Genomic DNA, 287,253 nt, shown 5'->3' on the forward strand with positions numbered 1-287,253 from the left:
CGCCCCCACTGGAATTAGGGACATTTTGCCGCAAGATTCGTGGCAAGGCCATACAGGGGCTTCTGCTTTTCTGCCTCAGAATTGAGGTTGCTATCAGATTCGTGGGAGCCATAAACCCTCGCCCTATTTCTGCTCTAACTGAGACTATTTGTATTGTGACAAAAATAATCAGAGACAATTGTATTGGTAGATTAAAAAAAAATAATTACGTCCCCTATATTTAAGTTATGTAACTGCAGTGACCATCCAGTTGGGGTCCCCAGGGTCCCAGCTTGGAGAGCCTGTGCTACAGGACCCTGTCTCGCCCCAGCATCCTGCACCTCCCAAAATCAAGAGCAGAATTGATGCCGACAGAAATGGGTCCCCAAGGTCTGGATCACAGTCAGGAGCTTTCCAGGGGCCATGCAGTAAAGATCTGGGGGCAGGCATGCCAGCCCAGGGACCCCAGAGCACTGTAGGGAAGCAGAGAAAGGGGGCTCTGGCACCTCCGCAGGCCCTGGCTCAGATCTGGCTTTCGTGGTGAGCTTTGCCAGCCAGCCAGGCGTCATCTGCCTTCTGCTCACTCCATTCTCCTCTGGGGACTCCGCACTCTTTGTCGTCCTGTTTCTGGAGCAGCTGATTGCCCCTACCAACTCTGGGGTGGGCCAATCAGGGCATCACACTCCCCAGCCACTGTGATTGGTTCAGGGCTAAGCACGTGACTGTTCAGAGTCCTGGAGCTAGGGCTGTCCCCGGGATAGTTCGGACGCTCAAGCCAGTGCATCCCACTTTTGCTTAAGCCTGTTTGAGCTGGGCTTAGTCCCTGTGATCAAAAGAGTTATAATTGGACTTCCCTGGTGGCACAGTGGTTAAGAATCCGCCTGCCAATGCAGGGGACACGGGTTCGAGCCCTGGTGCAGGAAGATCCCACATGCCGCAGAGCAATTAAGCCCGCGAGCCACAACTACTGAGCATGCATGCCGCAACTACCGAAGCTCGCGCGCCTAGATCCCGTGCTCCGCAACAAGAGAAGCCACCGCAATGGGGAGTCCGTGCACCGAAACGAAGAGTAGCCGCGGCTCACCACAGCTAGAGAAAGCCTGCACAGCAACGAAGACCCAACGCAGCCAAAAATAAATAAAATTAATTAAAAAAAATAGAAAGCTCAAATTTCAACAACAACAAAGAGTTATAATTGATGTAACTTCTCTGAAGGGGGAGAGCAGTAGCACCCATCCTGCGGGTTTGGTATGAAGGTGCACGGGGAGGTGCTCGTACAGCACCAAGCAGAGCACCCCCCTAAACTGTGGCCATGGCTCTTGTCAGAGGCAGCGTGGAGCGTGGACGCTTGTCACCCGTGTAAGGAAGAGAGACCAGGGAGAGCCTAGGAGGTGACTTTGCAGCCCGGGAGGGGCCTGGGTCTTGCTGGGAGGCCCTAGCCCACATGCTTGTGGGTGGCGAGAGCAGCTTTTCTGCTGGCTTGGAGCGCTCGCTGGCCTTCTCCATCAGCGCCCCTCCCGCGTGGGCCGGGGCACTGGGTCATAGGAGGCGCCCGCCAGGCAACCTCTCCCCCTTCCCCCTCAGCGCCTGCCGGCTCAGCTGAGCTGGCGGATGCCTCAGCGTTCCCTCCACACTGCTAAGCCTCCGGGCCCTGCGTTCAGAGCTAAGCGGCCCTGAGTGCCCCCCAGCCCCACAACACCACAAGCCACTGTGGCCAGAAGTGTCTGAAGCCCCACCCACTCTGAGCAGGTTTTCTCTCCCCAAGCAGCCTCTCGCCCCAAGAAGCCGCATCCGTCACAGCTGCTAACAGGCAGCGGGAGCCGTGCCACGCTGCCCCAAGAAAGCCTTTTCTCCCTTTGCTGGACTCAGACCACCTTGGTCCTAAACAGCAGTTGGAGCCGAGGGGAAAGCCCAACTGTCTACCTGGGGGGAAGCAACACGCTCCATTCCTGGGGCTTATCCGATAGGTCCACTGCTCAGGGGAGGAAGGGCCGAGAGAGATGCCAGGCCTGGATCACCAGCTGGCTCCTGGGACTCTTGGCCCCCCAGACTGCATGGTTCAGTGGAGACACCCACACTTGCACACGTGCACGCACACATACACTGCACACACATGCACACTCACGTGCCCCAAAGCACATGCCTTTTCTCCCGGTGCCAGAGCAGAGGGAGCCAGGCAGATGCCGCGCTGAGGGCCTCTGCAGCAGCCCCAAGCCCCAGGCATGCGGGATGTCAGCCCAGGAGACCACCTTCTCCTGGAGGGCCGTTTCCTCCCTGTCCACAGGGTCCCCAGCCTGAGGGGTGGGTCAGATCCAGCATCCGTTGGTCCTTGCAAACATGGGCCCCACCTCCCCAGTGGGACGTTCTCTCTACCTGGACCCAGGAGCCTCACCAGAGGTCCCTGACTTCGAATATTCTTTTCTGTTGTCAGCCCTCAGGTGCCACAGATGTCTTTGAAAATCCAGCCACCCTCACAGGTCCAGACATCAAGGTACAGAGGACACCAGGCCCAGGAGGACATAAAATCCTCGCAGTCACAGGGAGATGAGCAGACCCGGGGACACCTGCAGTACAGCCAAGCCCCCGGAGCTCAGTGTGTGTGTCTGGTCGAGGCACCCCCACCCCACCTCTGGGTCTGGGTTATAGGCCCCCCCTGCTTTGGGTCCTAGAGGGCACAGACTGGCAATGGGGCATCCCTCGCTCCCCGAGCTATGACCTGGCATTCCTCTCCCCACAGTGATGACCCCAGGGATTCCCAGCCGCTACCTCTCCCTCCGGACCACCCCCCAGCTCCCACGAAGCCATCATCCAGACAAGTGGACACGTGGACCCTTCCCATCCCCATCTGCACACCCAGGACAGAAAATGCCCCATCCAAGGCACTGAGCAGCGTCCCCTCTGCCCCCTGTTGTCACTGTGGGTAAAGGACATGAGTCTAACTGATCTCAGACCAGAGTGGGCACCTGCCAGTGCACTCCCGGAAGACCTCCCCTCTCCACCCCAGTGCAGCCCCCTTAGGGGGACCCTTGTGTCTCCCGCCCATAGCCAGTCTGCTCAGTTCTTCCCTGACTCCAGTGTGGCAGCAATTGACAAAGACGAGAGTGCCCTGGGACACCTGGCAAGCCGAGAATTCCTCATGGAGGAAGGCCGCCCCATCCCTTGGCCTCCAGGCCAGCAGGAGGCCTGGGTCAGGACGGTCAGCAGGCACCGGAGGGTGTGCAGCCTCGGGCGGTTGGCAGGGAGCTTGGCCTGCAGGAGCTCGGGCCCCTGATGTGGGCTCATCAGGGGGCCCTGGGAGACATCACCTATGCCCCTGCTGTTGGGAGGTGACACACACAACCTTGAAGCGCCTGGAAGAAAGAGAGGGAGAAGGAGACCCTCGGAGAAGCTGATGTGCACACTGGGGGTTGGAGAGGTATAAGAGGAGTCCAGGTGGGGTTCCTAGAAGGACAGACAACGAACTGGACCACCACCCCTGGCCCCCCATCTGGGCCCCATGGGAGATGAATAGGTCCATCTCTAAAAGGGTCCCGGGAAGACTCTGCTCCCAGGATGTCTTTGCCAACAGCCCTAAAGACCCCACCCCACCCCATCCCACTCCCTGTTTAGAGCAGGAAACTGAGACCCAGAGGCAGACAGAGCTGCTCTGGGTTACACTGTGGACTGTGGGTGTCTAGAACTCAGACCTGCAGGCTCCCAGTCCTGTACTGGGCTCTCACCAGTGACTGCCCCAAACCACGGTGCCTTTCCATCCCTCAGCTGTCCTCACCTACAGAATGGGGGCATTGGGCCAGAAGCTTGCAGATGCCCTTTCTGGCTTGGATACCTAGACACTTAGGACCCATCCCTCCGAGTCTTTGGGAGTCCAACAGGACCCCTTCCTCTGCTCTCACCACTCAGCAACGGACCCTTTTTAAAAGTCAGCTCTGTCAATTACAAAAGTCACCACCTGCCGGCTTGTTACCCTTTTGCAAACAGCACAGAAGATACAGGGCGGAAGCTGGAAGTGCCTCCCAGCCCAGCCCATCTCCATCAGGAGCCCTGAGGTCTGCACAAATGGAGCAAACCCTTCGCTGTCTCTCTAAGCCCCTCTCCCCTCAGAGTCAAGGAGGACAGCCTGGAGTGCGTGAGCCCGGGACAGCCCTGAGCCCAGCTCAGCGATCCCACCCAGGTCAGCCCCTGCCCGCACCGGCCCCTCCCTGCGCAGCCCCCCTCCTCCTACGTCAGCCCCCTGCGCAGAGCCCAGGGACGGGGGCTCATTATCCCATCCTGTCTGCCTTGGATGCCGCAGAGTGACAGCTGTTCCGTGTTTAATTACTGATGGGCTGCAGCTCTGCCAACCCATGAATAGAATTACAGATGTTCTGCAATGCAGATACCGCGGCACCCAGTCTGTGGCTCTGTGAGGTGCTTGCTTTGATTGGCTGGCTTTTTTAATGAGAAAAGTTTTATTACATTTTAAAGAACATTAGTAATGATGAAACTCGTACACCTAAAGATTTATATAGCGCCGCAAACAAGTAGCAGGGAGAAAGGAAGTTATTTATAACTTCAAATACACTGTTGCCTTCTGATTGCATTGTTTTAGGGAACAGGATATTTTGAGCTGATAATCGTTTTAATGATAAATGTGGAAACTCAAGAACCAAAATATCCAAAGCGTCTTGAAAAGGCAAAAGCCTCAGCTAAGATGGGGGTGAGTTGACCTTACTTAGGGGAGAGGGTGGTGGAAGGGGAGCTTGCCCTCCCCAGGGCATGTGGGATAAGAAGACGTTCCAGATACTGGGCACTGGCAGAGGTCAGTCACCTGCGGTGCCCACTGGGCACAGGTTCAGCCTATGGAAATGGGAACGGAGACGTGACCTCTTCCTGTTGGAGCCATCACCACGGGAATCTCTCTCCTCTGCTGGTGTTGAACGTTTCCCTTCAGAGTGATGTGTCCGTGCTCTACGTGACTTGAGATCTCATCTGAGCCGCAGCTGGGTGATAACACAAAGTTTTGAGTCAGTGATCCGAATTCATATATATTTGAATACAGAACGTCTGATTCCACATTTTTCACTTAGAGGATGGAATTTCCCGAGGATTTATGAGGCTGGGAGATGGCATTTTCCTCGCTAAGTTTTCCCTGCAGATCCTTCCCTCTGGGGACACTGCTGAACTCAAAACAGTAGAGCAGAGAGGGTGGGTTCTCCAGCCGGCCGAGGCCCCTGTCTCCAAACAGAACAGAACTGACTTCAACTTAGCAGCATGGGTGCGTTCATCTGTTGATTCATTCCGCCAACACATATTTATTGAGGGCTTACCACAGTCAGGCTCCTGGCACGTTCAGACGAGGAGGATGGAGCCTGCGCTTCCAGAAGGGGTTTATTGGGATGGCAGAGACAACAGAGCAGCAGTACATGACACTGTGAGCAGGACAGTCGTGGAGGTATGGATGCCCAGCTCAGGGACAGCAGAGGACAGGGCCCAGCTCTGCCTGCTGGGGGCGGGGGCGTCAGAGAAGGGGCCATCCAAGCCAGCCTGGAGCAGACACCCACTGCCTAGAGGTCTGGGGGGCAGGGAGGGGGGCTTGGAGGGCCTGGAGCGTGGGGGTGGAGGGTGGGGTGGGGTGGGGTGGTGTCCGGGAGGGGAGCAATTTGGGGTGACACAGGCAGCAAGCACCTGTGCAGCTCAGAGCTGGGGTTCAGAGTGACCTGGAGGCCATCTACAGGGTGGGGGGAGGAGCCTGGAGAGAGGACCAGCGCGTGTGAAAAATAGTTAGAAGGCAGAATCAGCGTTTTCCGCTTCCCTTCTTTTGGAGGTCAGCCGAGTCAGGGTGTCTCCTGTGCATTCAGACAAGGGCCCCAGCCTGGAAGGAGCGGGCCCAGGAAGACAGGGCAGGAATCGCAAACCAGCTTCGGCGTATGTGTGCGTGCCGCCCGGTTTCTACGCACGTGCTCACCTGTGTGCCTGTCTCTCTATGTGTGTGTGTACATGCCTGTACATGTTTGTGTGTGTGCTGTGCATGTGTGTGTGTGCATGTGTGTGTGCATGTGTGTGTGTGTGCATGTGTGTGTGCATGTGTGTGTGTGTGCGTGTGTGTGCTGTGCATGTGTGTGTGCATGTGTGTGCATGTGTGTGCGTGTGTGTGCATGTGTGTGTGCATGTGTGTGTGCTGTGCATGTGTGTGCATGTGTGTGCTGTGCATGTGTGTGTGTGCATGTGTGTGTGTGTGTGTGTGGAAATGTGTATGGAGTGCTCTCATCTGTGTGAGCACTTTATCTCTCATGTGTGAGTGTGCATGCTTGCGAGTGTGCTCACGTATGCCATTGAGGATTTGTGTGTGTAAGTGTGTAAGTGTGTGTGTGTGTGCGCGTGTTCATCACACAGGTTTTTTTGAATAAAGTCTGACACTCTGGAACTGACACAGTCTGACACCACCACCACTGGAGCTTCTCAAATGAATCTCATACAGCTCTGCGCACCGCTCACACCCTTGGGCCGCTCATGTTGCAGAGGCCTCCTTGGTGAGAAGAAAATGGAAAATGAAATCACAGCACTGCCTCCTGGGACTGCCCAGGCCAGGCTCGGGGGGTCGTAGGGGGCAAGAGGGCATCCAAGGACAGTCAGGTGCCAGGGACAGCCTCGGGGCAGACAGGAAATGTACCCACAGATGCCTGTGTGTCTGTGTACGTGCACATGGATGTGTGTGGTGCAGGTGTGTACCTACATGTAAGTGTGCGCACGTGCACATCTGTGAGGGGTGTGTGTGCACACAGATAAGCATATTGGTGCCTGTATTTGGGCGTGCTCACGACCTGTGTTTCCTGTTCCAGGAACACCTATCTTTGTTGACCACAGGGTTACCCAAAGTTGCATCCAAAGAGGGTGGGGAGGGGGGAGGGGGGAGGGGGGAGGGCACATATCTGCACCTGCCCCCCGCCTCCTTGCCGGCCCTCTCATCTGCCAGCCTCAGTGCTGTCCAGGGAACAGACTGTGCTAAGGGCTGGAGAGATTGCCCAGCAGGTGCAGGACACCGCCCAAGCACTCTGTCCCGCGCTACAGGGGGATGGGAATGGGAATTCACTGCCTGCCCTGAACGTCTGTTCTCTTCTTAACGGCTTGTTGGGGGTTAACTGATGGCAGGGCCTGCAGGTGCAGGGTCATCACCAGGTTTAAGGAATCTTCCTTGGGCAGCTGAGTCCCTTGAGTTCTGTTTCACTTCCCTCATCCAAGGTGAAGGAGGTGGAGGGGCTGGGGACTGGGGGGTAGCTGAGGGATCTGGTGATTAAGTGGAACCTGCCAACTTTGGTGAAAACAGCCGGGCTGTGGCACAGCAGCCTGAGTGGGCCAGGGAATGTTGGGAGGGGAGTAGGTGGAGACACGAGGGTGGTCCATCTGCAGAGCGCTTCTCCCCATAGATGCCCTCTTTATCCAGGAGTGGTGCTGTGAGCCCATTTCACAGGTCAGGAAACCAAAGCTCAGAAAGGTTGTGCAGCTGCCTGTGGCCTGCACCGAGGTCAGCTGAGCCCACAGCACCACTTCCTCCATGCAGCCCTCCTCTCCTGCCACTGCAGACAGACAGCAGGGCCCGACCAGGACCTCAGGGTGCTGAGACCTTCCAGCTCAGGGTCCAGAGATGGGGAAACAACCTGGTGCAGACACTGAGCAGCTGTGATATTGCAAAATGCACAAGGTTTTTCTTTGATCTCAGCCCCATCCCTCTTTGCAGAGTTGTCTCTATTTGCTAATTTTGCTCCGAGGGGAAGAAAAAAAAGTTCTTTATTTTGAATTTTAGGAAAACGGTGGAGCTCTGGGCTGCATTCCAGGATTCAGAGGCTCTGAGGGAAGAAGGGCCTGACTCTGTGTCCCAAATTACATTCAATATGGTTGTAAAGGGTTAAAAGATTAGGTATAAATTAGTGCCTCTAAAGTCATTATTGGGACTTCCCTGGTGGTCCAGTGGTTAAGACTCTGTGCTTCCAATGCAGGGGGCCCGGGTTCAATCCCTGGCTGGGGAACTAGATCCCGCATGCTGCAACTAAGAGTTTGCATGCCACAACTAAGAAGCCTGCCTGTTGCAACTAAAGATCCCATATGCTGCAACGAAGATCCTGCATGCTGCAGCTAAGACCCGACACAGCCTAAGTAAATAAATAAATAAATAATTAAAAAAAAAAAATAAAGTCATTACTGTGTGTATATGCATATATAATATACATGTATATATAACATATATATGTGCACGTACACATATATTTGTGTGTATATACACATATATAAATTACATATACATATTTTTCATATCTATTTACATACATAAAATATACACACGTATATGTGTGTATCTATGCTTGTATCCATATATGCGTATATATGTGTGGGTGTATATATAACTTATTATTCCTAGATGACTCAGGGACAAGATTAGTTTTATGGGATAAGCCTAAATATCTCAGTGGTCTTTTATTTCCCCTCGGAAGAGGTAGACTTATCCACTGATGTTCTTTAGTAAAAATTTGAATTTGAGGTAAGGCGATCATCCCAACCTTAGGCCACCTGTATCTTGAAGACTCACAGCATACATCACGGTAAACACAGAATGTGCTTTCATGATAAGCAGTGATTTAACCAAACAAGGTCGTGTTGGAACAGGAGTCAGAGTGACGATTTTTATTATAATAAATAAGGCCTAAGCACCACTTATTGATCACTTCCACTTGCCAGGCACTGTTCTAAGGGCTTCACAGATATTGATTGTCTTAATTAATTCAAGCCACAGAACCTGACATGGGTGTTGTTATTTTCCTGTCTTCAAATAAAGAAGCTGTGCTTTCTTTATCTCCGCATTTCCCACAGACAAAACAAAAATTTTTTTTGTCCCTTATTAAAGTTTCACTGGAATAATGACTCATCAATCTCTTTAGCCATTGACATGTGTGATTCAAAAGTATCCAAAGGGCTGTGAAGGACACAGCACGCAACTTAGGCGTGAGATGTGTGAAGGGAGGGTAAGGAAAAGGCCTCATATCTCCCTCCCTGAAATGAAAACATGCAAAAAAGATAACAAAAATCAGGCAAGCCCTGCTGAAACTTAAGGAGAGCAGCAGCTGCGTTTTACAGACTTGAAGGAGTCTCTGCAAGGTGAGACCAGGTGGGCAGGTGGGCAGCTGAGACCAGGGTGGGCAGCTGAGACCAGGGTGAGGTGTTGGCTTGAAGGAGACCCACAGCCCTCCTTCCTGAGTATGGAAAGAAGTGAAAAAAATGTGTGGTGTCAGGAAAGTAAGTAAAGGAGATGCTGGTGGAGCATCACACACGTCCTTTCCTCTCCAGATGAGGCACACAGTGAGCACACTCGTGGGGGACGTGGGGGGCAGTGCCAACCGTGTCCCAAGGGCCTTCAGAGACCCCAGCCGCAGAGCCATGAGCACGGTCTTGGTTGCACAGAGACGCAGCCCTGGGGTGCTTGAAGCTCTCTCTGACCTGGCCATTTACTGGTGTGGAAGAACTCCTTCCTGAACCCCCTAACTCGGAGGGGACCACTAGAGGCATGCGTATTCTTTGTCCCCGAGGACCACTTGCCACAAGGAGGCTGTGCTGAGCCTGGAAGGGCTGAGTCTTCCCACCAGGCAGAATTCCGTGGTCAGAGCTCTTCTCCAACTGCCCCTTCACCACTGCCATGGGCTCAGTCGGCCCTCAGCGACCCTGCCCTGAACGAGAGAGATACACCACACTCACACGATAGATGGAGCACGCCCAACTTGGCAGGAAGAAACCTGGGCATGAGAGTGAACTCAGCCGTATAGCACCTGAAGAAAAGGTGGACGGAGCAGAAAACCATATTGTAATAATATCAAGGAAGGCGAAAAAATGTGAATTTTGAAAATATTTTCTCCGAGAAACAGATGAAGACTTCTTTTTCAAAATGAAAATATTGACTCTAAAAACCAAGAGATGGAGAGAGAATGACAACAAACTGTAATCAAAATGAAGCTGGAAGTTGAGCAAACCATCTGAGGACACAAATGACACCACAGCAGACTTTTTAAAAGACATCAGCGACAGTAAAATTCTGGAGAGGGCCTGTGGACAACTGATGCAGTGACACGGAGACTGAGTTTGAGACGCTTTTTCAGGATGCAGCAAAAAAGGACAAGGGAAGTTGGAAGTAATCAGAGAGAAGGCAACATCTTTGGAGACAAGATATTGGAAATCAAATAAGGGTAAGAGGTGTGATGAAGTACAGAACACAGCTAGCAGAAAAGAAAAAGCATTCAAAAATAAAATCGAGGAGAACCTTGCTGAACTGAAGACAGTGTAGATCTGTAGGTTGAAAACATTTATTCTGTACCAGGCAAAACGAATGAACATCAAAAGAGAGCTGGTGAAATGATATAATCTCCTGGATTAATGAAGAATAAGTACCCACAAAGAGGTCAATACCAGGCTGGCCATAGAGTTTTTCCCTCCACCCCTACCACCCTGCCCTCCTTGAGTGGAACCTTACCCTGAACTTTCAGTCTCTTTCTCTGCTTTCTTGATGACCCCTCCCTTTTCCTGCTCTAGGTCCATCATCAGTTAATCCCAGGTGAGATAAACTTGCACGTCCAGTGGCCCTGCCCTCGGGCTGCTCAGATGCCCCAGGGAGTAGAAGCGTCCTCAGGGACCAGAGGCTGGCCATCCCCATAAGCTGAGTCTCAGCCATTCAGGCTTTCCCAGAAGGGGGTTCCTATCTTCAAATGGGATTTGGACAGACAGAGGAGAGAGACCTGTCCTCCTGCAAATTCAGGTCAATCGATGAGATAAGCCCTGAATGGCAGAAGCCACGTAACTACTGGGCCACATTTTAGACCAAATGTGTACCTTGCTCTCCTGATCCAGGAAGGCCCACTGGGAACTTGCCCAGGTTAAACTGGATGACACCTAGCCGGGTTGCCCAGTCCCTGACCACATACCTATCCTATGACCCAAGGAGAAACCAGCTGGTCTCCTCTGCAGCAAATGTTGCCTGGAAGGATGAGAAACATAATTAAAATCTCAGGTGTTTTTTCCCAAGGGTCATTCCAGCTGGAGAGCCTAAATATCACACAGGGTATGAATGTGCTGCATTTATTATTTTCACCATGGAGACATCCAAGAAAATCGACCTTTTCAGCTTCAATAAAAACGGATTTTCCTGTAGGTCCTTTGACAGCAGCTGCGATCATGAGCAGGGCTGAAACTCAATATTAAACACAAACAAGAGAAAAAGGAGGTCCCTTCCCTTGTCCTGTGAGGGTACTGCTACCTGTTTGCAGTTAGATTCAGGAAAGTGTGTGGGGGCCTGAGACCTGCTCAGAGGAGAGGCCCACTACTTCTCTTGAATCCTAAAGGCTCAGGCATCCTCCCAGCATCAGAGGTGGCTGTTATTCATTCATTCAATTCAAGGCAGGTTAGACTAAGAACAAAGCCACAGTAGCAGGCTGCTCTGGAATTCAGCAGGACTGCGTACTGGCATGATTAGAATTCAGTGTCCCCTCCAGGAATATGCCCACGAGTCCCCAGACATCCCACTTTGACTCATCTTCCCCTAAATGAAACTCAGGGTTGGCTATCTTGCCATTACTTGGCTACACTGTTGAGCAAACCCTTGCAAACTTCCTATTCCACCATTTCTCCTGACCATGATAGTCAATACATAGAAGGACACAATGACAGTCAAATGGTAACAGTGCTGCCTTGCAATGGAACAAGGTGTTTAGCAGTGGCAAAACCTGGAGTGAGTGCCTATTAAAAACAAGTGGCTTGACCTCAGGCATCTTCTCCTGCCCATCCCAACCCTGCCACCATGAAAGTAAAGCAATTTTAAAGGTATAAACCAAAAAGGACAAAGACAGATGAGGGAATAGTAGCAGTGAGGGATTTCAATAAATTTTGGAAGGCAGAAAATAGAGGGAGGAGTGCATTCTGATTGAGCAGAGCAGAGAAAGTAATATCAGAGGCGTGTTGGAGGGGGATGTTGGTGAGCACGAGCCCATTAACCACAGAATTCCCAGGCTCAGTATTGGAGGGGATGGGCTCTGGAAGCTGGGGCTGGGAGTGGGGTTTTAGCATGATTAAAAACAGGGAGGGGGCTTCCCTGGTGACGCAGTGGTTGAGAGTCCGCCTGCCGATGCAGGGGATATGGGTTCATGCCCCGGTCCGGGAAGATCCCACATGCCACGGAGCGGCTGGGCCCGTGAGCCATGGCCGCTGAGCCTGTGCGTCCGGAACCTGTGCTCCGCAATGGGAGAGGCCACAACAGTGAGAGGCCCGCGTTCCGCAAAAAAAAAAAAAAAAAAAAAAAAAAGGAGGTTGGGTAGTGTCACTGAAGATGGTAGGGTAGGAAGCTAAAGGAATCTGTCCCTCCATCCAAACAGCTATTGAGTTAGCTGGACTTGTCTGAAGCAATCATTTTGGAACTCTGAAATCCAGTTGAACACTTGTAGTTTCCAGAGGAGAGCTTGATGAAGAGGCTGGTAAATTTTGGTAAATTCTCACATTTTATATAGTGGTTAGCATTCTCCAGCCACCAGCCCCTTGGCAGGCAGTCATGGGGATGGCAGCCCACATTCCTAGTATGGCTTGCTGCTGTCAGGATGGACAATGAGGACCTTGTCCTACAAAAATAAGGGTTGTGTGTTTTGATTGCTGAATACTGCTTTTGATCACTGAGGGGCTGGCACAGAGGCCAATGATTTTTTGAAGTCCCATGAACTAAAGCAGCTTTCCCACCATGAGGGAATTTAAAGAAAGAGTACTCCCCCCACCCCCAGATATTTAAGAGAATATTTGTCAGGTCACTGAACAATCACAGAGACTATGGAACAGAAATTTCAGTGACTACACACAACAAAGAATACACACTTCACATAAATAGTTTGGAAAAAATCATAAATAGATGACCCCAGCCCTCAACATGCAAAAGTCAGAAATCCCTAAGAAGTGTGAAAATCTGAGTACCAGAGTTACCACATCATAATCCTCAGAATGTCCAGTTCTCAACAACAACAAAAATTTAACAAAACATATAAAGAAACAGGGAAATGTGGCCTATTCACAGGAAAAAAAGAATTTGATAGAAACTATCCCTGAGGAAGACCAGACATAGGAATTATTAGTCAAAGACATGAAGTCAACTGTCTTTAATATAGTCAATGAACTAAAGGAAACCATGGACAAAGAACTAAAGGAAATCAGGAAAATTATGTCTTAAAAAATGAGAATTTCAATAAAGAGAAGTTATAAAAAGGAATCAAATAGAAAATTTAAAGCTGAAAAGTACAATAACTGAAATAAAAACTCACAAGAGGGGTTCAGCAGAAGATTTGAGTAGGCAGAAAAAAAGGATCAGCAAACTTGAAGATAAGACAATTGAAATTATTCAGTCTGAGGAGAAGAAAGAAAAAAGAATGAAGGAAAATAAACACAGACCGAGGAACCTATGGGACACCATCAATATAACAACATATGCATCATAAGAATCATAGAAGAAGAGAGAGAAAAGCAGAAGAATATTTGCATAAATAATGGTGAAAAAGTCCCAAATCTGATGAAAGATATGAAGTAAACATCCAAGAAGCTTAACTAATCCAAGTAGGATAAACTCAAAGAGATCCACACCAAGATATATTATACTCAAATTGCTGAACCCAAAGACAAAGAGAATTTTTGAAAGCAACAAGAGATAACCAACTGGTCACATGCAAGAGATCTTCATAAAATTAACAGCTGATATCTCCTCAGAAACCATAGGGGTCAGAAGGCAGTGGGAGTACATATTTCAAGTCCTGAAAGAAAAAAATGCAACCAAGAATTCTACATCTAGCAAAACTACTCTTCAAGAATGAGGGAGAAATTAAGACATTAATTAAGACATCCAGATAAAAGCTGAGGGAGAACACTACCAATAGAACTTGCCTACAAAAAATGCTGAAGAGAGTCCTTCAGGTTGAAGTGAAAATATACCAGACAGTAATTCAAAGCCATAAGAAGAAATAACACCAGTAAAATCAACTGCAAAGGTAAATATAAAAGCTACTATTATTGTACTTTTGATTTGGTTTGTAACTCCTCCTGTTTTCCTATATGATTTAAAAGGCAAATGCATAAATATTGTAAATCTATGTTAATAAGCATACATTGCATAAAAGTGTAATCTGTGACAATAATAATAATATAAAGGGGAGGGATGAACATGTATAAGAGCAGATACTCGTATATACTACTGAAACTAAGTTGGCATTATTCAAATTAGATTCTTATAAGTTTAAAATGTTAATTGTAATCCCAAGGTAATCACTAAGAGAATAACTAAAAAAATACCAAAATAGGTAATCAAAATGGTACACTACAAAAAATCAACGAAATACAAAGAAGGCAGTCATGGGGAAATTAAGGAATGAAAACCATAGAAGACATACAGAAAACAAACAGATACATATTTGTTTCTATTTACAGAAATAGAAACAATACAGTAAATGGCAGAAGTAAATCCTTCTTTATCAGTAATCACATTAAATGTAAATGGATTAAACTCTCCTACTAAAAGAAAGAGATTGGAAGATTGGATAAATAAAACAAGATCCATTTATATGCTGTCTCTACAAGACTGTAGATATAGGGACACAAGAAGTTGAAAGTAAGAGGATGGGGAAAGATATTTCATGCAAACAATAACCAAAAGAGAGGTAAGGTGACTATATTACTGTCAAACAAAATAGACCTTAAATCAAAAAAAGATTAAAAGAGACAAAGAAAGACTAGAGAGAAAGATAGATAGATAAATAGATAGATAGATAGATAGATAAAAGTTTCAATACAATAAGATGTAACAATTATAAACATATATGCACCTAGTAACAGAGCCTCAAAATATGTGTGGCAGGATTGTAGGGATAAATAATTCTATAATAATAGTTGGAGACTTCAATGCCCCACTTTCAATAACAGATAGGAAAACAAGACAAAAGATCAATAAGGAAACAGGACTTGAACAACACTATAAAGCAATTAGAGTTAATAGCCATATACTGAACACTCCACTCAATAACAGCAGAATAAACATTCTTCTCAAATGCACATGGGGCATTCCCCAGGATAGATCATATGTTAGGCCACAAAACAAGTTTTAATACATTTTTAAAGATTGAAATCATATAAGGTATCTTTTCTGATCACAGTGGAATGAAACTAGAAATCAGTAACAGAAGGAAAACTGGAAAATTCAAAAATATGTGGAAATTAAACAACACACTCTTAAACTACCAATGGTCAAAGAAGAAACCACAAGGGAAATTAGAAAATACTTGAGACTAATGTAAACAAAAACACAACATACCAAAACTCATGGGATGCAATGAAAGCAGTGTTAAAAGTGAAATTTATAGAAGCCAATGCATATACTAATAAAAGGAGAAATATCTCAAATCAATAACCTTACTGTACACCTTAAGGAACTAGAAAAATAAAAGCAAATTAAACCCAAAGCAAGTAGAAGAATGAAAGAGTAAAGGTTAGAAGGGAGAGAAATAAAATAGAGAATAGAAAACTAAAATCAATAAAACCAAAATTGGTTCTTTGAAAAGATTAACAAAATTGACAAACCTTTAGGTAAAATAACTAGGAATAAAAAGAGAGAGACACAAGTTACTAAAATCAGAACTAAAATTAGGCACATTACTACAGATTTTACAGAAGTAAAGAAGATTATAAGAGAATGCTATGAATAAACAATTATAACCAACAAATTGGAAAACCTAGATGAAATGAATAAATTTCTAGAAGCACATAATCCACCAAAACAGACTCAAAAAGAAATATAAAATCTCATTAAACTCATAACTAGTAAGGAGATTGGATCAGTAATTTTTTAAAAAAAATCTCATAACAGAGAAAAGTTCAGGACCAGATGACCTCACTGGTGAATTCTATCAAACATTTAAAGAGGAATTAATGCCAATATTTCCTAAACTATTCCAAAAAATTGAAGAAGAGGGAACACTTCCTAACTTATTCTATGAGACCAGCTTTTTCATTACACCAAAGCCAGAAAAAGATACTACAAAAACAAGAAAACTATAGACCAACATATCTAATGAATATCAATGCCAAAAATTTCAACAAAACACTAGCAAACCAAATTCAGCAGCATATTAAAAAGCCATCATGACCAAGTAGAATTTATGCCCAGAATGTGAGGATGGCTCAACATTAGAAAAAAAAAAGAAAGAAAGGGAAAAAAAACAACAGAAAAACAAACCAAAAATCCACAAAGAAAACCAATCAATATAGTACACTACATTAATAGAATGAAAGGAAAAATACATGATTATTTCAATTGATGCAGAAAAAGCATTTGACAAAATTCAGCACCCTTTCATGATAAAAACACCCAGTAAGCAAGGAATAGAAGAGAACTTCCTCAACATGACCAAGGCCATTTAAGAAAAACCCACAGCTAGCATCATACTCAGTGGTAAAAGGCTGAAAACTTTTCCCCTAAGACCAGGAACAAGATAAGGATGCCTGCTTTCAGCAGTTCTATTGAACTTCTATTCACAACTTCTAATCAGTAGTATTAGAAGTTCTAGGCAAAGCAATTATGCAAGAAAAAGAAAATGCATTCAAATTGGAAAGGAAAAAGTAAAATGATCTCTGTTTACACATGACATGATCTTGTATGTAAAAATCTCTAAAGTAATAAAAAATGTAGAGCTAATAAATAAATTTAGCAAAGTTGCAGGATATAAAATCAACATGCAAAAATCAGTTGTATTTTTGTACACTTGTCATGACCAATTTAAAAATGAAATTAAGAAAGAAATTCCCTTTATAATAGCATAAAATAATAAAATATTTAGGAATAAATGTAACCAAGGAAGTAAAAGATTTGTGAACTGAAAACTACCAAACATTGCTAAAAGAAATGAAAGGAGACCTGAATAAATGGAAAGACATCATATGCTCATGGATTGATATTATTAAATGACAACACTACCAAAAGTGATCTACAGATGCAATGCAATCCCTATCAAAATCCCAATGGTACTTTTTACAGAAATAGAAAAACCCATTCTAAAATTCATATAGAATCTCAAGGGACTTGAATAGCCAAAATAATCTTGAAAAGAAGAAAGTTAGAAAACTCACACTTCCAGATTTCAAAACTTACTACAAAGCTACAGTAATCAAAACAGTGTGTTACCTGCATAAAGAAAGACATATAGACCAATGGAATAGAAGAGAGAGCCCAGAAATAAACTCTCACATACAGTCAATTGATTCTCAACCAGGGTGCCATAACTATTCAATGGAGAAAAGACAATGTTTTCAACAAATGTCATATAAAAAACTGGAAATTAGAATGACATCAGATTTTTCAATAGCAAAGGTAAAAACTAGAACACGATGGAGCAAAATTTTTTAAATTCTGAGGAAAAATTATTTTCAATATGAAATTCTATATCCAGCCAAACTAGCAACCAAAAATGAGAGAAGAATAAAGACATTTTCAGACCTTCATGCACTAAAAAGATTTATTTTCCAAATACCCTTTCTCAGGAAGCTGAAGAACATGCTCCAGCAAGATGAGAAAGAACATGGAATCCAGGAAATGGAAGATCTACACAGGAGTAGAGCGACGGTTGCTCCTAAAGTGACAGCTTCACAGCAGATTGTGACAAGAAGGAGAAAGTTCTGGAAGAGACATCCTCAGGAGTGAGAAAGAATGTCTGTTAGAGAAGAGGTTCCCAGATTTTCTTGGTTCATGGTGTCCTTGTCTTAGTAATTTTTTCTTGATACTCCTAGGTTAAAAGAAATACCTAACAGTTCTGTTTATAAAATAGTTAGGCCTGAGCAACTTAATCAATATTTATGTCCTAACAACCTATAGTAGCCTTTTGAAAAACCAGTACATATAAATTGAAATCAAAATATAAAAATTTCATTCTTTAATAATCACAGTTACTTCCTATTGAGATGTGTGCACCTGTTTGGACACTGCACAGCTTCTCAAACCTTTGAATCAGATTATACACCTCCACCCTCATTCTCTGTTTCACACTGATATTTACCCAGTACTTGCATAGTATCCCAGTAAATGCTGAAAACCCAGCTTTGCAAAAATGTGACATCAGTTGAAGGAATGTAGTTCACACTAACACTGAAACAGTGAACTGCCTTATGCTAGTAGTTTGTGACAGCTAACAAATGTTGACTATCACTGTATTTCTCTCAAAAATTTAAAATACTCCATGATGCTTCTGAATGTTCACTGCAATATCCTGGTGTGCCTTGGTGCAGTTTGGTAACTGTGATAGTAGCTTGTATCTAAAATTATTGTTAATAGACTGTGGCAGAGATTTCAAAACATGTGGAAAAAATTAATGATAGGTATGTTGAAAGCCAGGCAAATAAAAAAGTGAAGCAATTAATAACTCTAGAGGGAAAAAAACAAGGTTGGATAAGAAAGGAGATGAGATGATTATATATTCTTGACTCAACAATAAACCACATTTGCATAGTCAAAATAACATAAACACTGGCTGTAATTGGAACCAGAAGTGTGATGGGGGACGGTGGAGGAGAAGTAGGGAGGGGATGCCCTAGGAAAGCTAGGAACTCATTCACAGGGTGGGATATCAAAATAGAATGACAGAACCAATGAAGGAAGAGGGGGCCATGGTTGTGAATGTGGATTGGAAACATGGAGGTGAATACAGGAGGGAGCAGGCCCAGGAGGTAAAAACGTTGTCTCTGGGAACAAGATTGGGATGTAGGGAAGTATTGCTCCTTATTAGAAATCTTTTGGTAATATCTGACTTTTTGAACTATGTGCATGCATTGCGTTACTAACAACTTGTAAAAATTAAACAAAACAATACTAAAACCTAACGAATGTAACCCAGCTGCCCCTTACGATCTAAATAATATTTCACATGCAACAGAAAGCCTAAGAACTCTACTGAGATTTCTGCAAAGCTGAGCCTGAGAGTAGGGGGTGAATTATATTCTCATGTCGTTCCTGCTCCATTTGCCACCTCTGCTGAATTCTTGTCGTCTGCTCTCGATCATGCCGTGATGATTGTGATTTAGTCACCATGGTCCACCTTCCCCAGCCTCTCCAAATCAACTAAGAATGCAAGCTGAGGCCTGCGAGTTTGTGGACCTTGGAGAGGGGCTGCTTGTTAGACACCCCTTTTCTCCATGGCAGGCCTGGGTTCCTGGCTTCTGGTCTCTGACCCCCACCTCCATCCCAGAGGCGGCTGCCCCCGGGAGTACAAGCTCTTTCTCCTACAGCTGGCTCCAGGGACACCATGGATGTGCGCAAGCGTACACACGCGCACACACACACGCACACACACACACAAACACACACACACACACACACACACACACACACACACACACACGAGGGTCACTGGGGCAGAACAAAGAGCAGGCCCTCTGAGAAGAACAGCAGAGACCCTGGAATGATCATCTTTCCCTCACCAGGCTCCACCCTCCCAGAAGAGAACGTCAGTTTGAAGCAGCATTTTTTTCCTCCACTGCGCATTATTCCCCCTACCTTGATAAGCGAAGAAAACAGCAGCTGTGTATTGTGACCAACTCACAGTGGTCTGAGGATATGATGATCACAAAGCTCTTTCCTGGAAACTGGTGACGCCCACTCCCCATGTGTGTGCGTGCAGGGAGCCGTGCAGTGTGGCCTGGCCGCCGTACACTTTAGCAGAATGCTAAGATGAACGATTAACGCACTGATGCACAGACTTAAATTTCGGCAATCCCAAGTAGCTCACTCCGTAGGCTCCTGGTGGGAAGCCCGTGGTCAGATGTTTGAGGTGTAAGGGCTTGTGCCTCACTCACCCAGAACAGCTGAGCTAGGACTCTGGATCCCTCTGCCGCTCCTGCCGTTCCTTCCCATGCGGGACAAGGACCCCAGTCTGAAGAAGCTTTCTCTGTCCCTGAAGCATAATCCTAAGCTCGTGGAGAGCAGCACTTTTGCATTTTTCTCCGTCTCCCTAGCAGCACTGGGTGGGCATCTGGAGTCCAGTCCCTCTTTGTGGGGTGGCCAGGACCCAGCTTCAGTCCTCCTGGGCTCCCTGAGGACACTGTCTACCAGATGTCCCAGAGACTTGCTGCCTGCATGGGGCCTGGACCCTCCAGGCGGCTGGCTCATGGGTGAAGCTGCAGGTTCCTCTTCTCCTGCAAGGGGCGCTGGCAGGGCTCCCCGAGGATGGGGCGCCTGCGGGAAGGGGCCCGATGGTGCTGGCCAGCACCCACGTCACTGGGTTACACATTTACGTCACCCATATGTAAATGAGCCTCTCCACCCTGCCCTGGGGGGCTGCGAGGAGAGGGCAGTGGAGGGCGCAAGGGAAACGCCCAGCCTCCAGGACGAGGACAAACCTCCAGCGCTGGCAATGAAGGGAGCAGCCCCGTTAGAGCGCACGCAGAGGCCACTCCCGGTGACCACTGGCCAGCTACTCCGGCCTCCACTCCAGCCTGAGGGTAGATATACCACCCTCCACTTTGGATTCCAGAGGATGAGGTCCAGGACAATAAAAGGGGACAGAGGCCAGCATGCCCTGGACAGCTAGGGCCCCTTCTTGGGCCTGGTGGGCCTGCTTTCCTCCAGATGCTGGCCGTCCCCTGCAAGCATCATAGTCCTGGGGGCCACTGTCTGGAAGCCACATCTCAGGGCTTGTGCCTCATTTAGGATCTGCCTGCCCCACCTCTCCCGCCTCCCAGCTGAGCACACACGGCCTTCTCCACTTGCCCGGACTTCCCTAAATGAGGCCCTGAAGGACACTGGAAACAGTCTTCGCTTTAGGAAGAACCTCTGCCCCACCGACACCACACCCGCCCCCTCCTCACCAGGACCTGCTTCCAGAAAACCCAGCTGCCATGAGCCATGCGAAGGGGAGCTAAGAGCCACTGAGGATGGAATGCCGAAGTCCCATCACATCCGCATCTCAAATATTCTCCGTGGAGCAAGTCAGCCTTGCAGCCATCGTCGGAAACCTGAGGCACACGGGCTCTTGTCGTGCCCCGCCTGGTCATCCCACCGGCAGGACCTGTGCACTGGGCATGCCCTGGGCTGGGTGACTGATGCTCTCCTGAGCTGGATGCAATGGGCATGTTCCTTTCCATTTCTTGGAAGCCCCCTGCCCTGGCTCATAATTCCACGGAACCGCCTTTGGCTTGGAAACTGGGCTTGTGCCCCGGGCTTGTGCCCCAAATGTACCAACTCTGACTGCCTGGGCCGCCAAGCCTGCCCCCCAGCTGAGCATAGGGCGTGGGGGAGCACATGCTGTCCTCAGATGTTCTTTTTTTTTTTAATAAGTTTATTTATTTTATTAATTTATTTTTGGCTGTGTTGGGTCTTTGTTGCCGCACACGGGCTTTCTCTAGTTGTGGTGAGCGGGGGCTACTCTTTGTTTCGGTGCACGAGCTTCTCATTGTGGTGACTTCTCTTGTTGCAGAGCACGGGCTCTAGGTGCGCAGGCTTCAGTAGTCGTGGCATGAGGGCTCAGTAGTTGTGGCTCGCGGGCTCTAGAGCACAGGCTCAGTAGTTGTGTTGCACGGGCTTCGTTGCTCTGCGGCATGTGGGATCTTCCTGGACCAGGGCTCGAACCCGTGACCCCTGCACGGGCAGGCGGATTCTTAACCACTGCGCCACCAGGGAAGTCCCCTGAGATGTTCTGCGTTGATTAAAACCTTCAGTGTCTGCGAGGCAGGAAACTCGCCTTTCGCAAGTAAGCCTGGTTCTCACTGGCCTCCATGCCACTGCACGGCCAGGATCAATACCAGTGTGAGTGGAGCTCAGTCCTGAGTTGTTAGCTGTCCTTCCTGGTTTGGGGCATAATCCATAATGTTTGGCTCCCGGTGAACGGCTCCCTCTCAGACTCTGGGGTGACGTCAATGAGCAGGGTGTCCAGTCGAGGTGGAGACACAGAGTCCTGGGGACAGTTTTGGGAGACCAGTGAGGGGCATGCGGGCTGAGCCTGGCTGCCCCTCATGTGGAGGCGCACAAACCGTCTCCCCTCAGCGCCAAGGGCCTGGAATTTTCCCAGACCTCCTCATGGGCTGAACTGGCCACACGTCCCTGTCTGCTGAGGACAATTTGTTAAGAACCGTCTGTTCAGCCAGTAATGAGGCTCGGCCCTTCCGCTCCGGCCCTGGTCGGAGGTGTTTCAGGGAAACTAGATTTCCAGGGATGCTTAGGCAGGGCCGTGCCGTATCCTGGCAACCAGACCCAAAGCCAGGTCCCCCTGAGACCCCAGCTCCCGCCCAGCACTGGGCAGCATGGGGAATGGCAACAGTGCAGGCTGCCCTCACTGCCCACCCCACCCCTTGGCGGGACCCAAGGTGTGCAGGGGTCCACACCTCTCCTTGGGTGGCCACACCCTGACCTGCCTTGGTCTGCTTTTTCCATCACTGCCCCTCTGGGCTCCCAGGGCTGCCCTGGGCCGTGACCTCATCTGCAAAGGGGCAGGCGTGGGGACACAATTCCTCCAGCTCCTGCCCACGAGCCCTTGGCTGCCCGGCTGCCCACGCCCCTCTGCCACTTCTCGTTCTCAGGATAATTTGGTTAAAAGCAACAGCAGTTGAGGTGACTGGGATGGGGGTTTGGGACCAGAAACAAACCTCCCAATCTCAAGGCAGCCCTTCTCTCCAAGCTGGGCCAGGCCCAGGCATTCCTGGGCACCTCTCTCTGCTTTTCCGATCCAGCAGCTGGAAAGCGAAGCAGCAGGCTGCCAGCCACAGGCCCCCCACCCTCCATGGGAACCCTTCTCAAGAGGGTAAAGCTGCCCAGAGAGGGCCAGGGCGTTCGCTGAAGCCCACCTTGCTCTGGCCCGCCAACCACTCCATCAGACTGCTACCCTAACCCTACAGCAGAGCTTGGGGGAGACAGAACCCAGGCTGGAGCACCCGCACGCCAGAGTTTCACCCTTGACCCTCGCCAGGTTTCTGAGAACATCTCCCCTGAGATCTCTCCCAGCGGCAGCTCTGCCAGGGAACCCAAGCTCCACGGAGCCCACAGGTAGGCCCCCCACCGCCCCAGGGTTCCACAGAGGGGACCTCCTTGAGGGTGAGTCCATCCCAATGGCCTTGGATCTGCGGCTCCCTGGGCTTGCCCTTGTCCCCTCTCCTTGGACAGTCACAGCAGATGGATGCCTCCAGGAGAGACTTTCCCATCCCCACATGGAGGGGACACTGTGGCGTGCCACCCAGACCTCCTCTCCAGCGCTGATGCCGCCACCCCTCGGGTGCTGGGAATTTCACTGTGTACTGAAGTGTTGTCCCAGCTCCAGAGCTCTCATGGGACTGGCCGAGGCCTTGGCTGTAATCCCACTGTGACTTCCCTCTCTGCCCACTCCTACACTCCTCACTTCCTTCCTGGGGTCCGTTCTGAGAGCCCTCAGCATAAAACCCCTGCCCCAAAGACATCTGGGCTCTGGGGCCAGCTGACTGTGGGTATGAGGGCCTGGGGCTCCCATCCTCTTGGAATTTTCACTGCAAGCTCAGAGTTTTAACTTCACGTCTTGACCTCCAGCTGACCGTGGCATTGATCTGACCTCCACAGGTCTCCCCTAGCTCCCGCCTCTGTGAAAGACTCCCTGTGCGGTAGACACAACTGTTGCTCCTTCCAGAGCCTCTCAGATCCCCACACCTGGGCATCTGTGCCCCGATTCTCTGAGCTGCACCCGCAACTTCTCGGGATCTCCCTGGGTTACAGGCGCTGCTCTGCCCACAGGTGCATGTCCCTTGGGCAGCCCTTAGTCGATGACTGACAGGGACAGGAGTATGAAAGACCAGCTCCTTAACAAACCACATGGGTGCTCATCTTGGGGTCTGCTTTTAGGGAGCCCTACCTAAGACCCTCTTTTCTTATAGGAGAAAAAGTAGAGTCTGGAGAAAACCCACACGCACCCTTGAGCCTGTGGGCCTCAGATTTCGTAGTTTCCATGTCAGGCCTGGAAGGACTTTCTCGCACTCAAGGTCTGCCGTGTGAAGACCACTCTCCCACGTTTCCTTCCATTATTTTTGAGAGCTTCAGTTGTTATAATTAAATCTTCAACCCACTACTTGGGACTTATTTTGGCGCATGGTATAAAGAAGGAAGCTAATTTAATATGTCCATAAACAATTAACTATCACAGTGCCCACTTATTTATATATGTGATTTTTAAGGTAAAAATGAATTGGTAAAAGAAATTTAAAATCAATAAACAGTTGGTATATGAAATGATCTCCAAGATATTAAGTAAAAAAAGGGGCTTCCCTGGTGGCGCAGTGGTTGAGAGTCCGCCTGCTGATGCAGGGGACGCGGGTTTGTGCCCCGGTCCGGGAGGATCCCACATGCCGCGGAGTGGCTGGGCCCGTGAGCCATGGCCGCTGAGCCTGCGCGTCCGGAGCCTGTGCTCCGCAACAGGAGAGGCCACAGCAGTGAGAGGCCCACGTATCGGAAAAAAAAAAAAAAAAAAAAAAAGAACAAAAATCAAAGTGCAGAACAGTGTGTATAATAAGCTCTTATTTGTTCAAAAAAAACTACATACATGTGCTTCTATACACATGGCAAGTTCCTGAAAGGGTTTATAGAAACCCTTTACATAAACTGTTAATGGTGGTTGGTTCCAGAGAAAAGGACAGGGGTCTGGAGTGGAAGGGAGAACTACTTTTTTTTATCGACTACCCTTTGACCTACTTGAATTTTTTAGCATGTTCAGTTATGACCTTTTCAGTACAAAATATATTAATTTTTAAAATTCAAGACTGTAAGTTGCAAGTAACAAAACACAGCTGAAGCTAACTTGAGCATAAGGGGGCCATATTTTGAAGGATGCAGTAGTTACCCATGGAGCCCAAGGCCAGGAGGGCAGCCAGTGCTGAAAGGCCTGGAACTAGGAATGTAAAGCTAACAGAATAGTCCCTCCTGCCTGTCCATCTGTCCCCATCCTAGATCAGAGGACTTCCTCCCAATGGAAAGGTGCCTAAACCCCACCTGTCCCTGTTCCCCGCCCCACCCAGGCAGCTGCGTGGCTCCTCTTCTCAGAGCTCACTTTCTTTTTGTAAGGAGCAGGTCACTCTACTACTCCATCTGTGCCTGGTGCCACCCTAGGCTGAGTAACAACTCATCCTATGGACAGTGGTGAGTTTCATTTATGAGACTGGGATACATCAAGAACATTCTTGAACAGAGATACACCCCACTCAGTTGCCAGTCCAAAGCAGATACCATTTCCTCCTGCCCAGAAAGGATCTGGGAGTGATGGGACCGGAGGTTTCTTGCCTTCCACAGTGCTTTGGTGGGTTGCTTCCCCGGCCAGCACCCATCCCAGGGGGGATCTCCGGATCCAGTGTCCTGTGCGGACCCTCCAGAGTGAAGCCCTGGGGAAGATTCCCCCCAGGGGGTGACCGCCTCGATGGCTAGAGCCCAAGCTAAGAATTGTGGATTTCCCAAGAGACAGAAAATCCCAAGCCCCTGTTGGCCAGGCTTTCCTTTTCCTGGAAATATATCTCATGAAAACCTAAGCCGTCTAAGTGTAGGGATCCCCTACAGCCTTGTTCTCTGTTAGCCCCTAATCCTAGGCCCAGGAGCCAACAAGCATCATAATTGCTTCTCCAATATTTACCGCAGTTGGAAGGCTTCTCGGTGTTGGATGGGACTTCCCACTGTGGTCATCCCCACTCTCATCCTGCCTCAGTCAGCTCACTGTCTTTCAAGGACTGTCTACTTGTAACTCCACTTCTGGTACCAAGGTTGATATTGCTTAATACTCTTCTGATTATACCATCCAACTAGAATAGGCTTAAACAAAAACATGGGTTTTTAAAGCCTGTAGAACCTGCAAACAGAAACCTCAGGAAGGTTCACCACTCAGAGCCTGGACTGGTTAAAAACAAGGCCACCCAGCTTTCCTGGCTGTGTAGGTTACTAGTTTAGCCACACAAAGGACTGACTTTCTCAAAAAAAAAAAAAAAAAAAAAAGGGCTTCCCTGGTGGCGCAGTGGTTGAGTCCACCTGCCAATGCAGGGGATGCAGGTTCGTGAGCCTGCGCGTCCGGAGCCTGTGCTCCGCAATGGGAGAGGCCACAACAGTGAGAGGCCCGCATAGCAAAAAAAAAAAAAAAAAAAGATAACTGGAAAGCACAAAAAACAGACAGCTCAAGTTAATGATCTTAGTGCTTTTCTAAGTATCGGAAAATGCAAGGACTCACTGAAATTATTCCTTAGGTATACATCTTAACCATCTAGGGCCAGTATCCTGTTTTTCTTCATCCTGAATCCCCTCAGGGTGCCCTATGGTGGGGGGTAGCGGCAGCTGTAGTGGCTGATGGCTTGCCCCTTGTAGAACTGGAATGACGGGCAACTGTTGTTTACTAGAATGGCGGGCAATATTCTTTGTTTATGGGAATGGCAGGCAACATTCCCTGTCCACATTACCCGTCCCTGGTTCAGCCCCTCAGGCTTGCATGGAGGCAGGTTTGGGGATTGGGAGCATTTAAGCACATTGTACAAGACAGCTAGACACCCACCAACATTGTCAAAATAAGGGGCGGGGATTAGAGATGATTTTGAGTTGAGGAGACACTTCTGAAAGGTAGACGAAAGTCTAATATTATAGAAGATTGCTTTTCTGTTTCAAGAGAAATATATGAAAATTACAGAAAAATCATAAAATTCAAGAAAACAGGAAACACCCTTGATTTCATTTATCCAATTAGCTTGTTCAACTCTCCTGCCCCTCCTCCACTTGGATACACATCCCTCCAGTCTTTTTTCTCAGTTATTTATAGTAAATTTTTCATATATGTGGCAGCAGACTCTGCATGCTCAGCCTGCTTTATTAAAGAATCGAAGCTCTTTGATCTTCTTCCTCGTTTTGTTGCATTAGAGAGACAGAATGCAAATATTTCATCTCTCCTCCGGGAAGGGTTGCATATTAAGTTCTTCCTGCCCTTGAGGAAAGAAAGGGCAACCAAGTTTTGGTTGCTAAATGATGGGCTTAATGGCTCATCCAATCAGACCTATTGTGAAAGAATGAGGGAAGATAAGGAAGAACGAGGGGTTTGTTGGCATTTGAGGTGAGCAATAACAAGTTTCGAACCACCTGAAAAATAAAATTCAGTAATCAGACAGATGGAGATGAAATTGTCAGCTTTGGGTATGATGAGGCTGACGTGAATTCCCTAGGATCCCAACCCCTGTTGGGCTTCCCAATATTACACCCGCCACGAACACCCTCCCCAACAGCAGGGACAGTGTCTAGTGACACCCTCTGCATACGTATCTACAAAAGTGGGTCCTACCATATTCACTTTGCCCTGAAACCGGCTTTGTCCCTTTATTTTATGAATCTCCATTCACTGGCGTCAGAGTTGTTTTAACATGGAGACTATTATGAACACCCTTATTCATATATTGTTTTTAACCTGTTTGATGATTTCCTTATGATAAATTCCAAGAAGTGGATCACATTACAATTGTGTATGCATTCCTGCTATGTTGCTCTCAGAAAGACGGTAACAATTCAAAATCTGCCTAACAGTGTATGAACGTTCCTGTTTCTCCCCATGCTCGTCAACATTGGTAATTATCCTTTCTTACTCGTTGCAAATATGAAAGACCAGAAACAAATTGCGTTAATGTATATTTCTGATGACCATTAAAGTTGAACATCTTTTTTTTGTTTGTTTTTTGAACGTCTTTTTTTATTTTCATTTTTTGGCTGCGTTGGGTCTTTGCTGCTGCGCGTGGGCTTTCTCTAGTTGCGGCGAGCGGGGGCTACTCTTCGTTGCGGTGCGCCGGCTTCTCGTGGCGGTGGCTTCTCTTGTTGCGGAGCACGGGCTCCAGGCACGTGGGCTTCAGTAGTTGCAGCACATGGGCTCTAGAATGCAGGCTCAGTAGTTGTGGCGCACGGGCTTAGTTGCTCCGTAACATGTGGGATCTTCCCAGACCGGGGATCAGACTCGTGCCCCCTGCACTGGCAGGAGGACTCTTAACCACTGCACCACCAGGGAAGTCCAAAAGTTGAATGTCTTTTAATGTTTGTTGTGTATTTACATTTCTTTTGGAACTGATTGCATTTGTTTTTACACGTTTCTCTTATTGATTATTCAGAGCTGTCTGTACCTTGAGGATAACTTTTGCTCATCATAATGCATTACAAATCTCTGTCCACATACACACTCCAGTCAAATTTTGTTTTCTGGTTTGGTGGGTGGTGTACGGGAATCATTTGGAAAATTTTTCAGTATTCACATGCTGACTACATTTATTAAGTATTTACTATACGACAGGCGCTGTTCTAATTGATTCACGTGTATTAACTTGTTGTAATCCGTACAACAATAACCCTATGAGACACATACTACTATTGTACCAGTTTTATAGGCAGAGAGACACCTTGCCCAAGGGCACACCGCCGGCAAGCGGGATTCAAGCCGTTGCCTGTCTACAGGATTCTTGCTCTAACCATGACCTAGTGCCACATGTATTCACTCTAAACCCTGGGGAGTCTGAAATGTCTCCTTGACATGTGACTGATATATGCGTACTGAGAAAGCTCCCAGGCAGTTTTGATATACCCCCAGGGTAAGCACCAGTTGTTAGTGGTGTTTTATTTGTTTGTGTTTTGCTGCGTGGAAGTTTTACATTTTTTACCTAGTCAAATTTGCCCTATTTCTATTATCCGCAAAAAATGAATCAATCGTCAAACTAAGAAAGAAATGAAAAATTTTATTCGAGCCAAACCTGAGGATTATAACCCAGGAGACCATCTCTCAGAGAGCTCTGAGAGCCGTTCCAAAGAGGAGAAGGGGGAGGCCAGTATATGCGTGATTTTGACAAAGGGGTATGTGCAATTAAGCGCACATCTTGGTAGAAGGTTGCTACTAGCCACGAGGAACAGACATCTCAGCTAGTGGTTTTAGAGCTTTTCTAAGTATGGGAAGATGCAAGAAAACTAGGTTCACACGATCTTCTCCTGAAAATATCTGGCCCTATCTGAGGGCCAGTTCTGTCAGTTTTCTGGGGGCACAAAGTGTCTCGTTCTGACCTTCACCCTGAATTCCTTTCAGGGTGCATTGTAGGTCAGTGACTGCAGTAGCTAATGACTTGATTCTTGTAGAACTGAATGGTGGGTGACATTCTTTATTTTATAATCTCTTCCTTTTTGGTCTTTACTTCAAGCAAGGTTTGGAAGGTATTTTACGACCAATTTGTCCCATGGTGCTAGGAATGCTTATTCCCAGGTCAGGTGAGGATTTTGCTGATAGGACACTCAGTGTGCTATTACTGGACTAGGCCCTGTTAACAGTAACCAAAGGCCTCTGGACCACCTGTCTTACTAGTCCGTTATGGTCCAGGAAATGGTTCCCTCTTGTTGCTTCTTCTCATATCTAGAGTAACACTATTACAGTCACTGAACTTATAGAACTATATATATTTTTTGTTTGTTTGTTTTGTTTTTTGGCCACCCCACATGGCTTGCAGGATCTCAGTTCCCCAACTAGGGATTGAACCCAGGCCACAGCACTGAAAGCCTGGAATCCTAACCACTAGGCCACCAGGGAACTCCCTAGAACTACATATATATATATGTGTGTATATATATATATATATATATATATATATTTTTTTTTTTTTTTTTTTTTTTTTGCGGTATGCGTGCCTCTCACTGTTGTGGCCTCCTCCGTTGTGGAGCACAGGCTCCGGACGCGCAGGCTCAGCAGCCATGGCTCACGGGCCCAGCCGCTCCGCGGCATGTGGGATCTTCCCGGACCGGGGCACGAACCCGTGTCCCCTGCATCGGCAGGCGAACTCTCAACCACTGCGCCACCAGGGAAGCCCTAGAACTATATTTCTGAGCAATCATTTCAAGTCACCTAATTATCATTACTTTTATCTGAGGCTCGGTCACACTATTTGGCAATGCAAGAAGCATTACCAAATATCTTGTAAAATAGAATGCAAGTAATATAGCTAGTGGCATTAATGAGGTCATAAGTAAATATTTAAGCTAAGAACTTCCGTTAGGTGTGGCCCAGTATCTCACCAGGTCATCTGACTAGTCTGTTCTGCACCAATCTCTATCTTTAAGAGAAATGATATATTGGCATTGTACATAAAGTTCACCAGAGATGTCTGCACATCCAAGGTGAGGGGTGGGTCAGCGTGACCCCTTACAGGATTGTTATCTTCTAAGGAGTTTCATGGCTGGCGCCAGAAGAAGAAAAATTCATTTTTATGGTGGAGCAGGTATTTCTGCCATTAGGGAGATCTGGTTAATACATAATGCATGTGCACAAGACACACTAGCGGGGAGGGAGGAGGCCAAAGGGCAGAGGAAAAGTTTTATGTTCATATTTTTCTTGTCTTGCCTTAAAATGTGAATTTTTATTTCATCACTATCTATTTTTCTTTACCACTACATTATAAAAAAAAAAACCCTTACTTGGCCCAAATGTATCCGTTATCTACTCAGGTATCAGTGCTCGTCACTCTACTCCAAAGCATAGTGGCTTAAAATATTAACCATCTATTATTTTTTTATGATTCTCTGGATGGCATTTGGGTGGCTTCCTCTGCTGGTCTCTCCTGGGATCACTCATATGACTAAAGCTGCTGTTGTTTCTGGCTGTAGGCTGGGGTGCCTCAGTTCTCCAACACATGCCCTCTCCTGCTCCAATAAGCTAGCCTGGCCTCCTTCATGGCATGGTGGTCTTAGGACTATGGAAGGGTAAAGTAGAAGCTGTAACATCTCTTACATCAGAGGATCCACACCTGGCCCAGGGTCACTTCCTCACCTTATATTGGCCAAAGCAAATTACGAGGCCGGCCTAACTTCAAGAGATGGGGAGACAGATTCCACCTCTTGATGGAAAGTACACCAAGGTCACATTGCTAAGGCACACAGACACAGGAAGATGTGATTCAGTGGAGGCCAGTATAGTAACGCTCTACCCCGAGGTGTTAAAGTCACTCTTTCCACAGTGTCTTCTAGTACTTTTTTTTCTTAGGTAAAATTCACATGAGATAAAATTAACCATTAACCATTTTAAAGTGTACAATTCAATGGCATTTAGTATATTCACAATGTTGGGAAACCATCATCTCTATCCAGTTCCAAGACATTTTCATCACCCTAAAAGGAAAACCCATATTCATTGAGCGGTCACTCCCAAATCTCCTCCTACTTACTCTCAGCCCCTGGAAACCACTGCTTTCTATTTCTATAGATTTACCTATTCTGGATGTTTCATATAAATGCAGTCTTTCAATATGTGGCCTTTTGTGTCTGGTTTCTTTCACTCAGCATAATGTTTTCAAGGTTCATCTACATTGTAGCATGTATTAGTCTTTCATTCCTTTTCATGGGTGAATAATATTCCATGGCATGGACTAGCCACATCTTGCTTATCCATTCATCAGTTGGTGGACGTTTGGGTTGTTTCCACCTTTTGGAGATTGTGAATAGTGATGAGCATCTAGTACCCTTGATTCTTCTTACATTGAAATCTTTCCCATATCTGGGATTCAATTTTGTACATGATCTGAGGTAGGAAATCTAATTCCATTTTCTTCCTTTTATCCCATCGATAGTCCCATAGACTATCCTTCTTAACCAACTTGATCTGTCACTCTCATCATAATGGTGTATGCCCTTGAGCAAGTTATTCAACTGCTTTGTTCTTTAGTTTCCTCATCTGTAACTTGGGTTAGTAATAGTAACTAACCTCCCAGAGCTGTTGTCAGGATTAAATGAATTAATACATGTAAAGGGCTTAGAACAGGGCCTGGCACATGGGATACTTACTCAGTAAGTATCCGTTTTTGTTCTCAGTAATATCAGACGTCTACATATGCAAGGATCCATTTGGGGAATCCTCTTTTCTCTTCTGTTGTTTTGTCTATTTCTATTTTTAAGAAGCATCCCTTTATATTCTGGTTCCATAGCCAGTAAACCAAAGATTTCATTGTTCCGCTTTAAAGAACAGTTCTTAGTTCATCTTGGTCATTTGGAAATCTTCCAACTGAATTTTATTATGTTCTTCTCCCTAAATCCTGCTGGGATTTTTTATTGGAGTTACATTTATAGATTCATTTAGGGAGAATTGAAATACTTTTATTACCAAGTCTTCCTATGCCATAACATGGTTCTTCATTTATTAAGCTCTTATTTTATATTTCACAGTACAGTTTTATAGTTTTTTTTTTTGGGTACAGTTATTGCATATTTCTTTTGGTTTATCCCTGGATATTTTATATATTTTGTTGCTATGGTAAATGGGATTTTTTTTCATTATATTTAGCGAGTTACAATTTGTATATAGGGAAACTATGCATCTCAGTTCTTTTTTTGATATCAACGTTCTAACAGTTTTCCATTTGTTTTTTTGAAATGCATATAATTTTCAAGTAATTACCTTCTTTTCTATTTTTTGCATCATTATACATCTCTATATTTTTTTCTTGACTTATTGCACAGGCTAAGACTCTCAGAACAATATTGGGTGAGAGGCGGTAGCAGGCACAAGTGCGTACTGAGGCGTGGCAGTGGGTGGCAGGGGAGGCATTCCAGCAGAACAGCGTGAATGGGAGTAGGCAGGAAGAAAGCAGTGACGCATCCAGAGAATGGTGTAAAGAAAGGAGAAGTTGGTCTTAAACTCCCAGGGTGGGGATTGTGGATTTGACTTGACAAGTGGTAGACATCAGACTGGTGTGGTCAGGTTGTATTTTAGAAGCACGACTCAGACTGTGGTGGAGGGTGGGCCAGAGGGATGTGAGACCCAGAATAGGTGACCAGTTAGGTCCTTACAAGTCATCAAAGGGGAGGTGGTGAGGACAGGACCTGTGTGGGAGTGTCTGCTGGTGTTCCCTGTGATAAGCAACACCAGGTCTTCTGTTGAGATTAGGTTTAAGTCCTAAAACTTTGGGGCCCTGTGTAGCACGGGGAGGTTTGTGCTTTCTCCCAAAGAAGTTCAAGTGTGGCAGGACAAAGCTAATGATCCTCCCCAAGGGCAGCCCCTGTGCCTTCCCTGTCTCACCCTCCAGAAGAATGTCTACACCCTCAGTTATACTTCCAAGTGGGGATGGGGTCTTGTGGGATTTCCTTTTATTTTTGTTGTTAGTCATTGAATGTCACATAAATAGTAATCCATAAGAACTCAAGATTTCAGGCCTCAAAGGGCTATGGCCCCACACTTCAGTGTAACACCTAAAACATCAGAAAGTGGTCAAGCCTTCCCCACCCCCATCCTCCATTTTCTGACCTTGGTTAGTTCAGCCCCATAAAAGTCTGGGACCTCAGTGAACATCTCTAGGTTAGTGGGGATAGCTGGACCTCAAGGGTGTGGCATGAGAACGGGAAGCAGGCCTGGGAGACGGTGACTCACTCCCCACGGGGTCTCCAGGGAGGCATTCAGACCGCATTCCGACCCTTCCTATCCAGCTATCAGAGCAGCAGAAGAGCAAGAGGTGGCCAGAGGGTGAGCCCACATCTTGAGACCAGAGAGGAGAAGCCAGCTCAGCACCCACAGCGGCAGGGGCAACAAGGAACAGGCAGGCAGCAAGCAGGCAAGGGAGGAGGGACGGCCCTCGGGGGACAGAGAGGGGAGCAGGTGGATGGAGGCTGTCCCCGTGAGGAGTTTGGGAAGTGGGGTGTGTGGTTTTTTAAATTTTTTTATGGCTGTCTCACAATGCTGTTTATTGTAACTTTTAAAAAATAATTAGTACAGAACTTTTTTTTAAAACATATATTCACTCTTTTTAAGACTCTTTTCCCATATAGGTCATTGCAGAGTATTGGGTAGAGTTCTCTGTGCTATACAGTAGGTGCTTATTAGTTATCTATTTTATATATAGTAGTGTGTATATGTCAATCTCGATCTCCCAATTTATCCCGACCCCGACCCTGCTTTCCCCCTTGATAACCGAGAGTTTGTTTTCTACATCTGTGCCTCTATTTCTGTTTTGTAGATACGTTTATTTGTACCATTTTTTTAGATCCCACATATAAGTGATATCATATGATATTTGTCTTTCTCTGTCTGACTTACTTCATTCGGTATGACAATCTCCAGACCCATCCGTCCTGCGAATGGCATTATTTCGTTCTTTTTTATGGCTGAGTAATATTCTTTTGTATACATGTACCACATCTTCTTTATCCATGCATCCGTCAATGTGTTTAAAAACGGGTGTTTGACCAGGGAAACAGGAACCCCTCAACGTCCTCAAGGGAAACCGGCACAGGAGGAGTCTGGGCAGAGAGCCCTTTGATCCTTTGACCCCAGACTCCACCAAGGAGCCCGAGCCCTAGTGGTGAGGAGTCTATCCGGACCCCATTCCCAAGCCTTACTCTGGGCTTTCTGCTGCCCCTAGTCGTCTTTACTGGCATGGACATGAAAGCATTGCTAGTGTCCGTGGCTTCTGGGACACCAAGGTCCAAGGATGATGGTGAACGGGAGATGGAGTCCGATTTTCTGCTTAAGCCCAGCCCTGAATTCCTGGCTGGGGACTCTGATTTGGTAGCTGGCAAACGGGTATCTGGTGGTGATGCAGGTGATGGGCTGCTGGATGGGCAGGACTGCTCCAACCACACCTGACGATGCTCACAGCCTCATCTGGCAGTGCCAACGCCTCACGTGGGCAAGGTAGAAACCTAGATCTATCTTTGGCAATACTAGGCGCAGTTTTCAGAGGCATCCAAAGCAGACCCCAGACTCCGAATAAGGTGGGAGACAACTCACCCTGGCAAGCTGCTTGTTCTGATTACAGGGACCAGGAACCCTTCTTCAAGGAGGACTCTGAAGTTGCAGCATCCTCTTTCTGTGCCAGACCTTGGCTCCTGGGCAGTGCCCCCACCCCCCGCCCCGTCTCTGCTTCACCTGTTGCTCACAGTGGACGTGAAGAACCAATACAAGTCTGATTTGGGCTTTTTCTGTGCACTCGCATTTGCTGGGAGGAGAGCCTACTGGAAACCAGCATAGAGGGAGCATTTTAATTAACGTAGCTGGTGTGAAACATTAGGCTGATGCAACTTTGCTCCATGCTAAGGCTGATCACAGTTTAACATAGGGAGAAGGAAGCAATGAAGGAAATAGATCAGAGGAGGCAATATTGGGAGTTTATGAATCCTGTGCATTTTCTTGTGGCTTCACAGTGATTGCTTTCAAACTGGCTGTCACCCATGCATGAATTATGGCCTCAACCTGGGAGGATGGGGAGTCTGACAAGACATACATCCGCGCGTAGGACACCGGCACTCACCCGGCTCATAATTCCTTCTTATGCTGCAAAAGTGAAGACTGCTGTGATAGAAGAGAGAGATGTGACCCCTGTGATGTCTTCAGAAAAAAAAAAAAAAGACAGAAAACAACTTGGGGGCAGGGGAGGGAAGAGGAGAGCTAAGAAATAAATAACAAAGCAAGATGCTATTTACATACCCAGGGAAGACCTTTGAGACTGCGCTCAAGGGCTTGGATGTCAGTAATAACGCGGTGATGGAAATAAAGAGATTCTGCTGCAAACCCACATTGCCCGAGATGGTATCAGCACTGTTTTTCCCTTTGTTTCCAGACAAATTCCAGCACAGCAGTGGGCAAGACAGTCCCCCGTCAAAGGGAACAGTGGGGTGGGGTTGGGGCTGAGCCCGGTGGTCCCCATGAAAACTCAATTATGTTGGCTGTGAAGAGATTAATGAGAATTGAATTTTCTATTGATGTAAAACTGCCTTTTGCACCTGCTGCTGGCATCCTCATCACTGGTTTTCTATTACAGGGGATTATATGATGCAGTGAAATAAAGTTTATGCTTCCTGAGCGATGCTCTTAAAATAGGTTTACTGTACTTAACTGGTGGAGAAGAGGGTTACCTGAGAGAACTTTGATTTAACCCACTTTTTTCTTCTGCTTTTTATTAAACAAGGGAAACTCTATCTACCTCTGGAAATCGCAAGGAACGGACGTTTGAATGTCCGCTGGGCAGGCGATAAGCTCTGTGAGGGGAGGTCTGGGCATGTCTTGCTCACTCTGTGCCTGACACTTCCTAGGAAGATGACGTGGAAGGAATTATCAGCTCCCTGTACTGGGAGGAGTCACAGCAAGTGACTCTGGAATAGGTGGCCCAGAGATCTGACTGTAGGGAATTGGAATCCCCGAGATTTCTAGAACTTATTTCTCGGGAAGCAGGGTGGAGGTGCATGTGGAGGGGCAGGTAGCATCCACGCTCTGGGAAGAGAACTGCAAACAAATGCCAGATGAGAGGAAACTGGCTCCAGTCCCATGAACCACCTGCTCATCCTTTCCAAAGTCAAGTTTGGGAGGCACCGGTCATGAGTGGGGCCATCTATGGAAAACAGAGGCATCACCCTCAAGAGCCCTTACTCCTCTCCAACTGGAGTAATAACTAACCCTCTGGCTTCTGCTGTCCCAGCTGTTAAATGGGTATAAACTAGGATAAAGGGGGCTAAGGGAAGCAAATAATTCTCAGCGATTTCGCGTAAACCTAATTTCATCTAAGTCACTTTAAATGATGCTACCTTCCAAACACGCCCTGAATTTGGGTCTCCAAGGATCAAGGTTGTACCTCATGTTTGTATGTGGGTGCACCTGGAATCCCCATGTTCTTGGGGACCCACAAGGGCAGGGATGGAAAGCAGAGCAGCAGAGGGCCTGCACACACCAGTGTCAGCCCATGCTGTCTTTCCCTGATGTTTTCAGAATGAACCCTCTTGAACCCTAGAGCCCACAGATATCTCTGCTTCTCCCATGGCAGTCACCGTGGCAAATGCTTCTCCAGGTAGGGGGAAGTGGGGACCGGTCCAAGGCATAGCTTCTCTTGTTCAAACTCTTGTTCAAAATGAAGGTGAAGGGATGATCCAGCCCCACCCCTGGCCTGGCCAGTCCTCTAGAAGCAGCAAGGCATCCTTCATCGTTGTGGTTCACCAAGGAGGTTCTCCCTGTTGGTGAAACGGGTGGTGTCCAAAGGTGGGCCAGAAAATGACCTCAGAGATGTGGATATGTCCGACTCAGAAACAGGGAGGAGACGGGCCTTTTCGTGGTGGGGTCGCAGTATCTTTTATATGACCGAGTACACTATACATTTCTCCCCAACAAAGTGAAACCACTGAGTCCAGCTTCTGTCATACATTCATTCAAGGCATATTTATTGAGCACCTACTCCATGCCAGGTGCAGCAGTGAACACGGCAGGCACAGTCTCTGACCTTCTGGAGCATTTATTCTGGTGGGTCGTTGGGTCCTTCTAATTAGACACTCGGCATCCTTACTCTGGAGCCAGAGCCCTAAGGCATCATATTGGGAAATCAGTCACAGCCACAACCATTGCCTCGGGGCATGTGGAGAATGAGGATGAAACTAGGGATGGGAAGAATTTTTTAAAGAAGTATTTTCATTGTAAAATAAAACGGAAAAAATAAGCCCAACAAATGTATAGCTTAAGGAGTTATTATAACAACCACCACCCAGAGCAAGGAATAGAACTTCACCAACATCCCCAGCTGCGCCCTCATGTGTCTGCTTTCAATCTTAACTGCCTTCCTCCCTGCAGAAGTGACCCCTCGCCAGACTCTGATAGGAATCTGGTCTCTTGTCTTTCTTGACACTTGTATCACCCGAGTGCCTTCCTAGACATGTGCTGTAGTTTTGCTATTTTTCAAAATCCAATCTACCTTTTGAGTCTCTTTTAATCTAGAGCTTTCCCGGTCCATCCCTTTCTGTTCTTTATAATTTATCTGTTGAAGAATCTGAGCCTTTTGACCCAGTTTCCCACTGTCTGGGTTCTGCTGATTGATATCCTTGGTGGAGTTCAAGGTGTCCCTCTGTATTTTCCGGTAAAGTTTGCAGCTGAATCCAGAGGTTGGATCAGACTCGGGTTCAGTCCTTTTGGCAAGACCACAGGTGGTGATGTGTTCTTTCATACGGAGACACATAATATCTGTTTGCCTCTCCTTTTGTGAGTTTAACAGCTGTTGCTGCACAATACCTAGCTCTGTTCATTCACAGGGGCTTTAAACTGCTGATATTCTATCATTTCTCTTTCATATATTAACTTGAGTACTTCTATAAAAAGATGCTTCGTCTTTCCTGGTGGCGTAGTGGTTAAGAATCCGCCTCCCAATGCAGGGGACACGGGTTCGAGCCCTAGTCCGGGAAGCTCCCACATGCCGCAGAGCAACTAAACCCGTGCGCTACAACTACTGAGCCTGCACTCTAAAGCCCGCGAGCCACAACTACTGAGCCTGTGAGTCACAACTACTGAAGCCCGTGTGCCTAGAGCCCGTGCTCCGCAACAAGAGAAGTCACCGCAATGAGAAGCCTGCGCATTGCAACAAAGAGTATCCCCCACTCACCGCAACTAGAGAAAGCCCACGCGCAGCAACAAAGACTTAACACAGCCAAAAATAAATAAATTAAATTAATTTAAAAAAAAAAAAGAAATGCTTCCACTCATACACTGTTTGGCTACCCAGTGGTACAGTTCACATATTAAAGGCAGGATAAATGTTTGATTCTTTTCCTTCATTTACCAGTTTTTGAGAGAATAAATTTGTTCTTTCTCCTCTGAAGGTGACTATGTTTTAAGTAGCTTTATGAATTAAAGGTTTCAATACATTTGATGGGTTTTAATTCATTACAATTATAAACTTTGTTGAAGCACAAATGGTTCCATATTTGGCCACCAAGAGCCTCTTACAGATGGTTTCCATCTCCTTTTGACATATCTTTCAGTACTGCCAGTCTCCTTGCTATCTGTACATAGTGGATTCTATCTAGCTAGCTATCTTTTTTAAAAAAATAAAATAAAATGTTAAGAAAATGAAAAGATAAACCATAGACTGGGACAAAATATTGTAAAATACATATCTGATAAAAGATTGTTGTCCAAAATATACAAAGAAATAAAAAGAATGAGCTATCAAGCCACGAAGAGACATGAAAGAAACTTAAACACATATTGCTAAGTGAGGGAAGCCAATTTGAAAAGGCTACATCTGTATGATTCTGACTATAATACATTCTGGAAAAGGCAAAACCATGGAGATGGTAAAAAAGATCCGTGGTTGCCAGGGGTTCAGGGGAGGGAGGGAGGGAGGGAGGGAGGGAGGGACGAATAGGTGGAGCTCAGGGGACTTTTAGGGAAGTGAAAATATTCTGTATGATACTCTAATGATAGATACATGCCACTATGCATTTGTCAAAATCCATCGAACGTACAACACAAAGACTGAACCTTAATGTAAACAATGGACTTCGGTTGAGGTTGGTCAATGCTGGTAGACTGACTGTTATAAAGGTACCACACTGACACTGGATGTTGATGGTAGGGGAGGCCGGTTTCGGGGGATGGGGGTGGGTGGAGGGGAACCCTCTATACTTGCCACTCAGTTATGCTGTGAACCTAAAGCAGTTCTTTAAAACTAATTCTATTAATTAAAAAAAGATAAAATGCCTCATGAGTGTGTATTGATTCTTTCAATTCAATTTGAGAAGTATCAAGTGTTTATTTAAACTCTTCTTTCTTATACCTGAATTCCTTTTTCTCACCCAAAATCATACTTCTCAAGAGTACACAAGAATCACAGAATTAGAATATCCAACACTTATTTACTTTATCCCATATTATACGCACAAAAGTTTCAGTGTAAAACACTAATACTACCTTAATCAACATCATTATTAAAAATAGTTAATGGGCATCCCTGGTGGCGCAGTGGTTGAGAGTCCACCTGCCAATGCAGGGGACACGGGTTCATGCCCCGATCTGGGAAGATCCCACATGCTGCAGAGCGGCTGGGCCCGTGAGCCATGGCCGCTGAGCCTGCGCGTCCGGAGCCTGTGCTCCGCAACGGAAGAAGCCACAACAGTGAGAGGCCTGCGTACCGCAAAAAAAAAAAAAAAAGCTAATGATACAATGAGGTATCACCTCACACCAGTCAGAATAGCCATCATTAAAAAGTCTACAACTAATAAATGCTGGAGAGGGTGTGGCGAAAAAGGAACCCTCCTACACTGTTGGTGGGAATGTAAATTGGTGCAGCCATTATGGAGAACAGTGTGGAGGTTCCTTAAAAAAAACTAAAAATAGAGCTACCATATGATCCTGCAATCCCACTCCTGGGCATATACTTGGAGAAAACTCTAATTCGAAAAGATGCATGCACCCCAATGTTCATAGCAGCACTATTTACAATAGCCAAGACATGGAAGCAACCTAAATGTCCATCAACAGATGAGTGGATAAAGAAGACATGCTATAGATACATATACAATGGAATATTACTCGGCCTTAAAAAAGAATGAAATAATGCCATTTGCAGCAACATGGATGGACCTAGAGATTATTGTATTAACTGAAGTAAGTCAGACAAAGACAAATACCATATGATATCACTTATATGTGGAGTCTAAGAAAATGATACAAATGAACTCATTTACAAAACAGAAATAGACTCACAGACATAGAAAACAATCTTATGGTTACCAAAGGGGAAGCGGGGGGCGAGGGATAAATCAGGAGTTTGGGATTAACATATACACACTACTGTATATAAAATAGGTAAAAAACAAGGACCTACTGTATAGCACAGGGAACTATATGCAATATCTTGTAATAACCTATAATGGAGAAGGATCTAAAAAGAATGTATATATACATATATACATATATATGTATAACTGGATCACTTCGTTGTACACTTGAAACTAACACAACATTGTAAATTAACTATACTTCAGTTAAAAAATAAAATAAAAGAATTTTATCATACCAAGTTATTTTTCTTGCTGACAAAATTGGAACAGATATAACAAGATCTTATTTGACTTCTATTAAACCTAGGTACAATAAAAGTATTATACTTAAAAAAATTTTTTCCATATGCTTTCCTCATTTTCTTATTCCTCCATTAATAAAGAGCTGTACTATTTCAATATTGTCAGAAAGTATAGCCATTACACACTATACCCTTTCCTTTTTAATCTTCAATTATTCTTAATTCCATAAACAACCAAATATTTAGAGCTCGTGTTCATCTCTTTATGTTCATGTTTCTCTAGTCACTTTGGTTCTCTGGTAGATTCCTCAGGAAGGGCTCAATATTTCCTGAATTTTTGCATATTGGTAAGAGTTTGTACCCTTTATACTTGAAAGTCAGTTTTCCTAGATTCTTGGTTCACATTTTATTTCCTTGAGTATCTTCGGTATGGTACTCTATTTTCTTGTGACACAAGTGTTACAGTCAAAAAGCTGGTGATAATCCAGTTTTCTATCAAATCATAGGCTACTTTTGCTTACCCAAAGGAATTTTTTTTTAAGTCTCATTATTTTTACTAAAATTATACCCTAAAGTTGGTCATTCTGGGTCAGTATTCTCAGGAACATGGTGTGACCCTTCAATATGCCGTTTCAACCCTTTCTTGTTTATGACAGTTTTCCTTGAATTACAGCTTTTAACATTTGTTCCAAGCCCTACTTTTGGTTTTTCTTCAGGGACTCCTATTCTCTGCATGTTAAGTCATCTTTACCTAGCTTCAACATTTGTCACTTTCTCTTGAATTCTTTGTATCATGTTCATTTCTTATGGAGTTTTAATATTTTTTTCCCATCTCCTATTGCTTCTAGTGCAATATCTGTCATGTTTATTCACTCATGTATTCTTTCCAGTCTAGTCTTAATTTCTGAAATATTTTTTCTTTTAAACCAAATTTTTTCCTGAATTTGTCATTTCATTTCTGAGTTTTTAAATTTCTGATTTATGTTGTTATACCACTTCCTTAATTTCTTATGGCTTTCATCTTTGGAAATAGTAGGTTATAGCTTCTTATTTGTTTGTAAGCATGTCTTTCTTTATGCTTTTCAGTGTCCGTGGAGATGGTATTCTACTCCCTATTCTCTCTCTCTCTCTCTCTTTTTTTTTTTTACTTTGTGTGGGGTATGACCTTGATCCTTTTCCTGTGCTCATTTCTGTAAAGAGGAAATTAATTTTCCTGAACTTTCAGGAGGAAGTTTAGTTCAAGGTAGCTTTTCTAACTTCACAAAGCTCCCTGTTTCGTTTCACGCAGTTAAAAGGTCTGGCGGTTCGATTTCCAACGTCTGGCTCTTATAAACACGTCTCCACTTTTATCTGGATCTTCTGTTTCCTTCCCCTCTTTTATCCCTTCTCGGTTCAGTTCTGATTCCTCTTTCAGCAGTGTCTCCTCCTGAAAGGAAGACCTGGCTGGTCAGTTTCAGGATGCTCCATCCCCTTTACATCATCTTACCTGATGCCTTTTGCACTTACATGCTGTTGGAGGGGGCAAAACGCTCCCAGCTTCAGCTACTGTTCTAAAACGGGATCTCTATGCTTCCCAGCGAATACCTACTGGCTATCTGGGGGGTGCTCATGTTCTCAGACATGACAAGCACCCTGTTTCTTCCCTTTGCTGGTCTTCTGATGTTTGGAGGGATACGTTGCCCACCACTTTTTTTTTTTTTTGCGGTACGCAGAACTCTCACTGTTGTGGCCTCTTCTGTTGCGGAGCACAGGCTCCAGACGCGCAGGCTCAGCGGCCATGGCTCACGGGCCCAGCCACTCTGCGGCATGTGGGATCTTCCCGGACCGGGGCACGAACCCACGTCCCCTGCATCGGCAGGCGGACTCTCAACCGCTGCACCACCAGGGAAGCCCCCACCACTTTTTTTGTTTGTTCATTTGTTTGTTTTTTGGTTGCACTGCGTGGCTTGTGGGATCTTAGTTCCCTGACCAGGGATCAAACCGAGGCCCACGGCAGTGGAAGCATGGAGTCCTAACCGCTGGACTGCCAGGGAATTCCCATTGCCCACTAGTTTTACTGAGAAGGTTTCCCGCGGGTTTTAGGTCTGGCGACCTAGTAGGTCTGTCTGGTTTTATTAGGGGATTCAAAATTATACCACCAGCACTGCTGCCATATTCTCCAAAATGCCACAGAGAGAACTTTTAACCTTGGCTCCCTAACACAACCAAGGCACGCTTCATCACGACCGAACCAGAGGAGAAAAGCTATGTAAGCATTAATTTGTGTAGAGTGTCTTGTGCTCATAATGACATTGTAACAAACTCTATGGATCCCCTCAGCCCATCTGAGTTCAGCCCAGGAGATGTTTCCAACCTTAAGCTCCTGCATCTCTTTTCTCTCTCTAGAGCTTTCCCTGGAACCATCAAAACTTGTTAGCCTGCCTTGAGCTTCCTGAGGTCACTCTCAAATAAACTACCTGAACCCAAACGCTTGTCTTGGGTCTGCTTTTGGGGGACCATAACCCAAGACAGAGACTAAGCTGTGTTCCAGCAGCTTTGCCTGTTCCAAACATTTCTCATGTCGTATAACCTGCTTATGATGTTCAAAAATGGGATGATGTTGGCTTAATATTTTTAATAGCTTTGATGAGCATCTTTTATTCCACACAAATAAAATGTTTGTCTTTCCTTGTCTACAACCTCTTTACTCCCTCAAAAGGCCCTGATTGATTGCTTCCCCTAGACAGTGTCATTCCTAAATGCTACATTTGTTTTCCAGAATTCAGCAATCCTACCTTCTAATTGTAGAGTCTACCCTTTTTCTGGGCGTGGAAGTGAGAGTCTTTTATCTGTAGGTGCCGAAGTATTCTTGATGTTTAACCAAATATATGTTGAATTATTGTCCCCTTGGTTCTCTGTGGCCGTTGTCTTTTTTTTTTTTTTTTTTTTTTTTTTTGCCTGCGTTGGGTCTTCGTTGCTGCACGGGCTTTCTCTAGTTGTGGGGAGTGGGCTTCTCATTGCGGTGGCTTCTCTTGTTGTGGAGCACGGGCTCTAGGTGCACGGGCTTCAGTAGTTGCGGCGCATGGGCTTCAGTAGTTGTGGCGCACGGGCTCTAGAGCGCAGGCTCAGTAGTTGTGGCGCACGGGCTTAGTTGCTCCACAGCATGTGGGATCTTCTCGGACCAGGGATCGAACCTGTGTCCCCTGTCTTGGCAGGCAGATTCTTATCCACCGCACCACCAGGGAAGCCCCGCTGTGAGTCTTAGGAGTGAGAACAGGCCAGGTGAGATTAGGTCAGGTCAAATGCTACCTCCTCCGTTAAGCCCTTCCTGATCCCCCCGGGGAAGGTGACTCAGCCACCTCTGTCATGGCTCCATCATAATCTGCCTTGCATTCTACTCCATACATCTGTCTTCCTCCTTTACTGTGAGCTGCTCTTCCCTTTGCTTCCCCCATCCTGTCCCTAGCAGTCCGTCCATGAAGGTGGGGCAGGACAGTCTGTGCCTAAAGGCAGGTGGCCAGAACCATAGAAGGGGCTGGGCTTCACTCACGGGCTTACCTCCAGCTGGTGCATCATCTCAGCACACCTCTAAACAGGGCTGAGCCTGGTTCATGCCCTGCACCCCGCCCCCGAATCTTGGGACAAGCCACCAGGGCTGGAACAGGCACAAAAGGTGGACTCATTTGAGCCCAAGGCATCCAGGAAGCTCTGTCTGAGGACAGGGATGGGGGACAGAGCGTGACAGGCTCCGTGCTGGGACCTGCAGGGCTGCCTCCATGCCACAGGGCCCTTCACGTGGTGTCAAAAGAGGCGATTTGGGTTGTCTTGTTTTTTTTAAAGCTAACTTGAAACCCTACTGACAGCAAGATGTCTCTGGCACAAAAGCTGACAGGGAGGCAGCGGGCTCACTGTTTCCATAGCTACTGACAGGACGCCACTGGGCAGTGCTTTGAACTCCAGAGCATCTCAGGCTCTGCTTGCAGGATGAAGTTTCCTCGGCTCAGGGAGAACTCAGCAACGAACCGGCAGTTGCTTATCTCAGTTTCTGTCGCAACGGCCTTCTATTTTCAATGACAGGGTTTAGTTTCTCCAGGTATGCAAAAGGATTTCCCTGCAGAACGCTCCTGCACCCAGGAATCCTGGGAAGCCGGAGATGTCCCTTCCCCCACAAACCTTCCCAGGTGGTGTCATCTCCTTCCAAAGCCTGGTGACCCTGGCACATTTTCTGCACTGGGGGATGGCTTCGCAAAGTGGGGAGGGGAGTTTCCTGGGCGGCTGGCTGGCTCTCAGAGATGTGCTGGGCATGGAATAGGAGGGGCTGACAGTTAAGTGTCAGCACGACCTGCTTCCAGCTTGGAAAACCTTTGGAGGGTCTGAGGAACTAAACCTTCTCAGGATTTTCCGGTTTCTCCTTCACGGGGAACCTGCAGGAGAAGGGTTCAGGTGCTTCCCTCCAAGGTAAACTCGGGTGTTTCCTGTGGAGGCATCTTCCCACAGAGGAGTGGGTAGCAGAGGCTGCAGGTTAGGGACCCGGTTTGGGTGTTGGACCAGGGACAGGCATTCCTGATCTGCTGCCCTTGGATGTCCCTCTTGGGGGCACATGCTGCCTGATTGATGGGCTTCTCCTGATCTGTTTCCTTGGATGCATCATGCAACCGGACTGGCTTTTGTTTTCAGTCCCGGTGGAGAGATGCACGCTGCCAGGCGCTGTGTGGGCCCCCGGCACACCGTGGAAATGCCACTTGCTCAGGATCGCCTGGAGAAGAAGGGCAGTACCTGCCACGGCTTTATCATCTCTGCCGTGGCCGCCCACGTGGTTTATGGCACAACTCGCCTTTGCTAAAAGGGTCTGAGAGAACCTTGAGACTAACCCACTGCATCTGGGAGATTCTTACAGTATCTGTCTTCAGGAAAGCACACATCGCAACTGAGCTTAGTGACCGTCTTGCTTTGCAGCTCTGTGGGCACAGACCTGGGGCTCCTCCAGAATGCGCTTTTTCTAGCCTGGCTAAGAAATTGCCACTTGTGTGTCCTCTATCTTTGTGTCACATTTCTAAGCTCATATGATGATAAACCTCCCCCAACAGGGAAGTCTCAGGGTATATCTCCTTACCCCATGGCATGCTCCCAATGGCACCCGATAAATGTTTCTGGAGTGTCCCTATGGAAGTATTTTGTTCAGCTCAAAGCAATCCTTTCTTTTCAAAAATCTCCAAACATGATTCTTAATACTAAGCATTACATTTAGAATAGCATTCAAGTTTGCATTTTTAAAAAACGCTTTTATCTATCTCAGGAACTCAGAAGATACTTAAGCCCCATTTTCTTACCACATAATGGAAAGAGATGAAGTGATTTATGCCCCTTGGTAAAGGCATATGGGCTGATGATGCTAGAGAGGAAATTCTACCCTCAGAGACCCCACTGCCTCTCTCAGACCCCATGGAGCCCTGGATGAAGCTGAGTAACCTACAGCCACTCTACTCTGGGCAGGGACCGGCAGACACATGAGAAGCTAAGCCGTGCCAATCCGGGCTAAGCCAGAAGGAGTCCTAGAGGATCAGCAAGCTCTCCCAATTAGGGAGTGTTTAAAAAGAAGTACTATTTATTTATGTCATACAGTAATTTCCTCATTTTAATAGTCATCTCAGTTAACGACTAACAAGACATAGCCTGAAAAGAAGGTCAGCCAGGTGAACTTGATTGACTAGGGAGAGCTCTTCATGATGAGCTCATCTGTACCTGGATGCAGACAGACGCACAGGAACACTACAGTGGCAAGAGAAGTCCAAACTCATTTATGCTCCAGGTAGGGAAGACGTGCCCCCTACCAGCCGATTTCCACTGTCTTTGACTGACAGTGAAAAAGTAAACTTCAGCCCAGCCCCGCATGACGTGAATGCTGAATTCATTTGGTCCAAATGAGATAGCATGTACTGAGTTGTGACGTATAAATAGTCTAGAATTGTAAACTCTTTACCGCAAAGTAAAGAGAAAAATCTCTACCACTTATGTTCAGGGTCTATTGGACCCCCTCCTGCAGTTAAGCCCCACCTTAGTGTCCTCTCCCCATAGGCAGACGGCCAGAGGATGATGGGGCCTAAGGATTCGTGGGAACTGAAGGAGTGACCTGCAGCCGACTAGCTCAATAGTGTTTTGTGGTTTGTCTTTGTTTGTTTGTTTGTTTTGCTTTTTAATTAAGAAGCACCAAAATGAACTTGATATCGGCAAGACTCAACAGAGAAACCAGGCTGGCTCTGAGCCCAGTTTGCGTGGATAGGCTGGACTTGGACTTAAATCTATCCGGCTGCTTCTTGGACTTTGGAGTCAACAAAAGGCCATCTGCAGACCTGTGGATCTTAGATTGGAAGCAGGGTATCCCTTCCTGTAAACCCCAAGGGTCCTCTAGCCCTCTGCCCTGGTTGCTGACGCTAGGCTCCCTCTCTGCTCTGAGATCCCCAGTGTCCTTTCAAGAAGGCCTCCCTTTTTACTCAAGTTAACCACAGTCAGTTTCTACTATGTGCTACCCAGGAAACCCTATCTGTTCCCCAGCTCTCGTCGTGTTAAGGATGGACACTGGTGTCCCCAGAAACCTGCTCTTTAAAAAGGAACTGTTCTTACGATGGTGGAATTTGAGAAATTATAACAGGTATCTGGTACACGTGGGTGCCTGGAACCCCAGCAGCATTGCTAATGCAGCCAACTTTCACACAGGCATGCTGACATTCAGGGAATTTCAGGCAACTCAACACAGAAGGAAGCAAAGCGATGTATTCCCTCCAGCTCCTCAGAAACCCAAGGGTGGACAGAAAAGGAGAAAGGTCATGGCGAGTGGTGGAAAGGAGCAGGGAAGGGACATTCATCTGATAAGATCCCAGGGGGCCAAGGGAACCTCTGAGCCTCCTTTCCAGGTGAGGAAATTTTAGGAATCATGGAATCACAGCTCAGGCCTGGAGGAGCCTCAAGAACCTGGGCTGCACTCCCCTCACTATTCAAATAAGGAGGAAAGGCTTGGCCACCAGCCCACAGCAGGACCACAGCAGAAGCAGCTGGGAAGCAGCTAGGCCCCCGGGGAAGAGTCCTCCATCTGAATGGTGCTCAGATCAGCATGTCCTGATGTGGTGAAGAGACTCTCATGATATTTTAGAGGCCAGTATAGGGCCAGATGCTGGACACCTAAGCCCTGAGGTGGTTGATCTAAGTGTGATTTCAGAGCGGGCCGGCCCCGGACTCCACTTTTCAAAATGTTTTCACACCCTTCATCTCTTCTGCGAATCCCTGCTGCCCTAGAATCCCTGCTGCCCTAGCGGGGCGGAGTCGACTGTTCCCATTTTGCAAGTGAAGAAACAGGATGGGGAGGGCTAGGAGATTCGCTCAAGACCAGCCAGCCGGCCCTTGGAGACCTGAGACAGACCCCCTGGTCCATACCATCATTCTCTTCTCTCTCCCGTGGGATCAGGGAGACAGATGCTCCCAGACCTGCCACTCCAGATGACTTCCATCCCCCTCCAAGAACAGCGTCCTGGTGCTTCTCACTGCAACAGAATGGAAGGTTTAGAACTTAGGAGTCAGCTCTGCTACCCGGTTTCCATGCCCTTCATCAAACACAAGGTGCTTTCCCTGCTGTGCTGTCTCACTTCCCCGCCCCAAGGCAGCAAGAATCTCCGCTGCTCCAGGGAATGGTCCGGGGCCCAGCAGGGGAGGGGTGGTTTGCCTGCTGCCCTCCGCCAAGCCTGGCCAGGCCCCCTCCTGCACCCACCCCTTTGGCCGTAACAGAATGCCTTCTGAACCCCTGTTACCTCTCCTGGGGCCTGGGAGGTGGACTCAGGGGGCCATCCAGTGCGAATGTCTTTTTACCCTAGTTGGGATGCAAAGGGAACAGTTTGCCACTAATCTTTCAGTGGAGACACACATATCAAGAATCGTAAGCGAGCACAGGGCTTCCTGCCTGGGATTTGCAGTGTTTCTCCGCCTTCCTTGCTGCAGAGGCTGAGCCTGACTTTCAAAAAAGGGCACACAGCCCTGGACAAATCCCGAGGAGGAAATCTCAGTGTACATTGGTGCCAGGGACCTCAGGCCCCCTTTGGGGATTGCCCTGAGGGCCTCTCGAAACAAGAAGGAAGTCTGAGTGCAAAACTGAACATGTAGCATATGTCAAAGGAATGCAGTATTTCTGATTCCTAGTCGGTCTGCCTGAATATTAGATGCAAATAAGTGCTAATAAGTACAGTTGGAAAAGCTAATGGAATAACCGTCCTTCCCAGTAGGATCACTGCACACAGATGCACAGGGCAGCTGAGACAGCCTGGCCAGCCACACTCACCGTTAGCCTGCCCGGGTTAAAGCCTGTGTAGACACGTCCTGTGGAAGCAGAGCTTGTATAGACTCATCCTGTGGAGGCACCTGTGGTCCAGAGCCTCCTCCTGACTGTAGGGCTGGGGTCAGGGAATCGGAACTCCTCTCCTCATCCTTTTCCCACTGTCCAGTGAGTGAGTGAGTGTGTGTGTGTGTGTGTGTGTGTGTGTGTGTGTGTTTGCCCGAGTGAGTGTGCATGGTACTGAAGAGGTTCCCTTGACCACCAGGCTTCAGCAACCAGCCCAGCAGCCCAGCCAACCAGCAGCCAGGACCCCAGGTGGTGAGAGGGGGCTGGAGGTGTAGGGACGAGGGGGCACAGGGGCAGGTAGAGGGGCAGGGAACTCCGGGCTCCTCAGGAAAGTAGATTTCTGCCCACTTCACCACCAAGCCCTACCCCTTGTTTGCCACCTCCTTTCCTCCCTCTCAACTCTGACAGCTTTGGGTCATGGGATGGATAAGGACGCCACTGTCCTGCTCTCCCTAACACTTGAGTCCTTGTCCCTTACATTCAGTTTGTCCAATCTGCACCTGACTGAGGTGGAGCAGGTAGATTTCAGCCATACACATCCCCCTCCCTCATATGCACACAAGTAACATGCAGCCAGTGGAGCATGGCTGGGCCTAGGGCCCTGGTCTGGGAGAGGGAACCCCAGCACCGAACCCATTCTACCTTGGAATCAGCAGCCCAATCCTGGCTCTGCCATCCTCCAGATGTGTGGAATCCAGCAACCTGGTGGCTTGTGACTTGTATGCTGGGGGGTAACCTTGTACCTCAGTTTCCTCCTCTATAAAACAGGAATAATAATGCCTACTTAGTTGTTGCAGAAACTAAGGGAGATCATGATAGTTTATCAGCCGATAAAATGAGAGGAGGGTGAACATCCTTCACTTTATTTTACTAAAGGTTTCTCTACAGGTTTTTGAAAATACTGGGTGTCCCTTCAAGACTAAGAGGTGACCGATTAGCAGTTTCGTGTAGCTCCTGTGAGAAGCCAGCCTGCCTTCCTTCCTGGCACCTGCCGGGCCCCTGCAGGTGGGGGCTGCCTCTTCTCTGGAAGAACAAGGACCATAATATCAGAGCCCCCCACCGACTCCCTTCACGTCCCTGCTCTGCCCTGGCTTTGTGTGGCTACGGATCTGTCACGTGCCCACTCTCCTCTTGGGGGGATGTATGCAGAGGGGTTGGTTGACCCAGGTGGACCTCGTTCAGGACCCCTCCCAGCTCTCAGGTCCATGACGCAACAGGGACTTCAAGGAGGTAGCCCTCAAGGGAGAGCCTGAGTCATGGGGTGCTTTCAGCAGAATCCAGAGCCCTAGGAATGCGGGGATAGGTGGGGACACGGGGGCTCGAGGCTGCCCAAGACCTTGACCGAATTCCACCGAGGCTGTAGCCCAGGGACCTTTCACAGTCTTCCTCGACTCTATCCAATGCGTTTCCCCAGCCCCGCGCCCCCGCAGAGTCGGGTCCTAGGCGCGCCCTCCTGCCCAGCTGTGGTCACGGCCCACTCTGGTAACACCTAGTCCTTTCCCGGGGTCGGCGCCGGCGTGCGACCCCCCGAGGCAGTGGCAGCACTCTGGCCGCGGTCTGGAGCCAAGTGGCAGCCGGGAGTCCGGCTCTCAGGGAACCCGGGAGACCGGCGCCACGCCGGGCATCCCCACCCCCACCCCGGCGGCCGCCGGACCGCGCCCAGCGGCGTTTACCTCCCAGCGCGCGGTTCCTGGGGCCGCCGGAGTCGCAGAGCGCGCGGGGGCGCGGAGCCCGTGAGCTCCCTGGAGGGACAAGTCGATCGCAGGAGTGATCCCCTCCCGACCCCGCCACCGCCGCCGCTTCCACCACCGCGGGGCGGGGCCCGGGGCGGGGCCCAGGCCGGGGGCGGGGCGCCGGGCGGGCGCGGCGCTATTTCCAGCCTCGCCGGAGGCTCCGCTCACACTTCGCTGGGAGCCTTCCCAGCGCGAGAGTAGGATCCGGCGGTACAGTGAGAAGAGGAGAAGAAGACGACAACGACGACGGCGGCGGGAGGGGGACGGACCGGAGCCGGGGACCGAGGAGGAACACGCCGCCGCGCCCTCTCCCTCTGCTGCGCGCTCCGGTGGCCGGCCCCACGCCTCTCGCCTCACCCACCGCACGGGGCTCCGCTCCGAGCAGGAGGAGGCACCAGGCCCGAGCTGGGGCGGGGGTCCTCCCTGCAGCCCGGGCACACCGGAACGGAGGATTCGCCGTGGAGGACCGCGCCCGGGCTGGTGGCACCCGAGGCCCCGCCAGCGCCGGCTGCGCCAGGTAGGTGCGCTGCGCCCCCGCCCCACCCCTGTCCCCGCCCTGTGCCGGCTCCCGCCGGGAGCGGCGCCACGAAGGGTCCCGGGAGGGCCCGGGACTGCACTGAGCCGCATACCCGAGAACCGACGCCGGTAAGAGTCCCAAGCCGCGGGCGGAGATAGAGCGCGCGGGGTTCCGGTCTGGCCGCACTTTGGGGACTGGCTCCAGTAGCGGGAACTTTAATTAGACTTTTGCTCCTTGGATTTTAGTCGTTGCCGCGCGTCTGTGAACTGCCACCCCGAGGGCTCCCTCGGTCCCTGCGGATCCTCCGCTCCTCTTCTTCGCCCTGGATGCTGGGCGCGGGGAGGCAGCGTCGGGCCCGGAGAGAGCCGGGCTGGAGCCCCGGGGCGCCCAGAGCTTTCCCGCGCGCTGGGGACTGGGACTCGGGGACCGGTTGTGGCGGGCAGGGGCGAGGAAGGAGTTAGAGGCTGCCTTCTTGGCTTCCTACGGAACGGCGGAAGGTGCCTACGGGTTCCGTCGCGCGCATCCTCACCCCACGACTCTCCGGGGCACCAGCCTGTTTTGTACTCGAGGAGAGTGTGTGTGCGTCAGTGATCGTGTGAAGGTGTGTGCGTACGTGTGTCTAGTAGTGCAGGAGCCCAGGAGTGGGCGGTGAAAGGATCCGCTTTGCCGCGGGACCCAGCCGAGCTCTGGCGGCGGCTGCAGCTTCAGCTGCTGGCTTCTCGTTCTGCACACCAGCCTCGCCCGAGGCCTCCCCGGCCGGGCGAAGGCGCATTCGCGGGATTTAGTTGTGCCAGTGCTGGCGCTTGTGTCGGAAGTGACCTCTCTCCCTTCCCCTAACTTTGCGGTAGGTCTGGGCTCCAGGCCCCGCGACCCCGACGTGGAGCTGGCGCGGCAACTATGCAGCGCCCTCGGCTGTGGGCACTCGCTGCCCGGCTGTCTGTCCTAGACGAAAAGTAGGGGCCAACCCTGGGACTCTCTGTCCCTTAGCCGTCTCCGATATTGCGGTGGACCCCGGATCTTTGGGCCCCCTCCCACCTGTAGGCTGAGCCGTGATTGGCTATGCTAAGGAGAACGGGTTGGGCCCTCTGTATCTGGCGGAGATCTGGCCTGGCAGCGGAGCCTGAAGGAGAGGCCTGTGAGTGAAGGGACGTGTGTGTGTGTGTGTGTGTGTGTGTGTGTGTGTGTGTGTGTGTGGCGGCGGGGGGGTGGGGGTGGGGGTGGGGGGCGGCGGTTGCAGAGGCGTAAGGGGCAGAATAGCTGCTTCCCCATCCCTGGGCTGCTTACCAGCTGCACTACTAAGCCCACTTTCTTTAGCTAACCTCTCACATCTGTGTTCACCTTGACCCTTGCTCATGGGGTGGAGAACTTTTCCTAAGTCCTGCCCTAAAACAATGCAGCCTCTGGGGCAAGAGTGGCAGAGCCCTCTTTAAAATTTCCCAACTGTCATAGCCTCTCCTGCCCACCCTCTGCCCCTGTCCCAAAGGCAAGGCAGATAGGCCACCAGAAGGGGTTGACACTCTGGTCCCTGGAGGAGACCTTGTTTTAATCCAGACAGCCCACTACATATGGCAGGACGGGTTCTGGGAAGCCCTTGGCGGGTGTGGAAGCACATTCTGAAGACTTCATCAGACTTGCCTCTGTGAAGTGACCCAAAGGAGGGATAAAATTCAGACCCTGAAGAGAACTGAGTCTCATAGGATGATCGATAATCCAATAGCAGTTAAATAGAAAAGAAAAACCCCTCAAAGTCTGACCCCATCCGTTGCCTGGGACAGAGGGAAGGCATAGCTTATTTATTTACCTGGAATCAGACTCCACAAGAGTGATTTATGTTCCCCCCAGTATTGATTTTTTAAAAGACCCCAAATTTAAAAGTCAAGGCTCTCTTAAAGCAAGGTCAAGGATTAATTATTTATAGAGACACATCCATCAACCCGTGCGGGGGCTCACTTCCAAATCGCCTGAGTGGCCGAAGGAGCATTTTCTGATTTTCCCTGGTTCCGGCTGGGAGAGGAGCAGCCTCACCTGACCTCCTGGGCTTGAGCTTTCCTGAACTGTGACCGGAGGAGGGGGCTTTGTAACTCAGCCTGCTGTTTGAGATGCCTTTTTCATCTTGTAGCCAGAATACCACTTGGGAAATTTCATGCATATTTGCTGTGTTTCCGTAATGAACATTTACTGATTACAGCGTATCAGGGGAATTTCCTTTTTTAAACATTTATTCAAATCTCTGTTTGTGTAAGCTAATAAGTCTGGGAAAGTTCGGTAACTACTTTTTGTGCTGTGTGGTTCTTGGGAGGACGTGTCTGGTGGGCTCATCTCAGAATTCACCTTCAAAAGGAGGAACGTCAGATTCTCCTTATCGGAAACGTCTCACAGGCTGCTTCTCTGCGCTTCACCTGGTTTCTGCCACCGGTGGCCTGATAGGCTTTTTGTGGTTTTGCCAATCGAAGAGGTGGGAGCTTTTAGCATCGCTAGCTGATGCATGTGGTTAAAGGCACCCGCGGTGGGCACGGGAGTCTTTTGGGGGCTGGTGGGGGAAGGTGTGGTTCCCCATCTCCTGCCTGCTGCCTGGTCTGGAGTCTCAGGCACCTGTCTTAGCTGCATCTGCCACACCTCCCTGATTTATCCGTGTGTGGCAGCCACATTGGAGAAATACGGATCAGGGAGGGAGTGTATGGGCAGGAAGGTGGACAAAGGACGATGGCAGCTCCTTCATGAATAACTATGGTGATTCGAGTTAGTAAACACTGTGAACTAAGTACCCAGCCTTTCAGCTAATCAGAAGGTAATGAGTTATAAACAGGAGATTTATGTAGTGCTGGCCCAAGGAGATCAATGTGGCTCTGACACGGGACAGCGAGAAATAGAAAAGCTATCAAGGATGGTTGTCTGGACGTATATGCGGCCACGGTGTCTGGGAGCCTCCGGACATTTGTTGGGAGCAGGTGGCCTGTGCGGCGACTGCGGGGTGACAGTAGGCTCCCTGGCACTGTCTCTGGAGCCACTGCCAAGGCTCGTCCGACTCCAGAGCAGCTGTGTTCCCTCCCTCCTGGGAAAAGGCTGCCCAAAGGCAGAGGAAACCCCTGGGCTCAGACAGCCAGCGGGCAGAGCCACATTAGCTCAGGTGGCAGAGGACGCCGGAGATGCTGTCTCATTTCTTTCCGGCTGGAGGATGTGTGACCCTGTGGTCGGTAAATCACTGTGGCAGAACATGAGACTTACAAATTGGTCATGGGAAAAAGTTGTAACTTTTACCCTGTACAAAACTACCTGTCATTTGTGATCTGGTGCTCTAACCTGCACCTGCTGGCCACAGATGCAGCCTTGGCCACTGGCAAAATGGGGGAAGCCTGCGTGTGACCAGGTAGGCTGACATCAAGAAGCAAAATTCCATCTCGAAACCCACCTTTGGGGAAGTCAGAGAGTGTCTGCAGGCAACGGGCCTGGGCCTCAGCATTCCCACTCCCCACCTTGAAGGCTGTGCATTTCTGGGAAATCAGTGCTCCTTGCTACTGGTGACGGAGGGCAAGACACCCTGTCCCTGCCAACCCAAGGTCAGAGCTGGCCCTGGTGAGTGACATTTATCTGAACTAAATTAGAGTTGTCAACATTGAAACCAGAAGCCAAATCATGATCCGTCCCACACTCCCAGCGTCAGACTCCTTGTCACCCTCCGTTCAGTGACCGTATATGAGCATGTATTGCTTTGGCCAAAAATCTCGTTCAGGTTTTTCCATAACATCTTATGGAAAAACCTGAACAAACTTTGTGGCCAACCCAATATTTTGTGTCTGTTGTTGGATCAGGCTCTGGGGAAAGCAAAACTAAGAGAGGCACCTGCCCTTGGGGTTTGTCGCCTGCAGAAACTCTCTCACCATCCCCTCGTCACGCACCGATTCATGCTGTGCCAGACGACCCCATTACTAAACAAGTCACCAATACAAGTGTGATTCTAGGCCGTGATAAACGTATAAAGGAAGCATCTGGGTGGTCGCGAGATGTACAGTAGGGTAATCTGACCTAGACCGAGGGCTCTGGAGGACCTCCTGGAGGAGGTGACTCTTCTGCTGAACTCCGAAGGAAGAGCTGGAACTAAGCAGGGAGGGAGCCTCCCGGCGCAGAATGTGAACGAGTGAGAGAACTCGCAGAGCGCCGTCCAAGAGCTGTGGGAAGGCCCATGTGGCCAGCAGGGTGAAGGAGGGGGAGACGGGGCTGGAGACACAGGTGGAGTCCTGGCCGTAAAAAGCCTTGAAGGCCAGGGAGGGACTTGGGACTCGATGCTACCAGCTGCTGCGAAGTAAGGAGCCCAGTGAGGAGGGGGGCTGCAGTAATCCTGAAGGAAGGTGGCTGTGGTCCTACAGAGGGGGTGCGTGGGCATGAATCTACCGGGGCTTGGTTACGCGCAGAGAGGAGATGCTGACCGTGGTTGGGACCATGGCTTCTGGATCTTGACTGGGAGCTGTTAGTGCTCCTCGGACCAGAATGTTCCAAGTGCCCATCCACTCTGGTTGGGTTATATCCTCCAGGGCTGGTGGGTCAGGCAGCCACTTGTGTGCCCCTGCCCGCCTGGCCCACCTCCCAGCTGTCCCCTAAGCCCTTGGGCCTTCTTCTACCTTCCCCCGTGTGTTCACCGTTTAGCCCTGGCTCGTGGTGGGCACTCAGTAAGTGACAGCTGAGTGTCAGTGCTCTCTCATGAGGACAGGCTGCTCGGACGCCCCCCTTCATGCCCACCTGCTGGCCAGAGGTGGCCTCGACCTGTGTTTCATCCCTGGCAGGTCCTTAACCTGCCACCCACTTGTATCTGACAGGCAGCTGGCTGCCGCCTGCCCCAGAAAGAACTCCTCTCCTGTCCCCTCCCCTCATTCTCCATCCTCTCTCCTTTCCCTCCTCCCTGTGGAGCCAGGCAGTGCCTGCCCCCCACCCTCTGTGAGGGGCTCTGCCCAAGGCCCTGAGCTCCCAAACCCGCTCATGCCGGTGAGTTCTGTGCAGCTGGCTGAGTTCAGCTCAGGCCCTGGCTTCCCCGCGGACATCAGCTGGGTCCCCCTGGCTCTGTCTTCCAAAACTAGAGTGGGGGGAGCAGGCCTGTGAGTCACCCCGCTTCCTGTTGTGCCCACGCTGCTGGCTTCGGGCCCTGAGCCGAGCAGCCCCTGAGCTGCAGGCAACAGGCCAGGTCGCTGTCACCTTGTCCTCACTCTGCCTGGACCTGAGCCAGCTCCTCCCTGGCTGGGCCAGACTCTGGGACGGGAGGGATGAGCACCAAGGAGAGGATGCTAGGAGGGACAGATCTACTCCACAGGTCCCAGGCCTCCCTGGGCTGCTTCCTCCAGCCCCTGGGCTCTTTGCCTGGAGTGCGGCCTCACCAGATCCGCCTTCCTTTCTATTCTGCCTGCTGCACTCGCCACCGTGGACCACCGGTCATGCCCTCGTGCTCATGAGTGGGAAGGCAACACAGGAGAGCACCCTGCCAGCAGCTCCTAGCCCAGGCTCAGGTTGACTCATACCTGGAAGGCTAGCTGTCCCAACCTTTGAGGCTGCTTCTTCTTGGGGGGCTGACTCATCTCCCTGGACAAGACCCATCTGTCCAAGCCTGTGAGCACTGAGACCCTCCCCCAGCCCGGAGATGGGGGTGGGCCTTTTCTCCCTGTGCTCCTGAGGGAAGCATCCAGGCCCGCAGCAAATACTGACTGTGGTCCTTCATGTGCAGCACCTCCTGCCAGGTCTGGAGGAAGCCAAGGGAACGCAGCGGGTCACGATGCTGGTAGAAGCACTGCTCTCTCGGCATGGACAAGGTACTCACTGATTGCTGAGGGCAGACAGAGTGAGCTCAACTGTGCAGTCTGTCTATACTGGTGGAGCCAGTGTGTGACACAGATACTTTACACCAGCTGAGCCAGTACATGGTGCAGGCAGTCTGTCCACACTGGCTGAGTCAAGGCTGTGAGCACTGGAACCTTCCGTGTAGTCCATGCCTGCCTCACTTTCTGTGGAGTCTTTGCACAAGCTCTGAAACTCTCTCTCTGGCTTCGGGGACTTCCCTGGGGCTGAACTCAGCTCAGGCCCCCTGCTTCCCCTCAGACATGGTCCTGCCCATCAGGCTTTGTCTCCCAGAGCTGGGGTGGTTGAGCCCAGAGTGCAACACAGTCTGTCTACACTGGTTTGGCCCAGTTCATGAGGTAAGCCACCTGTCTGTACTGGTGGAGCCAGCGGGTGATACAGCCAGCCTGTTTGACACATTTGCCAGGAATACTGTTTTCTACCCCTTGCCTTACACACATCTGGGTCCAAATTGAGTCTTACTTCCAAGGAGCTTTTCTTGATGGTTCCCTCAGTTCCCCACATCTTATTCGAATCTCTTTGGCAGAGGCTGGCACAGGGCCGGGGGTGGTGTGCACGTGGGGCGTGGTGACCTGGTGCCGTACGGCGATCTCAGCCCGATGCCTCCTCTCCCGTCACTGTGCTTGGGGGCCAAGCCTGCCGCTGCTGTGGTGCAGGGACTGCCTGCTGTCCGTGGTCACGGCCACCTCAGCATCCCTCGCAGCACCCACTCCCACACATTTTTCTCATGAAAGTCATTTAGGCGTGGATTACTGCCTCCGTGTGCCTGGTGAACTGCATTGCTCCAGATTGGGCCCATCTTGCCGTCTCCTGCTTAGATTCTGGGCCTCTGTCTCCACTGGTGTTATTTCCACTCCTGAGGGTTGGCCTCATCTGCAAATTTAATTTCATGACCATTCATCCCTGTGAAAACACAATCTATGCCTATTACTTAACGCTTCTCAGTTCCCTCTGCCACGAATTAAAGTGTCAATGGACAGCCATGGCAACCAGCTCCACCCCTCGCTCCACCCTGTGCGAAGCCAGCACCTGGAGTCCGACTGCCTGGATTCAAAACCCAGCTTCACCACGTGATCACTTTGTGGACTAGGGACTCAGTTTCCTTATCTGTAAAATGGAGATGATAATAGAATACACCTCATAGAGCAGTTGTGCCCAGCAGATAGCCAGCCACCAGTAAATGGAAACTGCTATTATTTCATCGTCATTATCATCATCATCTCCTGGGTTTGGTCTTTCAGCCGAGGCTCAGTCCTTCTCCATCTCAGGGGCAAGGAAGCATGTTGATCAAGGGCCTTGTCTGGTGATGTGACCAAGGCTTAGGGGGCATGTGCCGCTACAGACTGGTGTCCCTTTTCTTAGCAATTTCCCATGGATGCGTTTTCCCTGTCTTGCATTCAGTACATTTGAAAACTTTAAAAAAATGTTTATTGAAGCATAGTTGATTTACAATGTGTTAATTTCTGCTATATAGCAAAATGATTTAGTTATGCATATATATATTCTTTTTCATATCCTTTCTCTTATGGTTCATCACAGGATTTTAATATAGTTCCCTATGCTATACGGTAGGACTTTCCACTCCATCCCTCCCCCACCCCCCTCCCTCTTGGCAACCACAAGTCTGTTCTCTATGTCTGTGAGTCTGTTTCTGCTTCGTAGAGAAGTTCATTTGCATCGTATTTTAGATTCCACATATAAGTGATATATGGTATTTGTCTTTCTCTTTCTGACTTACTTTGCTTAGTATGATTAGCTTTAGGTCCATCCCTGTTGCTGCAATTGGCATTACTTCATTCTTTTTTATGGCTGAGTAATATTCCATTGTATGTATGTATATATATATATATATATATATATACATATATATATATATATATATATACATATATATATATATATATATATACATATATATATAAAACACATCTTCTTTATCCATTCATCTGTTGTTGGACATTTAGGTTGTTTCCATGTCTTGGCAATAGTAAAGAATGCTGCTGTGAACATAGGGGTGCATGTAGTTTTTCGAATTAGGGTTTTCTCCAGATATATTTCCAGGAGAGGGATTGCTGGATCATATGGTAACTCTCTTTTTAATTTTTTGAGGAACCTCCATACTGTTTTCCATAGTGGCTGCACCAATTTACATTCCCACCAACAGTGTAGGTGGGTTCCCTTTTGAAAACTTTTAACTCCAAGTACGGTGTGCATACCGAAAGCACAGATTGTGTGCACAATGCAATGAATATCTGCACACAAGACAGGCCTGTGTGCCCAGCACCAGAGCAGGGATCAGAACATGGCAGCATCCCTGTGATCGCTTCCTGATACTTCCCTTCTAGCATGGGTAACTGCTCTCTTTACTCATAATGGCATAGATTGGTTTTCTTTGTTTTTAAATAAGTTTATTTATTTATGGCTGCGTTGGGTCTTTGTTGCTGCGTGCGGGCTTTCTCTAGTTGCAGTGAGCGGGGGGCTACTCTTTGTTGCAGTGCGCAGGCTTCTCGTTGCGGTGGCTTCTCTTGTCGCAGAGCACGGGCTCTAGGCACATGGGCTTCCGTAGTTGTGGCACATGAGCTCAGTAGTTGTGGCTTGCGGGCTCTAGAATGCAGGCTTCAGTAGTTGTGGCGCATGGGCTTAGTTGCTCCGCGGCATGTGGGATCTTCCCAGACCAGGGCTCGAACCCATGTCTCCTGCATCGGCAGGCGGATTCTTAACCACTGCGCCACCAGGGAAGCCCGGTTTTCTTTGTTTTTAAACTTGATATAAGTGGAGTCATAAGTCTGTGTGCCTTTGTGTCTGGCTTACCATCATGTCTGTGAGAGTCCGCCGTGTTGCTGTGAGTTGTTGTAGTGTGTTTGTTCTTGTTACTGTGTAGGACCCCATTGTGTGAAGACACCCTGATTTATTTATCCCTTCTCATACTGATTGACATCTGGGTTGTTCGGAGTTTGGAGCTATATGAACAGTGCTGCTGAAGACATTCTCGCATGTATCTCTTGGGCATATGTTGTACACATATTCATAAGCAGGTACTTGGAAGAGAATTGCTGGGTCTCAGAATATGCGTATGTTCATCTTTTGTAGGTACCAGCAAACAGTTTTCTAAAGGGGTTGTACTAATTCCCCCAACACATACCAGTTATATATGAGAGTGCCTGCCGTTCCACATCCTTTCCAACACTTTGTGTTGTCAACCTTTTTCATTTTAGCTCTTCTGTGAGTATGCAGACGTATCACACTGTGGTTTTAATTTGATTTCCCAGATGACTAATACAGTATTTATTTTTGCCAAGGATGTGTTGTAGTTGAAAACATTATTCAACAAGTTTGAAAACTCACTTCCATCTTCAAATCATTAAGTGTCTTAAATGTCAAGGGTGCTGGTAATTCACTCTGCCAGGTAGGTTTCAATCCTCCATGTCGTTAGGCAATGGGTGGAGTAGACAGGTTATTTCTCTGGATGAAGCTGGGACCCGGCCACCTGTCCCAGAATGACCAGATGGATTCCTGTGGTCCATCAGTCTCTCCGGGGCTTGTTTTTCTTTCCCTTCACAGATTCTAGGAGCACTGAGACCGCCCTGTCTGTCATGTGCACTGCTGTGTCCCAGTGCTTAGGACAGTCCTGGCACAGAGTGGGGCCCAGGGCCAGAGGACGGAGCACTGCCTGTTGGCTTTGTCCTCTCCCACCCCAGCTGACTTGACAGGGACTTGTTGGAAGCCTGGGCCGCTATGAGGATGGCTCTGGAAGCCGAGCTCTCGGACCCTGGAGGGTGTTCTGTCCTGGTGCTCTGTTCCTTTAAGTGACCTCCCCACAGCAGCTGTGCTCACCTCCAGTGCTCCAAGCACTGGCCATTTAGGAGCACCCCGAGAGGGCCCTCATCCCTGATGGGCTTATCTGTCATTGGGTCCCTCTGCAGAGAGCAACGCTCCATCCCTGCTCCATGTAGCCTGCTAGGCTTTTCAACGCCACCTTTTCATAGATGACACACAAAGGGCATAGATGACATGCCCTCTGGTCAAGTGAAGGCGAGAGGGCCAGTCTATTAGCACCTCATCCATTCCTGCCCCATCCCATTTTGATGGGGACCATGCTAAAGCCTCCTTTCTTTGGGTGTGACTTGGTCCTTTTCTCCTCCAGTGTGACAATTATGTGGAAAGCAGCACTGCCAGGGGGATGAGAGTTCTGGATCAGACCTGTGTTCAAATCCAGGTTCTGTTCTTGTTTGGTTTGGGGACCCAGCCGTTACCTCCAGGAGAGAGATTCACATACAACTCTGATGCAGCCCATGGGGGAATAACGGGGTGGGGGGGGCTGGTTTGAGATCTCTGAGGTTGGGGAGTGAGGGCAAGTGATTCTGGCCAGAGCATCTGCGGGGGGCTCTGGAAGAGGGAGGTCTGGGCTGGCCCTCAAAGATGGGGAGCAGGGAGATGACACCTCATGGATCACTCAGTGTGAGTCCCATCCCTGAGGGTCCAAAATGTGAAGTCCTCAGGGAAGGAAGTGCATTGAGCCCCCAGGAAACTATAGTCTAGTTGACACGACACACAAGGGCATAGAGCAGGGATCAGAGTTCATCAGTGAGTTATGGAAGGCTTCCTGGAGGAGGTGTGCTTGGGACTGCACATCAAAGGCCAGGGGTGAGAACTTTATCCTGGGCTGTTACCGAGCCCAAGCTCTCTCTGCTCGCCGCACAACAGGCCACTGACTGGGAGACAAGGTGTTGAGGCAAGGAATACGACTTTATTCGGAAAGCTGGCAGACTGAGAAGATGACAGACTAGTGTCTCTGAAAAGCCATCTTATCGGGGTCTGGATACCTTCTTCATTAATAGAATCATAGAGGGAGAGGCGGTGAAGAAGTAAAGTAAAAGGGCCATCAGTCTTGCAAAACATCTGGAATGACCAGCCTCGGTGAGGGGATGTGTTGGTTTCTTTTTTCTTGCAGCCATTCACAGGTGGGAAGGGTTCCCTGAGGCAGGCCATTAGGTATGATTATAATAACAAAAGCAATGAAAAGCAAAGGTTAAAGTCCGATCCAATGTGGAGTCCGATTTACCTCTTCCCTGTTACAATGCCAGTAGAAATTTTCTCCAAGATCATGGGGCAGGGGCCGTGTGAGCTAAATACCCATCCCTTTAAAATAGGGCAACAAAGAGTCCATGACACATACATTGCTTATGCCGATGTGGCGGCGGGTGTGCAAAGATGGAAGAGCTAAAAGCAGTTTGGGAAAAACAACACCTTTTTTTTTTTTGTGGAAAGACAGAATAGAAAGGTTTATGCTCTTCTGTGATAACTAATATGAAAAGTTTATCAAAGTTAAAAAAAAAACCTTTGACACTTTCTCCGAATTGATCTGAAGACTTGGCAGATTTGAGGAATCGTTCAGTAACGTTTTATGGGTTGATGCTAATTTGATGCCGCAGACGCATGCATCGTGCCAATTTACTGCCAAACCAACATTAAGCATGGACCTTTCATGCAAGGTTTATAGGCAGACAGCTCATAAAGATGCATGCTTGACAAGGATTCTGCTTCTCTTAGGATGTGCTCTATGAAGTGTTTATCAAAACCCAACTAAATCACCCACGCCTTTTACTAATAAACAGTCTCTGGGGACTTCAGGCCTGAATTCCATACAGTATTTCATTCAGTGTTTCCTATGCAGTATTTCATGCAATATTCCACCACTCCAGGTCCTGGAACATGGGGAACCTATGTCTCTAAAAGCCACGGGTACTGGGTAGTGGTAGAAAAGGGAGCCCTTTGGGCTGGAGGATGCCCTAAGGGACCACTTTGGAAATGACTTGTTACCCGGGTCCTGGGAAAGCTGGCGACACTCTTCCTAATGGGGTCTCCTAAAACGAATCAAGGGCTGCAACCTAAACGAGGTCTGTGGCCCCAAGGAAATACATTTCATGCTTTCGTTTCTGTTTCCTGGGCTGATGTGTGATGGATCATCGCTGCCTGTCTCTCTTCATCCAAATACGCTGTCAGAGCCTCGTCAGTGAGGAGATCGCCACGCCTTGGCACTTTGTTTTGCCTGTTGGAAAGTGTTTAACAATAAATATTATCAAAACTCCTGTCTTCCACCACTGAAAACCACTGCTTTTGTTTTCCACAAAGGAAAAGTTGGCTTTCACGGTATTAGTCTAGTCTGCACCACTCCAATCCCTCGGTTCCTCCCATCCAGTGTTAATTACCCAGGTTTAAATGGAGAAGGTGGCTGGAGGGGGGCAGGAAGGCCGACTGCCGTCAGCACAAGGCCTCCTGGGGTTTCTCAAGGGGAGATTTGATCTTGGGCAAATGTCAAGTCGTTTTTGAAATCTGTGTTATGGCATCAGCTCATTGCCAGGGTAAGGCTTCATCTGGATTTCATAAATATTGTAGGGGGCTCTCTTCCTGCCACTCAGCCCCCTGAAGACCATTCCCCGCCCCCCCCCCCCACACACACAACCCATCGCAATTGCAGGCTATTGCAGAGTTGTCATGAAAAGCCAAGCGGTGATATTTCAATCACAATATCCCTGTAACAAATTCCATTCACAGTCCGTTGGAAAGGGAGTTCAAGCTTCCTCCTGCTGCTGGAAGAATCGTATGTTAAATGTAGCTTCCTGGGGCCCTGGCAGCTAGCCAGGGCTTTGTAATTTATAGTTCTCCTTCCTGGTTCTCCAAGTGACCTTGGAACCTCCCTGCCAGTGGATTCCTTAGGTTCACTCGTTGCCCTCTCTTGTCATCCTCTCTTGTGAGAAAGGTCCTTAAGCCAAGCGAGCGCTCCCAGCACCCTTCAGGCTGGAGCTTGAGAGAAAGGATGTGAGCAGAGGCGCCCAGGGAGCTCGTGGCAGGTGATTGGAAGATTGCTTGTTGCTGCTGACCTTTCCTCTGAAATTTATGTCAGCCGTGAAACAGTCCAATATTGTGTTTAGAGGCAGCCTGCAGGTGACAGGAGCCTCTCTTGGGCACACAGCAGGTAATCCTTGGAAAAGAAGGGGAGGGACGATCTGCAATTACATTCATCAGCTATTTTTGGTTGAGGAATAAACAAAATGGCCCAAACTGCTGCTGTTACAGATTCTAGCAGAGGAGTGGCGTGTAGGAAAGATTAATGTACAATTAAAACCCGTGTACGCGTAAATTACAGGGTGACAGCTATCTAATGCAAACACTGCAGACGTGTAATTAAGAGGAGTTATGGGCTCTCGAGGGTGGATTTGCTGAGGAGGGTGCTAGGGAGCTGTCTGTGGAGCTGGAAAGGCAGGGACGCATGCTGGGGACAGGTGGGGGCCCATGCAGGTGGTGAAGAGGAGCGCCCCACCCCCCTGCAGCATCTGGGATGTGAGGGACCGCAGCTCCTTCAGGTGGCAGCTCCTTCAGGTGGCGCAGCCTGCCTCTCCAGCGTCCCCCGGTTCCTGTTCCAATCTTCCAGCCCTTTCTGGAGCAATCCTGCTCTCCCCTTCCTCACCTTTGGCTTTGTGGCAGTGAGCTCCCCTGGATGTCTTTTTTTACGTTTTTAATTTCTCCTGCTTTGTCAGCTTTTTAAGGAATATGTTACATTATGTAGCAATTGGATGCTAACAAGCTTTGTATGAATAAATTAGACTCTAAACTTTTAATGTTATTACAAAATTGAAATGGACTCTAATGACAGTCAGAATTAATGTTCTGTTTCAAATAAATGCCGGGATGTGACTGAATTCTCAGTGCACTCTCCTCTCGCGTCTCTAGCTCTTCCTAGAAGGGCTTGCCTGAGAGAGCGCTCAGGCTGGCAGCACCCCTCCAGGGCGCTTCCCTGGCCACTCCCAGGTGGTGCTCTGCCCACAAGCTCCCATGGGGGCTGCTGGGAAATTCTGCTACTGATGCTCCCAGCCGTACCCCTCCTCACCAAATGAGAATTGCCCTCGACCTCTGCCCAACCCCATCTGCATCCGATGACTGGCAGTGTCCGTCCCTGCTCCGGAGCCCCCTGTGGGACGGGCTCAGGCCTCAGTTGTGAGGCATTGCGTCAGTTTCTCTGGCTGCCCACTCCTGTCTTCCTCACTTCCTCACAGGGGCCTCTTCCAAGAGCCCTTCCCAATAATCCCCAGAGTTTCCAGGAAACGAAGCCCACAACACTGGCTCTTAGGGATTTCGCTTTTCCTAAACCAGCTGTCTGCCAGGTGAGTATCTTCTGCCAGCATCAGAGTCCCCGAGGGCCAAGATCCTTCTTTTTGCTCTGTGTCCCCTTCTTGAGCCCAGGGCTGGGGTGAGGCAGTGACCAGGTTTTGGCCTCAGTCCAGGTCCCCCTGGGGAGGGTTTGAGCAGCAGAAGGGCCAAAGGGCTGCCTCGGATCTGAGCTGCCACACCACCCGGCTCTGGGTGGGGGGCAGACTTGGAGAGGTTTTCCGCAACAAAAACCCTAATGTCCCAAAGGGGCAGGTCAGAACAGGGGCTGAGGGCACTGGTTCCCACAGCCAATGGTAGGAGGGAAAAGGGACCTAGTAAAGTGGGGAGAGGGCATGATGTAGCCCAGACATGAACAGCCCGGGTGGAAAATTCAGCCCCCAGTGCAGCCAGGCTTCCTGGAAAGAAGGTGGTGCGGTTTGGGATGCCTGGGGACACTTGCCCCTTCGGAAGTGGGGAGGGGAACTCAGATCCAGCTGTCATCGCAGGCAGGGCTAGGGGTTCGGTGTAGCCAGGTATTCGAATATTCAAGAATGGGTAGATTTTTATATGAAATCTCTCCCCTTGTGAAATCTGGAGACTAATTCAGAATTTAAAATCCAAGTCCTACACTGACCAAACAATATGCCTGTGAACTGCATTTGGCTTCTGGGCTGGAGGAATTTGGACCCCAGAGCTTCACTGGCAAGGTGAACAGTTCCCCACTTGGAGGGTGGGGGCCAGAGCCCCAGAAAGGGACAGTAACCGCCAAGACTGCAGGCCATGCTGAAGAACTGCCGGGCTGCAGGCAGCTGTGGCCTGCCCAAATATGGCTTCCGTCCTGGGACCGCCCCCCCCCCCTTGTCCAATCTGCTAGAAGGGGGTCCTTGCCACTGTGGCTGCGGCCATCGGGCTGCTGCCTGGACCCTGAGTGCAGCTGGATCCTGGCAAGTCCAGCGCTGGCCGGTTGGTCCACTCAGCTTGGGGTGTGGTGGATGAGTGAGTAGCAGAGCGGCCTGTGCAGACTCCCACCCCACTTCTGAGGGACCTCACCTTAGCATTCCTGCCTTCACCTTCACAAATCTTAGTAACTCCCTGCCTTAAGAGCAGAAAGAAGAAAATAAAAGTCTCATCACCCAACCTACCCTCTGGATCTGAGGTTCCCATACATTTTCACAGGGTGGGAAGATCTCACATTTAAATCACTTTATGTACATAAACTCGTAAGTCGTATTCGTTTTCTAAAAAGTGCAATAATTTTTATGCCTACTGCACATAACCTGTTTAATCACTCTATACGTCACGAACGCCTTTGCCTGCTAATGGATCTCTTTCCATCCCGTTTTTGACACCTGCACGGCATTCCTTCCTATGAATTTATCATAATTTATGTAAACCGTTCCCTGTTGGACATTTGGGGGGATTTTCATTGTTGTTTTTCAATTTTAAAGAATGTCAGAGTGAACGTTCTTGCTGTATTCCTTTGTGTCATTTCAGGATAAATTTCTAGAAGTGGAATTGTTGGCTCAAAGGGTATGCCTGATTTTTAAGACTTTTAATACTTCCCTGCAGATCACCTTACAGAAAGACCCAGTGGTGCATGAGCGTGCCTTTTTTCATACCAGCAAATCTTCATTTTGAAAATCTTGGTTAACTTGACAGGTCAAAGAGGGGCATGCTTATTGCTTTTTTAAAATAACTTTTATTTTCATCAAGGTAATATGTATGTGTCATTTTAAAAGCATAGATAATAAAAGGAGTGTAAGAAACGCAGCAATCCCCCGCTTTATTCCCCCCCCATCCCTCCCAGTCCTGCTCCCCAGAGGCAACCCCCCAGGACTCTGAGCTGTTTCCCTGGCGTATATGACTACTTCTCTATTTATTTCCACATCACATGCATATACTGCAGGTGTAAAACGGCCAGCCAGTTGTCCCACCTTTATTTATTAAGCACTCACTCTCTGCTTACTTTTTTTTAAAATGCTAGCTTCATCATTTGCTTAATTCTTGTATTTCCTGGGGCCGCTTTGGGACGCCTCTGTTTCAGTCTGTCTATTCTAGTACCAGAACCCACTATTTTAATGATTGTAGCTTACGAAGACATTTGTAATGTCTTAGAGCGGAAGCAGACCATCTCATTATGCTTGTGTGATATCATATTTTTATTCTTTCAGGTACGCTCGTGGAAATGTTGGGTCAAATTTCAAATACTATCCGATAGTGAGTTGTGTTGGGATTGTGTTTCATTTGTAGATAAATTTAGGATAAGTTAGCAGATAAATTGACCTTTTACTTTATTTATTTATTATGTTTTGCCGTATTGAGTCTTCTGATTCATTTATGCAACAAATATTTATTGAGAACCAGTTGTGTGTCAGGCGGTATTTGAGGCATTGGGGATACGTCAGGAAACAAAGCAGAGGAAGATCCCGGTCCCCCATGAAGCCAACATGAGAGTTGCTTTGAAGAGCCAAGCAGGGTAAAGGGGATTGGCAGTGGGGGGTGGGGAAGGAGGGAATGTGGGGGTCAGAGGAGGCCTCATTGTCAAGGTGAGATTTGGGGGAACTGAGGGCGTGGGCCATGCAGGTGATCTGGGACAGTGGTTCTCAACCTGGGGCAATTGTGCCCCCCCAGGAGAATTTGGCAACAGCTGGAAGATGCTATTGGTATCTAATGGGTATCGCCAGGCAAGGGATGCTGTTCCACGTCCTACAATGCACAGAACAGCCCCCACAGCAAAGAATTGTCTGGCCCCAAATGTTAACGGCGCCAAGGCTGAGAAATCCTGATCTAGGCAAAGATATTCCTGGCAGAGGGGCACTTAGTGAAAGGTCTTAAGGCAGGAGTGAGGAACAGTAAAACGGTGGAGAGATGCAATGGGAGGGCAGCTGGGAATGAGGTCACTGGTCAGAGGGCAGATGGGAAGAGGGCTGACCATTTGGGTTGCGCAGGGCAGGATAAGGAATTTGACTTTACTCCATATGAGGTAGGGAGCCACTGTGGGATTTTGAACAGAGGAGTGCCATGATCAAATTATGTTTTGAGAGGATCATTCTTTTCTTGCTGCCATGATAAAGGACAAAGAGAGCTGACAGGCTGTTGCAGTGAGAGATGGTGGTCTGGGCCAAGACAGTGGCAGTGACATGGAGAGAATGGGTCAGATTCCAGATAGATTTTGAAGGCAGAGCCAACAGGATTTCCTTATGGCTTAGATGGGGTGTGAGGAAAAGAAAGCTTTTGTCCAAGCAACTTGAAAGATGGAATTACCCACAACTGAGATGGGAAAGGCAGTGGGCAGAACAGGTGTTGGAGGGAATTCAGTTAAGAACACACTGTATTTGAGGAGATGAGGAGGGACCAACCAAAGAGACCAAAAAGTGGCCAGTGAGGTAGGAAGAAAGCGAGAGTGTGGTGTCCTAGAACCAAAGTGAAGAAGGTACCTCCTGGAGGAGCGTGTGGTCCACCTGTGTCAGATGCTGGTGGCAGGTCAGGTAAGCTGAGGACCAAGGATTGACTAGTGGATCCACTATGTGCCCTGGCAAGAGGGGCTTTGGTGGAGTGGGGGAAACAACGTTCTGATTTAAGTGGGTCTGTGAGACAATGGCAAGAGATGAGATTGTGAATATGGGTAACATGTTTTTCTGTGAAACAGAGCAAAGCAATGGAAAGCAAAAAGAGTTGAGAGAGGTTTTTGTTGTTGCTGGGTTTTTCTGATGGGAAAAATAACAGGATATATTTTTTAAAATAAATTTATTTATTTATTTATATTTATTTTTGGCTGCGTTGGGTCTTCGCTGCTGCGCCCAGGCTTTCTCTAGTTGCAGCGAGCAGGGGCTACTCCCCGTTGCGGCGCGTGGGCCTCTCATTGCCGTGGCCTCTCCCGTTACAGAGCATGGGCTCTAGGCACACGGGCTTCGGTAGTTGTGGCACACGGGCTCAGTAGTTGTGGCCCGCGGGCTCAGCTGCTCCACGGCATGCGGGATCTTCCCAGACCAGGGCTCGAACCTGTGTCCCCTGCATTGGCAGGCAGATTCTCAACCACTGCGCCACCAGAGAAGTCCATAACAGGATATTTTTATGTTGATGGGAATGATCCAGTAGAATGTGGAAAATTCTATAGGCTGTTTCGAAGTCCCTGAGAAGGTAAGAGAGCATTGGAGCTGGTAGAAGTGGAGGGATTAGCCCTTGGAGTACAGACACGTAACCTCTGGCAAAGCACAGAGAAGACTAAGAAGGCAGAATAGTGGGTGCCAATATGGCGACTGGAATCTGGAAGTTCTCTGTTTCTCTGTCTTGCTCTCTCTGCCCACCTCTCTAGTATAATTACATACTGCACCATTCACCCATTTAAAGTGTACAGTTTAATAGTTTTCAGGACATTCTCTGGAGGTCCACGCTCTCACTGCCGAAGGCCCGGGTTCAATCCCTAGTCTGGGAACTAAGATCCTATGAGCCTCGCAGTGTGGCCAGAAAAAAAAGAGGAAGTTTTCAGGATGTCCACACAGTTGTGCAACCATCAGCACAGTCAATTCTAGAACATTTCCATCACCTCAAAAAGAAACTGTGTACGTACTAGTGGTCCCTCCTCGTTTATTCCTCCCCCATCCTATGCAACCACTAATCTACTTTCTGTCTCTGTAAGTTTGCCTGTTCTGGACACTTCATATAAATTGAGTCGTATAGCATGTGGTCTTTTTTTGGCTTTTTTTCAGTTAGCGTAATGATTTCAAGGTTCATCCATATTGTGGCATTTCATTCCTTTTTATGGCTGAATAATACTCCCTTGTAATGTATATACTACCTTTATTATTTTATCCTTTTATCAGTGATGGGAATTTGGATTGTTTCCACCTTTTTGGCTATGATTAATGAAGCTGCTGTGTACACATTATGGGACAAGATTTTTTGTGAATGTGTGTTTTCATTTGGGGGGGCATAGACAGAGGAGTGGAAATCATGGGTCATTTGGTAACTCTATGCATAACCTTTTGAGAAACTGCCAGGCTGCTTTCCAAAATGATGGTACCATTTTACATCCCCCCTAGCTATGTATGGGTGTTCTCATTTTTCCACCTCCTTGCCAATTTGTTATTGTCTGTCCTTTTGATTTTAGCCATCCTAGTGGGTATGAAGTAGTATTTGATTTGCATTTAGTATTTGATTTCATTGTAGTTTTGATTTGCATTTCTCTAATGATTAATGATGTTGAGCATCTTTTCATGTGCGTACTGGTCACTTGTACATCCTTGGAAAATGTCTATTCAGATCCTTTGCCCGTAAATTAATTTTTTTAAATTATCAAATTGTAAGAGTTCTTTGTATATTCTGGATACAAGTTCCTTATCAGATATATGATTTACAAATATTTTATCCCATTCTGTGGGTTATCTTATCACTTTCTTGATAGTGTCATTTGCAGCACAAAAGTTTTTAATTTTTATGAAGTCCCGTTTATCTTTTTTTTTCTTTTGTTGCTGTGCTTTGGTATTGTATCTAAAAAGGCCTTGCCTAACTCAAGGTCATGAAGATTTACTCCTTTCTACTTTTTATTTATATATGTTTTAAATTTAATTTTCCTTTCTAATTAAATTGACAAATCTTCCCAGGACAATATTAAATAATAGCTGGCTTCTCTTGTTCTATTCCTGACTTTAATGTTTCATTATTAATCATTGATGCTGTCTATGAGATAAGATTTTCAGAATTTAAAAAAACAAAGTATCTCATCTTACTAGTGTTTATATGTAATCAAGGGCTTCCCCCTCCCCTGCAAATGTATTTAATCTATCTATGTAGATAAACATGGTTTTTATCCTTTGACCTATTGATCAATAAGTTATATTATAGATGTTCTAATATCGAGTCATCTGTAATGCATTTCTGGATTAATCTTAATTTGTTGGGGTGCATAATTATTTTATTATACTGCTTGTTCGATAGCCAGAAGTTTTATAATTTCCTTTGTGATTCTTTGTCTCATGAGTTATTTAGACTCTTAAGCATTTCAAAGCCATATTTTTCTGTTCTGCTTTCCAGTTTTACTGCACTGTAGCCAGAGATCGTGGTTTGTGTGCTATTGATTCTTTAACTTTAGCTGAGAATTGCTTTGTTTCCTGATTAGTATATGGTCATATTTTGTTCCATTATGTTTGAAATAACACATATCCTCTAATAGTTGGGTGCAGAATTCTATTATCTATAACTATATACATTCTTTAGCTCAGTCTTGTTAATTGTATTGTTTGTATCTTCTATATCTTTAAATTTTTGTCTTTTTAATTATCAATTTCAGAATGAGATGTATTAAAATCTCCTAATATGATTATCAATTCGTTGATTTTTTCTTTGTAATCTTATCAACTTTTACTCTCTCTTTTTTTTAAAAGCTATATTATTGGGTGCATACAGGTTCAAGACTTACATCTTCCTAGTGTGTAAGAACTCTTTTAATCCCCATTGATGCTTTTTTGCCTTAAATTTGGTTTAACCTTATATTAATATTGTAAAAAACAACTTTGTCTTTTATATGGTATAGCTTTATAGTATCTGGATTTTCAACATTTCTGAATCATGTTTTGGAAGTTTCTTGTAGCAAGATTCATCTGTGTGTGTGTGTAGTTACTGGTGTGTTCGCATTCTTTTTTCTGTTTTGTTTTGTGTTTTCTACTTTCCTTGCTTTTTTATTGTTTCTTTTTAAAAAATCTTTTCTGCTTTCTAAAAGGTTAATTGTATTTTCTTTTTTCTTTTTTGCTCCCTCTATGGATTTGAAAGTTATACATTCTGTTGTTTATTCTTTCAGTGATTACCTTCAAATTTTTAATATGCATACTTAGCTTAACACAGTATGAATTAAATAAAAGTTTCTACCTTTTTCCAAAGCAACACAATGACTGTAGAACACTTTAATTCTGATTATATTCCCATCTCATATCTTTTGTCTAATTTTAGCACCATATTGTTGACAAACTCCCCAATTTTTAAGTCATTATTACTGTTATTATTATTTACAGCTAGTGATTATTTAGGTTTACAACTGTTTACCAACTTTTTGCTTATTGCATCTTACTCCTTCTCCCTGGGTTCCATTTCTAACTGCCCCCTCATAACCCTTTAGTAGTCCTTTCAGGGAAGACCTGTGTGGAAGACCAAAGACTCTCTGGGACTTTGTTCATTTAAATACGATTTTGCCCTTAATGGTTAAACTGGGTATAGAATTCTTGGATGATAGTTATATTTCTTTAGCTCTTTGAAGACTTAGTCCATTGTTTTCTGGTGTCCACTCTTCTTCAGAGAAGCTGGGAGTTAGTCTGTCAGTAATCTGTGGATAATATCTTTATCTCCAGTAGTTTTTGTGATTTTCTCTTTGTTTTGATATTCCTCAGCTTCATTCAGGTATATCTACTTATATAATTTTATTTCTCCTGCTTGGAAGTTGAAACACTTATTTATTCAATCTGATGACTTTCTTAAATTCTGAAAAATTTTCAGTCATCATGTCTTCCAATAGTTCTTTTCCTTCATTCTCAATGTTAGCCTTTGAAATGCCAACCACATGTATGGGGACAGTATAGCATGGTGGTTAAGAATACGGACTCTGCAGATAGCTACGTGGATCTGACTCTACTTCAGTGCATAACAGTTGAGGAGAATTATGTAAACTCTTTCTCAGTTTTCTCATCTACAAGTTGAGCATAATAATATTACCAAACTCTTAGTTAGGTTGTTGTGATAATAAATGAGTTAATGTATGTAAAGTGCTTAAAATAGCTCCTGGAACATGGTCATTTCTTTGTAAGTCTTAGTTATTAGTGTTCTCTGGAATGCTCCAGAGACCCTGCACTGACACTAACACGTTTGCTTCAAGATCATTATTGTAAGTTTTCCAGAAGGATCTGACTTTCTTTTAGTCCCTGGGGATGCATTTCTGCCAGAGTCTCTATGGTTATTAGTATTATCTGGGACCTTCTCATTCTGTTCTCTTCCTTGTAACCTCAGTCTCATATTTTCTATGTATGAATTTTGGGTGATTATATCAGATTTATTTCCTAGATCACTACATCTCCTGGTTTACTAATTAATCTATTATTAAACTCTTGTACTGTGTTTTTAATTTCAACCATTATATTTTTTATTTCTAGAAACTCTATGGAGACCTTTTAAATCTACATGCTTGTTTTCGTAGTTTTTGTTCTTTCATTATTTTAAGTCTTTCTTTTACTCACTTAATAATTTAAAACATAATTATACTATCTTTTGGGGTTTTTCCTTATTGCGTCATGGAGTACTAGTCCTGTTTGTTTATCAGCTGATTTCACTCACAGTGAATCATTTCCTTGAGCAGATTATAATTTCTATATGATATTCTAGGGAAACAAAAACATTATCCAAGCTAATTTAAGATTGGTGATTTCTTTCTCTTTTTTTTTTTAATGGTAGCCCTGTGCTTCCTGGGTTGTAAAAGTGTTGCTTCGGTACATTTCGAAAATTGTTTCTGCTGGGAGTTCCATGATGCACCAGTTGGGACCCATTTTCCCCGTTATTTCTACATGTGGGGATTCTAACACCACAGCCGTAGTGTAAATTTGGATTTCATGACCATAGTGCAGGGATGGGATTTCCTTTCTTTCTGGAAACTGCCCCCCTACAAGATCTTTTGTATTTCCCCAGACAGAGGTTGAGTGTTCCAGGCCGCATTTCACTGAGGTGAGATCCCCTCTAGAGCAAGAGCTCAGTTTTAGCTCCTCTTCTTATGAGAGGTGAGAGCCAGGCTATATCTCCTGCCCCTTGTGGACACTAACGCCCCAGCTCTGCCCTCTTCTGTCTGCCATCTGCTATTCAGGGCCTCAGGGGCACCAGCTGACAGTTTATTGCTCCAGTTCACACATCTCTCTATTTTTTGCACCCAAGGATTTCCCTTTTTTCCCTTAAGCCTGATTATGTATTTAATTATTTTATGTTATATTTTATCCAGCATTTCCATACATTTGGAACCGAGGGTGGTGATGGTGGGGGCTGTGTTTCTCTGTCATGATCTTTTATTTAGGATCTTTACATCTAGAGTGACAAGCAAGATTAATCTATGATTTTATTTTTGTTTCATCTTTGGCAGGTTTTGGTGCCAGGGTTATGCGTTATTCATAAAATTAATTAGGAAGTTTCTCTCCTGTCTTTATCCTCCGGAACATTTTAAATAGCACAGAAAATTTCTGTTCTTGAAGTTTTGAAATGTTCCAGTGAAATCTGTCTGAGGACAACGCCTCTGGGGGTGGGGATGATTGTTTTCCACACTTACTTTCTATTCAGCTTTTCTACTTCTTAAATCAGATTGTGTAACTTCTGCTTCCCTAGACTATCGTCCATTTAATCAAGATCTTGAAATTTATTAGCATAGAATTCCACGTGGTATTCTTACATTTTAATAGGTTTTTTTTCCGTCTCTGGTTATACCTCTTTCTCTTTCATGTTTTTCTCTCTTTCTTTTCTTGATTAGACTTACCAGCGATTCGTCTATTATATTGACCTTTTCTAAGAAACAGTTTTCTTGAATGTATTCATCCTGCTGTTGAAGTCTTAAAACTCTGTAGTTTCTTCTTTCATCTTTAATCCCCTTTTAAGGTTTATTATCTTGTTCTTTTTCTAATTTTAAGTTGAATGTCCAGTTCGTTTATTACCTTTTTTCTTTAAGCATAAAACACTTAAAGTATTAAAAATTTCCTCTGACTACAGTTCTGGCCACATTCCATGAGTTTTGGTGTGCGTAAGTAGCCATGATCATAATTTTTCATGGTCTAAAAGTGCTGTTTTTATTTTCTCTTTGATATGAGAGAGGTGTTCAGGAGAGTATTTTAAAACTCTTTATTTTTTCTTCTGTTATTAATTTCTAGTCAGTATTGTATCCCATATATTTTTTAAAAACTCCCATATTTACATGAAATTTAAATTGATGCTGATTGTAATGCCACTATTTTATATGCCACTATTTTATATGCCACTATTAATACCACTATTTTATATGCCAATAAGCAGAAACAAAACCAAAACACTGCTAGTTAAACTCTAACATCCCATCTATTGTAAGATGTATCTTGGTTTCATCAATGTTACGAAAAAATAAATCTTAGAATGTATGAAATACGGAGTTTATCATTTATTTTATAAAAAAATTTTTTTTTATTGAAGTATAGTTGATGTACAATGTCGTGCCAATCTCTGCTGTACAGCAAAGTGACTCGGTTATACACATACAGACATTCTTTTTTTTTTTTTTTTTTTGTGGTATGCGGGCCTCTCACTGTTGTGGCCGCCCCTGTTGCAGAGCATAGGCTCCGGATGCACAGGCTCAGCAGCCGTGGCTGAGTGGCCATGGCTCACGGGCCCAGCCGCTCCGCGGCATGTGGGATCTTCCCGGACCGGGACACAAACCCGTGTCCCCTGCACCGTCAGGCAGACTCTCAACCACTGCGCCACCAGGGAAGCCCTAGACATTCTTTTTTTATATTCTTTTCTATTATGGTTTATCACAGGATACTGAGTATAGCTCCCAGTGCTATACGTTAGGACCTTGTTGTTTATCCATTCTAAATGTAATAGTTTGCATCTACCAAACTCCCAGTCCATCCCTCTCCCTCCCCACCTCCCCCTTGGCAACCACAAGTCTGTTCTCTATGTCTACGAGTCTGTTTTTTGTTTTGTAGATAGGTTCGTTTGTGCCATATTTTAGATTTCACATATAAGTGATATCATATATCATTCATTTTAAATTTAAGTACATTGTGGTCAGAGAATGTGATCTGTAGTATATTAGTTCCTTGCAATACATTGCAACCTGGTATGTGGTAGGTGGTCAGTTTTTATATATGTTTACATGTTCTTGAAAATAATGTATCTTCTCTATTTGCTGGCTATAGGAATACACACACACATGTATATTTGCATATTCCACAGATGCACACTTTCATACACATGCATATCTAAAATCAATCTTGAAACGGTGCTTTTCAAATTTTCTGTACCCTTGCTAATTTTTTGATTGGTTTGGTCTCTCCATTTCTGAGTGAGACCTGTTAAAATCTCCCACTCTGGTGGTAGATTTGTTAATTTTCCTTGTGATTCCCACTTTCTGCTTTATGTATTGTGAGGTGCTGTTGTTAGATGCCTACAAGTACCTAATTGTTCCACCTTCTTTTTCAGATTGTTCTTTTTCTCTTTGTGTTGTGCCACTCCTTACCTCTGTTAATTCCTTTTTTGCCTTGAATTCACTTTTATTTGATAATAATATCAATAACATCATGTCAGTTTTCCTTTGGTTAGTACTTCCTGGCATTCCACTTTCCAGCCACTTCCAGCCTTTCCGTATTGCTTTTTAAAGGGCTGTACCATCAAGATTGATGGTTTTCATCTGGCGGGCAGTAGGCCAGATGAAAACACCTGTTTCTGAAGGCAGCAGAGGACATGAGAAAGTGCATAGGCTGGGGATCCTGCGTGTGCACGTCTGTATCCTGGCTCTGCTCTCTAGCAGCGCGGGTGATGCACACATTCCTTTAACCTCCGGGGCCTCAGTTAGCCCATGTATAAAATGTGATCGTAACAATACCTAGCTCATGCACTTGTTTGGAGGATTAAATAAGCCGATACATGTAACATGTTTAGTTCGGCATATAGTGAGCATCGCTAACTGTTAGATGGGCTTCATCTCTTAATATTTATTGTTATCACTAATACTTTGGATTTACTTCTATCGGCTTATTTGTGACTTCTGTTTACTTTCCTTTCTTGTTTTCCGTCCAGTCAATACAACTTTCTTTCTTTTTCTTTCTCTCTGTTGATTTGAAAACTATAGATTTTTTCTGTCATTTGAGTACCCTCAAAATGTTAACATACATATTTAACTATAAATTTTTTAGCAAGTCTAAAGTTATTATCTCTGTCATCCTCCAAAACGATCAAGGATCTTTGCACATAGGGACTGCACACCAAACACTTCTCCCTCCATCTTCCTTGTTGTCATAGTTGAGAATTTTTTGGTACCTTAATGCAAAAATAGTATTTTTAATATGTACGGTTGATAGTTAATTAAATTTGCCAACAAGTTTTACCAATGTTCCTGTGTTTTAAATCCCACTCGTTCTCTCTGAGTTCATTTTTCTTGCAGAAATGTGTCCTTTAGTAATTCTTTTATTTTAGCTGGCACACCCTCAGCTTTGGGTGTCTGAAAATGTCTTTATTTTGCCCTCATTCTTGAATAATTGAATAGAATGACCTTTATTTCCCTACAGCACCTACAAAAAATAATATTCCTCCACTGTTTTCTGGGCCTCTCTTGATGCTGAGATGTCTGCTGTGGTCTAACTGTTGGTAGACGATCAGTCTTTTCTTTCCGGTAAACTTTAAGATTTACCTTTTTGGTATTCTGGAGTTTTACCAAGATGGGTGAATTTTTAAAATTTTTACCCGGATTTTAGCATTGTGTGTACATTTTCAGTACAAAAAAACTATGTTTCTTCCATTCTGGAATATTCTCAGCCATATTCCCTCAATTTATTGCTTTTTCTACCAGTACCCCATTCTCTTCTGCAACTCTGTATTGGATGAACGAGGTGATTCTTTTCAGCAGTTGTATAGGATTCCAGAGTTTGGAAGGACCAAAATTTAATTAAACATTCTTCTACTAATGGGAATTTATATTTTTTGAAATATTTTCTATTGAAAACAATGCTGTAGCCAACATTTTTATCTCTCTTTTTTTCATTAGAGTCTGTTTTACTGCATCATGGTAAGGTAATGACGTTTAAGAAAAAAAGATTTATTTATTATTTATTTAATTTATCTTTTGGCTGCCTCAGGTCTTAGTTGCAGCACGCAGGATCTTTCGTTGCAGCACGCGGGCTTCTCTCTAGTAGTGACATGCGGTTTTTCTCTTCTCTAGTTGTGGCGCGTGGGCTCCAGAGCGCATGGGCTCTGTAGTTTGCAGCATGCGGTCTCTCTAGTTAAGGCACGCAAGCTCAGTAGTTGTGGTGCGCGGGCTCAATTGCCCTGCGGCATGTGGGAATCTTAGTTCCCTGACCGGGGATCAAACCCGCGTCCCCTGCATTGCAAGGCGGATTCTTTACCACTGGACCACCAGGGAAGCCCCAGTAATAACTTCTATTGAGATTTTTTTCTGTAGTCTAATATAAGCCCATATTTCTAAACATTCTAAGAGTGGTTGAGAGAACTGTATCCTGTTTGATGAGGACAAAGCTGTGAGAGAGAGCGCCAGATTTTATTAGTTAAGCCTTTAATATTCTCACTTAATTTTGTTTGCATAATTTATTCACTTAAAAAGTGTTAAAACCTTTATGACTGGCTATTTGTCAAGTCTCCTTTTGCCTCTAATCGTTTGCTTTATAGACTCTGAAGCTATGTTGTGATATGTATTGGTGCCCATCTGTGGAGGGCACTCCATGGGGCTGACCCTTGGTGTCCCCCTGAAGCTTTCGTGAACCTCCTTTGTGGCTCTTGGACTCTGCCAGGCACCCTGACCTCCCAGAGGCTGCCCTGTCACCCATCCTGTGCCCGCTGCACCAGGCTTGCTAGAATTCCTGGCTGTGCCTGATTTCCTGCCCGGATACCTGACCAACTTTCCTCCACGGATACAGGCTCCACCCCCCACCCCGCCCATTTCTATATTTATTTGATTCTTTCAAAGTAAGCTTGGAAGGAAAGAAGTTAGACAAATGGTGTTTGTTGTCATTCTTAACACAGAAGTCCCTTTCCTTCCGACAACTGCTTTTCCAGGCATGAATGTTCTTTCCTTGCTCAGCTTGACCACCTTCCTTAGCCCCAGCACCCTCAGGTGTCCATCTGTACATGTGTTCATGGCAGGAAGGAAGGTTTCTAACAAACATCCCAGCCCCACGTGAGGGCATGGAAGCTGGGTGGAGCTGGCGGCCTTGTCTTGATTCCAATCAATGAATGAAAAGGGACCCAGGGTTGAGCCTCGTGTGTGTGGTCATCCAGCCGGTCAGTAGTCCAGTGGGGTTTTCACCTGGCTCCTCTATTCCTGGCTGCTTCATGAATTTCAGCTGGAGAGAGCTCAGCACCCCCTGGAGCCCCTCTCTCCTTCCCCAAGGAAGGGTCAGTCTGGCGCCCCATGGTTGGACCAACACGGCTGGACCTTCAGGAGAGAGGCGGTACCCACCTCCCAGCCACAGTCTTCCCTGCAGCCTGCACAGCCCCTGCACAGTGTGCGTGGGACCCCTGCTCCTTTGGCCGATGTCTACCCAGCGCCACTCAGGCTGCCCTCGGGTGGGTGGAGCAACTCCCTCCCACAGGTCTGTTCTCCATCAGCAGCCGGAGTGCGTCTTCTTAAAGAGAAAATTGCACATATTTGGTGGGAGAGGTTCATACCCCTCCCCCATCCCTTACCTGCCCTGCTCCTCCTTCAGTTCTCGCCTTGCACATCCTTTTGCCCAGGCCAGAGCCACATGCCATGGTCCCTTGCCTCAGGACTGTCTTGGCATCACTGGCAACTCTTTGAGGGCAGTATATACAAGCTGGCACATAGTGGGTGCAGTGCTCAGTGAGGGTTTGTGGAACAAAGGGAGGAGATAAAGGTGGGGGGGGATGATGAAGGCGGGGGGCAAAGAGGAGGAGATACAAAGGCGGGGGGAGGTGCTCCTGAGTCAAGTTCCAGGCTCTGCCTGTTCCCAACGCCCGCCTTTGCTGCACTGTTCCCAGTGGGTGCCAGCTCTGAATGCCTGTTTAAGTCACTCCGTGAAGCTCAGCTTCTCAATCTGTTTTTTATTTGCAAGGGCCAGATTCATCTTCCTTTTTTAAAAGTCAAGCTTCTGAGAAAGTCATTTAAATTCACAGTGATTCTCCTTTCAAATAGCTCGTTCGAGTGATGTTTTTGGAGTCATGGTTCTTAGGGACTCTGCCAGGAGGGGCTGAGGGTCATGCAAAGACTCCTTGAGGGGGCACAAGTTGTAGACAAGGACCAGGGCCTCCGGGGGTGGGGAGTGCCTTCAAATAGATGGCGGGGGTGTGTGTGTGCCAGGGGCCTGCAGTGCATCAACTGAAAGGTTGCTTTCTGACGTGACCCAAGGACGTTGGCTCCTCTTTCCTGGGAAGAGGGATAGCTGGTTATGCTAAGCTCAGCGGGCACTCCAGACGTTTGTGTGCATTGAGATTAGAGTTTGCAACACCCAACCTTCAGATATTCTAGATGGTTAAAAAGCATGTATGTACTGCCTCGGAAAAATGTCCAAAATGTATTGTTAAATTAAAAAGCAGACTGTGAACAATACGTACTTATATACCATTTATGGCTTAAAAATATGTGCATGCAAAAAAAAGCCACAACTGTATATTCTCTGTTTACATAATTGTAAATACATAGCTAGAAAGAAGTCTGTAAGGAATTAGGCCAAATTATCCCAGTGTGGAGTGGATTGGATTGGGGTGACTTTCAAAGGGATCTTTAATTGGACTGTTTGAAGTTTTTTCCTATGAGAATATATTCCTGTGTGTGTGTGTCATTTTAAGAGATGTATGGGTTTAGAATTGAGATTCTATACGGTTTACCTTGAGCTTCTGGGATTTTCATTTTTATATCTTTGAGTGATGGTGTTGAATGGCTTACTCAAAGTTTATTGGACATCCCAAAAGTTTATTTGACTGCTGATTTATAAGTGAATTATATTTGCAGTTCAGGTCAGAGGTCAGCAGACTTTTTCTTAAAGGGCCAGGTAGCAAATATTTTAGGCTCCGTGGGCCGAAAGGTCTCTGCTGAAACCATTCAACTCTGCAATCGTAACATGAAGCAGCCATAGATAATAGGAAAACAAATGAGCATGTCTATGTCCCAATAAAACTTTATTTACAGAAACAGGTTGCCGGTGGGTTTTGGCCTGTGAGCCGTAGTTGGCTGACTCTTAGGGGTTTAAGACACAGATGGGTATGAAAGTAGAGAAAAATATCAAATGGAAGTATTTTAGGCATCTAATCAGAACCATCATATCGAAAGAATTGTTCGGGGATCTGCAAAACTGAAGGAAAAAGAAAAAAACATTGCTTTTCTTAAGCACTGTCCTACAGCCTCTTCCAGGGTGAAGCTAGGCTGCCGGAGCCCAGGAAGGAGAGGCAGGACTTCTCCTCTGTGGCTCTGGGGGAAGCAGCCCCTCTGAGAGGTGCTTCCCTACCCTGTGCTGGTCTGGGAGGGACCTGAACTTGCACACGGTTGCACTCAGTAAGCTTTGTTTGCCTGAAGAGGACTCTGAGTGGCCCACCCAGCCCTGGGGAGGTGGTGGACAGGGTCAGATTGGGGCAGAGGAGCCCCTGGACCACCCTCGGCCCTCCTGACTGGGGCATCAGAGCCCCTCTGCCTCACCCGGCTTTCTCCCGGGCCAGGGGGCTGAGGTTAAGCACCATGAGCTGCAGAACAGGAAGGACCTATTAGCGCCCAGCTACGTAGGCCACGTTAATTAGACACGTGGCTTAAGACAGAGCACTTGTTTCTGGGACTGAGCACCTTACACCCCATGGGACCCAAGAGTATGTGTGTCTTCTCTCCTTCATGGTAAGTGAGCACGTGTATGTGTGTGTGTCCCCGCACATACACATGCAGACGCCTGCAGAGGGGTGTGGCTGGGAAACCATCTCTAACAGACGGGCACTTCAGCCTCCCCTCCTCCCAGCCTCATAAGGAGAATTCTGTCTTCCTGGTGTTTCCCATGCCTTTGTGTAGTCAGGGTAATGAGAAGAAGAAAGACAGATCCCATTGGTCCCGGAAGGAAGAGGGAACAGGGTTACCCAGGAAAGAGCAGAGTTATCACAGCAAAGAAAAGAAGGGAGTGGAAGGTGAGAGGGGCTGGGTGGGCTATGGAGCTCAGAGCTGGGTGTGAGGAGAGAAGGGGTTTGGGGCATTTGGACAGAGGGAGGAGAGGGACAGGGACAGCTGGTGTGCGTACACGCAAGATATCGAAGCAGGATGGGGACAGAGGGCTCTAACAGGCAGCTGGGCGTTACCAATGGGATCCCTTTGTTATCTTAGTGAGCTTTGGGGATAGATTTAATTAAAGGTTGGTTGTAAAGTGGGTATTTTTTTTTTCATAAATGTATTTATTTTTGGCCGTGTTGGGTCTTTGTTGCTGCACACGGGCTCTCTCTAGTTGCAGCGAGCGGGGGCTATTCTTCATTGTGGTGCACAGGCTTCTCATTGCAGTGGCTTCTCTTGTTGCATAGCATGGGCTCTAGGTGTGCAGGCTCAGTAATTCTGGCTGTGGGCTCTAGAGCACAGGCTCAGTAGTTGTGGTGCAAGGGCTTAGTTGCTCCGCAGCATGTGGGCTCTTCCCGGACCAGGGCTTGAACCCGTGTCCCCTGCATTGGCAGGCGGATTCTTAACAACTGCACCACCAGGGAAGTCCCTAAGTGGCTATTTTTTAAATTCAATTTATTTAAACTAAAAAAAAACCCCAAAACAGTTCACTATTTCTCCCACCCCCCACCCCCTGCCTCTGGCAACCACCAATCTGTTGTCTGTATTTGTGATTTTACTTTTGTTGCTTTGACTTTCAGTGTCAGATTCAAAAGATCATTGCCAAGACCTATGTCAAGGAGCTTACAACTTATGTTTTCTTCTAGTTTTATGGTTTTAGGTCTTACGGTCTTTAATCCATTTTGAGTTAATTTTTGTGTATGGTGTAAGATAGTGGTCCAGTTTCATTTTTTTTTTTACGTGTGGCTGTCTGGTTTTCTCAACACCATTTACTGAAGAGACTTTCCTTTCCCCATTATATATTCTTGGCTTCTTTGTAATAAATTAATTGACCAAGTATGCATGGGTTTATTTCTGGACTCTCTATTCTTTTCCATTGATCCATGTGTCTGTTCTTCTGCCAGCCCCACACTGTTTTAATTACTATAGCTTTGTAATATAGCTTGAAATCAGGGATCATGGTGCCTCCAGCTTTGCTCTGCTTTCTAAGATTGCTTTGTCTATTTGTTGTCTTTTATGGTGCCATACAAATTTTAGGATTATTCTATTTCTGTGAAAAAGTGTCATTGGAATTTTATTAGGGATTGCCTAGAATCTGTAGATTGCTTTGGGTAGTATTTTAACAATATTAATTCTTCCAATACGTGAACATTGTATATCTTTCCATTTTTTACCTGTCTTTTTCAATTTCTTTCATTAATATCTTATAAGTTTTCAATATACAGGTCTTTCACCTCTTTGATGAAATTTATTCTTATTCTATTTTTAATGTATTTGTATAGGATTGTTTTTCTTAATTTCTTTTTCTGATTGTTCATTATTAGTGTATAGAAATGCAACAGATTTTTGCATATTGATTTTGTATTCTGCAACTCTGCTGAATTTGTTTATTAGTTCCAACAGTTTTTTAATGGGGTCTTTAGGGTTTTCTATGTAATATGTCATCTGTAAATAGTGACAGTTTTACTTCTTCCTTTCCAGTTTGGATGCCTTTTATTTATTTATTTTTCTTGCCTAATTGCTGTGGCTAGGACTTAATACTATGTTGAATAAAAGTAGCGAGAATGAGCATCCTTGTCTTTTTCCTGATCTTAGAGGAAAAGTTTTCAGCTTTTCACCGTTAAGTATGATGTTAGCTGTGGGCTTGTTATATATGGCCTTTATTATGTTGAGGTATGTTCCCTCTATACTCACTTTGTTGAACGTTTTTGTCATAAATGGATGCTGAATTTTGTCAAATGCTTTTTCATCTATTGAGATGATCATATGATTTTTATCCTTTATTTTGTTAATGTGGTATATCACACTAATTTGCAGATGTTGAAACATCCTTGCATCCCTGAAATAAAACCCAATTGATTATGGTATGTGATTCTTTTAACGTTGAATTTGGTATGCTTATGTTTTGTTGAGGATATTTGCATCTATGTTCATCAGAGGTATTGGCCTGTAGTTTTTTTTTCTTGTGGCATCCGTGTCTGGTTTTTGTATCAGGGTAATGCTGGCCTTGTAAAATGAGTTTGGAAGAGTTCCTTCCTCTTCTGTCTTTTGGAAGAGTTTGAGAAGGATTGGTATTAATTCTTCTTTGAATGTTTGGTAGAATTCACCAGTGAGGGTGTCTTGTCCTGGACTCTTGTTTTTCAGAAGGTGTTTGATTACTGATTCAATCTCCTTACTAATAATTAGTCTGTTCAGGTTTTCTATTTCATCATTATTCAGTCTTGATAGGTTGTATATTTCTAGAAATTTATCCATTTTTTTCCTAGGTTGTCAAATTTGTTGATGTGTAATTGTTCATCATCGTCTCTTCTGACCCTTTGTATTTCTGTGGTATCAGTTGCAATGTTTCCTCTTTCATTTCTGATTTTATTTATTTGAATCTTCTTTTTCTTGGTAAATCTAGCTAAAGGTTTGTCAATTTTGTTTATCTTTTCAAAGAACTAGCTCTTAGTTTCATTGATCTTTTCTATGGTCTTTTTAGTCTCTATTTCATTTATTTCTGCTCTAATCTTTCCTATCTCCTTCCCTCTACTAATTTTGGGTTTCATTTGTTCTTTGTCTAGTTCCTTGAGGTGTGAAGTTAGGTTGCTTATTTGAGACTTTTCTTTATTCCTGAGTGGGCATTTATTGCTATGAACTTCCCTCTTATAACTGTTTTTGGGCATCCCATAAATTTTGATATGTTACATTTCCATTTTCATTTGTCTCAAGTATTTTTTATTTCTTTTTGATGTTTTTCTTTGACCCTTTGGTTGTTCAGTAGCATGTTGTTTAATCTCCACACATTTGTGAATTTTTCAGTTTTCTTCATGTAATGAATTTCTGTTTTCATACCATGCTGGTGAGAAAAGATACTTGATATGATTTTAATCCTCTTATTTTTATTAAGACTTGTTTTGTGGCCCAACATAGGATCTATCTTGGAAAATGTTGCATAAGCACTTGAGAAGCATGTGTAATCTGTTGCTTTTGGATGGAATATTCTGTAAGCATACTTAACAAAGTCCATATAATCTAATATGTCATTTAAGGCCAATGTTTCCTTATTGATTTTCTGTCTGGATGATCTATCCATTGACGAAAGTAGGGTGTTGAAGTCCCCTACTGTTATTGTATTGCTGTCTATTTCTCTCTTTAGGTCTGTTAATATTTGCTTTGTATATTTAGCTGCTTCTATGTAGGGTGCATTAATGCTTACAAATGCTACGTGTTCTTGTTTGATTGACCCCTTTGTCTGTAATGCCCTTCTTTGCCTCTTATTACCTTCTTTGTTTTAAAGTCTATTTTGTCTGCTATAAGTATAGCTACTCCAGTTTTCTTTTGGTTTCCATTTGTATGGAATATCTTTTTCCACCCTTCACTTTCAGTCTGTGTGTGTTCTTACATCTAAAGGGAGTCTCTTGTAGGCAGCATAGGGTCTTGTTTTTTTTAATCTATCACCTTTCTATGATTGGAGAATTTGGGCCATCTACATTTAAAGCAATTATTGATAGATATGCGCTTATTCATTGTTTCCTGGCTGTTTTTATAGCTCCTCTCTGCTCCTATCTTCTCTTGCTTTCTTCATTTGTGATTTGATGTCCTTCTTTACAGGTATGCTTTATTCCTTTCTCTTTCTCTTTGTGTATTTACTATAGGTTTTTGCTTTGTGTTTACCATGAGGCTTACACGTAACAACTTATATCTATAACAGTCTATTTTAAGTTGATAACAACTTAATTTTGATCCCATTGTAAAGCTCAACATGATTCCCCCCCATCCCCCATGTTTTATGTTTTTGATGTGTCACGTTGTACATCTTTTTATCTGGTGTATCCCTTAACTAATTGTTGTAATCATAGTTATTTTTACTACTCTTGTCTTTTAACCTTCATACTATCTTCATCAGTGATGAAAGTGGGTATTTTTCTGAAAGGGACCTCAGGCATGCCAAAGCCAGCCTCATATGGGCTAGGCCCTATGTGGTCACAGGTGTGTGTGTGTGCACTCCTAGGTTTGTACACACCGAGGCTAGACCACGTAGGTGCAGCCAACATCATTCTAGCCTTGAAGAGTAGGGTTTGTAGAAGGAGGGTGAACAGTGCATTCATTTTATCTGTGTCCTGGCAGACAATAGTCAGCCCCATGTGGATGTTGCCCAGAGACCCTTTTCCTGGGTCTGGGCCTGGTTGTGGGAAGGGCAGAGGGAAAAACAACGTAGGAGAAAGCCTTAATGCAGCGCCCAAACGGAATTTCCTCCCCCTGCTGAAAGTTAGATCCAATTCACACCCTCGCACAGCCCGAAGGCTGGTGCTGACTCTGTTTGGTAACATCACAGCGAACGGCCTCCTTGTCTCTATTTTTGTTCTTGCCACTGCTGCTTCTCTCTGCACCTTTCAAGAAGCGTTCCTTCCTTCTGGAAGGCTGGGGTGCCAAGCTCCCCCAGCTCCTTCCCATTTTGGTAAATTAAGGGACAGATCGTGCCAAATTGTTCTCGTCTCTTTCACGAGGTTATTCGTAACCGGCTTATTTTCTTTTCCTCCATTGAGTGAACACATTAAAACTAAAATTAAATCATCACCCGAAGCACAGACAACGATCCCCTTCATAATTACATCCTCTTAATTGGCATCTGAGGACCCAGCTCATTTTTATGCTTGCTGGAAAATGTCTCAGGCACATTTAATTTTTTTAGGTTTAAAGGTCAACAAGAATATCTTACCTTAATTTGACAAGTGTGCAAGAAATAACGCAAGACTGGTTTATGTTCAGGTAATGCACAGAGAAATCCATAAATCAAGCTGGGGGAGCATCAGATGATGCCATATCGGAACCATCTGCCTTCGATCTGAGAAGAATCGATACCGCAGAGAAAGCACCAAAGATGTAGTGATTTATGCCTTTGTGTCGGGGGAGAAATATTGGCCATTTTTAGAGTTACTTCATATCATCCTGAAACAACAGGGCCTGAGGGAAAGAATGAGCGTGGCCATAACGCTGCACATGTCAGAGAGCAAATCTGACGCTTGGTTTTTAATTGTCTCTGCTTGAGAAAGGATGATACTGAGGTCCCTTCATGCCCACCACTCTGCCCCCTCTGCTATTGTATGCAGGAAGGCTGCCATGAGTGCTGAGTCATGCCCAGAGATGGTGTGGAAGGAAATTAACTAAACTGCATCTGAGCGATTGTTGCCAGGGGATAGATAGAGGCTTAGAGCTTGGGGACCCTGGGTTTTCCATGCTAGGCACACTGCTTAAACCCCTGCCTTCCTTTTGAGAACCTCCACTGGTCTTCATCATGGGGCTGGGAGAACACACAGCCTCGGGGAAGTCCACCCTTTACCGTGCTGGGTGTTGGGGCTTGGTCCTAACCAAGATGGGAAGAGGTGCTGTGGCTTTGTGGGGAGGGAAAGAAAGGCTCTGAGCAATTAGGGCTTGGAAAGCAAGTGGCGTTGCTTCACCACCTTCCCCAGAGGTGGTCGTCGACAGCAGCACTTCTCCAGGGAGATGGGAGGAAGAGGGACAGGCAGATGAAGCTCAGGCAAGTGTATCAGTATCTGGGGAGGGAGAGGAGGATTTGAAATGCTTGAAAAAGGATATTTCATAATTGGAGAGGTGTTTTGTGGGGAGGGTTCAAAGTATAAAATTATATTTTCATAATCAAACTATAGAAAGGAAAGCTTTTTACAATTCTTCTGGTGGGTGGGGCTCTGCAGAATTTCGAACAAAAGAGATTTTGCTCTGTGACGCTTGTGTATATTGTGGACCGTCATTGTGTGCTTATGTTGCCGTGTGCCCTGTGGTTCCCATTACGTGTCATAAACAGAAGCATTTTCTGTTTTAAAGTGAGGATATGCTTTGAGGAAAAGTTTGATTTTTGTATTTACTAGAGAGTAGCACAGAAAAGGGACTGTGAGCTTGTTACATCTTCAGTTTTATCCATTCCAAGAGTTGAAGTTGGTCCTAACACTACACGAGCTGGAAATCAAAGTAAGATCATTTCCATCACCACAGGCGCCACTACACTGTGCTCACGACTTTTTATGTGAAACAAACCACCGCCACGTTCCTGCTTCTTGGAGCCTGGGTGTGGATGGATGCCGGGCCTGCCCCACTACCCTCTGGCTGCTGGCCGTGGAGGTCCCACTGCCATCTGCAAATCAAATTGAGCATCAAGACTCAGGTTTTGCTTTCTTTGTCCCTTTTGAGGTAGCTGACGATGATGACACATGAGGCTGGTATCAAGGGTAGATTTATGTCTCTTGCAAAGATGGGGTCACCTTCCTTGAGGCACTGGAAAATCTGGGCAGTCAATGCCAAACCACCCTCCTATCTTAAAATATTTTGGACCAAGATCACATGAAATTTATTCTAAAACCTGTGGGTCTCATTTTTTTTTCCTGCAAAACGTCATTCTCTATGTCACATGAAAGAAACCAGCATCATCAGGATCTTGTCACGAGTCTGTGCAAAACTCTTGCAGTCCTAAAGGATACAGATTCTCACCTTACTGCAAATTCCCATGAAAACTACCTTGTTACGGCAGCCAGACCTTGCCTTAGTGAAGAAACTGAGAACATAGCCCGGAGGAATTCATTACAAGGGTGGAAGGCTAAAAGTTTTGCAAAAGGTCAGATCTATTATTTGGCTATTAGCTGTGCTGAATGGGTGATAAAGGAAACCGTGCATAGCTACCTAGGTGTGTGTGATCCCTGGCTCAGCAGGTGATCAGAGAGGAAGTGCTGTTTTCCTAAGCCTTGGAGGCTACCAGTAGAATAGATTATGTCTCTGAACTGGAGTCAAATTTCTTCGAAGTAAATGAGCTGAATTGGAAAATAATATTAGACTTCCATTAAGGGTGTGTTTGCAATGCCAAATTCAAGACAAGGGCTGTGTGTGTGTGTGTGTATGTTTGTGTGTGTGTGCGTGTGCGTGTGTGTGAATACAAGGGAAAACGTCACAAATATTTTCAGAATATACTCCATCATTCCCTGCCAAGCTTCAGCATTTGCCAGGTTTTTTTAGAAGACTTCAACCTTGCTAGTAAAATAATTATGTCAAAACAAAACAAAACAAAACACCTCACAACAACCAGAAACACCCACCCAAACCCAATGCATTGGATGCCGTGCTGTTCTCTTAATTCTCTGAATTTGGACTGCACACTGGGTTCTCTTGGTCTGAGCTGAAATTGTCCAAAGTGCTTGGTGAGTAAACAGGCTGAAGGTAGACGTTACCATGTTTTTAATCATCAGCGAAAAGACCAACTGCATCAAACTTTTGAAATTGATCATTCTGAAGTGTCTGGCATACTCAGCAGACATGATTGAAATAGTTTTGCAAACACGGTACTTTGAAATATATACCTACCCCGCTGCTCGTCATGACACACGCAGTAGAGGTAGCCCAAGGCCAGTGCCGGCTGCAGAGCCATAGTGCTTGGAACGGCTGCTCATTTTCCCTTCTTGAAGACGTGCTCAAGGGCCAGTTTCATGGAAGCCCTTTCCAGGAGCGTCACATTTTTCTGTGGGTCTGCCTATTAGCCTGAGTCCCTGAGACATTTCTCGGAGACCCCCGCTGGAAGCTTCCACAACTCCCATTTCTTGCTGTCACTCAGGCTTTGCGAGAGGGAGTTGTTTCTCCAGGTCCAGGTTGATGGATTTGCTCGAGAGAGGAGCGCTTCGGGGAGCGCTGTTCGTCTTCCCCAAAGCAGCCGCTAACAGGATGGAGCACTCCCTGTGTGCCAGGCACTTCCCATTTAGTCCTTATCACAACTTTGGGAGGAAACCATTATTACCCCCATTTTGCAGATGAGAAAACCAAGGCACATAGAGCTTAAGTCACTTGCTCAGGGCTACACAGTTGGTAAGTGATGGAGCTGGGATTTGGACCCAAGCAGCCTGGCCACTCCATCGCCCTCCTTCCAGTCATCACTATGTGTCTCATTATCTCATTTCCATTTCATTCACATATACCAGGCAACTGAGTTTCCTGCACTTCTAGGTAAGAAAAACAGCTGGGAGGGCCAGGCTTGACATGAAGAGTAACTTACAGTTTTCTCAGGAACTGGAATATTTACATGAGAAAAGCGCAGCAAGTGGACCTGAGATACACATTGATATCAGAGCAACAAAGTAAAAACATATAATTTTCAACATCATAATAAAGACCTCTTCTAAGAGTACCAATTCTCATGAGAATGGCAGACGCAGATTTTCATGTTACAGCTGAAATTTCTCACCTGGATTATTATGGTTGCCTGTTCCCTGACCCGCCTGCTTCTGCCCTTGCCTACCTACATGGCCAGAGGGGTCCTGCTGAAATTCAAGTCATAATATCCTTCCACTGTCCCGCATCTCACTCAGAGTCAAAGGCGACATCCTTTCAACAGCCCACATGATTGGCCCCTCATTACTTCTTTTACCTTATCTCATTTCATCTTCCTTATGTTCACTTCTTTGCAACATACTGGGAGTCAGGAATGCTCCCACTCCAGGGCCTTTGCACAGGCTGTTCCCTAGATACCCACATGGTTCAAATGTCACTTCTCAAGGAGGCCTCCTCCCACATGCTTAGGTCTTGACACTGCCTCTAGCCTCCAGCTCTCCCATCCCCATCACCCAGCTGTTATTCTTTTCTCCATAGCATTTATCACCCTCTAGAGTTATTTGTAATTTACTCATTTATCATGTTCGTAGCACTATCTCTCTCCTGGTTGGAATATAATTCTACAAGGGCAGGATATTTGTTTGTTTTGTTCACCAGTAGATCCTAATTGCCTAGAACAGTGCCAGGCACATAGTAGGTGCTCATTAAGTATTTAACACATGTGGTTACCTCTAGGGGGGAGGGAGGGGTTAAGTAGTAGGAAGGGGTACAAAAGAGACTCCAAATATTGGTAATTGTTTTGTTCTTTAAGCTAAGGGTAAGTGAACTGGTTGTTCCTTATATTATTTTAATTTTTTTTGTCTATCTGAAATGTTTCACAATGAATTTTAAAGAATCAAACTGGGAGGGACTTCCCTGGTGGCACAGTGATTAAGAATCCACCTGCCAATGAAGGGGACATGGGTTTGAGCCTTGGTCGGGGAAGATCCCACATGCTGTGGAGCAACTAAGCCCGTGCGCCACAACTACTGAGCCTGTGCTCTAGAGCCCGCGAGCCACAACTACTGAAGCCTGTGAGCCTAGAACCCGTGCTCCGCAACAAGAGAAGCCACCACAATGAGAAGCCCGCGCACCAAAACAAAGAGTAGCCCCCACTCGCCGCAACAAAAGAAAGCCCGTGTGCAGCAACGAAGACCCAACGCAGCCCAAAAATAAATAAATAAATTTATTTTAAAAAAATCAAATTGGGTCAAAAAGTAAGATTTATATATGGTTTGTATCAGTAGGACAGTCCCCTTCCCCACCCAAGTGTATTGGCTCACTTTTGTGTACTATCCTGTGTCAGTGGCTGAAAGTGCAGGTTCTTAGGCAGTTGCATTTGTAACCAGGAAATGTGGAGGGACAGTAAGAGGAAGTGGGACAAGGGCTCTGACCATCAGGGCAGCTTGGCTTGGAGGGTGAATGAAGTGAAGGGATCCCTGAGTTGACTTGCAGAGTTGACCGTCAAAACATGTTGAGAACAGATGAGGAACAAAAACACAGCTGCCCTGGGTCAGCTTCCGAGAACAGCATGCTGGGAGCAGGGTGGGGGGGAGGGCGGTGAGGGATGTGTCTGAGGACCCTTGGCAGAAGGGCTCGCATCCCTTCTGTTCGCCAGAGAAGAGGCAGAAGAGAAATGACATTTCCTGAACCACGAGGATGGTGGAAAGGGCTCAGCTCGGGGACCTGGCAGAAGGCTCAGATGGGACCTCCTCTGGGTGGAGACTGACCTGAGCAGGACAGAACTCAGATCTCGGGCTCCATGACTTCCTGTGGCCCCATAAGATCCCCAAATCCACAAAAGGAGAGCCAGTTGCTGAGAGCCAGTTTTGGCTGTGTGGACGCCCTGGCCCAGCACAGGGCCAGTGGTCTGCAGATGAGGTGAGCTGGTCATGGCCGGGAGGACACATCTTGTCCCCACGCACGCCGGGCAACTTCCCAGATGTCGATCGATGCTTCTGGCGAGAACAGTTCCTTCAGAGGAGCGCCATTGATCAGGCCAGACGGAAAACAAGTGGCGGCGATCGGGACAAGTGAATATTCATTTGGCAGTGTTAGAGGGCACGTGGAGATTATGCTTGTGGTGAGCGGCAGGGCAGGATCGATTCAGGACAAGAGGTGGACCAGATGTCTACAGGGGCTGAGACTCGGGCCGGGGGAGAGGGGGCCAGAGAATGTCTGGAACAGCGAGGCTGCCATGCCACCCCACTCACAGCTGTCTGAAAGCTGACTGAAGCTGGGGCCGATGGAGTGTTTCTGGGGTGTGTGGAGGTATCCTGTCTAGGGCCTTTGTCTTCAGGTGGGTCACTTGCTGCACAGCGGCCACCAGGCCTGGGGACATCTGTGTGCATGGCAGGAGTTGAAGGGACACACAGTTGCTGGGAGAGAGAAGGGATCTGCTGAGCCTGCCTCCATCCGAGGGTCCCGCTTCCCTCCTGGGCACACTGGGGGGTAGGGGGGGTTGAGGATGTCCGACTGGCGCCATCTCTAATCGCTAGCTGAGACCCTTCTCCCGCGTCGTCAGTGCATCCCGCCCTGCACAGATGGGACCCGAGCCAGGGAGACTGTGAGATTTGGGACCAGGGTCCTGTGTCGTGGTCCTCCTTGACCTGGGGGTGAGGGGGTGGGGGTATGAACATGGATCCACCCGTTACACTCTGGGAGCCCTAGCCCTTGGCTAGAAGCTTCCTAGATAGAGGTGAGAGGTCATCACTGCTGGCCTGGGAGGTCAGGAGTCTTGTCGGCTCATTGCCAGGTGCACGGTCAGCTAGGTGCAGCCTGCCCCCTCCCCCAGCCCCAATCAACCATCTGTAGGAACTGCTACCGACAGGAGGGGGGGCTCGGTTCCACTGCGCTGTGCAGGCTGCTCAGCTAATGAGGGGGTTTGTGAAATTTTTAATTATGGCTTCCGTGCCTGGCTTAATTACTTGCGTATGGTTCTACAAGAGAGGAGAGGATGCCTGCATGCAGCGCTGCTCCTCAGCCCCGCGTTTGACTTTAATTAAAGGCAGAACCTGAGGTCTTTCCATCGCTAATGATCATGGAAAATTAGCTTCCAGTTCCCAGGGGTCGCCAGAGTGATGCACCCTGAGGCGGAAAGGGACGGAGTGGGGAGAGTGGGAGGCACAGCACAGATGGCCTTTCTGGGCTGCCACCCCTGAGCACTGCCCCCCGCAGCCCACCCTCCCGCCACCTTCCCTCCGGGCCCTGCAGAAAAGGGAGCCTTGTTCTCCTCTGCCAGGAAGGAGGCCTGACCCCAGGCAGCAGCTGGGGGTGCGGGAGCACCACTGATCTGGGAGCGAGGGCTGCTGTGGTCTGTGTCCTGGTGGCCAGGAGCTGGGAACGGCCTGGGCTGCAGCTGGACTGCTCCCTGCTGGTGGTCACAGGGCAGAGGGGTGGGAGGTTCTGGAACCGCCACACAGGGGCACACACACGCACACGCATCCACTCACACACACATGTCCACTTACACACACGCTCACCCAGGCCAGGCACACATACCCGGCCCTTCACCCACTCAATCCACAGGATGGAATCACAGAGACACGTCTGCACGGTCACACATGTGTGTGCACACATGTAGTTATAGACGCTTCCACGCATGAGCTGAGGGCCCTCTTAGGACCTTCCTTGCTCTCACTGTCCCTCAAGCTCTCACCAAGGCCAGTATCTGCTTGGGAGCCAGCAGGCCAGAGCTGCGGGCAGGGTGTGGCTTAGAGAGGGCTCCCGAGAGCGGCAGAGCAGCCCTGACCACCTCCCCACTGACCGACACAGGTCTGTGCTGGCGTGTACCTGGCATGTGGCTTCCTTGGTCACAGTCAGGGTTAGTTCCAGGGCTCAACAGGAGGAGTGGTGGAGAGCACGTCCTTTGGACTTAGACCTGAATTCAAGTCTGACTCCACCACTTCCTAGCAGTGTGGCCTTGGGTAAGTTATTCAGCCTCTCTAAGTCTGTTTCCTCATCTGTAAAATGGGGGTTATACTTGTTCATGTGGCTTTTATATGGAGCAAAGGAGATAATTGTGCAGTGAGCTCAGTGGCCAGCTCTGCATCACCCCTCCCCAGCTTGTACCCTAGTCTCTGGGTTTGGGAGGGATGGACCCCACCCTCAGCTCCAGGGAGGCCAGTTCCATCCCACTGGCTCCAGGAACCCAGGCCTGCATCCACCAACAGAAGGCATTCCCCCAGCCCCAGAGGTGCCATTGTCTTGGGATCCAGCTGGGGACGGGGCTCCCTCTGTCCTGCTGGATGTAACGAGGATGCCTGTGAGCTGGACTGCGGCTCAGCCATCGCACAACCGTGAAGGAGCCGTCTGAGGATAAAACCTGCCTGAGGACAGAGGAGTAGAGCCACAGGAAGGACCTGGGTCCTGGTGACACCATGAAACTTCGGGATTCCCACCGAGCTGGGTTTTCTATTGCTCACCTCCAAACACGTGCTGGTTGTCACAGGGCTCATGGCAAACGCTTAGTCTGACACTGCACACAGTTGATGGCAACCACCGAACCAGGCAAGAGCTGGTCTCCTGGCAACACCCCAGCTCCTTCCTGTCCCACCGAGGACGCTGCCCTATGGGTGGGGGTTGAGCCTTCCGCCCCAGGAGCTGTATTCCTTTGCCGGGGCTGCCATAACAGAGTACCACAGATGAGGGGGGCGCTTAAACAACCGAAAAATACTGTCTCACCATTCTGGAGTGTAGACGTCTGCGATCAAGGTATTTGCAGGGTTGGTTCCTTCTGGGCGTGGTGAAGGAGAATCTGTTCCAGACCTCTCCGCGAGCTTCTGAGGGATTTCTGGCAGTCTTTGGCATCTCATGACTTGTAGATCTCTGCCTTTATCCTCCCAGGACATTCTCCTTGTGTGCATGTCTGTGTCCAGATTTCCCCTTTTCATAAGAACATCAGCCCTATTAGATTAGGGGCTCACCTACTCCAGTGTGACCTCATCTTAATTAATTACCTCTGCGATGACCCTGTTTCCAAGTAAGGTCACATTCTGAGGTACTGGGGATTAGGGCTTCAGCATATGAATTTGGGGGGACACAATTCAACCCATAACAGGTGCATACGAGTGTGTGTGTGTGTGTGTGTGTGTGTGACTGCTGGGTTGGGATACTGTGTCACTACTCCCCTGTCCTACCACAGTGACTGTCCTCCAGGTGGAGACAGATGCCCTGGGCTGGAAGGCCCTGTTTCTGCGTGAGTGCCATCTGGTTACAGAGCTGTAGGAAGCAGCTCCTGACCAGCGAGGCTGCTGCAGTCTCACTCCACTTCAGCTGACTCACAAGCTTTCTCTCCCCTCAGATGATTTTGCACAAAAATTCCTTGAACTGTTAGGCATCATTTTTATCCAGAGGTTGGGCGCTTTTCCCCAATCCAGGCTATAATTTTCATGGCAGGACTGGCAATGGGTGGACCCCGGGCCAAATCCAACTTGGACATGAGTTTTTATTGGGTCAAGTCGGTTTTTAAAATGTACATTACTTACCAATGTAAGAATCAGGAAATATCAAGTTAAAAATCCAGGTTTTCAAACCAGAAAATCTGAAGGTCTGGATCTGCTACCAAGGGTTACTTTAAAAGAATTTTCATATTAAAATGTCTTACGGTTATTATAGGACAGGGCTGCTTTAAACAAGTGTTCACTGAAGACCATCGATTGGCCAGTCTGAGTCTCGTCATAAAAATGTGTTTTTGCACCTGTGTCTTCCTGTTTTCAGCAACCACGTAAAAAGTCAAGGCTCAAGTGACCCTTTGCATGCAGAGTGGTATAGGGCACAACGTGGGGCCTGTGTTGATGCCATTCTGTTTTCAGATGCTCCCAGCTCACTGGGTGTTGCCCACCACTCCAGCCTGGCAAACATGCCATAGAGTGCCATGTCCAGGGATCATAAAGGTTTAAACCCTTTTCTACCTGTGTCCTTGAAGCTGAAAGATGAGAACATCCAGGACGCAGGGCAGCAGAAAAGAGGCTGCAGGCTCAGGGAGAGGAAAACCAGAACCCCTCCCCCTGCCTTGTATGTTGTTCAGGGTAAGCAGAGAAGTCAGCAGAACTGTTTGGAGAGAAGGACAAGACCAACCATGGAGAGCACGTGCCCTGCAGGGAAGGGACTGGGACTCAGAAGCTCACCCCACCTGCCCTGAGTCTCTTTCCTCCACCCCAGGACAGCATCCCATCACAGCAGGAATCTTCACAAATAGCCCTGTGTGGTATCAGTCCACCTGGGACTGACTGACTGGTTGGGAAAACTGAAGCTCAGAGATGTAAAATGATGATCCCCAAAGTCTCCCAGGGAGAAAATTGAGTGCTGAGAGTAGCACACACTCAGAGCCCAGTGGTCTTTTCTCTACACTAACTTCTCACTCTTACCTGTGTTGGAGGAAAGCCCAGGGGCTCTTTGGATGCCTCTCACCCAGCCTGGGGGCTGTCAGGGAATGGTGAGAGATGAGACCGGATACTCACTTGCCTTGTGGGACATGCTGAGACATTTAAACTTGGACTATTCGGCAACGGGGTGCCCTCAGACGGTTTTGAAAAGGGAGGGACAGCACATGCACTGCCAGAAGTGGTGTGGAGGTGGGGAGCTGTCCAGGACCCCGGTGCTGAATCAGCCACACTGAGGGGCTGGAAAAGATAGACAGGACAGGAGCAGGGGACCAAGTGTACAGTTGGATGTCGGGGGAGAGAGAAGGGAGGGGAGGTTGGTCCTAAATTTATGTCTTTCCAACCCTGTGGTGAAAAGGGGGGAAGGCATTGAGGGGGAGGAGACTTGAAATACAGGAAGTCAAGTGGAAGGAGACATGAGGCAGAGTCTCATGGAGAAGGCAGGCTTCTACCTCATGCATAGCTGCTCATTAGGACTTCCAGGTCACTCACAGCCTTGGCCCCATCCTGATAGCCTGAGAGAGACCCACTTCTCCACGGAACAGTCAGGACAGAGACAACGTGGTTATTCTGCCATATCCTTAGTCTTTGAGCCCTTAGATCGGAAGGAACCAGCAGCCTGTTCTGAGAAGAGCTCCAGGGGAAATCATGCTGGACTAGTAGGAATCATGAATGTGGCGGTCAGCCTTGGCACCAGCTTAGAAAGGCCAGCCTGCTCCCACAGGACACCCAGGGCACACCTGCTGGGCTCCACATGACCTCAACTCAAAGCGCCCAGCCGGCCTTAGTGTACAAGCATCCTTTCCCTTCCTCCCTCCTCCTCCTAGCCTTTCATCACTCACTACACATTGCCCGAATACCTCCTCTGTGCCAGGCACTTTTGGCAGCTGGGAGCACAAAAGCAAGTCCTCTGGGGCTTCCTTGCGCCAGCCGCAGGGAGAGGGATTCCCTGGAAGGAAGCCAAGCCTCCTAGCCATTCTCTACTCCTCTGGAGTCTGTGGATTCAGTTTGCAACTAGAGGCAGCTGCACTCTGCCAGGGCCCAGGGCATTCTGGGTTTACTCATACACTCCTTTCTGTTCATATTATACCCCAACTTTCAATTTTGAGAAGTAAATATGCAATTTTTTCCTCCCTGTAATTTTCCCTGCTGTGGCTGTGGATTTCAAAGCAGCTGGAAAGTGTGAGTAGCTCAGTGCTTTCTAAAAGTAAAAGGAGGCCGTGCGGCTTCGTACGTCGTCTGCTGCGCTTCGCAAGATGCAGAGGCTCTACTGTGGGGAGATGCTCTCCAGGCTGTACCGTCAGGGGAACTTTTAACCCAGATAATCCACGTCCCCGCCTACCATTAGCAATGAGTTAATTGCCAAGAAGTAAGCGTGTGTGTGCACCCAGACACATGCATGCGTGTTGCAGGGATGTTAGTCGTGCGCGTTGCAGGTGAAACAAAGGTATCTGCTTACGCAGTCAAACTTTCTGCATGTTCCTCTGGAGACTTTCAAACCTTCGTGCCTCCGTAATTGAAGGTCAGGATAATCTGATCTACGCTTTTGTTTGGAAGAAGCAAGACAAACAGATCTGGGATGGCTTATTTACCGTGTAACCTTGACAGTCTCTCTGGGTCTTAATTTTATCATCTGTAAAACAGAGCAGTGGACTTGGAGATGTGCTGCCTGGATCCCCTTCCAGGAAGGACTCACTGACCACCCGCGGGACAGGTGGTCAGCCGTCAGCTCCTTAGGGATCTGCAGCAAACTGCCTTATCCCGGGTCATGCCCTTCCCTGGGCACCCCACATCCAGCTACTGAGTAAGGTAGAGGCATCCAGGCAGAGCCATTTCTGCCTGCTGCAGGGTGCTCTGACCGCCAACACCTACTCCAGAGTTCCCATCCAGGCTATGTTGGACCTGAAACCCTGACCGACTTCTGCTCACTCCCCCTTCCTCCCTTTTCCCTTCATAGATGTTGAGCCTTGATAAACATCTTGTACCCCAAACTCCATCACAGCATCTCCTTATAGAAAACCAAAGCCTGTGACAAATAGGGATAAAGATTTTCACTTCAAGAGGTTATTGTGTGAAAGCTAAATGAGATGTTTATGTGGTATCCCACATAGTGCCTGGAACGTTCGTTAACAAAGCATGACAAATGTCTGTTCCTTTTCCGTTTCCCCTAAAAACTGTGACACTAAGTCCCATTCCAGGCCTTGAGCATTTGTTCATAGCCTGTGCTCTGTAATATCGGTTTGGATAAAGACCAGAGGGGAAAGTGGCCCTGAAAGTTTGTCCCAGCTGCTAAGTTTGAGAACCTGGCAGAGGACTCTGGAGCCAACCTTGTCCCTGTGAAGTTCAGTATCCATGGATCACATCAGCCCTCTTCAACGTCCCTCACTGAAAAGAAATCGAGCATGCAAATACTCTTTTATCATTGATTATGATAAAAGAGTATTATCCAGGGGGAGATTCATGAAAGAGCCGGAAGTACATTGAAATTCAATATGGTTTTAGTCCAAATCAATATTAATAATTGTTTGCCTTTTTAAAGTGCAATTTGCAACCGAAAAATACACAAAGATCAACCAGTAGTTGCTAACACATCAAATTTTCCCGTTAAAGGCATAGTCCCTTACCTTTAAAATGTTTCTTATTCAACAGAGGATGGCGCTAATCCGTGAAAATGGTTATCTGTTATTTACGTGCACAACATTAGAATGGGCTTCCATTATGCGTGAGCTGAAAGGCCGGTACCTTTTCTTTTTAAGTTCTTGATTTTTTTAATTAAACTTTTTATTTCAAAATAATTATAGATTAACATACAGTTGTAAGAAGTAATACAGAGAAATACTGTGTACCCTTTATCCTGTTTCCCCCAATAGTAACATCTTGTAAAACTACAGTCCAATATCACAGTGAGAACGTTGACCTTGATACAGTCGAGACAGAGGACATTTCCATCACCACAAGGACGCCTCATGCTGCCCCTTTTACATTGTTCAAGAATTAAAGATTTTTAAATGACAAAGTTGACCATGGATACAGTGGGATTCAAATCATTAGCCCTGTTTAGTTCTGCCTTAAAATGATTTTTATCATTAGGTGAGACACTGTCCCAACTGGGCTCAGTGGGTTCAAACATAGAGCAGTGGTAACCTAGGTAGAGAGTGGACCCAGGAGAGACTCGCGTCAACCACCCAGGCCTCAGGAGTAGATCAGAAAGAACCTGAGAACACATTTTTCAGTTGGACACTTGCATCAGCGTCCCTTGCCCCCTCAAATAAGGACAGAGTTATCTCGAAGAGAAACAGCTTGGCAGCTTTGGTCCATAGGGGCACAGCACTGACCCAGATTTGTGGCAAGGGATAGCCAGCAGGTGTGGGTGAGGGACCTGAAAGTGGCCTCACGCAGATAAAATTCCCAAGGTGCCTTTCTGTTCTCCAGGATAGGTGTTTGTCTCACTCCAGAGCTGCAAGGAATTTGGAAACTCACCTATAGTGCATATTTCGGACGCATCTTGATTTCAAGGTTAGGAAAATCAAGCCCTGAGGGTCAACAGTTAATTGGAGGGGCAGCCAGGCCCAGAACCTGAGCTCCACTCTGAGCCTTGTGTCCATCCCATGACATCTGGTCGCTTGTGTGGGGGCTGCCTGGGTTCGTAAACTTAGTTCCTCTATGTCCTGGTCATGTTTCACACAGGCGTGAACTTGACCGTTCTGGTCCTCCTCAGCTTCTGGGCCCACACCCAGTCACCTGTGGGATGAGCAAAATGATAACATAGTGATTTCTGCTCAGTTTGCTTTCATTGATTTTTTTTTAGTGCAGTAAAATTACTATCCTTACTGTTATTTATATACATAATAGAAAACTTACCATTTTAACCATTTTTAAGTCCAGAGGCAGTAACTACATTCACATTGTTGTGTAGCCATCACCACTCTGCATCTCCAGGACTTTTTTCATTTTTCCCAACTGAAAGTCTGTACCCATTAATTAATAATGCCCCATTCCTCCCTCCCTCCCCTGCAGCCCCTGGTAACCACTATTCTACTTCCTGTCTCTGAATTTGACTACATGGAATCGTACAGTATTTGTCCTATTGTCACTGGCTTCTTTCACGCAGCATAATGTCCTCAAGGTTCATCCATGTTACACCATGTGTTGCTTTCATTGGCTTTTGATCAACACGTTCAACCTCCAGTTTTGTCTGGGAGTTTCCTGTCATCCTACTGTGTTTTAAAGGTTTGGGAATCATCCATTTTACAGCCTCTAACTTACTTGTATATTTGCTTGTGCACGTGTTGTGTGTGTTAATACACGTGTATATATAGAAAGAGAGTCGTCACTTACCTCTACAAGTAGACGAGTCTTCAAGCCCCATGATTGGAAACCTGCCCCACCAACATGAGGATCCTGGTGGTGCGTGTGCCTTGGGTGTTTGGGAGCTGTCAGGTTCCATTGGGCTCCCTGGTGGAGCTCAGTTCCTTGTCTCTTCTTCAGTCATAGGATTGGACTACTCATTGGACCTGATTCCAAGCCAGACCTGATCGAAACAAACCCACAGCTCCCTGAAACATAAGTGACCTTTTTAAAATTCCAGGTTCATGGAGTGCCTCTCTCCGGATGGCCCAATCACCTCTGTCTATGAACTCAGGCGCATTCAACATGCAGCGAAGTTTATCGATCACCTGTGCCAGGCACTGTGCTAAGTGCTGGGAGTACAGAGATGAGCAAAGAGTCTGAAACAGGCATGTGAATGCTGTCCACACAGTGGGGGAAGGGCTGTAACTGAGGTACACATGCTCACAAGATTGGAGGTACAGCCAGGGCAGGGGTGGGGAGGGACTCAGTTTTTCTACCTGTAGAATTACTACTCCACGACCCTGTTCCATTGTCATAAAACACCCTGAAAATATAAGACGTTCTGGGCAGAGATGATACCCAGAGTAGCAGTGGAAGGCACTGCAGCCTGTGACACCTTGGCCAGGCTCTCAGGACCCTCTTGCTGTTCATCTTCCGTTCATCCTCTTTGTATGCGCAGTGGTGGGAAGCTGGGCTGTGGTGTTCCTAGTGGGGCAGTGGGGATATGGCTTGGGGCTGTTTGAGCCTGATTTATGCCTCGGCCTTCACCTTAGTGTCCCCTTTCCCTCCCCCTGCAGAGAGCATGGGGGATTGGAAGGACTCCCTGCCTTGTAACAGGGGATGCATATCAGGTGAATTGCTTCCCCCAGGAATGGGGTGCTGTCGTGCCTACTTGGGTGTGCCAAGGCTGGGCCCTGGCCATTTCAGGACCCAGGTCAGCGCGCGCGCGCACACACACACACACACACACACACACACACACACACACACATACACACACACACACACACAGGTGGCAGCGGTGGGGCAGGAGTCTGCAGCCCGACCTCAGAGTCTCAGCACTTGCAGCCATTTGTCATCCTCACAGAGCTTTGCAACTTTACGCCTAGGCATAAAAACTGGAGGGACTCGTCCCAGAGTTTGCTGCTGCTTCCACCACTGCCGTGAGAGCAGTTATAATTAGCTGCAGGATTTTAAGGACCTGAAATCAAGAAGAACCCCATCTCAGAAGTAAGCAGGAGCCACACACATGGAAGAACTCGTCTGACAAAACAGATGGAGGTGGTGTTCTCAGGGGACTGGGCTGTGTGCTTTGTTTCAGCAAAGAGCAAATGAGTTACTGAGGCCGGGAGGCTGAGGAGGGAAGCCGGGAGGTGAGCCCCAGCGCCGGCCTCGGTGCGGGGCAGAGCTGGAGGCGCAGCCCTCTCTGCTGCCCTGGCAGAACGCTTGGTGCCGGGTTCAAGGTGACGGCAGTGCCTGGCTCCATTCTCCTCAAGTTGCCATAGCAGCCTGTCTCCCGATGAGCAGCTTCTCCTGGAACCCTCAGCCAGGAGGGACGTCATTCTTCGCTCCTGCTTCGCTTCTGCCGGTTAGGGAAGGAGACTGACTAGACAGAGAACTTTCCTGGGCCCGGGGTCTGCACACCAAGTGAGTGCCCCCGGTGGGCATGTGGCTGGATGCATCCTGCTGCCTCCAGCGGGACACAGCGTCCTCTGGGTGACTGGGGCGAGTGTCTGGGCCTTGGAGCCTCCACAGCCAACTGTGTCCTTGGAGCCGTCCGTCCGTCTGCCTGCCGGCCCTTCGCCACTGGAGGTGCGTGTGTTTTGTTGGCTGAATTCCCAAGTCCTTGCTTGTGCCCTGAAGTGAATTTTCTAGAGACGAATTTTTAAATCAGATAAATAAGGAAATAGGAGAAATCCTTGGCCCTGCCCTGTGTCCCAGGAGGTGTTTACAAGATTAATTGGATTTCTTTTTCTTACTGTAAAAATTGGTGGTGTCATTCAGGCCTCAGGGAGAGAAGCCGCTGGGAGCGCTAGGAATTGGGAGAAGGGCAGGACCTTCTGAAAACTCAGCGGGCTGTTTATTTTTCTTGCCTCCCCCCTCCCCCTTCCACCCCCAGTTATTTGAATTTTCTTATTGTCTGTTGGCCTTGGAAGGGAAGCAGGGAAGTAGGGGAGGCTTTTCCACTTGTCGTCAGAGCCGAGGGTGATGCAGCGCGTGCGGAGGATGCACCAGTCCTCCCAGCTGGGGGCGGAGGCCGGTGAATGTGTTTATGGGCCCCCGGGCAGCCCGGCCCCAGCCTGTGGTAGAGTGTGGTACCCCTTCCCAGGCAGCAGCTCAACTCCCTGGAGAGGGAGACAGCCTTTGGACAGCTCTCCCACGGCCTTGAAAATAACGTGTGACTTTGAAGACAAGGACCCTCGCGGGAACAGTAGTGGATCAGATGTGCACACCCTCTGGAGTGTCTGGTGGTCTGCTGGTGACCTCTCAGCCGCCTCCCTTTAAAGGAAGGACGTTCCTGTGGATAATGTGATGTTGGCCCCCTCCTGGGGCACTGAAGACCCAGCCAGACTGCGAACTCCTCTCCCAGGAGGGGAGGCATGCTAACCTTTGATTCTTGTTTACGTGGAGCAGGGAGTTAGCCAATCAGATGGTCTCTCAGTGAGAGCCCCCACTGGGAGGAGTGCCGCGGGGGGGGGGGGGGGGGGGCGGGGGAAGGCTGGGGTCTGAGGCTTAAGGGCTGGGTCTGGGCAGGGGAAGCCAAACACAACTCTAACACCAGCTTCCCTGGGCTGGTGGGGGAAGGGGCTTATATTCTCTTGGGGGCCAACAAAAAAAAGAGTCACTGAAATGAGACACTTGAATGGTTGACGCTCCTGCCACAGTGAAGGTGCAGGTCCTGGGGCTGTGTTCTCTTCTCCCCCAGATTTGGGGGCGGGGATGTGGTCCTCATCCTGGCTCCAGGCACATGGGCTGCTGGAGCCTGGCTCCACTGGGCGGACTTGGTTTGGGCAGGTTCAGAAACAAGCGAGGACAGGTCGTGGCTGCAGGACAAGGGGAATCGATACTGGCTTGAACGGCGACAGTGTGACAGATTAGGAAGAAAAAGGGACTGACCAGCTCTCTGTACTCACTTCTGCAGGGCCAGCCACTGTACAGACAGTGCGATGACGATCACATGTGCGTCTGAGTCCCCTTTTCTCATCCAATAGAGTCTCTGGGTCGAGATCAGGCAGCTCTTTATTAGCTGTTTAACCGGGCCGCTGTGTACACTGGCCATCAATTTGCCATCCTGTCGTCCCGCCTTCCTCTCTCCTTCCCTCTCCCCCTCCTTAGATCAGATCAGCCTCCTGGCCTCGTGTCTGACTCTGCAGGCCGGTGTGGCTGCAGGAGGTGTGCCAACACCACGGCCAGCATAAGCTGGGTGTCCTTACAGCTGCGGCCTTGCTTATAGGCTTACCCGGTGGGTCCTGCACTCAGGGCCTGTCTTCACTGAGGGAAGGGCCTGGGAGACCACAGGGTGCCGGGCATGCTGTGGGCAGCGCTGAGAGTGGCCTCGTCCTTTCCCGGAGCCTGGGGCCTGCGCTTTTGCATCTGTGTCTTTGCATATGATGAGCCAGGTCCCCAGGACAGTCCCATCTGGGGCAGCCGTGGAGGGGGAGGCCACAGCCCCTTCACGAGGGGCTTCAGGGTCTGAGCCTTTGGGGACACGTGGCTACCCATTTTCACCCACCGCAAGCCCAGGGTGGGAGTGTCCCTGGTGACGGCGGGAAGCAGCCATCTTTCTCTGCGGCAGGGGCCACTGCAGCGAGGTCAGGGCCAGCTGGAACCCCAGAGCCAACTCCAGAGGCAAACCGAGCCCGGCTCAGCGCTGCCTCCCAGACATAAAAGCTGGGAGGCCGTGGGAAACCCCTGCTCGGGCCAGCCCAGAGAGCCCAGCATTCACGCACGTTCCCGTGCGTGGAGGCCTGGAGCAGGTTAATTAAAGTTAACTGAGTGAAAAAATAATTACAGAGACTGTAGAGGGGAGAAATCTAAACCTGCAGTTTAACTCTCCTCAGCCTCAGAGCTTTGCTGAGCACCGTCTAGTCCTTGGGAATCTGTCTGGGCAGAGGAGGGAGGGGCTTCTCTTAGTATCATTTCCTGCTTCGCGCCCCCCAGGTTGGATGCAGAGGGGGAAGAGTTAGGGTTTCCTCCCCCAGCACCTGGGTGCCAGGTCGCAGATGGGTTCCCTGACCAAGGTATCGCACCAAGGAGACCCTGGGCAGGGGCCATCCTTGTGCCGAGCAGCACATCTGGTCTGGGGCCCCATCAGCCACCCAGCTGTGCTCTTGGAGGCCGCTGGAATCTGCCCCCCTGGCCTCAGCCTCCCTCGGGCACTACCCTGTGCCAGGGAGGGGCAAGTTCCCAAGGGCTCCTTGGGTGGAAAGAGGGTGGTATCCCTGGGCCCGGGCGGGTAGGACCCAGTGAAGGTAAGGGGACCCTAGGCCAGGGATCGAACCCACGCCCCCTGCAGTGGAAGCATGGAGTCTTAACCACTGGACCACCAGGGAAGTCCTGGGGTACCCCCATCTTGACCCACAGCCTGGCCCAACCGATGTCACTTGGTTGGTACTGGTGTATTTGCAATTTCTTCTACTTCAGGAGGAACAAGGGTTGGGACAAGCCACGCAGGCATGCTCTGGGTCTGCAGCGGCCAGAGCAGTGGGGGTCCATCTGCAGGGACACAGCCTCTGAGCCTGGGGTCTGTCAGATCTGGGTCTGGCTGCCCCGTCTCAGCTCCAGGCCCCAGGGCTTTGAGAGCAGGGACAACCGTGATCTGGCCAGAGCTCTTCAGCTCCTGCGGGTGTGACTGTCCAGTGGAGCCTCGATCCCACCAGCCCATCCTTCAGTCTGTCAGGGAGGGAAAGCTCTGGCTGGCGGGGGTGGGGAGTCACTCAGTCCCTGACATCCTCTGGGCCTGGGAGGCTCCTTCTCCAAGCCTCCAGTTCCATGGAGACCCTTGTCCCCAGCACCCTGTAAACAGGAGCCAGGGCAGAGAGAGACCCAAGAGCTTTTCTGTCCACCAGGCCAGTTGCGAGGGAGAAGGACCCAGATTCCTGCCTGGACATTGCAGGGGTGTGACCGCTGTCCCCAGCTGTGGGTGTTGGGGCTCCATCCTAGGCTCCCCTGGGCAGGAACTGGGCAGTGTTTCTCTCCATGGTTTCTCTAGGGGTGCAGATACAGGAGACCCTGGCAGGAAGCTGGTGTCTTGGCCACAGGTGGTGACCGGGCTTCCCTTCACCTCCTTGGGCTTGAAAACGTGAAAGGGACGCACCTGAGTAAGGGTGGAGGGATCCAGGATTACGCTGGTCAAGTGCAGCGACTGGGGCCCTGGGCCTCAGTGATGGACCGTCTTTCTCCTCTGCTGCTCCATAGACCGTGGCCTGATGGACACCTGGTGTGGACGATGAGGGAAGAACGCGCCTCCCACACCCGAGAGGTGACCCCAGAGCGAGCCCCGGATGGCCCCGCGAGCAGGAACGATGCGGCTGGCCTGCATGTTCTCGTCCATCCTGCTGTTTGGAGCCGCGGGCCTCCTCCTCTTCATCAGCCTGCAGGACCCCACAGAGCTCGCCCTCCAGCAGGTGCCAGGTGAGCCCTCACTCTCCGCCCCGCCGTCTGCTGCCCCGGCTTTCCCGCTCGAGGCGCAGGTCTCCGCGCTGCTCTGGTGCCAAGGCAGGGGTCCTGGCCGCAGGGTGGGCACACAGTGTCTGTTGTCAGACCACCAGCCCCAGGGTTCTGGCCTGTGCACTCTTCTGGGGAAGGACAGCCAGGCTGCCCATCGCTCAGCTGCTCCCTGCCTTTGGTGAAACCCAGATTTAAGGAGGATTCTGCCACCTGTCGGGGCCTCTTCCACGTGGTCTCGGACACCCGAAGATGAATGCCTTCTCCCTGAGCCCGGGCCTCCCAAATGGGACTCTGATTCTCTGCCCAGCCCCGGGGACCCCTCAAATTCAGGGAGGTCGGGGTACCTCCTGGCTTTGTGAAGCTGAGGTGGCTCCTGCTGGCCCCCCACCTGCTTCCTCCTGACACACTGGAGGGAAGCACCCTCCCTGACTCAGAGGTGGGGTGGCAGTGAGGGGAGAGCAGGAAGGATGGTTCTGGAACCTCGGGGTGGACAGGATGTGGAGAGGGGAGCTCAGGCCAGGCCCCTCTTGCTGGGACACAGAGAGCACAGCAGGGCTGGAGGGCATCCGGCTAGGGGCCAAGGCCAAGGATCACTCTGCTCTGGGGTGAGAGGAGAGCGTGGTTGCCAGGCCCGAGCACCAGCATTTCCCAGCAGTGGTCCCAGAGGCCTTGTTAGGGGAGAGTCCGTGATGACAGCCCTCTGCTCCAGGACACGAACAGAATGAGAGAGGTGTGGAGGCTGGGGAGTTAGGCAGAGGGATTCCTGTGCCGTCCCTGCCCGCAGCCTGTAGCACAGGAGCGCGGGACATGGCGCGGGGGCCCCTGGCCCTGAGTGTGGAGGGCTCTCAGGCCTGCAGCCTCCCCGCCCAGCACCCCCTCAGCCATGGCTCACACGCTCAGGGCAACCCGCACCCGGGCTCAGACTGGGGGCCTGTAGGCAACACGCGGAAAGGCAGAAGAAGCACAGGGAGGCCAGAGCTGGGGCCCTGGGCCTGGCAGCTGCTCTCAGGGGCCCTGGTGGGAGAGGCTGATGCGTTGATTCTCTCATCACAGAGTCAGCTAGAGGCAGCCCAGGCGCTGGGTCTGCAGGAGACAGTGGGTGAGTCAGTGGGGCTGACTCACGCTTGGGCCGGACCCTCCTAGCGGGTGGCTGTCGAAGGGGGTCTGGCTGCTTCCTGGCTTCTGGAGAAGCAAAAGCAGGGGCCCATGACCGAGTTGGTCCTCTGCAGAGACTTTGCAGCCCCACGTGAGCCCCAGAGTGGCCGGCTCACTGTGTCAGTGTAACCGGGCTCCACAGGCAGTGCCCGCGGGGACACTAAGAGTTGGTCTCTGCAGTTGCGGGTTATATATGCAGAAGCGAGCTCCCAAAGAAGGGCCCTCAGACAGGGCTCGGGGTTAATGGCACCGTGTGTCCTCGGCACAGGTCATGGTGAGTATGTGTGGTTGGAGCACACGTGGGCAGGACATCTGCGTTCTATGGGACGAGCCTGGGAGAGAAGGCATGAGTGCATCTGCGTTCTATGGGACGAGCCTGGGAGAGAAGGCATGAGTGCGTCTGTGGTGTCCACCCGTGTATCCCATCCGTGGTGTCCTCTGGAGACAGGTGTTATTTTCCTGGGTGGACTCAGGGTCTGGTGGCCACGACACACCCCCTCACACCGTGCTGTAGCAGCTGGCAACGCACAGCCCTTGCCCCTCATCCTTCTGCAGACGTGGCTTCCTGTCCCTCCCGCCAGCCAGCACTGCCTTGCACAGCCCCCCCAGTGCGTGCACGTGCGGATCTCCTTGATTACTGGTGGGGTGGGAGCCCACCGGATGGCTGGGGTTTCTGGGGTGGGCTGGAGTGGTGAGCAGGAGGGGAGCGTGGAGCCTCAGCCGGCAGGGCGTGTAGGATGGCAGGAAGCGGAGGTTCCCCTCCCGCTGCAGCCGGGGATGGCAAAGGCCTGGCAGACCCAGGCAAGGTGCACACCTGGGTCTTGGGCTCCCTTCCTCGGGCTGTAGATGGAGCTGGACCACCCCCTCGCCACATGCCAGGTGACGGGCAACCTGGATGTTCTATGGAAATCACCTCAAACGCAGTCATAAAACCTTAAGTAATGCTTACATTACTTTCCCTGAGCAAAGTGTTCCTGACACAGGCTGTTTGTGTTGATTTGTTGCTATTCATTTATTCTTTCCCTGTACTTCTCACAGCAGCCTAATTGTGATTCGGTACCAAGAAAGCAATATCAAAGTAATTTTCCACAACATTAGTTACAATTTTCTTCTGATCTTTCAAGTGAAACAGTCCCATCCTGTTGGCTTCTTTGAGCATAAACCTTGATTACATTTATCTGTCGGAAACCAGTACTTACAAAGTGTATGTATCGAGTTGCATGGGTGGGTGGCCCCAAGGGCCCTGGACAAGTCAGGATTTCTACCCACGGGAGGTGTGGCTGTGTGGGGTCTGCCCCGTCATCTGGATCAGGCAAGGCCAATGGTGGGGGGCACCTTCGGAGGAAATTCCACACAGGCTGCTCTGGCTTTCCCAGCAGCAGAAACTTCCCTGGGAACGGAGTGTCTGGTACCCGCTGTTGTTGGCACTGATCAAGGTGGAAGGGGGAGGGTGGGCAGGTGAAGATCCAGAAACAAGCTTGAGAAGGCGGGCAGAGCCTGTAGTTGTTTGTGGTCCCTTGGGGTCGGGGGTGTCCTTCAGATTTCTCCCATGCAGCTACCAGCTGTTAAAAGCACCTGAGCTTCTCAGAGACCAGTCAGCAAATCTCACCTGGTTTGCTCATTAGATGCCGTCCTATGGGGCTGCCAGCTTTTGTAAACCAAGCGATATTTTCCAAAATGTTTGCTATATTTTATTTATTTATTTATTTTTTGTGGTACGCGGGCCTCTCACTGTTGTGGCCTCTCCCGTTGCGGAGCACAGGCTCCGGACGCGCAGACTCAGCGGCCATGGCTCACGGGCCCAGCCGCTCCGCGGCACGTGGGATCTTCCTGGACCGGGGTACGAACCCGCGTCCCCTGCATCGGCAGGCGGACTCTCAACCACTGCGCCACCAGGGAAGCCCTGTTTGCTATATTTTAAATCAAACCTCCTGGAACATAAATCACTGCCGGTTAACCTACCTTCATTCTAAGATTAGATTTTCTTGGGTATCAGAATCCACCTATCCTATTATTTTTCAGTCTCCAATACTGCCAGGCCCTGAGGCCTCAGGAAACTCACTTCTTGACCCAGGAGACTACACTTGCCCCTTCCTTAAGTGGAAGAGAGCAGACGAGAACCGGGAATAACACATCCCGACGTGCTGGCCCTGGGGGTACAAATGGTGCTCTCCACGTGTGTGTTTGGACACACTGACTTTTTATGAGCTGCCTGTCTTTATTATGAATGTTGTATTATGGAGAGCTTGGAACACACACAAAGGTAGGTTAGCATAGTGCAATGAACCCCATGCACCCAACACCCAGTAGCCTCAAGAGGGCCCCATCCACAGCCCCATCCACTTCTCTCCTTTTGAAGCGTATACCATATGGCCTGTCAATTCAGCCATCAATTTTTTTTTTAAATTTCTATTGGAATATAGTTGATATACAATGTGGGGTTAGTTTCTGCTCTACAGCAAAGTGAATCAGTTATACACATACACATATATCCAGTCTTTCTTTTTTTTTTTTAAATTATTTTTGGCCACGCCACACCTCATGCAGGATCTTAGTTCCCCGACCAGGGATCAGACTCGTGCCCCTTGCAGGGGAAGCACAGAGTCTTAACCACTGGACCACCGGGGAGGTCCCTATCCACTATTTTTTAGATTCTTTTCCCACGTAGGTCATTACAGAGTATTGAGTAGAGTTCCCTGTGCCATACAGTAGGTTCTTATTTTATCTACTTTATATATAGTGGTGTGTATATGTCAATCCCAATCTCCCAATTTATCCCTCCCCTCCTTGCCCCGCTTTACCCCCGGTAACCATAAAGCCGTAACTATTTCAATATATTTCTCAGTTTAAAAGATAAGAACGCTTTTTTTTTTTTTAACATTCAACAGTTCTTTAATCTCACCACATGACCAGTGTTCACATTTCTAGTGGGCCCACAAATACCATAAGTACCTTTATTTCCAATTTGTTTTATCCAGTATCCAGATAAGGCCCACATGTCGCAGTGGGTGGATGAGTCGTTTAGGTCTGTCTCAGTCTATAAGAGGCCACCTTTATTTCTCTCTTGCTGTTTATTGGAGGAAACTGGGTCGCGGGTCCTGTGAGTCTCCCACAGCTGGGGTTTTTGCTGATTGTGCCTGTTTGGTGTAGCTCAGCACAGCCTTCTGCTCTTTGTATTCCCTATAAATTAAGTAAATTCAGCAGCTTGATCGGATGCAGGTTTGGTTTCTTTTTCTTTCTTTCTTTTTTTTTGGCAAGAATTCACGTGTGGTCCTATATTCTTCCGTTGGGAGACGCACATCTGCCCGGCTTTCTTTTGGTATGTCAGTTAGCCACTGACCCTGTACCTAGACCGTCCATTCATTTGGGGCTGTACAACGCGATGTTCTTTTTTTTTAAATTATTTATTTTTGGCTGTGTTGGGTCTTCGTTGCTGCGCGCAGGCTTTCTCTAGCTGCGGCGAGTGGGGGCTACTCTTCGTTCATTGTGGTGCGTGGGCTTCTCATTACGGTGGCTTCTCTTGTTGCGGAGCACGGGCTCTAGGCGCGCAGGCTTCAGTAGTTGTGGCTCGCGGGCTCTAGAGCACAGGCTCAGTAGTTGTGGCGCACGGGCTTAGTTGCTCCGCGGCATGTGGGATCTTCCTGGACCAGGTATCGAACCTGTGTCCCCTGCATGGGCAGGCCGATTCTTAACCACTGCGCCGCTAGGCAAGTCCAGCGATGTTCTTTTTTTTTTTTTTTTAAATTTTTTAATTTATTTTTTTAAATTGAAGTATAGTTGATTTTAATTTATTTCTTTAAATTGAAGTATAGTTGATTTACAATGTTATGTTAATTACTGCTGCACGACAGAGTGATTCAGTTGTACATATATATACATTCTTTTTTTAAAATATTCTTTTCCATTATGGTTTATCACAGGATATTGAATATAGCTCTCTGTGCTATACAGGAGGACCATTCTGTACATAAAAGCTTACATCTGCTAACCCCAACCTCCCACTCCATCCGTCCCCCAGCCCCTCCCCTGTGATGTTCTAATCATTATCATTCCTTCTTCATTCTTTTAAGTGGGATGGATTTTGTTTTAATGGGATGAGGCGAAGCGTTGTTAGTGACCCGTGAAGCCAAGGTGAACAGTGGATTGGTTGGCTTGTTCATTGATATATTTTAAAATGTGACCTTACGATACAGATTCTGTTGCCGGCACACTACAGGTAGGTTGTTTTATTTTTTTGTTTTTTTTTAACGTTTGGTTTTGGCAGAGTGGATTTTCTTAGAGTGAGCCGCCCCACGTTTTAGTGGAGTAGCTCTTTACTTTCCCCAAAGCCATGTGGTTGTGATGGGGGGCGTCTCTGGGGACTGAGGCCAGTGCTGGGGTGCCGACGGAAAAAGGCAGCCACAGTGATGGCTCAGCGGCCCCGAGTGCAGACAGGACAGCCTCTGATGACTTGTTGGTCCATAGCCAGGCCCCAGGGCATTCCTTCCAGGGCATCCAGAAATAATAATAATAACAAAAGTTTACCATGTGCCAGGTCTTGTGCTAAGCCCTTTACGTGTTTTAATGCATGTAATTCTTACAATAAATGAGGTCCTGAGACTTACAGGATGGACACGCAGAAAACACTGATGGGGGCTAACGCTCCCAGCCACTCACGCGTGCCCACCACTAAGACAAGCACTTCACAAGTACTTAGCACTCATTTAATACTTTCGGAACCCCCTGAGTTAAGTACTATTACACCATTTGACAGACAAGACTCCTGAGGTGAGAGAGGTTACGAGCTGTGCCCAGGGCCAGAAAGGTTTGGGCTTCAGAGCCCGGATTCATCCTTAGGCAGCCGGCTGTTGCCCACGGCACCTACTGCCTTCCCAACAGCAGTGATGCTCACTCGGTCTGGCCTGTCTGGTCCCAGAGCAAAACCTGGCAGAGAGAAGAGCGTGGATCAAAGAGGCCTGAGAGAATGTGCGTGCGAAGAGCTCCCAGTGCATTAGGGGCTGGAGTGAGACCCGGGGATCCAGACTAGTGGCTGAAGACACAGCCAGGCGCTGGGCCCCCTGAGCCCTTGGAAGACTGCAAAGAGCGAGCCTTTGCAGGCTCAGCAGGAAAGCTCTGGGGATTCTGAGGGTGCAGTGGCCACCGGAGAGCCCACTCCAGTGACTGCATGTCGTGGACCTGTGGGCAGAGGGGGAGAACACAAGTATAAGGAGAGTGGCTGGGAGGGGTTGAGGGAGACTGGAAGAGATGGCAAGGCCTGGGGCAGGCAGGCAGGGACTGGAGAGGGTGGGTCAGGGCCATCGTGGGGCGGCAACCCCAGAGTTGGTGACCGCATGGGTGAGAGGACGAGGAGGGTGAGGAAGGCAGCCGTCAGGGTTCAGGGTGACTCTAGCGCAGAGTGTCTGTCTCTGCTAGGTGGGGGTTAGGGTGCCACTCACCGAGGCAGACACTTCAGACAGGGAGTGGTCAGAGGAGGGAGCTGGAGACCACATGTTCTATTTTGGGCAGATGGCATCTGAGATGCTGGGCAGGGTGTGTGCAGTTGCACTGTGACTCCATCCAGGGTTCCAGACTCACAGGTCACAAGAACAGGCGAGAAAAGCAGGAAGCTCCCAGCCTGCCCATCCCTCCTCCACCTGCATCTTCATTCACACAGGTCACACACTCACGCCTTCGCTCTCACACACCCGAGGGCAAGGTCCTGGCTGGAGGAGTCGGGAGGGCTTCCTGGAGGAGGGGAGCTGTGGATTGCTTGTTGGCCTCCTCCAGGGCACAAGAGGTGACGAGATGCTGACCTCCAGCAGAAGCAGTGACGTGGATTTGGATGAGACTCAGTGGGAGCCCGTGGTCTCTCTCCAGAGTGCATGATGCTAAGTATTGTGCCCAATATCCCACAGTTAGAAATTAACAGAGCCGGAATTGACTCAAAAATTGACAGAGCTCCTGCTGTGGTCCCCTGGAGGCAGGGCTGTGTTGGCTGGAGAGAGCGTGGCCCTCACTCTCGGTTCCATGGTTACCAGGGACACATGGCCCTGCCTGTGCCCATGTGCGGGGGTCAATGTCAGAGGGTTTGTCTTGTTCCTACAATGACTGTCTTTGCCCAGGTGTGACCCCTTGTAGCCCTGAGACACCACCAGGCCAAAAGCCCTGGGTGAGCCAGGGCCACAGGGGTAACTGCTGAGACGCTCTCAACAGCTCACCCACGTGAGGGTGATGGAGTAACCAGAAGCGTGGTGGCCGTCCCTCCTCCCCCTTCTCTGGGCAAGGTGGCCTTGGGGTAGGGGCAGCCTGCTGGAGCTGGTGTGCTAAACCCACACTCCTTCCCCGGGCCAGGGGAGCCAGCCCCTCCAGTTTCCATGGAGCTGTCTGCTTTGCCCAGGCAGGTGGGTTTTACTAGAATCCTGTCGAGTCTGTCTCCTGAAACCTTTTTCGAACAGCACTGTGGAACATCATATATATTTCCTACAACCCTTGTGAAACTGACACCTCCTTGTTGTGACTGTGAATATCAGAAGTGACATGTAATTGCAGTGATCCGTCCTGTTAAGTAGCTGGCAATATATCATTGCAAAATCAGCAGGGCTGGGACGCTCAGAACCCAGTGTTTCTAAACAACGCACCTGCAAGCGTGTGTGTTCAAACTCTCTTCACCAAACGCCGCCCAGGGCTCACGAAGGCTGCCTCACCTGCCTCGCCTCGCCTTTCTATGACCACAGCAAAGAAAATTTAACTCTGGTTAAAGCCACCCAGTGAGTTTTCGGTTCTCTGGAATGCCCACTCCTTGTCACGGAACGCACTGGGTTCTCAAAGTCAGGGCTGCGGTCAGGATGCTTGTAGCAGTGCTCCTTCCAAGTGTGGCCCTGGGGCTTCCTGTCCCCCCCTTTCCTCTACTCCAGAGTGGCTTTGTGGGGGGTTCTTTCTGGTGCCACAGGGTGAGCAGTGTGCTGGGCCGGGCCAGCCATCACTGTGCCAGCCTAGGGAAGGACACTGGTGGGGTCAGTGTGGACGATTGGATGGTTGGGGACCGGGGGTGGCTAGAGCCCATGGCACGATGGCTGAGCCCCGCCTCGGTCGGGTGGGAGCGTTGAGGCAGGGCCTGCACATTTCGAGGGCACTATTCACACTGTGTTCTATGCTAACTCCAGGGTAGGGTTGATTTCAACTGTGGTGTGAAGGGCGCCCCCTGGAGTTGTGCAGAGGACAGTACTGATGGAGGGGCAGACATGGGACCTCCACGGCAATTGGACAATGAGTGCCAGAAAGGGGGGCCATGTCAGAACACACAGCCCTCAAGTGTGGGCACCAGAGCCCAGGGGGGCTGGTAGGCCCCAGGGGTGCTGGTTTTAGAGCCTTCTCTGAAGTCTGCTTTGGGGGGAGGACCCTCACAGAGCCCTCCCTGGGACGCCCTGACTTCAGGGGTGTCCACTGCGGGCCCGTCTTCAGTGGAAGTTTCTCTGCCCCCATCCTCTCTCACCTGAGACACCGCCCTGGCCTGCAGCCAGCCCCCTGGCATCTGCTTCTCTGCTGTGGCCCCCATTTCCTGGGTTCCTCCCTCCCCACTGCAGAAGACGCCCTGGAGGTCTCCAGCTGGAGCCTCACCTTTCCTTTGGTGCGTTCGAATATGCTAAGTGAAAAATAATGAGCATGTAGGAGCTAATAACAGGAATCACCTAATTAAATTAGGAAACAGACATCTTATCACTGTAATCTGAAAACTGATATTAATAGAAAATGGTCCCAGCATTGTTATGCTAAATGTTCCTACGGGTGGGGAAATTAAAAAGGAGAGCAGAACGGAAAATGGGGACAATCGTATCCAATAAGAGCAAGACATGTTTTGAAGGAACTAAAGAAAATGCTAAAAATAGAATACAGGATCACTGTGAGGCTCTAATGAAGTGATGGACAAAGGTGCCTTTGAAAACCACAGAGCTCCACACACGTGTACGATGATAATTTTTTAAATGAGACAATGTAATTAAGCTTCAGCGTGCATGAAACCTAGTAATAGTTATCGTTTATTGGCGCCAGGCACTGTCTCGGGTGCCTTTATTTCATCTTCCTTCACCCAGTGAGACGCAGGCATCCCCGTCCTCAACTTACATTCAGAGAGGTTAGGTCAGTTGCCCGAAGTCCCACAGCCAGAGTGGCCGGAGCTGGGATTCGAACCCAGATCTGCCTGCTTGCAAAGCCCTTTGCCCTCCTCACCTGTTGCTGCTGGTTAATGTCAGGGTCAGCAGTTCCTGTATTTTCTGTTTTTCCACCGTCTCCTCAAAGGGCATTTCTTGCCGACACCCAGCAGATTCCTTGGCAGCCAGACTCCCCGCCCCAACCCCAAGGCTCCTCTGGCGTCTTGGTTAATAAAACCCACACAAAGACACCTTCTGAAATTACAGTGCAGCTGGGAAACTGGGGCTCCCATTGTGTCCGGGTCTGGGCGGGGCTGAGCGGCCGAGCTGGGCTGGCGGTTCCGATGCTCATGCCAACCCCGGAAGCCCCGGTTTCAGGTTGTGTCTCCACAGCAGCTGATTGTTCCCCCCCCGCCCCCCGCCAAGCCCCCTCCTGGGAGGTGAATCAGGCTCTGTTCACCTGCGATGTGAGTCATGACTCCGGGAGCCCAGAGCGGGGCTCAGGTGTGGGGTGACCCCTTTCCCATCTGCCCGGCCCAGAATGAATAGGAGGGATCCAGGGAGGAGGACGAGGGCTCAAGATCTGTGTGTGAGATGCCCCAGAAGTACCTCGTCTGGGCCACCGTGGGGAGAGCACCTGGGCCGGCATTAGCAGGGACAAGCACCCCGTACCTCCCCACCTCTGTGCCCATGCACCAACCAGGCATCTTCAGTGGGGGGATGGAGGGGGAGTCAGTCACCTGACATCAGAGCCAGGCCCCCCACTCAGCCCAGAAGCTCTGCCAGGGAGAGCAGGACAGGGCGAGACTTCAATCCCAAAGTGGCACGGGGCTCTGGGGGTGGCCTCCTGCCTGGCTTGCCTCCCCACTCAGCCCCACTTGGTCTGCAGTCTCAGGGCTCTGGGAGAGAGGCTAGGGAGACAGTGAATCTCACCGCCAGCTTGGGGAAGGGTCCAGTCGGGTCCTAACATGTGCTTATCTAGGCCCTGCTAACCTTCCAGAAGTCCTAGGTTGCTAATGTGGGCAGCAGAGAAGTGGTTCTCTGCCAGGACCTGATCTAAGGACAAGGCTGTTGCTACGACTGCCGTCCTTCTCCGTAGCTGGTTCTTGTTTTTTTAAACCCCCAAAATGTCATGGTTGTAGTTATGACAACAGAAGTGCTGGAGGCTGATTCTGGAGGCCGATGTGGGTCCGTGGTGAGGTGGGCCGATCAGGGATGCCCTCGGGCCAGGCCAGGGGGAGCTCTCACCCGGGCACCGACTGCCTGCCGGGTGGGCGTGCCGGCCCCTCCTATTATGATGCTGCCTTTCTTGTAGCCTTCCGGTCGGTGTGGGTCTCCTTCCCGAAATCTTTGCAGGAAGTTGGGTGCTCAGGCAGATGCCGTCTAAGCCAGAAGCCCATCGTTACCTGTCTGCTGGTATTTGCATGGTAAAGCTTATCTCCCAGGATTTATGGCTCTGCAGTTTTAACTTGAATCATGGTAGAACTCGGTGGACGATTCTCGCTTTTAAAAGTTTGTATTTATCTGGGAAAAATAGCTGAACTTAAATGGGTTCCATTGTCCCCAACAGCTGGCTGGCTCCCGCCGGAGGGGTGAAGAGCCCCGGGGGGGTCTTCCCATTCTCCGTCTGGGGTCCAGGCAGGAAGCTGTGGGCTGCCTCTTACCGAGCCCTGCGGCCCAGCCGTGGCATTTCCCAGCCCTCCTCAGCAGTCCTGAAGACCGGCCACCTATAGAGCAGGCTCTCCCCGCCCAAGCTACCTGCTCACCCCAGCTTGGTTGTCCTCAAAGCAGGCCAAGGGTCCAGTCCCTGGCCAGCGGTTCTCAGCCCAGGTGGTTTCCAAGCTAGGTTGGACCGAGGGGGTGATCTGTGAACCCCTCACCACGTTTTGGTTGTGTGTCTGAATGTGCTTAGGTCCTGGGAAGAAAAGGCAGCCTGGAAGGAGTCTGGGACCCCCACCCTACCTCTCCAAAGGCTACAAGCATCTGTGGGTGCTTTCGACCTTTGCCCTCAGGGTCTGGGCCTGCCCCGCAGGGAGGGAGATAGGAAAGACGAAGGGATGAGGGGGAATGTCAATTTAAAAAAATGGTGTTGGGTCACCAGGCCCATCAGAAAATGTATCAGCACAGAGCTGCCAGGGCCGGGAGACCCCAGGGAGCGGGGTGGGGGAGGGGAGGGGGGAACAGATGGTCCCTGGCTCCTGGGGCAGGGCCGCCGCTCAGTCTTAGCCAGGAGCGCTGTGTGGAATGCAGGCCCAGCGTGGCCAGATCCTCCTTTTTATTTTTTAGTTTTTCAAAGAAACAAGGAATCTGTAACATATAATTTCTTCTGATTTTTAAGTGGCAGCTCAAACTTTAGAAGGTGTTTTTACAGTTGGTTGGTCACGCTTGTCACGGCCTGTTGGTTGGATGGGCTGGAAGGAGAGGCTGTGTCCACTCTCCTGCCCTCCCTCAGGCTGAGACTTGCCCCCTCCCACCCTCCCTAGCTACTCCCCCCCCACCCCCGCCCCAGGACAGAGAGGTAGTGGGTCTCCCTGGTGGGCAGGGAACTCGTTATCTTTCCAGCCCCGGCAGGACTCACTCCAAGCCAGGCCCCAAGCGAGTGCTGGGCAGAGCTTCTCCAGGTGTCTGCTGACCAACGGTGGCTTCCCAGAGCCCGAGGGTCCCCTGCCCAGTTCAGGGGGCCAGGAGCCCTGCCAGATCACTGTTCACCATTCAGGCCTGGGACCTGGGGGGCCCAGAAGATGACTGGGTAGCGGAGGTGCCAGGGAGGCAAGGGCCAGGGAGTGGCAATGGCACTGGGGCTGCGAGTGGGACCTGAGAGTCCCAGTAGCACCCAGGGAGGTGGCACCTGGGGGTGTGTTCTGGGCAGTGACGATGGTATGAGTGCCAGGTGCCTCCTGTGTCCCAGGCACTGCACTTTACCTGCCTTATAGATATTTCCACACTCACAGCTGCTTGTCTCCATTTTGTAGGTAGGGAAACTGAAGCACAGGAGGCAAAGTCACTTGCCCAAGGTTACACAGCCCGGAAGTAGCAGTGCCTAAACTAGAATCCGGGTCTTTGGATCCCAAAGACACAGGGTCTTCTGGGTGACTGACAGCCGCTCAGAGCTGAGACACACACTGTTGGAGGGCCAGCCTGGGAGCCTGCACGCGGTGCCACGCTGATGTCTGGGGTGTACTCCATTCCTGTGTGTTGCAGACACGTTCTGGTTTGTGCCTAGATCGGCTGGTGAAGGACGGGGACCTCTGTGAACGTGTGTGTGTCTGGCTGTCATCCGCGATCCTGTGTACAGGTGTGTATGTGCACAGCCATGAGGTGTGTGCGCGCCTCGGGCTCACAGCTCACGTGGGGAACGCTTCCCACTGACGTTTGTGGCCGCCTCCTTGGAGGGCACACTGACGTTCCCACCTGCCACGGGCGGGCGTGGGACACACACAGTCAGGGCCTGGGCTGGGACAAGCGACTTGGGCAGCAGCGTGGGAGTTGTCACCACAGAAGTGGGTGAGGAATGAATTGCTATTCCAGCAGGAACTTGGCAAAACCAGTTATTGTAACCCCCTGCCCGTGACCGGGGCAGACCAAATAATGAAATTACATTCTTAATAAGTCAGGTCGAGTGACTGCTGCTCGAATTAGTTCCTTCCCAGAACCCGGCCAGAAGTAGCAGCAGTAATTAAAGGATTTTCTGGGCTTAAACCAAGTCTGCTCGTCAAGCAGGTACAATATACAGGGCTTGCAAAATGTGTGTGGGCCTTGTCCCTTCCTGGGGACTGGGATGAAAGTCGGCGAGAGCAGTCCCAACGTGGCCAGGCACTGGAATTCTGCAGCGAACCGGACCATGAGGTCCCTGCGCTCATGGAACTCAACAGTGAGTAGGGTGATGGGGAATTCCTGGTGTTCCCCACCCGACTCCCGCCTCTTTCCCAAGCAAGCTGGTCCCAGGAGCCCTGTGATGTTGAGAACTGCCTCCTTCCGCTCGGGGACCTGTAAATTAGCGTCCGAGGCTGAAACCATGCTGGGACTTCCCACGCACCAGAGAAAGAGAAAGGAAGGGCATTAGTGTGGCATGACCCCCCATCTGACCCATCCTGTGTCCTAGAGAGAGGGATGAGGGAGCCAGATCCAACGCTGGAGGTCAGTTGGAGCTCACACCCAGGCTGGAACATCCCTCCCCCCGAGCCCGTTTTTCATTTCTTCCATTTGCTTCACTGAGAGGAACACACAGCCCTCCTCGGGAAGCAGAAAATGCCAGAATTCCAAGAAAGCAAATATCGGTAGTGCGGCTGACAGAGGTGATGTGCCCACCCACCCTGGGCAAAGCAGAACCTACAACTTCCTTAAAACTCCAGAAGGAAAGGGAAATCCCAGGAGCCAGAAAATGAGACGGATTAGCGAAGCAGCCTGCCACCAAGCCTGCGGCTAGAGCCTTTTTTTACAAAACACCTTTATTCAGGTATAACTTACATGCCATAAAAGTCACGTATTTTAAGTGTACACTTCAGTGGATTTTAGTAAATCTACAGAGCTCTGTGATCACCACGATCCAATTTTAGGATATTTCCACTGTCCTCTGCCCCGCCCCCAATTTCCATCCCAAATCTCTCAGGCGCTTTGCAGTCACTCCCTGTTGCCCCAGGCAACCACTAATCTACTTTCTGTCTTTATCGATTTGCCCATAAATGTAATCATACAATATGTGGTCTTTTACATCGGGCTTCTTTCACTTAGCATCAGGTTTATGGTCACTTGTCATCAGTAGTTCATCCCTCTTTATTGTTCAATAGTATTCCATTCCATGGATTCTTGGTTTACCCATTCACCAGTTGATGGACTTTTGGATTGTTTATACTTTTGGGCTGTTATGAATAATAGTGCTATGAACATTCACATGCATGTTTTTTATTTCTCTTGGGCGGATACTTAGGAGTAGAATTGCTAGATTGTGCTAGATTGTTTAGTAACTTTATGTTGAATTTTTAAAGACACTGTTGCCAAAATGGCTACACTGTTTCCATTCCTGCCAACAATGTCCGAGGGTTCCAATTTCTCAACATTCTCATCAACACTTGTTATTATCTGTCTTTCTAATTATAGGCATTCTAGTGAGTGTGCAGTGGTATCTCATTGTGGTTCTAATTTGCATTCTCTAATGACTAGTGTTATTGAGCATATGTTCACGTGCTTAATAGTCATTTGAATATATTCTTTAGTGAAATATCTATTCAAATCTTTTGCCCATCTTTTAAATTGAGTTGTCTTTTTATTGAGTTGTTATTTTTATTTTGTAGATACAAGTACTTATTCGATTTGCAAATCATTTCTACCGTCTGTGGTTCGTCTTCATTTTCTTAATGGTGTCTTTTAAAGTGCAAAAGTTTTTAACTTTGAAGAACTACAGTTTGTTTTTTTTTTTTCTTTTATGGATCATTCTTTTGGCCTTGTATCTAAGAAATCTCTGCTTAACTTAAAGTCATAAAGATTTTCCCCTATGTTTTCCTTTAACAGTTTTATAGTTTTAGCTCTTCCATCTATGTCCATGATCCATTTTGAGTTAATTTTTGTGTTTTGTGTGAGGTAATGGTCTTTTGCACGTGGATATCCAATTGTCCCAGCACTGTTTATTGAAGGCTATCTTTTCCCCATTGAATTATCTTGCCAGTCTGGTCAAAATAAATTGGCCTTGAATGTAAAGGTTTGTTTCTGGTGTCCTAATTCTATTCCACTGATCTATTTGTTGATCCTTACACCAGCAGGACAATGTCTTAATTACTATGGGTTTGTAATAAGTTGTGAAATCAGGAAGTATAAGTCCTCCAGCTTTGTTCATCTTTTTCAAGATTGTTTTGACTATTCTGAGTCTCTGTAAAGACAGTGTAAGTTCCCATGTAAATTTTAGGATCAGCCTATCCTGCCAACAAAAAGCCTGCTGAGATTTTGATAGGTATTGCATTGAATCCAACAGTCAACTTGGGAAGAACTGCACCCTTAGCAATATTGAGTCTTCCAATCTGTGAATGTGGAATGCCTCTCCGTTTATTTAGATCTTCTTTAGTTCCTATTAGCAATATTCTATAGCTTTCAGTATACAAGTGTTACCCTTCTTTTGTTAAATTTATTCCTAAGTGGGGGCTTCCCTGGTGGCGCAGTGGTTGGGAGTCCGCCTGCCGATGCGGGGGACGCGGGTTCGTGCCCCGGTCCGGGGAGATCCCACGTGCTGCAGAGCGGCTGGGCCCGTGAGCCATGGCCTCTGAGCCTGTGCGTCCGGAGCCTGTGCTCCGCAACGAGAGAGGCCACAACAGTGAGAGGCCCGCGTACCGCAAAAAAAAAAAAAAAAAAAAAAAAAAATGTAATCCTAAGTATTTTATTCTTTTTGATGCTATAGTGAATGAAATTGTTTTTCTTTTTTCTTCTTTTGGGGGGGCTGCGTTGGGTCTTCATTGCTGCGCGTGGGCTTTCTCTAGTTGCAGCGAGCGGGGGCTACAATTCATTGCGGTGGGCGGGCTTCTCCTTGCGGTGGCTTCTCTTGTTGCAGAGCATGGGCTCTAGGCGTGCGGGCTTCAGTAGTTGTGGCACGCAGGCTCAGTAGTTGTGGCTCGTGGGCCCTAGAGCACGTGGGCTTCTGTAGTTGTGGCGCATGGGCTTAGTTGCTGTGCCGCATGTGGGATCCTCCCGGACCAGGGCTCAAACCCCTGTCCCCTGCAATTGGCAGGCAGACTCTTAACCACTGCGCCACCAGGGAATTCCCTGAAATTGTTTTTCTTAATTTCATTTCTGGACTGTTCATCACTAATATAAAGAGATAAAATTGATTTTTCTATATTGATCTTGTACCTTGCAACTTGGTGATTAATTCTAGTTCTTTTTGTGAAAATTCCCTGGAATTTGCTAAATACAGGGCCATGTTGTCTGCAGATAAAGAGCGTTTTACTTCATTTCCAATCTAAATGCCTTTTTTTCCCCCATGCCTGATTGTACTGGCTAGAACCTCTAGTACAATCTGAAATAGAAGTGGTGAAAGTGGACGTCTTTGCCTTATTCCTGATCTTAAAGGCGTTCATTCAGCCTTTGACCATTAAGTATAATGGTAGCTGTAGGATTTCTGTTGATCACCTTTACCAGTCTGTCTGAGGAAGTTTCCTTCTATAGCTAGTTTGTTGAAAAAAAATTTTTTTTACCCTAAATGGGTGTTGGATTTTGTCAAATGCTTGTTCTACATCTATTGAGATGTTTTATGGTTTTATCCTTTATTCTGTAAATATAATATATTACATTAATACATCAACCTTGCATTCCTAAGGTAAATCCCTCTTGGTCATAGTACATAATCTTTTTTATTTGTTACTGGATTCATTTTGCTAGGATTGTGTTGTGGAATTTTTTTGTTTAATATTTATTTCTTTGGCTGCACCGGGTCTTAGTTGTGGTGTGTGGGATCTTCACTGCCGCGTGCGGGATCTTTAGTTGCGGCATGTGAGATCTTTTAATTGCAGCACATGGGATCTAGTTCCCTGACCTGGGATTGAACCCGGGCCCCCTGCATTGGGAGTGCAGAGTCTTAGCCACTGGACCACCAGGGAAGTCCCTGTGTTGTGGAATTTTTTAAGGGATAGTTGTCTGTAGTTTTCTTTTCTTGTGATGTTTTTTGTCTGGCTTTGGTACTGGATTAACATAGGTCTTAGAATTAGTTGAGAGTATTTCCTCCTCCTCCTCCTTTATTTTTCTGGAAGAGTTTGTGAAGGATTGGCATTATTTCTTTTTTAAATGTTTAGAAGAATTTGCTAATGAAGCCATCTGGAGCTGGAAGGTGTTTAAATTACTAACTCAATTTCTTTGCTCTAGGTCTATTCAGATTTTCTGTTTCTTCTCGAGTCAACTTCAGTAATTTATGTCTTTCTAGGGCTTTGTTTATTTCACTCAAGTTGTCTCATTTGTTAGCATAAAAATGTTGATAGTATTTCTTTATATTCGTTAGTGATGGCCCCTCTCTTGTTCCTGATTGTCAATTTTGTAGATCTTTTCAAAGAACCAGCTTTTAGTTTCACTGTTTTTGTCTTTTTGTTTTTTCTGTTTTCTATTTCATTGATTTCTACTCTGATATTTATTATTTCCTTTTATCTCCTTGCTTTGAGTTCAGTTTGCTCTTCTTTTCTCTTTCTAGTTCCTTAAGGCAGAAGCTTAGGTCATTCATTTGAGATCCTTCTTTTCCAATATAGATATTACACCTATACATTTCCCTCTAAGCATGGTTTTATCTGGAGTCCACTTTAGTTGTCTCATTTCCTAGATCTCACTTTAAATCTCTGCATGGTCTGTGCTTCCCTCAACCCATATCACAACCTTGGGCTAGCTGAGAATTTGGAAGTATTATTTTCAGCAACATTCCTGGGCATGGAATGTTTCCATCTTCTTGGCCTTCTCTACCTTGGTAGAACTTCAGCCACCAGGGAACTGAGTCGGGGTGATGGAAGCAGCCCCAGGCTAAAATGCCGTAGGCTTACCTTATTCTTCCTAGAGTTCAGTAGAAGTTCTTGAATAAATGTTTCCTAACATGTTGTATACCGTTGGTCAATTTCCAGAGTTCTTAAACAGTTGTTTTGATTTTTTTTTTTTCCCTGTTCTGTCATTTCTTTGAGGGAAGGAATTTGCCGAGCTCCTCACTCAGTCATTCTAGACGTCCCACCTCCAGGACTGGGGTCTTGATGTCTACAAAGACAGGAGGTGAGGTCTCTGGCCTGACTAAGGTGCTGAACTGGGGTGCAGCCTCTCTATAAATAGCACCCTCAGAAGGCATCAAACCCTCTCCCCATGGGTCCAGTTCGCTTGGGACAGCCCCGATTTATACCTGTGGCCTGGTGTAATTATCATCAGCATTCCCCTCCCTCCCGGAAGTGGCTTTATTTTGATGATAAGTCGCTGTGTAAGTGTAATTCTGTAAGAAGAAAATTTAACCAGAAAGAATGGGATGCAAGAAATAATGGTAAGGAAATAAGTTGTAGGTATGTAGATAAATGTGAATATTTACTGTAAAAAAAATAAACACTCATTTTGCAAGTTTAGGAACTGCAATAACATGGAAGTGTGTATGGGGACAGTAATTGGCTTTAAACATTCTAAGATCTTAATCTTGTTAAGGAGGAAAATAGGGATAGTAATAAACTTTGGACTTTATTTTCAAATGCGGCTCAGCTCTGGAAGTATAATGTATATCTTCTGAGCCTCTGCACTGGCCCCTCTCAGTGTAGCCCCACTCTTAGAGCTGGGCACCTGTTTAATCACCTCCTGTTCACCTCACTGGTAAAAGAGGATTCCCAGCCTATGGTTATGGGGATGGTGAACCCTCAACACTGGACAGATGAGCTCCACAGCCATTGATCAGTCACTCACAGCCTGGGGAAGAAGGACACTGCACGCCTTGCCCCTATGGTCACATGGAGAGAGAACAAGCAGGGGCTGTGGGAGGCAAGCTAGTAGTATCAAGAGGGTGGGGTGCCCCCTGGTTCCCATGGGAGGATGTCATTGATTTGTTTGAATAATTCCATGGGCTGGTAGGGCACTGAAACCTGCTCCTCAGGGAAAGCAGAAACTGTGCCTGGTCCCCTTGGTAGGTGTTGTTTAGCTAGGGGACCTCATCTGCAGGAGCAGAGTGGGGAGGGGACTTGCAGTTGGGCCATTGGAGGCCCTCCTGATTTCACCAGGTGTCAAGGCAGCATGTGATATTGGGCCTTAATTTTAGACCTTACTTTAGGCAGATTGTCCCACAGAAGCCTAAGAGTGGAAACACCTCGCCCCGAGTGGGGGCAGCCCTGAGCCAAAAGCTGGAGAGAGGACGTCCTTGCTGTAGTCTCAGGACTCCCCTCACGCCAGCTAAGGTGCTGGAACCCTGCTTAGCTCCTGCCCTGGTCACCCTCTGCCCTTGCATCCTGCCTATCTGTATATCCAGCTCTCTCTCCACCATCTGTCCAACCTCATTTATAGGAACATGCTATAAAACCCCATAGCCCCCTAGTCTGTGATTCCTTCAGAAATGATGTAGATGGAGACTGTCCAACCAGCGTGGGCCCTCACCCCATGGACAGCAGCCACGCACCAGCAATGAGGCCCTGAGCCCAGCATTGGGGTTTCTGGTACTCACAGCCCCTACCTGCCATAGGTAACCCCAGCATCACCTGGCGCAGGTCCCTCCATCCCTGACACACGTGAAGGGTCTGTAGCCTGGCCACGCTCGCTGCTGTTTCAGGAACCAGTGTAGCTCAGTGGGTGGGTGAAATGAGGTTCCACTTGCCACCTGTGGCTTCTCCCGGTCCGTGGGGATCTGTGGAGGTGCCACATCTTCCAGTATCTTCTCTCCAAGCAGAAGAACAAGGATTGGTGACCCTGGCAGGTACCGTCGCAGCAGTAGTGAAGTGACAGGCTCCCTCCTCAGCTGTCTTTGAGGCACCATCTCAAATGCCACCGGGGCATGCTCACCAGCACGACCCTCTTTCCCTCGCCAGGGTCTTCATTCTTTGAGGCATGTAGCTACCAGGCAAAACCCGAGCATTTCAAACTGTTATTGCCGGAGAGGATGAGATTGGGGTTTTGAATCTGCCAGGTTTTTTTGAGCCACGGGTTCCAAACAGAGCCTGGCTGAGGAGCGCAGGGCTGGGTGAGGGCAGCCTGCATGCCACAGCTTCCATCTACCTTGGCACCGGGAGGGGCAGCCACAACTTAGAATAACAGTTCTCAGCCTGGGCTCCGCGTTAGAGTTACCTGTGGAGATGTTAAAAAGCTGATGCCCGAGCTGCCCCATGCCTAAGACCAATCAAATCTGAATCTCTGGGGGAGGAGATCCAAGCAGCGCAAGTTTGCAGAGCTCCCCAGGCAACTCCGCCGTGCAAGCGATTTTGAAAGCCATTGGATTCAGAATAGCGTTTCTCAGAATTTAACATAACTACAGATCATTTGGACAACCTGCTAAAATGCAGATTCTGATTCTCTGGGTCTAGGTGGGGCCCAGGATTCTGCATTGCCAGCAGCAAGGGTTCATAATTGGAATCGTGCTGCTTAAAGTGTGGCTGTGGACCTGCAGCAGCCGCAAAGCTTGGGCGCTTCCTAAAGATGCAGGCTCCAGGGCCTGCCGCCAGATCTGCTGAATTAGAACCTGCATTTTGATAAGATTCCCGGGTGGTTTGAATGCGCTTTGAGGTTGAGACACACTGGTTTAGGAGACTTTTATGGCCCAGCAAGCCTTAGAGAGAGGGGCAGGCTGCTCCAGGCCTCATCAGAGGTCACAGGCCAACATCTCTTCATCATCAGATGACAAAGCCCAGGCTTGGGTCCTTCCAGAATCCTGACAGCTCTTTCAACTCTTGCTCTCCTACTCTGGGACCTGACCCAGCTGGGTGTGTCCCTCGCTTTGCCTTCCCCATGGCCCCTGCTCCAGCCCCGCCTTCCCTATCCCGCCTGGAGTGGGATCCTGACGCCAGGCTCGCTTACACTGCCCGAAGCCTCAGAACTTCTCCGGCTTCGCAGAGCAGCCTTGCCCATCAGGGGGAAGGCACAGCCTGCTGACACACAACACTGTCTCCAACAGTGTCCCCACTGCACCCTCCCTGCAAACCCAGCCAGCCCCTCCCTCCACAGGCCCCTAACCCCAGCGCCAAAGACGCCGGCTGCCACCTTCTCCCACACACCCACTTCTCTCTAGACGGCTTATCCAGGATGCTCGCCCGGCTGTTTTCATGTTTGCCCTGTTGCCATCTGAGCTGCCCCTCTGCTCCAGCCAGTAAAGAACTCCAGCCCTGTCTTCAAACAAGTCACTGGCTCACCCTTGGTCCTCCCCTCCCTCACTCTCCCAGCGCTGCTGTTTGGTCCAAGCCATGGGTGTTCTGTGAATGGCCTGCAGCTCCCAATTCACTCTCTGGTTGTGCCATCCCATGCCTTGTCCCCTGCATGATCTGAGCTCTTTCGGGAGCTGGGACTCCCATTCCCAGGGGTGGGGAACCTAGGGGTCTTGGCTGGCATCTCGCAACTTCTCCTGGAACTGGGGTCAGGGAGGGAAAGCAGACCCAGAGGGCTGGTTTCTGAACTGATAGGGACAGGCCTTGAGGTAGGGCTGATAGGGCTGTGATTTAAGAAATGGAAGATAAGACTTCCTGGGACTGTCAGCTCTGCATCCAGCATGCTTCTGGTTGCCTTAGCAACTCAACAGGTTCAACCTCTTTTCTGGGCATCGCTGTCTGCTCAGACAGGAGGTGACAGGAGTCCTAGAGGTGTGCAGGTCTTCAGCAGGCAGAAAGCTCAGCGCCCAGGATGCCCCTCACCTCCTTGCTGGGTTAGCTGACCTCAGTTGTCCTCTAGCTACCTGCATGATCCTGTGATCGTGTCCAACCAGCCAGCCATCCTCCCATCCATCCATCCATCCATCCATCCGTTTATCCAGTAAGCAGTCACTGAGCATCTGCTGTGTGCCTGGCCTCATGCTGGCCTCTTCAGCAGGTATATGAGTTCCTGGGCCTCCAGGTCAAACACGAATGCCTCTATGGGTCCAGAGGTAACTGGGCAAGCCTGGAGGTCAGGAAAGCCATAGACATGTGTGAGTCCATTTAGAAGATATTCTCAACCCGTAAACACTGCAAGCCTGCCAACCACCCTCTGCCAGGCCCTTATGTACGTGTAATTTGCGTAAACACAGTCACATTCTGCACACTGTAATCTATTTTCTTTCACCTAATGCTACATGGTGGACCTCTTTCCACATAGACACATAAAGATTATTTTCACCCTTTTTAACAGCCTTATGGTATTCATTGTAAAGATGTACCATTGGTTTATTTAAACACGAAATGGTGTTTGCAGTCTTTGGCTGGTTCATGAATTATTTCTGTTTCTTCTAGGGTCATCTTTATCTGTTTGCTTCTTTTGGTCTCTCTCGTGTTGGAGGCTGTCCTCAGATGCTTGATGACCCTTAGATATCGATTCATAGTTGAGAGCAGGTCACCAAACACCTGATTGTTTGTAGTAAGGTCGGGGGCAGGGCTTTACTTCATGAAGTGTGAGGAGGGATCAGCCATCTACCTGGAGTCTTCCAAGGGAGAGTGTCTTATCTGCTAGGGCTGCCACAAACTACCACAGACTGGGGGGCGTAAACAACAGAAATGTATTCTCTCACAGTCTTGGAGGTTAGAAATCCAAGATCAAGGTGTCAGCAGGGTTGCTTTCTTCTGAGGTCTCTCTCCTTGACTTACAGCTGGCCGTCTCCTCCCTGTGTCTTCACATGATCTGTCTTTATCTGTATTTGAATTTCTTCTTCTTATAAGGACACCAGTTATATTGGATTAGAATCTACCCACATGACCTCATTTTAACTTCATTGCCTCTTTAAAGTCCCTGTCCGTCACATTCTGAAGTACTGAGGGTTAGGACTTCAACATACGAATTTTGGGAGGACACAACTTAACCCATAACAGAGATTTGCAGTCTCCAGCCTGAGGGGGAGACCCCTGGCATATGCAGTTAATCCTCTTGTTTCAGAGCTGCCTGCTCCCCTCCCAGCCTGGAGTCCTCAGGCCCTTTGCAGTCTCATCAGAGGTGAGATCTTCATCTCCTGCTGGGTGGGGTCAGGGTGCAGGTGGTGATTAGGGGACAGTTTGCGGGGCTGCTGGGCTTTCAAGCCTACACATCAACCCGGGCAGCTGTGCCTCTCCAAGTCCTGGCTTCCGTGACACAGATCAACCCTCCATCCGCACCTCTGCAAGCTCAGCTACACATCTCCTTCACCTTGTGGAGTCTGTTACCACCCTCCAGCCACTCTCCAACTTCCAAAAATCTGTTGGAATCTGTCATCTGCTGCTGTCCCCCTCCAGGTCTCTGCTCCCATGGGCCTCTATCTGTTTTATTCCTTGGCTGTCATTACACTAGGATCTTGGGAGGACGATGAGATAAATGTATATGTTCAATCCACTGTGTCCACCCAGAAACCTCCTGGTCTGCAGGGGAGGGCACAGAAGCAGCGCGGACTCAGCCAGGGGCTCTCGGGCCCCATTGGACCCAATGGAGAGGAGCTATAGCCACCTGGGACTTGAGGGGGTGGGTTTGGGCTGAGAGCACGGCTGTGGGTGAGGCCTATGGAGCTGCCCTTTGAATCCTGAATCCCTGTTGCTGCTGGGAGAGAGGGAAGGAGATTCCCAGCTCTTGCTGTGTGTGACGGCGGGCTCTGGACCCCAGGCTTGGTTCCAGGGCCTGGAACTGCCCTGCCTGCCAGCCCCTCTCCCCCTGGTGGTGTCACAGGTGTGACACTCTAGAGCCAGAGACAGTGGGGGGGGGGGGGCATCTGACACCTCCAAAATAATACATGTTTTCCAAACTGTTGCTGAAGCTGCTAAAATGTTTTTTTAAAACCGTTTACACTTCCCCTGATATAAGGCAAATACCTTCTGTCAGCCGGATGTGGGTCGGGAGGCGGGGGGCCTTAAACTGGAGAAGCTGGATCAGAGCAAGGCCTCTTCACAGGGGAAAAGGACAGGCTTGGAGGGAGACACAGGCCTGCGCTAGGGGGCCCTGTGTCTGTGAGGGAGGGGAACCTGCAGGGCAGGCAGGAAGGGGCTGTGCCGAGTTGCCGGATAAGCCATGGTGACAGTCATCTGTGTTTAGTCCCAGTTGAATTTTTCCTTCCGAGTCTCTCTGTGTCCTTGTGAGGGAGCGGGTTTGTATCTGAGGAGACGCCCACCCCTACTTTTGGCTTCTGTTTTGGAAATCCTGAGCTTACTTTGGAATTGTTCTAGGGAAAAGGAACGGGGAATGTCCTTGAAAGATGTGAGGCAGATTCAGTGTCCAAAGCTGAGAGGAATGGAGTTTGCCCAAGGCTAGGAAGGGGTAGGTGTTTGGGGTTCCCTGGGTAGGGGGTGACAGGTGTGCAGGGGGGCCAGAACCACGCACAACAAGCCGGGCTTTACACGGCCTGTGACTGTCTCCTGCAAACATCTCTCCAGCCAACCAGAGAGGCCGCCGGCCTGTGTCGTGGGAAGGCTTAGGGCCACAAGGAGACACTTGGGCTCCGGCTTCCCCGCTGCGAGAGCTTCAGCCCTGATTGCTCCACGGGCAGCCCCGCTGTGTGCCTCGGTGGCTCTCTCCTGCAGAGGCTGGAGTTACCCCTCTGAGCGGTGGGAACTCCCGGCCAGACCTTCCCGACCAGAGAACCGGCCTGACAGAGGAGGGAAAGGACCTGAGGTTCCTGGTACCTTGGGAGGGGCAGGGAGGAGCCGTGTGGGCCCTGCGGTCCACACACACCCACACGTGTACACACGCACACACACACATCACACACACACATACACACACACCGCACTCCATCCCGTTGGCTGCGGTTCGCCAGCCAAAGTCACGCCCAGCCGAAGCTCTGCTGCCAGTCCTGGTGTCTGCTCGCTGCAGGGGGCAACGTTTTCCCTCTTTTAACCCTCTGGGGCTCCCCTGTGGACTCCAGCACCTGCCCTGATGAGAGCTGGGCAACGTCTCCACTCCAAAGCCATGAGGATGCAGCAGGCAGGGAGCTGGGCAGGCAAAGGTGTGCAGGGCCAGAGCTACCAAGGGCAGGACCTTGCCTGCCTATCCTAAATGCCACCCCTTGGTTCCTTTCCCCCTGCAGGGTCAGCCTAGCCTGGGACCTGGGGTCAGAAGTGGGGGAGCCCACAACAGGGATGGCCGTGCTCTGGCCGTTGCTGTGCTCTGGCCCAGCCTGGACACAGGGAGAAATGGTGCTTGGACCTGGCCCAAGCAAGGGCGGCCGAAGCCTGGTCGGACCAGACACGTTCTGTTTGTCCTTGGCCTGTGCCTATGGCCATCCCCAGGTTCAAAGCCATTTGTCCCAGATGTGACTGGCATGTAGCACCAGGAAGCCCAAAGTCCACATATCCACAAATGAAAACTTTGTGGGAACACTGGTGGTCCCTCAGGACCCTTTCTGGGAGCCCTGTGACCACCAGCTGAAGCCCAGTTCCAAGGTCCCTAGAGCCCCCGTTGGCTTTAGAGCTGTGCATGTGCCTTGCCACCAGCAGAGGGCGCCCTGAGCCTGCTCACAACAGTCTAGTCTACCCTCAGTTCTCGGTCCTCTGTCCTCCAAGACTGGGCACCCTCAGGACAGGGCCCAGGTCTGTTCCTGTCTCTGTCCACCTCCAGCCACCTTCTCACCTCCCATCACCATAAAGGATGCAGGACTTAGCACCTGCTAAGTGCTTAATAACTGTTGAATGGATGGAAGGATGGATAGATGGACAGATGAAAGAAGGAAGGAAGGAAGGGAGAGAGGGAGGGAGGGAAGAAGGAAGGACCTATGGATGGATGGACAGATGGGTAGGTGGGTGGACACATGGGTAGGTAGGTGGATGGATGAACAACTGGATGGACAGATGGACAGATCAACAGTTGGATGGATGGATGGGTGGGCAGGTTGGTGAGTGGATAGATGGATGGATGGACAGACAGACGGGTGGATGGATAGGTAAATGCACTATAAGAAGGAAGTCACAGGGAGGTCAATAAAGGCTAATTGATAGACTGAAGCTATAGCCCTGGCTGTGGACTGAATTCTTTCAGGAAAAAGAGAGAAAGCTTAATTTTTCCAGTATCTCCAGGGAAAAGGCCCAAATGCTGACATTTCCTCACACCCAGTGTTCCTGTGGTCTTGTCATCAAGTTTCCCTCTGTTCGCTGGTTACGCCCCTTCCCCTCTCCAACCTGGGCTGGGCCCTCACGACTGGGACACAAACCTGGAAGGGGCGTGACTGCTGAGACGAGGTTTCTGGAGAGAAAGGACTGTTCCCCAGCCGAGGGGAACTGCTGACACAGCACCCCGCCCCACACCCCTGCGCGGCCCTTTCCTGCCCTGCTCCTTGAATTCCGTAGCTCGCCCCGGCGCGGGCTGCTGGTATGAGCACACTAAGTGCTGAGGGACAGCGCGTCATTTTCCACCTGGCACTCACCCTTCCCGAGATCCACGGCTCTCCTCCGAGGCCTGCTGGCGACCAGGAGCAGTGTCAGGCTCTGTCCCACTCCCCTGCAGGCCGCGAGTGCTCAGCAGGTCACACTTCCACTCCCAACACGCAATCCCACCGTGGGAACGTGAGCATGCCCTGGGCTCGTGAGTGCACATGTGCGTGTGAGCAGCCTAGAGCGTGAACGCCTGGCCTTTGGGGTGTGCCTGAGGGCTTATCTGTAAGTGTGTGCATATGACTGTGAACATCTGTTTGAGAATGTGTGTGTCTGTATGTGTGTGTGTGTCTGTGTGCGTATCTCTTGAGTGTCCGTGTGTGTGTGTGTGTCTGTGTGCGTATCTCTTGAGTGTCCGTGTGTGTGCGTGCGCAGGCGTTTAGAAGCCGGTGTCTGTGCACGTATGCATCTGCGCATGTGTGTGTCATGAAGGTGTGTGCCAGGTGCCTCTGTTTGTCATCAGGGTGCTGCTGTACGTGCCAGAGGCTGCAGCCCCCTTGGGTACCCCTTTGAGTCCTCCCTCCGGGAGAGGGGTGCCTGCAGGATGCCCTACCCTGGGCCATCTCAGTGTCGCTCCCCCCTTAGCTGGTGCCTAGAAGGGAGGAGTGGTGACTGGAGCTCTGTTCTCACCCATTGTACCTTTCCTGCTGGAGAAAGCAGGTGCCAGAGAGAGGAGAATCCGTAGGGAGAAGGGTCCTGGGTTGACATCTCAGTTGAAATGGACGGCATCAGGTAGGGCTGTGTTCAGGTGCTGTCTCCGTCATCAGAACTCAGCTTCTCCATTCTTCGCCTCTGCTTTCCCTTTATGGGCTTCACTTCCAGGCAGCCTCTCCTCAGGGGGGTGGCCCTGGCATCTCCAGGCCTCCATTATCACCTAGCTTTGTCACTAAGCTGGTTGGTCCAGCTGGATCACATGTCCCTCTGTGTGTGTGTGGTGTTGCCCCATCCAAGCTGCAGGGGCTGAGAGTGTGGAGGGGATAAAGTGGGTGTTGATGGGATGGGAACGGGGCGACTGGGTGGGCAGGAACAGGATGTGGACACTTTTCTCCCTGGTGTAGGTCTCACGTCCCAGGCACGAACAGGTGCAGACCCTTCCTCCTCAGTGCCCCAGCCCTTCATGGGGGCTCACAACAGCCACTCTGCAGGCCCTGGGTGAGGCCAGCTCCTCTGGCTTCAGGCTTTCCATGACCCTGGCCTTTGACCACATGCCCTTGACCAAGTTCCCCTGGTTACCAGCCACCCAGGCCCTAAACTGGCTCCTGCCCATGAAACCCAAACCCTACCCCAGACTCCCTGGCCCGGCCCGTCTTGCCTCCTGCTTTGTTGCCTCCCCCTCCTCCCTAGAGACCCTGACCCACAGGTAGTGTCTGCACCCTGGCGTGGGGCCCCTAACGCCATGCAGCCTTTCAGAAGGGGAAGATGCTGGGCCAGCTCCTCTCTCCCCGTGGACAGCATGGGGGGCCTCGCGTTCACAGTGGGCCTCCCATCCTGGATAGAGACACCCAGGACCCCTCTGACATCCCGCCAGAGGAGCCGGAAGCCGTCCTCCATGGATGGCTGCCGGGTTCCAGCAGGCAGGCAGCTCTTCCAAGTGTCTGTGAATAATTGAAGACACCTTAGAATGTGCGCCTGCGGCCTGGAGGACGCCCCTCCCCCACTGAGTGCAGGAGCGGGCCCAGAGGGTGCTGCTGCGTGGGCCCCTCTGCCGGGGATGGCCCTGGAGAGGGTGGAGGCCAGGCCTGGGCCTGCCCCCTGCACCAGTCTCCTTCCCGCCTGCCGCCCTTGGAACCCTCAGGGCAGAAGAGGGTCTGCTGAGGGCCTGCTGCCTATGGCGGACCTAGCAAGCCTGGAGTTGCCCAGAGTGGCCGCTTGGGGGAGGGGGAGGGGAAGGGGCCGGGCCATCCCCAGCAGCCCCTCCTCTCCGCGGCTGTTCCAGGGGGCCCAGAGGGAGGGGCCCCACCCAGGCCAACCCCAGCTAGGGGCCAGGCTGGAGCAGAGCCAGCCTGCAGCTGCTCCAAGGCAGATCCCTGGAGAAGGGACCCAGCAGGTGATGCGGAAAGGGGGCCGGTAGTGATTTCTCCAGGCTCTGGGGAGCCGTCCAATTCAGCTGTGCGTGTGACGTGCCTGGGGTGGGGAGGCAGATGTTACAAGGGCCGTGAGCGTGTGTGTGTGTGTGTGTGTGTGTGTGTGTGTGTGTGTGTGTGTGTGTGTGTCATACTGTGTGGATGTGTCAGGAGCTGGGTGGCTGTGGGTGTGATTGAGGGGTCGCAGCTGGGTCTCTAGGTCTACAGGTCTGCATGTCACAGAGCCTTGATCAGAGCTGGGAGGTCCCGAGCCTGGCAGGCCATCTCCCTTTAGCTCCAGGCTGAGCCCTCAAAGCCCCAGAGACAACCCCAGGGCGTCCCATCCTGGAGTACGTCCCCTGGCTGCCGTCGGGGCTCCTCCAGGACCCTCATTCTGAGAGCTGAGCCTGAAGGTCTAATCCTTCAAACCTGGGATTTGGGGTAATGAAATTTGTGAAAGGTGAAAATTAGAAACCAAGGGGCACGTTCCTTGGCCACTGCGCCAGCCCGGGCTCCCTGCTGGGCCCTGGGTGGGGTCTTGGAGGTAGCGCATGCCCTTCTCGGACAGCTCCTCCCCCCTGGCGCCTTGGTGTCCTCCTTAGTAGACAGCAGTGACTCCTCCCTCCTTCCCTTCCACATCTGTTCCAAATGCCACGCGAGTGAGAGGTCGGATTTCTCTGTGGCTCTTCCTGCCCCTGACCCCCGACCTGGTCCTCACCTGGGACTCTGGGGGTCTCTGTAGAGAGGTGTGAGCGGGGAAGGGGTCGGGTGGGAGGAGAAGCTAGGAGAGCCAGGCTGGGGCATCCAGCCACAGGTGACCTCTGGCCCCAGCATTCCCTGTCCCTTTGTGTCCCCTCTTCCGGTCATGGTAGACGCTTTGGGGAGGCTCGGCTCAGGGTGGGCTGGGCGGGGGCCTGGGCTCAGCTGGACTTGCCACTTGGGATGCTTGGAATGGGGTCCCTCGGGACTGTCTCCTGCAGGGGGTCCTGCTCTCCTGCCGGTCCAGAGAGAAGCAGCTGGGATGGGGCAGGAGGGTCACTGCTCAGGGGGTGGGGGCATCCTGCACAATCCCTCTTATTCCCTCCCTGGACCTGGGAGAGAGGGTGGTCAGCTGGGGACTAGAGTTGACCTGACTCTGTCCTGAGGCCTTCGTGGACCTGGGCGGAGGGTCCTCAGGCCACTGATCTCTTGAGATGACCGTGCCGCCCGCTGGGAGTGCAAGGTGGAGCTGTGGGTAGGGCAGAGGACAGAGCCAGGTCACGCGGGCCTGGCCACACTGGGCCTTGGGCCGCCTAAATGGGAGGCAGCAGCCTAGGGTGGTGGCAAGGTCTCGGGCCTCAGATCTCCCTGCTGGGTGGGAAATAGGATGGAGCTGGGTCCGTTTCCCCAGAGCAGAGAGACCCACCAAATACTTGCCTCTCCACAACGGCATCCAGCCCCACTCTGGGCAAGGGCGGCTCTGGGTTTGCATCTTCATCCCAACTGCCACAAAGGAGGGGCTCCCCTGGTAGGGGGCAAGGGAGACGTGGGCCGAGGGTCATGAGCAAAGGGAGCCGGAAGAAAAGGTGACAGCTGGCCCCGCATTCGGGCCTCCCATCTGCCCAGCCTCAGCGCTGCTCCCAACCCACACCAGCATCAGACCTGGCCGCACTCCCCGATTGTTCCTGACCTGACGGGTCCCCCTCCCAGCATGTGCACCTGCTGGGATGATGCGCTCTGTCCAGAGTCACGTGGGAACCATTGACGGCCAAGTGTCCAGCTCCCCAGCCGCGCCTGAGTTATGATGCTCCCACATCACCTCCCTTTCTTCAGAACCGTGTGTTTCCTTGCTCTGAGGCTGTCTGTGTTCCTGCCAGGGGAGAGGCCTGGTACTGTGGGCATCCCCTCCTGGAAGTCCTCCATCTTCATAGCTTGGGTTAGAAAGGCAGGGCCAGACCAGTGTCGTGCTAACCTGGGAGGCCGGACCAGCTCCCATAGCAGCTCTTAGCACCACCCGAGGAGTCCTGCCTGTGAGACCCGAGGACGGGGGCTGGGGCTGGGGGCCTGCAGGCCTGTGGGCGGGTGCATCCGTGCACATGAGTATCAGTGCACGTGTGTGTGCCGCGTGGTCCTGGAGCGGGCCTCAGGGGAGCTGAGAGTCTGCGGCTGACGGGGCTCCTGCCCCCAGCCCGAGGAGCGGCGCTGGGGGCAGGGGGCTCCCGCTTGCCGGGGGTCGTGCATCTCGTCTCGGCCGGCTTCTTTATTAACCCATTTTGGGAGCAGACTCGGAGTTCATGTTGTGAATCCGGCCATTTGCTCCTGTTTCCTCCGTGCCTCCTGTGGGGAGGAGCACATGTTAAATATTTGCGGTTTTGCTGCGTTAGGTTTTAAAGTTCAGCTGTAATTACCGTGACCAGGTGCCAAGCGAATCTGCTCCCTGGGGATGCCTTCCGCTGTAGCGGGGTGGCTGCATTCCAGGCCAGCCTCTGTGTGCTGTTTGCGAAAACCTACGTGCCTCCCCTTGCCTTTCCTTCCAGAGTCCCGCTGCCCTGGCCCCACTGAGCCCCGAAACCAGCCAGGCTCTACCACCTGTGGTGGGTCATGGATGGGTGTGTCCTCAAAGGGTCAAGGGCAGGGCCGTGGGCAGCCGAGTACCCATGTGGGCCTGCTGTGAGCAGCGCCTGGAGGCTCCAGCCAGCCTTAGCCTCGTGGCAGGGTCACAGCCCCACCTGCAGCAGTCAACAGAAATTCTGGCTTCACAGGCAGAACTTTATTTCCAGAAGAGATTTGAATTGTTTTGTTCTAGATCCCCCAGCCCACCTCGTGCAGACTGCTTAGCTACTCTTTCAGATAAATGCAGCCCAACCCACGATTTCCTGGACAAATTTGGGATAATGAACACGACCCCATCCCTTTCAGAAACCTCTCCTGGCTCCGGCCGGGCCAAGGGTGGCGTCTACGGCCTTCATCTGCGTATGCACACGCTGCTCTGGGGGTGGTTCCTGTTACAGGGGTGGTGGTGCCCCTCAGCTTTCTGGGTAGTGTCTGCTTCTTCCCCTGGCTTGCCCAGGACTACACATCACAGCCGCCAACAATGGATGTCCTTCAGAGTAGCTGCCAGATGCAAAGAAGGCAGGTGGAGAAGTAGTGCCAGCTGGTGCCAGGTGAAGAAGGGGCGCATCTGGGCTGGACCTCAGGTAACCCTGCCTCACGCAGCCTCAGGAGAGAGCTCCCAGCCTATCTCCTGATACTCGGGTTTGGTTCAGTCAGCATCCTGGTCTCTCCTCTGGCCGTGCCTGGGCTGGCTACAGGTACCCAGACGTGCATCTGCCCTCAAGAGGCTTGCAGCCCACTGGGCAGAGAGATGTGGGGGAGCACAGAATGGGGGTGGGGTGGGAGGGCAGCAGACCCCACCCCTTCCAGCTGCCTGGGAGACTGTGAGCTGAGGTCAAGAGGAGCTGGGGCCCCCCAGGGAAAAAATGCATCCTAAGGCAGCCTTGCCCCCTGAGGGAGCTTTGGGCCTTGGGATGGAGACAAGCTCACACGCCCCGTGGTGTCAGCTGCTCTAGTCCAACTTCCGGCCCCACCCTCTGTGGACCACATCTTGTCCTGTGGGAGGGGCTGGGAACAGGCAGGAAGAGCAGCTGACCAAGTGCTGACGAAGCACAGGGAACTGGTCTGCTGGCATCTAACAGGGGTGAGACGGAGGGGAGATGGGCCCGACCCTGTTTTGCACCAGAGTGCCCTGCTTTGTGGGCATCCCAGGAGCTCCAGACCTCGGTTACCAGTGGAGCTTAGAGGGAAGTCCAGCGGACGCTCAGAGCGAAACAAGCCACAGTCAAGGTGTAGCTGGGGCAGCAGTCTCATCTGAAGGTTCGACTAAGGGTGGGTCTGTTTCCAAGCTCAGCCATTGGCAGGAGTCATTCCTCCCAGGCCTGAGAACTCCCTCAGTTCCCTGCTTGTGGACCTCTCCATAGGACAGCTCACAACACAGGAGCTGGGTTATCTCAGAGCAAGGAAGCAGGACAGAGCAGATCACACAGGCATCTCAGCGTCTCTGTAACTTACCCTCAGAAGTGACATCCATCGCATTAGCCGTCTCCTGTGTGTTGTGTGTTAGAGGCTGGTCTCTCACGTGTGGGGAGAGGGGATTGCAAGGGAAGTTACCAGGCAGGGATATCTTTGGGTACCACCGCGGGGTCTGGAGGTGCTTCCATAGGAAAATGACATGTTCTGATTTACTTTGTAAAGGATCACTCTGGCTGCCGTGTGGAGAAACAGTTGGGACGGGGCAAGGATGAAGCAGGGAGACTTGACTTCTCTGAGATTCGTTTCCCTATATGTAAATTGGCTGTAAGGTTAATCACAGAGCCTCCCTCCCAGGTCCTTGTGAGAATTAAATGAGATAATATGGGGACCAAGCTCAGCACGGGGCGATGCAGACGTGTCATCTTTTTCCTTCACACGTGTCTTTGCCCCTGACCCTCCCAGGGTCTGGCATTTGCCGCTGCCCCCTTTGCTGTAGAACCCAAGTTCGTGTGCCCGACACACAGTGAAGCCAGACAAGCTGAATCATCAGAGTTTGGAGGAGAGAAATGTTTCTTGACTGACAGCACCAACTGGGAAGATGGGAGACATAGGCTTGTTTCAAATCCATCTTCCTGGCTGGTCAGGGTTTTTAAAGGTATGATGGGGGTGAGGGCTGCAAGGGGCATGAATTTCTTCTGATTGGTTGGTAGTGTTTCAGAAATCTTAATCATCGACCTCTGGCTCCAACCAGTCTGGGGTCTACATGCTTGTCCTCAGCATGTGGTCACCACCCTCCACCTGGTGGGAGGGAGGGGGCGTCAGTTCCTGCAGAACAACCATATAGCCTTTGAGGAGCAACTAGGACCCTGTTACTGCTGAACTGTTGTTTCTTAACTGCTTTTCCTTTGTTCCTGCCTTCCCTCATTTCCCTAATTAGTAACTGCTTGAATCTGCTCTTTGGAACTCAGGGAAGGCCTTGGAGACAAAAGCCTTTTTCTACACACAAGAAACAGAGGACACAGAAAGGCCTCTGTACACAGGAGGGCCCTGCAGCGTCTTGCTCAGCTCCCATCCCCCTTTTCTTTGACATTCCTCAGTCCGGAGGGGAACAGGTGCAAGGCCAGAAGGGGAATAAAGTTTTGGATAGAGAGGTTACTCATAAACTCGGCAGGGGAACTCAGTTTTAGGGGGACTCGGTTTCACCTTCATCTCGCTGGATGTGTCTTTATGTGTCTAGATGTCTGCAAACAATGATGGGAGACAAGTTCAAGTTCTTCCCCTGGAGCTCTGGGCCCTGTGCGGCCAAGGGTGGCCCAAGTTCCTCGTTTGCCCAAGAAGACCCTGGGCAGAGGAGAGGTGCGAGGACGTTCTGTTTTGCTTGCCGGCTGCCTCAGGCCCCATTTCCACCTGAAGCAGCTCACAGTCTCAGGAAACCAGGAGAGGCATCTCAGCACCTTGATCACATGGAAGAGATTGGGGTGCGGGTGTGGGGAGGGCCCTTCATCCACACGCTGGGGCCGCAGAGCCTCCACTTCAACCTGGCCAGGGCTGCCACTGCACTGATCGTTGCCCTGTGAGTCCAGCTGGTTGTCCTGGGTGTGCTCCCTGTGACGCTGCCTCTTTCTTTGGAGGGTCTGGAAAAGAGCCCCCTGACGTTCATGATTGCCTTTAATTTAAGGATGAGCTCAGCGAGAATCTTTGTTCTGTGTTGGCGCTTGAGAAGCTCGTGCCCATGCTCTGTTTCTCCCGCCACTAGGAGTGGGGTGGCTTCTACAACACAGTTCTGACTCTTGACACCCAGAGTTGGTGTCAGACCCCACAAGTGGAGGGCAGAGTGCTGCACACGACTGAGCTTCCTGCAGACACCAGCCACAAGTGGGGTCCCCAGGCCACCCGCACTGCTCACCAATGGGCTACAAATTCAGGGGCTCCACGATCCCCTCAAGCTTGATAACTAGTTAGAAAGACTCACAGAACCCAGGGAAGTGCTATATTCACAATTACAGTTTCATTATAAAGAACGCACATAGAGCAGGTCCGGGAGGGTCTTGAACTCAGAGCTTCCACGTCCTTCCCCATGGAGTCAGAGCACATCACCCTCCTGACACATCATTGTGTTTAACTAGGAGTGCCCCTGAACCTCGGTGTCCAGGGTTTTTACTGAGGTTTCAGAACAGGGGCAGGATCAATGAATCATTGACCAAACGATGGAACTCAGTCTCCAGGCCCCCACCCCCCCTCCATCAGGCACTGACATTTCCAACCCTCTAACCGCTGGTGGTTGACCTTTCTGGTGACCGGCTCCCATCCTGAAGCTCTCAAGGGGCCCAGCAAGAGTTACCTCGTTAGCACAACAAAGACCCCTACGGCTCAGGAAATTCCAAGGGAGTCTGCAGCTCTGTGCCAGGAACCCCAGGACAAAGGCCGGTTATATTGTTTATTATATCACAGCCTGTTCCCAAGTGAATACGTCACTGTGAAGGGCAACTCTCAGCTTTGCTTCTGGATCCATTTATAGCCCCTCACTCGTTTTTCCTTTGTCAGTCCCACTTTTAATTTATGCTGTCATTTCTTGGATGCCATCTTCAACCCTCTCTGCACAAGATGGAGTGGAATAGAGAAATCATCCCTGGTTCTAGCTTCAGCTCCAAAAGAACACGTGACCTAAGAGCGGAAGCTTCCTATGTGTATCGCACCTGACATCTCGGAGCACGGTGCTCAGGGGGCCCCCAGTCCACCCCCGTGCCTGCTGCTGAGACTTCAGTTGATGATCTTGTCAATTCTTCTAGTCAAGGCTCCTTGCTCTGTGAGCAGACAGCAGCAGGGTGTGTCTGCTGGGGTGTGCCCCAGAGCGTGACTCGGGGTGCTGCCCTCAGGTGGGGTGGAGAGGAAGGGGTGGGGCTAGCCAGGCCAGACCCCAGGCTCCTAACTCCAAGGAGTGTGCCCTTCCTTTGTCACCCCAACTGCAGGAGCGCAGTGAGGAGAGAAGGAGGGAGGGCACTTGTGCCCAGGCAGGAGGGACACCAGCAGCAGAGTCCGCTGGGAGTGGGGACCCAGCTTCCTGTTCCCAGAGCTGCCCCTCCCACCATGCCCAGCCCCCCTCCCTGGAAGCTCAGACTTACCCAGGGTATCCTTCCTGCCCAGGGTGTGAGGGAGTGGGTACAAACCCTGCACGGTGAGTGGGGGATGAGGTCCCAGTGACGACCGCGAATCCTCCCGAGTTGGTCCCCGAAACATTCTCCGCTCCCCTCATCAAACTGAGCAGAGGGTGAGTGGGGTCTCTGTCCGAGGGTCCTCCACGCCGTGGCCTAGAGGCTGTGGCCCGGGGTGGGGGGCGGGGGCAGCCTCTAAGGGCATGTGCTCTCTGGCAGGCAGCAGTACCAGACCCGGCTTTCCTTTAGAAACATCCCAGCTGTTGGCAGAGATGAAGACAGTCCCTGGACACAGCCTGGCTGGGGAGAAGTGGAAGAGAGGCGGGGACAGCTTTGGGCCCCCTCCCCCCGCTGGCACTCATCCCACCACAGAGGCCCCTTGCTTCTCGGCAGGCGGGGAGGGAGCACATCCAGATGAGGCTTCAAACACCTCACATGCAGAATAAGCAACTGAGCTGGAGAAGAGAAAGGCACCAAGCGTGCCCCTGGCAGCGTGAGACTGGCTGTGAGAGGGGGCGGTGCCTGCCTCCCGCTGAGTGCTGTCCACCTCCTGGTTCCCCAGCCTGTGGACAGCCAGGGGGTCTTACCTAGTCCGTCTCCCTCCGTCCCTCCATCCCTCCTTCTCTCTCTCTCTCTCTCTCTCTCTCTCTCTCTCTCAAGGACGGCTCCTTGCTGAGGGACCACAAGTGACCTTAGCTCAACCAAGCCAACAACTTGTGGTGACCAAGACAGACACCTGAGCCCCAGCCTTCTCTCAGAAAGGCCTCTAGCCTCGCTCCCCTGCATGGACTCTCAGCGTGGGGACAGTCTTGGAGGCCTTCTGGGTGGAGGCGGTCTCGGGAATCCCTTCCTAAGCCTGTGTCCCTCTGAGTTCCTAGCAGCAGCCCAAACTCTGCCCTCAGGCTGAATGATTTGCTTTCATTCCTGTCCTATCAGCTGTGCTTACTGAACTGAGAATTGGACCCCTCAAGGGCAAGAGAAGAGGCTGGAGAATGGATTAGAGAGCGCTTCAAAGTCCAGGTGCTTTTTGGAAACCAGCAGTGAAGCACTAGCCAGGAACTGATGAAGCCAGACTCAGTACTGCCCTGGGGTCCTGCCTGCCTTCCCGGCTGCCCTCCAGGACTCCACTCCCAGCTGCTGTGGAAACCGCCTTTCTTCGTCAACTATGAGCATGGTGGGGTTGGGGGTGGGGGGAGGAGGCATTGGTGGAACCAGGGGCTCTCAACCCTGGACGCACATCGGGATCACAAGGGCCTCTCCCAGAGGTGAGGGGTTGGGGGGTAGCGCTTCCTATGGGCACTTAGGCTCCCCTGCTTCCCCTCCCCTGCGCCTGGCTGTTTCTTTAGCCAGGCACTGCCACCTCCAGAGAGCGGGGCTTCGCTTTTACAGAGGACCCTTCTGAGGCACCCTGTGGGGTCTGCTTGAGCTCAGACTAGATGCACAGTCTGTGCCTGTCAGGCCAACCTGGGTGACCGCTTCCTTGGCAGTTAAGTGTGTATGGGCAGCTTGGGGACCTGGGACACTGCAGAGGCCCCATGTCCTTGGGGCTGTCCAGACGCCCTTCCTGTTCCTGAAGAGATGGTCTAGCACCAGCAGACACACTACCCTGCCCCCTACCTCCTTACCCCACACCACAGAAGTTGGGGGTCTGTGGCCATGTAGGATACAGCCCACAGCCCTGTCCCCAACGTACATGAAAGAAAGAATGTGTGGTGTGTCATTGTCATTCTACATCCAAGTGCAGGGCCAGTGGGACATCCATTCAGAGCTGTCCCCTGCAGTGGAAATCGACTGCCTGGTGACCGGGGATAAAGGTAGACTTGATTAGAGCTGAGACAAATGGGGGAGACAGTTCACTTCCCCTTGCCATTCGGTCCTTACCTTCAGCTTTTCAAAATTCAGAAAAAGGCCACAGGACACGGGCTTCCCTGGTGGCACAGGGGTTGAGAGTCCGCCTGCCGATGCAGGGGACGCGGGTTCGTGCCCCGGTCCGGGAGGATCCCACGTGCCGCGGAGCGGCTGGGCCCGTGGGCCATAGTCGCTGAGCCTGCGCGTCTGGAGCCTGTGCTCCGCAATGAGAGAGGCCACAACAGTGAGAGGCCTGCATACTGCAAAAAAAAAAAAAAGGCCACAGGACAGAACTCCAAGAAGGAATTAGCGCCAGGGAGTGCTTGGGCCTGTCACGCCCTCCTTCCAGGATGGGTGTCCTAGCCATCTCTTCCCCTGGGGCTCCCCCTGGGCCTTCTCCACTTGTTCTCCGCCCAGCCTATCCCCTTGCCTAATCCTGGGTTCTCCCTCTTCCCTGGACCACCTGTCAAATGACCTCTGCATTTGATAGCCGGGCACCTGGCCCCTGGGCTGTGACTCAGCATTTATCCCCGAGTCCTGGAGAATTTTCTGTCATCTTCAGCAACAAGTGGTTGCAGTTTTCATTATCATAAGACCAAAAAAAAAAACTGAGAAAATAGAGATGTGCTTTTCCACACTACACTGGGAACATCTTGACATTTAAATCCAATTACCCTTTTCCCATTCTTGATGAGGATATGACATGCAGCTAGAGAACATTCTGCTAGATAAATGTATCATCGTCTCTGCCTGCTTATCATTTCCCAGGGCTGATCTGGGGACTCTGTGTCCCCTGGCCACCCTCGGCCTGTGTGAGAGGATGGAGTCACGAACTAGGTACTTCAGAAGGCCCTGAAAATGTATGTTTGGAAAATTTGGGCAGCATTTGATCTCTGCCCTTCCCTGTCATTAGAATTAATTGGGGAAATGGCACAATTGCAGAGGCAGGAGGACTCATGTCAACCTTTGTAAAGATTCTGCGGTCGTTCTGAGCTCGCCATCCCCCGGCTTTTGACAAAACGCCGCAAGCCAGGTGGCTGTAGCAGAGTGGAATTTACCAAACGCATTCCTGTATTACTTCAAAACTTCAGTTCCGTCAGATGCAGGAAGTCGTGGACTCCAAATGAGCCAGAAAGCCAGTACGGACTTGTGTGCTGTTATTCTGATGTCCACATTAGTTCTCTTGGACATCTGGAGAGATGAGGCACAAGTTCTTTGGCAAGGGCACAGATGGTTCCACAGAGGAAATTGCCAGGATTAATTAAGGCTGTGAGAGTCCTGTCTCCTCTCCCTTCCAGCCAGACTCTCTGGGATGGGCTGTGTCCAAGGAGATCGGACACAGCTCCCCACCCAACCCTGCCCCCTTCAGAAATCCATTTACCACTTAAGCTCACAGGGCATGCCTTGACTCTCCTCTCTCCATTTCCACCTGCAGAGAGAGAGGGAGAGAGCAAGGAAAATGTAAGTTCACGGAGATTTAGAGTCTACTTTTAACTTCGTTCCAACCACCTAATCTCTTCCCCAGCCCACTCCCAGCCATGGCTATTACCAGCCCGAGCTGATTCTTCTCCCACTCCCACAAGATGGAGCAATAAAAAGCAGAGAAAGGTAATCCCCACCCCGACGTCACCCATCCCCCCAGAAGGCATGGAAGCAGAAAACCTTCCCTCCCCTTCCTTCAGAGCTGGGTGACCAGTTGTCTTCCTCCCCTGAGGCTCTGATCATCCTCGGACACCTCACACGGTGTCTGGACTTGTTCATCCCAAATTACACTGTTGTTTTCTCCTGTGTGCTCAGGGCTGGTTAATAAATAGAAATTAAGTCATTTATTTGCTTTTTGCTGCAAATCACAGTGTGAGACTCAAGTGGTACTTGCATTTGTGAATGCAGAGGTGTGAAATTTTGTGTCTGCTTGCGTGTTAAATGGAATTCAAGGCTCATTCCATCAGCCCCAAAACATTGTTCCCAAGAGTTCACATGTATTACGTATTTTTACAAACACACTTTTGTCTCTTCTAATATTCCCTGAATGCTTAGGTAAGGGTTGAAAATGAGATCTCTCTTCTCTGACATCCAGGCTCTGGGCACCTCTCAGAAAGAGAAGGTCGAGGGATCTAATGGGATTTGGGGCTGATAAACAAGGAGCCATAGAGAACTAGACAAGGCTACATCCTGGCAAGTGGTACCACACGCTCGAGGCTTTGGTCAGGTGCAGCCTGGTTAGGGGAGGTTAACTCTCAGAAAGAAGGAGGGGTAAGAATGAGGACCCTGTCACTTTCCTTATAAGTCCTTCCATACTACTTTTTTAAAGAAATATGTGCTTTAAAATATTTTCTAAATCAGTATGTAATAAATGCCAACCACTTGTCCTGGAATTAGATGCAAATATGAGGCTGTGCTGGAACCATCCACCGACCACAGGAGCCCTGAGTAGAGAAAGTCAAACCAGGTCATAGAGCAGACCTCTCGCAGCTCCCTCCAAGAGTGCCTCACAATGGTTTGTGGGGTTCCTTCGTAGAAATTCCCAATCTCTGAAGGTGAGGGGACCTCTCCAATGACCCTCAAGGGTGAAGGTATGTTTGCAGAACTGTGTCATGAAAACCATGTGCCGTACTAAGTTCAAAGTCAGCAGTTACCAAGCTGAGGAGACAGGTTTTCCCCACAGAGCACAGGCTGTGTGGCCATGTGCCATGGGAAGGTGAGTCTGGGACAAAGACACTGCTGGACTATGTCACTTTAGGGAATTAGTGGAAACACCCTTTCCAGGGGGAGGAGAATCTCTCTGAAACAGGCCTAGGCTGGCAGTTTAAGACATACTGTTAGACTCTCGCGATTAAACCACAGCATGGAGTTTCAGCCAGAGGAGGCCTCCCTCCTCCTCTCCTCTCCTGTTTGTTCTCTCTCTCTCTCTCTCTCTCTCATCTCAGGAGGTTCAAGGACCCATAAAGGGGATTATAAGTTGACCTACGTGTCTTTCCCACTAGACAGTGAACCCCTCTGGAGATAAATGATTTATTTTTGTATCAGCCCCCAGAACTGGTATCATGTGCATGTGCAAATCTTGGCTTCTGAGTTTGAGGAACTGTCCGTGGTGTTGACACTCAGTTGCAGTCATTTCACTTGATTATGCTGATGGCCAGGACCTCACCTGGTTATCCATAGTGTTGTTTTGACAGACTTCACACTGTACATTTCCAGGGGCTCCTGGAACCAGAGACCAGAACACGACCTGGGGCCAAATCTTGGAGGCGGAATAGCATTTGCAGCTGTCCGTGGTCCTGAAAACAGCCACCCTTCTTCCAGTTGGCTGAGTTGCCAGTGGGGCCCATTTTCAGGAACGTCCTAGTGCCAGGCCTCAGCCTGATTTCAGTCACCTAATTGCTGGTTGCTGTGTTTGTTGCTGCAGCTTAGATTCTGGCGAGACTCTGGCCCTCTGCTTCAGTCATGCTCCCAGTCCTTGCAGCTGTTGACGTGATCCTGTCTGAATAAGCTCTGCCTGTGACTTCAGTCTTGCCAGGCCCTGAACCAGGGTTTGGCCTCTGATTGCAAAGCTGTGTTTCCATTTCATCCTACTGCATGCTTGGTTCCTTGGGAAAGCAGACTCTGAGACAGAGATTCACGTGCAGGAAGTTTATTGGGACTCTATCATGACAGAGGACAGGAGAGTTAAAATAGCTTTGGAGCAAACTAAGCGTCTACTGTTGTCCATTCCAAGTCAATGTGAACTGTTTCTGATACTTTTTTTTGGACAGAGATGGAAAAGAATCTATTTGTCAAGCTATGGTCGTATACCATGTACCCAAGGCCACGTAAATCTAGCAGATACCACACAACACAGTGATTACAATTAGGGCTACAACTTGATAGAGTTTGCAGCAATCTGCTTTCTTCCTCCAGGACTCATTTGTCATTTGTAGGGACTAGACTAGTGAATTACATGGTGATTTGATGGTTTGACTACTCCTGCATCTTTTAGGTCTTTAAAGGTAGCACTCATCTCTGCCATTTCCCCAGGAATGGCAAAATGGAAAATTAAATATTACCTTTGATTTAATATCTTGGCTCAGGGGATATGGTAACTTCCAAAGGCTTCCTAGGTATTCCTTACTGTGGTAGCTCTTATCCCATGGGTCAAGGACATAGGGGTTCTGCCAACTATCACATATGTCCATTTCAATTGTACATTCAGAGATGGGGGAAATGATCACTGGGGTGGGGGAGTCTGCCAGATATGGGCCATTTATTACCTGGTCCCTATATTCCCTCACTCTCCCTGAAAGGCTACATGTCCGGTTCCCAAGAGCCAAGTCCCTAGGTGTAAATGTCAACTCGGACAAAAATCTAGAGAAGTTTAGATGTCATTCCCCCCAACCCCTGCAGTGTACATTTATCCAAATAAATGGCCACCGGTCGCTTTGAGGAAGGACTACTGTGTACACTTGCCATGATGACGTAAGCTTCTTCCTCTTGGGGACCCAACCTCCCCTCAGTCGTTGAGTTCTGGATTTGAAAACTGGTCCAGGGATTGTGCCATTTTATTGGATCAGCGGCCCTCAACCTCCTGATCGTCCATCCTTGGTTTCTTTGGGTTGTATATATTGGTCAATACCCTTGTTGGCTACCCATCTTTCTTGCCCTTGGGATGACGTGTTCTATTAACCTTCCTCATAGCTTTCTGCAGGCCAGCTTCTGTTGGCTGAGGCTCTGACATTGCTGCTCATTAAGATTCATTTATGGTGGCTAAGCACCGCCACGTGGGTTGTATTATTTCAGGAGCCTATCGTCTCCCATGGATATCAGGGAGTCCTGATCTATAATGGCATCTCTTTATTCAGCCCTGTCCTACACAGGAGAGCCACCACTGAGCTTCTCATTGATGCTGGTGCCTGTCTCACCAGTGCATTCTCTATTGCTTTAGACAAGGGAGTACCCTTCAGGTCCTCCTACAAAACTCAAGTCATGTGGTGAGTTCTCTAGCCTTTCGTAGATCAGCTGGCATGATCACCTTTGTGAGCCTTTTGATCTCTTCCTCCACTGTCTGTCACAGCAGTTCTATCATTTCTGCTTCATTTGTGTGGGCCATCGCCTTCTCTGTGTTTCTAAGAGCCATCCTAGCAGCATGTTAACATCATCACCTGGGGTCCTCGCCATACTCTTAAATCCTGTATCCCGAGAGAACGCTCCCCTATAAATTCTTCCTCCTTATCCAACTTGATGTTCTGCTTTCTTATCTAACACCCGCAGAATCTATGTATACTCCTGGCTCCTGCCGGTGCCTGTTTTATGGATCCTTCACCTCTCTCAGGGGTATAGTCCCTTTTCTCCTCACATACATCAATCCAGATGTCCCCATCCCATTTCTCAGGCTCCAATTCCTTCTCCATCAGGTGCCTGACATTGCTGAGAACGAACTGTGTCTGCAGCTCTGCTGCTCCAACTATGAAGTCCTGGGGCTGGTCCTCCTGCTGCAGAAGATGAGGGTCTCTTGATAGGCTGCCCAAGAGGCAACAGCCAACCAACTCCATTGTCCCTAAATGACTATTTGCCCCACATTTCTCAAACTTCTCATACATTTTTGAATACACCAGTGCATCTCCTTCCACTGCTATGCCATCCTAGCTCACCACCAGTGAAAATGTTAACAATTGTATTACTGCCTCTTGCCGGGGACAGTCTGTTGCGCCACCTACCACCAGGTCCGGGGTCCTCGCTGGCTGGCCAGCAGGTGATTCAACTCTAACACTTCATCTTCACATCTGCTTTCTCAGACCACTGGCACCAACTGTCTGATTCCTTTGGAGCAGACTCTGAGGAAGTGCAGGGAATGTGTGGTGGAAGGTGTTCTCTCGGATCAACACCTGTGCGGGAAGGGGGAGAAGCAAGAGCGGGCAGAGGAAGAAGAGTCAGACTGTGATTTAGTCAGCCAGTCCCATATGGAGCTCCGGAGCAGGGTGGCCCTGAATGGAAGCAAGGAGCTGGAGCCTTCATACTCTGCATCAGCCGGTTACTGGATGCAGGCAGCCCCAGGGAAGATGCGACCTTGGGTGAGGCGACTTTCTGCAGCCGGGAGTAATCTCTGGAGGGAAACTCGGGGAGCAGTTTTTCCAAATTGCTTTGCTTACTCGAGTATCATTGAAAATTAGCCGTAGCTAATGTTACTGAGTTCACTTCTTTTTTCAGTTTTAGAAAAGCCTTTTCCTTCCAGGAACTGCCGTTTGGTTCCTGAGATACAAGCATGATCTCTGAAACGGAGATGGCAGGTTTTCTTAACGTGGCACCTCAGAGTTCTAAAATATGTTTACACAATTTTTTATCAGTTTAATTGAGGAATAATTTATACACAGGAGAAAACATTCATTGTGCGTTCTGACAAATGTATACCATCATCCCAATCGAAATATACAACATTTCTTTCATCCCAGAACGTGCTTCCCTACGCCTGATCACTCAACCTCCGCGTCCCCATCCCCCGGGCAACCACCCATCTTATTCTGACTCTAGAGATTAGTTTTGCCTGTTGTAGAATTTCATGTAAGTGCAATCCTGCAGTACGTACAGTGTGGCTTCTTTCGTTCAGCGTGAGGTCTGTGAGCTCACCCATGTTGCCATGTGTATCGATAGTTTGTTTCTTTTTACAGACAGTAGCATTCCATTGTATGGACATGCCACAATTTGTTTATCCATTCATCTGTCGGTAGGCATGTTCTTAGAGTTTACTGTCACGGCATACCTGGACACAGGCAATGCGGTCCTTAGTGAAGTTCAGTAAAGGGGTGTGACCTTACACAGCCGTGCAGCCTTGAGTAGCTGGGAGGGGGCCTCCATGAGCCAGGAGACCGGACATCACTTCACTCCAGCATCGCTTAACCAAAGAGCCCTAGGAAACAATGCTCTGGCCAAATAACTGGTGCATTTTGTAACTTCTTCCAAGGCATGTATTTTTCTAGAAGATGCTCTAGGCATTTTCTTTGGAAACTACTTGAGTTAGTGTCCTGCCAAGCAATATTAATTCTCCTTTTTTAATTCAGGGTAATAGTAATTGAGGGGCAGACCTGCAGAGCAATGGGTTTGGGCACATGCATGTCAAACGGACTATATATCATGACATCAGACATTTCGAGAAAATTGCTTTTCCTCCCTGAATGCCAAGTCATAAATAATTTCAGGTTGGGAAGAGCTCTGGTAAGCATGAGCTTGACTCCAGGAAGTGGCCTGTAAATATTGTGAGCCGTAGAATAAAAAAATGAGGGGACAGATTTGTGGGGTCACTTCTAGTCTGGATCTTGCTGTAGCTCTTTGCCCCGCCCAGATCTGCTTTCCCAGTGATGAACCCACCACCCGCCCCCATAAGTGTGGGCTGCTGATGGCTCACAGCTGCACCCTTAATTCAGAGACTTGACTTCGGCTGACAGGAGCCTCATCTGGAAGGTGATACCTTCCTCCTGGAGGCGGCCTACAACCAGACACACTCTGGTTAACGTGCTTTGGGTGCAGGGGACAAACCGAAAAAGCCCTGGTTTGTAGCACTCTCCAATGTCTGTGGTGTAACTACTCCCACTGTGGCCAATGCCAGGCTACCTTGCAAAAATAAATAAGTTGCTTAGGAGTGTAAGCACGTGCCAAAAAAAAAAACAAATGACATTTAAAAGCATGGGAATGATAAACACAGAATTCAGTGTAGTGGCTATCCTGGCTGGGTGGGATAGGGATGTCAGAGGGGCTGAGGGAGTCTGGGTGGCACTGGTACTATCAGTAAAGCTCTGTTTCTTAAGCTTGGTTGTAGACACCTGAATGCGTGTGCTCTTTTTCTTTGTACTGTGTACATTATACGTTATACATCTTCTTTTGCGTGAATGAAATGTTTCATGACAAAAGCAATTCTAGAGAAGCCTTTTAAGCTTTGAACTTGTCTTCACCGACACACATAAGGCGTGGCTTTTTGGTAGAGACCGTGGAAGCAGCTTGAAGGCTGGTCTTGACTCTCCCTCCGTCTGCCTGCTGGGTGCAGCTACAAAGTTGACACCCCTGACAAGCTCTAAGCGTGGTCCCGTGGAGGGAGATGCCCATTTCTCTCAGGATGGGCAGCAGAAGGAGATGAGTCAGGGCCTGTGGACAGAACTGCGCTGTGCAGCACCTCCTCCCATCGAGGACCAAGCCATGCTGCCCTCAGGCCTGAGGCTAGATCTGCGCGCCGCACCGAACTCAGTTCTTCTTTTGACCCGAGGGGCTATTAGAGCCAGACCATCCCACTGTGTGATACTTAGCATCTAAATTTGCCCCAGGCATGTAGCAGCCCTGGGCGCTCTGCTTTTCATCTCCCACGGGTGAGCCCCTGCCGCCCTCCCCAGAGTCCCCCTCATAATCCCATTTTCCACGTAAGGAGATGCAGGACCGGAGCGAGTCTGGAACCGGGCAGGGCAAGAAGCTTCTGGCAGGATGGCTTGCTCTTGCAGCCACGCGGTGCCCCCCGCGCTCTCGTGCCAGCGCCACTGGGCGGCTGTGGCCCTGTCCCCTCCAGCAGCCCAGGTTCCCTTCACCAGGGCCTTCCTTCCCCGGGGTTCACTTCTGCTTGCAGCCTGGCTGGGGCTCCCAGCTGAGGAGGGGAAGATGGAGGGTCTGGCCCACACCTGGGCACCCAGGGGCTCCTACCATCGAGCACAGTGGCTGCATGCTCCTTCACCAGGTTGTTCATGTCGCCCTTTCCTCTGGGAGACACATTCGTCTGTGGGTACAAAGCCCCTGATTTCCCATTATAGAGTTGGTGAAACTGAGGCTGCAGGCCAGTGAACTGCCGTTGATCATGGGCCCCGTGGGGACTCACAGCTCAGACCCTCGGGGCCAGGCCACCTTCGTTAATGCAGAAGCCCGTGTAGTGAGGTAGCAGGGACCACAGCCCAGGGGGAGGCGGCCAGGACTGAGGGCAGACAGCCAAGGAGAGTCTAAAGAAAAAACTCAGGCTGGGAAGCTCACGTCCCACAAGCGCACACAGATGCCTGAGGGCGGCAGAGAAGTTCCAGAAGCTGTTTCAGATACGGCCCAGGCTGAAGCTGGAGGGAGGCAGCAAGGAAAATCCCCACCCTGAGTCAACCCCCTGAGAGGCCGGGCGGACTGGGAGTGGAATGGGGGAGCTGGGTGCTGAGGAGACGTAGCAAGGGCAGCCTGTGTCCCGTGGTCAGCAAGACCCTGAGAAAGCAGTAGGTGGGGAGGAGAGCAGACCCTGGGGCCAAGGACCACCGGGTTTAAATCCCAGCTCCGCCACTGACCAGCTGTGCGCCCTTGGGTGGCTTAACACGTGTGCATCTCTGTCTCTTCGTGGGTCAAGTTGGGTCAAAATAACACCGACCTTGTGGGCTTCTGTAAGGGTCCAGAGCTTCTAGAAGGGTACCTGGAATCAACAAATACCCTCACTGACGAGGACAACAGGATCGGTGTGGGAGCAGAGTGGGCTCTTCCCTGGGTGGCCTCTGGGTGCGGTGGGGGGGGGGCCGCTGAGGTGGGAGACCCAGCCTTCTAGGATCAGAGCCCCAGGGAAAAGAGGCAGGGGCCCCTTGCAGAGGGTGGGCACGTGCAGTGGGCTCACACAGTGCTGGGGTCTTGAGAAGATTGGGATCACTGCACACATCAAGTGAGGAGGGGCCGTGCCAGGCGCTCAGAGGGGTGGCTCCTGTCCTTCCTCTGTCCACAGGCTGCATCACCTGAGTCCTGCAGGGCCCAAGGGCCTCCGTGAAGCCAGAGCCTGGGTTAAGGGTGATCCCAGGCAGCTGACGTGACTGAGGGACCACAGCACCCAGACGCAGGCCTGAGGGGTCAGGCCTGGAAGGACCCAGACCCTGCACCAGGGTGGTCTATCAGGCCTGCCTGGGAAGTGGGGTCTGTCCCCAGGGAGGAAAGGCCAGGGGTCTGGAAGCTGAGAGAGAGAGAGATGAGGCCTGAGAAGGGTATCCTGAGCAGGGTGGTGACAGCATGGGGGCACTAAGGAGACCCTGATGGGGTCAGGGAGTCTGTGACTAGGGGAGGTTACCGAGTGGGGTCAGTGGGGGTCGGAAGGATGCGTTCTTGGGCAGGGGCCTGTCACATGTCCACGGCTGGTCACAGCTGAACTCAGCTCTTCCAGCTGCGCACAAAACTAGATGCCCTCACCGGGGGCTCCGGTACCCAGCAAGGGCGTGTACTGGGACAGACCCTTTCTCCTTAGTCTCTTGTTCATTCCTCTCCAGAGCTACCTGGGCCACCCCTCCCTCCACAGCCCCCTCCCCCAGCCTTGGGCCAGGCCATCCAGACTGCAGAGACTGCCAGAGGAGAGCGCCACAGCCCCACTCCGCCAGCAGCCAGGCTCCTGGGGCCCACCTTCTCAGCTCCCTGTCAGGGGCCCAGAACTATTGATTCTCTTAATTGGTTGCTCATAGAGGACCGAAGGAAAAACAATAAGCAAAGCAAAATAAAACATTCCTTTTAGCTTTCCACAAGTGTGGGCACCAAAACCTCAAGGTTCTCCTATGAGACCCTGGACACCGGGTGCCCACCCCCAGAGGAGGGAGAGGCAGGCATGGGCACTGGCCCAAGCCCCTCAGATGAGCTTCCCGTCCAGGACAGCCCTTATGTCCCTCAGCCGCAGGTAAGTGCACCCCCTGCCAGCCCCCGACCCTCCCAGCCATGCCAGGGAGGGCCTGAGGATTTCATTATGAGCTCAGATGATTATCAAGTACAAGGGGGAGTGAAGGGGACGTTATAAGCTCTCCTTTTAATAATGAATCCCATTTCCTCTTGCAGTTGGTTTTCTTGCAACAGACGCTGTTGCAGAAAATGGAACAAAATGGAAAAGACGAAAAGGCGAGTAACTCGGCCCCAAAGCCTTCCCAGCAGATGTCAGGGACAGCAGGGCAGGGTGCCCGAGGCCCGCCCACCGCACCCTCGCCTGGCACAGAGGCACGGCTGCTGCCACGGCGACCCATATGTTTGGACGATTCGCAGCTTGGCTCGGTATTGGGGAAGCTCGATACTGGGGAAGCGTGGAGCCGCCCTCCCGCTGTTCAATAACTGATGACCATTTTTCTCCAATTAAACTGAAATTGAAGGGTCCTCAGACTTAGACACCCAAGTAAAATAATTAGTGCTTAAAATGTTAATTGTGCTCAGATGTGCCTTTGCCTCTGGAAGCTGTCTGCAAGTGAGCATGCAGGAAGGCAGTCCTTGGTGGAGAGAGCTCTGCCCCCGTACACCCCCTGCCCCTGCCCAGCAGGCTGGCCTCCCCAGGAAGCCCAGAGCGCGCAGCACAAGTGCTCATTCTGTCCATGTGATGCCAGTGTGATGGCTCTGTGAGACCTGCTGTGACCCCCTGCCTGGCCAGCCCACTGTCCCCAGACACAGACAGGCAGTGTGGCGTAATGGTTAGAACAAGGGCACAGAGTCAGACAGGTCTAGCCTGGACCCCGGCTCTGCCACCCACAGGGCCAGCAGTGTGGACGCAGGCAGCATACGTGACCTCTGTGAGATTCATGCTCTCATTCATGCAGAACGGGAGCAAGACCTCCCCTGCTGAAGTGCTTGAGACACCCTTGGGTCCTCGGCACCCAGCAGGTCCCAGATGATTCATTCCAGAAGCAATGGACCCCTTTCACCAGGACCAGGAGGGTTGGGGGTCGAGGGCAGGGCCATTGTGTTCTCTCCTTGTGGGCTGTGCAGCCTGCTTCCCCTGGGAACAGCTATTCTTCTGAGAGGAAGGGGTGTGAGGGCCGCCCACACCCTCCACGGTCCCACCAACCTGCTCGCCAGCTAGGGGACACATCTCCCTGCCTCTGGAGAGGATTCACCCTGCCCCAGGCATTTCCTGCTCCTGACTCTGCCCACTAGTGCGCCCTACTTCTATTCTCTGCGGAGACGACACGTGTAAGAGGCTTAGGCTCCTTCATGCTGTGCGTCCCAAAGAAATCCACTTAGATATTCCGTGTTCCCTGATCCCCCACATAATAAGATTCCTTTATCTCTTGTTGTCATGGGAAGTATATATTAACTGATGAATATTAATGTATTGGCCGATTAATATTAATACCGAACCGGTTCATACTTCACAAAGCAGGGATGTCGATGAGCACGGCAGAGCCCAGACAGCTGTTGGGTTTTGGCAGATCCCGGGGGAGCTGCTGACCCTCTCCGCCGCGCCTCGTTATGGACACCATGTCATTAGCGGTGTTTGTCAGAGCTGGCACAGAAGTGTGTTTGGACTCGGAGTGTGGCAATTAAAATCCTTGCCATCCAAGACAGAATATTTTATCATTTAAATAGCATTTTTACATTCTCCTAACATATTTTCCCAGTAACGTTGTTAAATTAGGTGATAAAAGGTTATTTCTTGCTTCTGAAGTTGAAATACGTTACCATTATTCCTTATCTAGCTGGAATTAGAAAAGTTTTGGTATTACATGTTCTGAAGGTTTTATTATCAAAATTTGCCAGACTTTATAAAGCAAACAACATTTTTCGGAGGGGAGGCCCTTGGTTTAATCAAAGATGGACAGAAGCTTTGTCTTCTGACATATTGGAGATTGCTCTCAGCATTTGGTGGAAAGGGAAGTGCTGTCTTTTGACGCGGCCAGGATGTACACTCAGGGCTCAAGGGGGGTCAGAGGGGGTGCCGGCTTACCCCTGACTTGGAGCTGTTACCTAAGCCACCTCCTGACCATCAAGGAAGCCAAAGATGGTCAGGGACTGAGCTTCCCGTCCATCTTGCCCACAGGGAAGCCACGACCAGAGGCTGCATCTTTGGCCAGTGGGGCTGGACTGGAGCCTGCCTGTGTAGCCTCTTCATCCCTCCGTCACCCCTCCAGCTACCCACCTGTCCAGTCCTCACCCAGCATCCATCTCAAATCCCTTCCCTGATTGACATATACACACTACTATACATAAAATAGATAACTAATAAGGACCTCCTGTATAGCACAGGGAACTCTACTCAATACTCTGTAATGACCTATATGGAAAAGAATCTAAAAAAGAGTGAATATATGTATATGTGTAGCTTTCACTTTGATATACAACAGAAACTAACACAATATGATAAACCAGCTATACTCCAATAGAAAAAATTTTTTTTGGAAATCCCTTCCCTGGACCTCAACCCATCCATCCACTTTCCATCCACACCCCCATCCACCAACCATCTACCCACCATCCATCACCACCCACATGCCATCCTCTTCCCTTCCCACCCACTATCCTCCGTGCTGTCAGTGTGCCACTCACGTGCCCTCTCCCCAGCCATCACCTGTGCTGCATCTCGTCTGATGTGGAAGACACCCTCTGTGCACCATATGAGCCTCCCCCCACCCTGATTTCCCCACCCACACCTCCCAGTTAAATGTGCCATGAGCAGTGGCTGGGGCCGATACCTCATCATGCATCACTTTCCCCCAGTGCCCAGCATCCCTGAGTCACGCCGTCCCATGACCTCCAGTGGGCATACTGTCTTTGATGTGGCATTTAAGGCCATGGGGCTCCTCCGAGAACACATCTCTTTGCCTAGGAAGAGAGTGCAGAAGAGCTGCTGTGTTCCTGTGGGATCAGCAGACCTGCCCCCAGAACTTGACCCCAGTCCTGCCTCCTCCCATTGCCTTTCCCCCAGTTTGATGCCAGGGACAGGATTCATTTTACCAACAAAAAGGCTTGGACTCTCACAGACTTCCAGCCAGAATGGAGCGTCAGCTGGTCTGGTGGGAACTGTCCAGGTTGCTCTGTGGCAGCCCCTCAAGTGTTTGCCCTCCTTGCATGCCAGCTCCAGCCTCTGCCCTGCCTCACAGGGACAGCCATTCCCAGCCATTGGGGGCGTGGGTGGCAGCGTCTCTGACAGAAGACTTCAGCGAAAGACAGGAGCTGGGGAAGCAGGGCTGTGGGTTTCTTCCTGAGCCCAGGCTGGGGTCCCATCTAAATCCTTGGCCAACCTTGAGGTTGACTTCGGTTCCTCTGAGCTCTGCTCTGCAGGGTGATGTCTCGGGGGAAAGAGATCGCTCTCTGTTGACCATCTGAGTGAGAGATGCCAGCCCAGGGGCACCTGTCTGCAGCCCGATTGGTCCTCATTCTTCCCAGAAGCTCAGCCCTGCAGAGCCATTCTAGCCTGGCCCATCCAGGTCCTCTCCCCACCCAAGACAAGGCTGCAGACTGGCACATGGCCCCAGTGTGCTGCGGAAGCTGTCCAGTGCACAGAGGAACGGCATACACGGGTTCCTGGGCCCTGACATCAGCCGGCTTGTGCCCTCTGTCGGGGATGCAGCAGGGGAGACAGTGGCTGAAAGCTGGAAATGATATCCTCAGGATGTCCACCGCCCGTGAGCCTCCTCCCGCGCCCAGAATAGTGCCTTCCTGCGGATCTCCAGCTCTTCTGAAACCCCTGCCATCTCCAGCCACAAATTCGCACAAAAGCCTCAGGCGTTCAAGCATCCCTCTGCCCGATGCCACGTGTGTCCTGGGCACTCTCTGCCCCACATGAGCTATTACACAGCAGCCCCCCGTTCTCTAATCACCTCCCTAACAAACAGAAAACACTCTAGTCGCCGTTGTAAACATCCCTGGTGTGATTTATTGCCATCCACAATATTTTGTTTGGAGCTGTAAACCTCCAGACATAAGTCATTAGAAGGAATGATGTCTAATCCGGCGGAAGAAGCCTCGGTGGGCTGAGCCGCTCTCACCCAGCCAGAGAACCAATTCCTTCTGGAGAGGATGGCCCCGAAGACACCAACATGGGCAGCCCCTCGTCTCCACCGCACACAGGCACAGAAGGACAAGGCGCGAGCCAGGTCGCTTCTGTTCTGTGGGATGGCACATTCTCAACTGCAAAGAGGTGCCCCAAACGCATGCCCAGTAATCCAGGCCGGAGTCTTAATTCCGAAGGAAATGCACATAGCCGGGAGGGGCTGCGTCTGTGCCTGTGATCCGTGCTCGTCGTCCTGAGAGCAGCTGCCGGTTGGACTTCAAAGGAAGCAGAAAGACAGCTCAGAATATCTTCTTCAGCTTTCTGTTCACAGTGGCCCTCGCCACCCTGTGAGCAGCTATTACACAGGGACCATGTTCTATTTGCAACGCAGGCGCGTCTGACTTCCAGAGCTTTGCTGCCAATGTGCAGGCCGAGGCTAAGAGGAGAACGGAGCCTTGAAGGGAACATCCGGTCACCTCAGAGAGGGCCTGCTAGGAACCCAGCAGCCCCCGTGCCCCAGCCAGGCATTTCCCTGTGAAGGGTGCCTCTCAGAGTTAAGGTGACATCCCCCAAATGCTGCTGGCCAGAGGGGCACTGGGGTCTCTGCTGCTTTGGCAAATTCCAAATACACGTGACAGTTGTGAAAATGCTGGATGGTATTTCCGGTGTGTAGTTCTACTTAATATTCTTGTGCTCAGAGCTAAGAGGGTATTGTTATGCAGTGTTATGTTGGCTCGTGTTTCAAGGATGTTGGAAGTTTTGGCTGGGTTGTGTCTAGACACTGTTTCCAGCTTCTATCTGCAGGCCTTACTCAAGTCTTGGGTCTCTGGTTCAAGATGAACAAACCCAGGGTGTTGTCTTCCCCCGCCGGCTCCTCCCTCCCCCTGGACCTCCCCCGGACTGCATTACGCGGGGCACCCCAGACACTTCCCTCATCCTCAGCCCTGACTCACCAAGCCCGCCAGCCCTCGCCCCTGGCGGTTCTCCAGAATCTACCCTCCCCTTTCATCTCCCTGCCCCGCCTGAGTTCAGGCCCGGCATTGCTCCTCTACATTAGGGTTTAAGAGCCCTGATCAGTTTTTCCTCGTCCTTTAGGCCTTTGGTTTCTGCGGACCGTTACCTTTCGTGAGCTGGGGGCTGGGGACACAGGGCCTGTGGGTCTTTGCGTGATGGCGTGATGTGCGTGTAGAGCCCAGCTCCAGCACGCTGTGAGGGAGCAGTGGGAAGATAGGTTTTCTGCACTCCCCAGCCCCCAGCCAGCCAGGCCCACTGCTGGCTGGACCCCAGGGTGATGAGCCGGGCAGACAGAAGGCAGAGTGAGTGGGTCTCAGCCAGATGTCCGGGGAAGGTGACGTCTCCACAGCCCGCCACTGGCAAGGCCAGGATTAGTGCCTCACCTCTTGGAGGACCCGGCCCAATCCTCAGGCTGAAGACTTCCTGAGCTGCTGGTGGCCCGGTCCTTGGCTGGACCGGCTCCACTTTCAAGGCCCTGCCTTGGGGTTAGGGTTAGCTGTGGACCGCAGCTCTCCAGACCCGTGGCAGAGAACAGCTGGGTTGACTGCCAGGGCCCCCTTCCTTGCCCTTGCCATCTGTGAGTCACCAGGGGCTCAGATCTGCTCAGGGGCACACAGGATGATCCCTGAAATGCCACTGCCCCTCGGGGAGGCGGGGGGGCGGGGTCCCAATGGTGCTGGAGGAGACACTGGAGAGAGGATGGGCCTGGGAGGTGCTGGAGTCGGGGCCAGGGGCCCCTCCAGGCACGATCAGCGGACAGCGTGACTGCCGACGCACGGCCATCTGGGCGGCCCATCCCTGAGCCCCTGGGCAGCCCTTTGCGGTCTCAGTTGCAGGAGCCCGACTCCCCCCTGGGAGCCTGGGATGCCTCCCTCACCGAGCGGCCCCTGCAGCAGGTGGGGGGCCCTTCAAGGAAGCATCAGCTACGACGGATTTACTGTTGTGGCTCTTCAGGGTATCGCAGGCAGCAGCTGTGACGGGTCTGACAGCCACAGGCCAGCTCAGTAATTGATGCTGCGGCCGGCACGTCACATCCTTAAGCCGGCTCGAGCCGGCCCGATCCTTATCTTGCCGCCAGACCGTCGCGGTAATGAGGCTGCCCCGCCGGCGGCCTCTGACGGCCTGACTCGGCTCCAGAGAAGCAGAGTCTGTCACAGGCCTGGGCCAGTCGGTGGTGTTGGCATTTTCCCTGCAAACAGGCAGCCCCTCAGTGGGGCCGTCTCGGCCTCGGGCTCCAGCATGACTCACTCGTTTTTATTTTCTGGCAACCCCCAGCAGGAACTCACCAATATTCAAGCCAAATTAGGCCCCTTCCTGCAGAGCGCTGGCTGGAGAGCAGTCACCAGGGGCCCCTGACAGCCAAACAGGAAGAACGTTACATCCATCCCATTCAAGCTGGTCACGTGACTCGGAGCCGGAGCCGTGGCTCCCGGGGGGCTGTGGACAAGGGCAGGACTCAGGCCAGGCCCACTGCCTGTGCTCCAGGTAACTGGCTGCGTCTGCCCTGCTTTCTGTCCTCTGGAAAGTGCTGGTCCCACACCGTCACCGACCCCAGAGAGCCACAGGCCATGGAATGTGCCCCAGCTCATACACCTGCCCCCGTCGTCCCTCCTTCAGCCGCCCTCTGGACATCTGCACTTGGGAGACCCATAGGCGTCTCAGACTCAGTGAGGATCTGCCCCTTCGCAGGAAATGCCACCAGCACACCCCTACTGCTGAAGCCAGAAGCCAGGGTCCCTGATTCTGCTCCCAGTCAGCCCCCAGGTCCTGCTGATCCAGGGGCCCACTGGTACCAGTCCATAAGGGCCCAGCTCCACAGTTACATCAGCAGCTTGGAATCTGCCACGGTAGGAGTATTTACACGCGGGAAATCAGCAAACACTACAAGTTAGGCTCCTCCCCCACCCGCCACCCACGGAGCCGCTTGTTACACATTTACCAGCACACCTCCTACTGCTGACTGTTCCTCCTGAAATACTCTTCGCACGTTTCCCCACTTTCTACCGTCATCACCTGGGGCCAGGCCTCAGACATGTCCTGCCCGGACAACGGCAACACGCACGGACCAGCCTTTCTGCTCTGTCTTCAGCTCTTCATCTCAGAATCACTCAAATTCAAAATAACTCGCAGCTTAAAGCCCTTCTAGGCTCCCCCTGGGGCCTTAGGAGAGAAGTTAAGGATCTGCTACCTTTGCCGGGACCAGACGGCCCCTTTCTCGCTGGGCCTCCCTGCAGCCACCATGGTCCTGCCATTTCTGGACACCCTTCGGTCTCTGCCTCTCTGCATCCCATGAGCCCTGCTGTCATGGTCAAGGCCATCGACCTCTGCCAGGAATGCCCTCATCACTTTCAGGTGTCAATTGACTGTCACTACCTAAGGGAGACCTCACCTGATGCCCTGGACTTGCTGGTGTCCCCCACCACTTGCTCCCTGCCACGTCCTCCGTGACTGCCATCACACGTGGAACCCCTATTCAGCGCCTCACCTCCTGTGAACGCCATGAGGGCGGGGCCACGACTGTCCCATTCACGGCCAAGATGCCGTCACTGGCGCCTAAGACACTGCCGGGCACATACAGTGCTCAGTCAGCGTGGAGTGAATGGACAGACCGTGGTGGCCTGCGTGACTGTGTTCTGCCAGCAGCTCCCACGCCGCAGGTGACACCGGGGGCACCGTGACTTTGCCGGCGAGTGTCACGAGCTTGCTTCTATCTCATCTGCAGCAGCATCCGCTAGCTCCCGCTTATCCTGGAAAGGCCTGTGTGTGTTGAAGGAATACATAAAGGGAAGGAAAGGCGTGGCTTGCTCTAAAGCGTGTGCCACGTGCTCTCAGAAACCGTACACGGACATGAACGTGGCCTCCCCGCCCAGCGCAGGCCGCGGCGCACAGCAGGAGGCATGCGTGTGTGCGGCACAGAGATGTGGTGCGAGGCAGCCCCTTGGCACACATGGTGTAGCAGCACGACGCACCAGGTCCCGTTCCATGCAACGTGCATATGTGAGGGCACAGAGCAGTGCACGGCACGTGTGCTGGGGCCACACCCCCCCCCGAACGTGGTGGAGTCACCCCCAGGCTCTGACACAGGAGAGCCTCGAGGTGGGAGCTGGGGACCCCTCCCCTGGGGACAGGCGGCCACACGGAGGATGCTCAGAGACCAACCAAGTGATGGGCAGATGGGCAGGGGTGGAACGGCAGGACAGCTGTCGGCTTTGCAGACCCTCTAACTGGCTGGTTGGTTGACTGATGGGCAGCTCCAGGGCCCCACTCTGACAGCTCCAAGGGGATTCACAGCCAAGGCTGAGCGGACAAGGAGCTCCCCAGTTGAAATGCGGATCCTAATCTCAGAGGCGAGGGAATGGAATCGCTAACCAAAACAGGTAGCGGTCCGAGCTGTCAGGTGCCCATCAGCCCAAGACGGGAAGATTCCCGCTTCCCTCCCCGGCAGACAGGTCCCAGAGGTCCTGCGATCGTGCGGGAGCTGGGCTCAGGGAAACTCAGCCGGGGCGAAGGTATCCATTTGATGGGGATACCAGGGGCCGGTGGCTTCTATCCTGCGTGCGCTCTCTATGCCCACCACTGTGCACCGTTTCATTTACACATTTGTGGAACTGGGAGATGGGTATTTTTATCCCATCTTCCTGGTGAGGAGACTAAAGTTTAGTGAGGTTAAGGTCACACAGCAGTGTTCTCATTTTCTCTTTTCCTTCTTTTTAAATATGCTGACCCCTTGTTAAAAGCTATGACTCAGTGGAGTCGCTAGGTTAAGGGAGAGGAAGCCCTTGCTCTGGTCTGGGGCCGAAGGTGACCCCACTGTGAGTTTGGTTGTCTCAGAGCAACTTGAAGAAGTTCTCCCCACTCCCCAGAGGCTGAGGCAAGAGGACAGAGCCCTGCAGGGCCACCTGCTGTCCCACCCAGGAGCATGTGTGGCCTGACCCCCACCTTTCCCCAAGGTCCACACTGACTACAGAGCCACCTTTTGGTTCCAGGAGCAGCCAGCACCTTCGTCTGGGACCCCCAGCTGCCTGGAGCCCCATTTGCCTGCCCTGGGCCCTGGGGGCAGCAGGGGTGGCATGGCTGTGAGCTGAGTCCCTAGCAGAGAATCTAATGAGTTGAATTTTCCAGTGAACACAAGTGAGGATTTAAGGCCCTTTGGTGAGGCTTCTTCCATCTGAGTTCTGTGCCTTGAGTCCAGGCTGCCCTCTAATTGCTGAGTTTTGCATCAAATCTGCATAAATTAACAATCTGCCCAGATGAAGGGAGCAGCTCACAATGAGGCAGACAGAGGCCGAGGGGGCGGTCAGGAGGGCTTGCCCCTCAAAGGGGCAGAGCCTGAGCTGGTGGGAGAAGAGCCAGAGGAGATACAGCCACTGCGAGGACCCAGGAGCAGGCCCTGGCCAGGTGCCCCCCAGGTGGCAACGGGAGGGAGCCAGCTGGGCGTGTCTTAGTTCCGACCACACAGACCCCGCACAGCCGGGCTGGGCTGGACAAACCCTCGGCCGGCGCAGCTCCTGTCTGCATCCGGCTACTCGGCCGGCACCTGCCACCCAGACACACAGACGCTTCTCAGGCTACCAGGCCGAGCCGGAGAAGCTCAGCGGGGGGTTGGTGGGCTCCAGCCGGAATCCTGGGCTGCAGAGAGAAGCCCGACACCCGTCCCCCCTCCAGGGCCAGCTCTCAGTCCAGGCAGCCTTGGCTTTTTCACAAGCGTTTACTGAGCTCCTGCTGTGTGCCAGGCCTTGTGCCAGACTCTGTCTGACACCGTTTCTGCCCCAAGAACACGGAGAACTAGCACAGTCCTTCATTACTAATTGGACCACCCAACCCAGCAAAGGAAGTGTTTTCTCACCTCCTCCAGGTTTTCCCTGCCCAGTGCTCTGAAAGCCCTCTGAAGTCGCTTCCCCCGTGTTAGGAATTGAATTGTGTCCCCCCCCTCCCCGCAAATCGGTTGAAGTCTCAGCCTCTAGTAGCTGTGCATGTGACCATATTATAGGCTCTTTGCAGATGTCATCAAGATGCGGTCATTAGGGTGGGCCCTAATGCAAAACGACCACAGGAGAAGGGACAGGTACATAAGACAGCCGTGTGAGGACAGAGGCAGAGGCTGGATCTAAATTGCCACAGCCAAGGAGCATCTGGGGCAGCCAGAAGCTAGACGAGGCAAGGAAGGATCCTCCCCTTGAGGCTCCAGAGGGAGCAGGGCCGTGCTGACGCCTTCATTTCAGACATCTGGCCTCCAGAACTGTGAGGGAATGCATTTTTGTTATTTTTACACCAGCCCGTTTTGTGGTACTCTGTTACAGCAGCCCTAGGAAACTGCTACACCCTCTGTGAGGGTTAAGTTTATATGTCAGCTTGACTAGGCTGTGGTGCCCAGATGTGTGGTCAAACACCAGTCTAGATGTTACTGTGAAGGTATTTTTTAGATGTGATTACCTTTATTTTTTTATTTTTTGATGTGAATCCTTTTTAAAAGGCTTTATTGAATTTTTGTTACAATATTGCTTCTGTTTTATGTTTTTGGTTTCTTGGCCCCGAGGCGTGTGGGATCTTAGCTCCCCGACCAGGGATCGAACCCGCACCGCCCCCTGCGTCGGAAGGTGAAATCTTTAACCACCGGACCGCCAGGGAAGTCCCTAGATATGATTACCTTTGAATCAATAGACTTTGAATAAAGAGATTACCCTCCATAATGTGGGTGGGCCTCATCCAATCAGTTGAAGGCCTTAGGAGAAAAGAAGGAAAGAATTCCGCCTCCAGACGGCCCTCAGACCCGAGCTGCACCATCAGTTCTTCCCTGGGTCTCTAGGCCGTGGCCTGCCCTGCAGATTTCACCCATCCTCCACAACTACAAGAGCCAATCGCTTAAACTAAACCCTCCTCCACATACATATATCCTGTTGGTGGTTTCTCCGGGGGACCCTCATTCAGAAACCTTTCAGGCTCCCTGCAGAGTGCGGCCTCGCAGCTCCCTCAGGGTCTCTCCCCTGACCCGAGCCACCAGCACATGCACCCTGGCTGCCGTTTCTCCTGCCAGCATCCCAGTCTCACACCTTGTAGCTCATCACCGCTTGCGTGAGGTCCTGCACACTGGCCAGCCAGGCAGGGCTGCCCCAGGGCATGAAGGCCTTTCTCCCAGTACACGTGGTAGGTACAGGATCAACTTCTTTCTAATTGGGATATGGAAACAGCAGAGCAGGGCAACGGTGTTCATCCCACCAGACGCAGCTGCCAGGGAGTCTGGGGTGGGACCGATGCTCGGATGCAGGATCTCGCATGTGGGGCACCCAGGGTGCAGTGGGGGACTTGCCTTTGGTGTCTCTCCTGGCTCCGCCCAGCCTGAAACCCCTGGAGTCTCCTGGCCTGATGGGCAGCATAAGTGGACATGTGGGTGGACAGCACAGATGGATGTGGGGATGTCCATCATGCAGACTCAGCCGCCGGAAGAGCCAGGCTGTGGAAAAAGGAACCAAGGAAACCCAGCTCAGTGCAGGAAACTCTGGGGAATCCAAGGACCACGAGTCTGAAACTCCGGACAGGGCAGGGACTTTGCACTTGCACTCATAGCCTGGGGCCCCGCCTGGCCCCTCCAGTTCTCTCCCATCTCTGTCCCTGTTTGTGGGTCTGACTCCTTCCGGACAGCCATGCCTTCCCCAAGGCTACAGCGTTTAGAGTGGCAGGACCCTCTCCCCACTGCCCATCAGGGCCTAGGGCTGGAATTTGAGCAGCTAGAACAGCAGTCACTCTCCTCAAATGACCAACATGGGGCTAGGGGGTCAAGGCAGCCCTTTCTAGGCACTTGAGTCCTATTTTGACCCACGTCAGTGTCACCTGTCTACACAGCCAGACCGAAAGGCTGGTCCCCGGCCCCCACCCCCAGTGGGCCCTGGGCATCCAGGATTGGGACTTCTGAACTGAACACAGCACGTCTCCCTCCTGTGATTCAGAGAGGAGTGGTGGGCTAGGGACCGTCCTCCCCAACAGCCCACATGCCAGTGACCCCCCGCTCCCCAGCTCTGCTGCAGACCCAGGCTGTTTGGCCTAATTATAGGGCTGGCCTCTCTCATCCGTCTCTGCATCCCCTTGGCAGGCAGCCAGGAAGCTGCTTCAGCCAAACGCTCAGAAGAAAACCTTCAGCCAATGAAGGGCTCGCAGTGTGGAGGGCGCTTGGCAGCCCCAATAGCTCACACCTTGTTTACTCCCACCGATGCTCACTGCCATCATACTGCATGTGTTTCCACCACTCTGCCAATCTCCTCTGTCCAAAAAGAGAAAGTGGTCGTTTATTTCTTTCCGTACAGGGGGAAAGAAATACAGGTTATTAATGTTATGCTGAAGGGAGAGGACAGGTGACTCAGACTCTGAAAGCAGAGGGTGTACATGACTGGCATTGGGGGTTCCTGTCGCAGGGTAGGCGTGACGGAGACAGGCGAGGTGAGACGCAGCATGGTGATATTGGATGGAAGAGAAGGCTGGGGGCATGGCTTTTATCTACCTCTTAGACTTTTTTGGGGGCTGGGCATGTGGTGCTATGTTGAGGCCAAGTCCCCCGTGGCACGGGTTCCGGGGGCTCCTGGTGACAATACCTTCCTTCCTGGTGGTGCAGCAGAGGCAGGGCCCTTCCCGGGCTGCTCCCTGGAGCTGTCCAGGGTCCTGAGTGCAGCTCTCTAGGGAATGCGCAGGCCCCAGGCTCAAGATGCCCAAGGCTTCTCCTGGCCGTCACCTGCTCAGAGCTGGGGGTGGCTTTTGCTTCAGCCTTTATCTGAACAGGGTGTGGAAGAGCAGCTTCCTCCAAGAAAAAAGTAGGGACACCGGGACCCTGGCCAGCAGGGCCATTTCCGGCCATTTCTGTTACATTTCCTTCCTTAAGTTTCTTTATCCCAAAGTGGCCATGTGGGACAGGCTCACGGTCTGCAAACAAGCTGCCGTAAGTTTAAGGGTCACGAACATGCAACCTGTGGCCAACTCAGGCTCCACGTAAGATCTGTTGTTGGGTTTTCCACAAGATGATTGTTTTTTTCAAAGGGGACAGTTGCAACCAGGTTGACTTTGTTGGACAAAAGCGGCCAATAGCTCAGGAGACTCACCCAGCCCTGGGCTCTGTCCAGCAAGGACTTTCTCTCCAGGCTGTGCTCAGAGCTCTGGCCTGGCCTGCCTTGGAACCCCTTCGGGCTCAGAGCCCTCCTGTCCGGTCTGCACAGATGAAAATGGGTCAGACCTCACAGCCCACCACCCTCCAGGCTGTGGGGACAGAGCTGATGGGAGGTCGCAGCCGTCGGGGCTGTGACTCTGTGAGCACATCCTCATCTGACTTCACCTGCTGGCAAGATGCCTTTTGTAAGCGGCTCCTCCACCCCGTTCTCGGCCAAATCTGGCACGACTCATTTGCTCCAGAAAAGGAAAATAAATAAGCAGCATCGCACCTTGACAAGTTGACAGGATTGACAAGCAGAGTAAATTCCTGTGTCTGAGGCTCTGAGGAGGAAAGGTGATTTAGCAGAGCCAGCTGCCATCAGAAAATAATTAAGGAAACCCGGCAGCGTGAAGGAAAACTGAGTGTGCAGAGGGTCCCTTCTGGTGAAGGGATCTGTGATCATTGGCCGCAAGAGGGAACTTGCACGTATCAGAGGGAAATGAGCCCAGGAAGCTCATGCTGGGGACTGCCACCTGAAGAGATGTGGAAGGATGCGGGGACGGGGGGGCAGCAGAGGGAAGGAGGCTCTGGGCTGAGACGGGGACCCTTTGAGGGGCTTAATTCTAAGAGGCTCCTGCCTCAAGGTCAGGCACCCGCTGCTGACACCCCACCCCCTGAGGGGTGCAGCCAGTTCTACAGGGAGCTTCCCCCTCTTCATGGAAGAGTCTGGAAGGCCTGTTTCAGGGCTCAGCCACATGCACACACACATAATGCACATAAGCTGGGGGATGCCCAGGAAGGTGTGGACACTCTGCCCTTTGCCCAGGGAAGGGTCATCCTCTGGGAAAAGAGGTCAAAGACTAGTATTGCAGAGAAGAAAGATGCAACGTAAGTTGTGCCATCACCTCCACCTATCACGGGACTCGGAAAAGGTCCAGCCAGGCTCAGGGGATTTAGGTTTTCCAGCCCAGGGGTGACCTCACGTTCCCCCACTCTCACTTGCAGATGAATGAAGGAGAACTGTGGGCACATCCTCAGACTGACCAGTATAAGGCCAGGGGCACAGCAGTGGCTGAACCTGTAAAAATGGATCTCACAAGGAATCAGCAGAGTCCCTGGGTCAGAGACAGAGGACCCGGATGTCCCCTCGTCAGCTGGGCTCCAGCCACTGGACCTCTGCCGTGTACACAGAGACAGCAGGGGGAGCGCCTTCAGAACAATCCCCACCCCCAGCAGCAGGCAGAGCTCAGCCAGGCGTCCCACCGCGCCAGCTGGAAGGTGGAGCTTTCCGCTTGTTTAAAGGATGCCCAGTGCTGACTGTGACTGTGGCTTTTGGCAACGCCTCAGAGCAGAAATGTCCACTCGCCTGGCACAGGGGCAGGAAGAACCCCGACGCCTCAGCGGCCAGGCTGGGATGGGGAAGGAAGCCAGGACTCCTGAATAGGCTCCCCCAGAGGAAATCCTCTTGACCTCCTGGGACCTCCCCTGAAAAGGACCACCTGGGACCAAACAGACCCAAGCAAAACCCCGTGCTCTGGTCAAAGCTTCGACTCCCCAGAGCTTATCCTGAGTGATAAGCGCAGGCAAAGCACCTCCTTGGTGGGCAGCGCGAACAGTCTGGAGCGTGGCCAGTGATGCGCTGATCTCTCTCCATTCTCCCCCTAGTCGCCAATAAAGGCTCACCAGGCAGTCAGTCCCTGTGTGGGCCTCTCTTCAGCCCTTTGGAGATGAAGCCAGCTCAGCCAGGAGCCCCAAGACCAGCTGAGATGGCCCAAACCGCAGAGCAGATGCCGAGGTGAAGGAACTTTCTGGAGCCAGTGGGGAGGCCCAAGGCGGAGGGGAAAGAGTGTGTTCCACTCCCAGGCCTGTGTGCCAAGGTATGGGTACGAGTGTGTCATCTTCAGGCACAGAAAGGCTAGAGCTAGGACAGGGTATAAGCAGAAGATGGACAGATCTTCCCGGAGGGCCCTTCCCCATGACTTAATGAAAGTGTGAGGTGGGGGCAGGCTGTGAGGTCCTGGGTGCTCCACTGGGCAGGTATGCGGGCACCCTTGGGCAGGGCGCCTCTGGACCCTCATGATGGTCACATCAGGAGGTGGGACACCCAGCAGTGAGCGTCAGCTGGGAGCCAGTGGGACCACGTCTCTGCTGCACTCCCACTCGCTGCATGGGTATGAGAGGGGAGGGGCACTTGCACCGTGCCATGCCTCTCCTCCCATCCCGCCGAACTGCCTTTTCCAGCCCGGGCACCCACAGTCAAGAGCCTGTAAGCAGGTGGTCCCTGTGGACCACGTGATACTTCCACTGCTAACACTGTCCCCTCTGTTTGCTTTTCAGGAATAAAGTTCAACATCAAGCCACAGGAGCCCCACAGCGTGAGTTCCGAGAGTCTGATGAATCTCATGGGCAACCTGGGGGAAGCTGGGGAGGGCAGGGAAGAAAGCTCAGAGCTCACAGTAAACCCATTCTTGGAAAGAAAAATGTGTCCTGTCCTTCCCAGGAGCCTTGGGAACAAAGCCTGGGACCTTGGCCCCATGAATTTCCCTTTCCCTTTGGATGGCGGCCTTGGCCTGTGCTGATAGAAGCATTACCTCTGAGCCTGGCTCCCCCGGGCCACCGGCTCCCCCTGCCCCTCGTCACCAGGAGGCTATTCCTGGGAGACCTGCGCCATCTTGTGGCCTAAATGACACTTGCACCTCACACCACGGCCTCTTGAGGGGAGAGGGGATTGTGGGGGCTGTTATGGGGGCTCAGACCAAAGGGGTCGCGTCCTGCAGGGCCAGCCTGTCCCCCTCTCCCTCACCTGGGAAAAAAATGCAGTCTACAGAGGGGTCAGGGACCCCGGCCGTGGCGAGGGCCTGACCTGTGTGACCCCCAGTGCCCAGCTGACCTGTTCACCCTGCTAACCAGTTCTCTTCTTGCCCCAGGACCTCCCATCAGGCAGTTCCCAGGATGGTGACTTTAAGGCACCCACAGAGAGTGTCACCCGAGACTTGTCCAGCCGGGCCCCGAGGGGCCTGAACCTACAGGTGTCCCAGCAGCCTCAAACCCACCTAAACGTGGGGGCCCGTCTGCGACCCCGGCAGCGCCGCCGGCGACTGCTTATCAAGAAAATGCCAGCGGCGGCGGCCATCCCGGCCAACAGCTCTGCTGGTACGTTCGTCCGGCCAGCACCCCGGGCCCTGGACGGCCGTTGGGTCAGCCTGCACCAGAGCCAGCAGGAGCGCAAGCGGGTGATGCGGGAGGCGTGCGCCAAGTACAGGGCGAGCAGCAGCCGCAGGGCGGTCACGCCCCGCCACGTGTCCCGCATCTTCGTGGAGGACCGCCACCGCGTGCTGTACTGCGAGGTGCCCAAGGCGGGCTGCTCCAACTGGAAGCGGGTACTCATGGTGCTGGCCGGGCTGGCCTCGTCCACCACCGACATCCAGCACAACACCGTCCACTACGGCAGCGCCCTCAGGCGGCTGGACACCTTCGACCGCCAGGGCATCCTTCACCGCCTCAGCACTTACACCAAGATGCTCTTCGTCCGCGAGCCCTTCGAGAGGCTGGTCTCTGCCTTCCGCGACAAGTTTGAGCACCCCAATAGCTACTATCACCCCGTCTTCGGCAAGGCCATCCTGGCCCGATACCGGGCCAACGCCTCTCGGGAGGCCCTGCGGACGGGCTCCGGCGTGCGGTTCCCCGAGTTCATCCAGTACCTACTGGACGTGCACCGGCCCGTGGGGATGGACATCCACTGGGACCACGTCAGCCGGCTGTGCAGCCCCTGCCTCATCGACTATGACTTTGTGGGCAAGTTTGAGAGCATGGAGGACGACGCCGACTTCTTCCTGAGCCTCGTCCATGCGCCGCGGAACCTGACCTTCCCGCGGTTCAAGGACCGGCACTCGCAGGAGGCGCGGACCACCGCACAGATCGCGCACCAGTACTTCGCCCAGCTCTCGACCCCGCAGCGGCAGCGCACCTACGACTTCTACTACATGGACTACCTGATGTTCAACTACTCCAAGCCCTTCGCAGACCTGTACTGAGAGGCGGGGCCAACCGGCCGTGGGCGGCCCGGTGCCACCCACTCACATGTCCGCAGGGGCATCCCACGCTCCGTGGGTTCTCACCTGGGAGCTGAGATGTACCCAGAGCAACAGGGCTCTGAGGAGCCATGCCTGCTGGGTGGTGCAGGCCCTTCAGGGGGCCACAGAGGCCCAGGCCTTGGATGGGGACCCTGGCCTCTGTCCCATACCCACTTCCATACTCCTCAAATAAGGAAGATGCTGGGGGGTGAGCTGGACACCCCAAGAGTCCCAGCTGCCCATACCCAGCTCTACCGTCAGGATGACCAGGGAAGTCTGAGGCCCAGAGGATGAAGGCCCCGGCTGTAAGGGATTTCCCGCATCCCTTAGCCATTGCCTTGTACCAAACCACAGGGTTTGCAGCTTTTCTAAGACCCGGGGGGAGGTTCCCTTGGAATGAGGTTCCAAATAAAGCACATGGTTTCCAGAGCAGCCGTGTCCGTACTCTGTGCGTTGGTGTGGAAACACAGGGGCCCTTCCTCGTACTTTCTGGGGCTCCTTCTCTCTCCTGAGGACAGCCTGAGCCCCGCGCCTGCAGACCCCAGCCAGGCAAGCCCAGGGCACAAGCAGAAGGAGCAGAGCACCCAGCAGCCCACTTTCAGGATGCCAGCAGCATCTCACCTCGGGCTCCCGAGGCCAGGTCTCCGTCAGTAGGGTCCTCCCGTCTGGGTACCGGCACATTCATCCCCAAAGAAGATAGACCTGTCCCCGTGGAGGACCATCAAGGTCCCTTTTTGTCAGTGCACTTTGTGGGGGGCCCTCTGGGGACTGCCAGAGCAGTGACAAGCTCTCTGGGCAAGCTTGCTATTTGGGGTCTGCCCCTGGAGTCAATGGGACACTGCACACGGGTCTCAGGGGGTGTGGCATTTCCAGGCAGGGAGTGATGCCATCCTTGGCTTTCTGAACCCTGGGATAAGCAGGGCTTTGGCCGGAAGATGTCATCTGCAGACCCCCTGACCGGGCCTTGATCCCTGACTGCATTCCCTGACGGAACCACTTCAAAGCTACCAGGATTGCCTGCCCACATGTGAACCAGCTCTGCGGGGTGGGCGGGGGGGAGGAGCTGTAGAGGAAACTTCTCCCCCAAAGCATACATTTTTCACACGCAGAAATGGTCTGAAATTGTCAAAGGCAGGGTGATTCTCGAAAGGCCTCAGAGAAAGTGTTAGTTGGAACTTTGAGTTTGGGTATGACTACGGCTGTTTTGGGGTCTTGTTTGTAATAGGAGGTGCTGCCTGGATGTTTCTAGGGGCCTGTTTGTCTGTCTGCCACCGTTGGGTCTCATCTCTGTCAGCCTGTCTGCCCGCAGTCTGCCGCATGCCCTCCTGAATCCTTCTGTGGCCTTTCTCTCCCGAGCTGGCTCTCGGTCTGCTCCCACTTGCTAAGGGAGATGCTGCCAGACACAGGGGGCGCTGTGCTCCCCAAGGTGGGACATCCCAGCCAGGTTCACACTAGCACGATTGGCTCCATCTTTCTTTCTGGGCTCTGGAAAGGTATAAAGGCAGAACAAGGGGGTTGAGGCTGCCCACTAGCTGCTCAGGGCCACATGTATCCAAGAACCCTGATCAGGGTGAGGGCTCCGCTCGGGTTCCAGCTGAAAGTGGCCTGGGCCATTGGACAGAAGGAACCCAGAGGGGCAGGGAGGAGGCTGGGGTCAGGGCCTGAGGGATTCACAGGTGTGGAAGGCAGGAAGGCAGATGGTGAGAGGCTCAGGGACGCCTCAACACCTCAGCCAGGGCCAGGTCAATGTGAGAGGAGGCAGGGAGGGGCCTGGCTGACCAGGACCCAGAAACAGCTGCCCCTAGGCTGCGGTGCTCACAGAGTGAGGTGGAATTCCTAATGCAGAAACAGTGCCTCTGGTCAAGGATGCCTTTGGCGAAGACTGGCAGTGTCACTGGTCTTCTACTCAGCAAGAAGACACACACAAGCCCGGCTGGGGCAGCCTGCAGGGCACCTTCACCCACTGCTGCTGCTTGGAGGCGATCAGGATTGCCCAGGGACCATCCTTCCATGGTGTGAATGAGTGTGTGTGTGTGTGTGTGTGTGTGTGTGTGTGTGTGTGTGTGTGTGTATCTGAGGGTAGGAAAAGACATCTTGTGTCATCTCTCAGAGACAACCAGGCCTGGGTTGGGCAGACATACACACAAACACATCCATCAGAGAGGGGCTTTCCTTCTGGGTGGCGACGGCAGAAGCACAGCCCAGGCAATGACCGTGATCACCGCTTGATGGTCCCCAGTATGAGCTCCAGAAGCCCAGCCCTGAGACCTCACCCTGAATCCACTGAGATGGTGCCGGGCCCAGCTCCAGCCCCCAGCCCCAGGCCCAGCCTCATACAGCCCTAAGGACAGTGGACTTAACCGCCAACAAAGGAAAGTGTGTGTGTGTGTGTGTGTGTGTGTGTGTGTGTGTGTGAGTGTGTGTGTGTGTGTGTGTGTTTCTGGGGGGCGCACGGTGAGCATGTGAGTCTATGTGTACGTGTATAAGTGTGTGTGAGTGGTGTGGTAGGTGTCTTATGGGCATCTGTGTCTGGGGTGAGGGGGCGTGTACACGTGTGTGAGCCCGTATATGTGTTGGGAGGATGGGGGGAATGTGGACCTTCCTCCCTCCTCTCTGGGACCATCGTGTGCTGCCCCTCCCCGCCCCATTTAACCTGTTTACCACTTCGTGGTGAAGGAGGGGGCCCTCTGGGTCAGGGGCCCAAGAAGGGGTCACAGCCTCCTCCCAGGGGCCAAGCCGGCCCATCAAGTTGGGAAAATAACCACTGAACTCCCAGTGCCCTTTGCCAGCTTGGTCCTCCAAATTGGCCCTCTCTGGGGCAGCCCACAGTGAAGTCCCTGCAGCTGAGCCCTCCCTAGACAAGAGACCTGCTCTCTAAGTGGTGAAGAGAATAAACATCCCAAAAGCCCTAAAGTCCCCTGGGGAGATGAGATGTGAGGTCCAGCCAGATGGTCAGACATGAGTTTCAGTTACCTCTGGCCTCCCAGACATGACCAAACCATCCTATCTGCTGTCACCATAGGCCTGGCCACCCACAAAAGGGCTCAAGAAAGAGGTGGGCAGGCAGTGGATGGAGGGACAGTCATCCAGGACCCCTATCCCCTCCCAGGCAGGGCCTGTTTACCAATTTCATCCTCAGGGTTGAGACCCCTCGGTGGGGCAATGGGAGCCCCAGGAGAGCCCTGAGGGCAGAAGGTGGTCTCCCCTCACTCTCCCCATCCTCTTAGCCCTTTCCTCTCTGGGGAGCACTCATGGCTAATCATGGGAATTTTGTCCTGGTATCTCCCCCAATCTCACCTAGAACTGGGCACAAGGGGATTACTGCTGACCTATGGGCCCAGGAGTGGACCAGGGTGGTCTCCAGGAACTGGGGGTGGGCAGTGTGGGGCTGAGCAGGGCTGAAATAATCCTGCCCCCGTCTCCGGGCCCCATGCTGGTGGGTACAATGACCCTGGATGAGGCTGGGGGAGCTGCCCCTGGCATGGGGAGTGTGCTAGCCCCAGATGAGCTTGCTGGACGGAGGGGGCTCCGTGGTCCACGGTCCCAGGCTCAGGGGAGGGCACGTGACAGCCCTGAGCTTTGGTTCTTCGGGGCGGCCTGGCCTGGCGGTGAGGCCTGCACTGCTCCCTGACTCTTCATGCTGCCCAGAAGGGCCCTTTGCACAGGAGGCTCGGCTGTAAGAAGACAGCAGAGGGTGGCCAAGGGTGCCGCTGGGGTTGGGGCCACGTGGGAACAGACGCTCCTGCCCCCTCCCCGTCTCTGGGCCGGCCTCCAGGAGGGGAGACGGAGAGAGTGGGCTGGAGGTCTGCTCCCAAGATCACTTGAAGCCTAGGGCAAGGGTCAGGTGTCAGAAGTAATTCCAAATCATGGGGCCTAGGGTTTGCCACCGCGAATCAAGCGCTCCTGATGGGCCAGTGCCACGATGCCCTCTCCCACGTGCTGCCTGATACACCCTCCCGGCAGCCCTGACCATGCCTTACCCTACTTTATAGGTGAGGAGACCGAGGTACAGAGAGGCCTGCCCAGAGCTGCACAGCAGCAGGACCTGGAGCTGAAATCCCACCCAAGCAGTCAGGCTGAGAGCCCTCACTTTTGGGCCCGCCTTCCGCCCCGCCCCTGGGCATCTATACTGTTGAGGAGTGGGGGAGCGAGGGAGGGCGCACATCTTCTCAAGCAGAGACAGTACTGGGCCACCAGAGGGCGCTAAGCCCTCACTCCTGAGCAGAGGCCTGAGCATCCCCGGCAGGCCCACGAGGTGGCAGCAACACCCCGATTGTGTGCAGCTCACGCGGGTCGGAGTATCCCCCAGAACCACTGGAGACTGCGTCAGTCTTCGGCCCTCTGCCCCTCTCATCTGTAAGGTCACGGGAACCCTGCCTCTCCAGGTCTGTCTCCGGGCAGACCCTGGAGGTCAATCTCAAACCCTCCAGCTCCAGAGGACACATCTGCCCTAACACCAAACATCCCCAGCGCCCCTCCTGGGCCTAATGGGGCCAGGTTTCAGGAGGTCCTGGAAAGCACAGACTGGTCAACACGAAGGACACAGAGAGCAGAAGGGCCAAGTGTCACCAGGAGTGTTGACGGCCGGGGGGGGGGGGGGTCTGCCATCACCCCTGCTGGCTTCACTCCCTTCTTTGGCAAGCTTAGATTTGGGGTACATCCTGACCCATCTTGGCCACTGTTCCTTCTGTCTCCTGCCCCTGGCAAACCCCAGAGCAGCCACCCCCCTCCAGCCTGCCCCCTTCACTGCAGGAGGAGAGGACTCACTGGGCTGTCCTTATACGCACCATCACAAACCTCTCAGGGCCACCAAAAACCTGCCGGCGTTTGTCCTCCGCTCTCCACGAGGGTGATGCGGGCCCTCTGCGACTTCAGCCACATCACACACACATGTTCACATGGGCACAGACATACACAGACACACACAGACACACACACACAGACACACACACACACACACACACACACACACACACCTTCTCACAAATACATACACATCCAGATCTGGGCACACATCCACAGAGGCATAGGTACAAACACACATGCAGACACACACACAGACATATAAGCAGGCACAGAGACCCAGGTGCACAGGGACACAGAGAGAGACACATCTACACACTTACACAGACGTGCACGCGCGCGCACACACACACACACAATGTGCACAGCTCACGGTGTGCCTCTTACTGCAATGAAAGGAAAGGGGAGGACCAGAAAGGCCTTCACTGTCTCACGTCAAATTGATGCTGCGTGTGCACTGACCCCGCTTCTCACTCCCCCCTGCCCTACCAGGGTCAGCCCTCCACTGCCTCTTGGATCCCAGCCCTTTGTCCCCTCCGCAAAGACATGGGCCTCTCTCTGCCGGCTCATCAGGCTTCAGCCCCTCTTCAGTTCACATCCCCTCCAGCCCTTGCCCCATTTCTGTCCTCTCCTTCCCAGCAAAACGTATCCTGCTGCCTCACGCCTCCATTAGCCTTTTGTTCTTGAACCCACCGTGGTCTGCCTTCCAGTGCCCCCCACACACAGAAATGGCTCGCTTCAGAGTCTCCAACGACCCCACGTTCTGAACTCAACAGACACCCCTTGATCGACACACTCCCTGGGCCAGCTCTGCCAGCCACACTCCGCTGTACGGCTGACGCCCAAACCTGCACCTCCAGCCCTGACCTCAGACCCCACTCCACACCTCTGTTGGCATATCTCAGGGCACCTCACGTGTCACGTACCCACCAAGCCTCCCAACTCTCCCGATCGGCCCTGGACTCCTTTTCACACATGTCATTCTCTCTGTCCCCTAAGCGTATCCTCAATCCATGTACTTCGCTCTCTGTCCAGTGCCTTCACCTTAACCCAAGCCGCTTCTCTCCCTCCCAGGCCCCTGAGCAATATTAAGAATTCTGGTTTTACTGCTTTACCGGACATTGCTCTAAGCATTTCGCATATACTAGCTTATGTAATCCTGTCTACAACCCTGTAAGGTAGATACAGTCCTTATTCTCCCATTTTTTACAGAAGAGGAGAGTGACACACAGAGAGGTTAAGTAATTTGCTCAAGCTCACACAGTTATTAAAAGGATGTTCCAGGATTCAAACCCTGGCATTTTGGCCCTGGTGTCCCCCAGTGTGGTGTCTCGCTTCTCTAGCAGCACAGAAAAGGTTAGAGCTGGGCTCCTCCTAGGCATGTGGGGTGGAAAGAGGGGAGGGGAGAGAGAAACAGTAGCCCAAGGGATCTGGGGTGGACAAGGTGGGACATGAGGACAAGAAGGGCTGATGGCAGAGGGAAGGTGGGATTTGGGGATCTGTAACCTTGGGGTGGTGTAGTTTCTGTGTGACAGGGCCAGACTGTGGCAGGTGTATGTAGGGCAGGGTGGGCAGAAGGAAAGGTTGCTGGACAGAGGCGACCTCAGTTCCAGAGCTTGTAAACAAGTCCTGTCCCATAGACATAGCTTCTTCTGCCTCCTCTTAGGTCTAAAGATGCCACCATTCCACACGGGTGTCTGCACCCAGCCCCATCGCGTGACCGCGGGCTACGTGGCAGTTGGCTGGGCTATGAGCCGGGCCTCTATTTGGGGAGCTGGTGGGAGAGGCTGTTGAGGGGTGGAGCCAGCACCAGCTCGAGGGGAGACGCAGGCGCGCCAAGGGCAGCCCCGGCAGACGCGGGGAAGAGGACCCAGCCTGGCAGGAAGGGCCGGGGCAGCGCATGCAGGTCAGCAGGGAAAGCTCGCCTTCTCACCCTCCAAGCCGATGTGCTGAATTTTACTTTTCCTTTTATTTACTTCTTCTGTTTAAATCCTGTTTCTCTCCCTGAGGCATCTAATCTATTATTTAACATTGGATTGTGCGATTGAACTCCCAGGCAAATTGGAAATTATTTGTGTTTGAGGTTTCAGGCATGAAGCCGAGGCAGCATTTCTGGGAGATCCTGGGAACCTGGGTGAAGGTGAAGAGCCCGCAGCCCTCCTCCTTGAAGGGGCGGGCGTGGGGTGGGGGGTCGGGGGGAAGGGGGTTGTCCAGGCCCCGGAGCTCCCCCACCAGCTCCACCCAGGCCTTGCGCGTCCAGAGCCCACAGCTCAGGGGTCATTCATCTCCACGCGGCATTTCACTTGGGAAACTCCATCCACACCACCCACTGGCAAAGTCCTGGCAGGCCGAGCAGGTGCCATCCGTCCCCCAGCCCCGCACCCACCCTGGGGGGAGGCCTCAGTCCCAGGAGAATTAATGGCACAGGGACAAATTCGCCATCATTTTTCAGGGCTTGGGCTTTCCGTGGGGTTGCAGCCAGGGTTGGCAGCCTGATGGGGGTCTGTGCGGAGTGAACTAAGGTGGGAGGAGCCAGGGTGGGGCTGAGGGCCCGGCCCCGGCAGGGTTGCGGCCGGCGCGCAGTCACAGGCCTCTGGAGCCCGAGGGCTGAGGGGGCATGTGACCCCGCAGGGCTGCCCCCAAGGACAGGAATTGGGGCCACCCCCGAGGCAGAGAGCGCTCAAGTCCGGGCAGGGTGCACGCCTTCAGCACGTGTGCGGGGTGCGGAGGGCAGAACCCCTTGGCCGCGAGAAGGAGATTGGATTTTGTGCTGGAAACGACAGGGAGATGCGACAGGTTCTCTGTGTCAAAAAAAAGATCCACGATAAGGCAAAGGCCGTCGGCGCCCACGCACTCCGCGTTTCCTGAATGGTCACACGTGCCAGGAGCCGTGCTAGGGACACGTGGTGATGGCCCATGTGCTCCCGCCCGGAACCGGGGCCCAGCGTGTGGGATGACAGTGGGAGTGGGGATCCCCACATAGGTCCTCAGCCACTCGGACGGGTCGCTCGAGCTTCCGCTGCCCCTGCAGGAACGCTGCGGGGGGCGGCCCACGGGGCACAGAAGCATCTCCCGGACCAGCCTGCGGCCAGCCCCTGCCACGAACCCCGGAAGCTGCGCAGACTCTGATGTAGCCCCCCTCAGCCCCTCACCCCAGGCCCCCACCCCGCCGGAGCCGCTGACACCGCGGGCCCTGCACACGGGATCCGGCACCAGGTCTGAGAGTGTGCTTGGCCACGTCACCCTCCTTCCACCCCTGACCCAGAGCCAGGCCCGGAGACCCAGCCCGGCCCCCTGCCAGGGCCAACGAGGGGCTCACGCTGACATGCCCATAGTTAGCATAAATATAACTTGGCACCCCCCAGAGAATGCATCATCTTTTCAGGGACCTCTGGAGTATATACAAAAGTTTATCACAGATCCCTCCGTCTCTCTCTCTCTCTCTCTCTCTCTCTCTCTCTCTCTCTCACACACACACACACCCCTCATCTCCCAAGGAAGGAATGTAAAAGCCACGTATGTAGACAACAGTGACAAGAATTGGATCTTATAAGAGCTGGGACCTTTTGGTAGCAAGTACAAGAAACCTGTTGGCACCAATCTCAGGTGAAGGAGGACTGATGAGGGGTCCAGTAAGACGGGGACTTAACAGCAGGACTGCAGAAGCCCAGGGCCTGGGACCCTGAGTGCCACCGAGGCTCTCTCTGTCGGGCTTACCTCCACTCCCTCGGTGGGCTGTTTCATGCTTCTCTGTCCCATTGTGAACCCACTTCCCCTGCTCTTTCTGTGCCCATGGCAGAAACTCAAGCAGGGGACTCACCAGGGGAGGGACTGCTGCCCAGGGAGGGACAGGCCCCTTGACTCCCAGTCCCAGCCTCAGGGACACTCTGATGGGCCCAGCAGTTCCATCTCTAGAAATCTGTGCTGCAGAAACTCCAGGTAGGGAGATGAGAATATGCGTGAAAAATGTTCATTGCAGCATGATGTGAACTACCAAAGGACTGGAAACACCCTGAATATTCATCAGTAGGGAAGTAGAAGGACCAAATGTGATCCACTCGTGTTGCCAAATATGATGGATCCACCTAATGAACAAAGCAGTAGGTCCTCTCATTCACCTATTCAATAAATACCTTCTGAGCACTTGTTATGTGAGGCCCGCTGTGCTCAGTGAAGGGGACACAATAGTGAGCAAAAGCAAACCCCATCCTTGTCTTGCAGAGCTTGCTCTACCTGGGGAGTCTGATGCTAACGAAGGAGTAATGCTGCAGGGGTAGCATCATGAGCTTCGGAGGGCTACGGTGGAGATGACCTAGACAGAGAAGTCAGGGAAGGCTTCCTGGAGGAAGTGGTGATGGAGCCAAGATCAAGACAGGTGGCAGAGCAAGGAAAGAGCATGTGCAAATGTCCTGGGGTGAAAGATTGTGTGGCCAGGTGAGGGAGGGAAGACGGTTGCTGGGGCTGGAGCAGAGGGGCTGTGGTGGATGCCATGATGAGCCCCCCAGATCCCCTTCAGGAGTAAAGACCCTCCAGTGTCAGCAGTGCTGCTGGCAGGCAGTCCTCTTAAGGGATTGTCTAGGCTAAAGACAGCTGCTTGCCTGGGGTCACAGCACACCCAATATCTAATCAACATGGAAATAGAAAGGCCCAGCGTCCTCACCCAACAATTATGAAGGGTCGTCCAGACTCAAAGCTCCACATGCCTGGACAGAATAACAGCCCCCAAAGATGTCCACGTGGTAATCCCCAGAATTTGTGAATATGTTAGCAGGGCAAAAGGGATTTTTTTCCACTACGATTAAGGATCATGAGATGGGGAGAAGATCCTGGCACATCCAGGTGGGCACAATGTAGTCACAGTGTCCTTATAAAGTGAGGCAGAGGGTCAGAGTCAGGGAGGAGAGGAAACGATGGAATCAGCGGTCAGAGCGATGGAAGGAAGAAACCACGAACCAAGGAATGCAGGAAGCCTCCAGAAACTGGGAAAGGCAAGGATACACATACTTCCTAAAGCCTACGGAAGGAATACAGCCCTGTTGACCCATTTTCAACTTCTGAACTCTGGAACTGCAAGATAATACATTTGTGTTGCTTTAAGGCACAATATTTGTGGCAATTTCTCATAACAGCAACAGGAAACTGACACAGCGTGAGAGCCCAACTTCTCCCTCCATCTAATCCTGCTTTCTTCCCCTCCATTCCACAAGTGCTGATCCCAGGAACTCTCCCTTATAAACCTCTTGCATGCTAATGAGTTCTGCTTCCCGGAGAACCCCACCTACAGCAGCGAGGGCTGAGGAGGCTGAGAAAGCAGGTGCTGGGGTGGGATTCAGGAGCAGATTCACCCATCTCGCCTGCCTGGTGACAGTGGTAGGGGGGTAGCTCCTCTTACAACAAGGTGACAGTGCAATTGTTATCACTTTCACCTTTGATGAATTGAGATCGTTTACCTGTGGAAGGAAATGCAACAGCTGAGGGCAACTATTCAGACACCTGAGAAATATCAGGGGAAAGCAAATTCGGTGGAATTAGGTGGCTGTTGCCAAACTTGACTAACACTTTGAAAAAAGATAACCAAAGGCTGAGAGCAATTAAGAGTTAAGGGTGGGGGGGGCCTTCCCTGGTGGCACAGTGGTTGAGAATCTGCCTGCTAATGCAGGGGACACGGGTTCGAGCCCTGGTCTGGGAGGATCCCACATGCCGCGGAGCAACTAGGCCCGTGAGCCACAACTACTGAGCCTGCGCGTCTGGAGCCTGTGCTCTGCAACAAGAGAGGCCGCGATAGCGAGAGGGCCACGCACCGTGATGAAGAGTGGCCCCCGCTTGCCACAACTAGAGAAAGCCCTCGCACAGAAACGAAGACCCAACACAGCCAAAAATAAATAAATTAATTAATTAATAAACTCCTACCCCCAACATCTTTTAAAAAAAAATAAAAAGAGTTAAGTGTGAAATAATTGAAGTATAGTTGATTTACAATATTGTGCCGAAAGGAGGTCCCTGAGTCCTGTAGCAGGAAGGCAGACAAGGTGGAGAATCTCAGAGCAGCCAAGTTCCAAAGAAGATTAAACTTGGGGAATTCCCTAGCGATCCAGTGGTTAGGACTCCGCGCTTTCACTGCCAAGGGCCCGGGTTCGATCCCCGGTTGATCCCTGGTTGGGGAACTAGGATCCCACAAGCCGCATGGCGCTACCAAAAAAAAAAAAGCCTTGACATGATCAAGGCTACAGCAAAGAAGATTAAACTCAACCTAAGTAGCTCTGTGTCAAGATCATACTCTGATGGGGAGAGGATGGCACCCTGACGTTTCAGATGGGACATCTGAGTTGACGCACCCCGAATCTGAAACCCCTGGATTGTCTTGAACGCTCTGAGCCTGCAGAAGTGACCCATTCTTCCCTATTAAGAACCAATGCTCCACTATTGCTTGAAGAAATGCAGAGATCTCTGCTCTGCAAGACATTATACAGCCCCTCCAGGATCTGCCCCCACCTCCCCTTCTGGCCACTAGACCTATTAATTAGGGGTCAAGTCACACCATGACTGGGCCAAGGCAGTGCTGGACTTGATAAGGAAGAAAAGGAACTATAGCCCTTGGGTCCTGGCAGGAGCCAGGAGAGCACAGGTGGGACTGGAGTTTGAAGGTGCGTCATCCAAAGTCCACGGGGGAGCAGGGAGAGACACGTGAGGTTGGAACGATTGGAGAGCTTATCAATGTGAGAGCACTTTCCTGGGATGCAAGATTCCCTAGCAAGGACCATGAAAGATGGTGCAGAAATTCTGCTAGAAGCATGGAAAAAGTCATGGTGGAAAGGGGACTTAAAGGGCTCTGCAAAGTGGGCAAGCTAGACTGAATGTGCTTAAGCCCCAAGGCAGGGAAAACCGGTGGAGGACTATGTTGGGTAAGGGGTAGACACACCACTCACCCAAGCAGCAGGGAATGTGTGCATGAGAGGAGCTCCAGCATCACTGAGATGATGGGTGACGGCTCCCATCTGGGCACCGGGCTGCTGGTAGGATCAGCTCTTGTGGCACAAGGGTCACTGACAGCAATGGGGCAAGAGAACCCAAAAGAAATAGAGGTCTAGTGGTGACATTTGCCCATCTGAAGAGAGGTGGAGGCACTCGTTATAGTGGGTGGTCCGGTCAGAGTGGCCCCAGGTGACCTGGCCTACAGCAGGTCCTCGAGAACAAGGGGTTCCCTGGAGGCAAAATAGATGGGCAGCCAACAAATGTTACACTCAATCTGTACAATCAAAGAAATCAAGAACGGATAATCAGGAGCCTAAGGGCAATCCTCCCAACCAAAAAAAATGTCATGATTCCTTGCCCAGTTTCTGGAGGTAAGTCAGTTTTCAGACCAGGAACCCAATGACTGAAGGAGAAATCAAGCCTCCAGGATGAGCCTGTAACATAAAGCAAGAATATCTAGTAATCATCCCCCCAGTCCTTCTCCAAAGATACCCTGGGGAAAGAGGCTACCCAAGTAAGTCTAAGACATTGGACAGGGTCCACCTTGATATAGATATGCTGAGCTCTGATGTGTCACGGCGGCCCTCCATTAGAGTGGGGACGTACAGGCCAGGTAACAGATGGAATGCTGGCCCAAGCCTGGCTTACAGTGGATCCACTGAATCCACAGATTCACCCAGTGGTCATTTCCCCACTCCCCAAAGTGTAATTAGAGACTTAGTAATTGTCACAAGCCCCACTTTGACTCCTTGGCCTGTGGGGTGAGAGCTTTTGTAGTGGGGCAGGCAGAGAGGAAGCCTCTGAAACTGCCCTCTGTCTGCTTCCAAGACAGTATATAAAAAACAATATTGCATGCAAGAGGGAGGAGATATGGGGATATATGTGTAGGTATAGCTGATTCACTTTGTTATACAGCAGAAACTAACACACCACTGTGAAGCAACTATACTCCAATAATGATGTTAAAAAAAAGCAAAAAACAAAAACAATATCGCATCCCAGTTGGGGGAGGGGGAGGGTGGTGGCAGATATTGGAGCTACCTTTTTTTTGGCCGCACTGTGGGGCTTACAAGAGTTCCCCTACTAGGGATTGAACCCAGGCTCTCGGCAGTGAAAGCGCAGAGTCCTAACCACTGGACCGCCAGGGAATTCCCATGGTGCTACCTTTTAAAAGCTAAAGGATCTAAGGGTAGTGGTCCTCATTATAGCTCTGTTGAACTGACCGGTTTGCCCCTGCAAAAACGAGACCGTTGGAATGGATAACAGTGTACATTCACAGTCTTGCCCCAGAAATACATCAACTCTCCAGGCCTCTGTCCAATTATAAGCCCCAAAGATCTGGATTGGCCCCACATCCTGCAAAATATATTGGTCTGCCATATCAATAACCTCGTGCTCATCAGAATGAATGAACAAGAAGTGGCTAGTACACTGTGGGCCTGAGTAAGACCCATGCACTCCAAAGCTTAGGAGGGTGAACCCAGTGAGGTCTGAGGAGCCTGTCATAACAATAAAACTTTTAGGAGCTGCAGTGGTCTGGAGCATGCCAGGGCAACCAAAGCATAGGACAAACAATGGCATCTTGCACCTTCCACCTCAAAGAAGGAAGTATAATTCTCGGTAGGTCTCCTTGGGTTCTGAAGGCACCGTCCACATACTACTCCAGACCACATACCAGGAGACATGAAAAGCTGCTGGCTTTGATTCAGTTCAGAGATGGAAAGGACTTTGCAGCAGGTCCAGGCTATGATGCAAGAGGTGCCAACCCAGGCTGTGCGACCCAGAGGATCCTATGGTATTGGAGGTTATCAGCACTGGGAAAAGATACCATGTGGAGTTTTTGGCAAGCCCCAAGGGGAGGATTACAATGCAGACTCTTAAGGTTCTGTCACAAGGCCATGCCATGTGGAAAATTATAAATCCTTTGAAAAGCTGTTCCCAGCATGCTATGGGCCCTGGTATAGACCGACCATGGGACACCAAGTGAAAATGCAGCCATAACTGCCTGTCTTAGTCTGTCTGGGTTGCTATAATAAAATACCATAAACTGGATAGTTTATAAACAGCAAATATTTATGTCTCACAGTTCTAGAGGCTGGGAAGTCCAAGATCATGGCACCAGCATGCCTGGGTGAAGACACTCTTTCTAGTTCATAACCAGCATTTTCTCACCATGTCCTTATGTGGTGGAAGGGGCCAGGGATCTTTCTGGAGCCTCTTTTATAAGGCACTAATCTCATTCATGAGGGCCCCACCCTTATGACTTAAGAATCTCCCAGAGATCCCACCTCCTAATGACATCATATTTGGGGGGGGGGGTCAAGGTTTCAACATATGAATTTGGCAGGACATAAACAGTCAGACTGTAGCGCTGCCCATCATGAGCTGAGTTCCGTCAGACCCACCAAGTCAGAAGGTCAAGTGGACCCAGCAGCATCCATCATAAGACAGAAGTGGAACATCTAAGACCAAGTATGAGCAGGATGAGAAGCCATAAGCAAGGTGTGCAAGCAGGTAGCCTAGACTACCTTGTTATCCACCACTGTTGCACAAGCCCTCTCCATTGATTCACACCTACGGCCACATGGTGAGGGGTATGACCAGCTGATGAAAGACCAGCTTTGTTCACAGAGGTGTTGGCTTGGTATGTGGAAGCAAGTTAAGAAAATAAGTGGTGCCTGCACTGCAGCCCCACTCAGGATTGACCCTGAGAGAGCATTGTAGACTGAAATCCTTCCAATGGGTAGAGCTGTAGACCTTTGGGCAGAGCACCTGCGATCCTCTTTGATGGAAATAGACGCCCAATAGAAACCTAATAGGGTTTCTAGTTGGGAGACTAGAAGGAGATTGATTAGAAGCTAGGCTATCTGGGGCAATCATGTGGATGGGACATGGCACAAAGTGTGAAGCTTTCTTTCTCACTGGAGAGCATCCATCATAGAAGAGGCACTAAACAACCAAGTCAACAGAATGACTTGGCCAAGTGACGTCAACCAGCTCCTGTCATTGACCTCTTCACTGCTGGCACAAGTGGCAGGGCGGAGGCTATGAAGAAGTCTAACAGCATGGGATCTCACCCAGCAAGGCTGATCCAGCTGCTGCTGCTGCTGAATGTTCAATCTTCCAGCAACAGAGGCCAAAGCTAAGTCCTACACACAGTGCCATTCCTTGAGGGCACCAACCTACAGATCCAAGTTGACCACACTGCAACCCTTTCATCCTGAAAGGAGCAGTGGTTCATTTTCTTAGGAGTAAACATATATTCTGGGTACAGATTTGCTTTTCCTGCCCACAGGGCCTAAGCCAGACAACTATACAAGGGCTTACAGAGTATTTGATGCACCCACACAGGGTCCCGCAAAACATTGTGTCAGCAATGGAGGTACGAGGGGAGGCAAACGACTGTAATTTGCACTGGTCATAACGCTTCCTATATCACCCTGAATCTGCCAATCTGATAAAGCAACGGAAGAGCCTGTTACAAGCACACCTAAGCACTAGCTCGGAGTTAATATTTTGCAAAGATGGGGTGCCATTTTCCAGAGCAAAGGGTACACTTTAAATCAACAATAGGTCGACATGGGTCTACTTGTGTGTGGTCTGCAGAATAACAACCCGTTCCCCCAGAGAGTCCATGTCCTAATTCCCAGAACCTGTGAATATGTTCCCTTTACTTGGCAAAAGGGACTTTGCAGGTGTGATTAAATTAAGGATCTTGAGATGGGGAGATTATCCTGAATTATCTGGGTGGGGACAATGTCCTTCTAAGTGAAAGAGGGAAGCAAGAGAGCGTCAGAGCGATGCAGTGTGAGGAAGATTCAACCAGCCACAGCTGGCTTTGATAATGGAAAGGACCATGAGACTAGGAACGAGCCAGGCTCTAGGGGCTGGAAAAGGCAAGGCGATGGCTTTTCCCCTAGAATCTCCAGAAAGAATGCAGCTTGAGTTTTAGCCCAATGAGATACGTTTCAGACTCTGACGTCCTGAACTGTAAGATAATAAATTAATTTTGTTCTAACTCACCAAGTTTGGGGTAATTTATTACAACAGCGATCGGCAATGAATACACTATGTTGCAGGTAAGATGGGTCTGGGAACCAAGGAGTGGAAGGAAGAGTGTCCTGCTTGTCGTCACTCCTAGCCACCCACTTGGGAAATTTGTGCTTCCCACAATCTTGGGCTCTTAGGGTTTAGAGAGCCTGGTTCTCATAAAGAATGCTCCTGTCAAGGACCACAGTAAGAGTTCTGTGAATTATGGCTATAGATGCTGCCTGGACACGTGAGGACACCTGAGGCTCCTCGTGCCAAGGGACCAGCAAGAAAGAAGATTCACCATCTTGGCAGGGGTAATGGACCCTGATCATCAGAAAGAGGGAGCACTTTTGTTATACAGTAGGGAGCACGGAGAGAGAGATTCGGTGCCTGGTTAATCCACTTGCTTGGTGGTATTTCCCAGCCCAGTTTTGACAGTAAATGGGCAAGGGCAGCAACTCTGGCCTGAGAAGGTCATGTGTGCCAGGGTCTCAGACCCCTCAGGGATGAGGGTCTGGTTACTCCACCAGGTAAGCCACTGAGACCAGAACAGTCGTGGGGGGGAATCCAGAACGGATAACGAAGGCAAGGGAAGATTAATATCGATTGTAGCCTCAAGACCAACTGCAGCAGTGGAGGCTGTAGTTAACCTCACTAACCCTCTCTTCTAAATTCCCCCAGGCAGAGGCCCACCAGAATCCTGGAGGAGCTGCTCCCTGCATGTTTATGAAAAAGTAGAGCCTGGTCATGCAAGGGATGGACTGTGTCGGACATTTCTTGCACCACCAAATCCCCCTTCAGTACGAAAGAACTTATTCCCCCAACTTCTGGGAGTGTTGCCTGCAGAAAGCCTTTAGCCATCAGCTCCCTTCAGAGAATGCCTCGGGTGAAAAGAGACGCCTTGCCCAAGGTTACACCCCACATCCAAAGACACATCCAGCCACCAATATGGTGGCACAGAAGCACAGCACACTTGCCCCATGTGGGGGACGACTCTGCGCTCCTTGTGGGGTCAGCTGAGACCTCTGTAGAGACTGATAAGAGCTCAGCTTCTCCCTCTGCCCACTCCTTCCTTGCCCTCCCTTTCACGAATGTTGATGCAAAAGCACTCTGTAAGAAACCTCCTTTGATAATCTCCACCTCAGAGCCTGCTTCCAGGGAGGAGCCCTCCCTGAGGGGGAGCAGGGAAGTGGGACCCTGAGGTGGGCCAGTCCGCATGCACCACTGAGGGTGGTGTTATCTTCTCTTAGAGCAAGGGAAGCCTTGACAAGGTTTAAGCAAGCGGTTACACGATCTTTTGAAAAGATCCTTCTGGCTGGCATGAGGAAAATAAATTGTGAGGGCAAGACTGACAGCAATGAGGACAAAAAGATAGTCCTTCAAGCATCCAGATGAGATGAGAAGGTGGCTGGACCAGGGTGGTGCAGGTGGTGATAGAGAAACGTGGATGGGTAATTAGATAGTCCCTGGTGATGGACGGAGATGGGAAATGGAGAAGAGGATCAAGGAGAAGGAGGCTCCTGGATGACTCCCAGGTTCTAGCTTGCACAAGTGAGTGGCAGGAAAGATGGGGAAACCAGGGGGAGGCCAGGTTTGAAGTGGGGGGGCAAGATCATGAGTCTGAGTCAGGATATGTTGAGTCTGAGGAACCTCTGAGACATCCCCTGGGAGTTATCAAGTGGGGAGGCAGCGGGACCTGCAGGTGGGAGGAGGTGTAAATCTGTGAGTCATTGTCATGCAGAAGTGCTGTGAGTGAGATTACGGAAGGATAACCTGTGAGAGGAGAGAAGGAGGAGGCCTGGGAATGGCCAGATAGGGGGGCTGAGCCAGCAAACAAAACTGAAAAGCAGTGGGCTGAGTAAGAGGGGAAAGAAACACGTGCGAGGTTTGCTCTGCAGATGTCAAGTGCAGCAGCCAGTCCAGGGGCAGTTATGCTGCAGAAACGAATATCCCTAAGATCTCAAAGGCTGCAAAAGACTGAAGTTTATTTCTCCCTCACTCTAGGGGGCCAACGTGGGTTAGCAGGGTCTCTGCTCATCATGGTCACTTGGGAACTGGGTTGACAGAGGCTCCATCTCAAAACCAGCTTCCACAACTGCCCAGGCAGGGAAGGCGTGTGGCGTGGCACACAGCTCCTCGGGCTTGTCTCACATTTTGGGGGCCTCCCCTCACCTCAGAGGGGGCGGGGAGGGAGTTCACAGAGGAAGAGAGCTGGGAGCTCTTGGGCAGCACAGATCACCGTCAAGCTGAGGGAGGGGAGGAGTGGCTGGCTGAGCGAAAGGCTGCTGAGAGGTGGAGTGACGTGAGGGCTGAGAAATGGAGGTGATGTAGGTCCCTGGTGACCTGAGAAAGAGCTCTGTGGTGGCTTTAAGGGATTAAAGGCCAGAAGCAGCCCACTCCTGGGCATATATCTGGAGAAAACCATAATCCGAAAAGATACAAGCATCCCAATGTTCACTGCAGTGCTGTTTACAATAGCCAGGACATGGAAGCAATCTAAATGTCCACAGATGGATGAATAGGTAAAGAAGATGTGGTACCTACAGACAATGGAATATTACTCAGCGATAAAAAAGAATGGAATAAGGCCGTTGCAGCAACATGGATGGACCTAGAGATGATCATACTAACTGACGTAAGTCAGACAGAGAAAGACAAATATCATGTTATCGCTTGTGTGTGGAATCTAAAAAAATGGTACAAATGAACTTATTTACAAAACAGAAATAGAATCACAGATGTAGAAAACAAATTTATGATTACCAGGGGGTAAGAGGGGGGCGATAAACTGAGAGATTGGGATTGATATATACACACTACTATATATAAAATAGATAACTAATAAGAACCTACGGTATAGCACAGGGAACTCTACTCAAAACTCTGTAATGACTTATATGGGAAAAAAACTAAGAAAGAATGGATATGTGTATATGTATAACTGATTCACTTTGCTGTACAGCAGAAACTAACACAACATTTTTAATCAACTATTCTCTAATAAAAAATTAATAAAATTAATAAAAAAGGTGGATCTCCATTTATGCTCTTGTTCTGGTCCCTGCAAATGTCAGGGGTGGGCCAAGGTGTATAATAAATAAACAAACATATATAATATACACACATATATAATTTTATATACTATCTATGTTATATATAATCTATAATAAATATATAATTATAAATCATAGAATAAAATGTATCATATATATGTATAGTATATACATTCCCACTCACATTGGATTGGGATTGTACACACACACACACACACACACACACACACACACAAAAGGATACAGTTTGTATCAGTCAGCTTTTGCTGTGTGACAAAGAAACACATAATATCAGTGGCATACAACAATAAGCATTTATTTCTCATGTGTCATGGTTGCTGGTGCAGCCCCACCCCACGTGTCTCATTCTGGGGCTCAACCTGGAGGGTCAGCAGTTGCCTGGGGCATTTTCTTCCTACTGCAATGGCAGAAGCTCGAGAGGCAAGCTCAGCTGCGGGAGTATACTTCAAGCCACTGCTCCTTGTGCTGCATCTGCTAACTTCCCTTTGGTGAAGCCCAGGATTGGGGAGTGGAGGAGTACGTTCTGCCGAGCATGGTGCCATGGCAAGGGTATAGATGTCTAAAGCCACTACAGGGCAGGGAAAAACTGGTATCAATAATTTAATCTATCACATACCAAACTGAGGTTCTCTAGGAAGAGGAATATGAGATTGCCAGGGTGTGTGTGGAGGGGAGGGGGGCTAATTTGTAACTAATTCTAATTACGAAAATAACAAATGTTTTAATTTTTTACAATTTACCTGTAATCCCACATTCCTCTATTAGAAAGCAAAAATAAGACCTCGATTCTCCCCAGTCCCAGTCAAAAGCCTAATATAAAATTTTTACTAGTTGATTCACCCGGAAGACTGGCTAGACATTTTGAAAAACAAATTCTTTTTTAGATCCTGACCTCAAACCACAAACAAAAGTTAATTCTAAAAGGGTAAGAGACCTGAATGCAGAAACAGAACCGTCAAAATTAGTCTGGAGATAATATTTTGAGATATATCAAGATGCCTTTTCGTTTTGCACTTCCTTGGGTGACCTTCCAGCTTTTCAGCCAGAGGCTTGCATCGCCTAGAGGTGGAAGGAGATGGAGGGAGAGAGGGAGAGACAGAGGTGGAGGGAGGGGGAGAAGGGGGGGAGAGGAGAGAGGGAGGAGGAGGATGGGGAAAGGGAGGAGGGGGAGGGGAGGAGGATCCAAACAGCAAACACCACATCCAAACACCTCTTCCAAAAGCAGCCTGCTGGGAGGTGGGAGCTGGAGGAGGGGCCGTTCCTTACCTCTGACACCACAGTGGCCAGAAACCACTGTTTTCAGCATCAAAGACCCAATTCCAATGGAAGAGGCCTTTGGGGGCCCTTGGCCTATATACACAGAAGAGCTGGCTGAGGGGTGGGGGCCAGGGCAGGAGGCAGAGGCCACTGCATGGATCAGAGGGGTGACAAGGAGGGGCACCTACCAGGCCCAGGGATGTGAGAAGAGCAAGTGGCCAAAACACAATGCAAGAGGAGGCACCCGTTGGATACCAGTTATGTGAAAGTTTAAAGCAGACACAAATGTCATCATTGTTTATGAATACATTCGTGTGTCGCAAAAAGTATAAAAAGGTGCGCAGGAATGTGGCAACTTCTGGGCAGTAATTACAGGGTGGGGGAAGAAGGGAGAGGTTTTAACTGGTCTGTATCGTTTCATCTGATTTTTAAATAGGAATCTGAAGCAAATATTTGAGCTGTTAATATTTGCCATGCCTGGGTGGTGAGTGTATAGATATTTGTTAGATTATTTTCTATATTTTGAAATACACAGAAGGGGGAAGACAGACTGCGGATTAGTATGAGTAGTTTGATGCCATAGTTTAAAAACCATGTGCACATGTGCATGTTTGCACACCTGCTTGGACGGTGTGCACACGACGTGTCTGTGGTTCTATGAGGCTCCATGTGTATCTGCACCTGTGCAACACTATGTGTGTGCGTGTCCCTTTGTGTTTGCCACTTGCATGTGATCGTGTGTGTACCTGCATATCTGTGTGTGTGTCTCTGTGCAACTGTATGTGTCTCTGTGGCTGTATGTGTCTGTGACTGTGTTTGTGTGTCCTTGAGTGTGTGTACGTGTGTGCATATCTGTGCTAGTCTATGTAATTGTGTCTCTGTGTGTGTACGTGAACGGGAAGACGAATGGCTGGACAAACACCAAATTACTGACTCAATGCTGTCGGGGAAGGAGAAACCAATTTTCGTTTCTCCTTTGTACATCTCACTGTGTGTGTGTGTGTGTGTGTGTGTGTGTGTGTGTGTGTGTTTCACAATGATCATGCAGTGTTTACTGAAACTTAAAATTACTTTTAAAAAGACAGTAAAGAGTTTCACAGTTTGAAAAATGAGAAGAATTTATCAGCAGACCCTTGTTGGCCTCTGGGGCTCCTCTTTGCCCCCTGGGTCCCAACCTGTGATTCCATCCACCCCCAAGCGCCCTGAGCTCAGAGGAGCCTGAGGATACTTCCTAGCCCCACCCCAGAGGCATGGCCCACAGCAAGCATGAGATTTCTCTGAAGTTTTGTGTTTTATCTTTAAATGTTAGGCAACTTTTACATTCTCCCCTTTAACGTATACATGTTTGTCTTAATTATACAATCACAAGGTTTCAACCCCCAAATCTTGGAGTCAGGGGGCCTCCATCCCTCTCATCTTCCCCAGCTTCTGTGTGTCTCCTGTAGGTGGGTGTTGGGCCAACAGCACCCGGAGTAGGATCCGGAGGTGTAACTACAGCCCCACCAGAGATTCTAGGAAGGTCAGTTGGAAGCAAGCAACCATCACCCTTCCAAGAGCTCTCACACCGGCCTGAGCCGAGTTCTCTGCACCTGCTCTCACCGTGAATCCTCCCAGCGAGGGCATCAGCTCCTCGTCATTACTATTCTCACGTTACATGGGAGGATAGTGGGACTCTGCGAGATGAAACCCAAGGTCACCCAGTTGTACTCAGACTTCCAAGTTCATGCCACGCATAGACGGTCTCCCTAAAGCCTAGGCCCAAGGCAAATGAATTGCCTGTGACATGGAAGAGGGTCAGTGTACGGACCTTTGGCCAGAGGAAGGAGCCCTGGGCAGGGTTGATGACTGATCAAAGGCTGCCTCACTGTCTCAACTCTTGCTCTCCCTCAGGCCCATGTAAATTCATCTGCAGGGCCCCTAGTCCTGTGACCCCGGGGCCACTTTGATGGTCACCTGGAGCCAGAGTGGCAGCCACACAGTCATTTAGGGACAGGACTTGGTATTGAAGGGTGTCCTCCCAGGGATCCGAGCCAGCCTGACATTGATTGAGAGACCTGGAGGACCCTAGAGAGGGCCTCACTGGCCCCCAGCAACTGCAATAGCCTCACCTTTCTGGAATTCTTTTCTGTGTGTTGCATGGGGAGAGCAGCACATGTTGATTGCCCTGATGAACGCCAGGTGCTTTTGCAGGGAACAGCCTCGTCTCCATACCTTGAAGGGCTGCTGGGAGGACCTTGGGACTTCACTGATGCAGCTCGAGAGAAGGAGCCCTGAGAAGAAGCCAGAGGTGAGGAGGTCAGAGGGCCTGGGGTCAGTGGCCTGGCTTGGTTGCCTGAGGGCAGCCCTACTCTGCCAGGTCAGGGGTCTCCTGGGGCCCTAGAAGGACCTGGAGCATCATCTCTGTTGCAGCCTCTCTGGAGGTGCCCTTTGGGGTTTGGGGACTCTTTCCTGTTCAGCTTCTACCTTCCTTCCAGCTCAGGGTTCTGGTCAACAGCTCTTCACCTTTGGGGCCCCCAGCACAAAGCCCATCCTCTCCTCCTTCCCCCAAGGCAGATCCTGACTGTGCCCAGGGTCTACCTTCCACCCCACGGCCCAGGGCAGCAACCCCAGCCCCTCACAGGCCAGGGCTAGACCTGATTGGTCCACGCTTTCCCCGGGACTGGCTTGCCAGTTGGCCAGTGGTGTGCCAAAGAGGGCTGTGAGGGCCACTGGATCACTTCCCTGGTCTCCACGCATGTCCAGGGAGATAGCAAGGTTTGAGCTACAATATCTTGAGACCAGAGAGGACCTGGCGTAAGGACAGGAGAACATGCAGAGGGCGGCAGGGGAAAGTGGAGAGAGCCTGGGTCCTTGAATCCTCCGCTGAGTCTCTGAATGGACTCCAGGACCACTCTGCCTCCCACGTGCCATCATGCAAAAGAATCCACCTTCCTTATCGTGAAGCCCATTGTGAGGTAGGTTTTCTTACTTGCGCCCAACTCACACAGACTCTGAAAATCTGGTAAACGTGCTGAAACTTCTCTTGGGAAGAAGGCTCAGATGCAGAATATTGATCAAGTTGGAGGAGGGGGCCCTGGTCCCCCAGAGGTCATCCCCAGGCCACCACCATGTTAGGATTCCTGGTCAGGAGATCTCAGTCTTGTCTCATCGCTGTCACCCTGATGCTGGCTGCCGGGGAGGGCAGGTTCGTTTGGTTCTGAGCAGCATACCTGGGCTGCAGGCAGAAGGCAAGAAGGAGGGGGTGGTCTGTAGCCCCTGGAGACAGGCCCTGCTTTCCCTCCCATCAGAAACCAGAAATCCCACTAAGCATAGTGCTGGGGACTGAGCAGAGCTCCGTGAGAGCCGGCTGGTCTTGTTTTATTAACTTCAAGGACAGGCAGTTGGCCCCCACCTGCCATCCCTCAGTCAGGTTTGGACCGCTGCTCTCCAGGGAGCCGGTCACCTGGCTGACAGTCAGGAGGCCCTGTTTGCAGGGCGCGGCGCTAACAATCCCACATTTTATCACTCCCTTTAGTTTCCAGATTCACTGGGGCCCTACAGGGAAGACTGGGGGATTCCTGGAATGGAGGCAGAGGCCAAGCGGATGTCAGACTGTGATCTCTGGGCCAGGCTGGCTCTGTCCTAGCCTGGTCAGGGGCCATCTCTGCCCACCAGGAGGTGGGCGCAGACCTGGGAGGGCCTGGCTTTCACCCCAGCGAGCCTGGGGGTGGCGGAGCAGACAGCCCTAACACCCCAGCCTCTCCCCATCCCCCTACCCTCACACTCTCCCCTCTCGGAGGGCAGCAGCTGTGTCTCAGTCTGTACATCTGCTATCTGGTCACAGACTTCCTGAGAAGGTTGAGTTCAGCAGACTTTGGGACCTCATCTTCTTACTAAGGTCTTGATCTTAAAATATAGTCTGCACACAGCAACAGCAAAATACAAAGTCACACTGGAAGTCGCTTTGAAACATCCGGAGACAGAGGTCTTGTCCACAACACCTTGATGCAGGGCCTGACCCACATCGGCTTCATGTGAGCCCATGCAGAGCAGCCTCAAAGCAAGCTCAGGTTGGAACCCACTTTTTAAAATACGTGAACCATAACTGCTCAAGTGCTCGTCAAATCTACTGACGAAGCAAGTTCCATTCTGATTAGACTCACATCCCATTTCATCTCTTGGACTATAGTAATGAAACAAGATGTATTTCATAAGATGTTTCAGTATGTTTTCAGTCCTAATTATACATCTTCAATTAAAAAAAACAAAACCTCACCACTGCACTATATACCACAGATCATTAAATGCCTATCACAGCCCATGTCCAAGTCTCTCAATGTAAAAGATGGTTGACATTTAGCCGGGAACTTTTAAAACACTTGAGAATAAATTATGGCCCAAACTTACTCTTCTTAATGACACGTAAAAAGTTCAGCTCTTTAATAAAAGGATTCAGGAATATGAAAACAAAGTTCCCAGCAATATTAAGGAAATAAAGGTCTTTCAAAATGGTCAGTTCTTGTTTCAATTAAATTGTGCATTTTTAATATAGCTGGTATAAAGTGAAACGCTTAAAAAAACATCGAGGAATTTAAAATGAAATGGAACATCGTCTTTGCAGGGTCACCAGTACCACAGTGAGATTTGTCTCTTAAACAATGACACTTAGTATCTCTGTAGTTCCATGAATACTTTTGAAGTGTCATATTAAAACCAATCTCATGGCCTTGAGGCAAAGAGAAGCAATTAGTCTTGTAGTTGTGAATAAATAAAAATCCATTTATACACCCGTCCTTGACATGTACCTTGCAAATCTTAGAAACTTCATCTAGTGGGAAAAGAAATGTTAAGTCATGAATACCAATACTAATCACAGCGCCACGTGGCTTCCTAAAACAGTTTAGTTCATACCCATCTAAGTATTAATTTATATGTATATATTCATCCGTATTGAACACAAAACAAAGAAGCTCCAGCAGGCACCTAGCGGGCGAGGGGAGAGGGGTGAGGGGCGATGGGGTCACGGGGGTGGCCCCATGACAGGCAAGTTTTCAGTGGGTCTCTGCTCAAATGGGAGCCTGGAGCACTCTTCCTCATGCCTCCCTCTTCCCCGCCCCCACCCCCAAGCACTCCAAGGCTTGAGAAGGGGGAAGTTTCTTTCCCTGAAGAAGTTTGGGGTATCCACACACGCCTTTCTCCATGTGTGATCCCAGCCAGCATTTAAGGGAGGACACAGGAGATCAAAGTATTTGGATACTTGTTTCACTTCTTATTTGGGCCCGTCCCTCCAGCAGTGCCGGGTGGGGTGGGTGTAGATGGGAGCTTTGCTGCTCCTTGGCCTTGCGTAGCTCTGGAGAGACTGGGGCAGTCACCAAGGAGCAAAGCAGATCTGCTGGGCCTGGCCGAGATGTAGAGAGCGGACAGTGGTGCTGTCAGGCCCGAGCTGGGAGCCAAAAGCCCGGGGGCGCCAGGGCGTGGGGAGCTGAGTGGGCAGCCCATGGGCCGTGCAGGAGCCGCTGCACAGATCCCTGACCTACTTCCAGGGCCCCTTTCTCTTCAAGGAGCAGCTAAGAATCCATAAATTAAGGAAATTAACTGATGGGGCCTGCGGCATCTTTGTAAGCTATTTAAATCTATAAATTAACAACATCTTCTGCATATATCAAGTAATTGAACTAACTGCAGGGATGTAACTTTAATGAGAAAATTTCCCCCTTCTCCTGTAGTTCGAGCTCTAAAGTAAATAAATAAATAAAACCTTCCCTTAGGAGGAAAGTTTCTCCTTATTCCCGCGTGGAGAAGTTACAGTACGGCGGTGCGGGCCCTCTTTCCACGCGCGAGGTCTCCTGGTCAAGGGAGGCAGGCCCCCCACCTTGTCCTCTATTCACCAGCGCCCCTCCCGTGAGTGAAGCCGCTAGAGGGCGTCCAGGTCCGGCTGGAGCTCGGGGTGGGGGCCCCCGCGCCGTCCCCGGCCGGAGCGCACCGGTCCTCCAGCTCGAGCCTGGCTCTGGCCCGGGCGTCCCCGCAGCCGGACGGGGGCGCAGTGCAGGCCGGGCGCAGTGCACCGGAGGCTCCGTGCTCCGTTTCCTAGGAGCCGGGAAATGGTCCAGGAGGAGGAGGGGGGACGGGCGGGGCGCAAGGGAAACAGGAGAAAGAGGAAGGGGAGGAGGAGGTAGAAGAGGAGGAGGAAGGGGCAGCCGACTCGAGGACCAGGAGGGACGCCCCGGGCGCAGGCCTCAGCGCCGCGGGGAGTCTTGGCGGTAGACGTCTCCATCGCGCCGCGCGCGTAAAGGAAATGGCGCGTCTGGCGGCGGGGGGCCGGCCGGGCGCCCGCCGTGCGCCCCTCCCCCGCGGTGGCCGACCGCGTGTCCGCAGACGTCACGGGCGGCGCTGCTCCCCGGTAGAGGGGCAGCCGGGGCAGAGACCCGGGGAGGAAGGCCAGGGAGGGGGAGGGGCGGCACCGGCCCCCGGCTCCTCTGCAGCCCGGGCCGACTCGCAGCCCAGTTTCTTCCTAAGTCCCGCCCCTACCCTCGGGCGCCGCGGCGGCGGCTGCTCTCCTCTTTGTAACCGAGGAGTCAAGAAATGTGAGAAACGTGCCCTGTGTTACTTATTTGGGAGCCGAAAATTTATGCCCAGCTGAAAGCGCCCGGGGAAATATTACATCAGATGAAATGACAATGATTAAAATCAGCTTCTCCCCCGCCCCCTCCCGAGCCCGGAGGAGGCCCGGGCGCCGCGTGGCTGGCCGGCGGGGGGCGGGGGGCTGGGCGGCGGAGGGCGCGGGGGCCTGGGCGCATCGCTCCCGGGAGGGTCCTGGCGGAGGCCCCGGCGGGAAGGCGCGGACTCCGGGGGAGGCGGGTGGTGATCGCCCGGCTGAAGGAAGGGAAACGGCGCGTTTTTGTCGCCAAGCGCGGCAGGCGCGGGCGCGCGGAGCTAATTGCGACTCTAATCCTCTGCCCCGCGGCGCAGCCGAGCCCCGAGCCAGGAGTCGCCGCGCGCTCCCGCTCGCGCTCGCAGCGCTGGGTAATTTGGAGCCGGATCGCTGCCCTTTGCGTCCGGGCTCGGCCGCGACGGGACGCGGGCTACGGGCTAAGGTGGGGGGCTGGCTTTCTCGCCAGCAATCGGGGAAGGCCGCTGGAGAGAGAGGAGGGAGGAGAGGAGGTGGGAGCGGCGGGAGGGCAGCCGGAGAGCGGCGCGAAGAGGAGGCGGCGGCGGCGGCGGCGGCGGCGGCCGCGAGGAGGGGAGGAGGCGAGGGGAGGGCGGGGAGGGGAGGCCCCGGCGCGCCGCGCCGCGAGGGGCCGCGCGAAGCGGGGGCCGGGGCGGGAGGGGTGGGTGGGGGGAGGGTTGGGGGCGAGAGAGAAAGTAACTCCAGGACGAGACCGGAGCGACCCGCGCAGCAAGCAGAGGCGGCGAGGCTGCGCCCGGCGCCCGAGACCAGCGGCTGCGCGGGGCGGGGGCTGCGCCCGAGTCCGATCCGCCGCTCCGGCTCCGAGGTAAGCCTCGCGCGGGCGGCCACCGCTCAGCGACGCGCACCCCTGTCCCTAAAGTGGCTGCGATACCCAGAAAGTCGCCCGGCCGTGATTCGGACGTGGGAGGGGCGGCTGCTTTGTCCCGGTGCAGGGCGGCGGGGGCTGGCGGCACGGGGGCACCCAGCACAAAGGCCTGGTGCGGGAGGGGGGGACTGCCCACGTGGGCCGGCCCTGGCCCCGGGTGGACCCTCCCCACGCGGGCGGGCACCTAGCTTCCTGCCGCACGGGGAGGTGGGGGTGAGGGGGTGTTCACGTCCCGGCACTCGGGCCTCAGTGCCGGGCCGAGCGCCCTGCAGGGCCGGCGTGTTTCCGGGGTCAGAACCTGGCTCACGCAGCCGGGGCTTCGGCTGACTGGGCCCGGCTTGGTGTCCAAATCAGAGAGAGAAAAAGTCTCCAACGGGACAGATGTGTGTCCTCTGACGCCCACCCGCGAGTCCGAAACGAGCGGGAGGGGCTGGCGGTCTGGTGGTCGTCCCAAGCGCGCGGGGTCTGGAGCCCCAGGCGGGCCGCGCGGAGACGCGATCGCCGCCTCCGGATCCCCGATTCCCGCCGGTACCCCCTGACCTGGACGCGCGCACCGGCACACTCTCAAACAGCCCCCCTCCCCCGTAGCTGGAGCGCGTTTCAGTCCTCCCGCGCCCCCCACCTCCGGCTGCAGAAAGATCAGCTTCAAGTTTTCACTCTGCGTCTCAAATGTGCATGAAGGAATTTAAGTGCACGAGTGAATAACAGCATTAGTTTCAATTAATTTTTTTTAAATCCCGGCAACAATAAACTTTGAGAACAAAAGCGCTTTTACGTCCTTAATTAGGCGAGCTTCCCATCTGTGGTCTCTAAGTATCTGCCTCTTGATTTAACTTTGTCTTCCGCCCCGCCCGTGCCGCACACCCTCGCGGTCCTGCAAGGCGCTCTGGGTGCCGCGGCCACCGCCGCCCGCGGCGCCGCCGGCCTGCACCCAGCCGGCTCCGGCCGCCCCGAACGAAGTTCACACCGGCCGGCGGGCTCCGCGGCCGGGCTGGCGCGCGCCAGGTGGCCCGCCTGCCTCCCTTCCGGCCCGCCCCCTGGACGATTCTGCAGGCCCCTGGCCCTCTTGCCCGGGGCTGGCGCCCTGGGCGCAGACCTGAAGGGAGTTCTCGAGCCGCCTTCTGTTTACCTTTTATGGTTAAAATAACAGCTTAGCAAAGAAGCGACTTCACGAAGAAGCGATTTAGTGAAATCGTCTCAAGCTGCCGCAGCTCAGCCAGTTTAATCACCCCCAGAGAGCTGAACAACTGCGAGCACAATAGGACACAAAATCATTTTGTGTGTAAATGAGCGTGGCATTCTGCTCGCTTCCCTCTGCTCGGGCGGGCGGGGCTCGGTGGCGGGCGGGCGCGGGACCCCGGGCTCCCGCCGCAGCTTGGAGAAGCGGGTCAGTACCCAGCCGGTTTGGAAACCCGCGGGCCGTGCAGCACACGACCGCCGAGGCCCCTGCAACAGGCGGTTTGGCTGAGCCTCGGGAGGGGCGTGGCGAGCTGGGGCTGGTCGTGGGTTTGATGCTGGTGCTGGCGGAATGAACTTGTGTCTCTTCCTGCACCCACTTTATGCTTCTGACCTTGGCAGTGGTCTCGGGGAAAGGGTCGTTGTCCAGCACAGATGCGTTTGTCGGAGGGAGCAGTGGAGGTTCGCGGCAAGGCGTACAGCCTGGGGCTTCCAATGGTGAGTTTCTGGTGTGCCATGAACATCAGGTGGTGCCTGCGATGGAAAAGTCTGGGTGAGAACACGATCGAGCAGCTTTTGTGATGGGTACTTGGTGTTAAATGTCACTTCTGAGTAGTGTCCTGGCAGTAGGGCCGGCATTGTGCAGTCTGCTTTGATAGACGTTCCGTCGGAATTCCTTCCAGCACAGTTTATCCTCAGTGTGGCTTTCCTTCTGACTCCTCCCCAGCAGAGCCTCCCAGGGCAGGATAGCCCATTCCTGAGATATGTTTTGGTTTCTCAGAACTTCCTTGAGATAAGTGACCTGGTTTTCTTTTTGAAGCTTGCGGGAACTCAGGAATGCCCAAAGCAGCAGACCCTGGACAGCTAGAAGTTAAACATGACTGTCTGCTAATAGCCACCCCCCACCGATTTCCTGTCAGAGGACTTGCCAGGACACCGAGGGCAGGACAAATCCTGGGAGAGTGGCCCGGCTTAAATCTGCAGGATTTGATTCTCATTGGACCTTGGTTCATGTGTTAAAACTGGATGTTGAATTTCAAGGCACAAAGTCAATCCTTGAGAGAGGTTCGGGTTAAACCTGCAACGGATAAGTCCAGGTTTAGGTATATGGAAGCCAGTGGGGGCGGGGGGGTGATAGTCACTGTGCACGTCTCCCCCAGCCCCGGGTCAGTGGAAGGGGTCTGCTTAAACCTGCTCTCCTCCAGCTCTCCTGCATGGGGCCTGCAAGTGTTCTCAGACAGCTTCTAGAGACTGTGGGACAGGCTTATTTCAGGTGGTTGCGGCTGAGAGGAGAGGCAGGAGAGAGTGTTCATTAGCTGAGCTGCTGTCTCCTTCTGGCCAGCTTTCTCTAATGCCTTGGGGCTGTGATCCCAAAGGGATCTGGAATATATTAGGCACAGACAAGACCATTCCCGGGGTCTGGGGAGAAACTGCAGAGGTGCAGGCTGGGCAAACAAAGAGAAGTTTTCTTCTCTAAGGAGCCACAGGGGGAGCGGTGGCTTCCTAAGTGACTTTCGCTCTTCCCTGGCTTCTCTGTGTCCAGCCAGTTGCAAACTGCATCTTAACACTGCAGAGATGGTGTTCAAAGAGGTCCTGGGGCTCCGAAGCCCATGGAGGGTGGGGGGGATCCTCTCTAAGCTGTGGTTCCCAGGGTTCTCTCTGAAGTAAGAGGAGACATGCTTGGTAACGTGTCTCAAAACCAAAATACCAAGAAAATCAGATTTGTTCTGAAACATTTTGGGGGCAATAATGGTGAGCATATGTTTCAGTACTGTCATTAGCTGAATTAGCAGACATGGAGCTGCCCTGAAAACACATGTGTGAGTGTGTGTGTGTGTGTGTGTGTGTGTGTGTGTGTGTGTGTGTGTGTAAGTAATCTCCTATGGCCCGGAGGCTTGCTTTGGGGTGTGGGGACAGGATAGTAGCGGGCAGTGTGGTAGGGCATGGGGTTCTGGGACGCATGTTCATAAAGGACGATTGTAAGCATCTTTGACTGGGAGACACGGCGCCCAGGACCACTGAGGAGTAAGTCCTGTCTGGTTGTGTTGGTGCTTCCCACAGATACTCTGGGCAGCGATGGAAGCCTAGATGCCTCACCGCAAGGAGCGGCCGAGCGGGTCCTCGCTTCACGCCCACGGCAGCACTGGCCCCGCGGTGAGAGCCAGCAGGGTGGGCTGGGTCAAGGGCTGGTGTCCTCCTATTTGCCGTCTTCCCAAGCGCCAGCTCACTGGCTGCCCTTCCTCGCAGCTGCAGCCACAGCGGTGGCATTCAAGAGACGGCTGTTGACTGGCCGCACGATTGTGTATTTTTTTGGGAAACAAAAATGCTCTTAATTTGATGTGAAATTTACTACATGTATAAAACTCAATGCCTTAGGTGCTGAGGAAGTCCCTAATTTAGAGGTGTCTCGTTACTGAGACAAACTTGCAAAAACCCCTGAATCCCAATTCACAAATTGGTGATTCGTTTGTCAGGGGATATTTCACATCTAACACAGAAGCCCACGACCTTTAATTAGAATTTTGCAGTTTGTTTTATGCCCCTGGAGGCTGACACCTTGAACAAAATTTTTTTTTTCTTGATTTCTTATTGCTAATAAGCATCTTTCTTTTTTCCCTCTGGGACTTTGAAGAAAATGATGCGAATACACTTAATTACAGTGGTGGCCACAATTTGTCAGCTGAATATGTGATCAGGCACAGGCAGAAGTGATCTGATTAGATCTGTGATCACATTGGCAGTAAAAGGAGCGCATAGCTCCGTCGTGGAGAAACCCTTGTTTTGTGCCTTGTTTCCATCTCCAGGAGGGAGGAAGCATGTCTCGGTTGTCTCTCACCCGGTCGCCTGTGTCTCCCCTGGCCGCCCAGGGGATCCCACTGCCAGCCCAGCTCACTAAGTCCAACGCGCCTGTGCACATCGACGTGGGCGGCCACATGTACACCAGCAGCCTGGCCACGCTCACCAAGTACCCTGACTCCAGGTAAGAGCCGAGCCCCTCATGGCACCGGGGCGTGCAGTGGTGACAGGCAGCATCTGTAGCCTGCTACCAGCCAACACGCAGGGCTCTCCAAGGCCCCCCTGCTCCTAGACCTGGGGAACTGGGGTTCAGGAAGCTGAGTGCCCCTGTCAATGGCCGCTTTGCACAGGGACTTGTGACCCTGAGCTGGTGGCATTGGTAGTGTTAGGGGGAGTTCCTGACTCACTGACAGAGGCCACTTTTCAGAGCCAGCCCCGCCTGCAGCTGGCCAGCAGCTGGCTGGGGAACCTCATGTTCCTTCAGGTTACTCTTGAGTGAGACTCAAGCCCGGCCTTTGCAGGGGACCGTTCGTGAGCAATGCTGCGTACTTCTTGGCGTCATGCTGGGGAGAAATAGTCCATCCTGTTTCCGAGCCTAACCCTTGGGATAGAGCATAAGGGGAAGGGTGAGGGGCAGCTGCAATTTGTCCTCTTTGCCTGTTTGGGTGGCCACTGCTGGACCCTAAGGGCTAGCAGCAGGCTCCCTTGGATTTGGGGGGGTTGCAGCGACTGGCTAGGAATTCCGTGATGTTCGGGAGTATCCACAGCTGTGGACAAGCATGAGCCACATACCGCCATCAGCGGGCAAAGCGTCTCCGACCAGGACCCTCCCTGCAGGGAGCTTTACACTCCCCCCAGCTCCCCGGTGCTCCTGACTCCTGGACTCATCTGTGGGAGGCGCCGGGCACTGCTGACTCTCCTGCTTTTGCCTCTCAGGCATTTCTCTCCTAGGGGCAGACCTGGCTTCCGCCTGTAACAGCAGGGCTGGCCAGAGGTGGGACGGGTCTCTGAGCATCTCCTGGAGATGATGCCGCACGCTACTTGCTGAGCCGGGGACCGCTCGCTCCTGGTACAGTGAGGCGGCCACCACTGAGGGCTGGCGGCGGGAGGGCCACGGCTGCAGGGCATCACCTCTGTTTTAGACATTTAAAATAAAAAGAGGAGTTAATTAATCCCCCAGACACCGAGGGGGAGCGGCTCCGGGAAGCTTTCTGATCCGGCTGCCTCGTCGCCGGTGTGGCCGCGCAGAGCACGGAGGATTCATAGCGTGTGGAAGTGGCGGCTTTGGGAGCTCGTTGGAGGCCAGGGTGGCGCCCTCCAGGGGGGAGTGCTGGAGGTGGATGCGGTGTGTCGTTCAGAATTTGGGGCATCGGGTGCAGGTGACGGTTGGAGCTTCGCTCCCTCAGCAGACAGAGGCTAGGCCTGGGGCGCTTGTGACCTGGGGGTCTCGGAGGGGCAGCATCCGGGAGGCCACGTCAGCCGTGTCGGCCTGGCGCTCTCTGGCAGAGCCCTGTCGAGGATGGGAGATGGATTCCACTTATTTAATTTCAATTTAGCCTTCTGCGGCATTCGCGCCTTGTTTGAGATAGATCATCCCTTAATCGGTCGACGACGTCTGTGAGTGAAATTCATGAAACCCTTGCCCACAACGTCTCTGAAGAGTGTTCCCTGAAATCAGACACTTGCCTTTCTGGAGTAATCATGGCCCAGGCCTGCGGGGAACGGCCTCCTCATTCTGTCTCCAGGCTGCTGCCTGGAACAGGGCGGGCAGGGGGTGGTCCTCCCCTCCCAGACCCACAGCCCGTCCTCACCCATTGTCCTGCTCTGATGTGGGGCGGGCCATCTTGCTGGCCCGTGACCTTTGGGACCCGCGGGCCAGCAGGATGTGCCCAGAGCGGGTGGCGGTCTGCATTCTTTCCTGGGGCCTCAGGATGGATCTGTTCTGCCTGGATGGCTTCCGGCTCACAGGAGAGCTGCTCCTCAGGCCTGAAGCTTGGGCCTAGAGGCCAGTTGAGGGTGGTGTGACCTGTAGGACAGTCAGGACAGTGGGTCAGGCCAGGCCTGAGAAGTGGGTTGGGCAGCTCTGCTGGCCAGAGCCCCTCAGATCTCTCTCATCCTTCTTTGAGTAAATTATTAAAATTAAAAAACTGTTTTTCACTAATTCTGGAAACAAAGGTCAATCCCTCATCCAGGGTCACCGACGTATAAGTCACCTGGAGATGGAGAATTGTGTTAAGGTCACCGGGGGTGGAGGGGGTTCTGGATGTCAGCAAAGTCCCACCCTGGGCAATGCCGGGAGCGCCCCCCAGCCCCTCAGGTCCCGGTGCCCACAGAGCTGTGCCTGGGCTCCTGGTTCTTGGCAAGGCAGGGAGCGCCAACGGGTCCTCGCCCAGAGCCGGCCCCGCCCAGCTGCCCAGGGCTGGGAGTGGACTCCTGTGTCTGCCAGCGCACTTGGAACGTCGTTTAGCTCCTGCCATGGCAGCCCCACGCTTGCGTTCATCCTCGCTGTGGGAAGCAACAAATTAAGATGTCCAGGAACTTTAGAACTAATAAAACCTGCCACTGAAACATGCAGGAAATTGGAGCCGAGGCTTAAAAAAAAAAAAGGAAGAAAGAAGAAAAAGAAAACAACCCCTATCAGCTGGGGTCAGAACCGGCCAGCTTATTCTGTGGAAGACTTCTGAAGTTGGTACCCCGAACCTGCAGTCTCCCTCAGAGAGTGGCCTGCGGTGGCAATGGACTCTTAAGACCACACACACGTGTCGGGAGCTCCCTTTGAAGTGACTAACCTTCCCTCAAGCTGCTCATGTCCTTGATAGCTTCAGACCCTGAGGGCATGAAAGGCCTTAGTCTGTGAAGAGACACCGAACCTGGAAAGACCTAGAACCAGCCAGTCCTGAAATAAGGCAGATTGAGAGCCTTCTAGCCTTGGACCCATAAGACAGCCTAGAACCCAGGAAGCCCTGGAATGTGGTGGATTGGGAGTCGTCTAGACCAGCAGGTCTGGAGCTTCACAGCCTGATGTCAGGCGGGTTTGCAACACAAGCAGCCGTGGGACATTGCTTGCTGCACAGAGCTTGAGCTCAGCCAGGGAGGGTGGAGAAAATTGCAGGGAGACTGAGGCTTCACACGTGCTGGCTCACCTATGGAAATGGCTCTCACTTCTTCCTGCTGGTGCCACGTGGGGTCCCTCAGCAGTCTGCGGATGACTGCCCGTGGCACCTGGTGCCTCGCTCGGTCCTGTCTGTCTCCAGGGCTGCTGGGTGGCCCTTATTCTGATACCTGGACGCCCAAGCTCTGCTGAGGTCAGGTCTTGGGGAGTTTGAGGCCTGGAATAGGCCTTGGAGCCCACAGAGCTGTGCAGCGGGGCTGTGTTCTCCAGTATCATTGTCATCAGGCCTGGGGGTTGATGGGGCTCCGTGGCCTTTGGAGCTCTGAGATGAGCTGTATGTGGGTGACCGCAGCACTGGTTCCACAGGCTCGGGCCTCTCCACACCTCCCCATGGGCTCTGGCCTGCTCATGCCCTTCTACGAGGCAGCCTTGCCCTTTATATGGCCCCGCTGGGCCATGTCCCCAGAGTGAGAACAGGTTAGTCACTCTACCCCTGGGCAGACCCTCCTGGCCAATGCCTGAAGTGTACCAGGCCACCAGAGCGGCTGGTGTCAATGGAAGGCCCCGAGAGAGGCTTTGGGTGCCGTGACCCCCCAGCTCATTGCCCTGGCACACAGTGGCAGGAGTGGGGCAGGGCCTGCGGAGGGGGCTGCTGAGGGAGAGGGGAGCCTTCCTGGGAGGCTTGTACAGGTTGGGCTGGAAGGCCTGGGGCCCAGGTCGGGGCCACCCTTCTCCCGGGCTGTGCAGGGTCCAGCTGGGGACATGTATGTGGCCCTGCCTGTCGGCCGAAGGATGTCTGGAGATGCTGCCCCTGGGGAGACGCCGCCGACCTCCCTGCGGTTCCCGAGTCAAGCTCTTGGCTGTCCCCACCCCTCTTCGGGGTATCCTAACTCTCCCCCCCGGGGCCCGGGGTCTGCAGGGGAAGTTAGCCAAACCAGAGCCTGCCGCCCTGGGAAGTGGGGAGGCCTGGTTCCTCCTCCCTGGAGTGGAGAGGGCCAGGCATCAGGGCGCCCCGAGAGCCTGCTGCAGGTCCTGTGCTTCTGTCAGAGCCACTGTCCTTCAGAAGGTGGGGTGCTGGGACCTGGCCTCCCCTCGCGGTCCCCTCCCCAGTGCGCACTCGCTGTAGCACACGTGCACGCATTGGAGCACGTGTGTGCGCTGTTCTGTGTGCATCCACTCTGGTATGTGTGTACACACTGGGGTGTGCGTGTGTGTGTGTGTGTGTGTGTGTGTGTGTACGTGCGTGCACTGTAGCTGCACACACACGTGCTGTCCCCGGTGCCTGCCTCTGTTCTCCCCTAGGGTTCCCTGAGCGCAGAGCTGTGGGTGGTTCGTCTGTGAGTTTGTTGAGCATACGTAGCTGTGTCTCTGGTGGACCCGTGCTGCCTGGTGTGTCCCGCACCGGATGTGTCTGGGTCTGCCTGTGGTTTGTGTGTTGTGAGCGAGGGGACCATGTGACGCCGTGCCTGCTGCCCGGGTGTGTCCTGTCTGCTGCTCGTTCACGCAGGTTGGGGGAGGTGGATGTGTGTGACCCGGGAGCGTGGCAGCTGGTTTACATGTGTTCACTGGACGGGCGGCCGTGAGCTGGCGTGTCTGGTGGTCAGTGGGGGTTTTCTGGGCGGTTCTGTCCAGCAAGGGTTTGTGTGCGTGGGACGGGGTGGCTGTGTCTGTGTCTCGCTGTGGTTTTCCAGGCCTGTAGCCTGTGTCAGCGGGCAGGCGGGCGTACAGAGCCGGGTGTGCCTCTCTCTGGCTGTGGCTTGTGCGTGTAGGCGGGGCGTGTGCATGTGCTGGTTGCCGCGCTGGTGTCCCGGCTGCCGCTGGTGTGTGCAAACATCCTTTTCAGTCCTGGCGCAGCCCAGAGTCACCGTGTAAGGCCCCTCGCCCCTCCAGCAGGGCGAGCTCTAAGGAGTCGGGGTGGGGCAGGTGGACCCGCCCTTCCATCCCACATCTCCGCCCCCATCTCTCCCAGAATAAGCCGCCTCTTCAATGGCACCGAGCCCATCGTCCTGGACAGTTTGAAGCAACATTATTTCATCGACCGGGATGGGGAGATTTTCCGCTATGTCCTGAGCTTCCTGCGGACGTCGAAACTGCTGCTCCCAGATGACTTCAAGGTCAGTCCGCAGCTGGCAGCTGCGCGGCACACTGCCTGTGCGGTGGCGTTCCACAGGGTAGGCTGTGACTTCATAAATGGACCCACAGTTGTCACGGCAACCATAAAAACTTAAACGATGAAGCCGAGGGCTAAATCAGTTTTCCTAAATAATTTTGTTTTCTCACATTTTTAGCTTATTTATCAGGGTGTAACAGCAGTTAAGCAGCGGCAGCGGCGCTTACCCCGGTTTCATGTTTGTCGTGTTGAACGACTGTCGTGTGCCGGAGTTACAGGAGTTAGAGGTTCCCAGATCTGTTCCTCGTAGGCACTTGGCAGGGGGAAAACTGATCCAGTCCAAACACCCTTAAACAAAAGCTCGCCCCCAGGTCTCCGGGCGAGCCTGTCTGCGGCAGCCGACCTGGTTCTGAGAGTCCTGCCTCCGGTGCTGGGCCCCTCACGGCATGGGGATCCCGGAGGCAGGAAGCCCATGCCTGGGCTACCCCAGCTCCAACCAGCAAATGTCCTTCCTTTCTTTCTTCCTGCCAGCACCCAGAGGACCCCAGTGGCCCTGGGGCTGTTTCATCCCTCATTCAGTTCAGTTCCTGGGTGCCAACAGCCGAACTCCAGCTGAACATGCAGTGAAAGACAAGGCAGACATGGGTCCTGTCCCCATAGTGGTTACGGTCTAGTGGGAAGACAGACGATGAACCAAAAAACACTTGAATTCCACAGGGGCAAACACTTCAGAGAAGCAGAGAGCACTGTGAGAGGGAACCACGCGGAGAGCGGGCCCGGGTGGGTTTGGAGGCAAGGCTGTTTCTCTGGGTGATGGCGGAGGAACGGGGGCAGACAGGTGTGAGGGCCTTGGTGAGAAGCGGAGAGGGGAGGGCAAGGAGCTGGATGGGTGGCAGCCTGGGACCGTATGAACTGGGAAGGAAAGAGCAGGAAGGAAGGCTGCTGCTTGGTGTCAGGACCTTGGTGGCCGGCTCAGCATTCGGCTTTTTACCCTGAATGCAGTGGAAGGGTTGTGAGTAGGGCCATGACCGTCAGATCTGTTGTGTGGAAAAGGATATGCAGGGGAGCAGGAGGGTAGAGGCAGTGAAGGTGGAACAGAGTCGGTAGATCAGATCCACGCTTAGGAAGAAGATGCAGGAGCCACGGGTGTGGATGGAGAGGGTCGGGGGCTCTCGAGGGTGCCTCTGGCCTGCAGCTTGAGTCCTGAGTGGCTGTGTGGAGGCCCAGGGTAGAACAGGCTGTGGGGGAGTGGCACCGCACTCCTGTGTGGAAGAGCTGGTGGGGCACCCGGGGGAGATGTTCTGGGCTATGAGGAAGGAAGTGGGGTTGTTGGTTTGCAGACATCATTTCAAACCTTGCATGGATGAGAGCAAAGGCCCGGCATGGTGCCCTGAGGAACCCCTGTGGAGGGACAGGATGGGTTCTTTTAAATGTTTGAATTTTATTTTATTTATTTTTTATACAGCAGTTCTTATGAGTTACCTATTTTATACATATTAGTGTACACATGTCAATCCCAATTTCCCAATTCATCCCACCACCATCCTACCCCCCGCCACTTTCCCCCCTCGGTGTCCATACGTTTGTTCTCTACATCTGTGTCTCTATTTCTGCCCTGCAGACCGGTTCATCTGTACCATTTTTCTAGGTTCCACATACATGTGTTAATATACGATATTTGTTTTTCTCTTTCTGACTTACTTCACTCTGTAAGACAGTCTCTAGCTCCACAGGATGGGTTCTTGACTGATAACAGGCCTGGGGAGGCTTCCCCTGGGGTGACTCCGAAAGCTGGGGTCAGTCAGCAGGAGGAACGGACTTAGGGACAGTGGGGTGGGCCCGGCTTTGGGGGTTGGGCTTCCTTGACTCCCCCCCAGGGGTCCTCAGGCTCACCAGCCGGACTTGAGCTGAGTGGTGTGGTCATGGGTCCTCAGCTACTCAGGGCTGGGGTGGGTGTGGGTGGACATGTGTTTGACCGGGGCAGTGGTCTGATCATCAGGGCCTGAGGGGTGGTTGGTGCGAGCCCGCCAGCCCGGGAGTGGGCTGCTGGTGAGAGGTGGGTGTCCCCCAGACACCTCCTCACACTGCCTGCAAGGGCAGGGGCCGACCTTGTCCTTTAAGCTTCACCCCGTCTTTGAGCTGGATGTTTACATCCATTTTATAGATGAGGAAACTGAGGCTCAGAGAAGGTCTGGTAGATAATGATGCCGAAAATCCAACCCAGACAGGTCTGTTTCGCCTCCCTGCCCCGCAGTGAGCTCCTCCAGGGCAGGTGAGGACGGGGCTGCCCCGTGCCTTGCTGACAAATCAGTAGGTTTCCAGGCATCCGCACAGCCTCTGGCTCCTCTAACCTAGCCTCCGGGTCTATCCAGAGGCTTCTCTCTGCTTCAGGGGGATGAAGCCACCCCCAGTGCTTGGGACCAGATGGAAGAGCTCATGGGGTCTTGGGACAGGTGCACACCAGCCGCTGCCTGCATGGAGGCAACACCTTTTTGGGGGGCACACATTCAGCTGAGACTCGTTTTCCCCATCCCTACAATGGGGACAAACCATCCCAGACCACACTGTGCCCTGGGGGTGCGGGGTGTGAGGGGGGGGCCCCTGGAGCCGGCCCGGCACATCCCCACCACCCCCCGCCGTGTGTGCGTGCCCACAGGACTTCAGCCTGCTGTACGAGGAGGCGCGCTACTACCAGCTGCAACCCATGGTGCGCGAGCTGGAGCGCTGGCAGCAGGAGCAGGCGCAGCGGCGCCGCAGCCGGGCCTGCGACTGCCTGGTGGTGCGGGTCACGCCGGACCTGGGTGAGCGGATCGCGCTCAGCGGCGAGAAGGCTCTCATCGAGGAGGTCTTCCCCGAGACCGGGGACGTCATGTGCAACTCGGTCAACGCCGGCTGGAACCAGGACCCCACGCACGTCATCCGCTTCCCGCTCAACGGCTACTGCCGGCTCAACTCGGTGCAGGTGAGGGCTGGCCGGCCGCCGCCTCCCCCGTGCCTCGCCGACGCCCTCCGGCGGCAGAGGGAGATGGAGGGAGGCTCGGTCCCGGCAATGGCGAGGCCCTCCGTGCCGTCTTACAGAAAAGGCAACAATGTGTCGATGCATAATTTATGTCCCGCTCATAATTAAATGATGGCGCCTGGGGGATGGACTTAAAAAAATTGATCTATGCTTTTTTTTTTTTTTCTTTCCCGAAAGGATGTTCTATAAAAATGGCCTAGAGTATTTTCAACAAAGTGTGCTTCATTTGACACCCAGAGTCTGACTTTGGATTCAAATTAAACCCAGGCAGTGGGAGCAGCAGGTCAGAGGCTGAGAGTGGCGGCGGCCTGGAGCCCCGCTACTCGTCATGCGGCCCGGGGCCACCAGCACCCAAACAGCCGCCCCGTGCGTGTTTGGACTGGCTTTCCCCAGATGGGTCTAAGAGCTGGGAAGCCCCACGTGGAGTGGAGGCCTATTTTCCATCAGCTCTTCCAGACCCAAGAGCAGACTCCTATTTCAGGCTTGGGGCAGAGTGGACTTTGTGGGGAAAATTCCACAAGCTGTCCGTCAGAACTTGCTAGGTGCAGGACCCAGGTGTCAGACACAGTGACCAGGCCCTGCCCTCACAGAGGCGCAAGCCCGCCCACGTGGACACGGAGACCTGCAGAGACTCAAACATCAGGAGGACGCCTCCTCTCCACCCCGAGCTCCCTTGAGCTGATGGGCCCCCAGGCATCAAACCATCTGGGACTCGCAGCTCAGGGAAGCAGGTGGCTGCCCAGAGGCTGGGGGCAGGGTCTCTATTACTGGGGCCTCAGTGAGGGAGGGGGACCTGGGACCATGTGTCTGGAGGGAGAGGGGCCCAATCGAGGCTGTGGACCCCTGAGGGCAGCAGGGTTTGGCTGTTTGAGGGGCCCTGGGGCCTGGCCGCCCCTGTCCCTTCTGTGGCTGCCCCACTGGATGTTCTGCAGGGACTTCTGTCAGGAAGCAAGACATGTCTTAACAGGAGAAGGTAGCTTGCCCTGGGCTCGTGCCCACTTGCCCACCAGGCAGGGCAGGCAGACTCTTACAGCTGGGCGGGACTGACCCCTGTTTCTTCCCCGGCAGGTCCTGGAGAGGCTGTTCCAGAGGGGTTTCAGCATGGCTGCGTCCTGCGGGGGTGGCGTGGACTCGTCCCAGTTCAGTGAATATGTGCTTTGCCGGGAGGAGCGGCGACCGCAGCCCACGCCCACTGCTGTCCGAATAAAGCAGGAGCCCCTGGACTAGGCCCTGCCTCAGTGCCCACCTGAGGCCTTTGGGCCCTGGGGACACCCCAGGGACCAGGAAACTGTGCTGGGGAGTTCTGCCTATGCCTGCTTAGCGGTGGCCGTGAGACTGAGGGTGGGGCTGGAGGGTCCAAAGCCTGCCCAGAGAGCCCCAAGGCCCCATGTGTCATGGCAACAGAATGTGGGATGCTGGAGGCATGTCCACTGAAGGACTGTTGATGTGACCCAAAGATGCCGAGGTGGGAGAACTCGGCCACCAGTTGTCTGGGCCCCTCGGCTCCCGGTCCGGTCCTCGGGGCTCCGCGTGTGCCAAGACAGGGTCAGCAGAGGCCTCCCCAGTGCACGCCGAGGAGCTGTCCATCCTTCACCACACGGCAGACTCCAGTGGGTCTCCTTGCGTCAGAGATGGCTTATTTTTCTACAGTATTTAAGACGGAAGTAACTGTAAGTGCACAAGTCAGAGAGGCCGACAAGGACCAACGCTTCTTTATCTGGTGCTCAGCTCAGTCGGACGCGCAGCATGTCTGCATGGGGGGTGGAAGAGCTGCTGGACACTCGGGCCCAGGTGCCCGCAGAGCAGGGCTTGGAAACTTCTGGCTCCTGCTCTAGGAGCAGATGCAGGGATGGCAGTGCCACAGGGGCTGAAACTGGGCTCCCACGGGGTGGGGCTGCTGGGAGGAGGGTGGTACAGGTGGGGATGGATAGCTGTGGAGCCACTTGAGACCCTACCTTTGCTGCCACCTGGGGCACAGGCCACACTTGAGAGCCACCTGACCAACTAATGCCCAGGGCCTTCGATTCCTGTCTATGCGTGCGCACACCTGGGCTCCCATAGAAGTCCTCTCCCCATCGGGACCAGCCACGGGGCCACACCACATCCTTACCTCAGGAATGGGCCCCACGGTGAAGGGGCCCATCTGTCAGCAGCATCCTCTGGGTCCCCAGCTCAGGAAGCCGTCCCCCACTCTGATTTTCCCACACTCATATGCACACTGAATTTTAATTAGACTGTTACACTAGCTTGCCAGTAAGACCCGGACAGAGTCATACCTTGGGTTCTTGGCCCCGGATTCCAACGAGGACTGCCTCTGAGGGGTCCTCACAGACCTGCTGCCTCTCAGATGACAGGCCCAAAGATGGATACCGCCTGCCTTGTCACACACAGTTCCCCTCCCCTCCCCTCCCGAGATGGCTCTTTCCCAGGTTGGAGAAACCGCAGAGAACTGCTGGGTGGGCGGGGCGTCCTGGCCAGCACTGCCCCTTGTACGATGCCTGTAGACTTGTATATGACTCCTTTAATATTGTAAAGATGCTGATGTACAATTGTCGCGTGTTTGTGTAAACACATTATGTTCCTAGTTCATGCCATAAATGATGCTATAAAGCGAAAGACTGAGGCTCCATCCTGTGCAGAAGCGGCAGCCAGATTCCAGCATTCCGTGCTGTGCAGGGAGGTTTGGGGATGGGCTTCCTCCCTCGGTTCCTTCAGTTCAGATGAGGAAGAACCAACAGCCGTAACTGGGGGAGGGGCAGGAACAAGGGTCCTGAGCTTGCTGTTGTTAATTGCATTTGGGTGTTTCCTCACTGCTGTGCCTGTCCCCCCTGGGCAGCGCAGATTCGGAATTCTGATTCACAGCCCCTAACCAGATGCAGGCTGGGGAAAGGCAGACCCAAAGTGTCCAGGGACTTTTGAACCCAGTCTTCAATGTTTGTGATTTTTCCCTCCCTCTGGTTTTTGGTTGAGGTTGACGGCCTCTTTAGAGCGCCGCAGAGCAGTAGGAGAAGGTGGCAGGCGGTCCACGCATGGCTCAGGCCAGCCAGGGGACACGCAGCCCTTCGCATGAGGACAGGTCACCCTAGCTCAGCACAAGGCCTCGAGGCGTCTCTTTCCGAGGAGCTTGAATGTACTTACGCAGGCCTCCAGTTTTAATGAGCCTTTTTGTATTTCTCCTCAAAGTCCTTATGTTCTAACAGACCAGGACCCTTTCCCATGCCAGTAAGGGCCACCAGCCTCTCCCTGCCTGGGGGACGGGCCACAGCCATGTGCTGTCTGAGGCCGCAGAGCAGTCGCCATCCCACTGTACAATCGAATTTGCTGGACAGACTTGCCAACCTTCTCCTTTGCTCAGCAACATGCCTACAGTTGGCACACGGGCATTTTGGCATCTGAGGTTCATGTCTGAGAGGAGGAGAAAGTGTTGTGTTTATTAGAAAGGAAGTCTTGTGGAAACAGCTCAGTGCCGTGTGTGTTTATGGATTTTTATAGTATGATAACCAGCGTGGTTGCCGGTCGGTGGAGATTCCCTAACATTTTCAAGCAAACTATCATTTTGATTAAACCACTGTGCTAAAAAAAAAAAAAAAAGAGTAACTACCTTACTGAATGTTACTCTTATCTCCTTACTAATTAAGACAAACCAGGAAGTATGATTTAGGGAATTTCTAAATTTGTAGAGAAGTACCATGTTCCCAAAGTGATGCAAAAATTCTAAGATAGTCCCTATAAACAGTAAGTACAAACATCTTTATGCCTCCTGGAATGGATATGCTATATTGTAAGTAATCTCTTGATCAGTTGCCAGCGATATAAGTGTTACTTCTGCTCTTCATAAATTATTCTTGATTATAAGCAACTGGACAGATAGCTGTGCCAACACTTCCCTGTTCCCCACCAGACCTCTGCCCGTGCAGGAACTCTGCAAAGCTACAACAGGTGGCTTTGGCCACTGTCCTAATGACACGGAGCTCAGAGTCAGGTCACGACACTAATATCTTTTAAAAAGCTTTTTTTTTTTTTAATTTAAAGCTACCACTTGACTGTGTTCCGTAGAATAAATAAAGGATATTTTATGAATTATACACCCAGCTCTAGCGCTTCGTTTCTAATCCACCGAGGCAGCCGCAAGAAGGTGCTCTGGCTTGAGTGACTCTTAAGCCGCTGCTCCCCACACGTGGGACTTGGCTTGACCACTGAATAAGCACCTTGAGTAGCTCTAGTCCCAAATACTGAACCTTCCTGATCTAGGTGAGGAGTTGCCGTGGAGGGTTGGGCCCTTTTGCACTATATTCATTTTGTGCACGTGTATATGTAAACCAAACCACTAACACATTTGACAAAGGGGCAGAGAAGCATGGATGTGAGAACTGGCTCCGTTGAGCCCCTGACCAAGGTTGAGTCCAGCAGAGCCTAATTAGAGCACGGGGTTGGAGATTACCCTTCTTCCCATCCAGGAGGCAGACCTGCCAAGATGGCCCCATCCCATCAGGCTCTGGCCACCCTCCTGACTCCCCAGAGACAGGACGACAGCTGCAGGGGCCCTGCAGGACCCACAAGACTGGAGTTCCTCCTAAGTGGATGATGAGATGGAACGTTCAAATGCAGGAGCTGCCAGAGGATTTTCAGTTCGAGGCAGGGCACTTGGTTCAAGCCAATGGGGAGTTCTAGACAGAGCTGGAGGGCCAGCTCTTGGCTAGAGAGCACAGCTGCTGCCTTGAGCCTGATAGCTGGGCTGACGAGGGATGTTGTAAGAACTGTGATGTCGCAGTTTGATGGTCTCGACTTCTGTTGACTTTAAGGTGGGTGGGCAGATGTGCTTAGCACAAAGACAGCCACGTAACGCTGGCCTTGGCTCAGATGTGATGAGACGTGGCTGACCGTCGTTCTGCTCACCCCCATGCCACCCAAAGGAGACGGCTCCATGTAGAGGGAAGCCTTGCCCTACCTGAAGATTGAGGCTCATGAGGCAGCCCTTTGTGGACCAAGAGAAAGAAAAGAGTATGGGTGGCAGCTAAGGGCCGCTTCCTGCCAGGAGCCAGACTAGCAGTGACATTCTCTCAGAAGAATCAGAGTGACCCAGATGGAACCCAACCCCAGGGAGGGTTGTGGGTCAGAAGAGGATTTCACAGCCCCTGCCTCAGTCCCTGCCCTCAAGTCCTCGGTAAGTCCAGGGGCATGGCTCTGAGAGCTGTTAGTGGAAGGAGAGCCCAGCCCCTGGGAAGCCCCCCACCCTCACCCCCTGCCCCTGGTTGATCTTGTTTGGGAACACCAGATGGCAGCTGTCTTCTCCCAAGCCCCAGAGCTGGAAAAACAAGACACCTGCTTGACCCGTGGGGAGCTCTTCAAACCTCAGAGGCTCAGGCAGAGTGGGGGCCAATCCTGGGATATGTATCCAGGCGTTGCTGCCTGTAGGTAGTTGTTTATTCACAGAAAGGAGGCCCCCTGTGTTTCCAACTCACCCTCTTACCCCCAGTGGAAGGATGTCTTGGACAGTATTTGTGCTATTTTGGGGTCATGTAACTTTGACTTGAACAGTGAGCCAGGTGGCCGCAGAGGCTTTGGACCTCGGTCAGCAAAAGGGTCCTGCTTACTGCAAAGATCTTTATCTTCCTGGCCACCTGTGCCATTGATGGTTTGACAGCCAGCATGTACCAGCCACTGCAGGTACTTGGAGGACAAGACAGCCCACAGGGCTAAGAGAAGACGTCTGTTTATCCACAAGAATTGTTTACTTGAGGTCCTGTAAAGTTATCTGGAAAAGACCTTTCCATAGTACAGTTTTCAAGTTTGTCGTAACATCGAATATAGACGACCCGCAAATCCCTTGACTCGCAAGTACAGCCGGCAACCTCTCCGGCCTCAGTGACTGGCACCTCCATAGTGAACAGGGCTTCTCTGAAATTCTAATGAGAGATCCAGGGACAGAGGCAGGCACACGCCCAAGGGGGAATACAAAGGAGATGGCTGGAGGTCAGTTGCATTTGGATTCTCCTCTTTGTTTCCATTACACAGAACAGCCAATCCTGACAGCCATCTCTGGGCCTCGCTGCTGAGCTGGACAGCACTCTTACTCGACTGAGTCATGGCTCTAGGATGACAACAGCTGGGTCATCCAGGCCTTGACTCCCAGGACCTCCTCACACAGACATCACAAACTGCGATACAGCCTTAAAAGAGCAGGGCCGGAGCCAGGGAAGCGCTGGGACGCCCAAGCCAAGCCCCTGGGAGGATGCCGGCCCTGCCCCTAGGAAAACAGGGGTCCCTACATCCCTGGCTGGACGGGGCGGGAGGTGCGCCACCTGCCACGGGCTTGAGCTGCTCGGGGTGGTGGGGGGGGGGGGGCGGGCCAAGGCTGCTGTTCAAAGCCCATGTCTAGACTGTCACCAGAGCTTCCTCCTCTGCGTCCTGGACCCGGTCCAGGGCTCCCGCGGAAGCTGCGGTTTGGGGCAAACAGCCTGCACCAACTGGGCGAGGCGGCTGCTCCCACTCCGGACGCGGGCCACGCCCTCTTGGACGCGAACACACCCCCATTTCCCGGGGCCCACAGAGACACGCCTCTCCCTGCAGCCAAACAGCGTGAAGGCAGATTTGTACGAGTATGTGCAAGGTCCTGGAATTCTCGCCCGGTTGCCACACAGTATAAGGAGCATAACTGGGGGAGGTTATGCAACTGCTCGAGGGGCGCTGCCAGGGCTCTCCAAGTTCTCATCACAGGCATCCAGGGAGCCTGGGACGGAGCCAAACGCTAACAGTGCCACCTTTGGTGGCACTGATGGCCTCGCTCCGGCAGGGCAGCAGTATGGCTCTGCTGAGAGTTGGGGAGCCCAGGTCCCTGCTGGGCCAATGGGAGTGAAGCTTAGGCAGAGGGGACCGTGCCTGCAGGCAAGGCGGCAGAAGCCGAAGCAGTGGCAACAGCCCGGCCTGGCAGTGCCCAGTGAGCACACGGCCGCCCCCAAACCCCCAGTCTGGATGCACACCAGATCCTGAGGGAGGGCAGTAGGGGGCGCACTAGGTGAGGTCTACCCAACTAAAGCGGGAGACTGACAACCCTTTCCCCACCCCGTGGGCAGCTGGGCTGCACTCTCAGTCCCACAGAGCCCTCATGGGTGGGTCCATCCCTGGGGCCTGTGAGTCACTTCCCCAGGCCCTGGGGGCCTCACTTGAAGGTGCCTCCCTCTCCAGCAAAGCCTCCTTTGTTCTCCTGGCTTCACTTCACAACCCTTTCCTCCCCTCTGAGTTACAAACTCAGGTTCTGTGGGTTATAGGGGCACCAGCTGTGAGCAGCACAGAGCTAGACACATGGAACTGCAGAGGGCTGGAGCTCGCTTCCCTGCTACCTCTGTCCCCTGCTCGCTCAGAGCTCAGCCTCTCTCACTGTCCCAGACATCTGGGGAAGCCCCCACCTCCCTGCCCAGGCAGTGGGTGTGCAGCCTCAGGAGCGCTGATCATGGAAGAGAACCAGAAGGGAGGGCAGTTTGGATGCGCTCACCCTGGCCGGCACCGCCCAGAGCTGCTGAACTGGCCCCTGACACTTCTCTTGCCTCACAGAGAGGCTTCCTTGGCTCAGATGACTGCAGCACCATCACTCACTCTCTTGGTTCTCCATCCCCTTGCCTCCCCACTTTCCCATGCCCTGGTGGAGGAGCCCAGTGGAAGCCCAGCCCAGGAATGGAATTCATCAAAGTGACTTCAGACACAGCCTCCAGTCTGCCTTCTCCCCCCTCCCACCTTCCATCTCCAGCTGGGCTGACCACGTGGGCCTCACTGTCCTGGGAGGTGCTTAGCTGCCGGGTGAGCTGAGCCACCCTGAGCTGAAGGCAGCCATCTGCTTGTGTGTGGTGAGCACCAGCCTTGCAGCCAGCAGGGACCCTTATTTTGAAGACTGATTTCAAAAAACAAAAACAAAAAAACTGTGCACAAAGAGTCTCAATTTTTAAAAATATTTAATTAATGTATTTATTTATTTATTTTGGCTGCACCGGGTCTTAGTTGCGGCACATGGGATCTTCTAGTTGCAGCATGCGGACTTCTTAGTTGCAGCATGCGGTCTTCTTAGCTGTGGAATGCAGGATCTAGTTCCCCAACCAGGGATTGAACTTGGGTCCCCTGCATTGGGAGTGCAGAGTCTTACCCACTGGACCACCAGGGAAGTCCCAAGATTCTCAGTTTTATTAACAAGAGTAAAAATGAAAATAGGGAGAAAACCCAGTGTTCTAAAAGCAGAGGGAAGATGAAGTCTATTATGGAACAGCATTTGATGAAATGTATTCATCCTTCCATAAATATGTACTGTCTACAGTCTACCAGGCACTTGTAGGGTCTGTGGTCAAGTGGAGGGGCGACTGGAGGCCAGGCTCTAAGCCATGTGCATGTCATGCATGAGCTCACCAAATCCTTAAACCACAGCTGGGATGAAGGAGCAGTCAAGTCTTATTTACAGAGAAAAGGAAAGGTGCAAGATCCCCCAGATAACTGGCTCCAGAACCCATGGTCCAGCCGTTAAAAACAACAGCTAGTGTATTCGTTTCGTATTGCTGCTGTGACATATTACCACAAACTGAGCGGCTTAAAACAACACAGGTTTATCATCATGCAATTCTAGAGATCAGAAGTCTGAAACGGGTTTACCAGGCTAAATTCAAGGTGTCAGCAGAACCACGTTCTTTTCTGGTGACTCTAGGGGAGAATCTGTTTCCTTGACTTTTCCAGCTTCTAGAGGTTGCCCACATTCTTTGGCTTGTGGCCTCTTCCTCCATCTTCAAAGCCAGCAGTGTAGCATCTTTAAATATCTCTGACTCTGACTCTTCTGGACTCACGATTACATTGGGCTCACCCAGATTATCCAGGGTAATCTGACTGTTCCAAGGTCAACTGATTAACCTTAATTCCATTTGCAACCTTACTTCCCCTTTGCCACATAACCTAACATATCTACAGATTCCTAGGTTTAGGATGTGGACATATTTGGGGGCATTACTCTGTCTGCCACAGCTAGACAGCCACCTTATCCAATCAACAACTATTCATTGAACACCGACTATATGCCTAGCATTAGTTTAGGTGCTGTCAGCATACAGTAGTGAATGAAGAAGGCAAAAATCCCTGACCTTGTGGAGTTTATGCTCCTGTAGAGGGAGATGGACAACAAACAAAATAAATAAGCAAAATATATCACAGGTTAGATGGTACTAAGTTAAGGGGAAAAATTAAACAGAGAAGGGGATAGGTAGTATGTGTGTATTGCTATTTTGCCTGGCGTGCTGGACACCTACCATTTGTCCCTCTTTTTCTGCCTTGTTCCTTGTGGGCTGACATCTGTGAACAGCATGAAGGGGTTCCCTTACCCTCTGGCTTCCTTTTGGTCATGGCTGATGGGAAACACCTTCAGGAGACTGGAGGGCAGAAGGCAACTGAGGTCAGCCTCCCTCATCCCTCCTCCAAAGGCCTCACCCCCTATTAGGAGTCTTCTCATACAGCCCACCTAGCTCCAAGAACACATCCTTTCCTTGCCGTTTCAGGCCTAGCTATGGTAACCATGGCTGCCTTTATTAGCCCCAGGGCAAATTACCACCCCTTCCAGTTTCCCTATACCCTGTCTACCCTTTGTAAATAGTACTTTATTAAACTCTCTTCAGATTGTCCTAACTGGAGGGTGCCACCTGTTTTCTCAGGAAGGCCTTGCTGGGCTGGTAACGTTTAGATAAAGCCCCTCAAGAAGGTAAGGTGAGAGATAAGCAGTACCTGGTAGAAGAGCACTTTGGGCAAGGTGGCTGCAAGTGCAAAGGTCCTGTGGTAGAACCATGCATGACGTGTTTGAGAAACAGCAGGAAGGAAGCTTGTGTGGCTGGAGTAAGTAAAGGAGTGAGAAGTGAGAGGAGGCGAGGTCACAGGGGTACCTGGTATAGGACAGAAGTCGGAGCATGTAGGGCCTTTGAAGAAAGTGCTGCCAGTGCCCCACCTATATGCCTTCAGCACTGTCCATTGGAGGCACGCAAACCCTCTGGCTTCCTACTGCCCCTGCAGCTCTCTATCTGAGGGCCTCTTCTGGCCACAGGAGTGCAGCAGGGCAGGCCAGGGAGTTAGTTCCCTGGGAGTAGCCCCCAACCAATGGTGAATAAATACCCAGGTACCTTGCTGCTTGCCTTTGCCAATTATGAGGCATGCCCCAGGCAGCCTCCCAGAGGTCCCCAGAAGCATGGAGCTCTGGTGCTTACAGCGGCAACCCACTGATTAACACACCTTGTATTGGCTTCCTTCCCTTCCTGTCTCACTTCCCTGTTTATCTGCTCCTGGGAATCACCTCCCCAGTGAACCACGTGTACTCAAGCTCTTATCTCAGCATCAGCCTCTGGAGCATCCCATCTAAGCTAGACTGTGGGCCATTATCAGGACTTAGGCTTTGAAGAGAGTGAGATGAGCATCCACTGAACAGCGGTCATTAGAGGAGTGACATGGACTGGCGGGCAAAGGGAGAGGCAGAGAGACCAGTTAGACGCTACTGTCATAGTTCCGAGGAGTGGGGAAGGAGCTGGGTAGAAGGAGTGGAGGTGGTCAGAGATGGTTGGATTCTAGATACGCTTTGAAGGAAGAATCCTTGTGATTAGCTGTCCGTTCAGATATGGTATATGAGAGACGGTAAGGTGTCTAGGGTGATTTCAAGGTTTTTCCCTTGAGCAAAGGAAGGATGGAGTTGCCTTTTACTGGGATGAGGAAGACTATTGGGGGGAGAGCAAAATACGGAAGGCTGGGAGCTCAGGTTTGGACATGTTGAGCTGAGATGTCTGTTAGGCATAGGAGTGGAGATGGTGAGCAGGCAGATGATCAGGTACACAAGTGGGGAACTCAGGAGGAGTCCAGGCTGCAGGTAGAAGTTAGAGGGTCATCTGTAGATAAGTAGTAGGTAAAGGCTGGATGAGGTCTCCAAGGGAGTGAGGGTAGAAAGCATAGGGAAGAGGCCCCAGAACTGAGTTTCGGGCACCCAACATCTAGAATTTAGGAGAGATAAGAAGGGATTAGCAGAGAGATGTCCGAGAAGGAGCAGCCAGCAAGGTGGGAGGAAGGTCAGGAGGCTGAGTGAGGAAGACGATATCCACCTGCCAGATGCCACTGATGAGGCAAGAGTAAGGTGCAGCCTGGGGCTTGGCTACTGGATTCAGGAGCATAGAGCTCATCGGTGACTTTAACACTCGCCCTATCAAGTGGGAATGAGGAGGCAAGACTCTAAATGGAGAATATTCAAGAGAGAAGAGGAGGAAATGGGAAACAAATATGGAGAGCCCTTGAGGGAAAATACATCAAATATTTTCAATTAATTTTGTTTCATTTTGAAACAATCCCAAACCCACAGAAAATTTGTAAGCACCAGGCAAAACGATTTTTTTATGAGCCATTTTACAGTAACTTGTTGGCATGATGCTCCATCACCCCCAAATACTACTGTGTGTTTTTCACAAACAGGGACATTTTCCTATATAACCACCAAACGGTCTCCAACATCAGGAAAGTACACCGATACGTTACCAACATCTACTCCTCTGACCCATTCGGTTTCACCAACTGTTCTGGTAGCTTCCTTAATAGTAAGGCAACCAGTCCAGGATCATGTGTTGCATTTAGCAGTCCTGTCTCTTTAGTTCCTGCATCTGGGAAATTTCCCCCATCTTTCCCTAACTTTCATATCCTTAACGTTTTTGATGATTACAAGCCAGTTATTTTAGAGAATGTCCCTCAGTTTTGGCTTGCCGATATTGTCTCATGATACGAGCAGGATATGTGATTCAGCAATTCCACTTATATATTCAAAAGAATTGTAAACAGATGACCAAACAAATACTTGTATAGCACTATTCACAATAGCCGATAGGTGGAAACAACCCAAACGTCCACCAGTGGATGAACAGATAAACAAAAGGTGGTATATCCACACAGTGGAATATTATTCAGCCATGAAAAGGAATGAGATACTGATATATGCTGCAACATGGATGAACTTCAAAAGCATTATGTAAGATGAAAGAAGGCAGACACAGAAGATCACATATCGCATGAGATTCCATTTATATGAAATATCCAGAACAGGTAAAGCCATAGAGACAGAAAGCAGATTATTGGTTTCCAGGGGCTGGGGGGAGGGGGTAACAGGGAGTAACTGCTTAATGAGTAGGGGCTTTTTCTGGAGTAATGAACATATTTAACTAGATAGAGGTGGTAGTCCTACAACATTGTGAGTGTACTAAATGGCACTGAATTGTTCACTTTAAAAAGATGATGTTTATGTCGTGAATTTCACCTTAATTAAGAAATAAAGATTCAGGTTATGCATCTTTGACCAGAATATCCCAGAAGGGTATTCCTGTTTTTCTCATTGCATCCTATCAGGTGGCACATGATTTCTATTTGTCCCATTACTGACGATGTTCACTTTGATCATTAGATTAAGGTGGTATCTACCAGGTTTCTCCTCCTTAAAGTTACTCCTTTCCTCTTTGTAATTAATAGTACTTTGAAACTATGTAATACCCCGTTCTTCATGGAATTTTCTATCTATTTGTTTATCTGTTTATTCATCCATTTCTATTCTATTCATTGGGTCATAATCTGTTACCTTATTTATTTTGGTGCTCCAGTTACCCCAGACTTGGCCAGTGGGAGCTTCTCTATGCTGGCTTTCATATTCCTTTGACATATCCTCATCATTTTTAGTACCTCCTTGCTTCCCGGCATAACGAAGTCATCTTGTCTTTTTCCTGCTCCAGTCCTGGAGTCAGCCCTTCCTGCAAGGAACTCTGGTTCCTTTTAATGGAGAATACCATTTAGAAACCAAGATATAGGGCTATGTGTACTCATTGCTATTGGGGTATCACTTCTCCCAAAACTTCTTAGTGGACAACGCCAGGGAATGTAAGTGTGTGTGTACACAGATATACTCATGCTTTTATGCACATTATGTATATATTTCTCTATATAGAGAAAATCATGAGTTCTTACCAATAATTCTAATTCCAGTCTAACAAACACCCCACATTCCAGTCTAGTGTTCTCCCTTTTCCAACAGTGAGAAACACGGCTCCCCTAGGCTTAAAGTATCCAGTCACTGCCTTCCCCCCAAATCCTCAGATGCCTTCTTCATCCTCCTTGGGCTCTGACACATGTGCTAGGCCACACCACTGTGCAGATGTTCTCCTCATCCAGCGTGGGTTCAGACACCCCCCCAACCTTGCACCCCTCAGGGTGCAAGCTCTACGTTGGACCTCCACAGCTTCCTCCCTTGCTCAGCCCCACCTCATAAATGTTGGCCTGAATTGTTAAGGAAAGAAAGAGGAATAGAAGACTCTGATAGACCATCAAGCATAAAAAGCAGATGAACAAACTATATACATTCTATACTTACAGCCTTAAATTTTGGGTGGAAAAAAGACTGTAGAAATTATACTAAAATTATAATTGATATGATGGTAGGTTAAAATTATGAAGGTTCTTTTCCTTTTCCATATTTCCCAAATTATCTGTAATATGGTTGTATCACTTTTCAATTAAAATACTTCAAGAAAAACATAACTTAAATAGCACTTTCTAAATCACCCCAAGCTGCATACTGTGTGCTCAGGATTCATGCTGATGGCCCAAGAATATACCCACAATTTTAATAGAAGATCTGGAGAAAAGCAGTTTTATATCAAAACAAACCTGGATCAGAATATCAAGTTCTCATAACTTTTAAAATAAAACTTGAGTTCCAGTTCTGGAGAAAGATGGTACTTTTCCCTGCTTCTCTCTGTGCTGTAAGACTCACTGTTGTGTGCTGCCTTGACATCTGGTAAAATCAGGAGGCCCTCAAATGGCATAACTGTAAGTTCCCTCCTCACTCTGCTCCCGCAGATGAGGTCGCCTAGCCAAACAACCTCCTTATCAAAGGGACCAGGCACAGCTCCAGTTTATTCCTGAGTATCGGGTTTCAGTGCCATACCAGCCCATGGAATTATTCAAATAAGCTAATCACATTCTCCTGTGGGAACAAGGGGGCACCCCACCCTCTTGACACTATGCAGCCTGCCTCCTACAGCCCCTCTTTGTTCACTCTGTTCCCAAGTGAAACCCCCATGTGACCCTGCATGGCATGTGGTGTCCTCCCTCAGGCTATGACTATATGTGACTATTAAAACGCTGTTGATCTCATTTGCCCAGTCTCAGCTGTTGTGTATTCAACCATCCCCACAAACCTAGGGCAGGAAGACCTCCTCCACCTTTACCAATGGAGTAAAGAAGAGGTGTTAAAACACTACCCTCTAATTCTAACTAAATAGCTTGGAAATTATTTAATAGACAACGATTAAAAGACTCTTAAAGCCAGAAAGCTGAAGGTGGACTAGCTAGGGGATTCAGGACTTGAGGAACTATAACGTAGTGAATTTCTCCAGTTTTCTTTTTTATCTCTCATATACCGAGGACTAGGTACCAAAGATTCCTACAATTCAGAACCACCAACGGGCATAAAAAAAAAAAAAACAACCAAAAAGACAAGGAAAGTCCACTCTTTCTGGACAAAGGACAAGTAAAGAAAAGCCCCAAAGAGACTAGACCTAGTGGGGACTCCCAATGCCTGCTCCGTGACAGAGGCACTGGCAGGCGGTCTGAGCTGGTGAGGTTGGTGAGCTGGTCTACCTGCAGGGGCAGCATCAGCTAGTGGCATAAAAAGATCCAGGCCCAGCAGATTCTGTCTCCCATTCCCAACCATCCAGCTGAAGAAGTTGGCCCAGCAATACCAGGTGGCCTCAGGAATGACATCAACAAATGACATCAACAGAGATTGAGCAGTAGCCCCAGCAGTGCTAGAAGAATGAAGCTAGAAGACTAGAATCACATTGAAAGGATTCTGATAGGCAAACCATCACTGGAACTAATACATACAGATGCTGGTATACATATATATCTACATATGATGAATATATACCAGAACCTACATGCTAACATAGATTTAAATAGGTCAAGAGTATCATAACATAAAAACAAAAGTATCTGGGATACAACTGAAAATCACTCATCATTCCAAAGAACCACAATTTGAATGAGAAAAGAAAATTGACTCCCATAACTGGATGAATCAGATGTCAGAACCACCTGACAACAATTTTAAAGCATTGCCATAAAAATGCTTCAACAGACACAAATTCTCTAGAAACAAATTTAAAAATTAAAAATCCTAGCAAAAAATAGCAGTAATAAAAGACAACCAAATGGAAATTACAAAACTAAAAAATACAACAGCTGGAAGAAAAAAAACTTGCTAGATGGACTCAGTCGTAGAATGGAGATGACAGAGGATAGAAGTGATGAACCTGAAGACAGATCAATAGAATTTACTCAATCTAAACAACAGACAGACAGAAAACAGACTAAAAAAATTACAGAGCTTCAGAATTCTGTGAGACAACAAAAAAGATGTAACATTCATATAATCAGAGTCCCAGAAGGAGAGGAGAAAAGAGTGTGGGACTGAAAAGTATGAGAAGAAACACTAAAAGAAATCTACACCAAGATATTATCGTAATCAAATCTCTGAAAACTAAGAACAATGAAAAAAAAAAATCTTAAAAACAGTCGAGAGAATCAATACATTACCTGTAAAGGAAGATCAATTTAAATGACAATGAATTTCTCATCTGAAACCATGGAGGTCAGAAGGAAGTGGCACAACATTTTTCAAGTGCTGAAGAAAAGAACCGTTAACTACAAATCCTCTATCCAGTGAAACTATTTTTTCAGGAATAAAAAGAAAATAAAGCCATTCTCAAATAAAGGAAAACTAAGAGCATTTGTTGCTTGCAGATCTATCCTTAGAGGAACCTCTTCAAACAGAAAGAAAATGATAAAAGTAGAAGACTGAGTCATTCAGGAAAGAAAGAAAAACGATGGAATGGGTAAAAATAGAAGCAAATTCAACAGACTATCCTTCACCTCATGAATTTCTTTAATCATATTTTGTGGCTGAAGCAAAAGTTATAATACCACCTGATGTATATAGGGGAAACTCTGAAGTCCATTATGTTTAAAGTGTGGGGATGGTAAAAGGATCTAAATGGAAGTATCATTTCTATCCTTCACTTGAAGCGGTCAAACGCTGGCACCAATAGACTGCGATGTTATGTATGTATATGGTAATACCTAGAGAATCACTAAGAAAGCTATACAAAGCAATATACTCACAAACATCATAAAGAGTTCAAAATGAAACTCTAAAAATGCTCAAATAGCCCATGGGAAGGCAAGAAAAAGAGAAACAGAGCAATGAGAATCAGAGGCAACACACAGAAAACAAATAATAAAATGGCAGACTTAAATTCTGCCATATCAGTAAGTACTTTAAAAATGAATGTTCTAAATTCACAAATTAAAAGACAGAGATTGACTGAGTGTGTAAAAAAGCACAACTCAAGGATATGCTGCCTACAAGAAACTCACTTCAAACATAACAACATAGGAGGTTAAAAATAAAAGGATGGAAAACATATATCATGCAAACATTATTTTTTTTTTAATTGGCAATGATTTTTAGGCTTGACACCATGAGCAAAGGCAACAAAAGCAAAAATAAACAAGCGGGACCACATCAAACTAAAAAGCCTCCACACAGCAAAAGAAAATATCAACAAAATGAAAAGTCAACCTACAGAATGGGACAAAATACTTACAAGTCATATATTTGATAAAGGGTTAATATTCAAAATATATAAAGAACTCATACAACTCAATAGCAAAACACCAAACAGTCTAAGTTAAAAATGGGCAGAGGATCTAAATAGACATTTTTCCAAAGAAGACATACAGATGGCCAACAGGTACATGAAAAGCTACCCAATATCACTAATCATCAGGGAAATGCAGATCAAAAGCACAATGAGATATCACCTCATACCTGTTAGAATGACTATTGTCAAAAAGACAAGAGATAATAAATGCTGATGAGGACATGGAGAAAGGGAACCATTGTGCACGGTTGGTAGAATGTAAAGTGGTGCAGCCACTATGGAAAACAGTATGGAGGCACCTCAAAAAGTTAAAAATAGAACTACCATATGATCCAACAATTCTACCTCTGGTTATTTATCTGCATAAAATGAAAACACTAACTCAAATATGCCCCAATGTTCATTGCAGCCATGTTCATATACTAGCCAAGACATGGAAACAACCTAAGTGTTCATTGATGGATGAATGGATACAGAATATGTGGTATATTTATACAATGGAATATTGTTCAGCCATAAAAAGAACGAAATCTTGCCATTTGCAACAATATGGATGAAACTTGAGGGCACTATGCTAGGTGAAATAAGACAGACAGAGAAAGACAAATACCATCTCACTTATATGTGGAATCTAAAAAACAAAACAAAACTGAAATAAACAGAGAAAAGCACACCAAATTCATAGATACAGAGAATAGACTGGTGGTTGTCAGAGGCAGGAAGTGGGGGGTGGAGGAAATGGGTGAAGGTAGTCAAAAGGTACAACCTTCTAGTTATAAAATAAGTCTTGGGAGATGTAATGTACAGTACGGTGACTATAATTAATAATACTGTATTATATATTTGAAAATTGCTAATAGAGTAGATCTTGAAAGTTCTCATCACAGGAAAAAAATTGTAAATATGTGTGGTGATAAATGTTAACTAGACTTACTGTGATCATTTTGCAATATATATAAATATTGAATCATTATGTTGTACACCTGAAACTAATATAATGTTAAATGTCAATTATATCTCAATAGAAATAAAAGGATGGAAGAAATATATCATGCAAAAATTAATTTTAGGGCTTCCCTGGTGGCGCAGTGGTTGAGAGTCCACCTGCCGATGCAGGGGACATGGGTTCGTGCCCCGGTCCGGGAAGATCCCACATGCCACGGAGCGGCTGGGCCCGTGAGCCATGGCCGCTGAGCCTGCGTGTCCGGAGCCTGTGCTCCACAACGGGAGAGGCCACAACAGTGAGAGGCCCACATATCGCAAAAAAATTAAAATAAAAATAAATAATTTTAAAAAACAGGAGTCACTATATTAATATCATATAAAGTAGACTTCAGAACAAAGAAAATGACTAGGCACAAAGAGGGACGTTACTTAATGATAATAGGATTGATCCACCAAAAAATCTAGTTATCCTTAATGTGTGTGCACCAAAAAACAGAGCTTCAAAATATATGAAGCAAAAACTGATAGAGCTGCAAGGAGATAGGCAAATTCACAATTCTAATTGGGGACTTTAACAGCCCACTCTCAGCAACTGACTGACATACTAAATAGAAAATTAGGGAAGACATAGAACTGAACAACACTATGAACCAGCAGGATCGAATTGACATTTATAGAGTATTTCACCCAATAACAGCAGAACACAGTACTTTCAAGTACCCATGAAACATTAACCAAGATAGACCATATCCTGGGTTATAAAACAAATCTTAGCAAATTTAAAAGAACTGAAATCATATAGAGTGTGTTCTTTGACCATAGGGAATCAAACAAGAAATCAATAACAGAAAGACAACAAGAAAATCTCTGAACACTTTGAAATTAAACAGCCTACTTCTAAATAGTCCATGGATCAAAGAAGAATCCTGAAAAGAAATTTTAAAAATATATCACTGGGCTTTCCTGGTGGCACAGTGGTTGAGAGTCCACCTGCTGATGCAGGGGACACGGGTTCATGCCTCGGTCTGGGAAGATTCCATATGCCGCGGAGCAGCTGGGCCCGTGGGCCATGGCCACTGAGCCTGCGCATCTGGAATCTGTGCTCCGCAACGGGAGAGGTCACAACAGTGAGAGGCCCGTGTACCGCAAAAGAAAAAAATAAATAAATAAATAAATAAATAAATATATATATATATATCACTGAGTGAAAGTGAAAACACAGCATGTCAAAATTTGTGAGATGCAGCTAAAGAAGTGATGAGAGGAAAATTTATAGCACTAAATGCTTAACATTAGAAAAAGGAAATGTCTCAGATGAATCAACTATGCTCCCATCTCAAGAACCTAGAAAAAAGAATTAAAAGCATACAAATCGGGATGGAAGAAATAAAACATTCTCTATTTGCAAATGACATGTTGTTGATGAGTAAAATCCCAAGGAATTTACAGAAAAACATCAAAAACAAAAATTTAATCAGCAATTTTTTAATTGAAAGATTTAAAGGGAACATAATGAGACTAATGGAATGCATAAAGAGAAGAGCCAGATTGAACCTCTAGAGATGAAGAATTCACATTTGAAATGAAAATCTCACTGGATGGGATTAATATCAGAGTAGACACTGAAGAAGATAAAAATCAGCAAACATGAAGACATTGGATTTGAAGACATAGAATAGAAATAAATTGAAGCAGAAAGAAAAAAAGACTTTACAAAATGAACAGTCTCAATGGTCTGTGGAAAACTATCAAGCAGTATAACACAACTATAAAAGTAAACAAAGAAGGAAGTGGGGGTGGGATTTTTTTCAAGAAATAATGAGCCAAAACTCCCAATTTTGGTGAAAAATGTCCACCCACAGACAGAAGAATCTCAAAAACCCCACATAGGATAAGCACAAAGAAATCATACTTAAATGGTTGAAAACAGGTGATGAAGCAACTATACATATTTTTTAAAGGCAGATTACAACATTACATACAGGAATTACAAAGATAATTCATGCTGACTTCTTGTCAGAAACACTGCAATCAAGAAGAAAATGGAATAACAGCTTTAAGTGCTGAAAGAAAAAAATGTCAATTTGTAATTCTATATTTAGCAAAGGTAATCTTCAAAAATATTTGTCTGAAAAACGTCTTTATTTTGCTTTAAATTTGAAGGTTACCTTTGCAGGATATAGAATTACAGGTTGACCTTTTTTTCAGCATTTCAGAGAATATGTCAGTAGCAGACCCTCACCTCAAGAAATGGTAAAGGACGTTCTTCAGGCTGAAGGAATACAATACAAAATGGAAATGTGAATCAACACAAAGGAGGGAAGACACATGGAAATAGTAAATAGGTTGATAAATATAAGCCCTCTCTTTTCTTGCTTTTTAAAAAAAATTCTTTAAAGATACTCGATTTTTTAAAGCAAAACTAAAGATGCATTTGAGGTTTATAACATATATAGAAGTAAACCATATAATAACAATTGTACAAAGCACATGAGGCAGTAAAATGTAAAACTGTATAGTTCTTACATTATACATGAAGTAGTATAACATTAGTTGGAGGCAGACTGTAATAAGTTAAAGATGCACAAAATAAACCCTAGAGCGTGACTGAAAATAAAGACGTATAGCTAATGAGCCAACATAGAAGTGGAATAATAAAAATATTTAATCCAAAAGAAGGCAGGAATGAGGAACAAAAGAACGATAAAGATGGTACAATAAGAAAAACAGCAAGATGGTAGACTTAAACCTAATCATATCAATAATTACTTTAACTATAAATGGTCTAAACACTATAAGGCAGAGATTGTCAGATTGGATAAAAAAGCAAGATGAAATTATATGCTGTTTAAGAAACACTTTAAATATAAAAACACAGATAGGTTAAAATTTTTTTAAAAGAGAAAGAAAAAGATATACCATTTAAATACTCATAAGAAACCTGAAGTAGCTATATTAGTATCATACAATGTGGACATCAGGACAGAGTATTATTAGAGATAAACAAGAACATTACATAATGATGAAAAGATCGATTCATCAAGAAGACATAAAAAAATCTAAAATTGTTTGCACTAACAAAGTTTCAAAATACATAAAGCAAAAACTAACATACCTAAAAGGAGAAATTGATAAAATTACAACCATAGTTGGAGATTTCTACATTCCTCCCTCAATAATTGATAAAATAAATGGAATAAGGATATAGAAAACTTGAACATTATCAACCATCTTGCCATAACTGACATTTATAGAACACTATACTTAATAATGGAAGAATACACATTCCTTTCAAGTGCACATGAGTCAGTCACCAAAATAGACTATTTGCTGTTATATAACACAAGCCTCAATAAATTTAAAAGGATTGAAATCATAGATGTTTTCTGACCACATAATGTTAAATTAAAAATCAATAAGATATCCATTAAATACCCAAATATTTGGAAATTAAGCAATACAGTTTTAAATAATCAATGAGTAAAGAAGAAATCACAGATAATTAGAAAATATCTTGATTGAATAATAATAATGCAACACACTAAATTATTGGTACACAGCTAATGTGGAGTCGAGTGCAGTTGAATAGTGCTTAGAGGAAAACTAAAATCTATCAACACATATATTTAGAAAAGAAGAAAAGTCTAAAGTCAATGATCTATGATACCATATTAAGAAACTAGAAAAAGAAGAGCAAATCAAACCAAAAGAAAGTAGAGTGAAGAAATAATATAAATAAGAGTGGAAATCAATAAAATTGAAAATGGACAAATAACAGAGAAAAGTCAATGAAATCAAAACCTTGAAAACATCAAAAAAAAAATTTTAAACTTCTAGTTCAACTGATCACACAAAAAAAGTGAAGACAATTACCAACATCAGGTATGAAAGAGGAGTCACCATTAAAGATCCTACAAACATTGAAAGAATAATAAGGAAATATTATAAACAACTTTATGTCAATAAATCCGACAATGCAGATGAACTGGAAAAGCTCCTTGAAAGATACAAAGTATCAAAACTGACTCAGTAAGAAATGGGAAGTCTAAATAGTCTTCCATATGTTTTTAAATTTTGGTTAATTACTAACTTTGAAAACCTCTGACAAAGAAAATTATGGGGCCTAGGTGGCTTGACTGAGAATTTCTGTGAAACACTTAAGGAAGAAATCATTTAGAAGCATACATAAATTCTTTCAGAAAATACAGAAGGAGGGAACCACTTCCCAACCCATTTTATGAAGCCAATATTAACCTGATAATGAAACCAAACAAAGACATTACAAGAAAAGAATACTCCAGGCTGATACACTTCATTAACATCAGTGTGTAAGTTTTCAACAAAATATGTGCAAATTAATTCCAACAATAGATGACCAAATGAGGTTTAACTGAAGAATGTAAGGTTGGTTTAACATTTCAAAGTCAATCAATGTAATTCACTATACTAACAGAATAAAGGGAAAAAAATCCGTATGATCATCTGAATAGATGCAAAAAGAAGCTTTTGACAAAATTCATCATTCATTCATGAAAAAGAGAAAGCTCAGCAAACAAGGACTGAAAGGAACTTCTTCAACCCACTAAAGGGCATCTCTGAAGAGGCTACACCTAACATCATACTTAATCATGAAAGATTGAATGTTTTCATCCTGAGATCAGGAATAACAAGATTTCTACTCTCACCACTTTTTTTTTTTTTTTTTTTTTTTTTTTTTTTTTTTGCGGTACGCCGGCCTCTCACTGTTGTGGCCTCTCCTGTTGCGGAGCACAGACTCCGGACGCGCAGGCTCAGCGGCCATGGCTCACGGGCCCAGCCGCTCCGCGGCATGTGGGATCTTCCCGGACCAGAGCACGAGTCCATATCCCCTGCATCGGCCAGCAGACTCTCAATCCCTGCGCCACCAAGGAAGCCCTACTCTCACCACTTCTATTCAACATTGTACTGAATATCCTAGTCAATGCAATAAGGCAAGTAAATGAAATTTTTAAAATATACAGCTTGTATAGGAAGAAGGATTTTTTTTTCTTCAAAGATGACATGATATCATACATAAAAATCTTAAGGAATGTCCAAAAGCCTACTAGAAATTATAAGTGAATTTAGTAAAGCCTCAGAGTTCAAGCTCAATATAAAAAAACCCAGTTTTTTCTCTGCATAATAACAACAAACAATTGAAAAGTGAAATTTTTAAAAATTTACAATGGCACCTAAAACCATGAAATTATATAGGACTAAATTTAACAATAGATTTTCAAGACATTTATACTTAAAACTACAAAACATTGTTGATACAAATTAAAGAAGACCTAAATAAGTGGAGAAACAGTCCATGTTCATTGACTGAAGACTCAGTATTGCTAAAATATCGATTCTTTCCAAGTGGATCCACAGCTTCAAAGCGATCCCAATCAAAAATGTCAGTGGGATTTTATGTTTGGGTTGAAACTGACAAGCTTACTCTAAAATTTATATGGAAATGTAAAGGCCTAGAACATCCAAAACAATTTTGAAAGAAAGAAAAGTTGGAGGACGTATACTAACTGATATCAAGACTTTTGGTAAGACTATAGTAATCAAGACAATGTGGTACTGGTGTCAGGATACATATATAGATCAGAGGATATAGATTCTGAAATACAGATCAGAATAGAGGTCCAGAAATAGACCTACACTTAAAGGGTTACTTGATTTTTGACACAGGTGCTAAGGTTATTTGATTGGGAAAATGATAGTCCTTAGAGCAAATGGTGCCAGAACAACTGGACATCTGTATGGAAAAAATCAGCTCAACTCTTATCTCACAACTTACACAAAAATTAACTTGAAATAGATTAATAGACATAAATGTAAAATATAAAATTATAAAATTTCTAGAATTAAATACAGGAGAAAATCTTTGTGAACTTGGGGTAGGCAAAGATGTGTTGGACAAGACACTTATTTTCTTTTCATAAAAGAAAGTTTTGATAAACTGGACTTTATCAAAATGAAAAGAAAAACTGCTTTCTGAAAGACACTATCAAGAAATTAAAAATTCAAGACATAAACGGAGAGAAAATACTCTTAACACATATCTTATGAAGGATTTGCATAGTCTCTACAAAGGACTCACTAAAACAAACAACCCAATTTTATTTTATTTATTTATTTATTTTTGCCATGCTGCACAGCATGCGGGATCTTATTTCCCAGACCAGGGATCAAACCCACGCCCCTTGCAGTGGAAGGGCAGTGTCTTAGCCCCTGGACCGCCAGGGAAGTCCCAACAGCCCAATTTTAAAATCGGAAAAAGATTTGAACAGACATTTCACAAGCTAAGAAGCACATAAACAGATGCTCAACATTATTAGTCATTAGGGAAATATAAATTAAAACCACAATAAGATACCACTAAACACCCACTAAAATGGGCTAAAATTAAAAAGACTGACAATACCAAGTTTTGGTGGAGCAACTAGAACTCTCTTACATTTCAGAAGTGTAAAATAGTTCAATTTCTTTGCAAACAGCTTAGCAGTTTTTATAATGTTAAACATATACTGACTGTGTGAACCAGAGATTCCATACCTAGATATTTATCCAAGAAACAGCAAAATATATATACATAATCAACACCTGTACACAAATGTTCATAGCAGCTTTATTCATAATAGCCCCACTGGAAATAACTCAGATGTGTAACAGATTAACTGGAAAAACAAATTGTGTTATAGCCACATACAATGGAATACTATTCAGCAATAAAAAAATAAATGGTATGTGACAACATGGATGAAACTCAAAACCATATGCTGGGCAAAAGAAGCCAGAAGTTTATCTATGTGTTGTGTATTTTATTTAAATGAAATCTAGAAAAGTTAAAGCTCATTTATAGTGACAAAAAGCAGATTAGTCATCGCCTGGGTCCTGAGGGTAGGAAGGCAGCTTGTCCGGGCAGGTGTGAGGGAATATTCTATATTTTCTTTGGGAGGCGGGGTTACTCGGTTGTACACATTTGTCAAAATGTGTCAGGCTCTACACTTAAAATGGATGCATTTTATTGTGTGTAAATTATACTTCAATCAATTTGAAGTAAGAAAAAAATATAGGAAAATATTTTTATGTCACTGAGGTTAGAGAAGAATTTTTTGAATAAGATAGAAAACTTATAAACCACAAAAGAAAAGGAGACTTCTACTACATTAAAATTCAAAAATTCTGCACATCAGAAGATACCATCAGCAATGTTAAAACAAAACAAAACAAAAAAACAATCCACAGACTGGGAGGAGATATTTACAGCTCATATAACTGAAAATAAAATAAAAATCATATCCAGAGTGTTTCACAAACTGTTATAAATAAATAAGAAAAATACGAATAATCTAGTAGAAAAATGTCAAGATATTATCAGGCAATCATAGGTGAGAAAAATGAGATAGTCCATAAACAGGTGAAAAGACATTCAAGCTCACTATTAAATAGGGAAATAGGAATAAGAATGGCAAAATGTAATCATCTGATAACATCAACTGTTGGCAAGGATGTGGGAAATGGGACCAGTTATGTGTTCCCAGTAGGAGTGTACTTTCACGACACAATTTGGAGATGAATCTGGCAAGAGCTAGAAAAGTTGAAGATGCACTTACTCATCACCTGAGAGTTCCTCATTTAACGACATACCCCAGAGTCCTCAAGTCCAGGTGCACACAGAGACATTAAAATGTGCTAAGTGCAGCATTGCTTATTAGCCCCAAAGTGGGACCATCCTACATTTCCATTAATTGAGCAGTGGATAAATAAAATGTAGTAAGTCATATAATGAAATATATTCAGTAATTAAAATGAATAACCTAGATCTATACACATCATCATGACATGTGTTTATATAGAGAGAGGGAGAGAGAGAGTGTAAAAGCAAGCTACAGAAAGATATAGACCACCCAGAAGGGGAGGTGCTTAGTGGGACCCTGAGACGGGGTCCCCACTTTATGGAGAAAGAAGGGGGACCTGCTGGGTGATAAGGCGTCTCCCAGATTCGGACTTCCCAACAGAGACCCAATCCAAGCCCTCCACCAGTAACACAGGTCTTTTGAATGTGTGGGATGCTGCTGCCTGCCCATCTCACCTGTGGCAATAAGATATGAACAAGCGCTGGGAAGCGTGATTCCACACAACCCGAGCGCTGCAGAATTCCAGACGAGCAGGCCCACGGGGCCTCCTGCGCCACACCGCATCACGACCTCGCCTTCGTTTTTCTTCTCCGCTAGCACTCCACTCACTTTGGCTCCAAGGACTTGCTTTGAGGTTTGGCACTCTCACATTTTTCATATAAACTCAGATTCTTAAGACACCAGCAACAAATCAGAAAAGGAAAAGAAAAAAAAACTGCTTCCTAATTTTCCAACTGCCCTTTGTCTCCAAAAAGACATGCATATAAGAGTAGCTTGTATGCTGCAGACTTTTAACTCAAAGAGAAAAAAGAAATCTGCTTTTTTCCTTCCCGTGCTCTCTGACCTGAATAATCCCAAACCAGCTTGGGGATGGAGCCTGGCTGTGATTTTAAACTCCTGACTCCTGATCCCCTGTCTGAGGCTGGGGTGTAGTCGGTTGGAGGTGGGGATGTCAGAGGTTTGTCTCTGAGCAGGACCCTACCTGAGTCCATCTTTGTCTGTCTTCTGTGGGGAATTTAAAATGCATCAGAAGCTGAGCTGGATGGAATCGGCAAAGCTGACGAAGGCCATTTTTGTACCTGTCAGAGAACAGTGCTGAGAAATGGGATCCACTTCCTTGCTTCCCAGGAGAGCCAAGCATGCTCCTTTTGCACTTCCAGATCCCTCTCCGCCCTCAGGGCTGGCCCAGGGGGTCCACATTAATGGGCTCTTTGCCTCTGGCTTCTAGTGGGGGTCAAGCCCCCAGGCTTCTCCAGCTCAAGATTGGAATGAGAGAGGAGAGTAAGAGAGGGCATTTATTCCCTACAGGGCCACCTTCGGTGAAGGTCATTGTCCAGAGGGGTCTCACACGGCCCTTGTTTTCTTTCACACTCACAGCCGTCTTCTTGTGACAATAACCTGCATTGCCATTTTCTTAGCAATCCCTCTCTATGTATTAGGAAGAAAACTCAGTCCTTCCTCCTTCTTCCTCTCCTTTACTTTTCACATGGAACACTTCACTTCTAACGCTTCTGGTCACCATATGTGTGTGGGAGGGTTCCCACAGCAAGCAATTCTGCAACACCAGCTGGACGTCCCACAATTTAACTCAATTCTGCCACTGTCTCCCTGAAGATCTCGTCAGATCCCATAGGTTAAGGGCTCAGCCTCACAAGGCTGCCCTCCACCTTCAGATGCCAGTTACAAGTCCAGGTTGTCACCTGTGCTTCTGACGGATCAGCTATAAATCAAGCTCCCACGACCCTCTCCTTGGGTTTGATTAATTTGCTAGAGCAGCTCACAGAAGTCAGGAAAACAGTTACTTACATTTACCAGGTTATAAAAGGATACGATAAAGAATACAGATGCGCAGCCAGATGTAGAGATACATAGGGCGAGGTCTGGGAGGGTCCCAAGCGCAGGAGCTTCTGTGCCCGTGGAGTCACGGTGGTTCACCCTCCCGGTACGTGAATGTGTTCACCAACCTGAAGGTTTCTGAACCCTGTACTTTTGGGATTTTTGTGGAGGCCTCACCACGTAGGCATGATCTATCATTAACTCCATTTTCAGCCCTTCCTTTTCAAGAGAATCGCGGGTGGGGCTGCAAACTCCAAGCTTCTAATCATGGCTTGGTGTTTCTGGGGACCAGCCGTCATCCAGGAGCCCCACAGAGTCACCTCACTAGAAAGAAAGACACTCTTACCACCCAGGAAATTACCAGGGTTTCAGGAGCCCCGTGCCAGGAACCGAAGGCAGAGACCAGTATGTATTTTCTATTATCTCACACTCTCTCTCCTTCTACTCATTCGTTCACAGCAACTATTTATGCAACACCTGCCATGTTCTCAGCATTGGGAGGATGCCGGTAAGGAGCTGGATGCAGTCCCTGCCTTCCCGGAGAACGTTGTGCGTCTGGAAGAGGAGTGCAGATACAGAGCTGCGAGGGCCAAGAGGAGAGGAGGGTTTGGATTTCCTAAGTAGTACTATCAGGCACTCGAGATTTACGGAGCACTTGCCTCACCCGTAACTTGTATAAGCGCCTCAGCATTGGGGGCAGGTGTACGAATCGGAGAACAACCCCTTCCCTTCCCTCTTGAAGATTACGGTCTACTAGGGGATGTCAGCTGAGTGGGGCTGTCTGATGAGGAAGGATTTATGGTGCGGAAGCAGCCAGTGGGCACCGGCGGGGGAGAAGGAAGGATTCCACTTATGCTTTTGTCATACTAGGAAGGGGCTCCTTTAGTGAAAGTCCATGAAAGTGTTTGCAAAACAGAGCGGCTTCAAATAATACAAAACACTACTCCTAAACTCTTGAGTCATCCAGGGACTAATCAGTTCCTGACTAGTGTTCAACTGCTAGGAAGTTACCACCTGTTTCCCCCGGGGGCCTCAGGACCAGCTCCATAAGAAAGACCTGTGAGCGAGTCCGGGAGTGATGGATACAGGCTGCCTTTGTGGGAGAGCTCGGCCCACTCTTCCTTCTCATTAAAACCAGCACCGAAACCCATAATCACAAACCAAGCTACCAACAAATGTTACCCAAATACCTGCCATCTCCACCTCTGCTGCTACCCTGACGAGGCCCCTGCGCTGAGGTTTCCCTACCTTCAGCCAGCATGAAACCATCCATCGGAGGTGCAGAAGGAACCTCCCTAAGGAGGAAATGATCCCTCCCAGGAAGCTGATCAGTGGGGCAGAGAGAGAACCATGCCCTGAGGCCAGGTGGTGTTTGGAGAGGTGGTAGTAACAATAATAATGATGATGATGACGATCAACAAATGTTAGCTGCGTCCCAGGTGCCGTGCTAAGGGCTTCACGTGAATCATTCCCTCAGTCCTCCCTGAGCTCTGCAGGGTAGACATCATCATCCCCACTGACAGGTGAGGAAACTGAAGACGAAGCAGGTAAGCGACCTGCCCACGGTGACTCTGGTGGACTGTGTACTCTTCACCACGGTGCCAGACGATCTTGAGGGAAAATCCTGCACAGAGAGCACAGCATGGGTGACGGCCATGGCCAAGGGGTGGGCAGCACACAGCAGGTTTGGAGATGGGCAGGAAGCCGGTTTGGCCAGAGCAGAGGCCCGGTGAGGGGTGTTCAGAGGCAGAAGGAGCCCTACAGTGAGTGCTTCCGGGGTCAGGGCTGGAGGGGGAGGTGGGAGGGTGCGCAAGCCCAGGAGGGCAGCCCTGCCAGCTGCGGTGCTTCAGGCAGAAGTGGCTCCCCCATCAGCCGCTTTTCACTCACATAAAGCTGGGTTTGTCTCCATTTATCTGCTTGGCTTTTCAGCCGAGATGCTGTTAGAAAAACATATTGCTCTAATTTAATCCACATGTGCATCCCCAGGACAGAGTCTAACAGGAAACTTCAGGTCCTGGGTCTCAGGCCCAAAGCCTCAGCCCTGTGGATGTGGCAGAGAAGGGTCCTGGCCTCAGGACTGACCCGGATGCACTTTTCAGGGCCCCTCCTGAAGCGAGTCCACACCCCACCTGTGTCCTGGGCGAGCAGGAGAGGAGCATCTTGGGAAAGGAGGCCTGCAAGGAAGCTTCTATGGCCTGCACCTTATCACGCAGCATGGGCACAAGGTCCGGGCATGAGGGGTTTGACTCCTAATCAGCTCCTTCTCCTCCCTTTCCCAGGATCAAGTTCTTAAAACTCGAGCGAAGCAAGCAGGGGTGACGCGAGGCAGTTTATCCAATCACTCAGGGGAGATGCTGTCTGCAGGATGGACCAGGGATAAGCCAGGGCCAAGGTTCTGCGATGTGGCACAAGACCACATGAGATATATGTGGAATCTCAAAACATGATACAAATGAAAGTATTTACAAAACAGAAATAGACTCACAGACATGGAAAACAAACTTACGGTTACCAAAGGGGAAAGTTGGGGAAGGGGGAGGAATAAATTAGGAGTTTGGGATTAAAATATACACAGTACTATATATTAAATTGATAACCAACAAGGACCTACTGTATAGCACAGGGAACTATACTCAATATCTTGTAATAACCTATAATGGAAAGGAATCTAAAAAAGAATATATATATATGTGTGTGTGTGTGTGTGCGCGTGTGTGTGTGTGTGTGTATGGTATATGAATAACTGAATCACTTTGCTGTACACCTGAAACTAACTCATTGTAAATCAACTATATTTCAATTAAAAAAAAAAAAGACCACATGAGATCTGTCCCAGCATCTGGCTGTGCATCGTGGGGCATGGTTTCGGAAACTCATTTCGCAGCTCCCCCTCCCTGGCAGAAAGCCAGCAGGGAACAGAGCCAAAGCATTCATTTCAATACTCTCTTCAAATGCTGCTCCCATCACATAACTTACTTTGAATATAATTATATTACTTGGAGGAACCAGTTGCCACAAATTAGGAAACAGGACCTCTCTCACACAGATGCTTATTCCCGATTGGGATTGGAGACACAGCACGGAAGGACAGAGCCGAAATGTCCGACTTTGATTCAAGGTCTAGGACCTTCCGTGTCAGGGGCTTAGGGAATGAATAAATCCACGCAGAAATGCCGCTCCTCCTTCCCCAAGCTGGCCACCTCTGGACTTGCTCCCTCTACCCCAAAACTCGCCATCTACTTGGTCTGGCCTTGGCTTCCAAGCAAAGACACATTTAAATGCCTGCGTAAAAAGAAACTGACGTCTGAGGCAGCACTGCTGTGTTCACACAAGCTTACACCTGGGACCCTCAGGGACCCCTCTCACCCTTGTGGTTTCCAAGAGGTGAGCCCACAGACCCTCCAGCTGGCAAGGGGCAGGAGCAGGCCTGAGAACCCATGTGGGCGGCAACTCAGAGGATGCTGCTGGAAAGATGGGATTTGGGCAGATAATGTGGTTTTTGAATTATACTAAAATGCGTTTCCTTCAGAAGCAACAAAGGAAATGAAAACAGTATCTGAGAACATCAGTCTGGAATGGGTTTCCATTTACTGTCTCCAGATTGTAGAACAGTCCCTGGTCACGTCTGTGGCCAGGCTATCTTGTCAGGGTTGGCCAAACACAGGGCAGGGCTCCCTGGGGTCTTAGATGGAAAGCTGTGGAATCTCTCAGGCTGCTAACTTCGCCCCTCAATCTCAAGGCAGGGGTCCAGCTGGGAGGCGGCTATCAGGAGCTTCCTCCAGGCTAGAAGGGCCTGGGAGACCCTCCTGAGCCATGGTGGGACCCCCCTCAACCCCCGAGTGCCCTTCCCAGGCAAGGTTAGGGATGCCATTCTGGATTTCTCAAGGGCTGGTGTCCAGGGCAGGCTTGAGCCCTGTGGCCCTGTGTGGGGGCAGCTCAGCCCAGTTCCCGGCAATCCTTTGATGATCTCCACACAAAGAAGCTAGGGGGCTACCACAGCGGGAGATACTTGCAAGAACCCAGGGCCGTGAGCAGGCAGAGAGTAGAGACCCAGATCGGCACATGTTCAGCCCTGCGCTGATGTATGGATCCGAAGTGAAGGCCTAGGACTCGTATCCTTGAGCTCATCTCACAGGAGGTGAAGGCAAGGAGGCCCCCAGAGGGAACATCAGTGCCAGTACCGGAAACCAGCCACCCCACACAGGCTCCAGGGAGAAAACCCAGCCCACACGAACCCCGGGCAGCCGGATATAGAAGGCACTTTATACTTCCTTCATTGGGGCTGGGCCTAAATTCTGGTTTATCAGATTGGTCTTTCCAAGTTCCAGTGACCAATTAAGATGAAACTGCCTTTCACCATTAATGAAGTTGATAACAGTGGCACAAATGTATACCAGCTCCCCGCTCACAGGCATCAAGGCCGCCCAAGTTCCTCTGATGGAAACTTTTTTATGGTTTGACAAGAATTTGATGTGATTCTTTTTTCCATGAATGGCTGGGCCTCTCGACACAATGCTATACAATAACCCTGTAATCTTAGTGCTTAATCAAAACGTAGTCCAACAACCTATTCTGGTGCAATAAATGAGTGTTTATTTTAAAACAATTTGCTATGGCTTTTTTTTTTTTTTTTTTTTTGAAGGGCGAGAGAAGACAATTTCTTGGAGCTAGATTTCTCCTTGCCCCTAAGCAGTTCTCTCCACTCGAAAAGACTGTGTCATATGCTCAGGTCATAATTAACCACAGAGCTGTTTAGGAGAAAGGGACAACGAGAGGGCATTTGACAAAGAGTTAACAGATGTCATTTCAGAGGCGGCTGGCCCACTGCTGCTGGGTCATTTGTTGGATGGAAGCTGATTTTGCTGCTGTCGTAAACAGAGAGTAGTAATAATTATATGCAGGCTGCATTAGGCATAATAGATTGGATGTATAACATTCTGCTAAAACCCAGCTCGTATCCTGTTTCTCCCTCGACATACAATGGAGACGACCCCTAGTTCCTAGTTTTTAAAGTCGTCTCCCAGGATTCTTACAGACTTTCCAATAGAGAAATAGGTCATGTTCTATCAGGGCTAATTCTGCCGAGGTCCGGGGATGGCAAAGATACCCACCCCCGAATGAGTACGGGCACACTTCAGTGAGCCAGCCTCACCGCAACGCAGAGCTGCCTTTTCCATTTGAAAAATGAAAGAATTAAATTCAAAACAAACAACTTCAATTTAACACCAAAGTACAGGATAACCAATCTTAAAAATGTCACAGCGTAATGGATCTTAATACCCATAGAAAACACAAAAAGAGCACCATTGTTCCCCAGCAATGCAGAGCAACCTCGCAGAATTTCAGTGAAGGAGAAAGAAGGGAAAAACACCTTATTACTTCCAACCCCTGCGAGCCATTTTGGTCTCCAAAGGTTTTAGGCTGCCCGAGGCCGTGTGTCTGCAGTGTTTCGGGAAATGACTTGCCTTTGCACGAACGCTGCTCGGTTCTGCAGCGAGGCTGCCTGCCCTGGAGCAGCGCCGCTCCATTTCTGGTTAACTCTTCCTTCCCGGGCCTGCCGCTCGCCAGAGCAGTGTGGACAGGGCTGGCGGTGGGCAGGGCGCAGGGACGCCAAGGCCACGGCCACCTGGCCTCCTGTAGGGCAGCCGGGACTCGCCCAACTGGGAGCAGCTTCCCAAAGATGATGGCTCTGGCAGAAAGACCAGCTATTCTCTTTGCTCTTTGGAGAATCAATTCTCAAACTGAGCTATAAAGCAACTGTCATAAAACACACAACACAGCTGAAGCCAGAAGTGGGACTTGGTGGGCCAAGACTGGCCAATCCAGCCTCTCGGGATCCCCGGTAGGGACAGTTTATCATCTCTGCCACAGGTCAGGCAGGACTCTCTTCTGGTTAGTGCGGTGCCAGCAGGGTCCAGCCTGCTCCCAGGCAGGACTTGGGCTTGAGGACACTTGCTTCCCCCATGACACTGACTGAGGGAAGCAAAGGGACAGAAACACATTGGGGCTGCACATCTGAGTGGGGAGACGACAGCAAACCACTTAGCACTTAAGAGGTTAATACAGTTCCTAAGTGTTCGGCAATCACTGCAATTTAGTGCCATTTCGATTATTACACAATAAACAGACCATGTTGTCTGGAAGCAAATTTTTATGAGTATAGCTGAAGGGGCTGCAACTCCTTTAGCTGCAGAAACTAGAAGGGAAAGAGCGTTTCCAAATGCTAACATCACGGATCAGAAACTCAGGTAGAAGGGAGAGGTTATTTTTAGGTCACTGCTCTGGCAACTCAACACCCTGACCTCTAAAATGAGCCTGTTGTTAAAAGGAAACAAAGTTCACCAAGGTGTTCTTTAAACAGAACCATTTTAATAACAATATTGTTGAGTTTCAGAGTGAAAGATTCAGGAATTTTCAGAAACATGTTATGTTCAGGAAAGAACATCTTGTTAACATGGGTTGGGAATATGTAAACCGTTTTGCCTGCCTTGAATATATATTACACACACACACACACACACACACACACACGGAGGCACGCATGCACACCAAAAACAGCCAATTCGTAGACACCAGCCACTGATGTATTTTTGTATTTTACAGGTACTCAGGTGCAATGATCACGAAGCAGGTCTAATTCCTAATATAACAAGAGATGCAAACATTTAATCTGGAAAAGGGGATTGTGGGGACATGCTGCAACCCTCAAAGCCTGTGCAAAGTTTTACTGCACACAGACCTTCAAGAGGCACTTTTCTCTCGCAAGGCACATAGAGGTTCAGATCTGGAGGGGAGGAGAGTCTTCCCCCAGATCCACCAATGGAGGAAGGAAATCACCCCAGATACACTTCAGGATTCAAGGTTAAAATGGGCACGTATGCGCAGAGCCTTTGCGCATTTTAAGACTTGCAAAGGTTTCTCACATTCCCGTGGTGTCCGAAGCAACCAAGGAGGTTGTTCTTCTTACTCCCAGTTTACAGATGAGATAACTGAGGCTCCACCTAAGAAGAAATAGCTTCGTTAGCCCACACGGACAGCTGCTATAATCCAGGAATTCCTCCCAGAATCCCAGAAGGAAATGTCTAAGCTCCCTCCTTTGGGGGAATTGGACAAGCTTGTAGCGAACCACTGATCCAAAGGGCCTGGGGCCTCTCACAAGGTCCCTGCTACTCAAGGAGCTTAATGTGGGCAGTATGGGGGCAGGGCAAAGCTGCAAAAAGTCCATCCTGATCCCAGGGCGTGAGGAAGAAGCCTGCTGCTGAGAGAGATGGGATGGGGGCTGTGGGAATGTAGCCTCGGCCTTGTGGCAGGGAGGGCACCTAGTGTCCAGGAGGCTGGGCTGGGTCCTCGGGCTGCCTTGGATCAGGTAGGTGGTGCAGAAAGGAGGTTTTAGCTGCTGATACCAGGGAAGAGTTTCTGCTCCCCCTCCAGCAGATCAGCATCCTAACTCCTAAAATCTTACCTTTAGAAAAGCAGAACTTCTCAAATACTGGAGTGCAAAAGAATCCTCTGGAGCACCTATTAAAAAGACACATTTCTGATTAAGTAGGTCTTGAGTGGGGCCCAAGGACCCAATGAAAAGGCTGCTCAGGTAAGTCGCATAACAGGTGGTCAGAGGAGCAAACTTTGGGTAACCCCACTTTGGGGTAACATTTCTTGGTGTGTGTAGCATCCTTCCTAGTGATAGAAGAAATGTTCACATATTGAGAAAAGGGGAAGTCATTCTGGCTTATACATGAATTAACTTGAACTGTATGCTAACTAAAGCAGACTGTTTGTGGCCTATCAAACACACGTTGTACGTCTGCTTTAATTATTAAGAAAAGGGTGCACTGACCAGAAGTAAAGAATGTCCATATTAAAAATAAAGAAGAAATGCCTACCTTACTGGGGTGCCAGTGCATACTCCTTTGATAAGACTCCCTTCCCAGGTGCCAGGCCATAATGACTCGCTGTGGACGTGCGGATCTGTTTTTTATGGAAACCCTGAAGCAATGTATCCCAGACTTGTTTAATGTTCCTTGTTCTGCCAAGATATAACACTGTGCTGAAAACCGTGCTTCTCCAGAGCAGTTCCTCAGAGTTCTCCGAGAGGCTGTCTTCTAGACTATAGTCCTCAGTTTGGCTCACATAAAACTCTTTTCTATTCCTATCATAGATTGTTTATTGATTATTTTCTTCAACATTAGGTCTTTCAAAAAATGCCGATGCTCCTCGGAGGAGTAGCCTATTTCAGCTCCTGACATGAGTTTATGAGATACTCTCAACCATTCTCCAGTCTGTCCGTCCATGCATCCACCCATCCATCCATCCTTCTGCTCAACAGATCCTACCTGGACACCTGTTCTGTGTCAAGCCATGTTCTGGGTGCTGGAGTGATAAAAGAGATCTCAGCATGCAGATGAGGGAGCAAACCTTAATGGAGGCTAGTGACTCAGAAAGGGGACACCACGGTGGGAGACGCAGAGGTGGGTGAGCCCACCATGATTGTACACACTGCTGGCCCTGGGCTCAGGGTCCCACAGCAGGCCCTGCATTGTCTGGACCACGACAAGAGATGGCTCACGGCAGTTTGGACCCCTATGGCACTAATCATCTCCTTGAGAGGTCTTTTCTTGCCATCTCAGAGAGGAAAATGCAATGCATCATCATTGCATGCTGAGAGAGGTGAGGACGCATGGGCAGCAAGGGAAAACAGGCATAGGAGGAGAATGACAATGGCAGCCACAAAGAGACTGTGCAGAACATTCTGCATCTGATTCCCCTTTAGAGACCAGAGCAAAGCCTATTAGGAGCCCAGAAGCCACCAGGCTTAGAGCCTTCTCGTCCCCATGCTCCAGCTCTATTTTGAATTCTCTTTGAAACATTGTAATTGGCCATTCAAAACAACCTTAGTAATTATAAAGCCATCACCTATGTGGTCCAGTCTCAGGGTAGTGTCTCAGACAAAGAAACACAATCTGTCAACGTAAACATAATAAATTTCAAAATAAGCCAAGTTCAATCCTGACATTCCTCCAACAGTCTAAGGGAGATACACAGATCACAGCACTGCTTCTGAACCTGTCTCTTCTCTCCTGCTTTCTCCCTGACGTACTGCAGTGGCCCCATCCTTTTCAACACTCCTCAGCACTATCCCCCAGGCCTCTCCCTCTCCACCCTGACCTTCTCTCCTCCTCTCTTTCTTTCTGATCCTGCTGTCAAAACCCCAGAGGGACTGGCCTGGCTGGCCAGAGAGGGAAGGTGCTGGATGATCGTGGGCCCCTTGCACCTCTTATCAGAAAAGTGGAGACAATACCATGACCTCATGGATTTGTGGTAAGAATTCAATGACATAATATAAATAAAGCTTTAAATAAAGGAATTGGTAGACAACAGGTGAATAACTTTCCCATGTGAAAACTTAAATGTAGGGAGAAGACCATAATAGATTTTATTTCAGAAGAATTTATTATTTCACATAAAATGATTCTATATATTATAAATTATAAATTTGGGGGGGATGTGCTCATAGTTTATGGCAAGGAGAATTGGAGAGTAAAGTTACTATTATGCAACATTTCCCCCCCAATAATTCCCATACTGATGGTCTAATGAAAACGGGCTGCCAAAATTCTGCATTTTTATCATGTGTGTCTGTGTTAGCATTTATGGTATATTCTGAATTAACAAACATCAAACACTAAAACATTACATATGCATAAAAATGGGGAAAGGAATTTGCATCTTTTGTAAATCTCAGTGGAACGCAGTCAAACCTCTAGCCCCACCAGATACTCCCAGCTGAAACCACATGCTAATTTTGGAATAGAGGAGCATTAATGACTACAAAACAATAAGAAGGCTATTTGGGCATGTGCTAAAAAAAAAAAAAAAAAAAATCTTTAAATCAGGCTGTCCTTATCGTTGGATGCCTACTAATGAATATCATTCTCAGTAAAGAACCTTCTGGTTCACTCATGTTCTTTCTGTTTGTTAAAATGGCATTCAAGTCATTTTATATAACACAAAGTTAATGCAAACCCAAAACAAAATAAAAAAGAATGTCAAAAGAACAAACTTTTAAACTCTGCACTTTTTATTATTAGATGCTATTCCTAACTTGTTAAAATTGATCAAATAGAAAGCTGTGAAAAGAGAAAAAATTAAGCCAACTAGAAAAGTGTGACTTGGATTTAATATTTTATAATTGCCAAGGGACATACTGAGATCAATGAATTTTTGCCTGAGATGAACGTCAGAAAGAGATGTACTTCAGTCTTTTAGGGAACATTGGTCTATTTAATTCTTGTGTCTGATGCATGTGAAATAGGCCTGCCTTGGCCTTCTTTCTTTGCCAGGGGCACCGCCGGCAGCAAACATTACCGCTTTTAATAGGCCGCTGTCTGAGGAGTGGCAAGGGATCCGATAACCCATCGACTCTAATGGATCTGCCTGTTTATTCACTTACACCTTTTTTCTTCCCAGCTAATTTCAGTTTTGCATGCTGAGTTGTTTCACTTTGAATTAAATGAAAAGAAACAAAGGGAAAAGCCCATGCAGCTAATAACGCATGATTATGTTCATGGCCCCTCTCGACAGGCTTCTCCACATACCAGGTGCACCATCGGAGAACAGATTCGCTGTGGCATTTTCTCCACTTGTTGATGAAATCAATATTTTATACATGCTCAAATTTAGAGGAAAAATGAGATTATTCAAATCACTTGACGTATAACGCACTGTTGTTTGTAGTAGATCCGAATGCCCAGCCTCAGGCCCCAGACGTCCTCAGATTTCAGACACCGGTCAGTGACTTTTCCTGCCTGGGGACTCACCCCAGAGCTCTCTCCACGGTCATACAAACAGGACAAATGCCCAAATGCTTCGCTTTGTCTAATGTAAAACCAGAGAGACACAAGGAGACTAGGTCTAAGTGCCCTTCAACAGAAATAACAGGAGTCAGTGGTTTAAAAACATCCTCCCTCCCAAACTCCCTCCTTAGGCCTAGAAAGCTTTAAGTCTTCAGAAACGTTTTAGGCTGATACCTGCCAAGGGATTGGAGAGGGACAAGGATGTCCAATAGGAGAAGGAAAATTCCGGCTTCTCCGATTTTTCTGAACAAGAGCCATTTTCCATTGTGGGATTTTTGTCACAGAGATCCCGCCTACAGAGAGGGTGGGCAGTGCCACCCCTGCCCCATGGGAGGTCCCACTGATTGCTCGTGATCCCAGCCGGTTCCGAGGGCAGCCACCTCCCCACCACTGGGAAAGTCGGCCTAGATTGGAGGGTGGTGGCCTGAACTCCAGAAAAGGCATCCTCCCCTTGGGGGGAGGGATAACATTCCCCAAAGACCAGAAGGTTCACCTCTGACAGGTCACTATGCCCTGGCACCAGACTGTGCGGCTGAGTTGTCTCCTGGCCAAAAATTAATAGTATTGTTTCCCGGTCAGAAGCTAAGATAATTTACACAATAATCCGGAAAATTTTAGAGAATTTAGACTAGCCGGGAGGAATAGAACGTGATGTGTCATGGACCTCCAACAGAATGTCAACAGCTCTCTGAATGAAATCCCTTTTAGACGAAGCAACAGCCTAATACCTACTTCTGCCCTCACGTAATTAAAATAGGGTAATTTTTTAGCCCGTTTCTCTCAGCTATAATCTGTCACTCGAAGAAGCAAGCCCCTTAGCATCCCAGCTGTACCCAGTTTCACACAACGGCTCCTCTCCTCCCCACCAAGGCTCAGCGCAGCCGGAAGTCAGGCAGCTCGCAGACTCCTCAGCCCTGCCTTTCTTGGACTCACATTCCTGAGCGGTGCTTTCTTCTCTCCCTCTGAGCTCCACATCACCCGAATAGTCTTTCCTTCATTCAGCAGCATTTCTTCAGGAAATATGCATCGACTTCTACCCTATGCAAAGTACTAGACTGTCTGCTCGGTCGTTGGCCTGGAACTAAGATTTCCATTTGCTGAAGAAATGAAGAAATGCAGTGTGTAGGGTCCCCAACTTACCTCCCTGAAGTGTCATTCAATCCTGCTGTTCGACCCAGAGTCTAACAGGCTCTCTCTCTTATCAACACACAGGTTACAATGAAATAACAGACAGGTCCACAATCCACGCCTGCAGGGTTACTGCGAGCACATCCTCAACACGCAAGAAACTCTGCGGTCACTGAATAATTATATTTCCCTTCAATCTGTGTGTGTGGACCTGGATCCTCACTCTCAGACGCAGTGTGCAGAGCAGACGGGAACAACAGACTCAAGTTGGAAGTGATTTACTTCATTAGCTGGGATTACAAGTTTAACTTACAAACCAGAGGTCAAAATTTCTCATTAACAAGGGGGCCGTGAATCGCTGCAGGCTTTGGTTCAAGAGGAGACCACTCTTACTACGAACTACACATTTCAGTCTGTCTTTGATGTTCTCCTCCCTCCCTCCTCCCTTTTATTTTTGGCAGAGGAGCTGATTTTAATTGTGGCGCTACAACAAGGCTCTCTCCGTCCAGGGGAGCAGCCTCCTGACTGCTGCCGCGAGTGAGCCAGGCTGCAAGATTGGGTGCAGCCAATCGCTCAGGGCACATTTTAATGGCTCCCTTTTCCTACAAGGCTTGGATTGTTTTCCACGTGATTCTGGTTAATGTCACCGCAGGAAAGGGCATCGCTTTTCCTTGTGAGCTTCTGCTCCGTCTGCCTCAGAGAGGTGAAATATATTAAAACAGAGAAGGAGGCGTCATTCTAACTTTCCTAATGCAAAGGCCAGACCCAGCACATTCTCCAGCACTCGGAAAAGAGAAGGAAGTTTGACAGAGACCGTTACACTAGAAAAAAGTGCTCTTTTTGATAAATCAGCTTTGGTTGTTTACAAAATACTCAGACCGTCTTCACGTGCCTCTTCTCTTCAAAACCACTGCCAAGGGTTAAAAGAAGCAACTCAAATGACAGACAACCTTTGCAGAGGACACTAGGAATATCAAAATTCAACAGCACAGAATCCTTCTCCAAATAGGAACACTGGGAAAAATATAGCAGAGCTTGTGGTGGGCAGCAGAAATAACAGAACGCTTAACATACACTTCCTATTTCCAAAGACCGAGCGCTACATGCAGGCCACAGTAGCACAATGACCATGTTAACTGAAACAGGGCTCCGAATGGAGTCACTGATGGAAATGATTACAATATCTAATTATTTAGAAGTACAGCCATTTTCGAAAATAACTAAATTGTTATTCTGAGCTAGTCTGGTAAGAAGGTCACATTCAAACCACATAAGCTCTAAATACTCCTCCGTTTCTGTTAACATGCAGGGATGTTACCATTCAAGTCTGTTCTCCCTGAGAAATGTTTTCTTAGTCGCCTCCGTGTGAAGAGCCCGTGGGTACTGCAGAGACAGTGGATGAGTGGCCAGGGCCCAGCGGAGAGGCGGCTGTGCTGCTCCGGATTCAGGGGGCACAGTCAGATGCCTGAACCCAGGCTGGCCCACCTGGCTGCACCCGACTCCATCCACGTCCCCAGCAAGGCAGTCTGCTGTGGAAGCCACGTGCTACGGGGAAGAAAACTCACTGTGTAAAAGAAGCAAGATAAGTGGGGTTCAGCGGGGGTTCTGCGGAGGACCACCGGTCCCCATTCTGTGCCCCTTGGGGGCTCCTCCTCCTTGGAGGGATGACTGCTTTCTTTGCTAATGTTCAGGTCAAGTCCCTTTATGGCTCCAGTTCCCTTTAACAAAAAATACAGGTTAGAAGTCAAGGAATCTGTTTTACCTGGAGGTGAGAGCAGTTCTCAGCCGGGGACAGTCAGCGGCTCAGACCTGGGAAGCAACGGTGGCTCCAGGTCATAGGGGCCCGAGGCAGCCCGGCCATCTGGGCTAGCGGCCACTTCCTGCCACCGGGCAGCACCTCCGGCCAAGCCAGGCGGTCACCTTGACCTGACTGCTGGGGCATCTCACCCACTCTGGTCGGGGGAGCGGGGGAGAGGCCCTCAGCAGCCTTTCAGACTCAACAGGGGGCTATCTTAACAACGAGACATCTTAGAAAGGTCATTATTGCTAGTCTAATTTCAAACAGGCACCACAATGAAGGGCTGTCTTTGTGTGGGATTAATTTCAAAACCTCAGGATTTGATGTCAGTGGGAAAGAACCAGCGTGGGACTCAGACGGCTGCCTTCCCCTGCTTCTGGCCAGCGCCGGCGGCTTGTTTCTTAGGAGATGAAAACTCTGACAAGCCCTTCAGTCAAGCTGAAAGCAGGCAGCGGCCCAGCAACACCCAAGGGCCCCCAGGGCATCCTGTGACCCCTCCGAAAAGTCACATTCACTTTGCTCTTGAGAAAGGAAAAATAAAGCTGGAGGCATTTTATTTTAAACCATGTGAAATAAGGAAATGCGAAGATGCGAAAATGAAGCGGAAAAAAAAAAGTTCGAATTCATTTCCGTCCTTTGCAGTGGCTTAGAAGCCAAACTGGTTCATTTTGAAAGAGTGTAAAAATCTGATCCGTTCACCAGTAGGCAGAGACTACAAAATGCTTAAGGTAAAATATGTAAATATGTAAAATTATCTGTTGAAAACCATCTCCTTTTGTGCTTGAAAGAATTTTTAAAAGCATCTTTATTTCTATTCTGCATTAATATACTGTTGAACAGAAAAGTTACTTTCTGGCAAAAACAACAAAACCAAGGTGCTGAAAATAAAGTGATTTTTTAAATGAAGTTCACAGATAAAGGGAAGGACAAAACAGAGTCTACCTTCCTGCTCCCCTGGATGGCATTTTTAGTGATAATTTAAAGAAGATCATTAATATAACAAATTATAGAATCCGGTTTTTTCAAAAGCAGTGTTTGCCTGAACACTTAAAATCTGCCTGCCTGCCTCCACTGCCATTTCTTTCGGAAGTGAGGTCCTTCTGCCCCTAGATTTCCTCCAGCTCCCCTGACCTGGTCTCCCGACATCCACCTTGATAGAACTGCAGCCCCCTCAGCAGCGAGTTTATTTTCTATTTTTTTAAATAAATTATCTTATTATTTTTGGCTGCATTGGGTCTTCGTTGCTGTGTGCGGGCTTTCTCTAGTTGCAGCGAGCAGGGGCTATTCTTCTTTGCGGTGCACGGGCTTCTCATTACAGTGGCTTCTCTTGTTGTGGAGCACGGGCTCTAGGAGGGCGGGCTTCAGTAGTTGTGGCTCATGGGCTCTAGCGAGCAGGCTCAGTAGTTGTGGCGCACGGGCTTTAGTTGCTCCGTGGCATGTGGGATCTTCCTGGACCAGGGCTCGAACCTGTGTCCCCTGCATTGGCAGGCAGATTCCTTACCACTGTGCCACCAGGGAAGCCCAGCAGCGTGTTTAGATACGCACCACAAATAATTGCCACAAACAGCTTACCTTACTTCTAAATATTCTCAAATTAGTTTTTTAAAAAAATATATAGAAGAATGGCAGAATGCCTATGATTATATTATTATTCATTTAGTTTGACTTAAATATTGTATTGCAACAAAAATCATTTGTCACATGACTTCCAACTTGCAGAAGAAGGTTTTTGGGTTTTTTTTCCCCCCAATCCCCTTTCTTTTGGGAAGGGGTCAACCAACTAATGGATTGTCTCATCAAACCAACATCTTCTACACTGTAGCTGTTTCCTGTCTCTTCCTGGGTGAAAACATCCTCTCTCGCTGGGCATCCAGCCCCATCAGCCAGGGATGGGGGGATGTGCCTAGGATTGAGATGGGTGGTGTCTGAGAGCTAATCAGCTGAGCTTTCAAGCCAGGTGCACAGAACGCTCAGATCCTAGAAGGGCAGACAAGATGTACCCTTGAGCCTGTATTTACTGAAGTAGCATTGTTGGGGGAAAGCGAAAGCACTTAAAACTGAAAAATTGTTCTTGGTTTTGCAAACCCCTGACTATTTTCTGAAAAATAGACAACAGACAGTAGAAGACTTTCTGAAGTTTTCAAATCTGCTTTTTCTACTATAAACTCTCATGTTCCTATCACTTGTTTCTATGTTTTGTTTTAAGTCTCTCATTTCCTCAGTGAAGGTCACCAAAAAATAAAAATTAAAAAAAAATCATACACACACTCAAAGATAGTTGTCCAGAAAGGTTTCCTAGCTCCTCCCCATGCTGATGAAAGGCAAGTCACAGAACCCATTTCCCAGTTCCCTTCCCCTAGACCAGGGCAGACCTAGCCGTGCCCAAGACACCCAGCAAGAAGGATGTTAGGACCCTGACAGCTGCTGAAGGGGTCAGTAAGATGAGGCTGGAGGCCAGGGTGTAAAGTGGTGATATTTTGTTCATCATAATTTTTTTTTGCATTAATTCTTTTTTTTAAAAATTTATTTATTTTTGGCTGCGTTGGGTCTTCATTACTGTGCGCAGGCTTTCTCTAGTTGCAGCGAGCAGGGGCTACTCTTTGTTGCAGTGCATGGTCTTTTCACTGGGGTGGCTTCTCTCGTTGCCAAGCACGGGCTCTAGGCACACGGGCTTCAGTAGTTGTGGCTTGCAGGCTCTAAGAGCGCAGGCTCAATAGTTGTGGCGCACGGGCTTAGTTGCTCTGTGGCATGTGGGATCCTCCTGGACCAGGGCTCGAACCCGTGTCCCCTGCATTGGCAGGTGGATTCTCAACCACTGCGCCACCAGGGAAGTCCCTGCATTAATTCTTATTAAACATATATTGCAGTAAAATGTTATTTATCTTGACTACTGAGGTTTTTGGCACCTCCTTAAATTTTGCCCCCAGGCAATTGCCTCACTCACCTCTCCCTGGTCCTGGCCTTGCTGTGGGGAATGATGGGTGCCTCCCTAGCTGAATGGGGTCCCACCTGGACCAGCCAACATGGCAGAGGAGCTGACATTTCTCCCAACAAGCCTCCCTTGGACAGCTGGAAGCAATTTCTTTGCTGACCCTTCTGAATCCAGGCTCACTAGAGCTTTTTGAAACAGTGAAACTCCAACTTTACAAAACCCAGGATGGGAAAGACTTACTGAGTTGAAACACAGTTTTCCTGTTCATCACACTAGAATAAACTATTCTAAGTATGTCCCCACATTCATAGTACGTAAACATAGTGCGCTGTTCTGATAAAAGTCTTGAAGAGACAGGAGGAGATGTATCGTTAGCATCGTTATTTTCAACTACCACTATCACATACTGGGGGCCATTATGGAGCTGAGGGCTCGACACATTTTATTTTGCTTAGTTCCCAGAAACCCTGATGGCAAATCTGAGGTTGCACAAAGTTATACACGCTGGCCGTGGGGCTGAGCTGGCATATGAAGTCAGATCGGACTCCAAAGCCCACGTACTGTGGAGCCTTGGAGGTGAGTTTGGTTTTACTCTTCCTTTTGCATTTCTCTGGCCTAGCTCTGTGCAGGGATGCTGAGCCCAGGGCTGAAGGTTGGCCAGGTGGCTGCAACTGAGGCTCCCACACCACCCCCTCGTAAGCCTGAGGACCCCTGAGCATGACCCGGGAGAAGCAGGTTCCCCATCCACACAGCCATGGGCAGAAGCAGGTCTCCAGTCCTGCTGGGCAGCCCTGGACAGCAAAGGTGTGCCCAGGACCAGAGTCCACTTCCTTTGGATGATGGGGGGGTCAGTAGCAGGAGCACTGATTTTCAATTCTGGGTCCTTATGCAAAAATAATCAAAACTTCCTATCTGAGCAGCAGAAGAAACAGATCTCCAGCTTAAAAGGAGGATAGGAGGGGTGTGAGGAAGAACCTTAGTTGTCACAGCTGGAAACTTAAGCATCCGGAAACACATCTCTGTGGGTCATGCTCCCAGCCCGGCCAAGGACAAAGCAATGAGCAGCCCAGCTCTTCTCCTTCCCTCCCCAGTGGCCCCTTCTGTGTGTCCAGGCTCCTTGACTTTCTCACTCTCCTCTTCTCTTTCCTCCCCTCTGCAAGCCCCAGAGGGCTTTTGCTCATATACACGCTCTCCCATTCCTTCTTAGCCATTCTCTCAGCTTTTCACGTATTCTGCCAACCACCCCCCTAGATGCACTATCTGTTTCCCCTAGCCAAACTCTTTTAAAAATTAACCTCTAGGGACTTCCCTGGTGGCACAGTGGTTAAGAATCCGCCTGCCTGCCAATGCAGGGGACAGGGGTTCGAGCCCTGGTCCGGGAAGATCCCACATGCCGCGGAGCAACTAAGCCCGTGCGCCACAACTACTGAGCCTGCGCTCTAGAGCCCGCAAGCCACAACTACTGAAGCCTGCGCGCCCAGAGCCCGTGCTCCACAACAAGAGAAGCCGCCGCAGTGAGATGCCTGCGCACCACAACGAAGAATAGCCCCCACTCGCCGCAACTAAAGAAAGCCTGCATGCCGCCAAAAATAAATAAATAAATATATTTAAAAAAAATTAAAAATTAACCTCTATTCTACATGAGGTTCATTAACTCTTTTGCCTCCCCCAAACCTATAGCATTGCAGAGAAAGCTGAAGCCGCCCCACCCCCGCTGAACTCCTATCATCCACGGCTACCCTCAGCCTCTAAAAGGTAGCCACTGAGTCTGTATATATTCTTTCTTTTATTCTATGCTTTTGCAACATACATGGGACTCCATTAAAACCAAGCAGTATTAGTTGTTATTGTTGAGGGTTTTTTTTTTAACATAAACCATACATGTATTTGTTCTGCAGAATTTTTTCACTCAATAATACATCTTAGAGATCTATTTGCATACATATAGGCCCAACTCAATTTTTTTAAATTGCTATATAAAACTCTATGCTGTGAAGATGCCTTAATCTATTTAGACATTTCAATATTGATGGGCATTTAGGTTTCTGCTGTTACAAAGCCTGGTGTGATGATTCTCTCCCTGTGCACATAACATGTTTCTTGAGAGTAGGTAAAGCAGAAGGGAAATTGCTGGGTTTCAGGGTGTGTACATTTCTAGTTGTAAAGGAAACCGCTAGGTCCTCCAAAGAAGTTGCAGCAATAGGTAGCATCTGAGAGCAGTATCCTGACATACTCACTAGTACCTCCTATTATCAGACTGGTAAATTTTTGCCCATTTGATGAGTGACAAATGCTACCTCATTTTTAAAATTTAACTTTTATTTTATATTAGAGTATAGTTGATTTACAATGCTGCATTAGTTTTAGGTATACAGCAAAGTGATTCAGTTATATATATATCTCCATTCTTTTTCAGATTCTTTTCCCATATAGGTTATTACAGAATATTGAGTAATGTTCCCTGTGCTATACAGTAGGTCCCTGTTGATTATCTATTTTATATATAGTAGTGTGTGTATGTTAATCCCAAATTCCTCTCCCCACCTTTCTCCTTTGGTAATCGTAAGTTTGTATTTGAAGTTTGTAGTCTGTTTCTGTTTTGTAAATAAGTTCATTTGTATCATTTTTTTAGATTCCACATATAAGTGATATCATATGTTATTTGTCTTTCTCTGTCTGACTTCATTTAGTATAATTCCATCCATGTTGCTGCAAATGGCATTATTTCATTTTTTTTCTGACTAATATTCCATTATACATAAAAACGCTACCTCATTTAACTTGCATTTTCCTTAAGATCTGGCAGGATTGAGCATCTTTTTTTTTTTTTTTTTGGTAATCAATTTCCAAGCCATTTTCCAGGCCTCTTCTGTGAATTGCCTATTCATATTCTTTGCCCACTTAAAAAAAATAAGTTTATCTTTTTACCCTATCACTTGCTTTCCTGCTTGAGCACACAGCAGGTGCTTGGGACACATGGGATCTCAAGCCACCCATCCACTCTGTATGGGGACACAGCACCTTTGGGCCACACTGTGGCTCTGACATATTCCTTTAAAAGAGATCACATAGCACCTCTTCTTGGAAGCTTTCTCAGTATTCCCATGGCATTTGGGGATCACTGATCCTGAGGCTGGCAGTGACATGTGCTAGCACTGACCAGGAGCCCCTTTTAAAGTCAGGGGACCCTGTCACACACAGCACCTCGGGCCCCACAGCCAGCTGGGGCTTCCATCTGGAGCTGTCAGCCTCCAGTGGGCTAGTCCCAGGCCTGGCCTCAGCCCAGAGCTTGGGGCTCTATGGGCCCCACCCGCAGGAGCCTTCCACAGCTGAGGGCCTACTGTGTGCAAGCCATAGGCAAGGTGGCCCGTGACCATCACTTTGTTTAATCCCACTACATTGACAGATGCCACCTCCCAGTTCCACAGCTTGCTCCAAACCTCCCAGTGTGGCCCCGGGAAGACTGGGATTTGAACTTGGATAGGCATCCCTGCTTTGCTGATGGCCCTGCTGCACTCCTGGGCTGGCTGCTCCCGGAAGCTGAAGACTGCAGGTCAGTAAAACCAGGGCCCAGCCACAGCATCCAGCACCCCCCAACACCCACACCCACTCCACAGCACACGCACCCTGGTCCATCGCCTGAGCTGCTGCAGGCAGAGCGCTGGACAGCCCGAATTCTCATTGAGGGGAACGCCCGCCTTCCCCCTCCCCATGGCCCCACTTTAGAGGATGCTGAGTAACAGGTACACAAGGGGAGAGTCATCCCTGAGCTCAGAAAGCCTCAGGTGGAGGACCAGATTCAGCCAGAGGTCCACCCACCCTGGGTGTCCCTGCCCCATGAGCCAAAGGGAGAGAGAGAGAAAGAAAGTGGGGCAGGGGTTCCTGAAGGTCAACAGACCAAAGTTTGGTCAACTTCTAATACATCTTCCACTTAATATTTAATACTGAAAAATCCTAATGGTGACCTGATTGTCTCCTGTGAATTCCAGCCCTCTCAGAGAGCCTATCTCTCAAGGTGACAAGCTGGTGGTACCTGAATTCATTACTGCCTGATTAATTATGCCGCCTTTGTACAAGGGAAATGGGGACTTCAATCAGCCACAGCCGCCACCCCCGGCCACCACCTCATCAGGCCGGCCGCTGTTTGAGAGCCTGGCCCAGCGCCTGACATGGGGGCGACCGGGAAGCTGTGAGTGGTGGCTGGTTACATGTGGCTGCCGGCGGTCAGAGGGCTTGGGATGTGGGGCCCTTTCTGCAAAAAAGGGCATTTGGGCAGTCGAGGGAAGGAGGGGTGAGTTGGTTCTACCAGCTGCTGAGTGGAGATTTCTGCTCTGTCCCAGGAGGGGCCTAACCGGGAGGCCCTCCTCTGGATTCTCTGAAACTGGCTGTCATCCCTTCAGGAAGGGGCACTAGGTCTCAGAAGGTGCTATTTAGAGCAAATGTATCCCTTGGGATACAAGGTCACTTTAGTGAAGGCAAAGGTTTACTTGCTAACTACCCAGAGCCGTGTTCGGGCACGGCCCTGGTGGGCATCAAAGCACAGTCTCACCATCTGGGGTGGGGCTCAGGGCAGCTCCAGGTACCTATGCAGGGTGAGAACGTCACCTACTGACTTCACTGGTTTGTTAACCTGCCAGGGCGCTCCCGCTGTGGCCCTTCTGCATTTGTCGAGGTCTACCAAGTTGTGCAATGCAGTCATATTTGAAGAGTTGCAGAGTGATATACTTTTTCAAAGAAGAAGAGACTAGATATCTTTGCAAATGTCAGTTCCCCACCCCTATCCTGAGCCTGCCTTGTGTGGAGCAACAGAAGAGGTACACACCAGCCTAGTGCCCTGTGAACCTTGGCCTCAGCAGGTCTGGTTTAAAATAGTACCCTGTCATGGATGTGCTGTGTGACCGTGGCCAAGGTACCTAACCTCTCTGAGTCTCGGTTTTCAGACAGCACTGAAAGGTGGTTGTGAGAGCTAAATAAGAGAGTACACGTGAAGTTCCGGTTTTGCCCCAGAATACCTCCTGACATGGGCCAGCTTAATCCAGCTGTTTTGGTGCCACTTTGTCAAAGCTGAGCAGTCAAAAGGGGAAATGCTGGTTTTCGTTACTAAGCTGTGTGGGAATCCATCTTCTCACTGCGAAGCTTCAGGGACTGGGAGAGCGTGCATTACGGGGCAATTCTACAAAACCTTGCTTCTAGGCCACAACAGAGCAATCCACACCCCCCAGCTTTGCTGAACTGCCCCACCCTAGCTGCCCTCCCTGGAGGCGTCACTGGCCTCCTCACAAGCCACCTGGCAGGTGTGGTCACAGAGGAACCCCTACAGGGCGGGGAGGGAGGAAGCAGGTCTCAGGAAGACCCAAGACAGTTGCTCACATCCTAGGGAGAAGGGTGTGTGCCCAGAGGTGTAGCCAGCAAAGCCATGAAGAGTCGGCAGTGGTTCAGGGGCACCAGGCAATGGGGACAGGGGTGTCACCAATCAGAAGCTAGGATTAGAGTTTAGTCAAGGGAAAAGTCTAGGTCCAGGTTGGTCAGAAGCTGCCACACGTCAAACAGCAGGAGTCCTCAGCCTGTCAGGAGCACTGAGGCTTAGACTCCCCCACTCGGACTCGTGGTGCAGGCCCAGCACCTGAGGCAGCGCTGGGCTGGGTGTCTGAGTCTCCACTTGGAACCCTAGAGCACACAGGGTGAGGTCCTACCAGAAACTAGGGGGCTGGGTCCCCAAAAGAAAGATCTAGTAGCTGGGTTCTCCTGAGGACCAGAGGGAGTGGGGCTGGGGCAGGGAGACTGAGTCCATCCAAGGGAAAATGGGGCAACAGCCTCTAGAGCATCTTCGTTTTCAGCAGATAAACTTACAAGGTTCAAACTTTGGAGGTTTAAAAACAAGCTAATTGGGAAACCTGTGAAAGATATAAAGGTTGCTTAATGATTTGACCTTCAGATGGGAACAGCAGCCACCTTCCTTAGGTTGCCAGGTGCCTAGACACATGCTCAACACCACCTGAGACATCTGTTACCCGCCTCCTCCAAACGCACTTGGAGAAACTGCATGTAGCGTGCTTGGGGTCATTTTTCTCAGTAAGGGAGACTGGCCCCTCCTGAGCCCTGGCTGTGAAGCTGCCAAAGGGCCTCTGAAAAGACAAAGGGGAAAGAACAGACAGCAGGGCAGGGGCTCTTACTTTCTACCCCTTTGGAATCACAATATGCCCATTACACTGGTAAGGGATGAAGAGATTTGCCCAAAGGCACAAAACCAATGGCTATGGACTTTCAGTGTCCCCCAAAATTTACATGTTGAAGCTCTAACCTCTAATGTGATGGTATTTGGAGATGGAGCCTTTGGGAGGTAATTAGGTTAGATGAGACCATGAGGGTGGGGCCCTCATGATGGGATTAGTGGTCTTATTAAGATACCAGAGAGCTCACTCTTTCTGCCATGTGGGGACACAGTGAGAAGGCAGTCTACTGCAAACCAGGAAGAGAGCTTTCACCAGAGCCTGACCATACTGGCATCTTGATCTCGGACTTCCATCCTCCAGAACTTTGAGAAAATAAATTTCTGTTGTTTAAGTCATCCAGTCTATGGTATGTTATTAAGGCAGCCTGAGCAGACTAAGACACCTGTGAATAGTCTTTTCTTTGCTTTTCTCCTGTCTGCTTCTGAAGCTACACTATTGGCCCAAAGGACTAGGTGAACACCTTGCACCAGAGCCATCTATGCAAATGCCAGTTCTTAATGAGTACAGAACCTTCTGGAAACTGTCACGAAAATGCTAGGACCCTGATGACGAGAGGATCACCCACAAAGACAAAGGCCTTCACCCACCTTCAAATGCTCTATCTTATTACCTGTCAGTAGATGACAGGCTGATGCAAAGTCCCAAAGATAGGGAGGCCAAGGGGTGAGCAGTGGGTGGAGGAGGCACCAGCATCCAACCCCACGTGGGACATCTGGGCATTTCAACCTGAGAGCATAGCAGACACAGAGGCTGAAATGTGTTCCCCCAGCCTCCTCACGTTGCTTCACAAACGCCACCCCCAAGCCCAGGGGCTCCGCGAGTGAAGAAGGTCTCTAGGACACCTATTACTCAGCTGCCTGGTACAGGAAGAACACTGGACCAGGAGTCAAAAGACTTGGTGTCTATAGATCAGCTTCTCAATTTGTAAGCTGGGGCCTTAGAGCAAGTTACTTAACCTCTCTGTGCCTGAATTTCCAATCTGTAAAGGGTATCCACACCTCCCAAATTAGGTTATTATGGGGATCAGTGAGAGAACAAACAATGGTGGCTCTATAAGGGCTGGTTTCCTTTCCTGTTTTTCCTGCCTCTGTATTTGGCCGTTTGCTGTTAATTTATAGATATTTCACAAAATTCACTGACTGGGGAGAAAAATCTTCCCCACTTTAAAAAAAAAAAAAAAGATGACATAGTTTTTTGGAAAGAATATGGGTCTTAGGTCAGAAAAAAAAAAACATGTTAATGAGCCTGGGACATAGTAGGTGCTCAATGAATATTTGAGGAAGGGAGAAAGGAACTCCGCAGGAAGAATGAGTCCCTTTCTCATCAGGTTCCCGTGCCTTTGCTACAGTGCACATTCAGATATTTGGGGGTCCTATCCACACATGCCTATCTCTCTCTGGAGTTTTGAGCTCCACTAGGACAGGCACTGCCCAACACTGAACCTGACCTTCGGCAAAGCTCAGCAAACTTGGGGTGAATGGAAAGAAAGCTTCGAATGCCTACACACTACATACACACAGACTGCCAGACTCAACAGAATGGTTTTCAGGCTGGCAGGAGGCTCCTGGCACCTGACTCTTTGAATACGGATGGCATGTGGGTATGTCAGAGTGTGATCCTGCTTTAAGAAAATGACTAGTTTCAAAGACGTGAGAACAATCAATTTGATCCAATAAAATTCAGAAAAATATATTTTCCATTAACTGTTATCGATAGTGGCAAATTTGTGTGGTCACATTAGAAATATTGATATTTCTGCCTTCCAACAACCTCTTTAGTCATTGTTTGCATGGAGTATTTTTTCCCATCTTTGCACTTTATACCTTTCTTATCCTCATGCCTAAGGTGTGTCTCAATATGTAGTTGGTTTTCCGTTATTTATCCTGTCTGTCAATTTTTGTAGTTTGATGGCAATGTTTAGTTCATCTACATTTGATTTAATTACTAACATATTTAGTTTTGTTTTGCTTTGGTTTGTTTTTGGTCACGACGCATGGCATGCGGGATCTTAGTTCCCCGACCAGGGATTGAACCTGGGCCCATGGCAGTGAAAGCACCGAGTCCTAACCACTGGACTGCCAGGGAATTCCCTCATAGTTACGTTTAAATCTACAATGTTTCTATTTCTTTTTCTATTTGCCTCACCTTCTTTGTTTTCTTTTGAAGTAATTATTTTCACATCATTTATCCCTCTAGTATTAGCTTGATATATATATATATATATATATATATATATATATATATATATATATATATACACCCTAGAGATTATGTTATGGACAGAATTGTGTTCCCCTATCAAACTTATATGTTGAAGCTCCAACCCCCAGTTGACTGTATTTGAAGACAGGACCTTTACAGAAGTAATTAAGGTTAAGTGAGGTCATAAGAGTCTGACCTGATAGGATTGCTGTTCTTATAAGAAGAAACACCAGAGAGTTCTCTCTCTTCCTGACATCTGACAACAAAGGGAGAAGAGGGCCATCTAAAGAGAGCCCTCAGGGCTTCCCTGGTGGCGCACTGGTTGAGAGTCCACCTGCCGATGCAGGGGACGCGGGTTCGTGCCCCATCTGGGAAGATCCCACATGCCGCGGAGCGGCTGGGCCCATGAGCCATGGCCACTGAGCCTGCACGTCCAGAGCCTGTGCTCCGCAACGGGAGAGGCCACAACAGTGAGAGGCCCACATACTGCAAAGAAAAAAAAAAAAAACATAAAGAGAGCCCTCACTAGAACCTGACCATGCTGGCACCCTAATCTCTGACTTCCAATCTCCGACTTCCAATCTCCGGAACTGTGAGAAAATAAATTTCTGTTGTTTAAGCCATCCAGTCTATCTTATTTTGTTATGGTAGCCCAAGCACACTGAGACAGTATAAAATGCATCTTAACTTATTAAAATAAGAAAAAAAGATTCGTAATTTTACTAGTTCTTTAACAGTGTTAAGAACCTTAACACATCTTAACTCTATTCACTCCCCTCCCACTTCTTGTTCTATTGCTGTCATGCATCTTTATTCTTATATATATATATTGTTAAAATGTTTTTCTATATGTATTTAAAACCCCACAAGATATTATTTTGGTCAGATTTACCCACTTATTTTCTCTTTCTGCTGCCTTCTACATTCATTCCTTTTGGCATTTCTAAAGTTCCACTTATGACAATTTTCCCTCTGCCTAAAAGAATCTCCTTTAGTACTTCTTTTAGTAGATATCTGCTAGTAACAAATGCTCTCGTTTTTTGTCTATTTTAAGAATAACCTCATTTAACCTTCATTATTGATAAGTATTTTTATTGGTTAAAAAATTCCAGGGACTTCCCTGGTAGTCCAGTGGCTAAGACTCCATGCTCCCAATGCAGGGGGTCCAGGTTTGATCCCTGATCAGGGAACTAGATCTCACATGCCACAACTAAGAGTTTGTAGGCCACAACTAAAGACCCTGCATGCTGCAACTAAATACTCCCCATGCCACAACTAAGGATCCAACAAGCCACAACGAAGATCCCATCTAAAAAATTCTAGATTAGCTTTTCAGTGCTGTAAAGATGTTATTTCATTGTCTTCTGGCTTTCATGGTTTCTGTTAAAGTTAGCACTAAGTCTTATGATAGTTCCAGTGAAGGTAATCTGTCATTTTACTTGGCTACTTTTAAGATTATCTCTTATTCTTTGATTTTTGGTAGTTTTACTCTGATGTGTCTAAGTGTGATGTTCTTTATATTTTTACTGCTTAGGGCTCTAAAAGGATTCTTGAATCTGTGGATTTATGTCTTTCAACAACTTTGGAAAATTCCTGGCCATTATCTATTCAAATATTGCTTCTGTTCAATTCTCTCTCTCCCTGTCCTCTTCTGGGACTTCAACTACAATTATGTTAAAACCTTTTCACTATGTCCAAAATACGACATACTCTTTCTGTATTTTCCATTCTTTTGTCTCTTGATGCATCACTTTGGATATTTTTTTTCTATCTTCCAATTCACTAATCCTCTCTTCATCTGTGTCTAATCTTCTTTGAACTCACCTGTTACTTTTTTTTTTCACCTGTTACTTTTAATTACACTTTTTCAGTTATAAAATTTCTATTGATTCTTTTTTTATATACTTCTATTACCTGTTGGAATTTTCCATTTTGTCTTTAATCCCCTTGAATGTATTGATCAGAGGTTATTCTATCTATATTTGTCTATATCTGATAACTCTAATAACTGGATTTCTGTGAGTCAGTTTATATTAACTATTTCTTCTCTTGGTTTCGGGTGACTTGGTCTTGTCTCCTGGTATGCCTAGTAAATTTTGATCAACAGCTACAGGTTGTACATGAAAAATTATAGAATCAATGTGGTATTGTGGATGATGCTATGTTTCTCCAGAGATTTTCTTTTGCTTTGTAATGCAGTTAGTATAGAGGCAGACCATCTTAATCTGGTTTGAGTCAAAGCTGTACCTTTGTGAGAGTTGGTCCTTTTTTGATTTGCCCTTACTACTGGTATAACCTTTCAAAGGTCCTAACCAAAAGCCTAGATTATTACCAGGGCCTCTCTGAGATTGCCAAAGCTTTGCTCAGCTTCTTAGCACTGAAATCACTGCCTTGAAGAGGCAGTGAAGAGGTAAATGCCTTGAAGGGAATAATAGTGCTGTTATGTACTAAATATTTGTGCCCCCCCATTCATATATTGAAGCCCTAGCCCCCAACGTGGTGATATAAGGAAATGAAACCTTGGGAAGGTAATTAGGTTCAGATGGCGTGATGAGGGTGTAGCCTCTATGATTGGATTAGTGCGCTTTTTTTTTTTTTTGGCTGCATCGGGTCTTTGTAGTGGCATGCAGGGTCTTCGTTGAGGCAAGCAGGATCTTTTTGTTGCAGGCTCTTTGTTGCAGCGCACATGGGCTTCTCTCTAGTTGTGGTGTGCAGGTTTTCTCTCTCTAGTTGAGGCAAGTGGGCTCAGTAGTTGTGGTGTGTGGGCTTAGCTGCCCCGCGGAATGGGGGATCTTAGTTCCCCAACCAGGGATTGAACCCGCATCCCCTGCATTGGAAGGCGGATTCTTTACTACTGGATCACCAGGGAAGTCCCTGGATTAGTGCTCTTATAAGATGAGGAAGAGACACCAGAACTTCCTCTCTCTGCCATGTGAGGACACAGAGAGAAGGTGGCAATCTGCCAGCCAGCCCTCACAAAGAACCGAATCTGCTGACACCTTGACCTTGGACTTTTAGCCTCTATAACTGTTAGAAATAAATGTCTGTTGTTTAAGCCACCCAGTCTATGGTATATCTTATAGCAGCCCAAGCTAAGACAAATGTCAAATGTCAGGCTCACCTTTCTATGTTTCCATTCTCTCCAGGATCTTGCCCTCTCAGGTTCTTACTGTCAGACAGATTTTTTAAATTATCCAGCTGTTCTGCTTGTTTGAGGTGGGAGGTTTGGTTTGATCCAGGCTGGTGTTCAGAGCCAGAAGCAGAGGTCTCAACTATTCCTATAGCATAATTGCTCAGTTATAATGATGGTTAGCACAAAAATTCAGGTTTAGGGTATTAGCTTTGGTGTAATAAATTCCATCTGAGTGGATTAAAAAAAAAGTACACATTGGTTCAACTGATTGGAAAAAGTTGAAAATTATAGTTTTCTATTAAGGTAAATTATTCTAATTAAATGAGTATAAGAAGCTTTTGAGCAATCACTGGAAACATACAATATATCACAGCTAATTTCCCAATATTTTTCCCACAGTGAAGTATACCTCTGGTTTATAGGAGTAAGAGTTAGAGGAGCTGCTAGCATTCCCAGCCCTCCACCAGGCTCTGGATCACACGGCTAGATGCAGCCAGGTCCCTAAAAAGACAACATATTAGACTCAGCACGATAGCCCAGGCAAACTCATTCAACAAACATATAGCAACCAAATTTAAACAGTCTTATCTTACTTCTCCAGAAGTTTCAGAAATTGTCCTTTTAAAGTACAAACATCCACAAAAACTGAGAAGATGAAAACAGAAAAATAATTTTCCATAACAGAGTAGAGACGTGATACTGCCAACTACTTGCCAAATGACAATTGCTGTTTTAAGCTTTGCCCCAACAGATGGTTCATGTCACATGGGTGAAAAGGCCATCAAAGCACAAAGTTCGACCTGTTTTGGCAGAGTATCAGGACGAACAATTAACCCAAAGGCCAGGATGCATGCTGAATATTGAACTGCATGTCCTACAGGAAGAGAGGGAAGATAAAAGCAGTTGGGAAGGCTGAGGGTATCGACTACAGGCACCCATGTTTTGATGAGCAAATGGCTCATCAAAATGGCTGGGCCTTGGTATAGCTTGGTATAGCTACAGTTACTAAGTGAAATGCCTTGGGAACTAGATGGATGGAAATAAATCTATGAGCCCAAGAGACCAATCCCTAAGAAGGTTACAGACTGGTTAACATGATAATGCTTTGGCCTCCAAACACAACTGGGAGACTCAAGACCAACAGCTCAATTTGGATTGCTTCAGCTAACAAAATAAAGAATGATGACAGGAAGTCCATGGTGGTCTCTCAACTCCCTGGAGGGACACACAGAGAAGAAAAAGTTGATTACGGGCAGGTTATAACCACAGAATCTATTAGAATTAAATGGGTCCTCCACGTAGACCTAGTCTAACCACCTTATCTTATAGAAGATGAACTGACACCACCCAGGGAGCTCCTTTTCATCTGTCAGAACCCATATCAAACATCAATTCTTCTGCAAAGCCTTCCATGCTTCCATTTGGTGGCTTCCTTCTTTGTTATTTTCTAATCTGAAGTGTCAGCTCCATAATTTCAAAATCTCAAGCAGACAGAAGGTCCTCCATAGTGTTTCTTGAACGGACAAGTGAGAAATGACATGTGTAATTTCACAGAGCAAGACATGGGCCAGTCGTCCTGAGCTCCAACCCAGACAATTTAGTCAGGCTTCAAGGCAGGTTCCCAAGTTTGAAAACGCCCTGCAAAAAGTAAAAGATAAAAAAAATTTAAACATTAAAAAAAAATAATAAAATGAACCACCATGTACTCATTACTAATATTCAACCTTGTTTCCATCTATACCTTCTCCTACTTTCCTTACTACTACATAAAACTATTTAGATCTTTTTTTAAAAAAAAAAATTATTTATTTTTGGCTGCATTGGGTCTTTGTTGCTGCATGCGGACTTTCTCTAGTTGCAGTGCGCGGGCTTCTCATTGCGGTGGCTTCTCTTGCGGAACATGGGCTCTAGCCACACGGGCTCAGTAGTTGTGGCTCATGGGCTCTAGGGCGCAGGCTCAGTAGTTGAGGCACACAGGCTTGGGTGCTCTGCTGCACGTGGGATCTTCCCGGACCAGTGATCGAACCTGTGTCCCCTGCATTGGCAGGCGGATTCTTAACCACTGTGCCACCAGGAGAGTCCTACATAAAACTATTTAGAAATAAAATCTAGATATCATATCATCTGTAAATATTTTAGCACATATTTCCAAAATACATCGAAAATGTTAAAATATTTTTAAATACTTAAAAATGTAACCATATTATCATTCTGAAATAATGTAATAATACTTTTAAAATATCAAATACCACACTGGTGTTCAAATTTACAAGTGTCCTGTGAATGTCACTTTTTTCGTTTTACCATTTATTTGATTTAGAATCTAAATGCAATATTTTCCTTGCAAGTAATTATTAAAGAATTGAGTCACTTGTAGTTTCCCAAGATGTGGATAGTTTTGATTATGTTCCCGTAGTGTTGTTGATCCAGATGAGGCTTGATCAGATGCAGCTTTGATTTGTGTGGGGGCAGGGCTGTAAGGAGCGTCAAGATGACTTCAGAGTTTGTGCTGAGTTTTTCCATTAGCACATCATGTGGGTTCTCTCTTTTCAAGACTTAGTAGCCATAGCTGATCATGCCTAGATCCATTAATTAATTAGGAATACAAAATGGTGATGTTCTTTCTTTCTTCATTTATTAACTGGAAATACTTTTACAAAGGGAAATTTCCCCTCATCTACCATCTGGCCACCCAAGCCCAATTTTAAAACAATTTAACCAAGACCATGCTTTCTCTCAAGTTAGAATCCTCTGCAGGAGGATGAACAGCTTTAAGCAAACCTTCATTTATTCTTTATTTTCTAGTCAAGAGTTAACTGAAAGACGGTGGGCCTGACGGCTGCAGAAAAGACCATCTCACTTGGTTCTGAGGACCTGCCTGCCCTGAGATTTTCTTTAGAAGCATTGCTCCCGGGTTTGTTCTAAAGGTCTACCCTTTCTCTTTGAAAATGTTTTCTCCTGTAATTAAGGGAGTTTCTAATTTAGAGAACCGATAAAAATTCATCAAACTTATATTTTAAAAAAGTCATAATCCTGAAGCTGCAAAGATCTGGCTCCAGGGAAATCCTGAATTGAGGAAAGATGCTAATCAGGACAGAATTTAAGACAACAGTTTATAATCTTTCATCCCCAGAACCGAGACTATCCCAAGGAAATGCCAAGTAAAAAAGTAAAATCGGCGATTGATTTTGCATTTTGAGAAACTGGCCAAGCTTTTTGATCAAATGCTGATTGCAAGCCTGATTCAAGGTTAAGCAGATAAAGAGTCCTTCAGGGTACCCCCGCTTTCGGTGCCAGCATGCTATGATTTGGAAAAACCAGATTCTGGCAATCAGAGACCTCACTTGTTCCACCGCCGCAGAGGAAATGAAGGATGCTTCGCCTCCAGTTCCTGGCTCCTGTTGACATGCCCTCGGGTTCCTGCTGGCGCCAGGCTGGGAGGGAGAGTGGTCCCTGTCGTACTGTCTGCAGAGGTTAAACGGAATCTCTACTCCTCGACTGAGGAAAGAAAGGCATCTTCCTCATTAATTTCGTGAGGCTCGGGGCCGTCGCGGTGATCCAGCTCGGTCCACCCCCCGGGGAAGCTGTCGGGGCAGCGGGCGCCCAGGCCTTCGTAGCCCCTCTTGTCTACTCCAGACCCCCAGGACTCGGCCTGGGAAAAATCCCGGTCTCTGTCGGGTCTCTCCCCATAGGCTTTCCCTTGGCTTCCTCGTGGTTTGCTAATTTTTGGTGCGGCCTTGGGACAGTCTGTGCCTCCGTTTTCCCAGCTGTAAAGTAATAAGGTTAGTCTGGACCCTTGATTCCCAGAATCACCCAGGAAGCTTTTCCAAAACCGTCTGTCAGGGTGGCCCTGGGGACTCACCGGAATGGAAAGAGGGGCCCCGGGGCTCGCGGCCCGGGCTGGAACCCAGGACCCGGGCTCTCCCGCCTCTCCAAGCGCTCCACCCACCGGCCTGCTCTCGCCCTCGGCCCGGGCGGGGTACTGCACGTTTCCGGGCGGGTTCCGGGAGGCTGGGGAGGGCGGACCCGGCTGGGCAGCCCCACCGGAAAGACTCGTTTTAGCCGGAGCAGGCGGAGGCCGGGCGGAAACAGACTTGTCGCCCCCACCTCGAGCCCTCCGGGTCCCCTGCCCCCAGCGCAGCCCCGCCGGACAAACGCCGGCCCGCAGCTGGGCAGCCCTGGGGTCACCCCTCCCACGCCAGTCGCGCCCCCCCAGGCCACACCTGGGCTCCGCCTCGGGTCCCGGGGCTCTGACTCCGCCTAGCTTCAATGGGGGAGGGGAGACCGACCAAGAAGGGGGTGGGCGCGACCCGAGAGGGGCCCCGTTGCCAAGAAACCGACCCCGCCTCGGGCTCTGGCCGCGAGCAGCCGCTGCGCAGCTGCTTCTTCCCCCTCCCCCCACGTCATCCCGAGCAGCCCTGTAAGCCGCAGTGCTCAGGCTACCCAGGCGGAGACCGGAACCTCGGACGGCGGCTCTGCGGGTGAAAGCCCTCGGGCACGCCAGCCGACGACCCCAGGCCCGCCCGCCCCGCGTGGGCCGCGAGCGCCGCGCCTCTGGGCCCCGGGTGGGGCCGTCCAGCCGGCCCAATCACTCCACCTCCGTGGGCCGCAGCTTCCAAGTGGGGCGCTCGGGCTGAGCTGTGTGGCGGCGAGACTCGGGCCCATAACGAAGGCCCGGCTGAGTACGGGCGGGTCTGGGGTTAGTGGCTCAGGTCAAATGGTCGGCTGGCGCGCGGCGGGCCCCCAGCTCCGCCCCTGGGGTGTCAGGGCACGAGGGAGGCCGGCCCCTCCCAGGCTGCAGCCCTGAGGAGCACTGACAAAGCATTTCCTCCTCTCGGGGCCTCTTCTCTGCCTTTCCTGCTGGGGAAGATCGGCACACCCAGGTCTCTGCCACAGCCTCCCTAGGGATACAACGATGCACGGGATGGGACATCCAGGCGTTTTACAGGCCTTCTGTGAGAACGGAAACCTAGACAGAAAACAGCCCTTTCTGGGAAGGCGCTCAGGTGACCAAGAGCGCACATCCACGACCGGCTCAGATCCCTGCTCGCCGCTCAAAAGCTTTCTGGGGATTTAAGCCAGGCGAGGAGTGCAGATGGAGAAGTACGACTCCCCGGAAAATACCCACAGTAGCCGCGGGCCTCTAAGAGCAAGTGCTGCTTAATCGTCAGGCTTGGTTTAGACGGAAACCAGTCTGGAGACCAGTTAAGAGAAATGCCAAGTCCAAAGCCCCAGACTTGAGCGCCAGATCTGTCCTGTCCCGTAATCCTGTGTGACTTGGTCAATATATTTAAAGTCTCTGAGCCTCACAGTGTTCTCATGCATCAAAAGAGCCTGCCCTACCTTACTTTCAGAGTACAGCTAGAACAAGTGGAGACAGCAAACATGACAACTCACTACTACCAGTTTTCTTAGCACCTGGAAAAGAATGTACAACTGCCAAGGTTGCTGGGAGGGAGACTCCCATCCCTGAAGGAAGAGAACTTAAATAAACTTTACTTTTCCTTCTATAAAAGTACAATTCCATAGTGGAGAAGTGTAAAAATCAAGGAGTCGTTAGAAGCCATTTACTGAGTTTTAACTTTCTCTTTTTGTCAAAGAAATGGATGGAGGTTGGACAGGAATGCCGGTACTCAAGATGTGAGAGAGTTAAGAGCATCAGTTATGGAGTCACACATACCTGAACTGGAGTCCCGCCTCTGTTTACAAGCATTGTTACCTTAGATGAGTGACTTAACCTCTCTGAGCCTCAGATTTCTTAGCTATAAAATGGAGAAAATAATAGCACCAGAAAATAATAATATGGGGCTATTGAGAAAATTAAGTGAGATGATAGTAACAGTGTAACTAACAACAGTAAGTAACAGTGCTTGGCACAAGGCCCAGCACACTGTAGTACAAGACGAATGCTAGCTAGCGCTTTTTCTCTTATTCACAGTGGCCCCTACTCTTGCCCTTACCAACATTCTGTTGTAAAAAAGTCAAATATACAGAAAAATTCAAAGAATTGTACAGTAAACACCTGTGCATGTTCCACCTAGATGGTACAACTAGTATTTACTATACTTGCTTCAATGTATCTGTTCATCTTCAAGCATCCAAGACTGTAAGAAATTAAATATCTGTTGTTTAAGCCACCCAGTCTGTGGTAGTTTGTTATGGTAGCCCTAGCAAACAAACAGAACCCTTTAGGATTAGATGAAAATTGGAGTTATCAGTGTAAATTCATGGTTTTCAATATACATTAAAATAGATATAAAAATAAATGCAGATGTAAATGTGTGTGTATTGTATAACTGTGTATGTATGTTTGCATGTCTGTATATGCATTCATCTACTTCCTGTCTCTGTTCCCAGCCATGTTCGCTGAGAGTCCCTGGGAGCAATGACGTCCCAAAAGCCATATGTTCCCCTAGTGTCCAGATCTTGCTTTCTAAATACCATTCTCCATTAAAAGGGCAGGGCAGGGAAAGTACAAGATGAGCCTGGAATATCTTTTTGTGCCAGAAAATAAGGAAGTGCCCAAAGAATGATACAACATGTCAAACAGACACAGAAGGAGCTGCCACTGGCCAAATCTGGGGCCATTATGATCCACTGAATGAAAGAGAAATCCGTGAGTCCATACATTAATAAATGGGGAGAATGGTAGAATGCTTCCATATGGCAGAATGCCAACTATATAAGGAATAATAGAGTGAGAAAAGCATCATCTCACAGCCAGCAGAGTAATTCGTCCAAGAATCATCAGTGGATGCTAGAACTTGTAGGAGGAGGTTTGATGAGGAACAAGATATTTACTTAGTTTCAAAGGACCGCCCCCCCCACCGCCACACAAAAAGCGTTTATTAATTACAAAGGTAAAGAGTAATTTTGTAGTAAAGAAGCTTGGCAGATACAGATACACCTTAATCAAGTTACCATCATCAGTAATGGGACAAATCGAAATCAGGTGCCACCTGACAAGTAGCACCTAGAGGAGCAGCCCCTGTGAACTTCCTGTCCAAAATACAATGCTGAATCTAAACCTGAGGGGACATCAATCAAACCAAACTGAGGGACAGTTACAAAATAACTGGCCCATAGCCTTCAAAAGTATTAAGGTCATGAAAGTCAAGGAAGGACTGGGGAACAGTAGAAACAGTTCCAGATTGAAGGAGACTAGAAGATGTGACAATTAAGTGCATCACAAGATCCTGGACTCAATCCTTCTGTATAAAGGATGTCATTGAAACAACTGGTGAAACTTGAATAAGGTCTGAGGAGTAGATGTGAGTAATGTATCAATGTTAATTTCCCAGTTTTAGCTATGTCTTATGGTTATTTAGGAGAGTGTCTTTGTGTGTAGGAAATACACATTCAGGTTTTGGGGAGTGACTCATATTGTTCAAGAATAGTGAAGTTCTTTATACCGTATTTGTCATTTTTCTGTAGATTTGCAATGATTTAAAAATAAAAATTATCTATAGAAGATAAGCATATGAAAAGATGTTTAACATAATTTGTCATTAGGGAAATGCAAATTAAAACAACAATGCAGGGACTTCCCTAGTGGCACACTGGTTAAGAATCTGCCTGCCAATGCAGGGGACATGGGTTTGAGCCCTGGTCTGGGAAGATCCCACATGCCACGGAGCAACTGAGCCCATGTGCCACAACTACTGAGCCCTTGTGCCACAACTACTGAAGCCCATGTGCCTAGAGCCCGTGCTCTACAACAAGACAAGCCACTGCAATGAGAAGCCCGCACACCACAGTGAAGAGTAGCCCCCGCTTGACACAACTAGAGAAAGCCTGCACACAGCAACAAAGACCCAACACAGCCAAAAATAAATAAATAAATTTATTTATTTTTTAAAAATGCAATATTGCTACACATATATTAGAATGGCTGAATTCCAAAACACTGACATTACCCATTGCTGGTGAGAAAACGTGAAGCAACAGGAACGTATATTGCTGGTGGGAATGCAAAACCGTGCAGCCACTTTGGAAGACCAGTTGGCAGTTTCTTACAAAGTGAAACATAGTCTTACCATACGACCCAGTCATACTCCTAGGTATTTATCCAACTGATTTGAAAACTACGTCCATACAAAAGTGTGTCCATGAATACTTATAGTAAATTTATTCATAATTACCCCAAACTGGAAGCAACCAAGATGTTCTTCAGTAAGTGAAAGGATAAACAGTGGTAAATCCATTCAACGGAATACTATTTAGCGATAAAAAGGAATTAGCCGTGCAAAAATATGGGTGAATATTAAATGTCTATTGCTAAGTGAAAGAAGCCAGTCTTAACAGGGTACAGATTTTATGATTCCATTTATATGACATTTTAGAAAAAGCAAAACTGTAGAGACAGTAAACAGATCAGTGGTTGCCAGGGGTTTGGAGAGGGAGGAGACTTGACTAAGATGAAGCACAGATGATTTTTTTTTTTTAAGGCAGTGAAGCTATTCTATATGATGCTATAATAATGGGTACTATGCATTTATCAAACTCATAGAACTTTACAGAGCAAAGAATGAACTTTAATTTGTGTAAATTTAAAAAATCACTTAGGAGGTTGGAGAATCCCAGGATTGAATAACGACAAGAAAATTTAACTGTATTACCAATGGATGAAGTAACTTCACTGAAGGGAGTGGGAGAGTAACTTTAGAAATGAGTGGAGACTTAGGACTAAAAGCAAAAGCAACTGTACGTAAATACTGAACTCTAGTTGATATAGTGTTTCCCATAGGGGTAAGGGTTAACAATTGTAAAACTACTCAATATATATAACAATTACATAAATGGATGGTGGGTGGTTGGAGCCAGGTTTCTCACTAATGGAGTGTTAGTTTACACATAAGCAATAGGAGGAGATTAGAATGATCCATGCAGTAATAGATTAGAGTTGGAGATATCAGTATGAACTCCCGGTTAGCTTAATATAGATAAATATGGCTACGTATAGAAATATTTAGAGATATGTGTGTACACAAGTTAGTATACACACATATATTTTCTTGCTCTGTCATTTGAGAGGCCCTAGAAGCAATAAGACCCTGGTAGCAATGAATGCACCTATTGCCCAGATCTTGGTTTCTATTATCACGCTCCAATAAAAAGGATCCAGGGCTCCTTGGAGAAACAGCTGATTCTAGGACTGGGATATACAAGATGAGCCTGGAGCATCTTATAGTGTTAGAAAGTAAGGAAGTCTCCATAAAGGCAAAGTTATGGAGGTATGTCAGAGACACAGGGACCAACTGAAAGAGCTCCCAATGGCAAAACTGGAGAAATTTGATCAACAATAACCTAGTATTAGATTTTAACACAAAGTATAATTTTAAAATATCCATGAGTCCATACTAATATAAATAAAGTATTAAATAACTAATTGGGATAGAATAGACAAATCTTTCATGCAGAAGAATTCCAAATAATTTATGGATGTACTCTGCCCTAAGAAGGTGGAGCACACTCATTCACTCCTTAAGCATCATGACTTCCTTCCAAAGAGCACCGTAGGGAAGGGGGTGGGGAGGAACCATACGGTGGAGAAACCTGACCAACAGTTCCTAGGCCTGGTTATCAAGGTCACAGTGAGAGCGCATATCCTAGATAGGATATGATGAGAAGGTACTTCACCTCTGTGATCTTCCTCTCCAAAACCCACAACCTAAGTCTAATCATGAGGAAAACATCAGAAAAATTCCAACTGAGGGACAGTCTATAAAATACCCGACTTCAAATCTGTGAAGGTCGGGCTTCCCTGGTGGCGCAGTGGTTGAGAGTCCGCCTACCAAGGCAGGGGACACGGGTTCGTGACCCGGTCTGGGAAGATCCCACATGCCGCGGAGCAGCTGGGCCCGTGAGCCATGGCCACTGAGCCTGTGCGCCCGGAGCCTGTGCTCCACAAGGGGAGAGGCCACAACAGTGAGAGGCCCGCGTACCGCTAAAAAAAAAAAAAAAATCTGTGAAGGTCATCAAAAACAAGGCGAGTCAGAGAAACTGTCACAGGCAAGTGAAGCCTAAGGAGATATGACAACCAAATGTGATATGGTGTCTGGGATGGGATCCTGGGACAGAAAAAATGTTAGGTAAAAAATAAGGAAATCTAAATATAGGATGGACTTTACTTAATCATGTATCAATATTGGTTTATTAATTGTGACAAACGTACCATATTGATGCAGGATGTTAATGACAGGGAAAACTGGGTGTGGGGTATACAGGAACTGTCTGCACAACCTTCACAACTTTTCTGTGAGCTAAAACTACTTGAAAATAAAAATGTATTAACAGTTATCTTTAGAATTTTAGAAAGCTCAATATTGCGATAGAGAAACAATCATTATTCAGGCCTGTCAGTTCTTATGGTCAATCAGCTGTACGTGTGCAACTCTAGTTAGAGGCTCTTGCCTCTAGGTGACGTTGTCTTCTGTTCAGGTTTTTGGACTAGTCAAGTGTACTGCCAGACAGATGGACTGGTAGAAAATTTACAGTCTTTATCTCTAGAGTTTAAAATTGTTTGGGCAAGCATGCCAGAACACCTAATAAAACTCGTGGTTTGGATTGATGCTAGGAGTCCATTTGAAATGCCCCAAAATTGCTTTGGACCTCAGCTACAACAAGAAGACCTTTGGGAGGCCCTTTGCCCTTAAGAAACATTTTTTTAAATTAATAAACTTTACTTTTTAGAAAGCAGTTTTTGGTTTACAGAAAACATGAGTAGAAAGTGCAGAGAGTTCTCATATACTCCGTTCCTCCCACACAAAGTTTCCCCTGTTTTAACATTGTATTTGTGTGGTACATTTGTTACAATTGATAAGCCAATATGGATACATTATTATTAATAATAGTTACATTGTTTACATTAAGGTTCTCTCTTTCTATGGGTTGTCACGTCTCCACCATTATAGAATCATATAGAATAGCTCCGCTGACCTAAAAAACCCCTGTGCTCTACCCATTCATTCCCCCCCAACCCATTCTTCCCCTGAACCCTGAAAATCACCAATCTTTTTACATTTTCCCTAGTTTTGCCTTTTCCAAAATGTCATAGAGTTGGACTTTTATAGTATGTAACCTTTTTAGATTATCTTCTTTCACTTAGAAATAAGCATTTAGGGCTTCCCTGGTGGCGCAGTGGTTAAGAATCCGCCTACCAATGCAGGGGACAGGGGTTCGAGCCCTGGTCTGGGAGGATTCCACATGCCCCAAAGCAACTGAGCCCGTGCGCCACAACTACTGAGCCTGCACTCTAGAGCCCGCGAGCCACAACTACTGAGCCCACATGCCACAACTACTGAAGCCCACGTGCCTAGAGCCCATGCTCCGCAGCAAGAGAAGCCACCTCAATGAGAAGCCCACACACCACCATGAAGAGTAGCCCCCGCTCGCCACAACTAGAGAAAGCCTGAGCGCAGCAACAAAGACCCAACGTAGCCAAAGCTAAATAAATAAAATAAATAAATTTAAAAAAAAAAGAAATAAGCATTTAAGGTTCTTCCATGTCTTTCCATGGCTCCATAGTTCGCTGCTTTGTAGTGCTGTATAAATTCCATTGTGTGGATGTTTCACAGTTTATCCAGTCACCTATTGAAGGATATCTTGGTTACTTCCAAGTTTTGGCAATTATGAATAAAGCTGCTATAAACATTCATGGGTGGACATAAGTTTTCAACTCATCTGAGTAAATACCAAGCAGCATAACTGCTGAATCATATGGTAAGAGTACATTTAGTTCTGTAAGCTGCCAGACTGCTTTCCAAAATGGCTGTATGCACTATTTTGCATTCCCACCAGCAATGAATGAGAGTTCCTGTTTCTCCACATCCTCACCAGCATTTGGCATTGTCAGTGTTTTAGATCCTAGCCATTCTAATAGGTGTGTAAGTGGTATCTTATTGTTGGTTTAATTTGCAAGTCCCTGGTGAGCATATTTTCATATCTTCTTTTGCTATTTTTTGGTGAGGTGTCTGGTAAGATTTTTGTCCATTTTTAAACTGGGTTGTTTATTTTCTTATTGTTGATTTTAAAGAGTTCTTTGTATATTTCAGAGAGTAGTCTTCTATCAGATGTTTTGCAAAAATTTTCTAGTCTGTTTTTTCACTCTCTTGACAGTGTCTTTCACAGAGCAGAAGTTTTTAACTTTAATGAACCTCAACTTATCAATTCTTTCTTTCATGGATCATGCTCTTGGTGCTAGATCTAAAAGGTCATCGCCAAACCCAAAGGGCACTAAGGTTTTTTCCTAGGTTATATTCTAAGGGTTTTATAGTTTTGTGTTTTATATTAAGGTCTATGAAGACCTAGTTTTTGTTGTTGTTGTTTTTGCGGTACACGGGCCTCTCACTGTTGTGGCCTCTCCCGTTGCAGAGCACAGGCTCCAGACGCGCAGGCCCAGCGGCCATGGCTCACGGGCCCAGTCGCTCCGCGGCATGTGGGATCTTCCCGGACCGGGGCATGAACCCGTGTCCCCTGCATCGGCAGGCGGACTCTCAACCACTGCGCCACCAGGGAAGCCCCGAGACCTAGTTTTAATTGCAAACCCCAAGGGGTGGAAATCGTCAACACCTGGAACACCTCACGTGGAAATAATAATAATTGAAGGCCGAGTTGCAGTTGAAAACACCCACGACAAGTGTGGCAGGTGAGATCTAATCCTCCTGGAAAGATGGCAAGTTGTTTCAGACAGAGGTGCCAGAGATTTCTCCCCTAAGGATATGCTGCTTCTCCTTCATGTTTCCTGACTCCTTTTCAGCCACGAGGGGAGTTAATCTTATCAGGGAAAAAGGCAGGGACAGAAATATTCCTGCTTGCGAGCTGAGGATCACTTCCGTCCCCATCCTCAGTGTCATTCCCACCCCCACAGGACGGGCAGGAGAAGAGAAGGGAAATCCATCCTACTGCTTCAGATGATGAGGAGCTGAGGAAAAAAGAAGCGGTGAACAAGAATTTCGAATTATTATTTGTTCGGGGTTAATTTTTTTCTGCTGCACTGTTGTTTCTTTGCATCTGATTCCAAGAAAAGGACAGACTCCAAGGAGGGGCTCTGGAGAGATCACACTTCCGTACCCCTGCAGGACTACTTTGCTTGGAGGTGGGGCCCGGAAAGGGATGCTGCGGAGGCTGGCAATGGAGGCTGGAGGTTTGCAAGGAAAGTTTTTCTTGTGTATGTAAGGCTTGAGCAAAGACGTCCTGGGACGGGAGCTGGATCTTTTGATCTCCAAGGCAGCCCCAAACCTATTCAGGGAAAAATACACCCTCAGGGCTTCCCTGGTGGCGCAGGGGTTGACAGTCCGCCTGCCGATGCAGGGGACATGGGTTCGTGCCCCGGTCCTGGAAGATCCCACATGCCGCGGAGCAGCTGGGCCCGTGAGCCATAGCCGCTGGGCCTGTGGAGCGTCTGGCTCAGGTGACCCTCTCCAAGGAGGAGATTCCAGAGCTCTCTGTTGAAATGTGCTAAGTCTGAAGTACCTTGGGGATGTCCGAAAAGCAATGTGTTTCTTGTAAAGCCCCAATAAGTGAGAGCAAGGGCTTCCTGTTTCCTGGGAGCACCCAGGGTTCTAGCTGGTAAGGGGCAAGCATGGAGATAAGTGGTCCAGCAAAGACACTTCTTCTTTACCAATCTTAGTATTAAAATCCCTCTGATGGTCCAATGGGCCTTGGGCCAAAGGCAGGAAAGAGTTCATGAAAAAACTAAAAATAATTCGCTTATTTCTTAGCTAGGCTCGCTTTGCTCAAGTCTTGGCAAAGGAAGAAGAAAAAAACAAAAAACAAAAACTTGAGAGCAGAAATCCATGGCAACAAGCAACTTCTGTTTATGGATAGCATCCCAGGGAAACTGTCTGGCTGTGACAGAACAGAAGTGCATGTGAAGTCAGACGTATCCATTTACTTTCCTCTGATTGAGCAAAAGAAAATTCATACCTGTTCTATCTATTCATGAGAAATACATTCTTATATTTTTGTTTGACAAGACATATGCCATATTGTTTCAGGAGTTTTGAATAAAGATGATAACATACCACTCTGATTGCTGACCCAGATTGCAAACTGGCTTTCTATAGCCTGGGCTACCAAGAAGAAAGGGGGACAGGATGAAAGGAGTGGGTGTTCACAGGTGGAGGTTCTAATTTCTAATTAAAATTCCTGTCACTTTTTCACTTAAACTGTTGACTGCCCTCCTTGATTCTCTTTTTAAATTATAACTGGTTTCAGACATACAGAAAAGCAAAGTGATCCACATTCCATGATCTCTAAATATTTTAAACACATTTTAGAATCTCTTTCAGTTTGTTCTATTATTTCCAGTTCCTGGGATGTCAATTTCTCTGTTGGAGCAGACTCTCTCTCGTGGTGGTTTGTAATTTATTATTGTGAACTCAACTTCAGCAGGGGTTCCTTTGGGAGTCTCATGTGCCTTGATTGCAAAACCAACATAACTGGAAGTGGTGTGACCCTCCCATCTAAGACCCTGAAGCTCTGTTCTCATTTCTGACCGGGCCCACTCTCAGGATCCAGTAAAGAGTTCACTACAGATGTATGTGTCTCAGAGAGCTGCACCCCACAGGTGACCACGTGTGCTTTTGAAGTCATCTCCCCTGCACTTGGCACTGGTGCCTGTCCCAAAAGACACTCCTTTCCATGAATAAGGACATTCACATTTCACATCTTCCGCTTCCTCCTGTCGGGGCTTCTGGCCAATCAACACTTTTATCCATCAATATTCCTCCCAAGCTAAAGAAATGCCTCTCACACCATAGAGGCAAATAGGAGCTGCTTTATGGATTTTGCTGGCACTGTCCATATTCCTGTTTTACAGTCTGGAAGTTGTAAACAATTAGAAAACCATGCTCCAAAGGAGTGTGACTAGAAGGGAAACTCTTTACTATGCTAATTTATCTTCCCTTCCATAGACTCACAGAATAGTCTGACTTTATCCGTAACACACCACACTCTCTCTGGCTGCCGTGGGGGAGTCAGCCAAGCAAGACTGAAGAGATGGATGACAGGGAGATGGATGAGGGAAGGACCACCAGAAGCCTTGGAACCTGGAATGGGAGGCGAGAAATGAGGAGAATGAACAAGAATGGCCATTCTTGATTAGGGGAGGATGACTATGGAAGTCTAGAAGAGGAACGTTCCAGGGAAGCCAGAGCAGCGGGACAGAGGAGGGGAGGGCAGAGATGGGAACAAGACTCTGGGCAGGTGTGCAGTGTGGGGTGGGAGCCCGGGAGGCAGGCAGGTGTCCTTTAGATGATGTAAGAGGTCAACGCTCTGAGGCCACATTATCTGACAAGCAGGGTTCGGGCTTTGGCCAGAAGGTTACCATCATCTTGGCCCCTCCATGGTGGGGAACCCTCAGGTTCTGACTCCACTGTTCCCATCCCCATCAGCCCTGCTGACACAGTGTATCACATGAGGCGGATGCCTCGAACTGGAAGACATTTCCGGCTCAGTGATACAGCGCCTTAGGAAAACTGGTACCAAGCCAGGGTCCCTGGGCCTGCTCTGCTCAACCAGTATTCCCTCTTAAGGATGCTTAAACCTCTTGGACCACTTAGGTGAAATGAGAGCTCCTGCCTACAGGGGTGGGGCCAGAAGAAGGAGGGGGAGCAAAATCCCAGAGACAGGAACAGTTGGTGGGGCGACAGAGCCACATGAGGGCCTGTTACCCAAAAAGGACTCTGCCTGTAGCACAAACTGCAGGATGGGGTATCTGTAATCAGGACCAGGTGACTGGGGGCGGGGGGCACCTGACACACACACCCACCCCTGAGGATACCTAGATTTGGGGATAGGAGGCGAGACTTTCAGAACCAGTTTTGAGCCCTCAGGTTCTAATCAATTTTCCAAGTACTGAACACATTCAAATGGTGAGGTTTTCACCCTGGGCCAGGGGCTGCACACGGTTTAACTGCACATTACATCTCAATGCACGCCTGTGGCCGGCTCCCGCTTACTCCCCAGGATCTAACGAACACGTGCCCGCCGTTCATCTGTTTCTCAGCGAGTATTCACAGAGAGTCTTCCAAGTTGCGGGAGTGGTTCCAAACGCAAAGGGTCAGTGTGAATGGGACAGACCAAGACGCTGACCAATCTGTCCTCATGAGATTCACATTCAGGCAGGGAGAGATAATAGAACAATAAATAAACAAGATACCTTCAGAGAACAAAGAGTGCTATAAAGAAAATAATACATGTTAATGGTATATAAAGTGACTGGGGCAGGTGCGGGAGGTGGGACACAGCTGGTGATGGGAAAAGCACCTCTCACAAGGTGGGTTTGAGCTATGATCGGAATGACAAGGAGAAGCTAACCAAGAAGATCAGAGGGAAGAAGTTTCCAGGCAGGGAAATCGCAAGTGCAAAGGCCCTGGGGCAGGAAAGGGCTTGAGCAGTTCCAAGGGGGGAAGAGACCAGGGTGGCTGAAGCCTTTGGGAAGGAGGAGAGTGGAACAGAGAGGAGAAGCAGGCCTCGGGCCACGTTAACAGCTGAAGTCTATTCTGAGCGCAGTGGGAAACCCTTAGAGGGTTTGAGGTTGGGGCGTGACATGCCAAATCATCTTTTAAAAAGTCCCCTCTGGCTGGGTGTGGAGAATGGGTTCTGGAGGACAATAGAATGACAGGGTGCCAGTGGAAACTATCACATTTGTCCAGGTGACCAGGGATGGAGCCCTGAGCTAGGATGGCAAGGGGAGATACACAGTACGAGCTGGTAAAGAAACCTGTTGCACATGGTTTGACCTACTACTTCCCAAACTGTCTTGAAGATGGAACCCTTTTATCCTGTATCCTATTCCTGTAGCATGGGTGTTTTCCGTTGGAAAATATGGCTGTTTGCTCTGACCATTTCAGCTAAATTTTCATTCATGAAAGCCATCTTCTTTGTTGGTTTTGCCCCTGCCAGTTGGTCTGGGTGTGAAATTATACTATATCTACTTGACTGCACAAGTCAATTAGTCCAGAATCTTGGGGCACGTAGGCACTGCTTCTTCTGAATTTCTTAACAGAAGGGTTCAGAAAAGAATTTAGAAGACTACCCAACCCCCGACTCAAACATTCATCGTTCACTGATACAGGTTTCTGATGACGGTCCCTGCCCATGAGCAGACTCCTATCTCTGCACTAAGGTATTTTAGATGCCTGGTAGGATCAGCAGAACTCTGCAAAAGTAACATTCCCACGAAGGTTAAACAGTGACTTGAAGTGCAAATTATACACTTTTAAAAATGCAGGCCATTATTCTAATCAAAATAATTACTAATAGTATATGTGCCAAGACAAAGGTGAAATTCAAGAGATACAATTTGCCTGTGGTGGGATCAGTTATCATACCTCACTGCCATGTACTTCCTTCGTTACCAGGAGCAATAGATTTTGCACTAAAGATTCTCACCTAAATCCTACTGTTATACATTATCTGCAAAACATGAGACGAATGTAAGCATCTTTGAAAACACAGGTACACATGTTAATAGTGGGAAAATAAACTCAACTGAAATCAGCAAAGTCGCTGCTCTTCAGGGAGTGATCAAAAGGTAACAGCAAATAAAGATGCAGAGGCATCTTCCACAGTCAAGATGCTTTACCATCCCACACTGTGGCTGGGACTAATGCCTGATGATGCCAAGGGCTCCTGGGATGGCAGTTCAACGGATTCGGGCTCCAGGCTCAGATCTGCTGCTGAGCCTGAGGACACATTTTAAAGCCCATCCTGACTGCACACAAAACACATCTCACGCTTCCAGATTGCCATTGTATTTGGGAATTAAATCAATTGCTTCAAACTGTAATCCTTGGATATACCATAACAGAAATATCTTGAAATATGCTGTGGTCACATTACTGGGGCCTGCTAGAATGTATACATTAAAACCCAATGATGACAACTGGGAAAGCCCACTGAGTTCGGCCCCAACCTGTGAGATTACACTCTTGTTCTGTAAATAAATGGACAGAACCAAGGAGATGTTTTTTGTTGTTTTTTGGTGCATTTCAAAGGCCAAACAGAAGGAAATACTTAGTCATGAGACATAGAAGAAATCATGCACATTCACACAGGCCGGGCTCACCTCCCCACTTGCGGAAAGAGCTCAAGTGAGTTCACCTCGTGGCCTTTCAAGGGCTGGAAGCTACTGATGCTATTCGGTTCTCTGCCTTTGCCTCAGCTGAGCCAGCTTGTCTCTGCATCTGTGGCAAAGAAAGAAAGTTGTCCTCCACATTCTAAGAACACACGTGTACTTGTGACCCATGGGGGAACACAGCCTCAGCACGCACTTTCCTGAGACTTTTGCAGCAGGACAAAACTGTGGGGGTTTTTTTTGCTGTTGTTGTTCTTTTAATAAATTCATTTATTTACTTATTTTGGCTGAGTTGGGTCTTTGTTGCTACGTGCGGGCTTTCTCTAGTTGCAGCGAGCAGGGGCTACTCTTCGTTGCGGTGCGCAGGCTTCTTATTGCGGTGCCTTCTCTTGTTGCGGAGCACGGGCTCTAGGCGTGCGGGCTTCAATAGTTGTGGCACGTGGGCTCAGTAGTTATGGCTCGTGGGCTCTAGAGCGCAGGCTCAGTAGTTGTGGCACACAGGCTTAGCTGCTCCGTGGCATGTGGGATCTTCCCGGACCAGGGCTCGAACCCGTGTTCCCTGCATTGGCAGGTGGATTCTTAACCACTGCGCCACCAGGGAGGCCCCAAAACAGTGGTTTAACTGAGACTTCTCATGTGATTTTAGATCGTAACTCTTAACGATGGCTTTCACTTCTGGAAACATTGGTGCTTTTATAAGAATTCTGTTAGCAGTTGCATCACAGAGATGCTAGCAGGCCAACCATGGGCTCAAGCTTCGTTTGCCGGCACATCTCAACTTATCCCCTCCCCGGTTTCCTCCTCTACTCCTGGAACCTCAGGTGTCCAGGAGCCAAAGAGGACTCTCGTGGGTTGGTTGAGAGTCAAGCTTTCCCTAGGGACTGGCACGACGAGGAGCTGCAGTGTCTATAAGGATACATTCAGGTGCTCGGGCGGGGACGGGGGTAACCACTGTCTGCGTCCTAAGCAGGTGCCGGCCCCGCTGCCTGGATCGCTCAGGGGGGCCGACACAGAGCCAGCTCAGGGTGGCTGGATGCAGGTGGAGAAGGGGAGGTGTGGGCGATGATGGGGTGTTGTGGGGCATAGCGTGGGTAGCAGCTGATACACAGGTGCTGAGAAGGATGAGTCCCAGGGAAGCTGGCCTGGCTGCAGAGGGGACAGAGGGTGTCGTGAGAACCAGTGGGCTCCAAGGCTGGGCTTAGGGATGTTCAGAGAAACCCGAGACGGTGCTAGTAGCAGACAGCCCGAAGACCACCGCCCAGAAGGAAACAGGTTGCTATTACACAGAATAAGACTCTGGAAGGGCAAGGCCGACAACGCATGTCAATGGCACGGCCGCACCCTGACCGCAGATAAAGGTAGCAAATCATTCCTAACAGCGGCAGTTCAAGAAACTGAGGTGGGGCTGGCGGCCAAATAGGAGGCTGTCTCACCCTCCCCGTGGCCCCTACATTGCCATCAAGGGGGGGGGAAGCGGTCTTCCTGACTAACCCCCCTCCCCGCAAATGCGGGAGGATCACGTTCCAGGCCTCGGTGGCTGGGCTTCAGCCCTCTCCCTCAAGCAGTGCCGCCAGGGGCCTCAGCAGGCTCAGACACACTGCAGCTGGCTCCAGCCTGAGTCAGAAACTCCAGCCCTGACCCTGAGGATGGCTGGGGCGTTACGTGGGAGCTCAAGGCAAGGTCTGGACCCAGTTTCTTACACTGAAGCTTTCTCAGGCTT

General features: G+C 49.6%; 2 protein-coding genes and 1 long non-coding RNA gene across 4 annotated transcripts; 2 read left to right on the forward strand and 1 right to left on the reverse strand.

Moving 5' to 3' along the window:
* Positions 1-47,957: 47,957 nt before the first annotated feature.
* LOC307179526 lies at positions 47,958-50,906 on the reverse strand. Its single transcript, XR_013825419.1, has 3 exons — positions 50,821-50,906; positions 49,790-49,904; positions 47,958-48,299 (listed from the first exon to the last, which is right to left on the reverse strand). It is a non-coding gene; the product is annotated as an uncharacterized lncRNA (long non-coding RNA).
* Positions 50,907-51,286: 380 nt separating this feature from the next.
* Positions 51,287-172,501, forward strand: CHST8 (carbohydrate sulfotransferase 8). Its single transcript, XM_079908779.1, has 4 exons — positions 51,287-51,397; positions 106,634-106,849; positions 170,370-170,407; positions 170,960-172,501. The coding sequence occupies exons 2-4, from the start codon at positions 106,720-106,722 to the stop codon at positions 172,064-172,066; spliced, it is 1,275 nt and encodes a 424-aa protein (XP_079764905.1). The 5' UTR covers positions 51,287-51,397; positions 106,634-106,719; the 3' UTR covers positions 172,067-172,501.
* Positions 172,502-199,590: 27,089 nt separating this feature from the next.
* KCTD15 (potassium channel tetramerization domain containing 15) lies at positions 199,591-214,574 on the forward strand. Of its 2 annotated transcripts, XM_079908403.1 has the most exons (7): positions 199,591-199,715; positions 201,354-201,449; positions 203,013-203,105; positions 203,756-203,931; positions 208,829-208,973; positions 211,626-211,931; positions 213,057-214,574. In XM_079908403.1, exons 3-7 carry the CDS (start codon positions 203,040-203,042, stop codon positions 213,213-213,215), a joined length of 852 nt encoding a protein of 283 aa, XP_079764529.1. In that variant the 5' UTR covers positions 199,591-199,715; positions 201,354-201,449; positions 203,013-203,039; the 3' UTR covers positions 213,216-214,574. The 2 variants fall into 2 exon arrangements, with proteins under 2 accessions (XP_079764529.1, XP_079764528.1); XM_079908402.1 differs by lacking the exon at positions 213,057-214,574 and having other exon boundaries at positions 211,626-212,522.
* Positions 214,575-287,253: the final 72,679 nt, after the last annotated feature.

This window comes from Stenella coeruleoalba (genome assembly GCF_951394435.1).
Source record: "Stenella coeruleoalba genome assembly, chromosome: 20".
Classification (NCBI taxonomy): Eukaryota; Metazoa; Chordata; class Mammalia; order Artiodactyla; family Delphinidae; genus Stenella; species Stenella coeruleoalba.

Coding starts and splice junctions, on each gene's coding strand:
- CHST8 (XM_079908779.1), top strand. CDS start 106,720: ATGGCCCCGCGAGCAGGAACGATGCGGCTGGCCTGCATGTTCTCGTCC. Junction 106,850..170,369: donor CGCCCTCCAGCAGGTGCCAG/GTGAGCCCTCAC, acceptor TTTGCTTTTCAG/GAATAAAGTTCAACATCAAG. Junction 170,408..170,959: donor AGCCACAGGAGCCCCACAGC/GTGAGTTCCGAG, acceptor TTCTTGCCCCAG/GACCTCCCATCAGGCAGTTC.
- KCTD15 (XM_079908402.1), top strand. CDS start 203,040: ATGCCTCACCGCAAGGAGCGGCCGAGCGGGTCCTCGCTTCACGCCCAC. Junction 203,932..208,828: donor ACCAAGTACCCTGACTCCAG/GTAAGAGCCGAG, acceptor CATCTCTCCCAG/AATAAGCCGCCTCTTCAATG. Junction 208,974..211,625: donor TGCTCCCAGATGACTTCAAG/GTCAGTCCGCAG, acceptor GCGTGCCCACAG/GACTTCAGCCTGCTGTACGA.